This window comes from Pollachius pollachius, assembly GCF_949987615.1.
Source record: "Pollachius pollachius genome assembly, chromosome: 1".
Lineage (NCBI taxonomy): Eukaryota > Metazoa > Chordata > Actinopteri > Gadiformes > Gadidae > Pollachius > Pollachius pollachius.
The window spans coordinates 43,657,532-43,940,637 of NC_136934.1; the positions used below are offsets into that span (position 1 = coordinate 43,657,532).

General features: G+C 44.5%; 20 protein-coding genes across 35 annotated transcripts in view; 3 read left to right on the top strand and 17 right to left on the bottom strand.

The window, feature by feature from the left end:
• Positions 1–941: 941 nt before the first annotated feature.
• hamp (hepcidin antimicrobial peptide) lies at positions 942–3,634 on the bottom strand. Of its 2 annotated transcripts, none has more exons than XM_079757118.1 (3): positions 3,427–3,634; positions 2,190–2,288; positions 942–2,041 (listed from the first exon to the last, which is right to left on the bottom strand). In XM_079757118.1, exons 1-3 carry the CDS (start codon positions 3,511–3,513, stop codon positions 1,934–1,936), a joined length of 294 nt encoding a protein of 97 aa, XP_079613244.1. In that variant the 5' UTR covers positions 3,514–3,634; the 3' UTR covers positions 942–1,933. The 2 variants fall into 2 exon arrangements, with proteins under 2 accessions (XP_079613244.1, XP_079613243.1); XM_079757117.1 differs by having other exon boundaries at positions 2,190–2,291.
• A 3,882-nt stretch (positions 3,635–7,516) lies between these two features.
• Positions 7,517–17,279, bottom strand: usf2l (upstream transcription factor 2, c-fos interacting-like). Of its 6 annotated transcripts, none has more exons than XM_079757583.1 (11): positions 17,112–17,279; positions 16,650–16,693; positions 16,478–16,548; positions 15,184–15,285; positions 14,981–15,095; positions 14,804–14,882; positions 13,106–13,138; positions 11,777–11,835; positions 11,049–11,143; positions 10,842–10,970; positions 7,517–9,276 (listed from the first exon to the last, which is right to left on the bottom strand). In XM_079757583.1, exons 1-11 carry the CDS (start codon positions 17,144–17,146, stop codon positions 9,187–9,189), a joined length of 852 nt encoding a protein of 283 aa, XP_079613709.1. In that variant the 5' UTR covers positions 17,147–17,279; the 3' UTR covers positions 7,517–9,186. The 6 variants fall into 6 exon arrangements, with proteins under 6 accessions (XP_079613709.1, XP_079613708.1, XP_079613707.1 ...); XM_079757582.1 differs by having other exon boundaries at positions 16,478–16,551; XM_079757581.1 differs by having other exon boundaries at positions 16,650–16,696.
• A 766-nt stretch (positions 17,280–18,045) lies between these two features.
• Positions 18,046–22,415, top strand: etfb (electron transfer flavoprotein subunit beta). The gene is made up of 7 exons (XM_079733681.1): positions 18,046–18,171; positions 19,183–19,341; positions 20,187–20,345; positions 20,597–20,659; positions 21,143–21,301; positions 21,510–21,694; positions 22,031–22,415. Exons 1-6 carry the CDS (start codon positions 18,118–18,120, stop codon positions 21,678–21,680), a joined length of 765 nt encoding a protein of 254 aa, XP_079589807.1. The 5' UTR covers positions 18,046–18,117; the 3' UTR covers positions 21,681–21,694; positions 22,031–22,415.
• A 343-nt stretch (positions 22,416–22,758) lies between these two features.
• Positions 22,759–30,062, top strand: vsig10l (V-set and immunoglobulin domain containing 10 like). Of its 2 annotated transcripts, none has more exons than XM_079733941.1 (10): positions 22,759–23,091; positions 24,368–24,748; positions 25,496–25,738; positions 26,163–26,441; positions 26,899–26,991; positions 28,577–28,780; positions 29,067–29,186; positions 29,375–29,412; positions 29,795–29,845; positions 29,924–30,062. In XM_079733941.1, the coding sequence occupies exons 1-10, from the start codon at positions 22,809–22,811 to the stop codon at positions 29,996–29,998; spliced, it is 1,767 nt and encodes a 588-aa protein (XP_079590067.1). In that variant the 5' UTR covers positions 22,759–22,808; the 3' UTR covers positions 29,999–30,062. The 2 variants fall into 2 exon arrangements, with proteins under 2 accessions (XP_079590067.1, XP_079590068.1); XM_079733942.1 differs by having other exon boundaries at positions 24,419–24,748.
• A 1,269-nt stretch (positions 30,063–31,331) lies between these two features.
• Positions 31,332–36,930, bottom strand: LOC307073986 (sialic acid-binding Ig-like lectin 14). 2 transcript variants are annotated; one of them, XM_079733961.1, is made up of 9 exons: positions 36,859–36,930; positions 36,408–36,467; positions 35,307–35,630; positions 34,878–35,171; positions 34,346–34,609; positions 33,768–34,070; positions 32,535–32,613; positions 32,219–32,300; positions 31,332–31,640 (listed from the first exon to the last, which is right to left on the bottom strand). In XM_079733961.1, exons 2-9 carry the CDS (start codon positions 36,451–36,453, stop codon positions 31,335–31,337), a joined length of 1,698 nt encoding a protein of 565 aa, XP_079590087.1. In that variant the 5' UTR covers positions 36,454–36,467; positions 36,859–36,930; the 3' UTR covers positions 31,332–31,334. The 2 variants fall into 2 exon arrangements, with proteins under 2 accessions (XP_079590087.1, XP_079590088.1); XM_079733962.1 differs by lacking the exon at positions 31,332–31,640 and adding an exon at positions 31,684–32,004 and having other exon boundaries at positions 32,135–32,300.
• A 9,526-nt stretch (positions 36,931–46,456) lies between these two features.
• On the bottom strand, positions 46,457–64,310 carry LOC307077618 (sialic acid-binding Ig-like lectin 5). Its single transcript, XM_079739047.1, has 9 exons — positions 64,220–64,310; positions 63,769–63,828; positions 62,639–62,959; positions 62,210–62,503; positions 61,678–61,941; positions 54,498–54,800; positions 53,444–53,516; positions 53,122–53,203; positions 46,457–48,765 (listed from the first exon to the last, which is right to left on the bottom strand). The coding sequence occupies exons 2-9, from the start codon at positions 63,812–63,814 to the stop codon at positions 48,457–48,459; spliced, it is 1,692 nt and encodes a 563-aa protein (XP_079595173.1). The 5' UTR covers positions 63,815–63,828; positions 64,220–64,310; the 3' UTR covers positions 46,457–48,456.
• Positions 64,311–82,212: 17,902 nt separating this feature from the next.
• Positions 82,213–91,625, bottom strand: LOC307083071 (sialic acid-binding Ig-like lectin 5). Of its 2 annotated transcripts, none has more exons than XM_079746868.1 (9): positions 91,565–91,625; positions 91,281–91,339; positions 90,385–90,711; positions 89,956–90,249; positions 89,424–89,687; positions 88,745–89,047; positions 87,693–87,765; positions 87,371–87,452; positions 82,213–83,014 (listed from the first exon to the last, which is right to left on the bottom strand). In XM_079746868.1, the coding sequence occupies exons 2-9, from the start codon at positions 91,324–91,326 to the stop codon at positions 82,706–82,708; spliced, it is 1,698 nt and encodes a 565-aa protein (XP_079602994.1). In that variant the 5' UTR covers positions 91,327–91,339; positions 91,565–91,625; the 3' UTR covers positions 82,213–82,705. The 2 variants fall into 2 exon arrangements, with proteins under 2 accessions (XP_079602994.1, XP_079602993.1); XM_079746867.1 differs by having other exon boundaries at positions 88,733–89,047.
• Positions 91,626–98,153: 6,528 nt separating this feature from the next.
• Positions 98,154–114,237, bottom strand: LOC307077594 (sialic acid-binding Ig-like lectin 5). 3 transcript variants are annotated; one of them, XM_079739023.1, is made up of 9 exons: positions 114,175–114,237; positions 113,659–113,717; positions 112,819–113,142; positions 112,390–112,683; positions 104,936–105,199; positions 103,912–104,214; positions 102,783–102,855; positions 102,458–102,539; positions 98,154–99,549 (listed from the first exon to the last, which is right to left on the bottom strand). In XM_079739023.1, exons 2-9 carry the CDS (start codon positions 113,702–113,704, stop codon positions 99,094–99,096), a joined length of 1,842 nt encoding a protein of 613 aa, XP_079595149.1. In that variant the 5' UTR covers positions 113,705–113,717; positions 114,175–114,237; the 3' UTR covers positions 98,154–99,093. The 3 variants fall into 3 exon arrangements, with proteins under 3 accessions (XP_079595149.1, XP_079595148.1, XP_079595150.1); XM_079739022.1 differs by having other exon boundaries at positions 103,900–104,214; XM_079739024.1 differs by lacking the exon at positions 104,936–105,199 and having other exon boundaries at positions 103,900–104,214.
• A 7,514-nt stretch (positions 114,238–121,751) lies between these two features.
• LOC307074270 (uncharacterized protein) lies at positions 121,752–140,869 on the bottom strand. The gene is made up of 18 exons (XM_079734286.1): positions 140,686–140,869; positions 138,072–138,145; positions 137,628–137,686; positions 129,403–129,726; positions 128,935–129,198; positions 128,469–128,541; positions 127,621–127,702; positions 127,321–127,538; positions 126,511–126,592; positions 126,211–126,428; positions 125,401–125,482; positions 125,101–125,318; positions 124,291–124,372; positions 123,991–124,208; positions 123,186–123,267; positions 122,886–123,103; positions 122,079–122,160; positions 121,752–121,996 (listed from the first exon to the last, which is right to left on the bottom strand). Exons 2-18 carry the CDS (start codon positions 138,140–138,142, stop codon positions 121,775–121,777), a joined length of 2,595 nt encoding a protein of 864 aa, XP_079590412.1. The 5' UTR covers positions 138,143–138,145; positions 140,686–140,869; the 3' UTR covers positions 121,752–121,774.
• A 4,848-nt stretch (positions 140,870–145,717) lies between these two features.
• phldb3 (pleckstrin homology-like domain, family B, member 3) lies at positions 145,718–161,794 on the bottom strand. The gene is made up of 15 exons (XM_079751783.1): positions 161,126–161,794; positions 158,692–158,837; positions 157,807–157,917; positions 157,228–157,347; positions 156,192–156,314; positions 155,057–155,236; positions 154,336–154,446; positions 154,056–154,157; positions 153,854–153,953; positions 153,408–153,555; positions 151,812–151,899; positions 151,051–151,266; positions 150,723–150,930; positions 146,896–146,978; positions 145,718–146,400 (listed from the first exon to the last, which is right to left on the bottom strand). The coding sequence occupies exons 2-15, from the start codon at positions 158,833–158,835 to the stop codon at positions 146,266–146,268; spliced, it is 1,869 nt and encodes a 622-aa protein (XP_079607909.1). The 5' UTR covers positions 158,836–158,837; positions 161,126–161,794; the 3' UTR covers positions 145,718–146,265.
• Positions 161,795–162,454: 660 nt separating this feature from the next.
• On the bottom strand, positions 162,455–168,088 carry ethe1 (ETHE1 persulfide dioxygenase). Of its 2 annotated transcripts, none has more exons than XM_079746052.1 (7): positions 167,432–168,088; positions 165,587–165,731; positions 165,065–165,213; positions 164,413–164,542; positions 163,974–164,063; positions 163,195–163,311; positions 162,455–162,691 (listed from the first exon to the last, which is right to left on the bottom strand). In XM_079746052.1, exons 1-7 carry the CDS (start codon positions 167,639–167,641, stop codon positions 162,645–162,647), a joined length of 888 nt encoding a protein of 295 aa, XP_079602178.1. In that variant the 5' UTR covers positions 167,642–168,088; the 3' UTR covers positions 162,455–162,644. The 2 variants fall into 2 exon arrangements, with proteins under 2 accessions (XP_079602178.1, XP_079602179.1); XM_079746053.1 differs by having other exon boundaries at positions 167,427–167,606.
• A 271-nt stretch (positions 168,089–168,359) lies between these two features.
• Positions 168,360–175,459, bottom strand: LOC307071249 (tryptase gamma). 2 transcript variants are annotated; one of them, XM_079730218.1, is made up of 10 exons: positions 175,441–175,459; positions 174,755–174,911; positions 174,318–174,422; positions 172,860–172,991; positions 172,033–172,201; positions 171,625–171,803; positions 171,337–171,432; positions 170,474–170,616; positions 169,563–169,718; positions 168,360–168,430 (listed from the first exon to the last, which is right to left on the bottom strand). In XM_079730218.1, exons 1-10 carry the CDS (start codon positions 175,453–175,455, stop codon positions 168,386–168,388), a joined length of 1,197 nt encoding a protein of 398 aa, XP_079586344.1. In that variant the 5' UTR covers positions 175,456–175,459; the 3' UTR covers positions 168,360–168,385. The 2 variants fall into 2 exon arrangements, with proteins under 2 accessions (XP_079586344.1, XP_079586343.1); XM_079730217.1 differs by having other exon boundaries at positions 172,033–172,210.
• A 761-nt stretch (positions 175,460–176,220) lies between these two features.
• Positions 176,221–183,348, bottom strand: drd2l (dopamine receptor D2 like; the record flags this gene model as incomplete). The annotated part of the gene is made up of 8 exons (XM_079755959.1): positions 182,875–183,348; positions 181,824–182,162; positions 181,121–181,230; positions 180,074–180,210; positions 178,379–178,614; positions 177,914–177,997; positions 177,063–177,342; positions 176,221–176,420 (listed from the first exon to the last, which is right to left on the bottom strand). Exons 1-8 carry the CDS (start codon positions 183,292–183,294, stop codon positions 176,221–176,223), a joined length of 1,806 nt encoding a protein of 601 aa, XP_079612085.1. The 5' UTR covers positions 183,295–183,348.
• Positions 183,349–183,786: 438 nt separating this feature from the next.
• Positions 183,787–194,696, bottom strand: xrcc1 (X-ray repair complementing defective repair in Chinese hamster cells 1). The gene is made up of 18 exons (XM_079729532.1): positions 194,455–194,696; positions 194,267–194,366; positions 193,908–194,000; positions 193,596–193,703; positions 193,064–193,222; positions 192,532–192,609; positions 192,320–192,440; positions 191,718–191,797; positions 190,550–190,769; positions 190,238–190,445; positions 189,874–189,990; positions 188,237–188,315; positions 187,838–187,928; positions 187,459–187,507; positions 185,191–185,315; positions 184,977–185,067; positions 184,442–184,517; positions 183,787–184,154 (listed from the first exon to the last, which is right to left on the bottom strand). Exons 2-18 carry the CDS (start codon positions 194,315–194,317, stop codon positions 184,047–184,049), a joined length of 1,854 nt encoding a protein of 617 aa, XP_079585658.1. The 5' UTR covers positions 194,318–194,366; positions 194,455–194,696; the 3' UTR covers positions 183,787–184,046.
• A 4,717-nt stretch (positions 194,697–199,413) lies between these two features.
• LOC307089682 (myelin-associated glycoprotein-like) lies at positions 199,414–211,383 on the top strand (the record flags this gene model as incomplete). The annotated part of the gene is made up of 11 exons (XM_079756081.1): positions 199,414–199,449; positions 204,793–204,847; positions 205,118–205,189; positions 205,801–206,154; positions 206,251–206,538; positions 208,681–208,959; positions 209,252–209,530; positions 209,912–210,208; positions 210,490–210,580; positions 210,851–210,911; positions 211,060–211,383. 11 exons carry the CDS (start codon positions 199,414–199,416, stop codon positions 211,381–211,383), a joined length of 2,136 nt encoding a protein of 711 aa, XP_079612207.1.
• Positions 211,384–211,418: 35 nt separating this feature from the next.
• LOC307073904 (B-cell receptor CD22-like) lies at positions 211,419–226,185 on the bottom strand. The gene is made up of 15 exons (XM_079733859.1): positions 226,171–226,185; positions 225,355–225,410; positions 224,551–224,928; positions 223,928–224,197; positions 223,396–223,686; positions 217,518–217,799; positions 217,146–217,424; positions 215,643–215,909; positions 214,680–214,761; positions 214,522–214,576; positions 213,971–214,092; positions 213,376–213,427; positions 212,728–212,801; positions 212,567–212,630; positions 211,419–212,287 (listed from the first exon to the last, which is right to left on the bottom strand). Exons 2-15 carry the CDS (start codon positions 225,404–225,406, stop codon positions 212,168–212,170), a joined length of 2,388 nt encoding a protein of 795 aa, XP_079589985.1. The 5' UTR covers positions 225,407–225,410; positions 226,171–226,185; the 3' UTR covers positions 211,419–212,167.
• Positions 226,186–231,451: 5,266 nt separating this feature from the next.
• Positions 231,452–242,384, bottom strand: mag (myelin associated glycoprotein; the record flags this gene model as incomplete). The annotated part of the gene is made up of 10 exons (XM_079733563.1): positions 231,452–231,613; positions 231,880–231,933; positions 232,408–232,504; positions 233,108–233,207; positions 233,416–233,718; positions 237,193–237,453; positions 238,715–238,972; positions 240,642–240,938; positions 241,881–242,249; positions 242,339–242,384. The coding sequence occupies 10 exons, from the start codon at positions 242,382–242,384 to the stop codon at positions 231,452–231,454; spliced, it is 1,947 nt and encodes a 648-aa protein (XP_079589689.1).
• Positions 242,385–251,561: 9,177 nt separating this feature from the next.
• Positions 251,562–260,198, bottom strand: lsr (lipolysis stimulated lipoprotein receptor). Of its 2 annotated transcripts, XM_079754010.1 has the most exons (11): positions 260,013–260,198; positions 258,900–259,232; positions 258,280–258,399; positions 257,739–257,795; positions 255,697–255,843; positions 254,785–255,009; positions 254,225–254,281; positions 253,990–254,106; positions 253,510–253,807; positions 252,412–252,814; positions 251,562–252,092 (listed from the first exon to the last, which is right to left on the bottom strand). In XM_079754010.1, the coding sequence occupies exons 1-11, from the start codon at positions 260,077–260,079 to the stop codon at positions 252,057–252,059; spliced, it is 1,860 nt and encodes a 619-aa protein (XP_079610136.1). In that variant the 5' UTR covers positions 260,080–260,198; the 3' UTR covers positions 251,562–252,056. The 2 variants fall into 2 exon arrangements, with proteins under 2 accessions (XP_079610136.1, XP_079610137.1); XM_079754011.1 differs by lacking the exon at positions 257,739–257,795 and having other exon boundaries at positions 251,563–252,092.
• A 3,297-nt stretch (positions 260,199–263,495) lies between these two features.
• LOC307088525 (beta-1,4-galactosyltransferase 3) lies at positions 263,496–276,884 on the bottom strand. 2 transcript variants are annotated; one of them, XM_079754452.1, is made up of 8 exons: positions 276,764–276,884; positions 271,881–271,975; positions 270,527–271,338; positions 270,146–270,381; positions 267,102–267,289; positions 266,194–266,316; positions 265,992–266,096; positions 263,496–265,240 (listed from the first exon to the last, which is right to left on the bottom strand). In XM_079754452.1, exons 3-8 carry the CDS (start codon positions 270,780–270,782, stop codon positions 265,030–265,032), a joined length of 1,119 nt encoding a protein of 372 aa, XP_079610578.1. In that variant the 5' UTR covers positions 270,783–271,338; positions 271,881–271,975; positions 276,764–276,884; the 3' UTR covers positions 263,496–265,029. The 2 variants fall into 2 exon arrangements, with proteins under 2 accessions (XP_079610578.1, XP_079610579.1); XM_079754453.1 differs by lacking the exon at positions 276,764–276,884 and adding an exon at positions 276,044–276,175.
• Positions 276,885–278,627: 1,743 nt separating this feature from the next.
• Positions 278,628–283,106, bottom strand: part of psmc4 (proteasome 26S subunit, ATPase 4) — a 7,432-nt gene continuing 2,953 nt past the window's right edge. Inside the window, exons 4-11 of the mRNA XM_079734254.1 lie at positions 282,815–282,961; positions 282,355–282,464; positions 282,082–282,175; positions 281,204–281,371; positions 280,839–280,915; positions 279,726–279,894; positions 279,046–279,101; positions 278,628–278,932 (exon numbers count right to left, since the gene is read on the bottom strand). Of these exons, the coding sequence (XP_079590380.1) occupies positions 278,819–278,932; positions 279,046–279,101; positions 279,726–279,894; positions 280,839–280,915; positions 281,204–281,371; positions 282,082–282,175; positions 282,355–282,464; positions 282,815–282,961 (935 nt within the window). The 3' untranslated portion in view covers positions 278,628–278,818. The remainder of the gene's footprint in view (positions 278,933–279,045; positions 279,102–279,725; positions 279,895–280,838; positions 280,916–281,203; positions 281,372–282,081; positions 282,176–282,354; positions 282,465–282,814; positions 282,962–283,106) is intronic.

Consider the following 283,106-nt stretch of genomic DNA (forward strand, 5'->3'; position numbering starts at 1 on the left):
TACAGTTTAATGACAATCACTGGCTTATTGTATCCAGTAGTATTGATTTAATTTGAGATTTAGTAGATATACAATACCATGTCCTTAATAACACAATAACAGTAACTTAATTATTTGATTGGCTCATATTTATTAAAAAAAAGACTACCATAGCAAAAAATTGAAAACTAACCATAGCTCTCGATTGACTCCATTAGCTTTTTTGTGTAAGTAAGCCTGCGTGTTTCCTTCACCTTCCCTAATACTTTTAAATGATACATTAGTAAATGACACAAACGTTTTGAAGCAGAATAAAAGTCAAACGTTATTAAATGACTAACCAGAGCATAAAATAAATACCAGGGCCATACAATCTCTCTTCCAGTCAGATAACTTGATATTATGACAGCGTATCATTGGTCGTTTAACGTGTTTGTGTCTGTGTGCGTGTGCGTGTGCGTGTGCGTGTGCGTGTGTGTGTGTGTGTGTGTGTGTGTGTGTGTGTGTGTGAGTGAGTGTGTGTGTGTGTGTGTGAGCGTGAGACTGTGATATCTAGTGGGCCTGTACTAACAGTTTAATGCGCTGTTTCTTTGTCCAATAGAGAAAACACTTAATGGGACCTCTTAAACAGCTAATGAAAGAGCAGCTCTGTTCTCTGGGATTGGATCCTGATTATTTCTCCTCTTGATGAGAACCGTTTCATGTTAATAAAGCTCAATACATCTCCACTCCTGAAGGGGGAGCTGTGATTTACCAAGCTAATCGTATTATTTTTTTTGCGTTGTTTATGTGTTACACTATCTAAGCATATTTTCAATCCTGTTTCTATTTTGTATTCATAAATGCTGGCATTGTGGGATTAAATAACCTCCCAACCATTTAAGAACAGCAACACATTTTATTTTGATCTTCTGTATTTATTTAACACTGAATATTGAACATTTTCAGACGAGGTTTCATATTGCAACCAAAAACAATTTTAACATATCATTTAGTTTACAAAATAGAGGATAGCAAAAGCTTACATATTAACAATAAATAGAAAAATAGATATCTTAATTAGTCACACATATTTCAATCCTGTAGAAAGTAAATCAAAACATACAAGATACAACACAGCATTACACATTAGAGAAGATGGAAAACGCCACAGTATCCGCTACCACTCTTAAGATTAAAAAGGTTAAAAACAACACATTTACTTTTAATCGTTTAGTAGGAGCATTAATCCAAATAATTCAGATACATGTCATTAAGGAGCAGCTAAGGGTTAGGCCGCAGGTAGACTGTGGACATTTGGGGATTCAATCCAGAACATTTCAGTTTGAAGTCGAACACTAGCACAAAGACTATCTTGTCCCCACATCATTACTCAGTACAGTGATTCACCTTTAGAGGGCAGCAGACTCCCAGGTGAGCTCGGCTTGTAGTTGCACTTTAATGGCTCTCTGAGACTAGAATCTCTGAGTGACTAGAAATTTAAGGTTAGGGACTAGAAATTTAAAATGAGGGACTACTGCTTTAAGGTTTTGGACTTGTACTTTAAGGTGAGGGACTATTACTTTAAGGTGAGTGACTAAAACTTTAAAGTGAGGGACTAGAATTTTAAGGTGAGTGACTAAAACTTTAAAGTGAGGGACTAGAACTTTAAAGTGAGGGACTACTACTTTAAGGTGTGGGACTTGTACATTAACGTGAGGGACTATTACTTTAAAGTGAGGGACTACTACTTTAAGGTGTGGGACTTGTACATTAACATGAGGGACTCTTACTTTAAAGTGAGGGACTACTACTTTAAGGTGTGGGACTTGTACATTAACATGAGGGACTAGAACTTTAAAGTGAGGGACTACTACTTTAAGGTGTGGGACTTGTACATTAACATGAGGGACTAGAACTTTAAAGTGAGGGACTACTACTTTAAGGTGTGGGACTTGTACATTAACGTGAGGGACTAGAACTTGCAGCACATGCCACAGCCCTTCTGGTTGCGACAGCAGTTGCAGCACCAGCGACACAGAGCGAGGGGGCTCTGCCTCTTCTGCCTCGAATGGCCTGCAGTCTGCAGAAAAACACAACACACGCTGTTTAATATCTCTCTCTCTCTCTCTCTCTCTCTCTCCCTCTCTATTCCATGGGGAAAGCATGTCCACTTGTATGCTTATTAGTTTGTGCTAATTAGCCTAATTGATACGGTCAGTGAAACATACCATCCAGTATCCTGCCAGCAGGTCCTGATGTTCAGCTGCTGGAGTGTTGATGCTTTCCTCCACCTCTTCCACCCTTTTCACCTCCTCCACCTCCTCCACCTGCTAAGAAATGATGAATTATGCATGTTTAGGAATCAATTATTCACTGACCAATTAACAATCACACCATCTGAACATACAAACTAAATCATCAGACCAAATTAAGATTCCGACTGAACAGATTATCAGACCAGCTCAACATTCAGACCAACTAACCAATCACAGACCAACTAAATCTTCACAGACCAACTAACCATCAAAGACCAACTGAATCTTCACAGACCTATTAAACCATCACAGACCAACTGAACCATCGTGATCAAACTGAACCATCGCAGACCAAATGAACCATCTCAGACCAACTCAACCATCACAGACCAACTCAATCTGCACAGGCCAAAAGGACCATTGCAGACCAATTGAACCATCACAGACCAACTCAATCTGCACAGACCAAATGGACCATCGCAAACCAACTGAACAATCACAGACCAACTCAATCTGCACAGACCAAATGGACCATCGCAGACCAACTCAATCTTCACAGGCCACCTAATCCATCACAGACCGACTAAACATTCAGACCAACCAAGACATCACAGAACAACTGAGCCACCACAAACCAACCAAACATATCATACGAACCACTACTAAACAAACTCAGACCAACTAAAGGATCAAGATTAACTAATTATTGCAACAAAAAAAACAACCATAAATTAATTAAATAGTGAAGGGCCCTTATTTTACCCCCAGGGGTGAGTGTGATTAGCCATTACAAGCCACTTCAAAATCTGCCCTGCCCTGTGACATGATGACCTTACAAGTGGGAGTGTCCACCAAGATGTATGATGGATAGATCCGTCTACCATCCTACCCAGTGGACTGTACCAGCTGGTAGGCTTATCTATCCATCATACATCTAGGTGGATGCTCCCACCGGTGATGTCACCACCACAGAGCAGGGTCGATTTTTATACAGCTTGTAGTGGCCGATCACTCTCACACATGGAGTTAAAATAGGGTCCCTTTAAAACCAACTAAATAATCCCAGATTAACAAAATATTAAGACCAACTAAATGATCAAAGACAAGCTAAAGGATGCAAGATTAACTAAATGAAAACACAAACTGAAGGATCACACACCGACCAAACACACTCAGACCAACTAAACGATCCCAGATGAACTGAACTCACCCCGCCCAGCGGCACGGTGGCGCTCTCCAGCATGCTGACGAAGGCGAGCACGAGTGTCACTGCAACTGCAATGCTGAATGCCTTCATGGTTCCTCTCTGTTTAGGGCTACACGCTAAGTCCTGTAGATCCGCAGCTCTGGGCTCTGCTCATGAGCTGCCAGGGTCTTCTGGGCTGATAGTTGCTGAGGACTTGAGAGGAGCCTGTGGTGACTCCTGGGGTTCTGGTGTGTTCTGGGTGCCGTGTCAACGGCTGACTGGTTTTATGCCTGCTGTCTGATGTTGCCTAATCACTCTGAGGGGGTCAGGCTTACTGGCAGTGGTTACCCAACCAGAGCTCGCTCACTCTCCACACTTCCTCTCACTCTCTTTTTATCTACCAAACAAGACCCCTCTCTTTCTCTCTCTCTCTACACCTGCTCTCTCTCGCTCTCTCTATCCATCTCTCTCTCTCTCTCTCTCTCTCTCTCTCTCTCTCTCTCTCTCTATCCATCTCTCTCTCTCTCTCTCTATCCATCTCTATCTCTCTCCCTCTCTACCAAACCAGACCTCTCTATCCCCCTCTCTCTCTCTCTCTCTCTCTCTCTCTCTCTCTCTCTCTATCCATCTCTCTCTCTCTCTCTCTCTCTATCCATCTCTATCTTTCTCTCTAGAAAACAAGAACCCTCTCTCTCTCTATCTCTCCCACACCAGATGCCCCCCTCTCTTTCTCTCATTCTCAATCTCTCCCAAAGGTAGCCCCCTTCTCTCTCTCTCTCTCTCTCTCTCTCTCTCTCTCTCTCTCTCTCTCTCCCTCACTCTCTATACACCTCCTCCTCTCTCCCCGGCTGCCTGCTCAGCACTAACTGTAAATACGCTGGAATCGCCTCTCTTGCGCAACAAGAACTCCCTTTACCGTGCGTCTGTGTGTGTGTGGGGACATGTGTTAATAGCTTAGTATAATAAGTAGCAGTATTTGGAGTATCAGTATATCAGCATCAGTGTGGATCTTCTAGTCAAATAAACCCTGGCACCAGCGAGTCCGACAGAGTCCCTCAGATGACCTCCTTACCGGCCACTGACCCCCTGAGACCCCCCCCCCCCCCCCCCCCCCCCCATACACACACACACTACCCCCCTCCCCTGCCTCCTCCTCTATCTAATGTATTGCACCGACATGCAGTTCAGAGGATCTACACATTATCTGCTGTTCAACCAACCAGAAAAAATACACCCTTCCTTCTTCCCCGCACCCCTAACTCAAACACACCTACAGGGGTGTGTGTATATCTGTGTTATTCGTTTCCAGGATACAGAAACGCATTGTAACGTTAAGCAACAAACAGAACGTCGCTACAGCTCAACGTCTGAGATGCAGTGACGTTGGTTGGGCACTGGGGGCAGTGCTGCTCTCGGGTTGCTTAGGTCAGGAAATCCCAGAAAATTTTAAATCCTTCCCGTCACTTCTCCATGGAAGTTCCAGGGTTAGATTTCAAGACCCTAACCATCTTCAAAATCAATTGAGCAATCAGTCAAGCAGTAATGATTATGATCATTTATTATTCTCACAGATTTAAAAGAAAAATATGTGTATTATTTTGTGTAGTGTGTTGTAGGCAGTGATTAGTATTGAATGTAGGGTGTGAGTGTGTAGAGTAGCATGTGTATAGAACTCTGTGTGTATAGCGTGTAGTAGATAATAATAGTATAATAGTAGTAGTATAATAATAATAAAAAAAGAAGAGCACTGATTTGAATGTATTATTTTAGGCATTCATGTGGAAGTTGGGCCTATAATAGTGTTGTGGGGCCCAGCGTGAAGACATTTATCTATAGCAGTTGCTTAATGAATAATTAAAGTGAGAGGTAAACAGAGACAGAGACGGTGTAGTCTGCCGCCCGGACGGCCGAGAGGAGCAAAGATCAGACACTTCAAACACATGGCAGGACAACCGGCGCCACACTGGCGCTCCCTCACTGATACCAGGGGGTCACCTTAACACACACACACACACACACACACACACACACACAAACAAATGACTTGCTATTACACACACACACACACACACACACACACAAACAAATGACTTGCTATTACACACACACACAATCACACACACAGACACACACACACACACACAAACAAATGACTTGCCATTACACACACCCACACACACACAGACACACGCACACACAGACACACGCACACACACATACAAGGAACATAGTCACTATACATACACTTCAGGAACTGAGTAACTATAACGAATACTCACTTATACTCACAAACAAATACCCCTGCATGATTTTCATCCCTGCTGTCTATATATTTAAAAGAAAAGGACAAAAATCACTCTCTAACTAACTCACTAACTACTTTCTTCTTTAGGTCAGTCTAACACAAAGATAGGCCGGTCATCCATCCAGGGAATTAGTCTCTATAAATTGTTTTATTATTGGCCATGACAATCAATCTCCTTCTTCTTTCATAATCAAGCTCTGTAATAGTTGTAGGACAACACCTTAAATAATCCTACATCTTTTTGTGAGAAGCCAACTGACGTGTTCGTGTTGAAATCAAGTCTGCAACGTTTTCTCCGCCAAGCTTTACAGAGAGAACACAAAGCCCAACACAATACTTTTTCCTTGCCCACATCTTTGTCCTTCTAAAACATAATTATTTTCTCTCACTGTAAGCAACAGGACGATCGATAATATACCGAAGGTGTCGTTCACCTTTAGGGAAGTTTTGAGTTGCTTGATCAACCTTGGTCAGACTCTGACATGTAAACAATGAGAGCGGGTGACACGATATGTTGGGTAATGGACAATCCATGGGTTTTTCTTTTTCCTTATTTTAGCTTTGCTTTTTTCATATGATATCCAGCCACCTCATTTGTTAACTTTAGCTTGCCGTGAACTTAACAGAGGGGGGAATTAGGCTCAGCATTTGTCGTAAGAAAGCAGAGACCCCTTAGGCTACTTCTGCTTGGCGTGAACCCCTGTTTTTAGGTTGACCCCACCTGTGATGTAAGGGCAGACTTCTGGAGGGGGGAGGGGGGGGGGGACTGTGTTTGGGGCTCACTCTGCTAAAGAGGAGACAGTGTAAGCATACATAAAATAGATTCTACAACTATTGTATGTTCTTCGCGTCTGATCTGTCCTAGATGCAATATCTCATAAAGGAATTACCATGACAGTTGCACAATTAACATAATTACAATTGAATGCAGTCAGAATAAGTTTGAATCATGATAATTGGCCTCATGACCTTACAAAGTCAACTGCCAGAACCTCCAACACCTACGAAGAGACGCTGCAGACCCTCCCTGCTCTCACTGCATTAGTTGAGGTAGATTTAGTGTATCATACAATAATTGAACAGTCACTGTTGTGTCTAGGGTACAATATGAAGACATTAAATAATCATCATACTCAGTCATATTTAAGTTAAAGGGGCGGAAAGGGAGATTTGACTTTAGGATGATATTGCTCTTCATATTGGAAAAAATATTTTTTAGTTCTATTCCTTTACTCAAAATTACCTTTATGAATTGCATTACATGCACTTCAATGCTTCAAACCAAGGTTGAATCTGGCTTTGTCATTTGCTGTTTGATCATCTTACCTCAAGATGATCATTTATCGATCTACTGGAAATGAAGTCACCTCTGAACAAATAATTGTGAATTTCAATGGAGGATATCAAGCTCCACCTCAGTGTTTGGCTGGAGAGTCTTGGTAGATATTTTATCTCACCTGTTCATTAGTCTCCCTACTCAGGCTCTTCCTGCAGTTGGAGGGATTGTGGCTCCTAGGAAGCCAATCAATACCACTTGTTTAGGGGCTGGCCAAAAGTAAGTACTTTTTGGCATTAAGATTTACACAGAATAAGTGATTTTATTTTAATTGGGACAAACTCTTTTTTGGACATCTCGTTCAACATCTACCCATATTAAAACCAATGCTGATCTGTGATACGGAGCGTAGCAGCTGGAAAGCCAATAACAGAAAAACGACCTTAAGCCACCCCAAATTAAGGACTAGTATGATATCTATTTAATATTTGTATTTTCGCCATGTGGCTTCAAGAAATTTGAGTGGAGTTGAAAGTATATATTCCCCGAAATTCACTTAATTTGTTTAATTATCACAAATGAAAAACAACCCCATGTTCTACTTTAATTATACTGTAAAAAGCTGGCCTGGAAATTACTTGTAAATAGGTTGGTAGCACTGTTTCCCAGAAACACATTCATACAATGTTTGGGGTCAAATGAAATACCATATGCCAAGACAAATCTATTTCCAGCCTCGTTTGCGCAGCCACACGTAATCACTGGACGAGCAAATCGCCATAGCTTCCTGAATACCCTAGAGGGTAGGATACCTTCGGGTTGTGGGTACCAACCTGAGGTCTGTGTGGTTCCAGCGGTACAGTACACCCAGACGTATCCTCTGAATACAGATGAACTACTCTCAATAAGCGACCTAGCACCCCGCCCGACGACAAACAAGTTTGGCGTGTTCAGAGCCATCATCAAACACACAATATTTGCCTACCAGTTGGGAAAACCAATTATGTTTACTGTGTACCTTACCGGCAAGAGACATTTCAAAGATTCCACACTCAGAAAATATTTCTTTATTTTGTACCTCGGCGGATGAGATTCCTCCTCCTCTCCTGCTCCTCCGTGCTGGAGCAGAAAGTGTTTGAGCACCGCCACTCCCCAGGGGGTTGCTCTGTAGCACTTGAAGTATTTGAAGTATTGCGAGACTAAAATAGAGCCAACAGCTGGGATTTGTTCTCTTCAGTTAGAAGAACAAAGCTCACCTTTATTTAGTTCCCTCCCTCACTCTGTTAACATCTGCGACCTTGGGAGCAGGCTTCCATGACCTTGCACTTCTCTGTTCTAACCCCGTTCATCCTGCAGAACTTAGAACACGCAGTGTTGTGCCGACCAGGTTCGGAGCCCCATAGTCCCGTAATCCTAACGAATCCTAACGGGGGGGGGGGGGGGTCTACACGTTACGTTAGCTTTACAACCAAAGGCCAGCCTAGAGTTAATCGGTTATTGATCAGTGTGTTTACAGCAGGTGTGTGAGGCTCCTCAACCCGATGTTACAAGAGTATTAGCCTTTAGCAGTGTTAGCATGTAGCTCTATCTAGACATTAGCTGTGGCCAGGAAACAGCGTTCTGAAACACAAACAGCTTCTCCAGCTGCTACTGTGCCAACAAGCGACTAATAAATTAAACCAAGAAAAGCTGAAAATAAACCTGCAGGATATTGATAATATGAGGTAAAAAATAAAAAATATAATAATAAAAACAAATAAAACATACTTAGTAACACACCACAAGTCCATGAGTCCATGGTGATATCGGCAGAGATGCTCTGGTGTGGGGGGGTTGGGGGAGGAGTGAAGAGGAGGAGCTGAGGGATGGGAGGGGGTGCGGAGGAGGAGGTGGATGAGTAGAAGGGGGGAGGAGGAGGGGTAAGAGGTGGTGGGGGTGATGTGGAGTTGATCCCCTCCTCCACATCCTGCTGCTGCTGCTGCTGCGTCTCCCCGCAGGAGTTGTAGGAGGGAGAGGGTTGGAGGTGGTGGAGGGCGAGCAGGCAGGGTGGGGAAAAGGAGCCGGGCTGCGGAGCGGGTGGTGGAGTCTGGTTGAAATGAGAACGAGGGAGTGCTGTTCCTCATAGTCTGGTGTTGCAGCCTGTCGCCTCAGGCTCTGCTGCTGCTAGCCTTGTTTTCACGGTGGTGTCAGGGCGGGCGGGGCCTCACTGTGGGGGCGTGTCTCCCTCAATCTGAATGCCGTTGTGTTGTAGCTGGGCCCGGAGCAGGGCGTTCTCACTCCTCAGCTCCTCAACCTGCACAACACAAACACAACACAGCTAGCTCACCTGGCAGCAAGTTATCAAGGGCTGCGCTACGCGATGCTGCGGTAACGCCCTGCTTCTCTCTTCATTGAGCTACATGGTACAGCACTGCTAGGCTAACAGGTTGTAAGGCTAAACGCGTTGGTCCTCCTCGCTCCTCCGTCCTGAGGGGTTCCGAGGACCCAGACGGAGGCAGTTGCTCCTTCTGCTGCTGGGACCGAGAACCACAGACTCGGAGAGCGCCTAATCCATGCCATCCACCAACAGGTGGTGAAATGTGGCTTGGCAGCTCGCTCTGGGAAAACACTTAACTGTCATATTTCAAAAGGTCTTTGCAGAATGATCCATCAACTTATTATGAAGTGTCCTTTTAGAACTAATGTGTGTTTATGTTTGTAGATGTACGAAACTCTTGGTGACGGTAAGAGGGGAGATGTGTTTAGCGGAGCTCCAAGCACCTTGTATTTGAGAACATTATAATATATAATATCACGGCCTAAAGCTGTGTGCGCCTCCGAAACGTGCTAGCTGCTAGCTCCATCCTACCTGCTGTCTGTCGTGCTAGCTCCATGCCACCTTCTGTCTGTTGTGCTAGCTGCTAGCTCCATGCCACTCGCTGTCTGTCGTGATAGCTGCTAGCTCCATGCCACCCGCTGTCTGTCATGCTAGCTGCTAGCTCAATGATAGCTCCATCCTACCTGCTGTCTGTCGTGCTAGCTGCTAGCTCCATGCCACCCGCTGTCTGTCATGCTAGCTGCTAGCTCAATGATAGCTCCATCCTACCTGCTGTCTGTCGTGCTAGCTGCTAGCTCCATGCCACCTGCTGTCTGTTGAACTAGCTGCTAGGGCTGGGCGATATGGACCAAAAGTCATATCTCGATATCTTCAAGCAGAATATCGATATAATATAAATATTGATATTTGTCGACGGGGAGGGGGGGAATTTAATACAGTTTGATGAATAAACCGTGGACTAGACACTGCCTGCACCTTGTATTTGAGAACATTATAATATATAATATCACGGCCAAAAGCTGTGTGCGCCTCCGAAATATTATGAATCGTAACGACTGCGTGGGGGGGGGGCGTTGCTAGGTTACTTGTTTATGTTTTATGTTTGGACCTCGCGGAGTGAGAAACCTTGAAGTTAGTTACTGTGGAGTTACCGTTATTACTATACCTACCATTTGGATTTACCATTACTATTCCTACCGTTCAGAATTGAATCTTCGGAGCCGCTTGTGCCGGCGGACTCCATGTTTCTCGATTTCAAAAAGTGACGTGAGTGGGGGGGGGGGGGGGGGGGGGGGGGGCAGAGACCGTGTGTGTGAGCCGGAGGCAGAGCGGCAGAGACATCAGCAGAGTTACAAAATAGCACGCAGCAGGCGCGGTTCGAAACTGCTGTTATTTGGAACAAATGTGCTGTAATTTCAACGCAAATTAAATTATATCGATGTTGATTGATGGTCTCGTTCCATATCGCATTTGAAAAAATATCTATATATTTTAAATATCGACATATCGCCCAGCCCTACTAGCTGCTAGCTCCATGCTACCTGCTGTCTGTAGAGCTGGTTGTCCGTCTGGATGCGCTCCATCTCCTTCAGGTCCTGCGCCAGCTGCTGGTTCTTCTTCCGCAGGTCCGTGATGTAGTCGCACGCCTTGGAGAGGATACCGCCTTTACTCTGAAAACAGGAAATCAGGGGTCAGAGCGGGGAACTGCACAGGAAGTAGAACATGGCTGGGCAGGGGTATGGTCTCACCGCGCCGGTCTTGGTGCTGTCCAGCGTGCAGTCGGGGATGATCTGGGACAAGCTGACGATCCAGTTGTTGATCTTGTCTCTGCGCCGCCTCTCCACTACAACGTAAGCACACGCCGATTTAACTTTTATATCAGTTTATTAAACGCTAATAGAAACGTATAACTAATTCTGGTCAGAAGTGCCTCATTACGAATTTGATCTAGAAAAGATACACTATGTATGTTGTCATAAACACCAGCTGGTGTGTTTTAATCTAAATCAAAAGTCTTTCTATAAACTCCATACAAGTTAACCCCCCCCAGCCTGTTTTCATTAGTTTGAGTAAACTCCAGACAGCTCCACAGCAGCCTCTGGTGGCTGTCCAGAGAACACCTAATCCTTCCAGATGGAAGGGAAGTGAAACCGCCTAGTGAATATTTACAAGACAAGCCGTGGTGTAGCTCTAGAGCTTCAAACATAATTTATAGCTGCCTTGATGTGCCCTCGCCGAATTGTGCAGGCACTCCACGCACGGCGGTGACGTTTATCGATGCCAGTTTGTCATAGCGATGCCGTGGATGTTAGTCTGAGGTCTCCGCTGGTCGAACTTCAAAAATGTCATAGGTGCGCAACCAATTGCTGGATGAACTCACTGCGCTGGGGGGCCTGACACTTGGTCCCCAGCGGCGACCCACTTGTGGGTGGTGACCCAGTTTGAAAACCACTGATCTAGAGCACCAATCACAAACCTTCGTTATGTTGCGCTCTCCTCTTCTGGTCACGCGGGGTCCGCGCCCCCTCCATCTTCCTACGGCCAGGAAGGAAGTACATTAGAACTACAACTCCGTCATCAAATGATGTGAGCACATGAATGTTTATAACGACAGTTATGAATATTCATAGTAGCCCTGCAGAATAAGGTGAAACTAAATACACGTCTCCCATGACGCATAGGGAATGGTTAAGGTTATGTATTGATTGAGTTTAGCTAGATAACGGGCTAGGTTAGTCTCAGGGTCTGGTTTAGGTTGCGGTCTGATGTTAATGTCTGGGGAGAAGCAGTGCATCATGGGAAATAATCACCACTGAACAGGTAACACAGTGTATTGATATCTTATGTAGTATCCTCTACACACTAAAGAAGTATCTATTGCAGTACCAATTACATACTACTATAATGATATCTTAATCACAGAAATGTAGTAGCAACATTAAATGTTTAATTTAACAATAGAAGAAACCATTATTGGAGGTTAAGGCAAACTCAACTCCATGTCCAGACACTCAAAGAAACAAAAGTAGAGGTCCAATGATATTACAAGTTAACACATGTAGACGAGTTCACCTCAGGTCTCACACCCATCTGTAAGTCCCATTCTGGCTACAGAAGAGGGGACATATTTCAGCCTCGGAAAGGAACGGTAATAATTCAACAGGGGTTGTACATATTTGTACTTTCTGCTGCCATCTTCCAGGAGATAGCAACCTTACGGTTTCTTTATGCATCTAATGGGGTTTCCAGCAGATAATGGATTCTCCGGCATGCTCAGCCAAGATGGCGCACTACAAATACATCTCTGTTTAAGCACACAAAAAGCCTCCACACAAATCACCTCCGCACCGCCAGCCTGGCCTGTTCAAAGGCATTTCTGACATGGAAATACTTTTTGGGCATATTTGTGTCTTAGTGAATTACAGATTCACCCACATGCCTGGCAAAGAATTATGTGGTCAGGCCAGGTGCCAAATGATGTACATTTATTGAGGTGGAACAACATTCACTGCAGCATGTCAACAGCTGATATATCTGCTGCAATAACACATTAAGGACACTGTTGTTAAAATGAGCTTTTAGCAAGCATCTTTGATTCTCATTTATCACCAACACCTCCTCATCAAAATGCAAACACTTTCCTTGGAAGTAATGCTAACACCTTCCTGTAGCTTGATGCTAACACCTCCCTTTAGCGTAACGCTGTCATTTATTGCTTAAACTTAGTCACCAACAGAGCTCTAATCTGATTGGTTGGTTTGTCAGGTATATGCAGATAATGTAATGATTCAATTTGTGTCCTCACCAGGCTGCGTCATGTAGATCAGCGCTGTCTTCTCTGAAAATGTTATTAATCAAAATATAATTTAGGTTACTTACAAATCGAATTGGTATTACTCAAATATCAACTGCATTTCTGTAAATATAATTTAAATTACTCAAACATCAATAACACTGCATTACAACATGAGATACAACTATACATGCATCAATGTATATATATATTTATATCACTAAAAATGGACACGGCGGTCTTAAGAGGCAAGTTGTTTAATTACAGATTCATCATTGTTCTTCTAAAAAGGGGAGTTTGCTGGGTTAGCATTTGCTTTCTGTCGGACGCTTTTATTGACTTGCAGTTACAAAAGCTTAGCTCCTGTTCATTTTAAGGGAATTCACTTTAAATTACTTTCCAAAGATTTCCAATGGGCTACCTGTGATGCGTAGCTGACAGGTTAACCTCCACGTAGACTACTCAGCCAGAAGCAGCTGATAATATAATTGCTTATATTATCAGCGGCGGCACATCACAGATGGCCTAATAATCACAAAACCGAAAATAGTGCGAAATTATCTGTGTTTTTGTAGACAAAATGCAATCTTGTTGTGTGGTCACTGGCACTTGTTTTGAACAGACTTTTCGGAACACATTGGAAATCATTGGAACTCCATTAAAAGTATATTCCCCTCACATAAACTGAAGCTAGGTAGCTATAACCCGGCATGTCGAGGGAAGCGGCTAACAGAGAACAAACGCTACCCCAGCGAACTCCCCTTCTGGACGCACAATGACGAATCTTAAACAACTCGTCTGAATCTGGGTAAGAAAGGCACACACCAATTTACAGATATTTCAGCAGATCACTTAAATTATGCTCATCATTAATGTAATAGATTAAAAAAGCTGTAAATATAAGGTTAATAAATAACAAACATAAAACATGTTGAAATGAGAAGGATAAAAGATCATTATATAATCACTGAGAAAGAATCGTACACTGCCAGGGTTAGGGGTTTGATTCCCACTGGTAAAGAATGGCATTGGCACTGCTTATGTTAGGGGTTAAATTCCCACCGAGGCCACCCATGCTAAGAATGCTTCACTCCAATATTGTAAGACGCTTTGTGTAACCTTTTTACGAGCTCAGTGTTAATTTAATTGCTGAAAATGAAATTTGCTCATATTGGAGGGACAAAAAACAATGAGCCTCACTGACAATGAGGCTTGAGGAACATTACTAACATTACTAACCAGGCTTCAGACATACCCTAATATTCTAGACCTTATGTCTCGAGGAATGTCAGTGGCTTCTCAGTTAATTTGTTAGCTGTGGTAATTGGCATTATGTGACTCTAGCGAGGATGTTGACGACGAGGAAGAGCAGGAGAATTACTGGGCTGAGGTGGTATTTATTCATCATTAACGCCGTCTTCACCCCAGGGTCCTAAAGATAGAGGGGTTCTTCTAGAGCAGTCACCCATAGCATTAAAGAGGTAGTAGTATAATACTATGGGGGACTGCTCCAAGTGATTCATATTCTCACAGGGAGAATGTGAAGTTGGTAGCAGTAGTATTATTAGTACAAAAGAATGGGGAATATGTCTAAGCTTAGTATTAGTAGTAGTATTACTCGCAGGGAGAACGTGTCAGATGTATTATCACTAGTATGACAGTACTAGACCAGCATTAGTAATAGTATAGCAGTATCATAGAAGCACTCACGGAGAGTACGCGTGAGACGTTAGGTTCCTGCCGGCGGTGGGGATGACATCAGACGGACTCATCATCACATAGAACTGACCTGGAGAGAGGGTGAGAGACATTGAGTTAGAGCAGAGAGCTGGGGACATACAATAACTCATACATGTTTGACCCGGGTTAGAGAGCTAGGGACTTTACCTCCGGCCGGCGTCAGCGAGGGGTCGGAGGTTGTGTGGACATCACTCACTGCCGCGGCGGGAAAATACGTGAAGCGCGCCTCCCCTCCAACTGGGCTGACATCACTGAAGGAGTTCTGGAGGGGGGGCGATAAGAAGAAGCGGCCACGCTGAGTGAGTGATTGAGTGAGTGTGACTAAGTGAGAGCGAAGGATACGGACATACCTGGGGAGTCCCAGCGAAGGTTGCCGTGGAAACGACGCTCACCGCTGTGTTATCCCTCGTCTCCAGCTGTGGCTCCGCTACCGCGACGACACGATATGTCACCTGACCACGGGGACAGATAGACGGATATTAAGAGTAGGGCCGGATGCCAAATCTTTTCCTTTGATCCCTTGAGCAACAGCAGTATCACGAGAAAGGAGCAAAGGGAAATTAGGACTGATGTGGACCACTGAGCTGCTTCAGCGTCGTGACGGCAATGTCGACCGTTGATGATCCGAGTCTGACCAATCACTTCCCTCAGACTTCATAGCCATGATGTGGTGTGGCAATACAGTGGCGCAATATATACCAGTATCATGACGTAATTGAAGAACTGCTCGATTACATATCCTGTTAGGCTAAACTGATGTATCGTCGATGCAAAACATGATTTAACAACCGATTAAGGCTTTCTTGTTTGAGCATTTGACTATTGGAACAGCAGGTAAGATAGAGATCCAGTTAAACAGAAACATCTGTGGGGAGCAGGGTGCACTTCTTTCCTTTATTTGATGTACTCGCATCATTATTGCAATTTCTGGGTTGTATCCTCATGGTTGAATGCACAAATTGTAGGTCGCTTTGGAGACAAGCATAAGATAGATAAATGTAAGGTAATGTAATAGAGCCACTATGTCTTTTTGTAAGTTCTTGGGGTCCTATCCACTATGATGCCATCCTCCATCTCCTCGAAGGTATCATACAGTCACAACCAATCAGAACACTAGTGGCTTTTGGCTCCAACTAATGTCTACTGTAGCCAATTGATCATGTGATCCCCACCTCCCCTCCAGCCGCATGACTGACATGTGATGCCGGCCGCCAGCCAATCCTGAACAAGCCTGAGATCACATGACCCACATCGCTGCATCAATTACCTCAAACCTTCCATCAAGTTAACACATCCTTAATATCTCCTGTTGTACACTCACCAATCATGTTGAGACAGATGTTCTTTTCGTTTGTTTTCAAAAAGTAGTGTGCACGTGTTTCACATAAGCCTAATAATACAAAATATTTATAGGATATATAATACATCTACAATAAGAGTAGTTGAGTATTCATGAGTGGCAGAAATGTAGAGCCAAGAAGTAAATGTCAACACTATAGCCCATAGCAACTATAAATGTTAAAACTACATGATGTGCGTTGAACAGAGGAGTTCGACTGACAACTCTTCCTCAAGGACATAATCAAATTACAACAACATGTGTTTCTTTATATTGATCGTCATATCAAAAAGATAACTAACTACCTGCGAGCCTTCGGGGCGGAACTGGTACTGGATGTTGTGGTCGACAAACGCAGCCGTCTGCTCCTCTCCCCCTGCTCCGCCGAACACACAATACACACACCCGCGTTTAACTTGGTAAAAAACGAAACTGTAAGTGACATGTGGACTATGGAATGAAGTAGGACTCAGTTACCTCCAGATATGCCCACACCCTCCTCTTCTTCTTGTTTTGATTGGCTGCTGCCGGTTAGAAGTATCGATCAGTAAGAATATTAGATATGCAACACTTAACACTTAATAATAATAATAAAAAAAAAGTGTAAGCAGTGATATCAACCGGTTGTTATTAATATCTAAAATGACATTTGCTTATAGGTTCTCATTCCATGGCAGTGCATCGAAAAAAAAAAATGTCGTGACCTTTTCTATGCTTCTACTGTTGGAAACAAACTTTATGTTGCATACTGAAACAAACCGAATTTATCTCCTCTGGCTTAAATACTTCCAGGTTAAAGTTACTTTCTATTTCCATAGCATGAGAAAGTCATTAAAACAAGTTGTAATCATTTTGTATTGTAAGTGTTTTCAAAGCGGGCCTAGTGTGTAACGTTAGCTTAGCATGTTAATTAGCCACCGTGGCTAACATTGAGTTTACCTTTCGGTGTCCAGACTGTGTTCCTGTATATCCATCAGGGTTGGAGGAGAAAGTGATATTCGGTTCCTCGACGGGGATGGAAGTCGTGATCACGGGAACAAACACTCGGTCATGTGAGAGAGAGAGAGGGAGCGAGAGAGAGAGCCCAGGACACGTGAGGAGGGTCGGCTGGATATGAAGACAGAGGCGCTGGTGGAGGAAGGGGGCGCTAAAGGCGCACTTCTGTAGAGGCGCACTTCTTTGTCCGTCTATAAATATGACCATTTCGTCAGTAGGTAGTCTGGTCAGCTTTAACACTCTGTTGAGGTGTAATAACCACATTAAGCAACAAATAAATATAAAATCTTTTACCCTTATTTTAATGTTCACTGCTAGTCATAAATATATATCATATATATGTTGAATCCACATAGCTGCTTATATTCATTCTGTCTATTTATTTAGAATTTATAATAAAGAAACTCGCGTACTATTTACGTATTAGATAAAGCCCATCTCGGACAAATTTTGTAAGTTTTATATTTTTGAATGAATATTCAATAATTACCACTTATATAAAAATCCCTGTCTCAAGTTTATGCCAAATAACAGATCATAAATGTCAAGCGAACAGGACAAATAAATCAAATATGTCAATCTACGTGTAGAATTGCCAAAATATATACATTAAAACACCTTTAATAAATCATTTTGTGTATTACAGTCAGTCAATAACTAATTTCTACCACCACAGGGCAAACCTTCCAATGCTATGAATGATCCACAGAAGATTATGAACTTTACCCCACATTGTGCGGAACCTTTCTTCTGGTCGAACTTGTTTCCAACAGAGATGATAAGAGCACCAGACAGATGTCATTGGCTGCGAGAGGAACGCGAATGTTTTTTTTCCCATTTTGCTCAACTCCCATTGGTTGAGGCGAGAGGAGGACCCTCTAATATTTCCGACTTGCCAGCGGTGACCGATGAGCTAACCTTGCTAGCTGCTACACCGAAGTCTATAGACATGTCTGGCCGAGTTCTGGTTGGAGTCAAGAGGGTCATCGATTATGCCGTCAAGGTAGAGAAAATAATTTAATTAATCAAATAAACCTAGTCGGTGTTGTGTGTGTGTGTGTGTGTGTGTGTGTGTGTGTGTGTGTGTGTGTGTGTGTGTGTGTGTGTGTGTGTGTGTGTGTGTGTGTGTGTGTGTGTGTGTGTGTGTGTGCGTGCGTGCGTGCGTGCGTGCGTTTTAGTAACAACCTAATCATTGGTAACTGATCGCTGATTCACTGTCTGTGACTGTCAGATAGTTAAAATGACGTGTATTTGCTTCCTCGAGTTAACCACTGACATCACAGTTGGTTCTGAAGAAAGTGTATCTTAATTTAGTTTAGTTGCTAAATGTCAGTAAAGGGATTAGTAAACTGAGTTACAACCCCTGTACTTTGGTCGTTACTCAATGTTTATCTGATGGCAGCTGTTCAGCCTCACCTCTTACCTGTCAGTTCAAATCTTTGAGGTGTGTGTGTGTGTGTGTGTGTGTGTGTGTGTGTGTGTGTGTGTGTGTGTGTGTGTGTGTGTGTGTGTGTGTGTAACCTTCCTGGTTAACATTCTTAAACCAAGAAACAATTTTTGCGGAATATATTGTCTTTAGTTCCTCTGCTTATAATATAATGATAATTGTATCTGTCTTTGCTATGTTACCCTTATGTGATAATTTTGGTGTCTGTTTAGTTTTTTAAGCCTGATCTGTGGTGGTCCGTTAAAGTAAACCTAGAATTCCATCCTTGTGAAATATTCAAAACTGGTTTTCTTTTTGTTTTAACCAAAGGAACATCAATTTCTTAGATTTCTGTGCATTGTCAGGCAGCAACCCGTCTTCTTCTGGATAACAAACCATTTTCGGTCGCAATCCAAGGTTCTAGAAGTGCTGGTGTGGTGGTCTATCAGATAAATACTTATTTCAAGTCAAATACATTTAATTTGCATAGCCCTGCAAAGCCCCCCCCCCCCCCCCCCCTAAAGGGCAAGAAAATAATGTATATTATTAACAAGGAATAAATCTTGTGTGACTGTTGTTCTGTTTCAGATCCGGGTCAAGCCAGACCACAGCGGGGTGGTTACAGAGGGAGTGAAGCACTCCATGAACCCCTTCTGTGAGATCGCGGTGGAAGAGGCGGTCAAGATGAAGGAGAAGAAGCTGATCAAGGAGGTGGTGGCGGTCAGCTGTGGCCCACAGCAGGTCCAGGTACGCCCTGGGAGGCTGGGGTTAAACAACAACATATATTTATATTTATTTAGTTCATAGAGAAATGGTGATGGCACAGTATATTGCAGATTGGTTTGAGTTATTGTTCAATAGTAAAATGGTTGAATCTGTTGAATCTGTCTTTGAATATCGTTTGCAATCGATGGAACCATTTTTATGCTTGGATTTTGTTTTTTATATCCTGTTCAGTCACTTAAGACAGGTTAGTGTCACACTTTTATTGTGGCGGCTGTATATTGAGTCATTTGTTTTGGTTAATCAGCATTGTATGCTAATGAGCCACCAGATGGCCGTCTTTAGCGGTGGACAACACAGTTTTCTTACCGTAGTCATAGCACCCGTTCACAACATAAAAAAGGGAGAAGTTAGTGTTAACTCTTTTTAAGTATTCTCCTGTGCACTGTGGATTAAATGTTTCTGTTAATCCCTTTTACACCGGATTGAGGTTGATGTTTAACTTTTTATCACACAAACTAGTCACAAGCCATTCAAGTAAAAAAAGCTGTCAGCCCTCACTCGTATAAGGCAGTTTTCACTCGTATGAAGCGATCAATTAGCTAAATGCAAAGTGTGATGTATTTTTATGAGAAATGGTTGTGCAGCACCATAACTTTTATTTTGTAGCTAGTAGGACTCTGATTGTATGCATTGATTGTTCTCAGCCTCTTTGGATAAAACAGTCTGCTAAACCACTACATATAACTCCTGTAGCGCTAACTATGCTGACCCTTGAACTTTGCTAGCTGTGCTAACAAATGCACTGTGCTAGCTGTGCTGTCCCCGACACTGTTCTGGCTATGCTATTACCTGCTGTGTTCTACCAGGAGACGATCCGCACGGCGCTAGCTATGGGTGCTGACCGGGGCATCCATGTAGAGGTGTCTGCCAAGGAATACGAATCCCTGGGACCCCTGCAGGTGTCAAAGATCTTGGCCGCTCTCGCCAAGAAGGAGGAAGCTCACCTCATCATCCTCGGAAAACAGGTCAGACTACTGGCGAGTTACTGCAGTGTGTATAGACCCTAGTGGGAAGACTAGTATAAATGATCTAGTGTGAATACTCCAGTGTCATTACTCTACAATAAATACTTTTGTATGAGTAATCTAGTATCAATACTCTAGATTCCACTAGTATGAATGCTATCCTGTTCTCATCATGTCTTATGGTGCCCATCTTTGTTGTGTTTATTAAAACAGTTTAAATACATTTTTAAACATTAAGTTTCTCTCTACAGGCGATCGATGGAGACTGTAACCAGACAGGACAGATGACCGCAGCCCTACTAGACTGGCCGCAGGTTAGCAGCCTACCCTCCATCATGTAGACCACAATATTCACTACCATTTCCTCATGTACTCCACTATATAACCCCCCCACTCCCAACCTGTAGTCCACTGTGTAACCCCCCCTCCCTTCCTGTACACCCCCATATATCCCCTCCATCTGGCCCTACCAAATTATAACCCTGATCAGAGTAACGACATGGCTGGGCCAGCAGGGGGGGTTGCTTATCCGTTTATGTTTATTCCTTCAATCAATGAAGCATTGTTGATTTTAAATAAAAAGGACTGGAAACATATTTCCATTAAACACATCCTGCAATTGTGTCATTATAGTTAAATTGCTGTACAGTTAAAGTTTGACCCACAGATGATAATTTAACCATCATGCTTCAGCTTATCCGTCTGTCTGTCTCTTCCTGTATGTCTGTCTGCCATTCTCTCTTTCTGGGTGTCCCCCTCTCTCTCTTCTCCTGCCAACCTGTCTTGTCTGTGTGCAGGGTACCTTTGCGTCGGAGGTGACCTTGGAGGGGGGGCACGTGAAGGTGGTCCGGGAGATTGATGGCGGTCTGGAGACCATCAAGATCAATACTCCCGCGGTGTTGACGGCTGACCTCCGCCTCAACACGCCACGCTACGCCACACTGCCCAACATCATGGTACTGACCCACGCCCTTGTGTTTACATATTGAGTTAGTTACAGATGGTTAGGTTCAGTTCAATAGATGGATCAAAACAAACAAAAGACAGTGAAACCCCGTTGATCCAGAGTTCGGCACAACTGCCATTAAAATCAGACGTCCGATTTGTGAGACTAGATATCATTAAACTTGGGATATATTAAGTCTGTGTGTTTTCTCTTTGTAGAAAGCAAAGAAGAAGAAGATCGCCAACGTCAAGCCGGCGGACTTGGGGGTGGAGCTGGCGTCGAAGCTGCAGGTGCTGAGGGTGGATGAACCTCCCCAGAGAGAGGCGGGGGTCAAGGTGGAATCGGTGGACGACCTCGTGGGGAAACTGAAGGAGGCGGGAAGGATCTAGGGACCCCTTGGAACGTGAGTAGCAGACAGACTACACCTGTCTTTTAGAAATACTTCTGTTGTGTTCAGCGATGTAAATACTAACCATGTATTTCTGACTCCTGGAGCTGCTCTGCACTCTGTCCAGTGCATGTTTAGGAACTAGGTTGTGCAGCGCTATCACTTTCCTTGTAGCTACTTAAACTGTTGTGTGCTTTGGTCGTCCTCAGCCTCGCCTGCAAGTCGCTTTGGATAAAAGCAATTTTATAAAAATAAAAGAGCTAGATGAATAAATCACGTATTGTTGTGATCTGTTCTCAATACTTGCCGTTAATGGCAACGCACGTACTGTTGCCTGTGTTGTGTTTTCAGGGCACCTGAAGGGTCCGGTGGAGTAGCATTGCCGGGCTCCTGTTGCTCTGCAGACGGATACACTCGCCTTTGGCGCCCCCTGCCAGATCAGCCGGGGAACGGCAGCGGTCCAACTCCTCCGCTGGACTCCTCCTGTGTCCCCTTTCAAAGACTCATCTGTTGTTACTCTAGCGCAGCCCAGACTAACGCCTCCCCTGTAACCTGCTGACTGCACGCTGTGTTCATGCTGTAAATGTAAATATGGGTCCAAACGGACACCTATGGGTTATTAGCCCGGTCCTGCCACTCGGTACAACTAAACATGAAATTCTCTTTACCGCAAGCGCCTCAACTCCACACAGATTGTACAGACCTCTACGATGACAATAAAAACTACGGTGTTCTTATCCCGGCCACTGTCTTTTCATTTGAGCATTTTAAACCCAGAAACCCTAAAGTTCTCCATTTACTTGCCGTTATAAAATCCAATTTCGGATGTCTGCTGACTTGGTTCAAAGCTACACATACAGTTTACAGTCAACAAGAGACGTCATTCTGAATGTGGTCCTACCTGTTCATGTGATGAGCTCTGTGACCTAATGTGATGATTAAGATGAGGGCTGCAATGATTAGTCCATAAGTATCAACAGAAAGTTTTTGGTTAATTGTTTTTAAAAAAAGAACACGTGCTGCTCTATGCTTCAGAAATTGGTGCCCGCTTCAAATAGAACTGCCTCTACAGGCACACACACACACACACACACTTTCATTCCCAGGTAAACCCAGCGCTAAACAAACCATGTATTGTAGTGGTCCGAAAGGTGTGGTTTACACCGAGAGACAAACCTCCGCTGACCCACCAAAGGTCGTCCACACTATTCTCCGGCCTAGGATATGCCGGGAAATAGGACCCACCCGCTGTGCAGTTTGCTGTAGAAGGCGCATATCTACCAACTCTGCCTGTTGGCCCACTGGTTCTCCTGTTTTTCATGTTTTATTCAATATGTTGCTGAAACAACCCGGTAAATACAGAGGACACAAGACAATGCTGGTTTTGTTGGCTTTAATGGTGACTTTCAAAGGTAAGACGGATTTAATTGAATATGAATTTAAAGATAAGGTTACGCAAATATAGCCCCTGGCAGTCTCCCGGAATACCAAAATGAAATGAGTGCTTCAAAATGTCTTGTTCTTGATGAGTTTATACTACAACGTAAATTAGGCCGAATGATTTGTTCATGTTTATCGGAGTGAATGTTGTAGGTCCGGCCAGCCAGGTAGGCTAAGGAATGACCATCTGGCAATGGCCTGATTCCATTTTGATTTTTGTCTTTACCGAAAAGCTATTAAAAACTATTTGTCCGCATTATCGACCCATGCGATTGGGGGCGTCTACCGTGCGCTCCACACATGCATTGGAGAGGTTTTTCAAATGTCATCGCAAAACCCCACACTTTAACCTTGCGGTGAGTCAAGTATTGTGAAAGGGGCAGAAAGAAGAACTGATGTTGCGTATTTAGACGCTTTGAGGTAAGACATGTCTCGTTGTTCCACCTGCTGTTTTCTCACAGATGCGTGGCCAGTTAACTGTGTGTGTGTGTGTGTGTGTGTGTGTGTGTGTGTGTGTGTGTGTGTGTGTGTGTGTGTGTGTGTGTGCGTGTCAGCAAGTGCAAGTTCGCAACTGCATACAATGACTTGTTTATTTTTTAATGATTTTAATGGTTGGGCAAGGTTCTTCTTTGTTTTGTGGCGAGCTGTGAATGTACACAACAGCCGCTCACCCAACAAACAGAAAACACATTCAAACATAGGTGTCTGCTTGACTTCAAGGTATCAAACAAAACAAACTCATCAATCATAACAAAATGATAATCATACATTTAACATATTGATTGCTATAAACTATAACGTTATAATATTACAGTAGCCTATCATGTTATAACCTGAAACGTTTCACGTTAAAGTGATCGGTTATAGGCTATATTGTTACAACATGATAAGATTGTAGGCTACGTCGTAACAACTTGAACATATCTTGTTATGTCGTGAAGAAATAGCGTCACAAATGTTCTACTCGTAAGGTGATACTGATCCGTTACATGTAGTGGCAGTAAAGAGTGGACAGAACAGTGTTATATAGTCATTTTAAGTCTCAAAGACTTCCCCCGACTAACTTGGAGGGGCTCATTGTCTACACAATGCGACTTTTAACACATTATAACAAGTAAATCCATCAAATGCCAGGGCAGACCACTTATCCCAGTCCGTCGCATAGTGGGGCCCTATTTATACCTACGCCATACAAAGGTGTATTCAAAGTGTTTCGGATTGAAAAATTAAAAACGTATTTTGCGTCAGTCCAGCGGCGGTCGTGCGCTGAACACGCAGATACTTCGCTCCTGTTTCCAGGTGCGGAGGGTCAGTCGGAGGTTCCGCCTGTCGGCCCCGCCCGGGTGAATGCCGAGGTGGGAAGCCTGGTCACTCTCTCGGTGTTGTTCAGCGTGGCGGACGACGCGGTGGTCAAGTGGTCTATGGGCTCCCTGCCGGTGGTCACGTGGAAGCTGGGTTCCGACGTTCCCGCGGACGTGGCTGACGCACACTCGGACGTGCTCCGGCTGGAGCGGGACGGCTCGCTGTCTCTGGTCGACGTGCCGCTGTCTTACAGCCACAACTACACGGTGGTGTTCACCAAGTCCGGCGTCGCTGACGCCCAGGCCGTGTTCGAGCTAAAGGTGTATGGTGAGAAGAGCACGTCCAAATAAACATGTTTCTACCTTTAGTGGCTTGAGTTGTTTGTGTGTGTGTGTGTGTGTGTGTGTGTGTGTGTGTGTGTGTGTGTGTGTGTGTGTGTGTGTGTGTGTGTGTGTGTGTGTGTGTGTGTGTGTGCGTGTGTGTGTGTTTTTGTGTGTGTCTGTGTGTGCTTGTGTGTCTGTGTGTTGGTGTCTCTGTGTGTGTTTGTGTGTGTGCGTCTGTGTGTGTGTGTATTCAACCCAAACCAATATCACTCTGCTTTTCCAGCTATATGTAAAATCACCCTACTAATCCGACTAGCCATACTAGTCATACTAGCTCTACTTGCCCTAATCCACAAGCACACATAAACAACATACTTTTTGTTTCCCATATACTGACATTAGCCTCTGCAGCTGCTCATCTTGTATTTCTCCTTTTGCCTTGGTAGTGCCTTCTTTCTTTGCAAAAATAGACTTAAGCAACAATAAAAACATACAAATATAAAATAATGATTCTCAAAAAGAGGGAAAGAGAAAAACCGAACGCACAAGCACATATAAGCTAACCCTGCTCTCCGTACTAACCTCCTAATCTATTGACCAAGCTAAACCTAACCCAAAGCTGCACGAAGAAGGTGGATAAAATGTAACTCTGTGTTTATTAAGCATTGGCGGTTTCAGACACCGGCTTATCAATGAAATAATTATTATCAATTATTAACTTATTGATATTCGTATTTTCCTGTTTGGTCAGAGAGACCCCTTGGTTATCCAGAGTGTTCGGTCCATACTACGGTTAGCAACGACCTGCAGTACCGCTGCCAGTGGCCAGGGGGCGCCCCCAGGCCCAGCCTAGCCTTCCCGAGCGTGAGCAACGGTAGCGTGACGGCCGGTGTCCTCAACCTGACACTGGCGCCTTCTGAGGACCTGGACTGGAAAACCATCGTCTGCCGCGCCCAGCACCCGCTCCTGGAGTCCAGCTGCAACGTCACCGCGCGTACGGCAACATATTCTAACACATGTACATTAAGGCACATGAACAGTCTAACTCGTAAACATTTTCAAAGGCAAATATTTCAGCACAAATCCCTGAAGACCTAAATATTTCAAGACGTTAAAGGTGACATATTATACCACCCGGTGTGAGTGTGATTAGCCGTTACAAGCCGTTTGGAAAATCTGCCTCTTCTGACATCACAAGTGGGCGTGTCCACCTAGGAGTGTGCTGGATAGACTACCAGCCTACCCAGTGGACTGTAGCAAATGTTGCTTACCCAAAACGGCTTGTAACGGCTAATCACACCTGGTGGTATATTATGTCACCTTTAACATTTTACCACGTAGAGCACGAACATGTAGACATATGAAAATGTAAATATATGTAAATGTGACTAACAGTCTTCAGTGTGTTGCACACCCAGGTCAGCCAGTAGAGTTCCTACCCAGAGTGGGGGCTAGCGTGGACCCGGATGGAAGGATTGCCGTCACCATAGAATGTTTGAGTGACGCAGTGCCCGACGCCGTGGTAACCTGGCTCCGGGGGGGCCAGGCCATAACCAGCAGCAACCAACACCAGATCAGTGCCAACACCACACAGCTCACTGTGCGACACTTCAACACCAGCGAATTCCTCAGAGACGACTTCAGATGCATCTGCTCCAACCCTCTGGGCAACAAGGGCCGGACCACCCGGTTACTAGGTACAGTGGTTAGGAAGGACTACTAGTTACAGTTACTAGTTACAGCAACTAGGTACAGTGGTTAGGAAGGGCTAGTAGTTACAGTTACTAGTCACAGCAACTAGGTACAGAGGTTAGTAAGGACTAGAAGTCACAGCAAAGTTTACTAGAAGTTTACTAGTGGTTGCTTCCACTAGTAAAATAGTACAACACTGAAACAAGTTAGTTACTGTACCTAGTTACTGTACCTAGTTACAGTAACGAGGATAACTAGCTAAAGTACTAGTAACTTAGAACTAGACCCAGATTACCTGGCTACTAGGTCCATTGGTTAATAAGGACTGCTAGTTACAGCCAATGGTAACTTAAAACAAATCACCTTAATTCTCTCTCTCTCTCTCTCTCTCTCTCTCTCTCTCTCACACACTTTCGCTCCCTGTCTCTCTCGCTCTCTGTCTCTCGCTCTCTGTCTCTCTAGGTCCCTCTATCTCAGATTCAAGTCTCTTACCAAACCAGGAAGGGACGGCCGTCACTTTGACCTGGGAGGTTCCTCCGTTGTCTCTGGTTACGGGTGAGAGGAGGGAACTCGCTCATCATCACTCTGACATCATCTCTCTGTCATCATCACTCTGACATCATCACTCTATCATCTTCACCATCAATCATCTGCTACAAAATATGTAGGGTTAGAGTTAGGGTTAACCCTAACACTAACCCTCTCTCTTGCTCACTTTCTCTCTCTAACCCTAAACATCTTACCTCCCTTCAATTAAAAATCAAACCCTAAACATCTGACCAACAGCCAACCCCGTCAACATATGAAGACCAAATCACCCTTCTTGCGTCAGCACATCTAATCCATCCAACATCTTACCCCATCAACATCTAACCCCTCCAACATCTAACCCCTGAACATCGAACCCTAAACATCTCACCCCTAAACATCTAACCCCTAAACATCTAACCCCTAAACATCCAACCCTAAACATCCAACCCTAAACAACCAACCCTAAACATCTATCCTCTCCAATATCTAACCCCTGAACATCCAACCCTAAACATCTAACCCCTAAACATCTAACCCCTGAACATCCAACCCTAAACATCTAACCCCTAAACATCTAACCCCTGAACATCCAACCCTAAACATCCAACCCTAAACATCTAACCCCTCCAACATCTAACCCCTGAACATCCAACCCTAAACATCTAACCCCTGAACATCTAACCCCTAAACATCTAACCCCTGAACATCCAACCCTAAACATCTAACCCCTGAACATCCAACCCTAAACATCTAACCCCTAAACATCTAACCCTTAAACATCTAACCCCTAAACATCTAACCCCTGAACATCTAACCCCTGAACATCTAACCCCTGAACATCTAACCCTTAAACATCTAACCCCTAAACATCTAACCCCTGAACATCCAACCCTAAACATCTCACCCCTAAACATCTAACTCCTCCAACATCTAACCCCTGAACATCCAACCCTAAACATCTAACCCCTAAAAATCTAACCCCTGAACATCCAACCCCAAACATCCAACCCCCCCAACATTGTACCCCTAAACAGCCAACCCTAAACATCTAACCTCTCCAACATCTAACCCCTGAACATCCAACCCTAAACATCTAGCCCCTAAACATCTAACCCCTGAACATCCAACCCTAAACATCTAACCCCTAAACATCTAACCCCTGAACATCCAACCCTAAACATCCAACCCTAAACATCTAACCCCTCCAACATCTAACCCCTGAACATCCAACCCTAAACATCTAACCCCTTAACATCTAACCCCTAAACATCTAACCCCTGAACATCCAACCCTAAACATCTAACCCCTGAACATCCAACCCTAAACATCTAACCCCTGAACATCTAACCCCTGAACATCTAACCCTTAAACATCTAACCCCTAATCATCTAACCCCTGAACATCTAACCCTTAAACATCTAACCCCTAAACATCTAACCCCTGAACATCCAACCCTAAACATCTAACCCCTAAACATCTAACTCCTCCAACATCTAACCCCTGAACATCCAACCCTAAACATCTAACCCCTAAACATCTAACCCCTGAACATCCAACCCCCCCAACATCGTACCCCTAAACAGCCAACCCTAAACGTCTAACCCAACAGGATTTGACGTCCAGATGAGAGGACCAGCCTTAGATGACACCCGCCAGCGGTCCGGTGAGTTCCGCTCCATCCAGGTGAAGCCGGGGTCAGCTCGCAGTGCCGGCGTGCTCAACCTGGACCCAAAGTCCACCTACCACTTCCGGGTCATCCCCAGTGCTGGGAGAATGGCCGGGGAGCCCTCGATGCAGAACCGGATCGGACCAGGTACAGCATGGATTAAGACCCTTGACCCCCCGATCATGGCTCTACTAACCCTACTCTACTAACCCTTCTCACCCTACTTTCCCTTCGCCCCTATTTATCCTTACCATGCGAATCCTTGCCTTAACCCTTCTAACCATTGTCCTGCTTACCCTACTCATGTTAATGTTGCTATTACCCTACTGTACTAACCTTACTAAGTCTAACCATGTTACGCCTTTTAGACTTAGGTTATTCTTATGTGAGATGCTGTCACTGAATGGTCTGTCGTATGTTGGGGTGTTGCTAGGCGACGGTCTGAGCGGCGCGGCGATCGCTGGGATAGCAGCAGGGATCCCCTGCGGAATCCTTGCCCTCCTTATCTCCACAGCCCTCATCTACCTCAGTGTCTCCCACTGTAAGAGGTCAGGTAAGACTTCTCGCGCTGCCCCTCCAACTCTGCCTGCTCCTTCTCATTGACTTCCTCCTCCTTCACCTATTTCTCCTCTTTTCTCACCTTCCAACATGGAGGCACTTGCTGTCCATCTGACATTTTACCTATTCTCTCTCTCTCTCTCTCTCTCTCTCTCTCTCTCTCTCTCTCTCTCTCTCTCTCAGGACAACCCAGATATCCTGTGTCTCGGGCTGTTGAGAAGGTCAGAAACAAACACACACACACAGTGGCAGTGGGGATGTAAGCATAGGGAATAAAGGGTTACAATTCGATAGGATAGGGTTTCCGTTTAGGTTTATTTAAGGCTTTAGGTTTTCATTTCACAGTTAAGATTGAGATGTGGTTTTAGGATTAGGGCCTTCTTTGAGCAATAATTCAAAGGATTAGAGTTTTAGTTTTACGGTTTCCTTTGGGTTTTCGTTTAAGGGTGAGGCTTTCCCTTTGGGGTTAGGTTATAGGGTTTGTTTTTTATTTTAGGGTTTGGTTTTAGGATTAGGGTTCATTTTAGGATTGGATTTGAGGTGAGGTATTAGGTTTGGTTTCAGGGTTAGGGTAAGGAATTTACTTGTTCTCTATTCTTGTAGGCAGTAGCAAGCCAGCCTGATTCCGCTCTGCCAGACTACAACAAACTCCAGGTGAGCAGTCACATCATCACATCTTCACAGCTTCCTGTCAACCTACTGTGTGATGTCACTAACATCTTTCTCATTTAGGCTCCATCTGAACTGTCATTGGCCGTCCCAAAATTTGTCCCGCCTCCTCCTGTCAGAACTGCAACAACTGTTTGAAGAAGCAATTCGATTTTATAAATGAATGTGTGTGTGTGTGTGTGTGTGTGTGTGTGTGTGTGTGTGTGTGTGTGTGTGTGACTGTTGTTTGAGACCATCCAGTTAAATTTCGTCATACTAATTATTATTAATAATATCTGTTTAATTATGAATATATAGTTGTACAATTACAGCAGAACAGCTATTTAATGGATAATGAATGAGGTGAACAATTTTAAAAATCGGGTTTTAGATTTATGTTCACAACCAAATGAAGGCCCTTACATTTTTAGTGCACTTACTTTTAACTGTCCCTAATGATCGGTTCCCTAAATAATAAGTAATCCATCCACTTTAAATGTGGTACAATTTCTTAATTATTTCACACCTCAAATTTAGTTTGAATGGAAATGTCAACATATTCCCTGCTTATACTTTACTAATAAATGCCTAAAGGATTAATTTCCACTTTTGTTTTTAGTTCATAATTTAATTTGTTTTACACAAAAGTGCATTAGACTTGTTGAAGGGATAATGTGATGAATTTGATCTCAATCTGACTTGTTATAACTTCCTCGACTCACGATATGTGGGCACACTATCTCTTCACATAAATCTGTTGCTTGAATAAATGTTTCCTATTTCAATTTTGGTTTTAGATCATTGAGGTCTCAAAGTTAGACCCAAACTGTTAAGACTTCACTTCTGCTTTTGCTTCACGTCATAGCATCACATCCCGATGATGGAATTTTACTTGTATGAAGTGTTTTTCATTGCCATCCATTTTGAAAATGTTGTCTTTGGTTGAAAATAAGACACAAAAAGATGGTAATATTTGGTATTATTCAATACTAATACGATAAACAAGATAAATAGTAAACAAAATATCAGAAATACACAGTATGACTAATTACTGGTTTGTCAATAATAATATTTTAAAAGTTAAAACTATATAATAATAATAATCCTTATCATTAATATTTTTTTTAAACATATTCACAACCTGTGGGATTATTAACCTCTGGTTTACTCGATATTTGGTCTAGCCCCTTACTCAGTCGTTTGCTCATCGCTCTAGCCTTAACTCATCCCTTTAGCCCTTAACTCATCCCTCTAGCCTTTACCCATCCCTGTAGACCTTAACTCATCCCTCTAGCCTTTACCCATCCCTGTAGACCTTAACTCATCCCTCTAGCCTTTACCCATCCCTTTAGCCCTTAACTCATCCCTCTAGCCTTTACCCATCAATGCAGACCTTAACTCATCCCTCTAGCCCTTAGCTCATCCCTCATCCACCCGAGAGGAAGTGTAGGGGCCTCAGGGGCCCTGGGCCCCAGGGGGTCTCTGCCCCAGGATCTCAGATCTCATTTTTCTTGGACTTCTTCTTCCAGTTCACTGTTGTGTACACCACCTCGCAGTCCGCCACCTGCCTGTCTGGGGCTGGGTCTGCTGCTTCCTCTGAATCCTGTTGGGTCAAGGCTGAGGAACCTGCTGCTGTTACAGACTCCTCCCTCGGTCCAAAAGCCCCTTCTCCCAGTCCAGCAGCCCCTTCTCCCAGTCCAGCAGCCTTTTCTCGTGCTCCAACAGGCTTCTCTCTCGGTCCAACCGTGTTCATCAGTGTATCAATGTTAGCATAGACGTCCTCCTCACTTTTGAAGAACACCTGAGTGAGATATATATATATATATATGGATTTACTGATTGGGATGTCACCAGAACATCAGGGATCTCAATTATTTTTCTCTCACACAAACACACACACACACACACACACACACACACACACACACACACACACACACACACACACATACACAAACACACACACACACACACACACACACATACACAAACACACATACACAAACACACAGACAAGCTCAGACTTATAGGAGCTTAACTCCTACTGGCTCCCACGTAACTCAAACCCTAGTTTCCTCTGTTAAAACCGGTTAAGTTTAAGGTGGCCTTGGGACAGAGATAGTGTTAGGGTTACCTTGGTAAACATGGGGTCTTGTTTGGGTAACCTGTTTAAATATAAGGTTAAGGTTACCTTGGTAAAGAAAGGGTTAGGGTAACCTGTTTACAGATAAGGTTAGGGGTACCGTGGTAAAGATATTGTTAGAGTAACCTGTTTACAGATAAGGTTAGAATTACCTTGGTAAAGATAGTGTTAGGGTCAGCCGGCTGTCGGATTGTTTTCAGATAGGGTAACCTGGGTAAAAATAGGGCGAGGGGTACCTTGGTGTTCTCTTGGTCGGGTGGAGCTTTGTTGATTAGAGCATTGTTGCCGAGTCTTGTTTTGTTGGCCATTTTCCAAGCTCTGGAATGTTTAGCATAGGGAAGAAGAAGAAGAGGAAGGAGAAAGAGAAGCTGACCGTTTTTGATTGGCATTGTTGTAAGCTGAATTGTTCCCACTGCAAGAGGTTTCAATTCAGATAATCATCTCGGTGTGACTGAATGCTAATTATTCAATCATGACAATGATTGAATAATAAGTTAATAAATCAGTGAAGAAATGGACATTCGTACAATCACTGTCTAGCAGTCCACGTACCTTACGGCACACACTGCTGCAAACAGCAGACCCGCGGCTAGCACTGCAGTAGCAGCTATCCAGGGCAGTTGTTCTGTGGCTGAAAAGGTGGCGTCAGGATTTTGTGATAGGACCAATCACTGTATTTTAAGAATCCCTTGCGCTTATTAGATTTGACAAAGCATTAAGAAACTCACAGAAGAAAATTTCTTTCCAACCTACCAATTGGTGCAGTCCATCAGGGCGTTGACCGGGGAGTTGACTTACCCATCCTTTATCTTTTATTACCTCATTTTCAAGTATCATGAGCTATAATGCACAAGTCACTCCCTCAAATCAAACATTTGTTTTATTGCTTTTAGAACCTACTGCTGCTTTGGAAACAGTAGACCATGTGATTTTATTGAACATCATAGGGTTGGCTTATCAGGTGCAGCTTTAGATTGGTTTTCTTCCTATCTTTCTATTGGAAAATATTGCGTGGCCATTGGTTACTTTAAATCCTCTGCCTCCCATTTACTATGGGGTGCCTAGGCCCTTTTTTATTTTCCATAGATATTTTAACGCTTTGTCAAATCCTTCATCAGTACATCAGTTTGTTTTCATATGCAGACAACTGCCGGACCAATTTCTTGTTTGACTACAATTTAAAGTTGATAAATGCCTTCTTCCGATAAACTCAGATAAATTGGAAGCCATTACCTTAGGGGCAGGCGAGAGAGCACTTCTCCTTATGGCATCCTGTTGCATCAAACCCCATTACAGAAATGTTGGTGTCATCTTTGCTAACAACTTTAACCACAAGATGAAATCAGTCTTTGAATTGTGTTTCTGCAATTTCGTATTATCTATACAGTTTTGATTGTTTTTATCCAGTTAGATTCTAGAGTGTTTTCATCACTCTTATCTCTTCCTGCTTAGACCACCTTAACTTGTTGTATTCCTGGCCCTCTCAATACAACCTCTCCAAACTTGAATTTCTTCTTTTAAATCTCTCCTAATTCACCTTGCTTGTCATTTATACTTTATCTATTCATGCAGATTATCTTGTTTGTGTGTCTGTGTAAAACACTTTGTAACTTTGAAAAGTGCTATTTAAATAAATATTATTATTAATATTATTATCATACATCATCTGTACATCACTCCTATTTGTGATGGGAGTATCCAGAAGTGAATATCTTGTGAAACAACATGTAATGACTGATCAGCCTCACAGCTCCAACAGGTCCATTTAGCTCCCTGAGGTCAGACCTGTCAGGTTTGACTGTGTATCCAGGTGGGGGACAGGAAGCTTCTGGCTGGTGTTCCCGGCAGCGTTGGAGCTGTGGCAGGTCAAGGTAGTTGGACCAGCAGGTGCCCTCATTATGAGGGAGCTCCTCAACGCGGCGTTCTCCAGGTTGACCTGGCTAAAAGACACGTCTTCAGAACCCAACACCAGTTTCCCATCCAACCGCCACTCCAGAGACGGTGATGGTCTGCCCACGCTGTCGCAGGAACATTGCACCCAGGCTGCAATTCTGCTGCAGTTTGAAGAGGGCAGGATGCTGGGAGGAGCTGTGAATACAGGAAACAGGGAAGACAACATGAAGAGAGATTTTCAAGCATTTTAACGTACTTCCTGTTTAACAAAAAATATTGTTATTATTACATCACCAAACTCAGGGTGGTTCCTGGTTTTTAGTCAATCTAACTTTGAATGTGGATCTTACAATAAGCGGTCAGAGTCATCAAAAGAGCAGAACAAAAATTTAAATTAATTGAAAAAACGAATTCAGGGTTGACTGTGTAATAAACTTTTCATTTGCTCACTGGTTTTGAGTCAACATTACCTTGAATGTCGATCTTGAAGATATAAGACTTTTCAGTGCCAATGTCATTCCTGACCTCACAGAAGAAAACGTTATTGGAGTTCAAAAGCTGGATGGACAGAGAAGATCCAGTCCCGATCTTCAGGATGTGTTCTCCATGTATTCGGTACCAGGTGACCTCGCTGACAGCAGGGTTAGCATGACTGGTGCAGGTCAGGTTCAGGCAGCCTCCCTCTCTGGCTGGAAGACAAGGGCTGCCGAAAGCAGAGGTGTTCCTGGGGGCATCTGAGAGAGAACCCACCAATCAGAGCGCTCAGCTCCGGTGTCATGTTGGTCAGATGTTGTGAATTTAACAAAACTGTTCTGAATACAATAAAATATAGTAAATGAAATGAAAAACAAGAGAAGCATTAAAAGTCGTTGTTTATCAACCCACTGCTTTGTCTTCTTAGATCAAAGAAACTTTGAGGTATATTTACCGAGAAGATCAATATAAAAAAATTAATAAATAATAAAATGTACTCTTCATTGAGGAGGTAGAACAATGACTCACATGAGATACTGAGTTGGTATCTTGTAGACGTCACAGTTTTGTTTCCAGATGGTATGAAGTAGGCCGCAGTGCAGGAGACATTGTTCCCATGGTGGAGGTGGGAGGCGTTGAAGGTCAGAGTGGAGGTCACGGTATCGTCCTGCTGGAGCTGGGTGCTGAGCCCCAGGGCGGGGGTCCACGTCACAGTGGGCGGGTGGGTGTCACAGTAGGATGGAGCAGAGCACCTCAGCTCCACAGGAGTCCCCTCCACCACCCACTCCTTGGGGGTGGTCAAACGAGGTGCCTCAGGGTCCCCTGGGTACCAAATCAATTTAGAGCGGTTACTATGGAGACCCAAGCATTACCAGCATTCAGCATCATCTGAACAACAGTAAGACCAATACGACTTGTGAGACATGTTTGTTTCAGCCGGACACACATTGCACTTACCCTTGATCTGGATGGTCACTGGGTTATTGTGAAAATTATATTTTAATGGATTTCGACAGTCAATTCTTAAATTATATGGACCATTGTCTTCAAGTACGTTATTGAATGTTGTAGTACAGTTGTACACTGTTAAATCTCCCCTGAATGTTGTAGTACTGATAGGTTCTTCATCTTTTAACCATATTGCTATACATCCAGGATGTAGCATGTCTTCAAACCCGTCCTTCAAGGTGAAGGAACAAGGAACGGTAACACAGGATCCACTGAGTGTCATCACTCTTGCTGGTATTATGGCCTTAAATTCTGCAGCGTTGCATCCAGCACCTTTAAAACAAGAGGTTGACAAATCCGAAGGCTCAATCGATGCACCAACTGACAAAATATTTGAATGAAACATTGAATTTCCAACCAAAACAAGGTAATATATCCTGCTATTAATATTAATTAGTAATATTAGTAGCTAAGTTATCAGTTATTATTATTATTATAATTATTATTATTATTATTATTATTATTTATTATGCTTGATTTGGATGGTGCATTTCAAAATTCGAGGTTTTAAATCTCAAGTTTAAGTAATCACTGAGTAATTAAAAAATATTAGCAGAGTACAACCGGTATTGACAGACGAACACAGAGAGAACTACCGGTATTAATTGAGGATTACAGAGAATACTATAAGTATTAACAGAGGATTACAGTGAATACTCAAGGAATTAACAGAGGACTACAGAGGGTACTTCAGGTATTAACAGAGTACAATAGGTATTTAAAGAGTACTACAGAAGGCACTACAAGTATTAAGAGAGTACTACAGAGGGTACTGCAGGTATTAACAGAGTACTACTGAGGGTACTACAGGTATTAAGAGAGTACTATCGGTATTAACAGAGGACTACAGAGAGTACTACTGGTATTATGAGAGTAATATAGGTATTAACAGATGACAAAAGAAAGTACAAGTTCTCCAGGTATTATTAGTACTACAGAGGGTAAGAGTATCAAAGGTATTAGAGAGTGTACTACAGGGAGAACTTCAGTGCTAAAGGTATTAAGATAGTACCTACTACAGGTATCAACTGAGAGGGTTGAGATGTTTACCTTGTAGGAGAATACAGAGCAGAAATAGTCTCCAGGATCCAGTCATGTTCTCCTCCAGAACTTCATCAGGAGAAATACAAAAATCGTATTAACTTACATTGTAAACTGCTATAGAAATGTATATTTCAAAGTACCAGTGAATCTACCACTCTTACCATGACTAATTAAACTAATTTTCAATCATATAATACCAATATTCAATGAAAAACAATGATAATAACCTTGCTCATGTGATGTTATACCTTAAAAGATAACATTTAATTCGACCTGTTCAACCCTTGAGAAGTTTAAACAGGAAAACAAAAGATAACACGCTAACATTAACTAAAACAGGTATTGCTTCAATAAAACTAAAAATAATATACATCAATACATGTAATAGACATTAGACGTGTAATACAAAAGTAATTATGTTCCTTTGTTCTAGCAACCAGGCATAGAGTTGACTTACGTGATAGATCGGTGAAGGACTCAATATGAACTTCCTGAAGAGTAAAAACTTTACTTAATCTTTCTCTCCACGCCTGGGTGAGGTGAGTGAATGAGGAACTTATTAAAATGTGAGCAGAGACATAACTTAGAGCTGAGCCGACATACAGGAAAAAGATATAGTTAGAGATTAAAGGTTCAACAGAACCATTATCAACCAATATTAATACTGCACTGTATGACTGTTGATTAGTAAATACTGTTAATACTGTTAATACTGTTGTTGCTGTTCTCCGTTAACACTGGTCTGTTACTATTGTAACTAATGTAAACACTGTTAAACACTGTTGTTTACACTGTTGATGCGGTTCTCTGTTGATACTTTTGTTTTTTAACACTGTTGATACTGTTCTCTGTTAGAATATAGGCATGTTCTTTTAAGCGGTATCGTTAATATCCTCTCGCCGGCTGGCGAGTTGGATTTGACTGCCAGTATTTCTCTCCCACCGTTTTTCAAATGAGAAACAGACTAGAGGGGTTCCTATTGGCTCGCCAGTTGACGAGTTGGATTCGTCTGCCAGTATTTCTCTCCCACCGTTTTTTCAAATAAGAAATGGATGAGAGAAGTTCCTTATTGGAGAGTTGGACTCCATAGCTCCGCCCCCGGTGGTAGTGGAACTAATGGAAACCGCATTACTCTGGTTTTTCTTTTCCTTTTCATGGATCCCATGAAGCATGGATTGAGCTGGAGTTTTTACAGACTAACTTTTTTCTCTTGATCATCGCCTTGCTTGATCTAGGAGGAAGTCGTTTTTTATCAAGCTGTGGTGTTTTGCAAATCCTCGGCTTTTTTGAGTCTGATGTGCCCTGGTGACTTAGGTTTTTTGACAGCAGGAGTACATTGATTGGGCTCCGCTCGCAGCTTCGCCTTAGCCCTAGGCAAAGCCTAGACGGCGTACAAAAAAATAAGTGACATAAAGTTATACATTTTCAGCATGCATTGAAAGTGAAAAGTACAAAAAATAAGTGACATAACAATAAAAATTCAAGATTCTCTGCAGGCTCGCATGGAGTTGAATGGCTCAGGTGATCTTCATGTATTGTTGCGTTGGTGCATGTGGGGGATTTTGGACATTGTTGTAGTCGCAGCTCTTGTTTCCTTTGTCGTCATCAGGACCTGTAATTCATGAACCCAACGTTCGTCCCTCCTTGTCAAGGACGCAGCTCACATAGAGAGGTTACTAGCACATCATGTGAGCCTCCTTCAGGCGTTCAATCGTCTACTCGGCCGTGTCAGCAGCAAGAAACATGTAAACAACTGGCTCAAAGAAATTCAACAGTCGCATTATCAGTGCAGTGCTACAGAAATAACAGGTTACACTCGCGAGAAAACAATAATATACAATAACAAACATAACCCGTATTGGTTGTTTAACAATTCGTCATTCAAGTAAATCCGGGATATTGATTATCTTAGATACAGGCGTTACTACTGGTGTTGACTATTCTACATACTGCAGCTGGATAGGGTCGGGCCCCTCAAGTGATATCTCGTTCATGTTCACCGGATCCCCATGTAAGCCTGAATGGCACCTGGAGCACCCACTGCTGTGGTGATCATCCGATTCAGTAGCCCTCGCACGCAGGGAGTACAGCAGCAACCGACCACAACTAACACGGTTACTGCCACTATTCCCGCGACGGGCACTGACTGGATCATGCCCTTCCACCTACCTACATGTTCTCCATCCATCCTGTGAAAGGGTCATTAATGCCAGAGTTCTCTGCCAATTCTAACCTGAGGGATTGTAATCCTGCCAGTGCCTTGGTCACTGACCCATCCGGAGCTGTGTTATTGGGGATAAAAGTACAACATGTTGTCCCTATCATCCCGCACACCCCTCCTCGTTCTGCCAATAACATATCTAAGGCTAGCCCATTCTGATATGTCATCCTGGAAGTGGCATCTAATTGTTCGGACAGTCCTTTGACTGCCTCCTCTGTAAAATTAACAAACCGTTGCTGATTATAGTATATGTAATTTATCCCATCAACATTTTTATTAAGGGTGGACAACCAAAACAGAACCGATTCAAATCCTGCCGCTATCTAATTGCGGGCCTTATGTTCGTTAGGGACCCCTCTGGGTACTCCTATTGAATCAATTTTTTTTTTTTAATCAAAACTACCCGGGACTCGGGCATACGCCCGTTACCGACGGGTCAAATCCGGGGTATCACCATCCTTCGATAATTTGTGATCCATCACAGTCTTGCTGTCGGGTAAAATGTAGATGGGCATTATCAATTGTATTATGGCGCATATACCTGAGAATTTTATGGGAAGAACCCCCTTGAGGACTTGTCCTCCACAGAGCCACCATATATCACTACGGGCATGGGTCATATTGGACAACTATTCTATTTCCCTAGTGGTATTACATGCCCCAGGGGGAAGGGATCCTACCTTCCTCCCTGTTCCCCTCCCCGTGATACAGTGATAGTCTGGGGTTAGATTAACCTCGAATCTGGGGGGTATGGCCCTAATTGGGGTCTGGGGATACATGATATGTAATCGGGATTTTACTGTAATCGAGCACCCTGGGATGTGGCCGTCTACGAACCGCTCCAATAGACATGCAATGCCTTGTGGTGAATTATGAAGGGTGATCCTAGCGGGGGCTGTGGTCAAGGTTGGTCGCCCTGCGGTGCAGATAATGCAGTTGGTTTTGCCCTGAGCCCGAGCCGTGTAGTTCATCCATTTTACCCACATATTCTTACTAAGCCCACCCGTCTCTACCTCCCAGGGTTCCTCGTAGGACACCTCGTCTGGGTACGATACCGGGGTGGGTGAGAGAGGTGGCGCTTCCAAGAACCCATGCATCCCTTTAGGTACCAATTTAGTGGGCCCGCATGCATATCCCGATAGAAGGATCACTATCCTTGGGTCATCTCCCTCCAAATACACCCTTAGCACTAGAAAGACCAGGCCTCTGTCTGTCTTTCGTGACCTATTCTCGGGCACGATTAACTCTGCCTTTACCCTTATGAACATCGTCTCTCCCTTGACTGCTAGACCACCACTGGTCCAGCTTTCCTTATACCCATACGTCCTTCTGGTCAGGGAGATTCCCTTTTGGAGTGCCTGGTAGCTGGACGTCAGAGGGTAATATCCCTCCTTGTACCCAGGGTGGGTAAAACATGACGCCTGTGACCACGCCCGGCAGGCATACCTTCCTTGGAAGTCTTCACCTTGTCCGGTTCCTACACACATGTACTTTTCTGCCAAGGAGACCGTGTCTGTCCATGGTCCACAGGGTAGTATCACAGAAAAATCCAGCTCAAAGACACTTGCTACCCCATGGCAATACTTCAGCAAGATACATCCTGGTATTGTAGTCTTGTGCGGTGGGAACCTGAGGGTGCCCTTGCCTACGACGGGGCTATCTCCCGTTGCCTCCTGGAGCAGGACCACCAGTAGGAGTCCTACCAGGTACCTCCCTAGGTGCATACTCCGGCCCATCGTCTTGGGGTGGGGCGTGTTTGTCCTTGGCTTAGAGTGCAGCTAGGTCAGCCAAAGTCTCTGTCCACGATCTACCGGGGGTATCTTCTTTGCGGCACCGGCTCAGGTGGTGCCACTGAGCTCCACGTCGGTCCTCTACAGAAACAGAAAAGGGTGTCGCCAAGATTACCTTGTATGGCCCCTCCCACCGATCCTCTAGGTTCTTTCAGTGGTGCTTTTTCACCCAGATCCACTCACCAGGTGTCACCACTGGTGGAGAAGGGTCCTCTGCCTCTGACTTGGTCCCCTTGGTCCCTTGGTCAGTGATCTGGGAGAACAACCTTAAAGAAGCTTGGGTAAGCGCCTGTAGGTACTCTTGCATTACTTCATCAAACCTGTCTGATGGGGGTCCTTTTGAAGGTGGGCTGTATGGTCCCTGCATGGGACATCCTGTGACTAGTTCATGGGGGCTGAGAAGGGTGGTGCTTGAGGGGGAGGATCGTATGGCCATTAATGCTAATGGAAGAGCTGTCACCCATGTCATCTTTTTTCCTACTGTCCTTTCTCTAACTTTCCCTGTCAACTGGTTCACCTGAATGTGACCTCAGGTTCTGGTTTCCACCTCCTCTGCGCTGTCCCTAGGTTTCTTCTGTCGGTCGCTTCTAAGTATCTTGGTCACCTGATTCTTATTCGTCTGGTTTGCTCGCTCTAGCAGGCCTTGTGATTGGGGGTGATATACTGAGCCGAACAGGTGTTTTAGTCCTAGGTATGTTTCCACCTCCTGAAGGTGGGCGTTGGCGAAGTGGCTACCATTGTCTGAGCAGATTAGCTTGGGATATCCCCATCGGAGAATCAATTCCTGTATTAACCATTTGATCACTGTGGCCCCATCTTCCCTTTTAGCTGGGATGGCTTCTTCCCATCTAGAGAACCTGTCGACGGCTACTAGCATAAACCGTTTTCCGTCTGCCATGTTCTCTTGTCCCATATCTGTGTAATCTATGTTGATTTCTTGAAATGGGAGCTGGGGCACGGAGAAATGTCCTTGGGTTATCTTGAACCTCCGTCTTTGGTTACAGGCTTGGCACGTCTGACAGTCCTGGACGTACTGGTCGCACACAGCTTTGAGCTCTGGATGCCACCAGTATCTTTCGATACTTTCCTGGGGTCTTGGCCTTTCCTTCGTGTGCCAATCCATGTTCTTTTCTTAGGAGGCACAGCAGGGCCTTGGAGGAGACAACCGGCTTTCCAGTGGAGGAGTAATATATTCCATCCGGGCTCTCCCTGGCCACTTTTCCTCGCCATTGCGATTTCTCATAATGTCCTGCTCCTCGTTGCATCTCTTTGACCATCTCTTCATCTGGGTCCAGGGTTGTTTCCTCGTTGACCATCATCAGATATACCACCGGGGTGTATCCTCCTTCCCTCAGATGTTCTACTGGGATAGGGTCCTTAGCCCTTCACACATAGCATACAGTGCTCTTTGTGCTGAAGCGGGCTGTTCTAATATGCCACTAGCCATAGTGCTGCATACTCCTTGCTTGGTTTGTTCCACTACAGCCCAAGAGGCCAGATTTTCTCCATTGAAGGCTCTGTAGCAGCATCCATCGGTGTACAAGGTCACGTCCACCAGATCAAGGGGTTCTGCCCTCAGTCCCGGTCGGATCTTCACTGCCTTCTTTATTTCCTCTGCGCATACGTGGGGTTCTCCATCGTTGGGGCCGGGCATGGTGTCTGTCATGTTGACCCCCTGGGTGGTGAAGGTGACCATGGGATTCCCCAATATTCTCTGGAGTTTCGCGTTCCTGGTGGCTGTGGTGATTGTGCAGTCTGAACTATCCAGGTATGCTTTCACCCCATGGACAGCATGGACCACCACTGGGTGTGTCATTACTATGTAGACCGTCTTGTCCAGGCTTTTGGCGATAGCGCATATAGCTTTTTCACACTCAGGGAGTCCTTTTTCTGGTGGTTCCAGAGAGGAGCTGTGGTAGGCCAGGACTTTTCGTTCTCCTTGGTGTTTCTGCCACAAGATTCCGTTGACCACACAGTCTCTTACCGACACATCCAGGTGAAAGGCTTCTTTGTAGTCTGGGGAGGCCAGGGCTGCGGCACTAAACATGCTTTGCTTTAGCCTGGTGAATGCCTCTTCCGCCTCAGGGGTCCATTCCAAGGGGGCTTTCCGATTCCTGTGTCCTGATTTGGTGATTAGCTGTTGCAATATGGTTGTCTCACCGGTGTAGTCAGGGATGTAGGTCCGGCTATATCCTGTCAGTCCCAGGAATGCTAGCATTTGTTGGACCATGATTGGCTTTGGGTAATTTCTGATCACTCTTTTGTGTCCTTCGCTGATCTCTCTTCTATTCCCTCCTATTACTTTCCCCAAGAAAGTAATCTCTTCTTTCACCAGTTGTAGTTTGGCTTTTTTGAGCTTGAAGCAATTGTCTGCGATAGGGCCTCGGTAGCCTGTAGACAAGCTTCTTTTGTCTCAGCTGCTAAGAGGAGGTCGTCCACATACTGTATTAGGACTGTTCCAGAAGGAAGGTCCAGTTCTGCCAGGTTCTTAGACGTTTGACCTCACTTATTTTTACATTTTTTACATTTTCTTTCAATTCATCAGTCGATACTTTTACCGGAATCCCTGTCACAACTCCACGGACCAACCTTCTGTTACTCATCAGAGAACATTGCACTTTATTGCCATCAACTTAACTCATCTGGACTGCTCGTGTCTGTTGTTCACCATCCGTACAAACAATTAACATTGTACCATTTCTCAATATTTTAGCACTCCTTACCTCCCCAAGTTCTTTACAGATGGACTTAGTCAACCTTATTGGGTTCCATGCGGCGAACGAAGCTCCCTCTTGACCAAGTTTAACAACCACCTTAAACTTCTCTCCTTCCTTCCACAACGTTTATTCTCCTGCCACTATCATTGTCACTATCATCCGATTTATCATTCCTGCTCTTCTTACATGTATTTTTCCCCACTACATCCCACTCGCTATATTCAAAACTCCCTCCACCACCTACGTCCATCTCTCCTAACTCACTTCCCCCTTGTTCACTTCCCTCTTCCATCTCTCGTCCAGTCACCTCCTATATATTTCTTTGCAAAGAACTGCCGGTTTATTTCCTGACACGTGAATATGACATCACAGGTATGGCACTACAATGGCCCATACATTCACATATCACTACAATACCCGCGCAGTGCTGTCTGCCGTGTGGCCGTCAGGGTGGAAGAGGAGGCAGGGGGAGCAGAACACTGCGTTAGCTTCTAGGGCTACTAGACAGCTTTTTCACTTGTACCAATTTGTTAGGGTTAGGGTTATCCTCGGGTGCATGACATCCTCCTCTTTGCAGAAACCTGTTTAATCTTGTTTGGTCTTGGAGGTCCAGATTTTTTTAATGCCAATTTGTCTGAATTTGATCGTCGACTAAAAGGAACTTCTTTCAAAGACACAACGGAATTGCACCGTACAGTCGCGATCTGGAAAGTAGAACGTGACTTGATTGAACATGCCCCCTCCCTCTCTTTGCTTAGTTACGTATGACGCAAGCGTGTTGGGGCAAGCCCTCCTGGAACCCATAGAGAACCCATACTAATGATGTGGTCCTGAATCCTCCGAAGCCAGCCTTCCGAGTCAGAAGTCGGAAAATCTCCCAGCTTTCTTGCGGCACTTCACGGAGGCACACCCCCTTTTTGCCTTAATCTCTCGGAATTCTGAGAGTAGACCGAGAGCAGTGATGATGCTCTCAATAAAATGGCTGTGCCCGTGAAGAGATTTATTTTCTTTATATTTGTACCACGTTGGTCATTTTAATGTTGATTTTAAGTGCTCTTACACACTTGATTACATTGCTACTTTATTCCGGTCACCAATGTATGCATTGCACGTTCTTGCTGTGCGTGCAATACAATGTAAAGTTGTTTTGTTTGTTTTCGAGCTGGTTTGCTAAAGAGGCTAATGTAGCTCACAATAAACAACGACAAGCCAATTTTATGACACAATCACAAAGTCGCACGGGAACGCTATAAAGTCTCCGAGAACGGAAATGACGTCAAAAGTGCAACTTGGAAGGCTGGCGTCCGAGAATTCAGAAACACACCATAAGGGCGACATTTTCAGAGCCCCAAATCATAAAATTAGACAACGCTGATTGGCCAAATATGTTCTTTTTTGCATAGCAACCAGGGCTTAACCATTAACCATTGGTTTAAATTCCAGTGAGGAAGGGCTGAGCGAACTGGAGCCCTGGGAAGACAGCCTATTGGCTACTACACCAAAATGATAAGCGTTGAACGTGAAACTGAATGCAAATATCATTCTGGAGAGCGCAAAACTGTTTCTTAAGTAAAATAATTATTAGCATGTAATTAGCACAGATTATTTTTCAAAACTAGAACGATTATTATTATATTAAAAATAAAAACAGACAGGCAGGTCGGCGCCCCAGCGCCCTCTATGGACGAGCCGCCACTGCTAAAGTAATCAAAATATCTTAAATAAACATTATGACTAATGACTTGCTTGTCAATAATAATCATATTTTAAAAGTTAAACCAATCTATAGAATAATAATAATCATAATCATATTAAAAAAAATTGAATGAAAACCTACTCACAACCTGTGGGAATTTTAACCTCTGGTTTACTCGATATATATGGGGCAATATTCACAAAGCTTTTTATCTTACCGCTAGGAGTGCTCCTAACTTGCTCTCAAAGTTTTTACGGAGGAGTTTTCTCTTAAAAGTGATTCACAAAAGCCGCTGAGACCTACTCATACTAGGGATAAATCCCTAAGAGTGAACTAAAAGTGACGCCTCCTTACGTCGATTCTGGGGCACGAGTTTAGAAGCGGTCAGTACGGTGACTGGTTGTTGAGTGCAGGCGGTCTTGGTGGAACTCATTCGCAACATCCCGCAACATAGGCTACAATGAAGTCCTATCAAATAGTTATGGAAAGTGCAGTTAGCAGAATACATGCATGATGACACGTTTGTGCAGACCACGATAATGACGTATGCACGTTAAAGAACGAGAGAAAGCAAACAATAAAAATACCTGAATTGCATTATATTAAGGAGGTATATAAAAGCACCCTGCAAACTATTTTCCAATGAGCATATTTCCAGTACTTAAACACTTTAAATATCAGCCCATACCGCCGTTCAAGTCCTCCTATCATGTTGAATGAAAGCGAAGAACAAGACATAAAACACAAGCGAAAGCCCGACTGGTCCCAGGACCAATTGCTACTTAGCTGATTATAAACTTAATACAATATATCATTAAAGGTACATTTGTAACATTGCCAACTTTGCAAGTGTTAATATATAATTGCAACATAACTATGTACTGTGGTAGTAGGCTTATCGTATTATCCTGTTGACAATGTGTTACATGTTATATGGTAACGTGATGATGTCACTACGCTCTAGCAGTTGAGTGCGTTAAGTCAAGCTAGAGCGATGTTGTTGAATTAATGAGCGGCAGGCAATCGTGTATTCTGTGTGCTCTTCTGAACGGTGAATATGCCGTAAGGCTGAAGTGAATACTATTCCTTCTACTTATACTCCACCACGCCAGCGACAAAGTGTCACCGCTCGATCTGAGCTTTACAGCCCCCTTGTGTTTTAACCATCACTGATGGTTGCGATTGGTGACGTTAAGGATGGCAGCTTCCTCATACGCTGCACTCAGAGAGATAGTTGGGACGGAGACAATGAACTCTTTAGCTCTTTTGCATGGTTTATTTTCTCAATACCATTTATACATGTTAAGCTCAGTCAAGCTCTCTTAGAACTGCATTAAATATCCTGAACATGTGCTTGATGTGACTTGTGGACTTGGGTAAAGAATAATCACAATATATATACAGTGCCTTGCAAAAGTATTCACCCCCCTTGGCATTTTTCGTGTTTTGTTGCCTCACAACCTGGAATTAACATGGATTGTTTGAGGATTTGCATAATTTAATTTACAGAACATGCCTACAACTTTGTTGTAGGCATGTTTTTGTTTTTTTTATTTGTATGTGTATTTATCTGTATTTTTTTTTGTTGTATGTTTTTGTTTTTTTTATTGTGAAGCAAACAACAAATAGGACAAAATAACAGAAAAAGTCAATGTGCATAACTATTCACCCCCCTAAAGTCAATACTTTGTAGAGCCACCTTTTGCGGCGATCACAGCTCCAAGTCGCTTTGGATAAGTCTCTATGAGCTTGCCACATCTTACCACTGGGATTTTTGCCCATTCCTCCTTTCAAAACTGCTCCAGCTCCTTCAAGTTGGATGGTTTGCGCTTGTGAACAGCAATCTTTAAGTCTGACCACAGATTTTTTATTAGATTGAGGTCTGGGCTTTGACTAGGCCATTCCAACACATTTACATGTTTCCCCTTAAACCACTCAAGTGTTGCTTTTGCAGTGTGTTTGCGGTCATTGTCCTGCTGGAAGGTGAACCTCCGTCCTAGCCTCAAATCATGCACAGAGTGGTACAGATTTTGCTCAAGAACATCCCTGTATTTAGCACCATCCATCTTTCCCTCAACTCTGACCAGTTTCCCAGTCCCGGCTGCTGAAAAACATCCCCACAGCATGATGCTGCCACCACCATGTTTCACTGTGGGGATGGTGTTCTTTGGGTGATGCGATGTGTTGGGTTTACGCCAGACATAGCTTTTTCTTTGATGGCCAAAAAGTTCAATTTTAGTCTCATCAGACCAGAGCACCTTCCTCCATACATTTTGGGAGTCTCCCACATGCCTTTTCGCAAACTCAAAACGTGCCATTTTGTTTTTTGCTGAAAGTAATGGCTTTCTTCTGGCCACTCTGCCATAAAGCCCAACTCTATGGAGCGTACGGCTTATTGTCGTCCTATGTACAGATACTCCAGTCTCTGCTGTGGAACTCTGCAGCTCCTCCAGGGTTACCTTAGGTCTCTGTGCTGCCTCTCTTATTAATGCCTTCCTTGCCCTGTCCGTGAGTTTTGGTGGGCGGCCGTCTCTTGGCAGGTTTGCTGTTGTGCCATGTTCTTTCCATTTGGTTATGATAGATTTGATGGTGCTCCTGGGGATCATCAAAGATTTGGATATTTTTTTATAACCTAACCCTGACTTGTACTTCTCAACAACATTGTCCCTGACTTGTTTGGAGAGTTCCTTGGTCTTCATGGCAGTGTTTGGTTAGTGGTGCCTCTTGTTTAGGTGTTGCAGCCTCTGGGGCCTTTCAAAAAATGTGTGTACATGTACTGACAGATGTGACACTTAGATTGCACACAGGTAGACATCATTTTACTAATTATGTGACTTCTGAAGGTAATTGGTTGCACCAGAGCTTTTTATGGGCTTCATAACAAAGGGCGTGAATACATATGCACATGCCAAATTTCAGTTTTTTATTTCTAAAAAATAGTTTTATGTATATATTTTTCTCATTTCACTTCACCAACTTAGACTATTGTCTTCTGATCCATCACATAAAATTCATATTAAAAAAATATTGAACTAAAGGCTGTCATGTAACAAAATAGGTAAAAAGCCAAGGGGGGTGAATACTTTTGCAAGGCGCTGTATGTATATATATATATATATATATATATATATATATATATATATATATACATATAACAACTGAGGATATATTTATACATTTCCCTTAACAGCGATATTCCTAAATCGTCGGCACTGCAAAGTTGCACTTTCCCTGTTGCTAAATATCAAGGTGTTATTCACTAATTCAAAACAAGTTTGATACCCTCACGCCTATATCTCTTTATCAATTCGCAGTCCTCCATTGTCTCCAAAACATTTAGTCTCGTTGTGGGGAGACGAAAGATTCTGCTAAGATTCTTCGTGAATACGGCCCCTGGTCTAGCCCCTTACTCATCCTTTTAGCCCTTAGCTAATCCTTATAGCCGTTTGCTAATCCCTCTAGCCTTAAGTCATCCCTGTAGCCCTTTATTCCTCCCTGCAGCCCTTAACTCATCCCTGCAGCCCTTAAGTCATCCCTCTAGCCCTTAGCTCATCCCTCATCCACCCGAGAGGAAGTGTAGGGGCCTCAGGGGCCCTGGGCCCCAGGGGGTCTCTGCCCCAGGAGCTTTTTTCTAGGACTTCTTCCAGTTCACTGTTGTGTACACCACATCGCAGTCCGCCACCTGCCTGTCTGGGGCTGGGTCTGCTGCTTCCTCTGAATCCCGTTGGGTCAAGGCTAAGGAACCTGTTGCTGTTACAGCCTCCTCCCTTGGTCCAAAAGCCCCTTCTCCCAGTCCAACAGCCCCTTCTCCCAGTCCAACAGCCCCTTCTTCCAGTCCAGCATCCTTTTCTCGTGCTCCAACAGGCTTCTCTCTCGGTCCAACCGTGTTCATCCGTTTATCAATGTTAGCATAGACGTCCTCCTCACTTTTGAAGAACACCTGAGTGAGATATATATATATATATGGATTTACTGATTGGGATGTCACCAGAAACTCAGGGATCTCTCAATTTTCTCTCTCTCTCACACACACACACACACACGCACACACACACATTTTGACATATTATTTATTTCATTGGAGCTCAGACTTATAGGAGCTCAACTCCTAATGGCTCCCACGTAACTCGAACACTGGTTTTCTGGGTAAAACCGGTTAAGTTTAGGGTGGCCTTGGGACAGAGATAGGGTTAGGGTTACCTGAATAAGCATAGGGTCGGGTTAGGGTAACCCATTTACAGATAAGGTTAGGGTTACCTTGGTAATCATAGGGTTAGGGTAACCTGTTTACAGATAAGATTAGGGTGACCTTGGTAAACATAGGGTTAGGGCAACCTGTTTACAGATAAGGTTAGGGTTACCTTGGGAAAGATAGGGTTAGGGTAACCTGTTTACCAGAGATGGGACAAAGTCACTGTTTGGCAAGTCCCAAGTAAGTCCCAAATCTTAGCAGTCAAGTCCGAGTCGAGTCCCAAGTCAAGACAGGGAAAGGCAAGTCGAGTCCAAGTCAAAGTCACACCAAAGCCAAGTTGAGTCCAAGTTCAAGTCGCAAACTTTTTCAAGTCTTGAACAAGTCATCATGTATTTTTCTTAATAATGTCATTATTAGACTATTAATCATAATTTCAACATATCACTCTAATGCACAGTGTCACAGGGCTCTCAAGTTTTGAACTGAGGGGGGGGGGGGGGGGGGGGGGGGGGGTATATTAACATGTGACTGCATACAAATGTGTCCACAGACATGGTGACTAATGTATGATAGTAAGCATTATTGGCCCTTAACACCAGTGTTGGGAACGTTACTTTAAAAAAGAAATTAGTTATAGTTACTCACTACTTGTTCCAAAAAGTAACTGAGTTAGTAACTGAATTACTTTATAATAAAAGTAACTAATTACCAGGGAAAGTAACTATTTGCGTTAGTGTAAAAAAAAAAAAAGTTGCTATATGTCAAAGAATTTGGATTTTTTTGAGCAGTTTTCACTTGGCCTTAATGTGTGAAATGGTTGAACTGCCCATTCAAGGCCCTGGTATGCTTCCAACTGAGGCCCCGTCCACACTAACCCGGGTAAATCTACAAACGTATTAATATTTATCCGTTTAGCCCGAGAATTCCCAAACACTAAAAACTATGCTTTTCGAAAACGATCGCTGAGGTGGATGAATTTGAAAACACTGGGTTCGCGTTGTAGTGTGGACAGGGTAGACGGAGGCTTTCAGAAACGATGACGTTCGGTTGCTATGACACTGCCATGACACTGCCACAAGCTTGCGCTCGAGACCGAGACGCTCATCAAAAAAATGCAAATGATGATTTCTGTACAATGTACTAATTTATCTCCAGAAACAACTCAACATATTGGCTCAAACATATTCGTTGCTCCAACGCCGGAGTCGAGCGCTGTACTTGATGTTCTTAAGTGATGGTAAAAAAACAGAAAGACTTCAGTTCTGGACAAGACCGGGTCAAAAATGATTAAACAGCTGATCAACTGTAAACATCAGCTGACCGCGCGCCTGTAATCTAAACAGAGAGGCGTGGCGGAGTTACGTAACCATGACAACAACTGTTTATCAAAATAATTTCAATGTGGAACGTGGATGCAAAACATTCCGAACATTTACCCGAGTTAGTGTGGATGGGGCCTGAATTTCAATTTGCTTGGTTGCGTGTGTGGCGCGCGTGTCCTGGCTTGTGTGTAAAAACACTTTTTTCCGATTGGCTACCATGAAACATGACTCTGCCTTAGCCAATCATAATTATCTCGTTGTTAACCCACCCGGTCTCCTCACTAGCGGTTTGTGTTTGGAGCCAGGGTGCGTTCGGATTACGCAGTTCATTCAATCAATTCATAGTAACGCACTGCATTTTTCGTACAGAAACGGTAACGGCGTTGTAACGACGGAAATAGTAATTAGTTAGATTACCCCGTTACTGAAAAAATAACGGGGTAACGCCGTTCTTTTAAACGGCGTTATTACCAACACTGCTTAACACTAATATTCAGGAACAACACTGCCTCAAAAGGCTATTGGCTTAAGCAACACCAGTAGAGGCATATACTTTTCCCTGAACTTTTAAATGTTGCAAACGTGCAAAAAACAAAATTATGTAGTGAGTGTAACATAATTCACCTACAGTATTTTGTTACGTGTTGTTCTTTACACTGTGTTAGGCATGTCGTTTACTGTCTCGGTGTTTCAGGGATCGCTGTCCCTTTAAGGATTACGAGCATCTCATGAGCCGGAGCCCGATGCGGGATATGTTCACTTGCAGCACGTTTTGGATTCCTGTTTTCTCTAACGAAATAAACGAGTCACACAACTGTGTGCTCAACGTGCGAAATTGTATCTTTCATTCAATGCAATTTCCACAATTATATATTTATGTGGCATTCAGTCCAATTCTTTAAATATATCTGTGGCATTCAGTAGGGCAATGCTGTGGTAAAGTGTGTAAAGTATGACCAAGTGTTTCTTTCTGTTCAATAGATAGAACTTTATCAATCCCCTGTAGGAGAAATGTGTTAATATTTGTCCCTATAAAACATCAATGGTAAAAAAATAAATACAAAACATGACGGTAACTAAGTAGGTCAAACCGTCCAATCTGAAGGCTCTACTTAACCACTCCCCCTACTCACTTCCACCAATGCAAAGCGAACAGAACTGAGTAGGGGAGGGCGTAGCCCAACTAGTTGGTGAACGGCGCAGAGAAAAAAATTCAATGTGAACATGTATGAGGCTTTAATAAAATCCCGGACGATTTTGAATTTCCGCCCGGACACATTTTTTTTAAAGTGTCTCAAAAAGAGGGCATGTCCGGGCAAAAGAGGACGTCTGTTTACCCTACGTACGGGAAACCTGTTTGATTCCTACCTGTTCCACTGTTAAATAGCGGCGCAAATTGGTGGGCGCTATCTTGGTAATTTCTCTGCGTGAGAAATACGACGCTCACATGGCGTGTGAGCGTCGTGGGCATGGGTCGAATTGCGTGTATCTCACGCCGAATGCGTGGGACTTGAGAGCCCATTTCTTATCAATACAGTTATAATATGTTCATTGTTTCTGTCTTCAAATGATATGCGCATTAGCCAAAATCGAATGTTGTTAAAAGTAGCCGAATAGGGTGGGAAAAACCGCCCAATCTGGCAACACTGCCTAAACGTGCTCAAAATGTAGCCCAATAGGGAGGTAAAAACCATAGATATAGAACACTAGATGTCTTACGTCGGCGTCTAGAACGTCCGCACTGGCGGCCATCTTGCAACAATCAGCTGCTCACCCATAACATTGTGTTGGTAGTGGTATATATACTTTTTAAATAACCATAACTTAACGTGGTTATAATCTTGTACCTATTTTAGAACATTATTCTATTTTTATAGAACCTAACATAATTATTCATAAGTATGCAGTTTCATAACTACATCTCTGACGTTTATAACAAACCAAACCGTTTGAAAATGGGTTGAAAATTTAGCAAGTTATGGTTATTTAAAAAGTACATGTACCACTACCAACACAATGTTATGGGTGAGCAGCTGACTTTGGCAAGATGGCCGCCAGTGCGGACGTTCGACTTAATTGGCCAGGAGCGCGGACAAGACATCTAGTGTTCTATATATATCTATGGTAAAAACCGCCCAATCTGGCAACACTGCTGAACGTCCTCAACACCAGCGTCAACGTAAATCAATGAGACCAACTGAAACGAAGCCAATTGAACGAAGGTAAACGGAAAAATGATTTAGTTACGATGTCTTAAGAATCAGAGGCTGGCCAGACGGCTTCAATGGGACCAACTTAAAGCGCTGCCAATATGAAACTAAAACTGTTATTCTGAATAAAGTATAAATGATATTGAAATTTCGTTTGGATATTATTGAAGATACAAGTGTAGATTTGTCTTCGCTCGCTGTTTTTTTTTCATCTTCACGGAAGTGAATGCGCCTTGGGTGTCTAGCCCTCCAGGCTATCTATGTTAGATATCTAAAACAATAAATGTTTTTGATTCAAGACATCATTACAAGTCAAAGAGTCAAAGTCTGAGTCAAGTCACAAGTCAATAGCAGTCAAGTCGAGCCGCAAGTCATGCGTAATTTTGTCAAGTCGAGTCTGAAGTCAAAATCATGACTCGAGTCTGACTCGAGTCCAAGTCATGTAACTCGAGTCCACATCTCTGCTGTTTACAGATAAGGTTAGGGTTAAATTGGTAAAGATAGTGTTAGGGTCAGCCGGCTACAGATGTTTTCAGATAGGGTAACCTGGGTAAAAATAGGGGGAGGGTTACCTGGGTGTTCCCTTGATTGGGTGGAGATTTGTTGAGTAGAGCATCCTTGCCGAGTCTTGTTTGGTTGGCCATTTTCCAAGCTCTGGAATGTTGACAGTAGGGAAGAAGAAGAAGAGGAAGGAGAAAAATAATCGGACTATTTTTTATTGACATGTGGTTAGCTTTATTGATCCCACTACCAGACAGGGAAAGTGGTTTCAATTCAGATTATGAACTCAGTGTAACTGAATGCTAATTCAAAATTGACAATAATTGAATAATCAGTAAAGAAATCAGTGAAGAAATGGACATTCATACAATCACTGGCTAGCAGTCCACGTACCTTACAGCACACACTGCTGCAAACAGCAGACCCGCAGCTAGCACTGCAATAGCAGCTATCCAGGGCAGTTTTTCTGTGTGTGAAAAGGCGGCATCAGGATTTTGAGATTGGATTTGTCAACAATGCATTTTAAAAATCCCTTGTGATTATTAGACGTCACAAGCCATTAAAAAAGTCACAAAAAGAAATTTCTTACCAACCTACCAATTGGTGCAGTACATCAGGGAGGTGACCGGTGAGTTGATCTACCCATCCTTTATTTTGTTTATTACCTAATTTTCATGTACCATGATCTATGATGCACAAGTCACTTCTTTTTTTTATATATATATATATATGCAGATTACTGCCAGACCAATTTCTTGTTTGACTACAATAAAACGCAACACAACTGGTCAAAATACAACACAGAATATTGTTAAAAACGTATATATATATATATAGTTAAAAACTTTCTTCCGCTAAACTCAGAAAATGGGAAGCTATTTCCATAGGGGCAGGTGAGTGAGCACTTCTCCTCATGGCATCCTGTTGCATCATACCCCATTGCAGAAGTATTGATGTCATCTTTGCTAACAACTTTAACCACAAGATAATTTCAGTCTTTGAATTGTGTGTCTGCAACGTCGTATTATCTATAAAATAGATAGACAGTTAGAATCTAGACACTCTTATCAACGCTCTCACCTCTTCCTGCTTAGACTACTGTAACTCGTATTTCTGTCCCTCTCAATACAGCGTCTCCAAACTTAAGCTATGTGTCTTCTTTCAAATATCTCCTAAATAATCTAGCTTGTCATTATTACTTCACCAATTCTACTTTTAGTAATTTTCCTTGTTTGTATGACCTTGCAAAGCACTTTGTAACTTTGAAAAGTGCTATATAAATAAATATTATTATTATAATTATTATCATACATCATCTGTACTCTACATCACTCCTATTTGTGATGGGATTGTCCAGAAGTGACTATATTTTGAAAGACCTTGTAATGACTGATCTGCCTCACAGCTGGTGTTGCAATAGGGTCCCTTTAGCTACCTGAGGTCAGACCTGTCAGGTTCGGCTGTGTATCCAGGTGGAGGACAGGAAGCGTCTGGCTGGTGTTCCCGGCAGCGTTGGAGCTGTGGCAGGTCAAGGCTGTCAGACCAGCAGGGGCCCTCATTGTGAGGGAGCTCCTCAACGTGGCGTTCTCCAGGTTGACCTGGCTAAAAGACATGTCTTCAGAACCCAACACCAGTTTCCCATCCAACCACCACTCCAGAGACGGTGATGGTCTGCCCACGCTGTCGCAGGAACATTGCACCCAGGCTGCAATTATGCTGCAGTTTGAAGCGGGCAGGATTCTTGGAGGAGCTTTGAATACAGGGAAGTGGGAAGACAACAAGAAGAATTTGGAGAAGTCATCTTACTTCCTGTTTAACAAAAAAACAAAAAACAAAAAACATTGTTATCACTACATCACCAAACTCAGGGTGGTTCCTGGTTAATCAATCTATCTAATCTCTAATCTTTGAATGTCGACCTTACAATAAGATGTCAGAGTGAACAGAAAAGCAGAACAAAAACTGAAATGAATAGATAAAAAATGTATTCAGGTTTGAATAAAAAAACCTTACATTTGCTCAATGGTTTTGAGTCAATCTTACTTTGAATTATTGATCAACACGCTGCTTTGTCCTCTGTCTTAGATCAAGGAACCTTTAGGTACAAGCTCAGGGTTGTTTCCTGTTTTGAATCAACTTACTTTGAATGTCGATCTTGATGTTATTAGATGTTTCAATGCCAATGTCATTCCTGACTACACAGAATAACAAGTTATTGGTGTTGAACAGCTGGATGGACAGAGAAGATTCAGTCCCGATCTTAAGGATGTGTTCTCTGTGTATTCGGTACCAGGTGACCTCGCTGACAGCAGGGTTAGCATGACTGGTGCAGGTCAGGTTCAGGCAGCCTCCCTCTCTGGCTGGAAGACAAGGGCTGCCGAAAGCAGAGGTGTTCCTGGGGGCATCTGAGAGAGAACCCACCAATCAGAGCGCTCAGCTCCGGTGTCGTGTTGGTCAGACGTTGTGAATTTAACAAAACTGTTCTGAATTCAATAAAATAGAGTAAATTAAATTAAAAACAGGAGAATAATTAAAAGTTGTTGTTTATCAACCCACTGCTTTTTCTTCATAGATCAAGGAAATATCGAGGAATATTTACAGAGAAGATCAATTTAAAAAAGAAAATAAATAATAAAATGTACTCTTCATTGAAAAGGTAGAACAATGACTCACATGAGATACTGAGTTGGTATCTTGTAGACGTCACAGTTTTGTTGCCAGATGGTATGAAGTAGGCCGCAGTGCAGGAGACATTGTTCCCATGGTGGAGGTGGGAGGCGTTGAAGGTCAGAGTGGAGGTCATGGTATCGTTCTGCTGGAGCTGGGTGCTGAGCCCCAGGGCGGGGGTCCACGTCACAGTGGGCGGGTGGGTGTCACAGTAGGATGGGGCAGAGCAACCCAGCTCCACAGGAGTCCCCTCCACCACCTGCTCCTTGGGGGTTGTCAAACGAGGTGCCTCAGGGTCCCCTGGTATCAAATCAATTTAGAGCGGTTACTATGGAGACCCAAACATTACCAGCATTCAGCATAATCTGAACCACAGTAAGACCAATTGGACTTGTGAGACATTTTTGTTTTAGACGGACACACATTGCACTTACCCTTGATCTGGATGGTCACTGGGTTTTCTTTAAAACTATATTTTAATGGATCTCCACAGTCAATTCTGAAATTATATGGACCATTGTCTTCAAGTACGTTATTGAATGTTGTAGTACAGGTGTACGCTCTTAAATCTCCCCTGAATGTTATAGTATCGATAGATTTGTCTCCTTTTTCCCATGTTTTTTTACATCCAGAATCTAGCCTGTCTTTAAACCTGTCCTCTAAGGTGAAGGAACAAGGAACGGTAGCACAGGATCCACTGAGTGTCATCACTCTTGCTGGTGCTTCAGCCTTAAATTCTGCAGCGTTGCATCCAGCACCTTTAAAACAAGAGGTTGACAAATTCAAAGCCTCAATCGATGCACAAACTGACCAAATATTTGAATGCAACATTGAATTTCCAACCAAAACAAGATAATTGTTGGAGGACGTGCGACGTCTGGCCTGCAGGGGGAGTATGGACAGGTTGGGAGCGCACGGGATTGGCCGGGGGGATTGGACCTGGTGGTGAGCAGGTGTCTGCACTCAGGTCAATCAGGGAGGGTGTACTTATGTGCCTGCTTTCTGTTGTAGTAGGAGAAGGAAAACCCGGAGCACGGACCCCCGAGATCCCGCACGAGGGAAACCCACACGAGTCCAGAGAGAGAGAGACATTGTGGGAACGAACCCCTTTTTCGTTACGGTTACGAGTTTTTGTGTTCTCGTTTTAAAAACAATAAAAGAGACCTCCCGCTGAGGGACAGCACCCCTGCCTGCTCGCCTTTGTGCATTTGTGGACCTGTTACAATAATATATCCTACTATTAATATTAATTAGTAATATTAGTTGCTAAGTTATCAGTTATTATTATAATTATCATTATTATTATTATTATAATTATTATTATAATTTATTATGTTTGATTTGGATGGTGCATTTCAAAATTCGAAGTTTTAAATGTCAAGTTTAAGTAATCACTGAGTCATTAAAAAATATTAGCAGAGTACTACCGGTATTGACAGACGAACACAGAGAGAACTACCGGTATTAACAGAGGATTACAGTGAATACTCCAGGTATTAACAGAGGACTACAGAGGGTACTACATGTATTAAGAGAGTACAGTAGGTATTAAAAGAGTACAACAAAGGGCACTACAAGTACTAAGAGAGTACTGCAGAGGGTACTAAAGGTAGTAAGAGAGTACTATAGGTATTAACAGAGGACTGCAGAGAGTACTACAGGTATTATGAGAGTAATATAGGTATTAACAGAGCAAGTATTATTAGAGTGCTACAGAGGGTTAAAACAGAGTATCAAAGGTATTAGAGAGTGTATTACAGAGATAACTTCATTGCTACAGGTATTAAGATCGTACCTACTACAGGTATCAACAGAGAGGGTTGAGATGTTTCTCATTGACTTCTGTACTACACTTAATATCGTACTCCCCTTAAGGTATTCAGTACTACACTAATAATAGTAAGACATTGTTAAATGCTACAGAAATGTCTACTTCAAAATACCAGTACCACTTTTACCATGACTAATTAAACTAATTTTCCATCATATATTCAAAGAAGAGCAATGATAATAACCATGCATATGTGATGTATTACCTTTAAAGATAACATTTGGACATGTTCAACTCTTGAGAAGTTTAGACAGAGATATAAACAGGAAAACAAAAGATAACAACCTTACATTAACTAAAACAGGTATTCCTTGAATAAAACTAAAAATAATAAATATCAATACATGTAAACAGTTATTATGTTCCTCTGTTCTATCAACCAGACATAGAGTTGACTTACGTGATAGAGGTGAAGGACTTGATATGAAGTTCCTGAAGAGTAAAAACTTTACTTCATCTTTCTCTCTATGCCTGGGTGAGGTGATTGAATGAGGAACTTCTTAAAATGTACATGAGCAGAGTCATAACTTAGAGCTGAGCCAACATACAGGAAGAATAAATAGTTAGAGATTAAAGGTTCAACAAAACCATTATCAACCAATATTAATACTGCACTGTATGACTGTTGATTAGTAAATACTCTTAATACTGTTAATACTGTTGTTGCTGTTCTCTGTTAACACTGATCTGCTACTAGTGTTAATAATGTTAACACTGTTAATGCAACTAATACTGTTCACTATTAATGCTATTGATACTGGTCTCTGTTAATAATGTTAGTAATGTAAACAATGTTAAAGCCGTTCATACTGTTCACTGGTAATACTGTTGATACTGACTATCAATTTTGTTAATAATGTTAACACTGTTTATGCGGTTCTCTGCTGATGCGTTTCTTTATTAACACTGTTGATACTGTTCTCTGTTAATATTGTTGAACTGTTATGTTAATACTCTTCACTGTTGATGCTGTTGATAATGTTCTTTGTTAATACTGTTAATACTGTTGATAGTGTTCTCTGTTAATACTGTGTTTAGACCCGGCTCTAGGTCGTAACAAACTATTGGAGAGGGTGATGATTGAAAGAGAAAACTTAACATAATTGAATTAAGGACGACCACTAAATTGAAGTAATGACATGTGTAGATCAGTAGCATCAGTAACGCAGTAAGTGAATGATGGATATATGTTATGTAGTGGTGTAGGGTCGACAAAGCAGGGTAATGGAAGAAAAATGGAAGTTGAGCAGCCTACAAAACGGAAAGCGAGTGCACTGGTTTAGAGTGCTTGAAGACTGCGTCATTCAAATTGGCAGCTCCTGAGAACACATGACACAGGTGCTTCCACCTCTCCGTAATGAGCCACTGGCTCCTCCCACGACCACCAACACAATGAGCAGGGGATCCGGCCCCAGTCTCCTCAAGCCACAGGGTCGTTACAACGGTTAATACTGTTAATATTGTTCTGTTAATACTGTTGATACTAATCTCTGTTAATACTGTTCCGTTAATACTGTTGACACTGCTCTGGTCCTACCATTCTTTGTTAATTATGTTGATGCTTCCCTGGTTATACTGCCTGTAGCAAATGTCCATATTACACCCCACCTAGGACGCTGCCCCACCCCACCTAGGTTATTTATTTTGGGCTCCTCAAGAAAAAGGATGTAGGGTGGTGGTGTTAAAAATATGGATTATTGCACAAGTGTGATAATGAACATGGCAAGGGTGCTCCACTGGCATCAGGAGATATCCCCGAGTGCAAGTGGAGACGGCTGGTTTAACCTGTGCACACTGATTACTCAATGTGCAACAGGTGTGCAGCCTCACCAAGCCCCAGAGTCCAATCAGACTCCGCCGGTTTATACTGTTCCCTTCTGAACATGTTTACCGTTGATACGGTCATCTGTTAACACCGTTTATATTGTTCTCTCTTGATACTGTAAATGCTGCTCTTGGTTAATACTGACCAGGGAGACTGGTTGGTACCAGGGGCCCCAATATATGCTAGTTGTTACCTAGGAATCTAGATGTTACGTAGGACACTAGATGTTACCAGGTACACTGGTCAGTATTGGCTCTAGGCAGTAGGGGGCCCTAGGCATGACTTTCTTTGGGGCCGCTCCTTGCCTTGAGCTGAGAACTGTGTCTTAAAAAAAGACTGACGACTGCAATTGTTTAAAAGAGATTGTTACACATTTTAATTACCTTAGACATTGCTATAAAACCTAGTAGAAACTGACCTATGTTTATTTTGCCAAAAGGATAGAATTACAATTAATACATATATTAATTTCAATAAATTTCCTGTCATGTTGCACACAATGTATGAAACAGTATATATTGCATTCAAATTCACTTCGGACAACTACAAGAATTCTCTCCCTGGGCTGTGAATGTAAATCACTACCCGAGGGCAACATAAACCCTTCAGAAGGAATCTTGAATTGGTGAATTAGTTAATTGTTGTGTATTGTCTTAGCTGGTCCACACAAATGCATATTCAGTGTATAGGGCGTGCCCCCAAAGACACTGATGGTTGCCAACTTAGTAGCGATGCTAGTGGTCACCATAGACACTTGTGGTTACCAGGGGCGACCAGGGAACTAGTGCTTACCAGGTTCAGTAGTTGCTACTAAGGCCTACCAGGGTAAAACGTTGTTCTCTGGGTTTACCAGGGCCGTATAATTACAAGTAGGCTAAACACCATAGGATATCACCTTTATATTCATTCATATTCGGTAACCAATAAGAAAGACAGAAAAATAAGGAAAGGAAAACAGAGAGTAAAACAAGCAGTTCTTTTGATCTACATTGAAACTATTAAGCGATATACCAACTATGAAAATATCTACTAGGAGGAAATACTCGGTTATCAAAAGCTGTTTACTGAGTATCTTCAGTCAGCTCCCTAGAGACCGGTCGTCCTGGGTGGGAGCCTGCAGGGCCTATCAGGCGGGAGGAGGCTGCATCACGGTGCGTTGAGACTGGGGAACCGGCTCTCAGAACAGCCTCCTCTCTCGGTCCACCAGGCTCCTCTCTGGGCCTGACCGGGTTCGTCTGCATACCGCTGTTAACGTAGATGTCCTCCTCACTTCCGAAGACGACCTGAGATACAGAATGGGTCTTCAAACACAACAGAGCTCCACAGATATCCCAAAGGTCACTGTGGAGCTTGTATCCACGTTACCTGGGACTCCTCCTCGTCTGGTGGGGCTCGCTTCACAGTGGCAGCGTTAAAGGACCGCGTTTCCGAAACCCACTTTCTGAGTTCGGAAATCAAAAGAATACACAGTAGAGCAAACTGTATATCAGAGGGGGTAGGATGGTCTACTGGTCCGGGGGTTTGGAAACCAGTTGAACTGTTCTGGGAGAGCTATCATAGAGAGAGCGCTGTCCCACTCCCGTTGAACGGAATACAACCAGAAAAATAATGAGCACCAGTGGAACAGACTAGACAGTGTATAATGCATGGGGTGAACTGAGCTAAATGCAGCACAATTAGAGTCTCTGTCTATTTCTGATTCACTGCTACATAGATAACAATCCACGGGTTATTGTAAATAATACGATTTGTCCCAAACAATTGATGTGTGACTAACCGAAGTGCATAATAAGTGTACGTAACTTGTACTTGAGGAGTAAACCGTCATTACACTCTACACTGTCAACGCTCAACTGCGCCCCTGGGGTTCAGTTCCCCATGTCCTCAGTCTGCTTGTAGGCATCTGCTGCTAAATGACACAGTGAATGTGTACGATTTCAAGTGGACTTACTTTATAATACACACGACCACGCAGACTAATCCCACGGAAATCACAGCAGATTTGCCAATGCATAGCACCAAGTCTGGAATATTAAAGTTCAGTGAAAGAACTGTGAATACAGGGAAGGGGAAAGACAACAAGAAGAGAGAGTTTCAAGTAAGTCATCTTACTTCCTGTTGAACAAAAAATATTGCTATAACTACATTACTTAATTCAGGGTTGTTCCTGATTTTTTATCAATCTAACTTTAAATGTCGGTCTTACAATAAGCAGTCAGAGTAAACAAAAAAGCAGAACAGAAACTGTGTTGTGATGAAAGAGATAACCGTTTCATCTGCTCGCTGGTTTTGAGTCAACATTACCTTGAATGTTGATCTTGAAGATATTAGACTTTTCAGTGCCAATGTCATTCCTGACCTCACAGAAGAAAACGTTATTGGAGTTCAAAAGCTGGATGGACAGAGAAGATCCAGTCCCGATCTTCAGGATGTGTTCTCCATGTATTCGGTACCAGGTGACCTCTCTGACAGCAGGGTTAGCATGACTGGTGCAGGTCAGGTTCAGGCAGCCTCCCTCTCTGGCTGGAAGACAAGGGCTGCCGAAAGCAGAGGTGTTCCTGGGGGCATCTGAGAGAGAACCCACCAATCAGAGCGCTCAGCTCCGGTGTCATGTTGGTCAGATGTTGTGAATTTAACAAAACTGTTCTGAATACAATACAATATAGTAAATGAAATGAAAAACAAGAGAACCATTAAAAGTCGTTGTTTATCAACCCACTGCTTTGTCTTCTTAGATCAAAGAAACTTTGAGGTATATTTACCGAGAAGATCAATATAAAAAATTTAATAAATAATAAAATGTACTCTTCATTGAAAAGGTAGAACAATTACTCACATGAGATACTGAGTTGGTATCTTGTAGACGTCACCGTTTTGTTTCCAGATGGTATGAAGTAGGCCGCAGTGCAGGAGACATTGTTCCCATGGTGGAGGTGGGAGGCGTTGAAGGTCAGAGTGGAGGTCACGGTATCGTCCTGCTGGAGCTGGGTGCTGAGCCCCAGGGCGGGGGTCCACGTCACAGTGGGCGGGTGGGTGTCACAGTAGGATGGAGCAGAGCACCTCAGCTCCACAGGAGTCCCCTCCACCACCCACTCCTTGGGGGTGGTCAAACGAGGTGCCTTAGGGTCCCCTGGGTACCAAATCAATTTAGAGCGGTTACTATGGAGACCCAAGCATTACCAGCATTCAGCATCATCTGAACAACAGTAAGACAAATAGGACTTGTGAGACATGTTTGTTTCAGCCGGACACACATTGCACTTACCCTTGATCTGGATGGTCACTGGGTTATTGTGAAAATTATATTTTAATGGATTTCGACAGTCAATTCTTAAATTATATTGACCATTGTCTTCAAGTACGTTGAATGTTGTAGTACAGTTGTACAATGTTAAATCTCCCCTGAATGTTGTAGTACTGATAGGTTCTTCATCTTTTAACCATATTGCTATACATCCAGGATGTAGCATGTCTTCAAACCCGTCCTTCAAGGTGAAGGAACAAGGAACGGTAACACAGGATCCACTGAGTGTCATCACTCTTGCTGGTATTATGGCCTTAAATTCTGCAGCGTTGCATCCAGCACCTTTAAAACAAGAGGTTGACAAATCCGAAGGCTCAATCGATGCACAAACTGACAAAATATTTGAATGAAACATTGAATTTCCAACCAAAACAAGGTAATATATCCTGCTATTAATATTAATTAGTAATATTAGTAGCTAAGTTATCAGTTATTATTATTATTATAATTATTATTATTATTATTATTATTATTTATTATGCTTGATTTGGATGGTGCATTTCAAAATTTGAGGTTTTAAATCTCAAGTTTAAGTAATCACTGAGTAATTAAAAAATATTAGCAGAGTACAACCGGTATTGACAGACGAACACAGAGAGAACTACCGGTATTAATTGAGGATTACAGAGAATACTATAAGTATTAACAGAGGATTACAGTGAATACTATAAGTATTAACAGGATTACAGTGAATACTCAAGGAATTAACAGAGGACTACAGAGGGTACTTCAGGTATTAACAGAGTACAAAAGGTATTAAAAGAGTACTACAGAAGGCACTACAAGTATTAAGAGAGTACTACAGAGGGTACTGCAGGTATTAACAGAGTACTACTGAGGGTACTACAGGTATTAAGAGAGTACTATCGGTATTAACAGAGGACTACAGAGAGTACTACTGGTATTATGAGAGTAATATAGGTATTAACAGATGACGAAAGAAAGTACAAGTTCTCCAGGTATTATTAGTACTACAGAGGGTAAAAGAGTATCAAAGGTATTAGAGAGTGTACTACAGGGAGAACTTCAGTGCTAAAGGTATTAAGATAGTACCTACTACAGGTATCAACTGAGAGGGTTGAGATGTTTACCTTGTAGGAGAATACAGAGCAGAAATAGTCTCCAGGATCCAGTCATGTTCTCCTCCAGAACTTCATCAGGAGAAATACAAAAATCGTATTAACTTACATTGTAAACTGCTATAGAAATGTATATTTCAAAGTACCAGTGAATCTACCACTCTTACCATGACTAATTAAACTAATTTTCAATCATATAATACCAATATTCAATGAAAAACAATGATAATAACCTTGCTCATGTGATGTTATACCTTAAAAGATAACATTTAATTCGACCTGTTCAACCCTTGAGAAGTTTAAACAGGAAAACAAAAGATAACACGCTAACATTAACTAAAACAGGTATTGCTTCAATAAAACTAAAAATAATATACATCAATACATGTAATAGACATTAGACGTGTAATACTAAAGTAATTATGTTCCTTTGTTCTAGCAACCAGGCATAGAGTTGACTTACGTGATAAATCGGTGAAGGACTCAATATGAACTTCCTGAAGAGTAAAAACTTTACTTAATCTTTCTCTCCACGCCTGGGTGAGGTGAGTGAATGAGGAACTTATTAAAATGTGAGCAGAGACATAACTTTGAGCTGAGCCGACATACAGGAAGAAGATATAGTTAGAGATTAAAGGTTCAACAAAACCATTATCAACCAATATTAATACTGCACTGTATGACTGTTGATTAGTAAATACTGTTAATACTGTTGTTGCTGTTCTCCGTTAACACTGGTCTGTTACTATTGTAACTAATGTAAACACTGTTAAACACTGTTGTTTACACTGTTGATGCGGTTCTCTGTTGATACTTTTGTTTTTTAACACTGTTGATACTGTTCTCTGTTAATATTTTTGAACTGTTCTCTGTTAATACTCTTCATTGTTGATACTATTGATAACGTTCTTTGTTAATACCGTTAATTCTGTTGATACTGTTCTCTGTTAATACTTTGTTAAGACCCGGCTCTAGGCCGTAACAAACTATGATTAAAGGTGATGATTAAAAGAGAAAACATAATTGAATGAAGGACGACCACTAAATTGAAGTAATGACATGTGTAGATCAGTAGCATCAGTAACGCAGTAAGTGAATGATGGATATATGTTATGTAGTGGTGTAGATTCGACAAAGCAGGGTAATGGAAGAAAAAATGGAAGTTGAGCAGCCTGCAAAACGGAAAGCGAGTGCACTGGTTTAGAGTGCTTGAAGACTGCGTCATTCAAATTGGCAGCTCCTGAGAACACATGACACAGGTGCTTCCACCTCTCCGTAATGAGCCACTGGCTCCTCCCACGACCACCAACACAATGAGCAGGGGATCCGGCCCCAGTCTCCTCAAGCCACAGGGTCGTTACAACGGTTAATACTGTTAATACTGCTCTGTTAATACTTTTCTGTTAATACTGTTAATACTGCTCTGTTAATACTGTTCCCTGTTAATACTGTTGATACTGCTCTGTTAATACCGTTGATACTGATCTCTGTTAATACTGTTGATACTGCTCTGTTAATACTGTTCCCTGTTAATACTGTTGATACTGCTCTGTTAATACTGTTCCCTGTTAATACTGTTGATACTACTCTGTGACTACCATTCCCTGTTAATACTGTTAATATACTAATCTCTGTTAATACTGTTGATACTGCTCTGTTACTACCATTCTCTCCTAATACTGTTGATCCTGCTCTGTTTATACTGCCTGTAGCAAATGTCCATGTTACAATCCACCTAGGTGGCTGCCCCACTCCACCTAGGTGACTTATTTTGGGCTCCTCCAGACAAAGGATGTAGGGTGGTGGTGTTAAAAATATGGAGGAGATCTCCCCGAGTGCGACTGGCGACGGCTGTTGTATTCCATGTAGGCTACGCCGTCTAGGCTTCGCCTTATGGGCTTGTCCCGTGCTCGTGCTCGCGCGCACTGAAAATTTCAACTATGCACCAATCAACGTGGGCACCGCCCACATTTCCCACGGCACCGTGTATATTATGCGGCGCATACTGCCGCTCATCCTCCCTTTTTTTTCAGCATTGTACTGATCAACCAACCCGGTATCACGCGATTTCGTGCTCATGCGCACGAACGTTAATCTATTGAATCATGTCCCAGAGCACGATTGTCCGACTTTTTTCGTGCTACACAGAATGAAATGTAAACCAATGCATTCTGAACGGGTTCTCCCACTCCAGGCCTTCCACCGCCACAGTCGTCCCCAGGGAGAAGCCACGCCGGATGGCCGGATCTATTCGGCGAAATCATGGGCGATGAGGCGGCCATCAAGGGCATCCCTATGCCAGCCCCGCCTCTCACCCCCATGTCGGATGACATACAGGGCGAGTTCTTTCGCACCCTGTCTTCCTCTTGGCGGGCTACCCAGTACCCCCTGTTCCCACCCGTTGAGCATTTCTTCACTGCTGTGGGTGGAAACCCTTCTACCCCGAAGGCCCTGGCTGATACTCAGGCGAGGGGGATCCCTCGCCTGAGTATCAGGTCACCTCGCCTGGCAGCGCTTCTTTGTCCGGGCGCCGGTTTGCGTCCTAACGAGAAGCCGCTACCGCCAGACCGCCATATCTGCTCCTTCTGGTCGAGAGATATTGTGCTTAAGTCTTTTCAAGCCCCGCCTCATTCAAGTGAGATGGAGGCGGAGTTGCATCTCCTGTGCCCGGTGCGGGCGCTGGCTATGTACGTGAAACGCTCGGCCGCGTTCCGCTCCACACAACAGTTGTTTGTGTGTTTTAGCGTCGCTGGTAGGGGCCGCGCTCTCTCTAAACAGTGGTTTTCTCTCTGGATATGTGAGGGTGTTTGCTTAGCCTACACTCGGCAGGGCTGAGCACCACCATTGGGTGTTAAAGCTCACTCGACACAGGGCGTGGCCGCTTCAACGGCTCTACTCAGAGGCATTTCGGTGGAAGACATCTGCGCGGCTGCGGCTTGGTCTTCCCCCGGCCCCTTTGTCCGTTTTACATGTTAGACATGTCCAGGGGCTCACTCAGCCACTCTGTGTTGGAGTCCGGGCCCCTTCTACAGCTTAAGAATATAGGCATGTTCTTTTAAGCGGTATCGTTAATATCCTCTCGCCGGCTGGCGAGTTGGATTTGACTGCCAGTATTTCTCTCCCACCGTTTTTCAAATGAGAAACAGACTAGAGGGGTTCCTATTGGCTCGCCAGTTGACGAGTTGGATTCGTCTGCCAGTATTTCTCTCCCACCGTTTTTTCAAATAAGAAATGGATGAGAGAAGTTCCTTATTGGAGAGTTGGACTCCATAGCTCCGCCCCCGGTGGTAGTGGAACTAATGGAAACCGCATTACTCTGGTTTTTCTTTTCCTTTTCATGGATCCCATGAAGCATGGATTGAGCTGGAGTTTTTACAGACTAACTTTTTTCTCTTGATCATCGCCTTGCTTGATCTAGGAGGAAGTCGTTTTTTATCAAGCTGTGGTGTTTTGCAAATCCTCGGCTTTTTTGAGTCTGATGTGCCCTGGTGACTTAGGTTTTTTGACAGCAGGAGTACATTGATTGGGCTCCGCTCGCAGCTTCGCCTTAGCCCTAGGCAAAGCCTAGACGGCGTACAAAAAAATAAGTGACATAAAGTTATACATTTTCAGCATGCATTGAAAGTGAAAAGTACAAAAAATAAGTGACATAACAATAAAAATTCAAGATTGTCTGCAGGCTCGCATGGAGTTGAATGGCTCAGGTGATCTTCATGTATTGTTGCGTTGGTGCATGTGGGGGATTTTGGACATTGTTGTAGTCGCAGCTCTTGTTTCCTTTGTCGTCATCAGGACCTGTAATTCATGAACCCAACGTTCGTCCCTCCTTGTCAAGGACGCAGCTCACATAGAGAGGTTACTAGCACATCATGTGAGCCTCCTTCAGGCGTTCAATCGTCTACTCGGCCGTGTCAGCAGCAAGAAACATGTAAACAACTGGCTCAAAGAAATTCAACAGTCGCATTATCAGTGCAGTGCTACAGAAATAACAGGTTACACTCGCGAGCAAACAATAATATACAATAACAAACATAACCCGTATTGGTTGTTTAACAATTCGTCATTCAAGTAAATCCGGGATATTGATTATCTTAGATACAGGCGTTACTACTGGTGTTGACTATTCTACATACTGCAGCTGGATAGGGTCGGGCCCCTCAAGTGATATCTCGTTCATGTTCACCGGATCCCTATGTAAGCCTGAATGGCACCTGGAGCACCCACTGCTGTGGTGATCATCCGATTCAGTAGCCCTCGCACGCAGGGAGTACAGCAGCAACCGACCACAACTAACACGGTTACTGCCACTATTCCCGCGACGGGCACTGACTGGATCATGCCCTTCCACCTACCTACATGTTCTCCATCCATCCTGTGAAAGGGTCATTAATGCCAGAGTTCTCTGCCAATTCTAACCTGAGGGATTGTAATCCTGCCAGTGCCTTGGTCACTGACCCATCCGGAGCTGTGTTATTGGGGATAAAAGTACAACATGTTGTCCCTATCATCCCGCACACCCCTCCTCGTTCTGCCAATAACATATCTAAGGCTAGCCCATTCTGATATGTCATCCTGGAAGTGGCATCTAATTGTTCGGACAGTCCTTTGACTGCCTCCTCTGTAAAATTAACAAACCGTTGCTGATTATAGTATATGTAATTTATCCCATCAACATTTTTATTAAGGGTGGACAACCAAAACAGAACCGATTCAAATCCTGCCGCTATCTAATTGCGGGCCTTATGTTCGTTAGGGACCCCTCTGGGTACTCCTATTGAATCAAATTTTTTTTTTTAATCAAAACTACCCGGGACTCGGGCATACGCCCGTTACCGACGGGTCAAATCCGGGGTATCACCATCCTTCGATAATTTGTGATCCATCACAGTCTTGCTGTCGGGTAAAATGTAGATGGGCATTATCAATTGTATTATGGCGCATATACCTGAGAATTTTATGGGAAGAACCCCCTTGAGGACTTGTCCTCCACAGAGCCACCATATATCACTACGGGCATGGGTCATATTGGACAACTATTCTATTTCCCTAGTGGTATTACATGCCCCAGGGGGAAGAGATCCTACCTTCCTCCCTGTTCCCCTCCCCGTGATACAGTGATAGTCTGGGGTTAGATTAACCTCGAATCTGGGGGGTATGGCCCTAATTGGGGTCTGGGGATACATGATATGTAATCGGGATTTTACTGTAATCGAGCACCCTGGGATGTGGCCGTCTACGAACCGCTCCAATAGACATGCAATGCCTTGTGGTGAATTATGAAGGGTGATCCTAGCGGGGGCTGTGGTCAAGGTTGGTCGCCCTGCGGTGCAGATAATGCAGTTGGTTTTGCCCTGAGCCCGAGCCGTGTAGTTCATCCATTTTACCCACATATTCTTACTAAGCCCACCCGTCTCTACCTCCCAGGGTTCCTCGTAGGACACCTCGTCTGGGTACGATACCGGGGTGGGTGAGAGAGGTGGCGCTTCCAAGAACCCATGCATCCCTTTAGGTACCAATTTAGTGGGCCCGCATGCATATCCCGATAGAAGGATCACTATCATTGGGTCATCTCCCTCCAAATACACCCTTAGCACTAGAAAGACCAGGCCTCTGTCTGTCTTTCGTGACCTATTCTCTGGCACGATTAACTCTGCCTTTACCCTTATGAACATCGTCTCTCCCTTGACTGCTAGACCACCACTGGTCCAGCTTTCCTTATACCCATACGTCCTTCTGGTCAGGGAGATTCCCTTTTGGAGTGCCTGGTAGCTGGACGTCAGAGGGTAATATCCCTCCTTGTACCCAGGGTGGGTAAAACATGACGCCTGTGACCACGCCCGGCAGGCATACCTTCCTTGGAAGTCTTCACCTTGTCCGGTTCCTACACACATGTACTTTTCTGCCAAGTAGACCGTGTCTGTCCATGGTCCACAGGGTAGTATCACAGAAAAATCCAGCTCAAAGACACTTGCTACCCCATGGCAATACTTCAGCAAGATACATCCTGGTATTGTAGTCTTGTGCGGTGGGAACCTGAGGGTGCCCTTGCCTACGACGGGGCTATCTCCCGTTGCCTCCTGGAGCAGGACCACCAGTAGGAGTCCTACCAGGTACCTCCCTAGGTGCATACTCCGGCCCATCGTCTTGGGGTGGGGCGTGTTTGTCCTTGGCTTAGAGTGCAGCTAGGTCAGCCAAAGTCTCTGTCCATGATCTACCGGGGGTATCTTCTTTGCGGCACCGGCTGAGGTGGTGCCACTGAGCTCCACGTCGGTCCTCTACAGAAACAGAAAAGGGTGTCGCCAAGATTACCTTGTATGGCCCCTCCCACCGATCCTCTAGGTTCTTTCGGTGGTGCTTTTTCACCCAGATCCACTCACCAGGTGTCACCACTGGTGGAGAAGGGTCCTCTGCCTCTGACTTGGTCCCCTTGGTCCCTTGGTCAGTGATCTGGGAGAACAACCTTAAAGAAGCTTGGGTAAGCGCCTGTAGGTACTCTTGCATTACTTCATCAAACCTGTCTGATGGGGGTCCTTTTGAAGGTGGGCTGTATGGTCCCTGCATGGGACATCCTGTGACTAGTTCATGGGGGCTGAGAAGGGTGGTGCTTGAGGGGGAGGATCGTATGGCCATTAATGCTAATGGAAGAGCTGTCACCCATGTCATCTTTTTTCCTACTGTCCTTTCTCTAACTTTCCCTGTCAACTGGTTCACCTGAATGTGACCTCAGGTTCTGGTTTCCACCTCCTCTGCGCTGTCCCTAGGTTTCTTCTGTCGGTCGCTTCTAAGTATCTTGGTCACCTGATTCTTATTCGTCTGGTTTGCTCGCTCTAGCAGGCCTTGTGATTGGGGGTGATATACTGAGCCGAACAGGTGTTTTAGTCCTAGGTATGTTTCCACCTCCTGAAGGTGGGCGTTGGCGAAGTGGCTACCATTGTCTGAGCAGATTAGCTTGGGATATCCCCATCGGAGAATCAATTCCTGTATTAACCATTTGATCACTGTGGCCCCATCTTCCCTTTTAGCTGGGATGGCTTCTTCCCATCTAGAGAACCTGTCGACGGCTACTAGCATAAACCGTTTTCCGTCTGCCATGTTCTCTTGTCCCATATCTGTGTAATCTATGTTGATTTCTTGAAATGGGAGCTGGGGCACGGAGAAATGTCCTTGGGTTATCTTGAACCTCCGTCTTTGGTTACAGGCTTGGCACGTCTGACAGTCCTGGACGTACTGGTCGCACACAGCTTTGAGCTCTGGATGCCACCAGTATCTTTCGATACTTTCCTGGGGTCTTGGCCTTTCCTTCGTGTGCCAATCCATGTTCTTTTCTTAGGAGGCACAGCAGGGCCTTGGAGGAGACAACCGGCTTTCCAGTGGAGGAGTAATATATTCCATCCGGGCTCTCCCTGGCCACTTTTCCTCGCCATTGCGATTTCTCATAATGTCCTGCTCCTCGTTGCATCTCTTTGACCATCTCTTCATCTGGGTCCAGGGTTGTTTCCTCGTTGACCATCATCAGATATACCACCGGGGTGTATCCTCCTTCCCTCAGATGTTCTACTGGGATAGGGTCCTTAGCCCTTCACACATAGCATACAGTGCTCTTTGTGCTGAAGCGGGCTGTTCTAATATGCCACTAGCCATAGTGCTGCATACTCCTTGCTTGGTTTGTTCCACTACAGCCCAAGAGGCCAGATTTTCTCCATTGGCGGCTCTGTAGCAGCATCCGTCGGTGTACAAGGTCACGTCCACCAGATCAAGGGGTTCTGCCCTCAGTCCCGGTCGGATCTTCACTGCCTTCTTTATTTCCTCTGCGCATACGTGGGGTTCTCCATCGTTGGGGCCGGGCATGGTGTCTGTCATGTTGACCCCCTGGGTGGTGAAGGTGACCATGGGATTCCCCAATATTCTCTGGAGTTTCGCGTTCCTGGTGGCTGTGGTGATTGTGCAGTCTGAACTATCCAGGTATGCTTTCACCCCATGGACAGCATGGACCACCACTGGGTGTGTCATTACTATGTAGACCGTCTTGTCCAGGCTTTTGGCGATAGCGCATATAGCTTTTTCACACTCAGGGAGTCCTTTTTCTGGTGGTTCCAGAGAGGAGCTGTGGTAGGCCAGGACTTTTCGTTCTCCTTGGTGTTTCTGCCACAAGATTCCGTTGACCACACAGTCTCTTACTGACACATCCAGGTGAAAGGCTTCTTTGTAGTCTGGGGAGGCCAGGGCTGCGGCACTAAACATGCTTTGCTTTAGCCTGGTGAATGCCTCTTCCGCCTCAGGGGTCCATTCCAAGGGGGCTTTCCGATTCCTGTGTCCTGATTTGGTGATTAGCTGTTGCAATATGGTTGTCTCACCGGTGTAGTCAGGGATGTAGGTCCGGCTATATCCTGTCAGTCCCAGGAATGCTAGCATTTGTTGGACCATGATTGGCTTTGGGTAATTTCTGATCACTCTTTTGTGTCCTTCGCTGATCTCTCTTCTATTCCCTCCTATTACTTTCCCCAAGAAAGTAATCTCTTCTTTCACCAGTTGTAGTTTGGCTTTTTTGAGCTTGTAGCAATTGTCTGCGATAGGGCCTCGGTAGCCTGTAGACAAGCTTCTTTTGTCTCAGCTGCTAAGAGGAGGTCGTCCACATACTGTATTAGGACTGTTCCAGAAGGAAGGTCCAGTTCTGCCAGGTTCTTAGACGTTTGACCTCACTTATTTTTACATTTTTTACATTTTCTTTCAATTCATCAGTCGATACTTTTACCGGAATCCCTGTCACAACTCCACGGACCAACCTTCTGTTACTCATCAGAGAACATTGCACTTTATTGCCATCAACTTTACTCATCTGGACTGCTCGTGTCTGTTGTTCACCATCCGTACAAACAATTAACATTGTACCATTTCTCAATATTTTAGCACTCCTTACCTCCCCAAGTTCTTTACAGATGGACTTAGTCAACCTTATTGGGTTCCATGCGGCGAACGAAGCTCCCTCTTGACCAAGTTTAACAACCACCTTAAACTTCTCTCCTTCCTTCCACAACGTTTATTCTCCTGCCACTATCATTGTCACTATCATCCGATTTATCATTCCTGCTCTTCTTACATGTATTTTTCCCCACTACATCCCACTCGCTATATTCAAAACTCCCTCCACCACCTACGTCCATCTCTCCTAACTCACTTCCCCCTTGTTCACTTCCCTCTTCCATCTCTCGTCCAGTCACCTCCTATATATTTCTTTGCAAAGAACTGCCGGTTTATTTCCTGACACGTGAATATGACATCACAGGTATGGCACTACAATGGCCCATACATTCACATATCACTACAATACCCGCGCAGTGCTGTCTGCCGTGTGGCCGTCAGGGTGGAAGAGGAGGCAGGGGGAGCAGAACACTGCGTTAGCTTCTAGGGCTACTAGACAGCTTTTTCACTTGTACCAATTTGTTAGGGTTAGGGTTATCCTCGGGTGCATGACATCCTCCTCTTTGCAGAAACCTGTTTAATCTTGTTTGGTCTTGGAGGTCCAGATTTTTTTAATGCCAATTTGTCTGAATTTGATCGTCGACTAAAAGGAACTTCTTTCAAAGACACAACGGAATTGCACCGTACAGTCGCGATCTGGAAAGTAGAACGTGACTTGATTGAACATGCCCCCTCCCTCTCTTTGCTTAGTTACGTATGACGCAAGCGTGTTGGGGCAAGCCCTCCTGGAACCCATAGAGAACCCATACTAATGATGTGGTCCTGAATCCTCCGAAGCCAGCCTTCCGAGTCAGAAGTCGGAAAATCTCCCAGCTTTCTTGCGGCACTTCACGGAGGCACACCCCCTTTTTGCCTTCATCTCTCGGAATTCTGAGAGTAGACCGAGAGCAGTGATGATGCTCTCAATAAAATGGCTGTGCCCGTGAAGAGATTTATTTTCTTTATATTTGTACCACGTTGGTCATTTTAATGTTGATTTTAAGTGCTCTTACACACTTGATTACATTGCTACTTTATTCCGGTCACCAATGTATGCATTGCACGTTCTTGCTGTGCGTGCAATACAATGTAAAGTTGTTTTGTTTGTTTTCGAGCTGGTTTGCTAAAGAGGCTAATGTAGCTCACAATAAACAACGACAAGCCAATTTTATGACACAATCACAAAGTCGCACGGGAACGCTATAAAGTCTCCGAGAACGGAAATGACGTCAAAAGTGCAACTTGGAAGGCTGGCGTCCGAGAATTCAGAAACACACCATAAGGGCGACATTTTCAGAGCCCCAAATCATAAAATTAGACAACACTGATTGGCCAAATATGTTCTTTTTTGCATAGCAACCAGGGCTTAACCATTAACCATTGGTTTAAATTCCAGTGAGGTAGGGCTGAGCGAACTGGAGCCCTGGGAAGACAGCCTATTGGCTACTACACCAAAATGATAAGCGTTGAACGTGAAACTGAATGCAAATATCATTCTGGAGAGCGCAAAACTGTTTCTTAAGTAAAATCATTATTAGCATGTAATTAGCACAGATTATTTTTCAAAACTAGAACGATTATTATTATATTAAAAATAAAAACAGACAGGCAGGTCGGCGCCCCAGCGCCCTCTATGGACGAGCCGCCACTGCTAAAGTAATCAAAATATCTTAAATAAACATTATGACTAATGACTTGCTTGTCAATAATAATCATATTTTAAAAGTTAAACCAATCTATAGAATAATAATAATCATAATCATATTAAAAAAAATTGAATGAAAACCTACTCACAACCTGTGGGAATTTTAACCTCTGGTTTACTCGATATATATGGGGCAATATTCACAAAGCTTTTTATCTTACCGCTAGGAGTGCTCCTAACTTGCTCTCAAAGTTTTTACGGAGGAGTTTTCTCTTAAAAGTGATTCACAAAAGCCGCTGAGACCTACTCATACTAGGTGTAATAAAACACGGAATGTCCAGACACAGGTAAGTTGTTACTTCTGACTTTATCCAGGAGCTCTCGGGTTCATGTCCACAGCATACATGTCAAGACTCACGTGAAAAGCCCCCTCCCACTGCCGTAACACCCACTAGAGTAAACATCACCAGCTACGTTACGACAGCCGTAAAGCAGAGTACCGTAAACACTCTAATACTCTGACATCTCCCCTTTTTAGTTCTACTTTCCTCAATAAAGTAAACAGATAAACATTCTGTAAAGAACAATGCTATTCTGTAGCAATAAGCAGGACCACATTAAACATCGTGTGAAATGTAAACAATGTCATTCTTCATTAAATATCAATAAACGACATTCAACCCTTGGTCTGTCTTCTGTAGTACTTATATTCAATAAAGCTTTAGATTATCAAACGATTATTAAATTACTTTTCACTATAAGATAACAGTTTGCATTACTGAACTCTTTTGATATTAAGACACATCAGTTTATAACATTCTATGGAACTCTTTTTCTTTTTATGTGGCTTTACCACCTGGAACTCTTTTATGTGGTTTAAAGGTTACCACGCCTGGAACTCTTTTCCCTTCTTCCCCCCCAAAGGCCATGAGTGCGAGGACATGTTAACTCACAAGTCCAGTCTGATGACTGGCTTAGAGATCCGTCCAGACCTGGTCTGTGACAGATTTTCAGCACCAGCATGCATGCTGACACTGGAGTCCCCCTGCTGTCGATTGATGTCCGGATTGTCCGTGCAAACAGGTAAGACAGGTACTTTGCCTCCAGGCGGCTGTGGAGCAGGCATCTCCTGCAGGTGGCGCCGGTTGCGCCTGAGTCTTGCCCCCTGTTGCGTCTGGATGATGTAAGAGCGTGGCGTGACACTCTCAGCGGTCACAACTGCAGGAGCTGTCCAGGATTTCTGGTGGTCCAGCTTGGTGAGGACGTTACCACCAGGCTGAAGTGGGGGTAGGGGTCTGGCCCCATGGCGTCTGTTGTAGTAGAAGGCTTGCTTCTTCTTCTCTGCCTCGTCCTTCTGCCTGATGCGCTGCCCGTCGCGCCATGAGGGCTGCAGGTTTCTCTCGAGGGTAGGCAGTGTCGTTCGAATCTTCCGGCCCATTAGTAGTTCAGCTGGGCTGGCTCCAGTTGTGCTGCATGGTGTTGACCTGTAGCACATGAGTGCGATGAGAGGGTCGTTCTGTTTCAATATTCGCTTTGCGGTCTGCACCGCCCTCTCTGCGTGACCGTTGCCTTGTGCGTTGTGTGGGCTTGAGGTGACGTGTTCAAAGTCAAGCTCACGGGCGAGGTCTCGAAACTCTGTGCTTGTGAACTGCGGCCCGTTGTCGCTGACGACCACATCTGGAATGCCGTAGCGGGCGCATATAGCTTTCAGCTTCAGAGAGACATGAGCACTTGTTGTTGTTTTCATGTGCAATATCTCGATGTATCTCGAGTAGTAGTCTGAGATGATTAAGTAGTTCTGTTTATTATGTTCACATAGGTCCAGAGCTATGCGCTGCCATGGTCTGTCGGGGAGCGGGGTAGAGATCAACGGCTCCTTCTGCTGTGCTCTTCTCAACTCACAGCAGGACTGACATGACAACACCTTGTGTTTCAGTTGTGAGGAGATGCCGGGCCACCAGACAGCGGCGTTTGCCCTGTCCCGACACTTTGAGAGCCCTTGATGTCCGTCGTGGATTCTCTCAAGGATGTCTGCCCTCAGTGCCCCTGGTATCACGATGCGGCTACCTCTCACGACCATCCCGCCATACTCTGAAAGTTCATCTCTCATAGAGAAGTACTCACGTATGTTACTTGGTACTTGGCATGCGTGTTCTGGCCAGCCGGACCCAATGTACCTGATCACTGTCTGCAGCTTCTCATCAGCTGCAGTAGCTGCTCTGATGTTGTTCATCTTCTGTGGGGTAGCTGGCACGCTGTCCATGACTGCTGCAATGTAGCACTCAACCTCAGAGTGTGTGTCTCTCCCGTCCTCCGCGTTGCTCAGAGGGCTCCGTGACAGTGTGTATGCCACAACAAGGGTCTTCCCCGGCGCATACGCAGCCACTGGCTTAAAGCGCATGAGCCGCATAAGAAGTCTCTGGCACCTTAATGGAACGTTGTCTAAGTCTTTACTGTTCATTAGTGGGACCAGGGGCTTGTGGTCTGTCACAAGTTCAAAACTCTCCAGGCCGTAGAGGTATTTTTCAAACCGTTCACAGGCCCAGACACTCGCCAGGCACTCTTTCTCAATCTGCGCGTATCTGGTCTCTGCGTCTGTCAGCCTCCTTGAGCAGTATGCGACTGGTTTCCAGTTTTGTCCATGGAGCTGCAACAGCACGCCACCGAGCCCATAGCTGCTTGCATCAGCTGAGACAGCGGTGGGTCTGTTGACGTCATAAAACACTAATACTGGCGATGTCATCAGTAGCTCTTTTAGCTTCTCAAAAGCTGTGTGTTGTGCGGGACCCCAGGTCCAAGCTGTCTTGGACCGGAGCAGCTCGTACAGTGGCTGGCCCACTGTGGACAGGTTCGGCACATATTTACCGAGATAGTTCACCATGCCCAGGATACGTTTGAGCTCGTGGACGTTCTCTGGTGCAGCGAGCTCCCGGATTGCTCGCACCTTTGCTGGATCCGGCCGCACGCCTGTGGCATCGACCACCTGGCCCAGGAAGATGAGCTGTTCTTGTCTGAGCTTACACTTTTCCTTATTGAGCTTGAGCCCAGCAGACTTGACTCTCTCCAGGACCTTCTGGAGATGGAGGTCGTGCTCTTCCATGTCCTTTCCATACACAACAATGTCATCCATGTAAACTGAGACGCCCTGCAGGCCTTGAAGTGTCTCCAACATTTTCCTTTGGAAAATTTCTGGGGCGCTCGTTATCCCGAATGGTAAGCGCCGGAAACAGTACCTGCCAAATGGCGTAATGAATGTGGTGAGTAGGCTACTCTCACTGTGCAGAGGAATCTGGAAGAACCCAGAGGCTGCATCAAGGCTGGAGAACACCGTTGCTCCACACAGCTCCGCTGTAATCTCCTCTGGTGTAGGTAAGATGAATCTCTCTCTCTTTACCTGTTCATTTAGTTTCTTAAGATCCACACATATACGAACCTTTCCGTTCTTTTTGAGCACGGGCACCATGGGGGCGCACCAATCGGTTGGCTGGGTTACCTCCTCTATGATGCCGTACTCCTCCATGCGGCGCAGCTCCTCCCTGACCTTGGACGTCAGCGGTATTGGGACCCTGCGCGCAGTCTGCACCGCGTACGGGGTGGCGTTGTCCTTGAGCTGTATCCTCACAGGCTCCGTCTTGAGCGTGCCATGCTCTCCAAAGGCACCATGGACCTCCTCGATCCGTTTCACGAGGCCCATCTCAGCTGCAGTGGATCTACTGAGTAAGTTGTTGACAGACTTTCCTCTAATAACATACACTGGGAATGAGTATGAGTTCTTCTTGTATGTGGTGTTAACTTGAAATTGTCCTTTACAGTCTAATTGACCCCCTGGGCTGGTCAAAGATACACTAGTCTGCTTCAGTTCTCTCTCTGGAATGAGCATATTGAAAGTCTCTTCACACATTACACTAGCATCAGCCCCAGTATCGATCTTAAACTTAACAGGAGTTGCACCAAGCAGAAGTTGCACTGCCCACTCATCACTCGCGTTCGCATTCACTGATCCCAGGAAGTATTCACTCTGCTCATCTGCCTCTGTTACTTCCCTCACCGCTTTGGTTTTGCACTGGCTCCGCCAATGTCCGTTCCTGCCGCATTTGTTGCAAGCTGAATTGCGAGCGGGGCATCTCTCTGGATCCTTGTGTTCCGTTTTCCCACACCGGCTGCACTTCCTCCCGCGCTCTGTCTTTCCCGCTCTCTCGGCGTTGCGCTGCCATTTTATATTCGTTTTCCGCGCGCCCCGCACCTCTTGTACGGATGCCGTGGCTGCCATGGCCTCTGCTGCCTGCGCGCTGATCTGCATGTTCACTGTCTCTGACTGGCGAACAGACTGTATAGTCTGCGCCAGTGTAAGATCCGCCATGAGCTGCAATTTACGAGACTGCTCTTTATCTTGAACCCCCACCACGATTCGGTCCCGAATATTTTCATCTCTACCCCCCCCGAACTCGCAGTGTTCTGATAAATCATAGAGAGCCCTGATGAAAGTCTCTGCCGGCTCGCCAGGCCGCTGCACGCGCTGGTGGAAAACAGCACGCTCATGGATCACATTCCGCCGCGGGAAAAAGTACTCGTCGAACTTCTCCATCACTATATTGTAATTATTCTGGTGTCCTGGGTCAGTAAAAGTAAACGACCCGAAAATATTTTCCGCTTCACTCCCCATTGCGTACACCAGGGAACACACTTGTATTTCACCCGACTTCTTGTTGAGCTCCGTAGCCGTCCGATATCTCTCGAACCGCCTTTTCCAGTCGGTCCACTCCGTCGGTTTATCAAAGCTAAAACTCTCCGGTGGGTTGAACTTCGCCATGATTTACACTATTTGCAAAACCACCGGCCACTTCTGACACCATGTAATAAAACACGGAATGTCCAGACACAGGTAAGTTGTTACTTCTGACTTTATCCAGGAGCTCTCGGGTTCATGTCCACAGCATACATGTCAAGACTCACGTGAAAAGCCCCCTCCCACTGCCGTAACACCCACTAGAGTAAACATCACCAGCTACGTTACGACAGCCGTAAAGCAGAGTACCGTAAACACTCTAATACTCTGACACTAGGGATAAATCCCTAAGAGTGAACTAAAAGTGACGCCTCCTTACGTCGATTCTGGGGCACGAGTTTAGAAGCGGTCAGTACGGTGACTGGTTGTTGAGTGCAGGCGGTCTTGGTGGAACTCATTCGCAACATCCCGCAACATAGGCTACAATGAAGTCCTATCAAATAGTTATGGAAAGTGCAGTTAGCAGAATACATGCATGATGACACGTTTGTGCAGACCACGATAATGACGTATGCACGTTAAAGAACGAGAGAAAGCAAACAATAAAAATACCTGAATTGCATTATATTAAGGAGGTATATAAAAGCACCCTGCAAACTATTTTCCAATGAGCATATTTCCAGTACTTAAACACTTTAAATATCAGCCCATACCGCCGTTCAAGTCCTCCTATCATGTTGAATGAAAGCGAAGAACAAGACATAAAACACAAGCGAAAGCCCGACTGGTCCCAGGACCAATTGCTACTTAGCTGATTATAAACTTAATACAATATATCATTAAAGGTACATTTGTAACATTGCCAACTTTGCAAGTGTTAATATATAATTGCAACATAACTATGTACTGTGGTAGTAGGCTTATCGTATTATCCTGTTGACAATGTGTTACATGTTATATGGTAACGTGATGATGTCACTACGCTCTAGCAGTTGAGTGCGTTAAGTCAAGCTAGAGCGATGTTGTTGAATTAATGAGCGGCAGGCAATCGTGTATTCTGTGTGCTCTTCTGAACGGTGAATATGCCGTAAGGCTGAAGTGAATACTATTCGTTCTACTTATACTCCACCACGCCAGCGACAAAGTGTCACCGCTCGATCTGAGCTTTACAGCCCCCTTGTGTTTTAACCATCACTGATGGTTGCGATTGGTGACGTTAAGGATGGCAGCTTCCTCATACGCTGCACTCAGAGAGATAGTTGGGACGGAGACAATGAACTCTTTAGCTCTTTTGCATGGTTTATTTTCTCAATACCATTTATACATGTTAAGCTCAGTCAAGCTCTCTTAGAACTGCATTAAATATCCTGAAAATGTGCTTGATGTGACTTGTGGACTTGGGTAAAGAATAATCACAATATATATACAGTGCCTTGCAAAAGTATTCACCCCCCTTGGCATTTTTCGTGTTTTGTTGCCTCACAACCTGGAATTAACATGGATTGTTTGAGGATTTGCATAATTTAATTTACAGAACATGCCTACAACTTTGAAGATGTTTTTGTTTTTTTTATTGTGAAGCAAACAACAAATAGGACAAAATAACAGAAAAAGTCAATGTGCATAACTATTCACCCCCCCTAAAGTCAATACTTTGTAGAGCCACCTTTTGCGGCGATCACAGCTCCAAGTCGCTTTGGATAAGTCTCTATGAGCTTGCCACATCTTACCACTGGGATTTTTGCCCATTCCTCCTTTCAAAACTGCTCCAGCTCCTTCAAGTTGGATGGTTTGCGCTTGTGAACAGCAATCTTTAAGTCTGACCACAGATTTTCTATTAGATTGAGGTCTGGGCTTTGACTAGGCCATTCCAACACATTTACATGTTTCCCCTTAAACCACTCAAGTGTTGCTTTTGCAGTGTGTTTGCGGTCATTGTCCTGCTGGAAGGTGAACCTCCGTCCTAGCCTCAAATCATGCACAGAGTGGTACAGATTTTGCTCAAGAACATCCCTGTATTTAGCACCATCCATCTTTCCCTCAACTCTGACCAGTTTCCCAGTCCCGGCTGCTGAAAAACATCCCCACAGCATGATGCTGCCACCACCATGTTTCACTGTGGGGATGGTGTTCTTTGGGTGATGCGATGTGTTGGGTTTACGCCAGACATAGCTTTTTCTTTGATGGCCAAAAAGTTCAATTTTAGTCTCATCAGACCAGAGCACCTTCCTCCATACATTTTGGGAGTCTCCCACATGCCTTTTCGCAAACTCAAAACGTGCCATTTTGTTTTTTGCTGAAAGTAATGGCTTTCTTCTGGCCACTCTGCCATAAAGCCCAACTCTATGGAGCGTACGGCTTATTGTCGTCCTATGTACAGATACTCCAGTCTCTGCTGTGGAACTCTGCAGCTCCTCCAGGGTTACCTTAGGTCTCTGTGCTGCCTCTCTTATTAATGCCTTCCTTGCCCTGTCCGTGAGTTTTGGTGGGCGGCCGTCTCTTGGCAGGTTTGCTGTTGTGCCATGTTCTTTCCATTTGGTTATGATAGATTTGATGGTGCTCCTGGGGATCATCAAAGATTTGGATATTTTTTTATAACCTAACCCTGACTTGTACTTCTCAACAACATTGTCCCTGACTTGTTTGGAGAGTTCCTTGGTCTTCATGGCAGTGTTTGGTTAGTGGTGCCTCTTGTTTAGGTGTTGCAGCCTCTGGGGCCTTTCAAAAAATGTGTGTATATGTACTGACAGATGTGACACTTAGATTGCACACAGGTAGACATCATTTTACTAATTATGTGACTTCTGAAGGTAATTGGTTGCACCAGAGCTTTTTATGGGCTTCATAACAAAGGGCGTGAATACATATGCACATGCCAAATTTCAGTTTTTTATTTCTAAAAAATAGTTTTATGTATATATTTTTCTCATTTCACTTCACCAACTTAGACTATTGTCTTCTGATCCATCACATAAAATTCATATTAAAAAAATATTGAACTAAAGGCTGTCATGTAACAAAATAGGTAAAAAGCCAAGGGGGGTGAATACTTTTGCAAGGCGCTGTATGTATATATATATATATATATATATATATATATATATATATATATATATATATATATATATATATATATACATATAACAACTGAGGATATATTTATACATTTCCCTTAACAGCGATATTCCTAAATCGTCGGCATTGCAAAGTTGCACTTTCCCTGTTGCTAAATATCAAGGTGTTATTCACTAATTCAAAACAAGTTTGATACCCTCACGCCTATATCTCTTTATCAATTCGCAGTCCTCCATTGTCTCCAAAACATTTAGTCTCGTTGTGGGGAGACGAAAGATTCTGCTAAGATTCTTCGTGAATACGGCCCCTGGTCTAGCCCCTTACTCATCCTTTTAGCCCTTAGCTAATCCTTATAGCCGTTTGCTAATCCCTCTAGCCTTAAGTCATCCCTGTAGCCCTTTATTCCTCCCTGCAGCCCTTAACTCATCCCTGCAGCCCTTAAGTCATCCCTCTAGCCCTTAGCTCATCCTTCATCCACCCGAGAGGAACTGTAGGGGCCTCAGGGGCCCTGGGCCCCAGGGGGTCTCTGCCCCAGGAGCTTTTTTCTAGGACTTCTTCCAGTTCACTGTTGTGTACACCACATCGCAGTCCGCCACCTGCCTGTCTGGGGCTGGGGCTGCTGCTTCCTCTGAATCCCGTTGGGTCAAGGCTAAGGAACCTGTTGCTGTTACAGTCTCCTCCCTTGGTCCAAAAGCCCCTTCTCCCAGTCCAACAGCCCCTTCTCCCAGTCCAACAGCCCCTTCTTCCAGTCCAGCATCCTTTTCTCGTGCTCCAACAGGCTTCTCTCTCGGTCCAACCGTGTTCATCCGTTTATCAATGTTAGCATAGACGTCCTCCTCACTTTTGAAGAACACCTGAGTGAGATATATATATATATATGGATTTACTGATTGGGATGTCACCAGAAACTCAGGGATCTCTCAATTTTCTCTCTCTCTCACACACACACACACACACACACACGCACACACACACATTTTGACATATTATTTATTTCATTGGAGCTCAGACTTATAGGAGCTCAACTCCTAATGGCTCCCACGTAACTCGAACCCTGGTTTTCTGGGTAAAACCGGTTAAGTTTAGGGTGGCCTTGGGACAGAGATAGGGTTAGGGTTACCTGGATAAGCATAGGGTCGGGTTAGGGTAACCCATTTACACATAAGGTTAGGGTTACCTTGGTAATCATAGGGTTAGGGTAACCTGTTTACAGATAAGATTAGGGTGACCTTGGTAAACATAGGGTTAGGGCAACCTGTTTACAGATAAGGTTAGGGTTACCTTGGGAAAGATAGGGTTAGGGTAACCTGTTTACCAGAGATGGGACAAAGTCACTGTTTGGCAAGTCCCAAGTAAGTCCCAAATCTTAGCAGTCAAGTCCGAGTCGAGTCCCAAGTCAAGACAGGGAAAGGCAAGTCGAGTCCAAGTCAAAGTCACACCAAAGCCAAGTTGAGTCCAAGTTCAAGTCGCAAACTTTTTCAAGTCTTGAACAAGTCATCATGTATTTTTCTTAATAATGTCATTATTAGACTATTAATCATAATTTCAACATATCACTCTAATGCACAGTGTCACAGGGCTCTCAAGTTTTGAACTGGGGGGGGGGGGGGGGGGGTATATTAACATGTGACTGCATACAAATGTGTCCACAGACATGGTGACTAATGTATGATAGTAAGCATTATTGGCCCTTAACACCAGTGTTGGGAACGTTACTTTAAAAAAGAAATTAGTTATAGTTACTCACTACTTGTTCCAAAAAGTAACTGAGTTAGTAACTGAATTACTTTATAATAAAAGTAACTAATTACCAGGGAAAGTAACTATTTGCGTTAGTGTAAAAAAAAAAGAAAGTTGCTATATGTCAAAGAATTTGGATTTTTTTGAGCAGTTTTCACTTGGCCTTAATGTGTTAAATGGTTGAACTGCCCATTCAAGGCCCTGGTATGCTTCCAACTGAGGCCCCGTCCACACTAACCCGGGTAAATCTACAAACGTATTAATATTTATCCGTTTAGCCCGAGAATTCCCAAACACTAAAAACTATGCTTTTCGAAAACGATCGCTGAGGTGGATGAATTTGAAAACACTGGGTTCGCATTGTAGTGTGGACAGGGTAGACGGAGGCTTTCAGAAAGGATGACGTTCGGTTGCTATGACACTGCCATGACACTGCCACAAGCTTGCGCTCGAGACCGAGACGCTCATCAAAAAAATGCAAATGATGATTTCTGTACAATGTACTAATTTATCTCCAGAAACAACTCAACATATTGGCTCAAACATATTCGTTGCTCCAACGCCGGAGTCGAGCGCTGTACTTGATGTTCTTAAGTGATGGTAAAAAAACAGAAAGACTTCACTTCTGGACAAGACCGGGTCAAAAATGATTAAACAGCTGATCAACTGTAAACATCAGCTGACCGCGCGCCTGTAATCTAAACAGAGAGGCGTGGCGGAGTTACGTAACCATGACAACAACTGTTTATCAAAATAATTTCAATGTGGAACGTGGATGCAAAACATTCCGAACATTTACCCGAGTTAGTGTGGATGGGGCCTGAATTTCAATTTGCTTGGTTGCGTGTGTGGCGCGCGTGTCCTGGCTTGTGTGTAAAAACACTTTTTTCCGATTGGCTACCATGAAACATGACTCTGCCTTAGCCAATCATAATTATCTCGTTGTTAACCCACCCGGTCTCCTCACTAGCGGTTTGTGTTTGGAGCCAGGGTGCGTTCGGATTACGCAGTTCATTCAATCAATTCATAGTAACGCACTGCATTTTTCGTACAGTAACGGTAACGGCGTTGTAACGACGGAAATAGTAATTAGTTAGATTACCCCGTTACTGAAAAAATAACGGGGTAACGCCGTTCTTTTAAACGGCGTTATTACCAACACTGCTTAACACTAATATTCAGGAACAACACTGCCTCAAAAGGCTATTGGCTTAAGCAACACCAGTAGAGGCATATACTTTTCCCTGAACTTTTAAATGTTGCAAACGTGCAAAAAACAAAATTATGTAGTGAGTGTAACATAATTCACCTACAGTATTTTGTTACGTGTTGTTCTTTACACTGTGTTAGGCATGTCGTTTACTGTCTCGGTGTTTCAGGGATCGCTGTCCCTTTAAGGATTACGAGCATCTCATGAGCCGGAGCCCGATGCGGGATATGTTCACTTGCAGCACGTTTTGGATTCCTGTTTTCTCTAACGAAATAAACGAGTCACACAACTGTGTGCTCAACGTGCGAAATTGTATCTTTCATTCAATGCAATTTCCACAATTATATATTTATGTGGCATTCAGTCCAATTCTTTAAATATATCTGTGGCATTCAGTAGGGCAATGCTGTGGTAAAGTGTGTAAAGTATGACCAAGTGTTTCTTTCTGTTCAATAGATAGAACTTTATCAATCCCCTGTAGGAGAAATGTGTTAATATTTGTCCCTATAAAACATCAATGGTAAAAAAATAAATACAAAACATGACGGTAACTAAGTAGGTCAAACCGTCCAATCTGAAGGCTCTACTTAACCACTCCCCCTACTCACTTCCACCAATGCAAAGCGAACAGAACTGAGTAGGGGAGGGCGTAGCCCAACTAGTTGGTGAACGGCGCAGAGAAACAAATTCAATGTGAACATGTATGAGGCTTTAATAAAATCCCGGACGATTTTGAATTTCCGCCCGGACACATTTTTTTTAAAGTGTCTCAAAAAGAGGGCATGTCCGGGCAAAAGAGGACGTCTGTTTACCCTACGTACGGGAAACCTGTTTGATTCCTACCTGTTCCACTGTTAAATAGCGGCGCAAATTGGTGGGCGCTATCTTGGTAATTTCTCTGCGTGAGAAATACGACGCTCACATGGCGTGTGAGCGTCGTGGGCATGGGTTGAATTGCGTGTATCTCACGCCGAATGCGTGGGACTTGAGAGCCCATTTCTTATCAATACAGTTATAATATGTTCATTGTTTCTGTCTTCAAATGATATGCGCATTAGCCAAAATCGTATGTTGTTAAAAGTAGCCGAATAGGGTGGGAAAAACCGCCCAATCTGGCAACACTGCCTAAACGTGCTCAAAATGTAGCCCAATAGGGAGGTAAAAACCATAGATATAGAACACTAGATGTCTTACGTCGGCGTCTAGAACGTCCGCACTGGCGGCCATCTTGCAACAATCAGCTGCTCACCCATAACATTGTGTTGGTAGTGGTATATATACTTTTTAAATAACCATAACTTAACGTGGTTATAATCTTGTACCTATTTTAGAACATTATTCTATTTTTATAGAACCTAACATAATTATTCATAAGTATGCAGTTTCATAACTACATCTCTGACGTTTATAACAAACCAAACCGTTTGAAAATGGGTTGAAAATTTAGCAAGTTATGGTTATTTAAAAAGTACATGTACCACTACCAACACAATGTTATGGGTGAGCAGCTGACTTTGGCAAGATGGCCGCCAGTGCGGACGTTCGACTTAATTGGCCAGGAGCGCGGACAAGACATCTAGTGTTCTATATATATCTATGGTAAAAACCGCCCAATCTGGCAACACTGCTGAACGTCCTCAACACCAGCGTCAACGTAAATCAATGAGACCAACTGAAACGAAGCCAATTGAACGAAGGTAAACGGAAAAATGATTTAGTTACGATGTCTTAAGAATCAGAGGCTGGCCAGACGGCTTCAATGGGACCAACTTAAAGCGCTGCCAATATGAAACTAAAACTGTTATTCTGAATAAAGTATAAATGATATTGAAATTTCGTTTGGATATTATTGAAGATACAAGTGTAGATTTGTCTTCGCTCGCTGTTTTTTTTTCATCTTCACGGAAGTGAATGCGCCTTGGGTGTCTAGCCCTCCAGGCGGAAAATATGTTAGATATCTAAAACAATAAATGTTTTTGATTCAAGACATCATTACAAGTCAAAGAGTCAAAGTCTGAGTCAAGTCACAAGTCAATAGCAGTCAAGTCGAGCCGCAAGTCATGCGTAATTTTGTCAAGTCAAGTCTGAAGTCAAAATCATGACTCGAGTCTGACTCGAGTCCAAGTCATGTAACTCGAGTCCACATCTCTGCTGTTTACAGATAAGGTTAGGGTTAAATTGGTAAAGATAGTGTTAGGGTCAGCCGGCTACAGATTGTTTTCAGATAGGGTAACCTGGGTAAAAATAGGGGGAGGGTTACCTGGGTGTTCCCTTGATTGGGTGGAGATTTGTTGAGTAGAGCATCCTTGCCGAGTCTTGTTTGGTTGGCCATTTTCCAAGCTCTGGAATGTTGACAGTAGGGAAGAAGAAGAAGAGGAAGGAGAAAAATAATCTGACTATTTTTTATTGACATGTGGTTAGCTTTATTGATCCCACTACCAGACAGGGAAAGTGGTTTCAATTCAGATTATGAACTCAGTGTAACTGAATGCTAATTCAATATTGACAATAATTGAATAATCAGTAAAGAAATCAGTGAAGAAATGGACATTCATACAATCACCGGCTAGCAGTCCACGTACCTTACAGCACACACTGCTGCAAACAGCAGACCCGCAGCTAGCACTGCAATAGCAGCTATCCAGGGCAGTTTTTCTGTGTGAAAAGGCGGCATCAGGATTTTGAGATTGGATTTGTCAACAATGCATTTTAAAAATCCCTTGTGATTATTAGACGTCACAAGCCATTAAAAAAGTCACAAAAAGAAATTTCTTACCAACCTACCAATTGGTGCAGTACATCAGGGAGGTGACCGGTGAGTTGATCTACCCATCCTTTATTTTGTTTATTACCTAATTTTCATGTACCATGATCTATGATGCACAAGTCACTTCTTTTTTTTATATATATATATATATGCAGATTACTGCCAGACTAATTTCTTGTTTGACTACAATAAAACGCAACACAACTGGTCAAAATACAACACAGAATATTGTTAAAAACGTATATATATATATATAGTTAAAAACTTTCTTCCGCTAAACTCAGAAAATGGGAAGCTATTTCCATAGGGGCAGGTGAGTGAGCACTTCTCCTCATGGCATCCTGTTGCATCATACCCAATTGCAGAAGTATTGATGTCATCTTTGCTAACAACTTTAACCACAAGATAATTTCAGTCTTTGAATTGTGTGTCTGCAACGTCGTATTATCTATAAAATAGATAGACAGTTAGAATCTAGACACTCTTATCAACGCTCTCACCTCTTCCTGCTTAGACTACTGTAACTCGTATTTCTGTCCCTCTCAATACAGCGTCTCCAAACTTAAGCTATGTGTCTTCTTTCAAATATCTCCTAAATAATCTAGCTTGTCATTATTACTTCACCAATTCTACTTTTAGTCATTTTCCTTGTTTGTATGACCTTGCAAAGCACTTTGTAACTTTGAAAAGTGCTATATAAATAAATATTATTATTATAATTATTATCATACATCATCTGTACTCTACATCACTCCTATTTGTGATGGGATTGTCCAGAAGTGACTATATTTTGAAAGACCTTGTAATGACTGATCTGCCTCACAGCTGGTGTTGCAATAGGGACCCTTTAGCTACCTGAGGTCAGACCTGTCAGGTTCGGCTGTGTATCCAGGTGGAGGACAGGAAGCGTCTGGCTGGTGTTCCCGGCAGCGTTGGAGCTGTGGCAGGTCAAGGCTGTCAGACCAGCAGGGGCCCTCATTGTGAGGGAGCTCCTCAACGTGGCGTTCTCCAGGTTGACCTGGCTAAAAGACATGTCTTCAGAACCCAACACCAGTTTCCCATCCAACCACCACTCCAGAGACGGTGATGGTCTGCCCACGCTGTCGCAGGAACATTGCACCCAGGCTGCAATTATGCTGCAGTTTGAAGCGGGCAGGATTCTTGGAGGAGCTTTGAATACAGGGAAGTGGGAAGACAACAAGAAGAATTTGGAGAAGTCATCTTACTTCCTGTTTAACAAAAAACATTGTTATCACTACATCACCAAACTCAGGGTGGTTCCTGGTTAATCAATCTATCTAATCTCTAATCTTTGAATGTCGACCTTACAATAAGCTGTCAGAGTGAACAGAAAAGCAGAACAAAAACTGAAATGAATAGATAAAAAATGTATTCAGGTTTGAATAAAAAAACCTTACATTTGCTCAATGGTTTTGAGTCAATCTTACTTTGAATTATTGATCAACACGCTGCTTTGTCCTCTGTCTTAGATCAAGGAACCTTTAGGAACAAGCTCAGGGTTGTTTCCTGTTTTGAATCAACTTACTTTGAATGTCGATCTTGTAGATATTAGATGTTTCAATGCCAATGTCATTCCTGACTACACAGAAGAACAAGTTATTGGTGTTTAACAGCTGGATGGACAGAGAAGATTCAGTCCCGATCTTAAGGATGTGTTCTCTGTGTATTCGGTACCAGGTGACCTCGCTGACAGCAGGGTTAGCATGACTGGTGCAGGTCAGGTTCAGGCAGCCTCCTTCGCTGGCTGGAAGACAAGGGCTGCCGAAAGCAGAGGTGTTCCTGGGGGCATCTGAGAGAGAACCCACCAATCAGAGCGCTCAGCTCCGGTGTCGTGTTGGTCAGACGTTGTGAATTTATCAAAACTGTTCTGAATTCAATAAAATAGAGTAAATTAAATTAAAAACAGGAGAATAATTAAAAGTTGTTGTTTATTAACCCACTGCTTTTTCTTCATAGATCAAGGAAATATCGAGGAATATTTACAGAGAAGATCAATTTAAAAAAGAAAATAAATAATAAAATGTACTCTTCATTGAAAAGGTAGAACAATGACTCACATGAGATACTGAGTTGGTATCTTGTAGACGTCACAGTTTTGTTGCCAGATGGTATGAAGTAGGCCGCAGTGCAGGAGACATTGTTCCCATGGTGGAGGTGGGAGCCGTTGAAGGTCAGAGTGGAGGTCATGGTATCGTTCTGCTGGAGCTGGGTGCTGAGCCCCAGGGCGGGGGTCCACGTCACAGTGGGCGGGTGGGTGTCACAGTAGGATGGAGCAGAGCACCCCAGCTCCACAAGAGTCCCCTCCACCACCTGCTCCTTGGGGGTTGTCAAACGAGGTGCCTCAGGGTCCCCTGGGTACCAAATCAATTTAGAGCGGTTACTATGGAGACCCAAGCATTACCAGCATTCAGCATCATTTGAACCACAGTAAGACCAATACGACTTGTGAGACATGTTTGTTTCAGACAGACACACATTGCACTTACCCTTGATCTGGATGGTCACTGGGTAGTTTGAAAACGTTAATTGATATTCAGCTGGACACTCCATTCTAAACTTATATGAACCATTGTCCTGTACGTTATTGAATGTTGTAGTACAGTTGTACTCTGTTAGGCTTCCCCTGAGTATTGTAGAACTGATAGGTGAATTTATTTCATCTTTTAACCAAAATGGTTTACATCCAGCATTTAGCTTTTCTTCATTCCCATCCTCCAAGGTGAAGGAACAAGGAACGGTAACACAGGATCCAGTGAGTGTCGTCACTCTATCTGGCATTAGGGCCTCATATACTGCAGCGTTGCAGTCAGCACCTTTAAAACAAGATGTTGACAAATCCAAAAACTCATATGACGCACAAACTCTGAAAAAATATTTTAATGCAACATTGGACAAAACAAGGTAATATATCCTACTATTATTAGTAGTATTAATATTAGTTACTAAGTTATCAGTTGTTATTATTATTATTATTATTATTATTATTATTATTATTATCATTTATTATGTTTGATTTGGATGGTACATTTCAAAATTTGAAGTTTAAAATCTTAGGTTTAAGTAATCACTGAGTAATTAAAAAGTATTAGCAGAGTACTACCGGTATTGACAGATAAACACAGAGAGAACTACAGGTATTAACAGAGGATTACAGTGAATACTACAGGTATTAACAGAGGATTACAGTGAATACTCCTGAGCGTAATAAAGGTATTAACAGAGCAACTACTACAGATATTAACTACAGGTATTACTACAGAGGGTAAAAACAGTATCAGAGTATCAAAGGTATAAGAAAGAGTACTACAGAGAGTACCTCAGTGCTATATGTATTAAGATAGTACCCACTCCGGGTATCAACAGGAAGGATTAAGATGTTTACCTTGCAGGAGACCACAGAGCAGATATATTCTCCAGGATCCAGTCATGTTCTCTCCAGAACTTCATCAGCAGAAATACAAAGATCTCTTAATCTCATCATTAAAACTATAGAGGACATTAACTTTTGTACCAGCGGTACAGAAGAGAGGTTTAGATACAGATATAAATAGGAAAACAATTGCTCTTGCTGGTATTGCTTGAATTAAACTTCAATAATATATATTAATACATGTAAACAGGAATTATGTTCCTTTGTTCTAGCAATCAGTCTTAAAGTTGACTTACGTGATAGAGGTGAAGGACTTGATATGAAGTTCCTGAAGAGTAAAATGTTATTCAATCTATCTGTCCACGTATGACGTGAATGAGGAACTTAAAATTTGCATGAGCTCAGACATACCTTTGTGTTAATAGAGCTAAGCCAACATACAGGAAGAAGATAAAGTTAGATAGATATTAAACAAAACCATAATCAACCAATAATAAAAATGCACTGTATTACTGTTAATTAGTAAATACTTTAATACTGTTAACACTGTTAATGCAGCTGATTGGTGCATAGTTGAAATTTTCACGCGTAGACTACATGAAATAGAACATCCAAACACACTCCCGCAGTGTCCTTAATCTCTGATGACTTATCATGGTCAATGCATGATGTAGTTCAGTAAGTGTGTTAGATATAACAACTTGGAGTTGGCAATCTTGACAATCTATCGCTGAATAAGGTATCACAAAAGTGCTGCTTGAGACTGTGGCCCACTTATGAAATCCATTGCTTTTGCAGTACTATGAATGTTATGAAATAAATAAATCTTCAGGATTTCCACTTATATACTGATAATACTGTTCTGTTACTGTAAGTGTTCAGTGTTCATACTATTTATGCTGCTCTTAATACTGTTAATAATGCACTTTGTCAATACTAATAAATGTTGGCTCTAGGCAGTAGGGGGCCCTAGGCAAGACTTTCTTTAGGGCGGCTCCTTACCTTGCCTTGAGCTGAGAACTGTGACGGAAGACTGCAATTGTTTAAAAGAGATGGTTACACATTTGAATTAGCCTTAGACATTGCTATAAAACCTAGTAGAAACTTAACCTATGTTTATTATGCCAACAGGATAAAATTACAATTAATATATTTATAAATTTCTATAGATTTTTTGTCACGTTTCACACAATGCATTTTGTACACTGAAAAAGTATATATTGTATTAAAATTCACCACGGACAACCGCAAGCATTCTCTCCCTGGGCTGTGAATGCAAATTCACACCACCTGAGGGCAGAATAACCCCCTCGGAATGGATCTTGAATTGAAATGGCTTAGCGGGTTCACACAATTGCATATTCAGCCAGTGGCGGCTCCTGAAGAAAATCTCATGTGGGGCTATTTTTCTGATAATGAATAAAGTGACCCATTCAATATGTGCATTAAACAAGAAAGTATCAATTTGTTGTTAGATGATTAACTCATACAGAGATCCTTCTTGTGTCCACTAGATTGCAACTTCATAAACAAATATGGTGTAGCGCCACAGTTAATTATTTACATTCATCTAGTGTTGTATGATGAAATTAGGTAAACAGAAGAAAACATGTCCGGCAACAACCTAAAGACAGGGGCAGCATATTAAGTCAAGTATTTAATGAATGACCTTGAAAGTATTGGCTTACAAAAGTAAAATAAGTTATCAAAGTGGCACATAGAAATACAATCATTTTACATTCCTCAACATTGCACAATGTATTTTCATACACAAATGAAATACAAAATCAGCTGAAAATACAACGTCATGGTATTTGTTCAGATTGTAGGATCAAGAGCTTTCATAACCTTTACAACAATGCAAAGGAAGTGCAGTCAAACAAACTTGGAGTTGTTGCAGTTGAGGGGCAATGTTCGCCCTCCCAATAGCCGCAAATTCCATCTCAATGTGTCCCACCAGTCGATACCCGCGCAGTGCTGTCTGCCGTGCGGCCGTCAGGGTGGAAGAGGAGGCAGGGGGAGCAGAACACTGCGTTAGCTTCTTCACAGCCTGCTAGACAGCTTTTTCTCTCGTACCAATTTGTTAGGGTTAGGGTTAGGGTTATCCTCGGGCGTATGACTTCCTCCCCTTTGAAGAAACCTGTTTAATCTTATTTGGTCTTGGAGGTCCTGATTGTTTTAATGCCAATTTGTCTGAATTTGATCGCCAACTAAAAGGAACTTCTTTCAAAGACACAACGGAATTGCACTGTACAGTCGCAATCTGGAAACAAAATATCAGAAATAAACAGTATGTCTAATGACTTGCTTGACAATAACAATCATCTTTTAAAAGTTAAACCAATATATAGAATAATAATAATCATAATCATATTTTCTTATTTACAACCTTTGGGATATTTAACCTGTGGTTTACCAACACAGTCTCACACCGAGAACGTCAAATACCGACTTTTGGCAAAGGCACTTTTGCGTCGGTCGCTGCCGGGAAAGGTACCCTTCAGCGTTGGTCGGTGACAGGAAAAGTACCTTTTGGCGTCGTCTGCAGGCGGCGAGGGGGTTCAATTCACTACAATGTAATGCCATCCCCGGCGATGTTTGACGTTCAGAGCGGGTGCTCCAGCAGCCCATTCACTCCTGTATTAACCCGACTACGTCTCTAATAGACGCTGTGAGCATCTTTCCTATTGGATAGTTTTTAGGATCTTTTTCTGTGAAAATGGCAGAAATACTTTTTATTCTGGGTGTAAAATATATTTTTGTATAGTTACGCCATTAAAAGTGTTTATGTAAACATTTTTAGCGAGAAATGGGCATTTTACTTTCCTAACCTTCGCTCGGTGAATGAGAAGGATGTTTGGTTTGATAGTTACGATGAAGAATATTTCAGGTCTCGACAGAAATATGATAGCATGGTTGCTATGATGGTTGCTATGGATGCTGAAACCAGCAGCTCGCCTGCCGTTTAAATCATGGCTATAAAACCATTGTCTATGTTTATTATGTTATTTTATGTAACAGTGTAATGATGCTATTTTATTTAACAACTTTAAAAAAAATACTGTGGCGAGCAGCACGGGAAGGACGAGACGGGAGCCCAGGTTGAACCAATTATGCAGTTCCGTGCCCCATACACCGCACGACTACGGACTGCAGGGGCGCAACTGCCTACTTTTTGGGGGGTATGCAGACACATAGCAGCCCCCCCACCCCCAAAAAAAACACCTAAAACACACTCTGATATTGAATCAAAAAAATCATTTTGAGTGCACCAGGACAGATATCCGGTGTTTTTTTTTGAGGCGGACTTTCTAAGATGCTCTGCCAGTGTAACATCATACCGTGCTATGAGATCAAGGATACCCGGAAAATTTCCATTTCTAGGATTTCCTAACTGCATTTTTCCCCCTCAGTGGCAGGTTTCTTTCTGCAAGGAAGAGTATGCAGTCGATCACTCAAGTCAACAGGCTCTGTGGTCTTTTTTGCTCTGCAATTCGCTATCAATAGTTTACCTAGGCGTAAGCGGGATGCCAATTCTTTTCACATCAGATAAGCATTTATGTGATAACCACTTGTTTCATGGTGCTTCAATATTTTTGAAAGACACTGCCAGTTTTTATACCCCACCACAAGGCGCGTGTCAGCAACTCTAGCTTTACCAAAAAGCTTACATGCAAAACAAAAGACTCTGTTAGAACCTTTGGAGTACAGTAACCAATAGGGGTGGGAAAAATAATTGATTCTTTGATGCATCACGATACTGTGAAGAACGATTCAGTCTCGATTCAGACTTTTTTTTTTGATTAACTTATCTGAATCGATTTTTTTGTATCAACTTTATAACTCCGTTTTTACTGGTTCTATTCACGTAAAACAAAGATTTGCATAGCGATTGAAGCAAAACAAAATAACCACAAACAAGTTCCTTTATTTTTCTTGTCATGATCTGTTATATTGAAGGCTCCATTCTGATCAGTACAGTTGCAAGACAACAGTAACCTGTTGTTTTACTAGTAGTAGATTTAGCTAACCTGAATATTTACAAGCCTCCTCTTGATTCACTGAAAACTACTGTCTTTCAACCACTTTGAAAAGCTTACATCTTCATCCCTGCGCACTCCTTCTCCTTCCCAATCTTCTTTTTCTATGTTTTGACCCCAAGAGCTTTTTTCTCTGCCTCTCCATATTGAGGTACGTGTCATCAGGTGACAATACGGTTCAAATGAAAACACTCTGGCGCTCGCCTCTAGGTCGTGCTCGAGGGGGCGCCCACTGGAGCGCAGTGTGGGTAGGGGGGGGGGGGGGGAGGGAGGCGAAGGAGCGGGAGGGCGCCTTATCAGTGACGGTCCTCTGTTATTGATCATCATATCATTTACACAAACGCTGTTAAATACAGAAAATGCCGACTCAAATAATTTTACTTCCATCGCCTTGGCGCCCCCTCTGGTGTGGCGCCCCTATGCGCCGCATATAGTGCATACCTACTTTTTGCGCCACTGACGGACTGCCTTTATTAACGACCACCGAACGTTATAGAACACGGCACATCTGATCAACACACACAACACTCTCACTAATGGTCGCGATTACACAACAATGGAACTACACGTAATTAACACACAACCAATAAAGACCCCAAACCCGTTAAACCCCAACCCCAAACCCCACTTAACCTAACAACAGAATAAATTAACAAAACCCCTTTTGTCAACTGACAGCCCCAATTCCCAGAATTACCGCGGCTCCGGAACATGGCGCCCACACCCGTGGTCGCCACAATACTTTAAGCAGGTCATTATATGGAAAGTAGTAAGCCCCGAACACGGCGAACAGGACGCCGACACGAAGCGGAGGTGTCTTGCTTCGCCCCATAATAGGTCCATGCTTCGCCCTGAAGGAAAAAATAATTTACAGACGGAAGTCAGGAAGGCCCATGGAAGTGAACGGAGAGTTCCACAGCATTGAGAAGAGCTGAGCTCCGTATATAATAAATAAATATTTATTTATTATATACGGAGACCACCAGACTTCATCGAAGCAACGAAAGTGGTCTATTGAATTCAAGATGGGTGTGCGAGAATAGGGATATAGAGCCATACCGTCAATATGAATTTCATTCATAGAATTCCCGAGAGGATGCTCAATGGTCAGATACAGATCTTGTTATAATGATAATTGAATAAAAGCTATGGTCTACTTATAATATTATAACTAAATAATTGTATATTTATACATATATACATAATATATACCTTAATATTTAATACATTAAATACAATAACGGCTTTAAACCTGTGACACGCATGCGTTTTTTCGGCCTTTTCGTTCCAATGGGCCTGCGTCAACGTTACGCGACTCTCATGGTCGCTATGGTGCTGGTCATCGGCCGCCCCCTCTGCTCCTTACATGGCTCCAAACCGCCTTGGTTAAGGGCGGCAACGGAGCTGCCGCCCATTGTGTTGTTTTTGTCTTAAACTAGGGTCCGCTGATTAGGAAATAGACAGATATTCCAAGGTTTTCTTTAAAAGGCACCTTGGAATATGTTTCTATTTTCCTCAGTTTAGACTTGTAATTTAATAAGTTACTTTTTTAATGAACTTGACTCGTTTTTTTAAATCGCCGTCTGGTGGCTTGTTACGTCACTCGCGGAGACGCGCAGATTTGATAGTGGCACAGCCTATAACCTATTCTTGAAAGCAAAACAGCAAGCTCATTGATTTAACGAGACAGGGTTATTTGAATCAATTAATTAAATATGTGTGAGAGATCATTCCTCCTCCTGAGTGTGCTTCCTATTTATGTGTAGTGTACACCCCTACTGTCCACAAGCAACCCCCCCCCCCCCCCCCCCCCCCCCCCCATATGGATATGGGGAATTGTTGCCATGTCCCAGTGGTGGTGATGTCATATATATAAAAGAGGGCATTCAAATATACTACAATGATCAATTAGGAGGCCGAAGCCCTAAAGGAAGTGATGCAATAGGTGACTGAGTCAAGGACATTAACAAGTAAGCTATAGACCTGGGGTCTCTTTTATATCAAAGGGGGTCTAAAAGGACGCATATGATTATTAACCTGGGGGCTCCAGCCCTACAGAAAAGGCTCACACAGCATTATCAAATGCTCCATTGAAACGCATTGGCAACAAGCCGTTGCTAGAAATTAATCTAAATTAGTTGACAAGTGAAACTTGTCCAATTAGACCTTCAACCAGGGTGACAGAAAGCAAACAATAAAAATACCTAAATTACATTATATCAAGTAGGTATATAAAAGCACCCTGCAAACTATTATCCAATGAGCATATTTCCACAACACTTTAGATATCAGCCCATATCGCCGTTCAAGTCCTCCTATCATGAATGAATGCAAAGACCAAGACATGAAGCCCAAGCGAAAGCCCAACTGGTTTCAGGACAAATTGCTACTGAGCTGATGAATGCTGAGTTTCATTAAGGATGATTAAAGATACGTTTGTAACATTGCCCCTATTAAGTGTTAATATGTGATTGAGCCCTTACTCCATGTACTGTGGTAGTAGGTTACCAGTATTATCCAATGTGTCACATGTTATATTGTAAAGTGATGATGTCACTACGCTCTAGCAGATGAGTGCGTCAAGTCAAGCTAGAGAGATGTTGTTGAATGACGGCAGCCAGTCATGTATTCTGTGTGCTCTTCTGAACGGTGAATAAATATGCCATAAAGCTGAAGCGAATACTATTCGTTCTACTTATACTCCACCACACCAGCAACGAAGAGTCACCGCTCGATGTAAACTTTACAGCCCCGTGTGTTTTAACCATGACTGATGGTTGCGATTGTTGACGTTAAGGAAGGCTCATACGTTGCACTCAGAGAGATAGTTGGGACGGAGACGATGAACTCTTTAGCTCTTTTGCATGGTTTATTTTCTCAATACGATTTATACATGTTACGCTCAGCCGAGCGCTCTTAGAACTGCATTAAACATCCTGAACATGTGCTTGATGTGAACGCACCTTAATTTACATATGACGCAAGCCTGTGTCCTTCACAGCGCCCCACAGTGGTGCAATAATTATGCTGCATCCCTTCTGTGGACTTGGGTAAAGAATAATCACAATAAAAAATATATATATATATATAAAACAACTGAGGACATATTTATACATTTCCCTTAACAGCGATGTTCCTAAATCGTCAGCATTGCAAAGTTGCATTTTCCCTGTTGCTAAATATCAAGGTGTTATTCACAAATTCAACCACAAGTTTGATACCCTTACGCCTATATCTCATTATCAATTTGCAGTCCTCCATTGTCTCCAAAATATTTCTTCATTTTCAGATTCTTTGTGAACAGGTCTTACTGAGTTAAGTGTCCTCTCGAGGACTTTTAAGCTCTCCTAGACTTAGGTGCTACTTTTAGGCCTAAAATACTTTGTGAATTGCTCCAAGTAAAATCAATTAGGAGCCAAAGACTGACAAGACTGACACACCCATTATTTTTAGGGGTTCCTCCTAAATTCGCCACTTGTGAGCTACTTTTAACCCTAAGATTCGTAAGTGAATACGGCCCCCGTCTAGCCCCTTACTCATCCTTCTAGCCCTTTGCTCATCCTTGTAGCCGTTTGCCTGTCCCTCTAGCCTTAACTCATCCTTGTGGCCCTTTATTTCTCCCTGCAGCCCTTAACTCATCCCTCTAGCCTTTACCCATCAATGTAGTCCTTAACTCATCCCTCTAGCCCTTAGCTCACCCCTCATCCACCCGAGAGGAAGTGTAGGGGCCTCAGGGGCCCTGGGCCCCAGGGGGTCTCTGCCCCAGGAGCTAAGATCTCATTTTTCTAGGACTTCTTCCAGTTCACTGTTGTGTACACCACATCGCAGTCCGCCACCTGGCTGTCTGGGGCTGGGTCTGCTGCTTCCTCTGAATCCCGTTGGGTCAAGGCTGAGGAACCTGCTGCTGTTACAGCCTCCTCCCTCGGTCCAAAAGCCCCTTCTCCCAGTCCAACAGCCCCATCTCCCAGTCCAACAGCCCCTTCTCCCAGTCCAGCAGCCCCTTCTCCCAGTCCAACAGCCCCTTTTCCCAGTCCAGCAGCCCCTTCTCCCAGTCCAACAGCCCCTTTTCCCAGTCCAGCAGCCCCTTCTCCCAGTCCAGCAGCCCCTTCTCCCAGTCCAACAGCCCCTTCTTCCAATCCAGCAGCCTTTTCTCCTGCTCCAACAGGCTTCTCTCTCGGTCCAACCGTGTTCATCCGTTTATCAATTTTAGCATAGACGTCCTCCTCACTTTTGAAGAACACCTGAGTGAGATATATATATATATATGGATTTACTGATTGGGATGTCACCAGAACCTCAGGGATCTCACAATTCTCTCTCTCTCTCTTTCTCTCTCACATACACACACACACACACATACACACACTCACACACACACATTTTGACATATTATTTATTTCATTGGAGCTCAGACTTATGGGAGCTCAACTCCTACTGGCTCCCACGTAACTCGAACCCTGGTTTTCTGGGTTAAAACCGGTTAAGGGTGGCCTTGGGACAAAGATAGGGTTGGGGTTAGGGTTACCTGGATAAACATAGGGTCAGGTTAGGGCAGAGGTCACTAAATGGCGGACTCCGGTCCAGATCCGGACCGAGTGACGGTTCTTTCTGCACCGCGACACATTTTTTTCAGCTTTGTAGCAGCTTGTCCAGCTTCCGTATGTACGTCATGAGGTCATAACGCTTCACGCTACTCAGCCAATCAAAGCGATTGTTTAGAGTGTGTGGAAAGAGAGGCGGAATTTGTGGAAAGGGCTCACTAGAGAGTATCTTTAATAGGTCCATGGAGAGAAAGTGAGGATCAGAGAGAGGATCGAAATCAAGAGCTCGCAAGAGGAGAGATAGGGCATGTCATGCTCAAAGATAAGAAAAGTAGACTCCGAAAATCAAGCTTTCAAGGATGAATGGATAGAGCAATATATCTTCATTCTTCCCGCTGCGAGTAGTAAACCAGTCTGTCACATATGTACCGAGACCGTGGCGATCATAAAAAGTGGCAATGTGAAGCGCCACTACGAAACCAAGCACATGTATTTTGAGCAAACATACCCACTGAAGTCAGAGGTGAGGGCACGGAAAATAAACAAACTCAGATCCCAGTATGATCGGTCCACCAGAATACTCTCACATTCATTAACGGCCCAGCAACGTGCAAACGAATGTTTACTAAAAGTAACATTGATTTTGGGTCAACATAAAAAGCTATTTACTGATGGGGTCGTTGTTAACGAGTGCATGAATGCTGTCGCTGAAACATTACTTGAGGGTAAACAAAAAGATGAGTTGCGTGAAAAAATCAAGCAAGTCCCAATGTCTGCTCAAACAACATCAAAAAAGACTGAAATATTAACAGGGGATGTACTGGCGCAGCTTGATGCAGCTATTCAGAGTGCGCCATGCATATCCCTTAGCTGTTGATGAATCTACAGATATCACCGATAAAGCCCAGCTTCTGGTGTATGTTCGATTTTTCCACAAAGAGAAGAAAGAATTCTGTGAGGACCTCTTAGATGTAACATCACTTGAGACTGTGGCATCCCGCCGCTGGACCTCGGACCGGGCGGGTCCGAGGAGACGCAGTAGACTTGGTTTACCGTCGTCACCCTCCAGCCGGCGACAGAGAGCACCACGTCTCTCCCCCCAATCAGCGTGATCGGGGACACCTGGCCGGAGGAAGGGAAAGGACCAGGAGCCGGCATAAAAGAAGCACCAGACCGGGCGAACTGGGAGAGTGACACGGGGGGAGTCCGACCCACGGAGCGTGCGACACCGAGGGAGTAAGCACCAGGCCGGACGAATGGCGAAGCGACACGGAGGGATTCCGCACCACGCCCGCGAACTAGAGGCTCCCGGAGACCCTAGCACGAGGATGCCAACTAATTATTCTTGTGAAATAAACGCCGACTGCGGCTTTAACCCTTGCTCACCGTGTGATTCCTACCGGGCACCTGACACGCGGGGAAACGGGCTGCCACAAGACACATACAAGAGGAGGGGACATATACAAGGCCATAAAGGAGATGCTGAGAAAGAGGGGGATAGATCTGAAACAAGTGGTCTCAGTCACCACACATGGAGCCCCTGCCATGGCAGGAAGAGAGAGAGGAGCTGTGTCACAGATGGAAGAGGACATGACATCCTCATCCCATCAACATCGCCTGCTGAATGTTGATGGGATGGATCTCTCCAGATGGAACTGATTGATCTGCAAGCAAATGTTGCACTAAGAGAGCATTTTGGTGTAACTGAACATGCCACTTTCTGGCTACAGACAGTGCCTGAGACTGTTTTCCCTGGTCTAACGAAGGTAGCACTGTACACCTTGACCATGTTAGGCTCCACGTATAGCTGTGAGACAGCTTTCTCCACTATGAACATAATAAAAAATAAGTACCGTTCTAGACTCACCAATGAGTACATATGTGCATGAGAATGGCACTGACCCCATTCCAGCCAAGGTTCAAGTTACTGGCAGGGCAAGCAAAAGCCCACTTCTCTCACTAAAAATATGTGAGATGGAGAAATGGGAGAGTGGGAAAGATGGTCATTAAACCTGTTTTATAATGTTCAAATTTGTTCAAAAATCAAAGCACTTTGTTTAACAATCAGACAATTTTAAGTTAAAATTTTGTGTTAAAATTTGTGATACAGGCCTACTGTTATTCATGATTAGGTTGCTTATTTATTTTAGTAAATGTTTAATGTGTCTGTATTGATGCAGGGACCAGGCAGAGGCTGACCGTAGTAGTAAATGTGCAATAAATATTGTTGTCATTTTATTGAAATGTACTACTTTGTTTATTACATACATAACTACATATACCCCTGAATCATAGCGCAAGTTTGACATTTGAAAGGTTCGGACCTTTGCTGGGCGGAAATTTGAGTCACTGGACCTCTTTGAATTCTAATTGGGTGCCCCTGGGTTAGGGTAACCCATTTACAGATAAGGTTAGGGTTAAATTGGTAAAGATAGTGTTAGGGTAACCTGTTTACAGATAAGGTTAGGGTTACCTTGGTAAACATAGGGTTAGGGTAACCTGTTTACAGATAAGGTTAGGGTTAAATTGGTAAAGATAGTGTTAGGGTCAGCCGGCTACAGATTGTTTTCAGATAGGGTAACCTGGGTAAAAATAGGGGGAGGGTTACCTGGGTGTTCCCTTGATTGGGTGGAGATTTGTTGAGTAGAGCATCCTTGCCGAGTCTTGTTTGGTTGGTCACTTTCCAAGCTCTGGAATGTTAACAGTAGGGGAGAAGAAGAAGAGGAAGGAGAAAAAGAAGCAGACTATTTCTTATTGACATGTGGTTAGCTTTAGTGATCCCACTGCCAGACAGGGAAAGTGGTTTCAATTCAGATTATGAACTCGGTGTGACTGAATGCTAATTATTCAATAATGACAATTATTAAATAATCAGTAAAGAAATCAGTGAAGAAATGGACATTCATACAATCACTGGCTAGCAGTCCACGTACCTTACAGCACACACTGCTGCAAACAGCAGACCCGCAGCTAGCACAGCAATAGCAGCTATCCAGGGCAGTTTTTCTGTGTGAAAAGGTGGCATCAGGATTTTGAGATTGGATTAGTCAACAATGCATTTTAAGAATCCTTTGTGCATATTAGACGTCACAAGCCATTAAAAAAGTCACAAAAGGAAATTTCTTACCAACCTACCAATTGGTGCAGTACATCAGGGAGGTGACCGGTGATCTACCCATCCTTTTATTTTGTTTATTACCTCATTTTCATGTACCATGATCTATGATGCACAAGTCACTTTTTTTATATATATGCAGATTACTGCCAGACCAATTTCTTGTTTGACTACATGACTAATTCATCTTGCTTGTCATTATTCAGTCCCTCCAGAAAAACGCGATTATACGATCGCATAATTCAACGCATAATCAGCCAAAGTCCGCATATTCATGCGGGGCCGCATTTTTTCAAATATGCCGCACTTTCACCTCATAAATTGCAGATTTCCGCGCAAAATATGCGGGGCTTGCATGATTTCATAATCCCCGCATTTTCGTTGCAAAAAAGTCACATAATCTTAGCAGAAAGTTGAAAAATGTTGCGTTTACTTCACACAAGAGCGGCCATTTCCCCCTGTTGCCATGAGAACGCTATGAAGTGACGTAATTACGCGACGCAAACGTCATCGGAAAGCTGCATTTTTCGCAAGTTCCCGCATTTTTTCGCAAGTTCCCGCGAATTCATCGCATAAAATTGCATAAACATGCTGCATATTTCATCACATTTTTTAAGAAAACGTGCCGCATAATCAAGGATTTTTGGCCGCAACAATCACAAAAAAACGCCACATTTTTCTGGAGGGACTTATTATTATTACTTCATCAATTCTACTTTCTGTCATTTTCCTTGTTTGTATGACCTTGCAAAGCACTTTGTAACTTTGTAAAGTGCTATATAAATAAATATTATTGTAATTATTATCACACATCATCTGTACTCTACATCACTGCTATTTGTGATGGGAGTGTCCAGAAGTGACTATATTTTGAAAGACCTTGTAATGACTGATCTGCCTCATAGCTGGTGGTGCAATAGGGTCCCTTTAGCTACCTGAGGTCAGACCTGTCAGGTTCGGCTGTGTATCCAGGTGGAGGACAGGAAGCGTCTGGCTGGTGTTCCCGGCAGCGTTGGAGCTGTGGCAGGTCAAGGCTGTCAGACCAGCAGGGGCCCTCATTGTGAGGGAGCTCCTCAACGTGGCGTTCTCCAGGTTGACCTGGCTAAAAGACACGTCTTCAGAACCCAACACCAGTTTCCCATTCAACCTCCACTCCAGAGACGGTGATGGTCTGCCCACGCTGTCGCAGGAACATTGCACCCAGGCTGCAATTCTGCTGCAGTTTGAAGGGGGCAGGATTCTTGGAGGAGCTTTGAATACAGGGAAGGGGGAAGACAACAAGAAGAGAGAATTTGGAGAAGTCATCTTACTTCCTGTTTAACAAAAACATTATTATCACTACATCACCAATCTCAGGGTTGCTCCTGGTTTTTAGTCAATCTTACTTTGAATGTTGACCTTAAAATAAGCAGTCAGTCAACAAAAAAGCATAACAAAAACTGAAATGAGTACATAAAAAACGTATTCAGGTTTGAATGAAATAACCTTTTCATTTGCTCACTGGTTTTGAGTCAATTTTACTTTGAATTATTGATCAACACACTGCTTTGTCTTCTCTGAATCCTTTAGGTCATTGGTTCTCAATTTAAAAAAAAATATTATACCAATATTAATTTAAACAAAAATAAATAAATATAAAGAGAAAAGTCGACTCTCTCTAGCTTTCAATTAAATCCTGTTACATTTGTTAGTTTTAATCCGACTGTACATTACTTTGAAAGGATGAACATCAGTTTCGTGATTTAGACCTCACTTGACCTCACTCCCAGAGGTCCACGGTGCAATGTTTTTTTTCCACCACTGGGATGCTGACGGCTTTTCCCGCCTACTTTTTTTTTTTTTTTTTATCTTTGGCGGCCCTCAGTCAAATTCTGGGTTCCTAAATTGGCCCTCAGCTGTCAAAATGTTGAGAACCCCTGCTTTAGGTACATCACCAAGCTCAGGGTTGTTTCCTCTTTTGAATAAACTTACTTTGAATGTCGATCTTGTAGATATTAGATGTTTCAATGCCAATGTCATTCCCGACTACACAGAAGAACAAGTTATTGGTGTTCAACAGCTGGATGGACAGAGAAGATTCAATCCCGATCTTAAGTATGTGTTCTCCATGTATTCGGTACCAGGTGACCTCGCTGACAGCAGGGTTAGCATGACTGGTGCAGGTCAGGTTCAGGCAGCCTCCCTCTCTGGCTGGAGGACAAGGGCTGCCGAAAGCAGAGGTGTTCCTGGGGGCATCTGAGAGAGAACTCACCAATCAGAGCCTAGCCCTCAGCTCCTGTGCTGTGTTGTTCCAATATCCATACTATCCGTACTTAGGACTAAACTGTGGTGACCACGGGTGTGGGCGCCATGTTCCGGAGCCGCGGGGGATTCTGGGAGTTGGGGTTGGGGTTGTCAGTTGACAAAAGGGGTTTTGTTGATTTGTTCTGTTGTTGGGGTTAAGTGGGGTTAACGGGTTTGGGGTCTTTATTAATTGTGTGTTGTTCCATTGTTGTGTGATCGGGACCATTAGTGAGAGTGTTGTGTGTGTTGGTCAGGTGTCCCGTGTTTCTGTTATGATCGTTGTTAAAATAAAGAACCAACTGTCGCAGTCGTGCGGTGTAACGGGCGCGAGAGTGGTACTAAGCGGTTGAAACCTGTCCCCCGTCTCTCTCTTCCGTCTCTCTCTGACCGGTGCTACATTGGTGTCAGAAGTGGGATTATGGAGAATAACACATTATTCAAACTGGAGCGTCCGAAGGAGGAAGACTCGGAATGGCCCGGCTCGACGGCGGCGCAGTGCCACACAGCGGCCGTTGGTGATGCCACAGGATCGGCGGCAATCGGCCGCCACCTGGTGGCCAGGCTGCCCAAATTTTCCGGGGAGACACCGCTTGAGCCTTACCTGGCGCAGCTGAGGATCGCCGCGCAGTACTACGGCTGGGCTATGTACGAGTCCGCCGCCCAACTTGCCCTAGCCTTGGAGGGAACGGCGTTGCAGGTTCTGCTGGACCTGGCCCCAGCAGACCAGCAGGACTTCCGGGCCCTGACCCTAGCCTTGGAGAGGCGTTTCGGACAGCGGGGGGTCGTGGGCCACAGCCGGGAGTTGCTGACCAGCCGCCGCCGCCGGGAGGGGGAACGGTTGGGGGCCTACGCAGCCGATGTACTGCTCTACGCCCAGCGGGGCTACCCCGACTTCCCTGCTGCGGCTAAGGAGGAACTAGCCCTTCAGTCGTTCCTCCAAGGGCTTGCCCCGACCTCACGTCCGGCAGGCGGACTACGAGCGGGACGAGGACGACGTCGGGGAGGAGTGTTTTCAGGCATGGACGCCCCAGCGTCCCCGACAGCGTCAACCGCAGCGTCCTCCACCCGACGACAGACGAGGGTCCGGAGCTGACCGGCGCTGTTTCCGGTGCGGTGAACCGGCGACCGTTACGGGACAGGAGACCGGAATGAGGGGAAGGAAGCGGCTGGCCGTCCGAGTGGGTGACCGGGAGGTCATGCACGAGTTTTGGCTCGCCGACATCAGGGACTCGTGCATAATCGGCCTGGACCTACTGAACCGTTGGGGTGCCAGGTTGGACATGGCTGGAGCGACCATCACCGTCGGCGCGGAGACTGTGGCGCTCCAGTCCGGACGGGGGGGGCACGGGGGCTCTGGCGGCCAGCGGAGTAGTCGCCAGGTTATGCCCCGGGAGCCTCAGCCTCAGCCTGGTCCCTGCATTCCCCGCGGCTCTGTGTCTGCCGCTTTTCCTTCCCCTGAGACCGCCGAGGCCGTCAATGCGCTGTGGCTGCGCAGCGGAGCTGGCCTCGACGTACAGCAGAGTCGGCAGCTGAGGCTGTTGCAGCATACCATCGACACCGGCTCTGCCCGGCCCATCCGCCTGCGGCCCCACCGATTAGCACTAGCCAAGCGCCAGGCGGCGGAGGACAAGGTCCGCGAGATGGCTGCCGGGGGAGTGATCGAGCCCTCGTCCAGCCCATGGGCGGCCCCGGCCGTCATGGTAAAAAAAAAGGACGGTAGCTGGAGATTCTGTGTGGACTACCGGCGCCTTAACGAGGTCACTCGGAAGGACTCGTACCAGCTTCCACGGATCGACGACGCCCTGGACTACATCGGGGGGTCTAGCTGGTTCAGCTCCCTGGACCTGCGTAGCGGCTACTGGCAGGTGGAGTTGGCGCCCGAGGCCAGACCTAAGACTGCGTTCACCATCGGACAGGGGCTGTGGCAGTTTCGCGTCATGCCGTTCGGACTATGCAACGCGCCGGCGACGTTCGAGCGGATGATGGAGAGGGTCCTGGCGAACGTCCCCCGGAGTCGTTGTGTCGTGTACCTGGACGACCTGTTGGTGCACGCACGCGATTTCGGCGGGGCGCTGGCGAACCTACGGGAGGTTCTTGGGGCCATCCGCCGGGCCGGGTTGCGGCTGAACCCTGCCAAATGTTCCCTGCTGTCCAGGGAAACGCTGTTCTTGGGGCACGTGTTGAACAAGCATGGCGTAGCCACTAACCCGGCCAAGGCGGCTGCGGTCCGGGACTGGCCGACCCCCACCAACGCCGGCGAACTGCGGAGTTTTCTGGGCCTGGCGGGGTACTACCGCCGGTTCGTCCGGCACTTTGCTACGGTCGCCAGCCCCCTCCACCGTTTAACCGAGGCGGGCCGGCCGTACGTCTGGGACAACGCCTGCGCCACGGCCTTCGCCCGACTCCAGGCGGTGCTCACCGAGGCCCCGGTCCTGGCTTACCCCGACGCTGGTCGGCCTTTCGTCCTCGACACCGATGCCAGTAACGTGGGGGTCGGTGGGGTCCTCTCCCAGGGAGTGGGGGAGGGGGAACGTCCCGTCCCTACGTCCCTACTTCAGCCGCACTCTCAGTCGGGCGGAGCGCAATTACTGCGTGACCCGACGGGAGCTGTTGGCTGTGGTTCTGGCCGTGCGGCATTTCAGGCCGTACCTGCATGGCAGGCGCTTCCTGATCCGCACCGACCACGCGTCCCTCACCTGGCTCCTCAGTTTTAAGAACCCTGAGGGCCAGGTGGCTCGATGGCTGGAAGTTTTGCAGGAGTACGACTTCGAGATCCAGCATCGGGCGGGGCGGCTCCACAGCAATGCTGACGCACTCTCCCGACGGCCCTGTGCAGTCCTGGAGTGTCGCTACTGCCTGCGCCAGGAGGAGCGGGCCCACGAGTCTCCGATGGTGGCGGCTCTCCAGACCACCGAGGCTGACCAGACTATCGGGGAGGCGGAGGGGTGGCTCCTGCTGACGGCGAGTCAGCTGGAGCAGCAGCAGCGGGCCGACGAGACCCTGGTGTTGTTGAGGGACTGGCTGGAGGCGGGGCAGCGCCCCAGCTGTCGGCACGAGGGCCTGAGGTGAAGGCCTACCACTCCCAGTGGGGATGCTTCCAGCTCCACAACGGGGTGGTCCACCGCCGCTGGCGGGACCCTAGGGGGAAGGGCGACATCCTGCAGCTGTTGGTGCCCCGTGTGCTTCGTCCCCAGGTGCTGCAGCTGGTCCACGGCTCGGTGGGGGCGGGGCACTACGGAAACGCCAAGACCCTGCATCGCCTGCGGGGGCGGTTCTACTGGCCGGGCTGTCGACGGGACGTTGAGCTGCACGTCCACTGCTGCGACACCTGCACGGCGCAGAAAGGACCTGCCCAGCGTTCCCACGCCCCGCTCCAGCAGTACCTGGTGGGAGCACCGATGGAACGGGTGGGGGTCGACGTCCTGGGGCCGTTTCCAGTCACCGACTCTGGCAACCGCTACGTCCTCGTGGCCATGGACTACTTCACCAAATGGCCAGAGGCGTATGCGGTGCCGGATCAGAGCGCTGCCACCACCGCGGAGAGGCTGGTGGAGGAGATGTTTGCCCGTTTCGGGGTCCCTGCTGAGCTCCACAGCGACCAGGGGCGGAACTTCGAGTCCCAGGTCTTTGGAGAGGTCTGCCGGCGGCTGGGGGTGCACAAGACGAGGACGACGCCGCTCCATCCCCAGAGTGACGGGTTGGTGGAGCGGTTTAACCGCACCCTGGCCACCCAGCTCGCCATCCTCACCAGCCAGCACCAGCGGGACTGGGACCGTCACCTGCCCCTGGTCCTGTGGTCCTATCGGACGGCGGTGCAGGAATCCAGTCACTGCACTCCGGCTGCCCTCATGTTCGGGCGGGAGCTCCGGACACCGGTGGACTTGGTGTTCGGGTCCCCGCCCGAGCCTGAGCTCGCCGGGGGTGCGGCTATGGACTATTTCCGCAGGCTGAGGGATCGCCTGCTGGTGGTCCACGACTACAACCGCCAGGCTCAGGCTGCCTCCGGGGTGAGGCAGAAGAGGGGCTATGACACTCGCTGCCGGGGACGAGCGTTCACACCCGGGGACAGGGTGTGGGTGTACTGCCCCGTCAGAAAGAGGGGGGTCTGCCCCAAACTGCGGAGCCACTGGCAGGGGCCGGGAGAAATCCTCGACAGAGTGTCCGAGGTGGTGTACCGGCTGCGGATGCTGGGCGCTTGGGGGCGGGTGGTGGTGTTGCACCAGGACAGACTCTCGCAGTACCGCCCCCTCGCCCCGGTTGTTGCTGGTGAGGAAGGAGGAACGCCTCGCGGTTCCCCTGGCGGCTCCTCTGTCCCTGCCGGCTCCCCGGGTGGGGCCGTTGGCCCTGCGGCTGCCGCCTCTGGGGGGTTTCAGCGGCCGAACCGGCGGCGCCGGCCCCCTGAACACTTAAGGGACTATGTGACGGATCATGGGGTCGTCGGGACGTCTGACCCCTGAGGTGGGGGCTGTGGGGCGACCACGGGTGTGGGCGCCATGTTCCCGAGCCGCGGGGGATTCTGGGAGTTGGGGTTGGGGTTGTCAGTTGACAAAAGGGGTTTTGTTGATTTGTTCTGTTGTTGGGGTTAAGTGGGGTTAACGGGTTTGGGGTCTTTATTAATTGTGTGTTGTTCCATTGTTGTGTGATCGGGACCATTAGTGAGAGTGTTGTGTGTGTTGGTCAGTTGTCCCGTGTTTCTGTTATGTTCATTGTTAAAATAAAGAACCAACTGTCGCAGTCGTGCGGTGTAAGGGGCGCGAGAGTGGTACTAAGCGGTTGAAACCTGTCTCCCGTCTCATTCTTCCGTCTCTCCCTGACCGGCGCTACAATACTTAGTCCTAAGTACTTACTCAAACTAAGTACTTAGGACTATACTTAGTCCTAAGTACTTAGTTTGAGTACGTAGTTTTATTCTAAACTATACTTAGTTTGAGTACGTACAGCGTTCCAATTAAGATCGGGCGAAAATAAGTGTACTGAAAGGACCCGGATGGTGTACTCAAAACGGTCAAACCGCGAAATGTGGATCGATCAAGCCCCCAGGAACAGTGCATACTTCCGCAATCCACCGGGGCTCAGCGGCCAAGCCTGGTATTGCAGCTGTTTAAGCGGGCTGTGGAAGGGTTCCTCGATTCAAGGGGCCCAGAAGTAGATATCTCCGTTCACTCCAAATACAAGTGGTGAACAGGAATGTGTCTGCAAAAAATGACTGGATAACAATCAAAGGCTCATAATTATCTTTATGCCATGTACTAAAAAAATTTTTAAAAACGCCACCTCACGCGTTTTATTAGCCGTTTTATGCTATTCTGTTTTGCTGGAGAAGTAGGGGTGGGCATCTGAAAGGAGTCGTAGTGAAACAAATGTTGTTTCGGCCCGGAATTCGAGAGGGCCTCGTGCATGGCTCCATTATCTTCTCGTGTCCGAGGTTTTTCCTTTTACTTAACATGAATGACGTTGATGGTTTTTAGGCAGTGTGGTGACTTTTTATCACTAAAAGTGTGTTTAGTGATAAGGGATTTTTAGACTGGTTCAGCTGCTGCTCAATGACTCTCACGCGCCTCTGCTTGCGAACATTGCGATTCACCATTTATTGATCCATTTATTCAAAAGATCCAAAGACAAAGAACAGGTGCATTACGGTATCATTTTTATAATATTGTTGATAGCCTTACAAACATTTCAGTTTTGTTAGTATTTCAGTTTTTAGTATTCATTTGCTTGTTTAGCTATGTATGATGTTATGAATTTTAAGCACATAAGCTACCCCCACATAGCCACAAGGGAGCAGGATCAAACATACAAGCTGCAATAACTACTCCAGCTACAGAAGGCAGCATCTTTAGATGAGGAAGCCGGAGCCAATACGTCACATAGGCCACGCCTACTTGATACAAACGCAGAGCGGGAGCCAGATGAGGTCAGAAACACATGGCAGCCCCTTGCTAATAGATAGGAAAGTTGTGTGTCGCAATACGTGCGTGTTAAATACATTCCCCTCCTTTTGCTTCATAGTTACCATACCGAAATACTTTAACAAATGAAGTGAGTTAAAAGCGATCCGGTTTGGACTACTTTCTTCAAGAACACGACAACGACAGTTAACAATGTTGGTGTAGGCCTATTACAAATATTTATGTGGGTAGGCTCCTCCAACCTCGTTGCTGATCGATATGTAACCATTTATTTGTATATAAATTTATAATAGCATTTTTCGGAAATAGTTGGATGGAATCTGTTTCTTAAGCAATAACATTGAACTGTATTGTCTTCTAGGCCTACATACATTTACTATGTTGTTGGTAATATTATGATATATGGAGCAATCTTTCATATTTATGAAGTTAACTTATACTTCCATGGTCGGTAAACAATGCGACTGCGATCGCTCAGACCTCTCGCTTATGATGCTACAATGCTAAAAAACAACAATATTTCTGCATCCGGTACGTCATGAACCAGGGCATGGCTAGGCTCCCATGATGCGGAAGCATATCTCTCCTCGATGTTGCTCTGCGCTATTGAGCAGTTTACATAGGAATGAATGGGCGCCATTTTGGAATCCGGTGTCCATTCTATAATATGTCCATGGGATCGATGTTCACTTTTCGTACTCAACGGCAGCCATCTTAGCTACGTAGCGGAAGCGGGCGGAGCCAGGCGTAGCCAAAGTCAGCGCATTTTTCACATAGCCTGCATTAAAAGAGTCATTTTGTAGTTTTTATAGCTTTTTATAGCTGCTAGGCGTAAAGAGTTCACCGATCAAAGCGGGATGTTTCGTGATCGTAATTTCCGGTTAGTGCACCACTGAGTATTCGATTTGGATCAACACTGACATCTGAAAATTAGCACACTTAGCGAGTACGGATAGTGTACTTTGTTTAAGTGTACTCATGGAAGTATGGATATTGGAACACAGCACTGTCATGTTGGTTGAATGTTGTGAATTTAACAAAACTGTTCTGAATACGATAAAATATAGTAAATGAAAAACAGGAGAAACATTAAAAGTGGTTGTTTATCAACCCACTGCTTTGTCTTCTAAGATCAAGTGAAAAAAAGGTATATTTACCGAAAGATCAATATAAAAAAGTAAACAAACAATAAAATGTACTTTCCATTGAAAAGATTGTACATTGACTCACATGAGATACTGAGTTGGTATCTTGTAGACGTCACAGTTTTGTTTCCAGATGGTATGAAGTAGGCCGCAGTGCAGGAGACATTGTTCCCATGGTGGAGGTGGGAGGCGTTGAAGGTCAGAGTGGAGGTCATGGTATCGTTCTGCTGGAGCTGGGTGCTGAGCCCCAGGGCGGGGGTCCACGTCACAGTGGGCGGGTGGGTGTCACAGTAGGATGGGGCAGAGCAACCCAGCTCCACAGGAGTCCCCTCCACCACCTGCTCCTTGGGCGTGGTCAAACGAGGTGCCTCAGGGTCCCCTGGGTACCAAATCAATTTAGAGCGGTTACTATGGAGACCCAAGCATTACCAGCATTCAGCATCATTTGAACCACAGTAAGACAAATAGGACTTGTGAGACATGTTTGTTTCAGACGGACACACATTGCACTTACCCTTGATCTTGATGGTCACTTTGTTGTTTACAAAATTGTATTTTAATTCATTATCATCACATTGAATTCTCAAATAATATTGACCATTGTCTTCATGTACGTTATTGAATGTTGTAGTACATTCGTATGCTGTAAGGTTCCCCCTGAATGTTGTAGAACTTATACGTTTTTCATCTTTTAACCACCATTTTCCACATCCAGAATGTAGCTGGGTATTAAACTTGTCCTCCAAGGTGAAGGAACAAGGAACGGTAACACAGGATCCATTGAGTGTCGTCACACTCGCTGGCAGTCGGGCCTCAAATTTTCCAATGCACCCAGCACCTTTAAAACAAGAGGTTGACAAATCCAAAGGCTCAATCGATGCACAAACTTTGACAAATTATTTTAATGCAACATTGAACTTCCTACAAAACAAGATCATTTATCAGAATCAATTAATTATTAGTAGCTAGTAATATTAGTTAACAAGTTATTAGTTTTTATTATTATAATTATTATTATTATTATGTTGGATTTGGATGGTATATTTCTAATTAGTGAGTACTACCGGTATTGACAGAGGATCACAGAGAGTACTACAAGTATTAACAGAGAATTACAGTGAATACTACAGGTATTAACAGAGGATTACAGAGGGTGCTACAGGTTTTATGAGAGTAATAAAGGTATTAACAGAGGACAAGATACAGTACAAGTACAACAGGTATTATTAGAGTACTACAGGTAATAACAGAGTATTAAAGATATTAGAGAGAGTACTACAGAGAGTACCTCAGTGCTACAGGTAGTAAGATAGTACCTACTACAGGTATCAACTGAGAGGGTTGAGATGTTTACCTTGTAGGAGACTAAAGAGCAGATATATTCTCCGGGATCCAGTCATGTTCTCTCCAGAACTTCATCAGGAGAAATACAAAGATCTCTTAATCTCATCACTAAAACTATAGAGGACATTAATTTCTGTACTACACTAAATATCGTACTTAGTACTGCACTAATTATAGTAAGACACTGTAAACTGCTATGGAAATTTCAATTATTTCAAAATACCAGTAAATCTATCACTGTTAACATGACTAATTATACTGTGTTTCAAGCATATAATACCGATAATCAAATAAGAACGATGATAATATCTCTGCTCATGTGATTTAATTGGACATGTTCAACCCTTGAGGTTTAGATACAGATATAAATAGGAAAACAAAAGATAATATATGGTGTTTGTCTGCCGAAGGTCAAACTAAAACCAGTATTGCTTGAATAAAACTTAAACTAATATACAGTATATCAATACATGTAAACAGTAATTATGTTCCTTTGTTCTAGCAAACAGATATAAAGTTGACTTACATGATAGAGGTGAAGGACTTGATTTGAAGTTCCTGAAGAGCAACAACTTTATTTCATATTTTTGTCCACGCCTGGGTGTGGTGAGTGAATGAGGAACTTAATAAAATTTGCATGAGCACAGACAGACCTTTATGTCAAAAGGGCTGAGCCAACATACAGAAAGACGATCAAGTTAGAGATTAAAGTTCAACAAAACCATAATCAACAAATATTAACACCGCACTGTATAACTGTTAATTGGTAAAAACTTTTAATACAGTTAACACAGTCAACAATGTTTTTTTCTCTGTTAACACTGGTCTGTTGATACTGTTAATAATATTAACACTGTTAATGCAGCTAATATTGTTCTCTATTAATACTACTGATACTGGTCTCTGTTAATACTGTTACTAATGTAAACAGTGTTAAAGCTGTTCATACTGTTCACTGGTAATCAGAGCTGGACAGTAACGGAGTACATTTACTTGAGTACAGTACTTAAGTACAATTTTGAGGGATCTGTACTTTACTCGAGTATCATTTTTGGGGAGTATTCATGACTTTACTCAAGTAAATTTGAGAGGCAAATATTGTACTCTTTACTCCGCTACATTTCTATCCATAACCGCGAGTACCCGTTAATTCTTCTAAAAAATAAAAAATAAAAGGACAAAAGAAAAATCTCGGAAACCCTCAATTTGTTGTTTCCCTCTCAAACGTGATTGGATTGTGCTGGCGCCACTGATTGGGGACAGCCTTCAGCCTATCAGCAATCACCTCCGCTTTCCGCCAAAGTCAACTCCATGGTCAGATTTAGATGAGAGACGAAACCATGGAGGAACCAATGGATGAAGACGCAGCAGGTCCATCCCGGGAATGTGCCAACCCGTGGCCCCACCTCGCCAGACTATTTAAATTTTCTGAACAAGTTAATGATCGCTTGATGATGTTCGCTTCAAGTGTTTGCTGTGTTTGCCAAAAGAGAACTTCATCAACGCCTACAAAAATTCATCCTCCAATTTGCGGAAGCATGTTAACAGAGTACGTACATTGTAATAAACTTCCTTGCATTTCTAAGCTAGATTCTAGCTACAGAAAAGTGCACTAAATGATTGGCTAGCTGCGATAATGCAGCTTTTTACATTCTCGGTTACGTTTGAGTAGTCGAAGCCACATTCCCCCTGCCGATTTGCCAGCAGCCATGGCTGTAGCTAGCCATTCAGATGGCTAACTTTAGCCTGACAATTAGTTAGCATAAGCCGAGGCAAGCTAATCGTGTAACATAGATAATCAACTGAAGACCTTTCAGATTCATGTTTGGACATGCCGCTGACAAATAGGGAGAGCATACAATGTATCGTTTCTAGTGTGAGCTCGAGTACGAAACGTCTTTTTTGGCATACAAAAAAAATGCAAAAGGTTATTAGTTCAGTCGTAGGCTATGCTAGTTGCAAGCAGGGCATTTCAGCTCACTTATTTGACTGGCGCGAATAACTAGAGCTAGCCCTACAGTTTAGTCTAAGGGGCTATTTGGCTTTTTTTTTTTTTTTTTTTTAAATAACAGTTCAGCTGGCCTAGACAGCAATTTACAATAGTGTTTGTTGAACTGTAAGGCTTAAATGCCTATTTAAGTGCGGGAACGCTCTTGAGTGTACTTATACCTGTCTTATTATACAATGAAAACTTGCTGTAGCCTACAATTGTATTTAAATACATGAGAGATATTCTACCCGAAGTCTTGTATTTGCCTGACCTAGTATTGCAGCATTTACATTTACATTTAGGGCATTTAGCAGACGCTTTTATCCAAAGCGACTTACAATAAGTGCATTTGTTACAATAAGTACATTTGTCATAAGAAGTGAAACAATATATCGCTGTCGGTACAGTAAAGATGTTCATAGAACCAAGTGCAAGTATTACAATCGCTAGGCTAACCCATTCCCCGTGTAAAGCAACGATAGCAGCTACTGTAGATGCTACACAATTAAGTACCTTCAATAAGTGCAATGTGCAAGTGCCAGGACGTACAACATTCAATGGTGGCTGTGCATTGGTTTCTATGCAGAGTCGAGGTGAACTCTGAACAGGTGAGTTTTGAGTCTTTTGCGGAAGCTGGTGAGCGACTCTGCGATCCTGACATCGGTAGGGAGTTCGTTCCACCACTGAGGTCCCAAAACAGAGAAAAGTTGTGACTTCGCTGATCGGCCTTTGCTTGCTCTTAGCGATGGCGGTACCAGACGTCCAGCTGAGGTAGTTGAGCGGAGGGATCGAGCTGGGGTGTGTGGCTTTACTAATGCTTGGAGGTAGGCAGGGGCAGTTCCATCGACTGCCTTGTATGCCAGTACCATCATCTTGAATCTGATGCGAGCTATTACAGGGAGCCAGTGGAGGTCTCGGAAGAGGGGGGTTACATGTGAGAACTTTGGTAGGTTGAACACGAGGCGCGCTGCCGCATTCTGGATGCGCTGCAAGGGTTTAATCGCAGAGGCAGGGAGTCCAGCCATGAGCGAGGTGCAGTAGTCAAGGCGGGAGATGACCAGTGGTTGGACTAGAAGCTGAGCTGCTTCCCTTGTGAGGAAGGGCCGGATCCTGCGGATGTTGTAAAGTGCAAATCTGCAGGATCGGGCCACCGCAGTGATGTTTGCGGTGCAGCATAACTGATTGGTCTGACTGGCCGCACGGAGGGACTCAGTCACCGCGAGGAGAGCCGTCTCAGTGGAGTGTGCTTTTTTGAAGCCTGACTGGTGAGGGTCAAGCAGGTTGTTAGATGAGAGATTGGAGGACAGTTGGTTAGCGACGGCACGTTCCAATGTTTTAGAGAGGAATGAAAGAAGAGATACCGGTCTGTAATTCTGGATGTCAGTGGTATCAAGGGTTGGTTTTTTGAGGAGAGGCTTTATTCTGGCAGTCTTGAAAGACGTTGGAACAATGCCAGAAGTGAGGGAGGAGTTAATAAGTGCGGTGAGAAATGGTAGGATGTCGTTTGACACAGCCTGGAGGAGGGAGGAAGGGATAGTGTCCAGGGGGCAGGTGGTGGCATGGTTAGATGTTATAATTCTGTTGACCTCGTCTGAGGTGAGAGGGATGAATTGGGTAAAGGCAGAGGTGGGGGTGGGGGGAGGGAGGATGGTGGCAGTGATAAAAGAGGAGCTAATATCCTTTACTTTCTGGGTAAAGTAGGTAACAAAGTCATCAGCAGTGAGGCAGGAAGGAGGAGGAGGGGAGGGAGGGTTGAGGAGGGAAGAGAACAAGAATAACAGTTTCCTGGCGTTCGAGGCGGAGGAGTTAATTTTGGTCGGTAGAAGGCAGATTTGGCTGTTGACACAGTGGAGGTGAAATCAGAGAGAAGAAAGAGATAGTGAGATAGATCATTAGGACAGTCTGATCTCTTCCATTTCCTCTCAGCTGCCCGCAATTCTGCTTTATGGGTCCGCACTTGTTAGAATGTCAGAAGCACTTAAATACTTTGCTGATCCACGTAAATTAAAGTAAGTTGCACCAGTAAAACCAATTTAAAAGTTAGTCTGGGGCCATTGGAAAATTATGAACAACCAGCACTTCATAATTAATAATACTGCCATGTAGACTAGATGATGGGTATCTTTTCTAATATTTATTAGTTTATTATAGTGTAAACTGAAATATTATGCTGTGTTTTACAGAGAAGGCATGAGACACATCTGGAGGAATACTGTCAACTGACTTCAACTGCCTGCAAGAGGCTATCAGAAGGTGGAACAGGCTTCAAGGCGAAGCAACTGAAACTGCTGGAGACCAAGCAGGTGTCTCAGAAGACGGTTGATCGGGCTATCCTCCGCTTCATCGTTCAAGGTCTCCAACCCTTTTCCCTGGTGAAGAAACCATCCTTCCAAGACCTTATTGTAGAATTACAACCGAGTAGTGCTGTCATGTCCCGCACAACTGTGTGGCGCAAGATTGATTCAGCTACATCTAAAATGAAGGAACGTCTCAAGAACGAAATGAAAAAGGTACCATACATTGCCACCACTACTGATTGTTGGACGGCCAGGAGAAGGAGCTTTATAGGTGTAACAGCCCACTGGCTTGATCCTTGCAGTTTTGAACGCCGTTCAGTTGCCCTTGCTTGCCGTCAACTAAAGGGCTCCCACACATTCGATGCCTTGGCAGCTGTTTTGACCGACATTCATGCAGAGTATGAAATAAGTCAAAAGGTTGTTAGAACTACAACAGACAACGGGTCGAATTTCGTGAAAGAGTTTTGTGTCTTTGGTCAGCAGGATGAAAATAAGAATGAAGAGTTAGTTGCAGAAGGCGAAGTAGGAGAAGATTGTGATGCATCTGATGGTGAAGAGGAAGTGGAATTCATGGATGTGGAAGCCATTCTGGAGGAAGATGATGGGCTTCAGTATCAGCTGCCGAAACATCATCGGTGTGCATGCCATTTACTAAATTAAGTTTCCACAGTCGATGTTGATCGGGCTAATAAGACAGAAGCTTACAAGAAATTGTCCAGATCAGCCTTTTCTAAGTGTCAGGCACTCTGGAATAAAGCATCATGGTCTCCTCAAAATGCAGAGCTTATAGAGGAACACTGTAAGATTCACTTGGTACAGCCTAATTCAACTCGATGGAACTCCTCTTTCATGGCCGTGGAACGTTTGGTCAGAATCATTAGAGACCAAGGACAGGGATCTGTGAGAACGGTCTGTGCTACACTCAATGTTCCAATGTAAGTAGCTTATATTAATGTATAATTCTGTTCTTATTTTGTTAGAGTAATGCTTACCACATTTTCTGCTGTAGGTACATAAACAAATAAATAAATGTCCAGCTTGCACAGTGGTTCTGTATACATTTTGTTGAAATGTGTGTTTGTTTATTTTCTTCTGTTTCTATTAGGTACAGTCCGGCTGACATAGCCTTTTTAGGGGAATATGTCACCACCATAAGTCCAGTTGCGAAGTCCTTGAACATACTACAAGGAGAACTCAACATTCAGACGGGCTGGCGGGCTCCGACAGTCACCACCCTCACAACCAAGCTTGAAAAGTCCAGACCTTCACTCAGATTTTGCAAGCCACTTGTTGATGCTCTTCTTGAAGGTTTGAGGAAGCGGTTTGAAAGCATGATGTCAGAGCCAGAGCTAATTGCAGCAGCCATTCTCGTTCCAAGGTTCAAAACCTCCTGGACCAGCAATGACACAGTCCTACAGCTTGGTAAGGAAAATGTTTGTTTGAAATGTTTGAAATTGTTTGTTTTTGTTTGTTTGCTTGTTTTTTTTCAAAAACCTTTACATCCAACAATGATTCTATGCAGTTGTTCACTTACAGAGTAATAATAACAAAAATATGCGTTTGTTGGTTTGATTCTGTGTTTCTAATCAAGGCCTTAGTTACATCAAGGCACATCTGCCAGAACACGATGAAGGTCTTCGGTCTCCTGATACCACATCAACCTCTTCTGATGAAGATGACTTCTTCTCCAATGTCAAGCAGACGCATTCTCATATGCATTAAAGCTTCAGACACTAAAACGGCGCGTTTGGGGAAAGCTCAATGTGCGACTGGTTTCGTAGTGGCTGTAATTCTGCACCACGGCTGAATTTTGGAAATGTCCTTAAATACTGTATTAGGGACCCACTAATATCTATATTAAAGCATCCATATAGTAGCATGCCATGGGACCTTTAATACTGTGTTTAGACCCGGCTCTAGGCCGTAACAAACTATTGGAGAGGTTGAGTAAACTTAACATAATTTAATTAAGGACGACCAATAAATTGAAGTAATGATATGTGTAGATCAGAAGCATCAGTAACGCAGCAAGTGGATGATGGATGTATGTAATGCAGTGGTGTAGAGTGAACAAGGAAGGGTAATGGAACAAAAAACGGGAAGTTGAGCAACCTGCAAAATGGAAAGTGAGTAATTTATTCAAATTAGCAGCTTCCGAGAACACATGACACAGGTGCTTCCACCTCTCCGTGATGAGCCACTGGCTCCTCCCACAACCTCCAGCACAATGAGCAGGGGACCCGGCCCCAGTCTCCTCAAGCCACAGGGTCGTTACACGGTTAATACTGTTAATATTGTTCTGTTAATACTGTTGATACTAATCTGTTAATACTGTTCCGTTAATACTGTTGACACTGCTCCCTACCATTCTTTGTTAATTATGTTGATGCTTCCCTGGTTATACTGCCTGTAGCAAATGTCCATATTACACCCCACCTAGGACGCTGCCCCACCCCACTTAGGTTATTTATTTTGGGCCCCTCAAGAAAAAGGATGTAGGGTGGTGGTGTTAAAAATATGGATTATTGCACAAGTGTGATAATGAACATGGCAAGGGTGCTCCGCTGCCATCAGGAGATCTCCCCGAGTGCGAGTGGAGATTGCTGGTTTAACCTGTGCACACTGATTACTCAATGTGCAACAGGTGTGCAGCCTCACCAAGCCCCAGAGTCCAATCAGACTCCGCCGGTTTATACTGTTCCCTTCTGAACATGTTCACCGTTAATACGGTCATCTGTTAACACCGTTTATATTGTTCTCTCTTGATACTGTAAATAGTGCTCTTAGTTAATACTGTCCAGGGAGACTGGTTACCAGGGAACCAAGGTATGCTAGTGGTTACCTAGGACGCTAGATGTTACCAGGTACACTGGTCAGTGTTGGCTCTAGGCAGTTGGGGGCCCTAGGCAAGACTTTCTTTGGGGCCGCTCCTTTCCTTGCCTTGAGCTGAAAACTAAAAAAAAGACTGCAATTGATTAAAAGCAATGGTTACACATTTTAATGAACATAAGACATTGCTATTAAACCTAGTAGGAACTTGACCTATGTTTATTTTGCCAATAGCATATAATTACAATAAATATATTTATTAATTTCAGTAGATTTGCTGTCATGTTGCAACCAATGTATTTTGTACACTGAAACAGTTTATATTGCATTAGAATCACTTTGGACAACTACAAGCATTCTCTAATTGGGCTGTGAATGCAAATCACCACCAGAGGGAAACATTACCCTTTCAGAATGGAATTTGATGACCACCATCACTGACACTGATGGTTACCAACTTAGACGCGATGCTAGTGGTCACCATGGACACAAGGGCGACCAGGGAACTAGTGCTTACCATGTTCACTAGTTGATACTAAGGGCTACCAGGGTAAAGGAGTCTGTGGAAACCACTCCCTGGGAGGGAGTGGTTTCCACAGACTAGTGTTTAGCAGGAAAACTAATAGTTACCAGAGACACTAGTGGTTACTAGTGGTTACTAGGGATCAACAGGGACGCATGTGGTTATCAAGGACACTAATGTTCTCAAGGTTTAGCAGGGCCATATAATCACAACTTGGCAAAACAGCTTAGGATATCACCTTTTATATTCATCAGTAACCACTAAGAAAGAAAAAAATAAGGAAAGGGAAACAGAGCAAAACATAGAGCAGCAACCAGTCTTGTAATCTGTATTAACCCATTTGTACTGGCTGCTGCACGGCGCAACATTGTATACTAGATACAATGTTGCGCCGCGCAGCAGCCAATACAAATGGGCTAAAACTATAAAGCTATATACAAACTTTTAAAAAATCTATTGGAGGAAATACTTGGTCATCAAAAGCTGTTTACTGAGTATCTTCAGTCAGCTCCCTAGAGACCGGTCGTCCTGGGTGGGAGCCTGCAGGGCCTATCAGGCGGGAGGAGGCTGCATCACGGTGCGTTGAGACTGGGGAACCGGCTCTCAGAACAGCCTCCTCTCTCGGTCCAACAGGCTCCTCTCTGGGCCTGACCGGGTTCATCTGCATCCCGCTGTTAACGTAGATGTCCTCCTCACCTCTGAAGACGACCTGAGATACAGAATGGGTCTTCAAACACAACAGAGCTCCACAGATATCCCAAAGGTCACTGTGGAGCTTGTATCCACGTTACCTGGGACTCCTCCTCGTCTGGTGGGGCTCGCTTCACAGTGGCAGCGTTAAAGGACTGCGTTTCCTCACCCACTTTCCATGTTCTGAAATCAAAATACACAGTAGAGCAAACTGTATATCAGAGGGGGTGGGATGGTCTATTGGTCAGGGGGTTTGGAAACCAGTTGAAAAGTTCTGGCAGAGCTATTATAGAGAGTGCATATTGAGTGTAAAGGCGGGTCGCAACTGACCCTGATGGTTACCAACTTAGCAGCGATGCTAGTGGTCACCATAGACACTAGTGGTTACCAGGGGCGACCAGGAAACTAGCGCTTACCAGGTTCATGACTTGGTACTAAGGGCTACCATGGTCAAACCTTGTTACCAGGGGTTACCAGGGACACTAGTTGTTACAAGGAGTTTGCTTTGACAGAAGTGGTAACCACAGACACTAGTGTTTAGCAGGGCCATTAGCTGTTACCATAGACACTAGTGGTTACCAGGGATCACCAGGGACGCTTGTGGTTATCAGGGACACTAGTTGTTCACTGGATTTACCAGGGCCATATAATCACAAGTAGGCTGTTCCCTTATTTGGAGTCAGCTGGGATTGGAACCTGATATTGGCAAAAGAATGAACACAGTAGGATATCACCTTTTTATATTAAACGGTAACTAAACACTAAGAAAGAGAGAAAGAAGGAAAGGAAAACAGAGCAAAACATGGAGCAGCAACCAGTCTTGTGATCTATAGTGAAACTCTGAAGCGATATACTAACTTTTAAAATATCTATTCTGAGGAACTACTTGTTTATCAAAAGCTGTTTACTGAGTATCTTCAGTCAGCTCCCTAGAGACCGGTCGTCCTGGGTGGGACCCTGCAGGGCCTATCAGGCGGGAGGAGGCTGCATCACGGTGCGTTGAGACTGGGGAACAGGCTCTCAGAACAGCCTCCTCTCTCGGTCCACCAGGCTCCTCTCTGGGCCTGACCGGGTTCATCTGCATACCGCTGTTAACGTAGATGTCCTCCTCACCTCTGAAGACGACCTGAGATACAGAATGGGTCTTCAAACACAACAGAGCTCCACAGATATCCCAAAGGTCACTGTGGAGCTTGTATCCACGTTACCTGGGACTCCTCCTCGTCTGGTGGGGCTCGCTTCACAGTGGCAGCGTTAAAGGACCGCGTTTCCTCACCCATCTTCCGGTTTCTGAAATCAAAAGAATACACAGTAGAGGGTATATCAGAGGGGGTGGGATGGTCTATTGGTCAGGGGGTTTAAAAACCAGTTGAGAGGTTCTGGCAGAGCTAATATAGAGAGTGCATATTGATATGGCGGGTCGCAACTGACACTGATGGTTACCAACATAGCAGCGAGGCTAGTGGTCACCATGGACACTAGTGGTTACAAGGGGTGACCAGGGAACTAGTGCTTAGCAGGTTCACTAGTTGGTACTAAGGGCTACCATGGTCAAACCTTGTTACCAGGGGTTACCAGTGACACTAGTGGTAACAAGGAGTTCGCTTTGACAGAAGTGGTTACCACAGATACTAGTGTTTAGCAGGGCCACTAGTAGTTACCATAGACACTAGTGGTTACCAGGGATCACCAGGGACGCTTGTGGTTATCAGGGACACTAGTTGTTCACTGGGTTTACCAGGGCCATATAATCACAAGTCGGCTGTTCCCTTATTTGGAGTAAGCTGGGATTGTAACCAGATATTGGCAGAAGAATAAAGACAGTAGGATATAACTTTTTTATATTAAACGGTAACTAAACGCTAAGAAAGAGAGAAAAATAAGGAAAGGAAAATAGAGAGCAAAACATGGAGCAGCAACCAGTCTTGTGATCTAAAATGAAACTTTAAAGCGATATACTAACTTTTAAAATATCTATTCTGAGGAAATACTCAGTTATCAAAAGCTGTTTACTGAGTATCTTCAGTCAGCTCCCTAGAGACCGGTCGTCCTGGGTGGGAGCCTGCAGGGCCTATCAGGCGGAAGGAGGCTGCATCACGGTGCGTTGAGACTGGGGAACCGGCTCTCAGAACAGCCTCCTCTCTCGGTCCAACAGGCTCCTCTCTGGGCCTGACCGGGTTCATCTGCATACCGCTGTTAACGTAGATGTCCTCCTCACCTCTGAAGACGACCTGAGATACAGAATGGGTCTTCAAACACAACAGAGCTCCACAGATATCCCAAAGGTCACTGTGGAGCTTGTATCCACGTTACCTGGGACTCCTCCTCGTCTGGTGGGGCTCGCTTCACAGTGGCAGCGTTAAAGGACTGCGTTTCCTCACCCACTTTCCAAGTTCTGAAATCAAAAGAATACACAGTAGAGCAAACTGTATATCAGAGGGGGTGGGATGGTCTATTGGTCAGGGGGTTTGGTAACCAGTTGAAAGGTTCTGGCAGAGCTATTATAGAGAGTGCATATTGAGTGTATAGGCGGGCCGCAACTGACACCGATGGTTACCAACTTAGCAGCGATGCTAGTGGTCACCATAGACACTAGTGGTTACCAGGGGCGACCAGGAAACTAGCGCTTACCAGGTTCATGACATGGTACTAAGGGCTACCAGGGTCAAACCTTGTTACCAGGGGTTACCAGGGACACTAGTGGTAACAAGGAGTTAGCTTGGGCAGAAGTGTTTACCACAGACTCTAGTGTTTAGCAGGGCCATTAGCTGTTACCATAGACACTAATGGTTACCAGGGATCACCAGGGACGCTTGTGGTTATCAGGGACACTAGTTGTTCACTGGGTTTACCAGGGCCATATAATCACAAGTAGGCTGTTCCCTTATTTGGAGTCAGCTGGGATTGGAACCTGATATTGGCAAAAGAATGAACACAGTAGGATATCACCTTTTTATATTAAATGGTAACTAACCACTAAGAAAGAGAGAAAGAAGGAAAGGAAAACAGAGCAAACAATGGAGCAGCAACCAGTCTTGTGATCTATAGTGAAACTCTGAAGCGATATACTAACTTTTAAAATATCTATTCTGAGGAAATACTCAGTTATCAAAAGCTGTTTACTGAGTATCTTCAGTCAGCTCCCTAGAGACCGGTCGTCCTGGGTGGGACCCTGCAGGGCCTATCAGGCGGGAGGAGGCTGCATCACGGTGCGTTGAGACTGGGGAACCGGCTCTCAGAACAGCCTCCTCTCTCGGTCCACCAGGCTCCTCTCTGGGCCTGACCGGGTTCATCTGCATACTGCTGTTAACGTAGATGTCCTCCTCACCTCTGAAGACGACCTGAGATACAGAATGGGTCTTCAAACACAACAGAGCTCCACAGATATCCCAAAGGTCACTGTGGAGCTTGTATCCACGTTACCTGGGACTCCTCCTCGTCTGGTGGGGCTCGCTTCACAGTGGCAGCGTTAAAGGACTGCGTTTCCTCACCCACTTTCCATGTTCTGAAATCAAAAGAATACACAGCAGAGCAAACTGTATATCAGAGGGGGTGGGATGGTCTATTGGTCAGGGGGTTTGGAAACCAGTTGAAAAGTTCTGGCAGAGCTATCATAGAGAGTGCATATTGAGTGTATAGGCGGGTCGCAACTGACCCTGATGGTTACCAACTTAGCAGCGATGCTAGCGGTCACCATAGACACTAGTGGTTACCAGGGGCGACCAGGAAACTAGCGCTTACCAGGTTCATGACATGGTACTAAGGGCTACCAGGGTCAAACCTTGTTACCAGGGGTTACCAGGGACACTAGTTGTTACAAGGAGTTTGCTTTGACAGAAGTGGTAACCACAGACACTAGTGTTTAGCAGGGCCATTAGCTGTTACCATAGACACTAATGGTTACCAGGGATGACCAGGGACGCTTGTGGTTATCAGGGACACTAGTTGTTCTCTGGGTTTACCAGGGCCATATAATCACAAGTAGGCTGTTCCTTTATTTGGAGTCAGCTGGGATTGGAACCTGATATTGGCAAAAGAATGAACACAGTAGGATATCACCTTTTTATATTAAACGGTAACTAAACACTAAGAAAGAGAGAAAGAAGGAAAGGAAAACAGAGCAAAACATGGAGCAGCAACCAGTCTTGTGATCTATAGTGAAACTCTGAAGCGATATACTAACTTTTAAAATATCTATTCTGAGGAAATACTTGGTTATCAAAAGCTGTTTACTGAGTATCTTCAGTCAGCTCCCTAGAGACCGGTCGTCCTGGGTGGGACCCTGCAGGGCCTATCAGGCGGGAGGAGGCTGCATCACGGTGCGTTGAGACTGGGGAACCGGCTCTCAGAACAGCCTCCTCTCTCGGTCCAACAGGCTCCTCTCTGGGCCTGACCGGGTTCATCTGCATCCCGCTGTTAACGTAGATGTCCTCCTCACCTCTGAAGACGACCTGAGATACAGAATGGGTCTTCAAACACAACAGAGCTCCACAGATATCCCAAAGGTCACTGTGGAGCTTGTATCCACGTTACCTGGGACTCCTCCTCGTCTGGTGGGGCTCGCTTCACAGTGGCAGCGTTAAAGGACCGCGTTTCCTCACCCACTTTCCATGTTCTGAAATCAAAAGAATACACAGTAGAGCAAACTGTATATCAGAGGGGGTGGGATGGTCTATTGGTCAGGGGGTTTGGTAACCAGTTGAAAGGTTCTGGCAGAGCTATTATAGAGAGTGCATATTGAGTGTATAGGCGGGCCGCAACTGACACCGATGGTTACCAACTTAGCAGCGATGCTAGTGGTCACCATAGACACTAGTGGTTACCAGGGGCGACCAGGAAACTAGCGCTTACCAGGTTCATGACATGGTACTAAGGGCTACCAGGGTCAAACCTTGTTACCAGGGGTTACCAGGGACACTAGTGGTAACAAGGAGTTAGCTTGGGCAGAAGTGTTTACCACAGACTCTAGTGTTTAGCAGGGCCATTAGCTGTTACCATAGACACTAATGGTTACCAGGGATCACCAGGGACGCTTGTGGTTATCAGGGACACTAGTTGTTCACTGGATTTACCAGGGCCATATAATCACAAGTAGGCTGTTCCCTTATTTGGAGTCAGCTGGGATTGGAACCTGATATTGGCAAAAGAATGAACACAGTAGGATATCACCTTTTTATATTAAACGGTAACTAAACACTAAGAAAGAGAGAAAGAAGGAAAGGAAAACAGAGCAAAACATGGAGCAGCAACCAGTCTTGTGATCTATAGTGAAACTCTGAAGCGATATACTAACTTTTAAAATATCTATTCTGAGGAACTACTTGGTTATCAAAAGCTGTTTACTGAGTATCTTCAGTCAGCTCCCTAGAGACCGGTCGTCCTGGGTGGGACCCTGCAGGGCCTATCAGGCGGGAGGAGGCTGCATCACGGTGCGTTGAGACTGGGGAACCGGCTCTCAGAACAGCCTCCTCTCTCGGTCCACCAGGCTCCTCTCTGGGCCTGACCGGGTTCATCCGCATACCGCTGTTAACGTAGATGTCCTCCTCACTTCCGAAGACGACCTGAGATACAGAATGGGTCTTCAAACACAACAGAGCTCCACAGATAACCCAAAGGTCACTGTGGAGCTTGTATCCACGTTACCTGGGACTCCTCCTTGTCTGGTGGGGCTCGCTTCACAGTGGCAGCGTTAAAGGACCGCGTTTCCTCACCCACTTTCCGGGTTCTGAAATCAAAAGAATACACAGTAGAGCAAACTGTATATCAGAGGGCGTAGGATGGTCTGCTGGTCAGGGGGTTTGGTAACCAGTTGAAAGGTCCTGGCAGAGCTATCATAGAGAGAGCGCTGTCCCAGTCCCGTTGACCGGAATACAACCAGAAAAATAATGAGCACCAGGGGACAGACTAGGCAGTGTATAATGCATGGGGTGAACTTATCTAAATGCGGTAATTTGAATCTCTGTCTATTTCTGATTCGCTGCTACATAGATAACAATACAATGGTTATTGTAAATAATATGATATGTCCCACACACAATTGATGTGTGATAAACCTTTTAAGAGCAGAAGCTCCAGCACTGAAGCTACACGATGTGATGAGCACCTGGCAGCACTGGTTATCCTGCTGAATCTCTTCATAGTTTTCTTTGAATAGCCGTCATTTGAATAAAAACTGTATTCATATATTTTTTGCAAATAAGATGCATTTATCTCGCCATTAACGTTTTCAGATTTATTAGACAGCAGTGCATAATAAGTGTACGTAACTGGGACTTTAGGAGTAGTTGGCAACCATCATTACACTCATTACACTGTCAACGCTCAATTGCACCCCTGGGGTTCAGTTCCCCATGACCTCAGTCTGCTTGTAAGCATCCTAGAACAAGATGCCCCCCCCCTCCACCTGCTGCTAAATGACATCTATCTGAATTCAACAGAGAAAGTTGTGAATTTTCAACACAGTGGATATGTACGATTTCAAGTGGACTTACCTTATAATACACACGACCACGGACACTAATCCCACGAACATCACAGCAGATTTGAAAATGCACAGCACCGAGTCTGGAAAATTAAAGATCAGGAATTGGAATGTGTTCTCAGGAGATTTTTGTTCTTGGTTTCTTGATTGGCTGTGATTGAACCAATGAATGTATTTCAAAAAGCCATGAGGCTGATTAGTCGTCGTGAGCCATTTAAAAATCCAGCCACTGGGGACATCACAAGTTAAAGTTTTTTTAACCAAAAGGCAGAACAAAAACTGAAATTCGTATATAAAAAACGTATTCAGGGTTGACTGTCATATCGAAGAAAATAATCATCATTTGCTTGCTGGTTTTGAGTCAATCTTACTTTGAATTATTGATCATTACACAGCTTTGTCTCCTGTCTTAGATCGAGGAAATCTTAAGGTACAACACCAAGCTCAGGGTGGTTTCCTGTTTTGATTCAACTTACCTTGAATGTCGATCTTGTAGATATTAGATGTTTCAATGCCAATGTCATTCCTGACTACACAGAAGAACCAGTTATTGGTGTTCAACAGCTGGAAGGACAGAGAAGATCCAGTCCCGATCTTAAGGATGTGTTCTCCATGTATTCGGTACCAGGTGACCTCGCTGACAGCAGGGTTAGCATGACTGGTGCAGGTCAGGTTCAGGCAGCCTCCCTCTCTGGCTGGAAGACAAGGGCTGCCGAAAGCAGAGATGTTCCTGGGGGCATCTGAGAGAGAACCCACCAATCAGAGCCTAGCCGTCAGCTCCGGGGTCATGTTAGTCAGATGTTGTGAATCAAACAAAACTGTTCTGAATACAATAAAATATAGTAAATTAATATGAAAAAAAGCGCACGCACCAAAAGTCGTTGTTCATTCGTAAACAAATAATAAGATGTACTTTTCATTGAAAATGTAGAATATTGACTGACATATGATACTGAGTTGGTGTCTTGTTGACGTTACAGTTTTGTTTCCAGATGGTATGAAGTAGGCCGCAGTGCAGGAGACATTGTTCCCATGGTGGAGGTGGGAGGCGTTGAAGGTCAGAGTGGAGGTCATGGTATCGTTCTGCTGGAGCTGGGTGCTGAGCCCCAGGGCGGGGGTCCACGTCACAGTGGGCGGGTGGGTGTCACAGTAGGATGGGGCAGAGCAGCCCAGCTCCACAGGAGTCCCCTCCACCACCTGCTCCTTGGGGGTTGTCAAACGAGGTGCAGCAAATACCCCTGGGTATTTTGCAGCGTTGCACCCAGCACCTTTAAAACAAGCGGTTGACAAATCCAAAGACTCAATCGATGCACAAACTTTGACAAAATATTTGAACAAAACATTGAACCCTAACCCTAACAAAACAAGATCATTAATCAGAATCAATTAATTATTATTAGTTGGTAATATTAGTTACTAAGCAACCTGGTCTCACACGAATCCGTGAAATGACCACGGACGCTTAACTCAAAATCTGTGGAATCCTCACAGAAACATGCCAATTTCCGTGATATGGCCACGGAATTTGCTCCAATGCAAGTTAGTGACACTCATATTCCGTGGCACACACACAGATCCCCGTCTCAACGACCGAGTCGACCACGGGCGCTTAACTCAAAATCAGTGGTGGTGTCACACCAAATTTGTACCGGGTGCCAAATTTGTACCGGGTACGTAATCCATACGTAATCCATTCCAAACCTGCCTGGCAACAGATGATCGCGGACGATCGCGTCGATTGACGTAGGAAGGTTCAAGAACATTCGCGAATTATCTACTATATTTTAAATTTATTTATTCATATTATCAATGTATTTATCTATTTCCTTAAACAGTTATAGCTTAATGCTATGGGGATAACGTGAATAATAATAAAAAACATTTACCATTTAGTAAATGCCTGCTTATCTATCTATTACCTATAATCTATCTACTATCGCAATTAAATTAACACAAGCTAGCTAGACTATGATACACATTAAACACTCAGTTTACTAGCTAAATTCAATTAAAAAATGAAATGCAATACAAATATAAAGTTAGGAACGCTAATAAATGTAATTTGTAAAGTTAGTGGTATCTGTCTTGTCGCGCTCAATGAACGACTTCGCGAATGTTCTTGAACTCAATGAACGACTTCGCGAATGTTCTTGAACCTTCCTACGTCAATCGACGCGATCGTCCGCGATCATCTGTTGCCAGGCAGGTTTGGAATGGATTACGTATGGATTACGTACCCGGTACAAATTTGGCACCCGGTACAAATTTGGTGTGGCAATGGCCTCACGGAATAACTTAAATTGTCTGTGATATGCCAACGGAATTTGCTCCAATGCAAGTTGATGACAATCATATTCCGTGGCACACACACAGATCCCCGTTTCAATGACTGAGTCGACCACGAGCGCTTAACTCAAAATCCGTGGTGGCCTCACGCAATCACTTAAATTGTCCGTGATATGACAACGGAATTTTCTCCAATGCAAGTTAATGACACTCATATTCCCTGGCACACACACATAGATCCCTGTTTCAACGAACGAATCAACCTGGTCTCACAGGGATCCGTGAAATGACCATATATATGAAAGAAATTCATATTGACGGTATGGCACAAAGTGTATCATAGTCTAGCTAGCTTGTGTTAATAAACTCAGTTTACTAGCTAAATGCGATTAAACAATTAAATACAATACAAATATAAAGTTAGCAACGCTAATAAATGTCATTTGTAAAATAAGTTATCTGTTTAATGTTATTTCGTCTTGTGACGCTCAATGAATGAGCGCGAATTTTTATGGACCTTCCTACGTCATCGTTCGACGCGATCGTCCGTTGCCAGGCAACATTCAACGCGATCGTCTGTTGCCAGGAAGGTTTGGAATTTTCGAACGCAGATTACGTAGGCAGTACAATTTTCGCCCCCGGTACAATTTGGGTGTGACAGTACCATCCAGGTGTTACTATCACCGTTGCTGTGAAAAAAAATGAGCTGTGCAAACCCAGCTCACAACACTATTTCAACAACCCCTGTCTGGGAATTCAGAAATGCAATTTATATATATATATATATATATATATATATATATATATATATATATATATATATATAATTATATATATATAAATATATATATATATAGCCCTATATATTTATTTATTTTGTTGCTTCGAGGAGGCCTGTTGGTCTACGTATATATATATATATATATATATATATATATATATATATATATATATATAAAAGGGATAATGTATAGGACGCCGGTCATTATTGGGAAAATAAGCCCCGACAGGGCGAACAGGACACCGACACTCAGCGGAGGTGTCTTGCTTCGCCCTGAAGGGGCTTATTTTCGACGTTTTATATCATTTTGCGACGTTTTATACATTATCCTGCTTATTACACGGCTACTTGCCAAAACGAAAAAATTGCTTCACATGGTGTGTCTTTTTACAATTTATTTGTTACCAGCATTCGTAGTGTTTATCAGCAGAGAAATAGTCCGCCAAAGACGTTGACATCGCTAAGCAACCGAAGACGCTGGGGTTGACAAGTTACCAGACTACTTGCGGAGTGATACCAAGACGTCATTAGAGGCAAGAATCCTTTGTTTTCCTTGACGGCGGTCAATTATACTTAGCAACGGTGAATTATCAAATATAATTCACCGCCGGAAGTTGTGAAGGGCACATGCAAGTGAACGGAGCGTTCCACGGCATAGAGTGGCGATGTCACGCCCCTTCCGGTAGAGCCCATGGGACCTATGAGATCGAAAAATATGAATGGGTTTCAATGGAGAGAAAGTAATTATCTTCTGGTCCCAGTCTTTATGTGCCCCGGATTACACATATGTTGTTTGTGGATTTAAATGATAATTTTTCATGTCAAGAGTTTGACCGCTTATTGTGCAATTGTTCAGTCAAAGGCTGTAGAGAAAACACAATGAGAAAGACTACAGGTCTCGTATGTGACGTCACGCTCCCTGCGACTGGCGTGGACAAGACCGACAATCTCCCCATTGGCATAACTGAAACTCTCCACATGCCCCGACTTAAAATGGTTTTCACCTCTTTCGATGCTTCTATCCTTCCCTTGGAAAAAAGCGGTGAAGTGGAGCAGAGAGATCGCCATGTCTGTACCGGAGTTCCAAGTGCGGGTGGTGACGTATATCATTCGCGTCGAGAGCAGCGAGTGGATGTAGTTCACAAAGCGCCCTCACACAAAACCTAACATCATCAAACTTCTTCGCGAAATTTTTTAGTTTTCTTTGCATGAAAAATTAGCATTTAAATCCACAAACAACATATGTGTTATCCAGGGCATATAAAGGCTGGGACCAGAAAATAATTACTTTCTCTCCATTGAAGCCCATTCATATTTTTCGATCTCATAGGTCCCATGGGCTCTACCGGAAGGGGCGTGACTCTATTGAGAAGACCCTTGTAATAAATAAATATGTATGTATGTATTCATAGATACATATTTATATATATGTATTTATTTATTTATTATATACGGAGACAACCTGTTAGTATCCTGTATGGACTCTGTCCGCCCTGCTGGTCCTTTGTGGAATTGCATGTTTTTTTGTTTGCTCTGCTTTTGTTTTTGTCCTGAACCCCGCCCTCACCTGCCTTGTGCCACTCCCTACCTCTGTCTGCCACACCTGATCATTAGCCTGCTCATTGTCCTAATTGAGTTTTCCCTGTCCCATTTCTCTCTGCTAATGATTTGTTTTCTCTCTGCTATTTAAGTTCAGCCCACCTGTTAGCCCTTTGTCAGATCGTACCAGAAAGTTTGGAGAGACACTCTGCCCGTTTCCGCTCTGCCCGTTTCTGCTCTGCCGGTTTCTGCTCGGCCAGTGACATAGACTTTCTAGTGATTTTCTGTTTTTTGATCTTTTGTGCGTTACCCTTTTTGACTCCTTAGTTTGACCTTTTGTCCTGTCTGACCTTTAGTTTAAATCCTGAAGAAAATAAATTAATATTTTTTGACAATCGCACCTTGTCTGCACCTGGGTGCTAAGCTAGAACCCCTAACTCCACCAGATCTCCTCGAAGCAACGAAAGTGGTCAATTAAATTCAAGATGGGTGGGCGACAATAGCGATATAGTGCCATACCGTCAATATGAATTTCATTTATAGATGGTCAATGGTGAGATACAGATCTTGTTACAACAATAATTTATATCGATGTAACGAGAAAGGATGTAATGATAACACCAAGAAAAATAATTGCTACATGGTTATAATAATTTAAATATAATTAACTTATAAAGCGTATAACGAGACGATCTAGTTACAGATCTAGCCAGCAGAGGCTGCATTTTAACCGAATTCGGCCTATTACCTTATACATATAATAGTCTAACTCTACATGTCAAATGTGTGATATGCTGTAGGCCTACGTATAGGCTAGTTTTTTATATTATAAATATTGAAATATTGTCTGGTTATACCTGAACCACATTCCCCATAGAAAAAGTACACGTGTCAGTTGGTGTTACAACCCTCTTCATTGGATTAGTGGAAGTGGATTGTCAATGGTCAGATACAGATCTTGTTACAACGATAACAGCTACATGGTCTACTTATAATATTATAACTAAATAATTGTATATTTATTTATACATAATATTCATTTTAATATTTTATTAATTAAATATTAAACCAATGCATTTCAATCGGGAGATTATTTTCGACTTCAGAAGGGGGGGTGGGCTGCGCAGGATTCGTCAAAACAACAATCCGATTTATCACATTTTTGAGCAGACCCCCTCAAAAACCTAAACTAACCACGTCCCTTAAACCCAGTCTCTCACCAGATTGTGGTAAAACTGCCCACAGCGGAAGACACATTACAAAAACGGCTCTAAACATGTGACACGTCTATGTTGTTTTGGCCAATTCTTTTCAATGGGCCTGCGTCCACGTCATGTGACTTTCATGGTTGCTATGGTGGTTGCCATCGACCGCCCCCCATATCTGTGAAGGTATTATTGTAGCAAAAGTCGTTAGCACCTGTAACTGCAGATTTTGAATGTGTACACTAAAGTCACAGTAAATTTGAAGTTGTATATATTTATTTTGCATGTGTACTCTAAAGTCACAAATGTGTAACAGTACATTTGAAGTCGTAAATATTTTTTCTACCATTGTAAACACAAAATAGGGTCTACGAGTACGCAAGTCTGTGTTACAGGTGCACAAATCCTTTTGTTGCAATCATTGCAGCGCATTTGGTGCAAAACACATTCGTGTTTCATAATCTGAGAACATGTCCAAAATGTGTGCATTCGTAAACCCAAATTTTGAACTAATGCATCAGAAGTTGCACATCTGTGAACAATTTCGTCACAAATAAAATGATATAGAACACTATGTTGATTCAGCATTTTAATGAGTGAGCACAAATCCGTCGTTACAGATGCTCGAATCTGCTCCTGCATGTCTCTGCTGTGGGTTCTTTTGCTGGTAGTTTTGCAACACGTCTAGGTGGTACATGTCTAGCAAAAGTGATATTTATCCGTATGAGGCAGAGCGTCCGTGGGCAGGACAAAATTGCAGAACTAACCAATGAAAGTCGCCGGCAGGGGGTGCATTTTTCAAACTACACTGGGACTGCACTGCACTTGTCCATCTTGGAAGCTTAAGGAGGATCCTAAACGCATCATTATACGCTACCTGTAGCTTCTTCAGTTTTGCTGTTCTATATTTACACCAGAGGTGAGCTGTGTTAAATGGAGTACAGTAGGCTCTGAAGAGACTTACTTTAACATCTTCCGTGCACATATGGAATTTGCGTGCCAACATATTGGCCTGTGCATAAAGCTTACAGCACTGGCGCTGGACATCATGATGATGGATTCACGATGATGATGGATTCATCAGATTCACGATGATGATGGATTCATCAGATTCATGATGATGATGTGACCTAAATACCTTAGCTTCTTAACCACCTCTAGAGTACGATCAGAAAGTAAGAATGAGGGAAACTTTTGATTCTGATCCTCCTTAGTTTTAGCAATCATAATAACACTCTTCTTAGGATTGAACTTAATGTCATATTGAACTCCGTAGCTAGAGCAAACTTTAAGCAGTTCCTGTAGCCCAGCACTATATGGAGACATGATGAACAAATCATCAGCGTATATGAGGGGGTTGATAAGACTCTCTCCCACCATACATCCAGTCTTACACTCTTTAAGCTTCTTAGAAAGATCATCCATATAGACATTGAAGAAGACAGGCGACAAGATGCCACCCTGTCTCACCCCATTAGTGACTTGATAGGGTGCAGATAAACTACTGCCCCATCTAATTTGCATGGTTTGTTGTGTGTACCAGAACTGCAAAATCCTTATCAGGTAAGGTGGAACCCCTCGCTCTTGGAGTTTGACAAACAATTTACCATGGTTAATCAGGTCTAATAATCACCCTATCATTAATAAGAACTTTTCCAGCATTAAATTCCTCACTCTTAACACAATTAAAAATGTCACTGTAATGTTTTCTCCAAAGTTCTGCAATATTTTCAGATCCAGTGATCCCAGCAATACTAGACGGCAAGGGCACCTTACTGTTATTAATAACCTTAACTTCTTTCCAGAAATCATTGGCATTATTCTGCTGAAGCTTTTTGGCCATGGAGTTAGCCCTCATAGCCTGCTCGTTTCTTTTAATAAAGCGTATAGCATACTTGAATCTTGTATTTGCCTGTTTCTTACGCTCACATTCAGGCCCATGTCTAGCTTTCCCTGATAACACCCAGGTTTTAAAAGCTTATTTGGCCTCTGCATGGAGTTTAGACACATATTCATTCCATCCTGGTCTGACATTATGTTATTATTATATTATGTTATTACCGCTATTATTGCAGAAAAGCTTACCACTACGAATAAGACAGTTCACAATCTTCTCATATATTATACACAGATCTTTACTATGATTCTGGTTCTTACAGTTAATGTCATCACATAGGAAAGCATCAGATGGGATATGAACATTATGAGTATCAGTCATGAGTATCATCTGTACATACACAGTGATCCAGCCAGGATGTTGTATGCCATGCTTCACTTATATATGTGTAGCTATCTACAGGCAAAAGTACTATGCTGGAGAGAACCAGCTTGCTGTCTTCACAAAACTGCACTAAGTGTTGGCCAAACAGGGATTTCTTGTCGGAGATATCAGCATTCATGTCGCCTACAATAAATATACGCATATGTATATGCCTTTTCCTTAATAAACGAGCTTATAAAACCAAGACTGTTAATATATTCATCCTCATTTTTGTAACATTCATATGGAATACAAACATTTAAAATAACAGCTTTGCCATTATGTACAACTTTGATGGCAATACCTCAGTAGACCTCAGGCCTAATCACACTAATCAGTGGGTCGTATTTCTTATGCCAAAGTATGGCCACTCCCCCAGGGGTTCTGCACCGCAGTATTCCAGTGCTTAGATCTGTTGTGGACTCCCCTGCCCCATGGAAGTCATTATTAACAGTGTTCAGTTGATCTAGGTCTTGTTTCTCTAAAAATGTTTCTTGTATGCACAAGATGTCTGTATTCTCCAAGAGCTTGTCAATTACAATTCGCTGCGCTTTGTCCCCTGCCCCATGTCCGAGGTTGCGATTTATATGACACAACTCCTCCGGTCATAGGAGACACAGACATATATACATTACAGTCTCGTTCACAGAGTAATTAAAAGTATTAGCAAAGTGCTACCGGTATTGAAAGTGAACCACAGAGATTACTAAAGGTATTTACAGAGGATTACAGTGAATACTACAAGTATCAACAGAGGATTACAGTGAATACTACAGGTATTAACAGAGGACTATAGAGGGTACCATAGGTAGTAAGAGAGTACAATAGGTATTAAAAGAGTTCTACAGAGGGTACTAGAGATATTAAGAGAGTACTACAGAGGGTACTACAGGTATTAAGAGAGTACTTTAGGTTTTAACAGATGACTACATAGAGTACTACAGGTATTATGAGAGTAATATAGGTATTAACAGAGTACTATAGGTGTAAACCAAGTATTAAAGCTATTAGAGAGAGCACTACAGAGAGTACCTCAGTGCTATATGTATTAAGATAGTACCCACTACAGGTATCAACAGGAAGGATTGAGATGTTTACCTTGCAGGAGACTACAGAGCAGAAATAGTCTCCAGGATCCAGTCATGTTCTCTCCAGAACTTCATCAGGAGAAATACAAAGATCTCTTAATCTCATCATTAAAACTTTAGAGGACATTAACTTCTGTACTATCCTTAATATCGTACTACACTTAAAGTATTCAGTACTAAACTAATTATATGAAGATATTGTAAAGTGCTATAGAAATTTATATTTAAAAATACCAGTACATCGACAACTGTTTCCATGACTATTCAACTAATTAGTTGAAAAGTTTAGACACAGATATAAACAGGAAAACAAAAGATAAAACATGGTGTTTGTCTGCCCAAGGTCAAACTAAAACCGTTATTGCTTGAATAAAACTTGAAATAATATATATCAATACATGTAAATAGAAATGATGTTCCTTTGTTCTAGCAACCAGACATAGAGTTGACTTACGTGATAGATCGGTGAAGGACTTGATTTGAAGTTCCTGAAGAGTAAAAACTTGACTTCATCTTTCTGTCCATGCCCTGGGTGAGGTGAGTGAAAGAGGTACTTATTAAAATGTAGATGAGCACAGGCATACCTTTACAATAATAGAGCTGAGACAACATACAGGAAGAAGATAGAGTTAGAGATTAAAGGTTCAACAAAACAATTATCAACCAATATTAACATTGCGCTGTATAACTGTTAATTATTAAATACTCTTAATTAATACTGTTAACACTGTCAACAGTGTTGTTGCAGTTCTCTGTTAACACTGGCCTGTTAATATTGTTAATAATGTTAACACTGTTAATGCAGCTAATACAGTTCAATATTAATACTATTGATACTGGTCTCTGTATATACGGTTAGCAAGCAAATGAAACACATAAATATTTTGTGAATCTAAACCTGCCCGAGAGTGAAGTTAAAAGACAAAATAAATATTTCCATGCAAAGAAGAAAACATTTTGTGATTTTACAGAAGAAGCCAAGAACTGGTTATCTGATGCCGTCCACCCATATGTGCAAAAAAAATAAATGTTAATGAACCTCCAGACAACCAGAGTGTTGCTTTTGATGGGATTAATCCAGAGGACAGTGTTTCAAACATTTCGTCTTCTAAGGGGTCTCATTCAGAAGCCAATTCTCATGTATCCAAAGCCTCATCATCCACTTCCTCTGCAAGAATAAAAATTGAAGCTGATAAGGCAGCACTAACAGAGCGAATGGCTGCATTAAAAAGGAAACCTTCTCTGGAAGCCAAAGGAGAGGAAATAAGAAAAGAAAAGGAAAAATTTCCTCTGGAATCCAAACTGGCAGCAGCCAATGCAAAACTTCATGTGCTGGAAGTAAACTCAAAGTGTGGTTCTAAAGCATCCAACGGAATGAACTCTTATTTTGAAAGGAACGAAGCTCAACTAACAGGACAACTGATTCTACATTAAGTTTTTTTGTCCCAACAAATGCAAATAAAAGAAATTCTGGGTGAACCAGTCTCAAGGGCCGGTTGTCAGGCCTAAACAAACGTCTGTGACACAAATTGACTACAGACCTGCAACAGATATTCAAGCGCAAGGCACTCAAATGGTTCATGATGCTCAACAGTGTGGACGTGAATCCTATCTCAATCTAGGAGGCAACCATAACACCCAAAACTATATTGTGAACATCATGCAGCGTCAGAATGACATCAAAACGTTGCTGGTTCAGCGAAATTTATCGTCTGCTCTGCCAATGAGAAATATTCATGTGTTTGATGGGGATCCGCTGCAGTTTCAATCCTTCATCAGAGCTTTAGAAGAAATAACAAATAGTTGGAGTGACCGCCTTCACTTTTTGGAACAGTACCCCAGGGATCAGCCCAGAGACCTGGTGAAGAGCTGTCATCATCTACCCCCTGCTCAGGGCTATCAAATGGCTAAATCCCTTCCCTGCATTTTGGTAATTAACATAAAATTGCTTCAGCATATATGGACAAAGTTCACAACTGGCCACCCATTAAAACAGAGCATGTGGAAGCACTGCAATCGCTTCCTTCGAGGTTCTGCCAATTTAACACAGCAAATGTGTACATTAAGGAGTTGGATATGCCATCCAACCTCAGAAATATTATTTTAAAACTGCCCTATAAGCTATGGGAAAGATGGAGGATGGTTGCATGTGATCTGCAGGAGCAAAGAGGATGAGTTGTGTTCACTGACCTTGTGGCCTTTTAGGAGAAACAAGTTAAGATTGTTTCTCACCCGCTTTTTGGCAACATTCAAGAATCACAACCTGCCAACCACAATAAAGCCCCAACACGGATTATGCAAATCAAAGGAGAGACAGAAGCACATTTGCAACCAGCATCACTGCAGTGAATGAAGGAGATAGAAGCTATCACGACAATGAGATCAAGTACTCTTCTGATCAAAGTAACATCAAATGCTGTTTATTTTGCCAACAAACAAGTCTCTCAATGGAGAAATGCTCACTCTTTAAGATGAAGATGCATCAAGACAAGATTTGTTTCATAAAAGAAAAAGGGTTTTGTTTCGGTTGCCTAAAGGCTGGCCACATAAGTAAAGACTGCAGGAGTCGCTTGGATTGCAATGTGTGTCAGAAGAAGCATCCCTCAGTAATTCACATTGAGATAAAGGATAGAGGTACATCCTTTTAAGAAGTAAAAGCATCTGTGAGTTCACCACTAAGCGCTTCAACTGGACAGCCTCAGACATGTGGACATATAGGGGCCGGTAATGAGGACAATGCCGTCTTTTCCATTATTGAAGTCAAAGTTAAAGCCCATATGAGTAACACAATTGTGCAGATGTATGCATTTCTGGACCCGGGGAGTTCCGGTACATACTGTACAGTCAGTTTGGCAGAGAAATTGGGCCTGAAAGGCAAGTCAGCTAACATCTTACTAAGGACAATGGGTCGACAAAGGATTGTGGGCACCACCATATTGGCTGGTTTGGAAGTGTCTGGTAGGGATTCAAATGATTTTATTGAGTTGCCTTATACCTTAACTCAAAATACTATGCCGGTGTCAAGGTTGAACATTCCACGTCAAGAGGATGTTGAAAAGTGGTCTTACCTGAGGAATGTAAAGATTCACAATATGGATGCTGATGTGGATTTGCTCATCGGCACTGATGCAGCAAAAGCGATGGAACCCTGGGAACTGATCAACAGCCAAGGCGAAGGACCATACGCAGTCCGAACAAGAGTCGGCTGGGTCATTAATGGACTACTTCGTGGTGGAGATAACAACCAAGTGAAGACTGGCTGCTCTGTTGTTACAACAAACCGTATCGCTGTGGAATACCTTAAAGAAATGGAGCAACAGTTGCAACAGACCAAGAAAGATCTCTCTGAGAAGGAGAAATTGCACATTGAGGAAGTTAGCGGCAGGCACGAAGAGGAACAATGGTTGAGGAAAGGGCTGGATGATGCAAAGGCTACCCACACAGAGAAGATTGCAAGCCTGGTAAAAGAGATGGAGGGTAAGCTCAAGACAAAGGAAACCAACATGGACAAGATTAAACAGAAGGCCAAAGAGATGCAGGAGAAATTCAAGAAAAGACTTCAGGAAAATGAGGAGTGCATGAAGAAAGACCATGCCAAGAAGGAGGAAGAGCTCCAGCAGAAAGAGCAGCAAGTCAGAGACAAAATCCTAGAGTGCTCACGGTCTCAGCAGTGCCAAGTCAGAGTTGCAGACCAACCAACAAGGAGGAGCTGGAGAAACGGAATAAAGCCCATAAGCAGGAAGTTGAGGATTTGGAGCATCGCTTTCAAGAGAAGTTAAGACAACAGGAAGAGGATATTGCTGAGAAACACTAGCATGTAGCGCAGGAGAAGGCCGTGGAATTGGAAGACGCATCTCAGCAGCTCAGTATTACCAGGGTATAGCCATGGCTACAGGCTGTTGATTAAAGACGAAAATGGGCTTATCCAAGAACAAACTTCTCTCAAGGATATATTGTCATCATTGCTGATGCTACAGCCCCAAGAGTATCCTGGTTGAGTTCTGAGTACAAAGTCGGACACCAAAGGATTGGTCCATTCCGTCTGCCTCCAAACCAAGACCATTGTGTTTGAAAGACCTGTGACCAAGATATGCCTGCTCCTGGAGGCAACGGCATAAGACAATGGACAATATTCTTCTCCATCCCATCCAGCTATCGGGAAGAAGGCCGTAGAATATAGTCTAAGAGTTAGGGGCAGGTAGAGAAAATAGCTCCCCTTATGGATTTAAGTAATTGTGTGTTTACACTTTTCTCTATTAGGGGCCAGAATGTTGGAGCTATTCAGTTGTAAGATTGAATTATATAACATTTATTTAGTTTGTTTGCTTAATATAAAATAATATGATTATTTTATGTTTATTTTCTCGTTTGTATTATAAATTAAAGTGATTGAAATGATAAGCAGCCGTTTGGCACCGGGTGTCCAACCTATATATATATACAGAGGTAGGCGGGCATAGGTAAGACTTGGAAGGGTCATGTTTTTTTACCAGCTGTACCAGAGGGACAAAGGAGATGAGGCGGCAAGTTCTCATTGTTGCACATTTGTTTTGTTTGCTTGTAAAACTGGAAAATAAATCTTGAGAAACTCAAAATCCCGACTAGACAGTTGACTCTTTGCCCACACTGCGGAAGACTCGTCCCCCTGGTGCCTCATTGGCTAATTTTGATTACCTTGCTTAGTTGGATTTCTTTATATTCCAGTTATTGTTTTATTGAGGACAAATCGCCACTACAATTACTAATGTATACACTGTTAAAGCTGTTCATACTGTTCACTGCTAGTACTGTTGATATTGACCTCTATTCATTTTGATAATAATGTTAACACTGTTTATGCGGCTCTCTGTTGACACGTTCCTCTGTTAAAGGTTTCCTCATGAAAATCTCCCTTTATGAGGTTTCTTTACATAAATATGAGTTCCCCTAGCCTGCCTATGGTGCCCCAGTGGCTAAAACTTGCATTCGGTGTAAAACGAGCACTAGGTGTTCTGCTTGCCTTTGAAAAAACTAAGGCTCAAGCGCGCTGATTTGGAATGTGGTCCCATATGTCGTCCTAAAGGATCTAAGCTCCTCCCCTTTCTCTGCCTTGCCCGCCCAGAGAATTTGGCCCGCCAATGAGACATGACCGTGCGAGCGCCACATGTGTGTGTGTGATTACACACACTGTAACACAAGTGTTTGCTGTTGGTGTTATGGCGCATAACACGTCGGTTCTTTGACGTCTCTTGTATTTCCACAACAAGACTGTAGTTGGGGTTATCTCAGCCATGGTTGAGAAGGAGTTGGGGGAAAGGAACTTTGGCTTTGACTCCCTGAAGTACATGAACTGCGACATGCTGCCTGCCACCGGTTGCTGCGAGGCACCACTGCCGCGAAGCACCACCGCCTGGCAGCCAGCAGCAGGCAGCGCGCGGTTCGGTCTACTTCAGATTGATGTGGAAGTGGAAGAACCAGAGATGTCGGAGAACCTGACGAAGTCGTTTTTGATTCATAATATCGTCTGGAGGCGCACACAGCTTTTGGCCGTGATCATATGTATTATATGATATAGATATCTGTGTATTATATGATATTATTTAGATATAGAGCTCCAAGACTGTAACGCAAGTGTTGCACACTTCGTTGTTATTTAGATAACCTTTCTGCTGTTGGTGTTATGGCGCATAACACGTCGGGCTCTCGTCTCTGGTATTTCCAAAACGAGGCTCATAGTGGGGGTTATCTCAGCCATGGTTGAGAATGAATTGGGGGAAAGGAACTTTGGCTTTGACTCCCTGAAGTACAAATGTCTCCCGCTTGAGCCCCGCTTCCCGCTGCCGAGGGACCACCGCCTCGGCGCTGCAGGAGGCGGTGGTGCCTAAGAGCTGACTGCTGCCGAGGCGGTGGTCCCTCGGCAGCGAGGCTCCGGCGGGAGACAACCGCGGGCAACTATCCCTTTCCCCTCCATGTCGTGGTTCAGTCTACCTCAGATTGATGTGGACGTGGAAGAACCAGAGACGTCGGAAACCCAACGCGGTCGTTTGAGATTCATAATATCGTCTGGTGGCTCACACAGCTTTTCGCCGTGATAATATATATTATATGATATAGATATCTATGTATAATATATTATTTAGATATAGAGCTCCAGGACTCCCATGTGTTCTAGAATATTTACAGAACACGGCTAAAGGCTGTGTGCACCTCGCCATTGCGATGCATCCACTGTAAACAGAGTGCATGGTACCGTGGCTGCAAGCTGCTCAGGGCCACACCCCCACCCTCCTCCTTGACCCGCCTCTCTCCTCCTCATTTGCATTAAAGCTGCAGACACCGAAACGGCGCATTTGGGGAAAGCTCAATGTGCGACTGGCTTGTAGTGGCTGTAATTACGCACCACGGCTGAATTTTGGGAATGTCTTCAAATACTGTCTTTGGGGCCTACTAATATCTATATTAAAACATCCATAAAGTAGCATGCCATGGGACCTTTAACACTGTTGATACTATTCTGTTAATACTCTTCATTGTTGATAATGTTCTTTGTTGATACTGTTAATACTGTTGATACTGTTCTCTAGTAATACTTTCACTGTTGATACTGTTGCTAATGTTCTTTGTTGATGCTGTTGACACTGTTCTCTGTTAATAGGCCCTAGACACTAGCCACATTTAGGTCTACCAAACTACATACCAACCCCCTTTATTCTACCAAACTACTAGCCATTCCTCTATTCTATCAAACAGCACTATAACCTCCCGTTTTAACTAATCACTGTTTACCTTTCTTACCAAATAGCCATTATTTTAAATTAACATTTTGTGTACATGGATATTTAATTTTTTACTTGCATGTTTTTGTCTTACCTTATTGCCGCTGCTTGCTAACCAAACATAATTTGTTGCATTGCTACAATGACAAATTATCTTGATCTCTGTATCTTTAATCTCAAATACACTAGCCAACCTGAGCCCCCATGACCTCCCACTGGAAGATTTCCTGTTTCCCTCCTCACCTCACAAACCCAGAGCCATGCCCCTTTCTTTGCCCATTCATTTTCCCACTCAGTTCAATCACCTCCAATTAGTCCCTGCAAATAACTCAATCACTCCCTGCCCTGCCACAGACTAACTGTGACCACACCCCTTTCCTTTGTTCAGAGATATTGAAACCCTGAGAGCTGGGCCTTAGACCTTGTGTACGTAAACTGAGAAATGTGGGTTTGTTTGTGGTCAATGGATTTTGGCTTTTTTTTACATTATGTTATCTTATAAGGCTTGTGGAAAATATGTATTATTTAACTGAATTGTGGCAATAAGTTGTGGAGCTGATTGTTGTACCCTTTGTTTGCTTCCTAGAAACCACACACACCTATCTACATACCTACGCACACATACCTACACACGCATATCATCCACCAACCTACTTCTTACATATACATACATTCCTACAGTCCTGCTCATACCTATTGGAACCTTTTGGATAATAAACCTTTGAACTTTGACTGGACAACCCTGTGTTCTCACCAACACCCCCGTTGCTCTCAAGCTAGCACCTAGACATTTCTAGAAACCTCCTTTTCACCTATATTCTACAAAACTACATAACCACCTTTATTTTATCAAACTACTAGCCACACATTATTTCTATAACACAGAATCAACCACCTTTATTCTAACAAATGACTAGTCGCACCATTTTTCCTAACAAACTACAAACTAGCCACCTTTAATCTACCAAACGACACTCATGTGTCGTTTGGTAGATTAAAGGTGCCTAGTTTGTAGACACATGACTAAAGCTAGTTCTAGCTTTAGTCTACCAAACTAAATACTAATAGTGTGGTAAATATAGTGCTGTAAAAACAAAGTGTTGCAAACGGTGTGTGAAAAGGAAGTTCTTGGTGAATTTCCTTTTCACAAACCACGGTGTCTGCACCAGGACCCGTTGCCAGAGCTCAGAAGGAAGTGATGAGAAGCTGTGAAACACTCTGCCAAATAGAGGCTTTGTAAGTGTTTAAATCGATAAACATCACCAAGAATAACATGGTGTAGTGTGGGTTTAACTGTTAAAGTATTTTGTGCCAAGTACAATTTTTTCGGGGGACATTTTCGTTTCATAACATTTTATTTGTATCAGTTTGTCATTTTTACATGCAAGATAATATTCTTTATAAGCCCCAGATAGGATGCATATCCCCAGTTACAACCTGATATAAATTTAAACCTGTCTGTTCATTTATAAAATATAGCACACAGTAACCCAATGTATTCATAGCTTTAAAAGTTGTATCCATATCACGTTCACTTTAAAATAACCAACCACGGCAGTGTAACAGCCCCCTGATTCATACGGAACAGGATTAGGGCCAACTTTTAAATCAGAATTCTGACTTTAATTTTCAGAATTCTGACTTCCTTCTCAGAATTCCGACTTTATACTCAGAGCTCCACTCAAAAATCCACCTAATCCTCCTTCGTAGATTCAATATTTGACAGAAAATAAAAAAAATACAAAATCTCTGTAGTGTTTGCCCCTCATGTAATACTTAAAGTGGCCTCCAGGGGGACACACGGGCGTTAACTGTAGAGGGGGATAGGGTCTGCTGTAGCACCTTGGTCCCTTCCCGTAACCACAGGAAGTACATCATCCATCCATAGGGGGGTCAGTAACGACTGTGCTCGTCTGTTGCCGTGACGATGACGTCCATCCAGATCCTCATGGCCTCCGGACTCAGCGCGACGAGGAAGAAGAGGCGCTCGTAGGTCTTCACGCAGAACGTGAGGCTTGGTCTGGGAGACTGACAATAAACACGTTTTATAGTAGTACTAATACACACCAATACTAGTACGTCTTAATAATAATTATAATATGTTTATTTTATAGAGCATATTTCATCAACTAAAACCATTGTGCTGGGACTGGGAGACTTATAATACACACATTATATATTAATACTAGTACTCAGAATTATACTAGTACTTCTTCTTCTTAATAATAATAATTATACAAATAATCATAATAATACGTAGTCTTCTATTCTTCTTGTATTGCTAGTAGGTTTTTCATGCATGACATCAGGCAGACCCTTTGAGACTTACTACACAGTATACTAATATGTACTATTTCTCGTACTGAAACTTATTCTAGTACCGTATAGTATATAGTATAGCAGTGTATTAGTATTATAGTAGTATGCTTACCGAGCTTGTACACAGGTGGTCGTAGAGTATATTATATAAGTATATAGTAGTAGTATCAGTAGTTTTAGTACTAGAATAAGTAGTATAATTACTGAGCTTGTGCGCAGGTGGTCGTAGTAAACTTCCTCGATTGCCTGGAAGTAGATCACACCTTTCAACTTCCTCTCGTCGTAATCTGGGAAAAACACATAACATCACACACATTTAAACACACTGACCCGTAGGCTAGTGGTCCAACCAGTAGACTAGCGGTCTAACCAGTAGACTAGTGGTCTAACCAGTAGACTGGAGACTGACCATTAGGCTAGTGGTCTAACCAGTAGTCAAGTGGTCTAACCAGTAGACTAGTGTTCTAACCAGTAGACTAGCGGTCTAACCAGTAGACTAGTGTTCTAACCAGTAGACTAGTGGTCTAACCAGTAGACTGCAGACTGACCTGTAGGCTAGTGTTCTAACCAGTAGACTAGCGGTCTAACCAGTAGACTAGTGTTCTAACCAGTAGACTAGCGGTCTAACCAGTAGACTACGGACTGACCTGTTGGCTAGCGGTTTAACCAGTAGACAAGCGGCCTGACCAGTATGCTAGTGTTCTGACCAGTAGGCTAGTGGACTGACCTGTAGGCTAGTGGTCCAACCAGTAGACTATCGGTCTAACCAGTAGACTGGAGACTGACCTGTAAGCTAGTGGTCTAACCAGTAGACTAGTGGTCTAACCAATAGACTGCGGACTGACCTGTAGGCTAGTGTTCTAACCAGTAGTCTAGTGGTCTAACTCAGGGGTTCCCAAACTTTTCAACCTGCGACCCCCAAAATAACGGTGCCAGAGACTGGCGACCCCCACTATCCCCGGATGTAACTGAAAAAATAAAATAAAATGTGCGCACAGGCAATACGCACTAGGCTTATCCAAACACGGGCTTAACGACAACACAAAAGAATAGAGCAGCCTGATATGATTTAACATATAGAAATTTACTGTTTGATAAAAAGTAGAATACCTCAGTCAAAATAATATCCATGTAACATGAGTGCACAGTATTGCTGTCATGTGCAAACTTAACTTTGAAACATTACTTTCATTTCCATTTGAACAGAAGAATATCTCAGTCAGGGTAATATCCACAAACTGTTGTAAACATATGTACATTGTTGCTGGCAACTATGTTTCAGCGTTAATCTCATCTAATGAGATGGATGCGCGCTATGCACGGAACACAGCAAGTCCATTCTCGGTTTAATTGTTGAGACGGCCGCACGGAGATCATCCTCCACATTTAGACGTGATCTGTATTTATTTTTAATATATGTCAGTGCAGAGAAAGTTTTTTCGCACAGGTATGTGGAGCCAAACGGCGTCAGTACGTCCATCGCGGCCTTGGACAGTTAGCCACAACAGACAGCTGTGGACATTCCCGCTCGACTGAAATCCAGAACTCAGCAAGCGTCTTGGAATTAAAATCTGTCTTTAAAGTGCGGTCACATGACAGCTCAATCAGTGCGTCCTCCATGCCGGCTGACAGATGACTTGCGGTGGTTACAGTGAATGGTGATTTTATCCAGTCATATTGTTCCGGAGCCGTTTCCTCAGGGAAATACTTGTCAAAGTGTTCCAGGAGGGCTTGAGGGTGGGTAGTTATAGACGTCTTCACAATGTGAACACTCAGATCATTTTCTTCCATGAATTCGTCCAGCTCATTAAACATGTCAATCCTGCCCATTTCAACTCGTGCAGTCCAGCGATCCACTTTTCTCTTGAATGCGCGGATTTGATCACTCATTGACATGATGCTTGTGTTTTCACCTTGCAATGACAGGTTAAGTCCATTCAGTCTGTCAAAAATGCAAGACAGATACGCTAGCCTTGTTAACCAGTCAGGGTCATTCAGGTGGTCAGCGAGCTGGGACCCATGCTCCATCAGAAATAAGCGCACCTCGTCCCGCAGCTTAAACAGGCGGCTGAGAACATTTCCCCGTGAAAGCCATCTGACTTCTGTGTGGAACATCAGGCCTTCATGCTGCGATCCCAGTTCGTTGCAGAGAGGGCAAACAGCCTGGTGTTGAGTGGACGTGATTTAATGTGGTTGACAATTTTTATTGCAGTCTCAAGAACACTTTTCAGCTCTGGGCTGAGCGTTTTACTCGCAAGAGCCTCTCTGTGGATAATACAGTGCGTGAATTGTATGTGCCAATTTTATGCGCCACTTGACTCTTGCTTTAAGTCCTTTCTTTTCCCCCAGCATTGCTGCAGCACCGTCTGTACACACACCGATGCATTCATCCCAAGACAGTCCCTCTTCTTTCAGTTTGTTGTCAAGTTTTGTGAAAATGTCCTCGCCTGTGCATGTTCCCTCCAGCGGGGTGCAAAATAGCAGGTCCTCGTTAAGTTTTCCATCAAAACTATATCTAACGAAAACAAGCAGCTGGGCACAGTTTGATACATCCATGGATTCGTCTAACTGTAAAGCATATTTCCCTTTCTTCACTCTGTCAATCAGCTGACTCTTTATGTCCTGGGCCATATCGGTGATGCACCGGGAAATGGTCCCGTCAGACAGCGGCACTGATTTCAGCTCACGGGCCAGTTTATGCCCATGCATTGCGCGACTCATAGCGATGGCAGCTGGTTTTATTATTGTTTCCCCGATTGTGTGTGGCTTTTTTGCCTGTGCAATTAAATATGCCACCTCATATGAAGCCCTTTGAGCTTTGGTTGGGATTGTTGTTTGGTTGATTAGGATTTTCCTCCTTTCTGCGGAAAAAATCTAGCGGTTTAGCGGCAAGAGAGGGGTGCTTAGTTTTCATGTGTCTGAGCATTTTCACGGGCTTTAGGCTCTCATGTGCAAGCACCTCTGTACACACTACATATTGGGGATGTTGTATTTCGTTGACAACGACGCATGTGAATCCATACTGTAAATATCCCTCTCGATACTTGCGACACTTGGAGGAAGGCTGATCCGACTGCTTATGGACCCCCTTATGGCGGGCACCTCTTCCCGTGCCAGAGGTCAATGGCCGAGGCGATTCTCCGCTCTCCTCTGCTACCCTCTCCGCTGGTTTCTCTGCCTCCTCCGCTGACCTCTCTGCCCTCTCCGCTAGCTTCTCTGCCCTCTCCGCTAGCTTCCCTGCCTCCTCCGCTGGCTTTTCTGCCTCCTCCGCTGACCTCTCTGCCCTCTCCGCTAGCTTCTCTGCCTCCTCCGCTGGCTTTTCTGCCTCCTCCGCTGACCTCTCTGCCCTCTCCGCTAGCTTCTCTGCCTCCTCCGCTGGCCTCTCTGCCACCTCGGCTGGCCTCTCTGCCTCCTCGGCTGGCCTCTCTGCTTCCTCCGCTGGCCTCTGTCTTTTCTTTGCTTGGTATTAACCAACGTTTCATTTTGAAAAATCATCAAAAAATCATCAATGAGCTAGTTCAGAGAAAATCTACTGGTCCGCTTTGTGATGTTTACTGTGGAGCCGTAAAGTGACCTGACACCTGCAAATGATGCTATCGTTAATCTGTCGTAATCACCTCAGGAGGAAAATCTGTAGTTTTATTTTAACTACCATGTTTCATAATTTTGACAACTATGGCTGAATTTTTCTGTATTTTATTTTTTCCAAATTTATTTTATTCTTATTTTATTTATTTTTTATTTTTTTTATTATAATTTATTTTATTATTTGATTCATGGAAATCATTCCGCGACCCACCCCTGGGCGTCGGGGTCGCGACCCCCACTTGGGAACCCCTGGTCTAACTAGTAGACTAGCGGTCTCACCAGTAGGCTAGCGGTCTAACCAGTAGGCTAGTGTTCTAACCAGTAGACTAGCGGTCTAACCAGTGGAAACGGGCCGAACTGTAGGCTGGTGGGCTGAGCTGCTTGGTGAACTAGTGGTTAGACCAGTAGGCTGGTGGTCTGACCTGTACGTCTAGTGGTCTGACCTGTGTAGTAGGCTAGTCGCCGGTGGTCCATGTCAAAGAGGAACCATCTCCTCTTCCAGGTTTTGACGCGGCCCCCCCTCTTGGTGAGGAAGCCAGCGCATCGGCGGCTGCTGATGCGTAGCCCGGGGCATCCCGGCACGCCATGACCCAGCGACTCCACGTGCACACGCAGATCAAAGTTCACAGCCAGGAAGAGGGGGACATGGCGCTGTCGAAAAAAGGAAACAGGAGAAGTTTAACTTCTTCTGGGACCTTTCCTCGCTCCTGGTGGAGACAGGTCATTCAGGGGCTAGACAGTGAACACAATAACCCATTCACTGGCACTGACCTGATCTGAAGTGATCTGGTTGGTGGGTATCTCCGGAGAGGCGGGGCTTGAGCTGGAGGGGGCAGGGCTCTGGGGGTGGGGTTTGTCTGGAGGATGAATAATGTCTGTTAATGGAGAACTATGCTCCTTCGGCCTCCTCCTCTCCGCCTGCTCCTCCTCATCCTCCTCTTCCTCCTCCTCTTCCTTGACCTCCTCAACCACCAACCGCCGCTGCACCTGGTGAAGGGCAGCAGTAAAGAATGTGTGTGTGTAAGAGAGAGAGATAGTTTGTTACAGGGCAGGGTCTTTTCACTACAATGCATGAACTGTATCTGGAAATTGTATTAACAATTCATAATTAATCTGAAAAGGAAGCAAACGTTTTTGAGAGATAAAGAATTTAAATGCAAATAACGTGCCAAAGTGCACAAAAAGCATCATTCTAAGAAAATTGTATTAGTAGGTATAGTTTTATAAAAATAGTAGTATATATCTATATATATATAGTTAAGCATAGTATAGCTTGCCTAGCAAGCTATACTATAGCACAAGACATCTGGAATCACATGCCTGGCTAATCTTACGTACGTAGTGTGCCTCACATTTAGCATAGCATATCCAGCCTAGTGTTGTGTATGTAGCCTAGTGTATCAGTCATAGCGTATATCTAGCTTAGTGTAGCACGCCTAGCCTAGTGCTGCATACCCAATCTAACGTTGCGTGTATGGCTTAGCCTGCCTAACCTAGCGTGCGTTTTGGGGGGCTCTACGCTCCAGGCTCACCCTCTCCCTGAGCAGCCTCTCCCTCTCAGCCCTGGCAGCCTGCAGCCTCCTCTCCATCTCCAGCAGGTCGCCCAGCCCCGGGGACGGACTGCAGCAACAGGGGAACACAGGCTTTAGTTAGTAATGACAGGGTGTAGAGGGTTAAAGCAGGGTATAGAAGGGTATAACAGGGTATAACAGGGTATAGAGGGGTATAACAGGGTATAGAGGGGTATAACATGGTATAACAGGGTATAGAGGGATATAGCACGGTATAACAGGGTGCAGAGGGGTATAACAGGGTACAGAGGGGTATAACAGGGTACACAGTGGTATAACAGGGTATAGAGGGGTATAGAGGAGTATCACAGGGTACAGAGGGGTATAACAGGGTACAGAGGAGTATAACAGGGTCCAGAGGGGTATAACAGGGTACAGAGGGGTATAACAGGGTACAGAGTTGTATAACAGGGTATAGAGGGGTATAGAGGAGTATCACAGGGTACAGAGGGGTATAACAGGGTACAGAGGAGTATAACAGGGTCCAGAGGGGTATAACAGTTTATAGAGGGGTATAACAGGGTACAGAAGGGTATAACAGGGTACAGAGGGGTATAACAGGGTACAGAGGGGTATAACAGGGTATAGAGGGATATAGAGGAGTATCACAGGGTACAGATGGGTATAACAGGGTACAGAGGAGTATAACAGGGTCCAGAGGGGTATAACAGTTTATAGAGGGGTATAACAGGGTACAGAGGGGTATAACAGGGTACAGAGGGGTATAACAGGGTACAGAGGGGTATAACAGGGTACAGAGGGGTATAACAGGGTACAGAGGGGTATAACAGGGTATAGAGGGGTATAACAGGGTACAGAGGGGTATAACATGGTACAGAGGGGTATAGAGGAGTATCACAGGGTACAGAGGGGTATAACAGGGTACAGAGGGGTATAACAGGGTACAGAGGAGTATAACAGTGTCCAGAGGGGTATAACAGTTTATAGAGGGGTATAACAGGGTACAGAGGGGTATAACAGGGTACAGAGGGGTATAACAGGGTACAGAGGGGTATAACCGGGTATAGAGGGTTATAACAGGGTACAGAGGGGTATAACAGGGTACAAAGGGGTATAACAGGGTACAGAGGGGTATAACAGGGTACAGAGGGGTAAAACAGGGTGTAGAGGGGTATAACAGGGTATAGAGAGGTAAAACAGGGTACAGAGGGGTATAGAGAGGGGTATAACATGGTATAACAGGGTATAGAGGGGTATAACAGGGTATGGTGTAACTGGGTTCAGCAGGGTAAACAGGGTATAGCAGGGTATAACAGGGTACAGAGTGGTGTAACAGGGTATTGAAGGTATAGAGGAGTATGACAGTATTTAACAGGCCTTATGGCTGTGGTTTATTAATAACAGGGTCAAGTAAGGGAATAATCATGATAGTTGGATGGAGAAAACAATATATATAATATATATATATATATATATATTAGTTTTCTCCATCTAATAGGGAACCATGAAAGAATATTGTTTAATATATTAATACATATTAGTGCTCTCAGTCTGATGGGTCCCTACCCATGTGATTGGAGGATAGGAATACCTGACCTTGCTATAGGGCTACTGCTGTTAGCGGTTAGCACGCCGACACTCCGGCTGCTGAATGAGGACCTCTGAGAGACACGATGGCCCTTGGTGAGTCTCAGGGAAGAGGAGATGAAGCCGGGACTTTGGTCTGGACGAGAGCGAATAAATCCTGGGAGTGGGGGTGGGAGAGACAGAGTGAGATCATAAAAACAGTGTTCTCCTCTTCAAACGTATTCATTTAAACTGAGGAAATAGGAAGGCATGTAGACATTTGAGATCCTCTGGCGCAGACCAAAGACGAAATTCAGCCATGCCCAACTATGGTAGTAGCCCTTCCCAAAAATGGTTTGAACCACTCCCAAACATGGTTTTAGCCCAACACACGAGACACATTAAAACAGCATACAAGATGACAACAGTCACCATGACAACTGTAACATTGTCATCCTTGAGGACCATTTAAGCACCTTGAGCTGAGAGAGGCCTCTCATTGTGATGTTTTTCATGGAGATGGTTGCCGTGGGGATGTCGCCTCCGTGGTAAACTGGAGAACTCCTGACAAGGTTCCTATGGAGGGGAACATAGTACACCTGTCAATCACAAGCGGTTTCCATGACCACCCATTTATCTGCCAAGCACAAGCGGTTTCCGAGGCAATCCGTCAACTACCTTGGTTGGTTTGTTGTTGGCCACGGGGGACAGGGATATCATGCAGGGGGCGGAGCCAGTGATATTCGACCAATCAGCAAGCGGCTTCTTCTCTTTAAGCATCTGAAAATAATAAATAAACAAAACAAAAACAACTAAATAAAACGTCCAATATTTATTCTGTTAAGAATTTACCTTCAGACAGACCAAAACACAAAGAGATAGATAGAAAGACGCACAGACTGATAGGCAGGCAGACAGGCAGGCTGACAGACAGGCAGACCAACAGACAAACAGGCACCATCTGGGTTGTGTGAAGCAGGTCTCTCTTCTCTCTTCTCAGGGCGTTTAGTTCCCTCTCTTTCTCTCGCTCCACCTCCTTCAACTGCCTCTCCAGATGATGGACGCGCTCCTGATGTCAATACATTATATCATATTAATATACATAATATATCCACTCATGCCATACCTTCATGTCCCAACTAGTAACCGGCCATTATGATCTAACACACATCTTGTATATACATTAAGAGGCTTAACTAAATATAAAATCATCAAAATATATCCACATTGAGCCGTCCATAATAGTGAACTCTGCAACCTCAGAAAGTTGAGCTGCAGGGGGCAATCTTGTCCACTAGGGGGCAGCTGACTGTAATGAGACTAACTCTGCCCCTCTGACTCTCCCTCTGTCCTTTTGTTGGCTGACTGGAGGTCAGGTGACTGTACAGCAGGTCATGTGATATGGGGTGTAATCCAAGTTCTTTTTAGGGAGGATATGGTAGGAGGGAGAGAGAGCAAGGAAAACATTGAGATAGAGGAGGAAGGCATATACACATCTTGACTGGACTGCGTGCGTGCGCGCGTGCGTGTCACTACATTAAGGGGCATGCGCATAGGAACCTTTAATGACTAGACCTGTCTCTAGTCACTGTCTAACCCCTTCCTGTCTCTGTAACTACTGTCCAGGCCCTACCTGTCTCTCTAACCCTATTAGCCGTGTACACCGGGTGTGACGGTACCTGTCCATAGCTAATCGCCTGCTGCTGCTGGACGGACAGATCTCCTCCCGCCTCCTCCTCCTCCTCATCTGCCTCCTCTTCCTCCACTTCCTCCTCCTCCTCCAACCTGCTCTCGCTCTCCAGGATGCTGAACTCCCAGTCCTCGAACGCCCGAACCGCCGCCTCCATCGCTTCCTTCTCCTGCAGAGTCAAAGGTCGGAATGAATATCTGATGTGGAGAGGTGTGTTTGTGTCAGGTACATTTTATTTTACTTTTTAGTTCTAGTTTGTGTGTGTGCGTGTGCGTGTATGGTGTGTGTACCAGTCAGACCTGTAGTGTGAGAATTGTAACTGTAGTTTAGAGAGTAGTCAATAGAGACGTCTGAACCTGCACATCTACATGCCCTACAGAGTGACGGCAGCTGATCTGATAGGCCGATTGGTGTTGGGGTTCTGATCTGATTGGGCAATCGCTGATAAATGGTACTATTCATCCCTGAGGGAAATTCTGTTGTAACAGCAGCAGACATTATGCAATAATGTGGAGACGCAGGCAAGCTACGGTGGCCTGTACTGGCTGGTTAGGTGACGGTAGGTACTTCCAATATGATGTCATCTTCTACCACATCAGCGAGTAGCAAAGTGTCCATTGATGAGGCTCCTTGATAGATTTATAATTTTTATTTTGTTATTTAGTCTCGAAAACTATAAGCAATAGCTTACAAGGAAGACAGCAATTAGGATTGAAAATGGTTCTTCATTGAGGTAGTGTTTATTTGCTAACATGAGCTGCTTTGCATGGTTATACAAATAAACAATGCGTCCTCTCCAGAGCAGTTTGTCTGTTCTGGGCTACTGTACTCCATGGAAATGGACCGACTCCTTGTGTCGATATGAGGGGCCTATTCCAAGGAAACGAAAACACAACAATTCTTATTTTCCTTGGATTATATACACATTTTAACATGCTTTATTTATTGACTTTATATAACTATATATTATATTCCATTTCTGCCAAGTCCGTTAGACTAGATACGGTCACACACTTCACCTTTAAGGGGTTACGGTCAACAAGTTCAAGAAGGCCAGTGAGAGGTCTGTTGTGATTGGTGGAAATGTGTTAAGGGGCCCGTTCTGATTGGTCCATGGAGCCCACCTGCTGTAGAGTTAGCTGTTCCTTCTGACTCTCAGGCTGACCCGAAACCGCCTCCTCCTTCTCCGCCCACCTCCTCCTCAGCTCCTCCACTCGCCTCCTCTCCTCCTCCAAACGATCCCGCTCCTGGTTAGAGAGAGACGGTTAGTGAGCCTCTCTCTGTTTTCAACGTAAACAACAACAGTATACTGCTGCGGTCAGAGTAGATAAGGCCCCAGTTACCTCTCTGGTTGGAATGTTTAGCCCGAACCCTCTAACTTAGTGATTCAACAAGTCGTACCTTGTGTCTACTATAGGTGGTAGTCCTACCCTATGTCTACTAGAGGTGGTAGTCCTACCCTGTGTCTACTAGAGGTGTTAGTTCTACCCTGTGTCTACTATAGGTGGTAGTCCTACCCTGTGTCTACTAGAGGTGGTAGTCCTACCCTGTGTCTACTAGAGGTGGTAGTCCTACCCTGTGTCTACTAGAGGTGGTAGTTCTACCCTGTGTCTACTATAGGTGGTAGTCCTACCCTGTGTCTACTAGAGGTGGTAGTTCTACCCTGTGTCTACTAGAGGTGGTAGTCCTACCTTGTGTCTACTAGAGTTGGTATTCCTACCGTAGGTCTAGACCTGGTAGTCCTACCTTGAGTCTACTAGAGGTGGTAGTCGTACCTTGAGTCTACTAGAGGTGGTAGTCCTACCTTGAGTCTACTAGAGGTGGTAGTCCTACCTTGTGTCTAGTAGAGGTGGTAGTCCTGCCTAGAGCCTAGAGGTGGTAGTCCTACCTTGTGTCTACTAGAGGTGGTAGTCCTACCTTGTGTCTAGTAGAGGTGGTAATCCTACCTTGTGTCTAGTAGAGGTGGTAGTCCTGCCTAGAGCCTAGAGGTGGTAGTTCTACCTTGTGTCTAATAGAGGTGGTAGTCCTACCTTGAGCCTAGACGTGGTAGTCCTACCGTGGGTCTGGGGCTGTAAGTCCTACCTTTGGTCTAGAGGTAGTAGTTGTAACATGAGTTAAGAGGTGGTAGTCCTACCTAGAGCCTAGAGGTGGTAGTCCTACCGTGGGTCTGGGGGGGACAGAAGGCTTCTTGTGCTGCTCCTCCAGGGTATTTCGCTGTCTCTCCAGCTGCTGTCTTTCGGTCTGTAGCTCGCCCGTCAGCAAGGCAATCTCCAGCTGAAGCTGATTGGCCCACAGGCCACAGTGAAGGGAGTCATGATTGGTGGAGAGAGCAAGGGAAGGTGAGTCATGATTGGTGGAGGGGTGACTCACAGGGAACACAGCAAGCACAACATGGTTAGGGAATGAGAGGGAGTCTAAAATGCTTGTGTTGTGTTTATGCTGCATTCAGTGTTTCCCTTCCCACTGGTCCCTGTAGCTGCTAGGCCTTAATATGGTCCAGTCTGTGGACCTGTCTCTAGTCCAGTCTAACACCAGGCTCTGTTTCTGGTTCACTCTGAAACTAGGACCTGTATCTGGTTTAGTGTAAAATCATCTCCTGTATCTTTTCCAATCTGTATACCTGAATGTGGTTCCGTCTAAAACCAGGACCTGTGTCTGATTCATTCCGAAACAAGGACCAATATCTCAAATGTTCATAAGCAGTATATGGTTCAGGAATGGGTTGCTGATTGGACCAACCTGGATCCTAAGCTCCTCCTTCCGTTGGTCGATATCTGTGATTCGCTGCTGGATCAGGGAGGGGGATGGGAAGACCCTGACGGAGCCCGCCCCTGTCAGTTTAGTACGGACCTAGAGAGGAGGAGGATCCTAGGTCACTTTGAAACAGAACTAATGCTAGCACGCCCCAGAGAGATACAGAGCTAATGCTAGCTCGTCCCAGAGAGATACAGAGCTAATGCTAGCACGCCCCAGAGAGATACAGAGCTAATGCTAGCACGCCCCAGAGAGATACAGAGCTAATGCTAGCACGCCCCAGAGAGATACAGAGCTAATGCTAGCACGCCCCAGAGAGATACAGAGCCAATGCTACCACGCCCCAGAGAGATAAAGAGCTAATGCTAGCAGGACCCAGAGAGATACAGAGTTAATGCTAGCACATCCCATAGAGATACAGAGCTAATAATGGCATGTCCCAGAGATATACAAACGCCCGTTTTTTTCTAAATGCTTGCCCAACTAGAGATTGAAGACATTCTCTCAAATTTTGATGCTAAAACTGGATTAAAACAATAACTTACTGACTTGCAGAACCAAATAAATAATACTATAAATACTATTTTTGGATTTGTGCAGAGATTTGATGTAACAGAGTCAAATAATGTAAAATTGCTCGGGACAGTCATTTTCCATGTTTTAAAAATATCTTTACAAAGGTCAAAGTCTTCAACGTTTTCACCACAATTTAAACAATAATAATGTTATGCTTGTTTGCAGCACTTACACATACATTTCCCATGTTTTGACGATCATATAACATGACATAATCATAACATAACCATCCATTAACCATAACACAAAACAACATAAGTTATCACATACTCATACATCACTCATACAGCATACCTCACTCTCAGTGCTACTGCTCTCTGTGTCTGACTCCGCCCCTGAGGAGGCGGGGCTTTGTCCTCCAGCTAATCGCGTGATCCAGGGCGGCCGCGGCCCTTGTTCCCATTGGCTCCTGGTTTCGTCCAAGTTGTTTCGGGGCATTGCTGTGGAGCAGGAAGGGGGAGCTGATAAATGCTAACCAGCGCTATGCTAATCTAATCTAATCTGCTGCACGCCTCCCAGCATATGATAGTCATGTGGTGGAGAGAGAGAGAGGGGGAGGAGAGAGAAGAGGGACACAGAAAGGAGAGAAATACAGAGAGAGGTAGAGATGTATAAAGAGCGGGAGGGGGACAAAGACAGAGAGAATGTTCTGCATTGAACAATACAAACAACAGACAGACACATTATGTGTTGTTCATCTTATTCTCATTTGTACGTGCTTTGGCAATAAAAAATGTATGCGGATGTGAGAATTGTGGATGCAGGCAGAGAGAGAGGCAAAAAGAGGCAAAGAGAGAGAGAGAGAGAGAGAGAGAGAGAGAGAGAGAGCGAGAGAACTATAGAGCTATAGAAAGCAGTATAGCAACAGCCGACCACATCACCTTCATCTACAACCTGTTTCTGTGATTGCGTCACCAAAGATAGAGTGGGCGGGGTAAACATTACAACCAATCAGAGAGATAAGTGGGGCCTTATCTACAGCAGCAGTATACTGTGGCTGTTTACGTTGAAAATACACGAGAGCTGAGGCTGTCGGAACATTGTTCCTTGCATGCCACACACACACACACACACACACACACACACACACACACACACACACACACACACACACACACACACACACACACACACACACACACACACACAGCTGTGGCCATGCACAGCATTCTCTGCGTTCAGTACAGATTAGTTAAAAAACCTTTGAACTGGTATTATCTGGTTTTCAATGTTGACATAATATGAGGTCAACATAATGACCTTAAACACATACGAAATGTGTGACATAACAATTTACACAACGTGTCTGTCGTGTAAGTTTGGTGTGTGTGGTAAAACACATGTCATGTAAAACCGCTCATAAGGTTATGAAATTTGAGTGTCAAATAAATAACGTGAATAACATGGAAATTATTGCTAGTCGTTTCTGCAAAGTTATGGTTCACATTATGGAAAGATTTAAGAATAAGAGAGAGATAAGGTAGTCGGAAAATGCTAAAAATGAATTGAATGATCCTAAAATACATATTCATCAAGTATCCCATAAAGTTGCCTTGACTATCGCCTGCCAATTCCAACAGGGTACAACCTACAATGTTGAAAGATACATTTATATTCAGCACTAATAATGATTAATATCTATGACACAACAGAATGCTCAGAGTGTTCATAGTGTGTGGTAGTTTGGTCTCACAGACACACCGTAGCTGTCTTTTGGGCCCTGAAACCCAAACGTGATTAATCCAATAAACAAACAACAAATCAGGACACAGGTCATGTGGCCTGGAGCTGCCAATGGGCTGGCTGAACAGAGATAGATGGGGTGTTATACAGGAAATACAGGTGAGACTGGGTGATAAACACACCCGGGGAGGCATGGGCGTGGGCCAGGTTAGGTTAATATTGGAAAACTGCAGCATCCAAGATCCCAGTTGATTGTATTTCAAAAAATAATATTAGCTCAGTCATGTGGTGATTCGTTTGAGAGGGGGAATAAGTAACCTCCCCTATAATGCATTCAGTAAGTGTGTGTGTGTGTGTGTGTGTTGGGGGGGGGGGGGGGGTGTCTATTACACCCCCCCAGACGAACTGGAATGTTTTCACAATATGTTATTCTATTTTTCTTATATAGGAAGTTAATTGAACATTTCGGGGAGCCCAGTTGCCCCCGGACAGAGCGATCCGTCGGGACCTGGGAGTTTTCTGGGCAGGTCATGGGAACCGGTGTTCCGGTAATTACTGTCTGGGACGGAGGATCAGACGGGGATGCGTTCCTGGGACCAAAACAACGAGTCCTCCCATGGGAGCCCCCTCCCATCTCCCATCTCCTCTCCGTCTGATTAACAAACCGTAAACAAGAAGGACTGGTAGCAAACAAGACCTAAAACAAGACTTTGTAAACGGAACGGGAGGTGGTGGCCCCTGGGAGCCGACAAGGCTCCACCGCTATGACCTGGAATAAGAATATAAATACATGTGGGCTAAAGGGCAGCGAACCCCTACCATATGACTCACGAGAGGGTATATTTAATCACGGAACCAAAATAATAAACTCGAACTAGTAATAATACCACGAAGTGAAACTGGTGGGCGGTTCCACTGACTGATTTAACTCAATGCTAGTAAAAAACAACTGATAAAGTAAGTGAGTGAATGACTTGTTTGACTTATGATAAAAATACCCCAGTCCAAATAACCAATGTTTCCAATGTCAGACACAAAGTCTTACCTGGGAACGATGAAGTTCCTGAAAATTGGCGCTCGACCAGATCCCAAGTAATACAGCGAGCTCCTTTTTCACTTAGAGAAGCCTTTTCTCGTGTTCTTCTGTACGCCGCTTTCAGTATATACCGGGGGTGGTCTTCATGTCGTCCTGGTCTGATTCGGTCTCCACTACCGTCGGGGGAAAGTACCGGACCTCCGCAGGTGGCGGGGGCGTCTATTCCCGGGACGGGACGGCCCGGAGAGGCGGGTACTAAAGGTTTTTGGTGAGAGGGAAAGACTCCGGGCTGCTTGCTTTGTGTTTACCTCCGAGCTGACGGTACAATCGCTCTCTGATGTTGGATTTCTATTTTCGGGGACGTGAGTGACTTTCTCGTCATTGTTACTCTGTCGCAACCAGCCGTTGCAACGTCACGTTGCGTTGACGCCACGATCACACACACCGTAGGTTCAGAGCGAGGTCGGGATCGCTTTACTGAGTTCGATACCCGTTCAGGCACCGCGCATCTAACACGCAACAATACGCTCGAACGCTTTCAGAGGAGGGCAAGGGGCTCTGCCGCCTCATATGAGGCCATGCCATGCCTGTGGTTTCCTGCTGTCAGGTAGGCTAAAGGCATATATTATGAAGCTGATTCATCCATTTCCAGCTCGAGACAACAACTCGCAACTGCTGTTCCGGTTTCACGACGCTTGCTGGCGACGCCCCCTTCGCCAGAGCAGAATGCCGTCCGTCAGCGCAGGTGAGGTTGCGCAATTGGCCTACCTGTTGACGAGATGATGACAGCTAGGCTGACGCGACGCCAGGTGAAGCCTCCAATAAACTCCCTTCCGACTTCATGTTTCGCATAGTGCCCACATGAGGACTCCCTCATGCCGTGATGATTGATTTGTGAAAACATTCGAGGAGTCGAGTATGGTAAAAACAGTGACAGGAGCCAACTCTTTGTCTGGAGAAACCGGTCTTCCACCACGAGGAGTCTGGGGAGGGGGGCATAATAAAGTTATCCATTCTGTAGTGTTCAAGTGCCCATAGTGTTGAAGCAGTATCCAGCGGCCAATACTGTAGTGTTTAATATTCAGGGAGCACATTATGGCTGTGATGGAAACCTGCCTCTTGGTAACTCTGATGGCAAATTAATGTAATTCATGTGCTATGCAAAACATCCTAGCTAGCGTGTGTGTTGGGGGGGTGCAGACTAAAGGAGTCACTTGTATTCCTGAATAGCAACATGGAGAGAACATTCGGCTTGAAACAATCCTCTCCACGACTTCCACCGCAATAATGCACACGCACACACAGATTTAGTTTAATTATTTGATGATTGTGGTATTTATTTACACATTTCTACACACCGCAGGGTTGGCGAATATTGTTATTGTATTGTCATGATTTCCTCTTTCCCGCAAAGGTTACATATTTTATAACATGGAATTATGAGAAGACGTTTCACAATCATTAACACACATGTTCATTAATATCAAAGTCACATTCAAATAAAAAGCAACTGCTGCTGGAGATGCGGTCAGACGTCATGGAGCCCACAAACCAGATTAGCTGGAACCGCCACGTCTGGGGAGAGCAGGGGGGGGACACCAAATTATGGACATGCTCATTTGTGTGTGACACCCACCCACCCACCCACACACACACACACAATACTAATATTTGCAGAGTTTCATCTGTACAAATATCTATTTATAACCTACTCAAAATAACTCCATTTTATATTTACACACACTAGAACTTTTGTTTCACCTGTTTACTCTACTACTTATAATTATGTATTTATCACTTTATTACTGTCCAAGCAGTCAAAGGAGCAGCGAAAGTAAGCATTTCACTCCAAGTTGTACATCTACATGTATGACTTTGTATGCAACAAAAACTTGATTTGATGAACAAGCCTCTTGCGCATGCAGTTGTTACATTGTCATAAGGTCCTGGAGAGACATGTTCATTCTCAGGATCAACAGTTTTTATTCTATAGGAAAAATGTAATCCTTAGTAGGGAGGTATGGATCTTAAGAGGGAGGTATGGATCTTAAGAGGGAGGTAGGGATGGGACAGGGTACCTATCTTTGCCGGCTTTTGAAGGTTCAGATTGTTCATGATGTCTATGAACTCCTCCAGGTTCTTGGTGAGGCGAGGGTTAAACCGCCGCTCCTCCCCCACTGTCGACACCGTCTGACCTGGGGGGGGGGGAGACACAGAGCTGTGACCTACTGGAAGCCAACTGTTCCCCTGGTCACAGGTCCTGTCCCAATTGACCCACTTGTGACCTTGAGCGCGCACTTCTTAAAACCCACAATGCACCATCAATTAAATGTTCAACGCAATATAACCCAATTTTGCATACCCCTATCCATTTCATCCGATTCACACGATATAGATGGTACATGTTATTTATGCTACTGAGCTGTCAAAGGACGACATGTAACACCTTATAGTAATTAGTGTCCGAATTCCTGTACTTGTTCCCTAAATAGTTATACTAATATTATAGAGTTTAGGGAATCCGGAAAGAAGTGGAACAATTCAAACCCAGTCACAGTGAGGATACAGAGTATTACCTGAAATTACAACTTAAAAACACATCTTTTAACTACCACACATTACAATGTAATGTTTAACCATCCTCACCGATCCATCAGTTGGTCTGTATGCTTTAAAGGTTCTGTGACTTTTTTGATGTTTGATATTTTGATTTTCATTGTAAAGTCTTTCAGTCTAAATAAGAGCTAGAAAAGAGCTCTGCATCTCCCACTTTATCTTGGTGGACATCAAAGAAAACATCTAGCAAGTCAGTATTCCACGATTGAAAAAGAAAAACAAGATGATGTTGATGATGAACCTTTATAGTCGTGCGCTGGGTAGACAAGACACTGGTCCGGCAGTGTGAAGATCTTCTGGTGCACGGAGTTGTAGAGACGTTTGGCACAGCCTGAGCAAAAGGAAAAGTTTAGAGGCACGACAGCGCCGGACAACACACCAGACATCACAACACACTGCCCCCCTGTGGCCACTCTGTGACATTACAATAACAGCATTTACCAGAGACATGTGTACATTATAAAACACCTATTGAATACGGTGACCTTTTGAACCGTGGAGGTCTCTGATCGATCGGACAGAGCCTGGGTAACAAGCAGTACTGTCCTGTTCCACCCTACCATTGTATTTATTTTAGGACATAAAGTAGTAACAGTATGCCTTGGCAGTACAAAGGTGGACAGACAGAGGATAACACAAAAGATCCTCGATGCGAGTAGCAATAGCAGCATAGGGCGTACCCTGCTGGAAGTCTGTCCGTCCACAGCCTCGGATGAGCAGGCTGTCTCCGGTGAAAGCCAAGCTCTGGTCACCCAGCACCAGGGTGACACAGCCATCCGTGTGGCCTGGCGTCTCCCGGACCGTCAACACCTGCACGGACCAATGGAGATTCACACGACTTCTTGGAGAAACTCGACATCCACCCAACTAACGCACAACGCCTGCAGGTACCAACAGAGAATATGATAGGATACATTTATTGTTTTTTGTTCCTCTTGGGGGAGATCTATCTGACGCATATGAGTAAACTCTAGAAGCTGTGGCAGCCACTGGTCAACACCCGGGTACCAACTCCATGTCTACGGCCAGCTTCTGACAGTGGCAGAAGGTTAATGCATGTCTTTCAATGTGGGAGGAAACCCAGGTGAACACATGGAGAATCAGAACTTGAAGTGAGTTTGTACTATGAGTTATAAAAGCTGTGAAAGGCTACAAAGAACAAAGAAACCAAACGTCCCTGCTGGGTTTTAACGAAGCTGGGGCCACAGTGCCCTCCCAGTCACACTACCCCTCAGATAAACTAAACTAACCTCAGTACTTAAGCATTGAGTGTGTGAACTGAGCAGACTTCTAGCAGTGTCGGAGCGTGTCGGCGGAGGCCCGGTTCCTCACGTGTCTGCCGAAGGGGATGGTGTCTCCCTCCACCAGCAGGAGGTCAGCGGACGCCCCGCTGAGCCTCGAGATGGCACTCTGGAGCCCCGTCACCCGGCGCTTCAGCTGCCCACTGCCCGTGATGTGGTCCGCATGGCAGTGGGTGTTCACTGTGGAGAACGCACACATTCATACATACACACATTAACTCCCTCACACTGATCTTTACTGTTAGTCTTTAGTACTTGCCATCTCTAACCTGAGTCCTATCTGCTATCTACCGGTTATCTTCAGCATCAGCCCTGATTGCAGTCTACCTGCTTTCCCATAAGCCCTACCTGCCATCTTTAGGGTTAGCCTCACCTGCCATCTTTAGCGTTAGCCCTTCTGTCCACATTTGTGTTAGCAATACATGCTGTCGTTAGAACCTCCTCCCATCTATAGAATAATTAACATTTTCAGTGTTATCCCTATCCGTTAGGTTTAGGGTTAGCCCTAAATGCCAACGTTAGCCTGACCCGCTAGCTTAAGCGGTAACCCTACCTGCTATCTTAAGCGTTAGCCCCAGCTGGTTGACTAGCATCAGGTCACGCTCCACTGTCTCCAAGACGGGGTCAATGATTACGGCCTCTGCACTTTCAGAGTCCGCCAGCAGGTAAGTGTAGGTACTGCTGCTGGACTCATAGAGCTACACACACACACACACACACACACACACACACACACACACACACACACACACACACACACACACACACACACACACACACACACACACACACACACACACACACACACACACACACACACACACACACACACACAAAGTTAGAGATGGTTCATTTAAGGTATGGGTGGAATGTTGTGCTAGGTTATTTGAGGGTGATTCCATGTTACGTCAATCGTCTCGTACTCAAATGTGTGTGCATGTGTGCATCAAGATGAAGTTGTTGGTTTCTAGTTCAGCGTCAACTGAAGCAAACCCACCATTTATTGGTGTAAACAGACTACTCTCAGGTACGCAGGGGCAGAGAGTAACCAGATGGCAGGCACGGTCATACCTGCGCCACGCCCATGAAGGCATCCAGGGAAAAGTCATTTGAGCCTTTTCAACCAGTTCTCAGTCTCTCAGAGCAACGCTCCGGTGATAAGCATTTTTTTATATCTGCGTAACAACTGATTTGTTGAAAACACAACATCCAGAGTGGGCTTGTCTCACTGTGGGAAGAAAGTGGTAAAAAGTCTGGGTCTAGGAGACTGGTACACGAGGCCGTACATGCAGCCTGTTGAGACGGTGGACAATCTTCACTGGTGCCTTTAGGGAACAGCCAATAGATCAGTGGACTGCGCGGCCTTGGCAAGGCCATGCCGGAGTGTGCGCCACACCCAGGAAACAAAGCATGAGGCATGCTCATCGTCTAGTGGAAGAGCCGCCGGACAGTTGCAGCAGAGGCCGTGACTTCCTTACATTTCTCCATCGTAGATGGTTGAAATAGTAGTTTGGAGAGCCAAATACTTAGTTTGACATTGGTTTGAGGTTTGTTGGTTTTTCCTCTACCGACAGTTAGAGGAAAATATTTTAAAACAATATTTTAAAACAATGTAAATTATATTAAAGAATTATCTGTGCCTCTTAAGACCTTACATCCATGTTTTTTTATTAAAGTACTTAGTAGGAAGCCTGAAATTGACCACACACCTTCATGAGTTCTATGGTGAATGAGCCATGTTTAGAGGTCGCTGACTTTGTTGTTCTGTCCGCAACATCTCACACCATAACCTCTGCAGGAACAAAACAATTCTAACATAATCTGGATACATAATCAGATTTTGTTCCCGATACTCCGGTAAATTGAGAGGATTCTAACGGGTTTATCCTACAGTAACAGCCTAAATCAACTACCACAATCTAGGCTAATTACAACTTTTTTTGCCACGTTCGCACGAGAAACACTGTGGCAGTTACAAACCCAACATTGTTTCCCCATAATGTCAAAACCCACACTTTCACACCATCACAAAATAGTATTACAGTTGTTTTGCTCCAGAATGGGCGGCGGTCATTGTCGTGTGATTGATGTGCACGCCCTGTTCTTTAAGATCGGTGAATTGATCAATAAAGCCAGATATTGTTTTATAACCGGTGAAGTTTTATCTTGCGTTTAACGTCTTCAGATGCTCCGTTTCCTCCAAAAATAAACCATCAACCAACATTGATCAATACGAAAAAATACTGGGTAGCTTTGAAATTAAGTATAAACGAATTAAACTCATCTACTAACACTAAACAATGAAGTCGGTTTAAACGGTTTTACAAATGACACATTGTGGAAAGCACAGGTTATAGTATTGTCGACGAAATATATTTATTTAGAATAATCACCTCACCTGTCTGAAGACGAGTCCTTCTCTCAGCGCCATCCTTGAGCATAATGTTCTGCAGCTGACCGTACCGGGGAGGGATCTGCGGTATTCCCCGGGTCGAGGGAGCCCTCTGCGGTTAAGAGCACAAGTAGAGACCCAGGCTGACGCTCGCTGGCGGAGCAGGAAGGCCAGTACCTGTCCGGCAGGTTTTACGCTCCGCATAACAGAACTCATTGATAATTATGCTAAAATCAAATATATATGCAGTTCTTTAACTTTACTCTAAAGACGATACTGGCCTGGATGAGTATATCCCCGTGGTAACAACCAGTGAGTCAACACGACCGAAACGAGCCTAGCTTTATAACATGGCGAGTGTATATTGTCTATGTCTAATGATTAACTAAGTGTATCAAAGTTATTGTTCATCCATCTATAGAGGCAGCGGGGACCGAAGAGGAAGACTTTCCTAGCCTTGAATGAACTCCGGAAGAAACCTTATGAGACGTGTTTTCGTCACGGGTAATTCATTGTCCAAAACAAATATGATAGGTCGTCGGTACTTCTGGTTTACGGCCTAGGCTAAAGTTTGGAAGTTTGAATGCTCCGATGTGATCCAGACATAAAAAAGTACAAAGCAGCTTGCTGTTGTAATCCAATGTGTACGTGACTGCAAGCATGCGTCTCGGTCTGTTTGAGTTGGCCCCTCCTCATTTGTATTCGTCTGAGAAAGATTCAACAAAAACGATGGGTCTTTTGTATATTGCCTAAACAATAAATTATATTTCGTACACTTCAAAAATAAAAACCTTTTTGGATAAAACGTGACAATTTAAATAAGCTTTTAGATAAAACATGAACATTAAATTAAGCTTTTAGATCTTTCTCAGAAATGTTTGTTATCTCAAAATAACACAGAGGCCAAACACATTTGTTATCTCTGTTTTTATTTGCAGAGTGTTTTAAACGTCAGGAATTCTATGTGTTGGCTCTTTTTTCTTGAAGCTCGGCAGGTTTGTCCATCTAAAGAAAAACATCAAGACCAGAGTTACAATAAAATACAGATACACAACATCAACAACACACTTATTACCCACAATATATATATTATGACTCATATAACTAAGAGTAAATTACTAAATAACTCTTAACTGACTCCTTAGATCAGATCTTTAACAACTCCAGGAAGTACTTTAATATATGTTATTTTCAGCTTGTATCACCGAGAACAACTTCTCCTAATTAAGTTAATGATGTGCAGGTAAATGAAAAATATTCACAAATCTCACTGTGACACCTGTTTGTCTTAAGCTAATTTTAAAAGGATACAGTTGCTAACAATTCTCTTAATTGCATTACAGGTTTTTTTTACTTTAATTTCATTATTATTTGTGTTGCCGGTTCATTTGGGGTTGATGTAGTGGCTATTGATAGTTCTAATGTTTTGGTGAAGGCATGTTGAGGGGATATAATAGGGAATTTAGGACCGAGGGAACATAGGGCTGACAGAACATAAGGCTGACAGAACGTAAGGCTGAGGGGACATAGGACTGACAGAACATAGTACCTATATACGTAAGTGGGCTGAGGTTACATTGGGCTGAGGGAACATGTGACCTTAATGTGTGTAAAGGGATGAGGATACATAGGGCTCAACCGCCAACTCTCCTACTTAAATGTCCCATGACATGCCACCAGGTGTGAGTAGCCGTCACAAGCCGTTTGGAAAATCGGGCTCTTATGACATCACAAGTGGGCGTGTCCATCTAGATGTGTGACGGATAGATGAGCAACGTTTGCTAGGGTCCACTGGGTAGGCTGGTAGACTGATCTATCCAGCACACATCCAGGTGGACACGCCCACTTGTGATGTCATAAGAGACAGATTTTCAAAACGGCTTGCCACGACGAATCCCAGTATCCCACTCTCAGTTGGTGTCATGTCATAGGACCTGTACCTCACCTGGTTTAACTCATCCAAACATCGGTTTGGCTCATCTGTCCACCAACACCCCTGTTTAACTCACCGACACACCTACTAAACACACCTGTTTTATTCACATGTTAAACCTGCCAACTCACCTGTTTAACTAATTTATTTAACTAACTAATACCCCTTTTGAACCAGCCCACCCCCGGTGGAATGAGGACAAACCTGGGTTTCATGGTAGATCCAGTGGACCAGGGAGGTCACACTGGTGTACACTCCCGGTTTACCGCCACGACCGCAGCCGTGCCCCCAGCTCACCACGCCCACTAGCCTCCAGTCCCCAGGACTGGTCTCACAGACCAGTGGACCCCCGCTGTCGCCCTGGTAACCAGACCACAGGCCTTGTCACTCATCAACAAGACCTGATGGGTCGAAACAATTCAGCTTAGAGCACGACAGTTCTTCAGTCAGGTTAGGAATAGGGCCTTACGTTTGAGTTGGCCAGAAAGGTTAAGACTAGTTGGATAGAAGAGTTAAGAATAGTTTGTTAGTCAGTCCCTCCAGGAAAACGCGATTATGCGATCGCATAATTCAAGGCATAATCAGCCAAAGTCTGCATATTCATGCGGGGGCCGCATTTTTTCAAATATGCCGCACTTTCACCGCATAAATTACCGATTCCCGCGCAAAATATGTGGGGCTTGCATGATTTCATAATCCACGCATTTTCGTTGCAAAAAAGTCACATATATTTTAGCAGAAAGTTGAAAAATGTTGCGTTTACTTCACACAAGAGCAGACATTTCCCCCTGTTGCCATGGGAACGTTATGAAGTGACGTAATTACGCGACGTGAACGTCATCGAAAAGCTGCATTTTTCGCAAGTACCCGCATTTTTTCGCAAGTTCCCGCAATTTCATCGCATAAAATTGCATAAATATGCCGCATATTTCATCGCATTTTTTAAGAAAACGTGCCGCATAATCAAAGATTTTTGGCCGCAACAATCCCAAAAAAACGCCGCATTTTTCTGAAGGGACTGGTTAGTCAGGTTAAGACTAGTTGCTAGAAGATGTATTACTAGTTGGTTAGTTGGGTAAAGACTAGTTGTGAGAAGAAATATGACTAGTCGGTACCTGACACGAGTCGACCCCTCCCTTCATATAACCAGCACAAAACATCCGGGGAGTGAGGAGGTCTCCGTAGACATGCCGTTGGGAGCACGTGGATGGGGATATGATCTGAACGCACGCCTGTTGGAGCTCATCGGACAGCAGCCCTGGAAGAGAGAAAATACCCATCATTCAGCAGCCTGCATTGGGTAAGGAAGAGGAGGAAATTAGAGTGTAATTCCGGTGAAAATTGAACCCACGGTCTTTTTCGGCATGAAGCCCCATAAAATAAGCTGATGAGCTTGCCCGCGAATGCCCGGAGCAAGGGGCGGCAATTGTTTTAAATCAGCCAAGTATCAAGAGGGGAGATTGTTGTGTTCATTTTTTTGGCGCCTCTATTATATCATTTACGGTAGCCAGTTATCGACTTGTTTGGACTTCCTGGAAACATGGACCTACCGTTAAGGCACAGACTAAGAAAACCGTATTTTTTAATAAACTCCCAGTGCGCCAACTAAGTTGTTGATGATTCGATTTATGTGTAGGGACCCTATTCATGCTACTGTAGAGGTGCTATTTTGAGCAATATTAGCGGTTAAAAAAATGCAGCCAATCACATGAAAGCCATTTGGGCTGTTACATAGCTTCGGGCTTATTATTTGGGGCTTCATGCCGAAAAATAGCCTGGATTCAATTTTCCCCGGAATTGAATCCAAACCATGTCGCTAGTGTGTATAAACTATAGAAGACCTTCTCCACCTGATATAAAAAATCCCATAGGGCGTAGAGGATATAAACAACAAGCAATAAGCCAAAAACATCCCCTTGCAGGTATGAATAATAGAGAATGAATAATTAAAATGCATGAATGAATAAAAAAGACCCACCGTTCTCTCTGGTATACCCCCAGCCTGTAATCCAGCATCTTGTTTCGGGAGGGAAGGAGTCGCTGGGGCTGGGCAGACAAACAGGGCGCACGCCACCTGGTGGACACAAGGCAAGCAATGTAAGGCTTCGGCAGATGATAGAAAAAATAGTTAACACAGAAAAGTAATTATAATCAATAACAGTTATCATAGCAATGCCAATACTGATAAAATATAATAATAAATCATTTTATAATGACATAATCTTAACAAAAACTTTTGGAGCGGTGGGTAGTTCCGTTAACCGACCTATCAGCTGGATGTCTGTGAGCATGCTCAGAAGCCCGAGGTCGTAGTCTCCGCTGCCGGAGGTGTACAGGGGGTGGTAGATGACCCTCCCCGCACGGTACCGCTGGCCCTGGGACATGTCCAGCAATCGCAATGAACCCACCACAACCTCCCAGTTAGATGGCTCTAGCATGTTGGAACTGGTACACACACACACACACACACACGCACACACGCACACACACACACACACACACACACACACACACACACACACACCTTGTGGGTGTGTGTGTGTGTGCGGTCCTAGCGTGTAGTGTTTGTGTGTGGTATGTTGTGTAATGGTGCCTAGTGTGTTAAGTTGGCAGTGTCTGTTTAATGTATATTAGCGCGTAGCTTGTGTTGCGTGTGTCTGAGTGTGTGTCGTACTGCACTAAGCAGTGTGCTGCGGTGATGACCCAGCGCGGGGAGATGATGGACCCTCCGCAGAGGTGCTTCCCTTTCCACCGGAGGCTGCTCTGCCAGCCCCAGGGCCCCGCCTCTGCCGGGGTCCCCCCAACAATGCGCCCCAGTCTTCCCCGTGCCGGGGACGGGCAGACTGCTGGAACTACCAATACTTATTATACTTATAAGACATACTGATGATTCATTCATATAATAAGTAAAATGCATACTGAAGACCCATTCATGTAATACGCATAATGATACACTCATTATTACTAATAGATAAATAATGCCATGCACACTCATCACCAACTATCTACTGATAGTGAACACTTTAGAATAACTAACTTTGGAGCATTAATAGAGTAAATGGAGCAATTTGATGATTTACAAACGATTTACAGTGTGTGAATTATGTTTTGTAAACATTGTTAAAAAAAAATTTAAACGTTGAATGGGACATTTTATACCACCACAGGTGTGAGTGTGATTAGCCCTACAAGCCGTTTCGAAAATCTGCCCCATATGACATCACTAGTGGGCGTGTCCACCTAGATCTGTGCTGGATAGATGAGCAACGTTTACTTCCGTCCACTGGGTAGGCTGGTAGACCGATCTATCCTGCACAGATCTAGGTGGACACGCCCACTAGTGATGTCATATGGGGCAGATTTTCGAAACGGCTTGTAAGGCTAATCACACTCAAACCTGGTGGTATAATATGTCCCCTTTAGCAGAAGTTATAAAACTGTGAAAATGTCAAGGTAAAAGTCATTGTTATTCTCTACTTCATTGGATCCTTTAACAGTTACCGGTGTATATTTCGTCTTGTGCAGAGCTGTTGCTCAACTGCGTTGAATTGAACGTGATCTGCACCGGCGTCGGAAGGCTGCAATTCTCTTTTCCGCTACTCAAAGTTGACAGCTTCGTAGAAAGTATTGCGCCTAAGAAGCAAACCAAATGCAAGAGATGAGAAGGGTGTAGAAATTATCTTAATACTAATGATAACAGCAACAACAATAATGATAACAATAATGCTAAATTCATATAGATATGTCCAAGAAGGGGTCCAAGTGACATCAGGCGGAAAATGGTTGACCGCAAGGGACAATTCTGAATTGATCATTACACACCCTCACTGAATCTATCACTACACATCCCAAATGGGATCTATCATTACACACCCTCACTGAATCTATCACTTCACATCCCAAATGGGATCTATCATTACACACCCTCACTGAATCTCTGTACACATCCACGCTGCAACTTGTAGTCTACACATCCTCACTGGGACCTATCACTACACATCCTTCCTAGGTTCTCATTACAGACCTCACTGGATCCATCACTGTAAACATCCTCGCTGTTACCATTACTGTACACATCCTCACTGGGTCTGTCACTGTACACATATTCCCAGTTGCCATCAATGTACACATCCTCACTGTTACCATTACTGTACACATCCTCACTGGGACCATCACTGCACACATCCTCACTGGGTCTGTCACTGTTCACATCTTCACTGTTACAATCAGTGTACACATCCTCACTGGGACCTATCACTGTAAACATCCTTGCTGTTACCATCACTGTACACATCCTCACTGTTACCATTACTGTACACATCCTCACTGGGACCTATCACTGAACACATCCTCTCTGGGACCTATCACTGAACACATCCTCACTGGGACCTATTACTGAACACATCCTCTCTGGGACCTATCACTGGACACATCCTCACTGGGACCTATCACTGAACACATCCTCTCTGGGACCTATCACTGGACACATCCTCTCTGGGACCTATCACTGAACACATCCTCTCTGGGACCTATCACTGTACACATCCTCATTGTTACCATTACTGAACACATCCTCTCTGGGACCTATCACTGTACACATCCTCTCTGGGACCTATCACTGGACACATCCTCTCTGGGACCTATCACTGTACACATACTCTCTGGGACCTATCACTGGACACATCCTCTCTGGGTCTATCCCTGAGCCCCACAGGTTCCCCTACCCCTGACATGCTGATGATACCCAGCTAATGTCTCTTTCCCTGTTATGACACCACAGTCTCATATTTGTCTCTCAGCAGCTCCTTCTCGATGAAGACGCACCACCCTTTAACAGAACCTGGCTCAGAGTGAGACCATCCCCCCGATACAGCTTCACCGTTCAGCTTGGCTCATTGATGAGTCCCAACCAAGTCACTGATGTGTTATCTAATTCATAGAATATGTAATATACGGTACCCAAGATGGGGAGGATGACAAGGAGGAAAGTGACCAGGTACAGGAACCATTCCAGGCAGAATAGTATGCGCCCCATCCAGGGACAAAGCCGGTCACATCTCGTACCTGAATGACAGATTAGGTTGTTAGTCAATACGACCCAAAACAACCCCTAAGAGCTTTTCACTGGTCCACCGCCCCTATCGTCTGGTCAAAGTTACCAGCCACACGTCACATGACAATTTTCTATCTGCTTATACAAACTTGATGACATTTATTTTAACCCCAGAGGAAAATGCTATATTTTAAGATTTTTTTTAAGCATTTTATTTTCAGTCTTTATTCAGTAAATGTATATACTGTTTAGTTTGACGGTTGAAAAATGGTCATTTAATACCCAAGAATACTGTTACTATTATACCACTACTTCTACTATACTAATCAGGGCCGTTTCTGACCTTCAGGAGAGTCATCAATGTCTTCATCAACGTCCGCTTCAACTGCTTTGACCTGCATGTTGGCGTTGCATGCTATTTCGGCTACGCCTGCTTCAAACACTACATCCGCTAAATCTGCTGCTTGCGCTGTGTCCGCACCATTGCCAGGTGTGGGCATCTGGAGGGGGGTGGAGTAGGAGGTGAGGTAGAGAGGAGGTGGAGGTGAGGTAGAGAGGAGGTGGAAGCAGAGATGAGATCAAAGGTGTGGTAGAGAGGAGGTGGAGGGAAAAATAGGAGGTGGAGAGGAGGTGAAGCAGGGAGGAGGTGGAGGGAGAGGTAGAGAGGAAATGTATGGTGAGGTGAATAGCGTGAAAGGAAAACTAAATGTTTGTCATTTAGCCGATCATTTTATCCAAAGCAACCTACATCAAATTTCTTTGTACAAACATTATATGTTAAGAAGCAGGTGGGGGTTTGGGCATTAAGCATGCCTACGGGCAGAGCGTGTGGAGCTGTGGGATCTAAGCAATAACCTTTCAGCTGGGAGTCAAAGACCCAAACCACTAGACTTCCTTCCCTGCCCCCCATTTCAAGACAATTCAAGACATTTCATGTACTTCAACAGAACGTTTTCTTTTTAAAGAAAGGTGTAGAGTAGTCAACCTCCAACTAATAAATCGATCAATCAATAAAGTGTGCAGTCTCACCTGGCAGTCGGCCATGACAGCGTCCTCTCGTCTTTGATAGCTCCTGAGTCATACAAGCTCTGCAGGTAGAGCCTTTAGCTCCGCCCATTTGGCATCTTACCACGCCCCCTAACCCTTCTGCTGTGTATTATTAATGGACTGGCTCAGGGTTGAACAACACAGGCACACACAGCTAGACACCATTGGTTCAGCCGATCATGTTACAGCACAGGGTGTTTGCAGCTCACGAGGTTAACATGATGGTAGCATTACCTCAGCATATCTTTTGTACACTCAGTCACACTCACACACACCTGTTGTCTCTTAGTAGTATCTGGCTGCCAAAGCGGGTAAGCAAGGCATCAACACACATACTCTGGTTTCAACGACAATAATACCTCACAACACCAACTTTAAATGAATCATGACTTGATCCATCCTGGAATCACACACACGCACACACACACAAGTTAGGTATCGTTTATTACAATCTCAAAAGATCACATTTAAACATGAAACACTCAAATGTGACAGACTTTGTTTGACTATAATGTTAAAAATAAAACAAAAATAACATTGAAGTGGGAAGAAATAAGGACTAGCAGTATTTTATTCAGTCTGCAAAGCGTCTCGCAGCCAGAACATATTTTCATATGATGTCACTGACGGTGAAGCCCCTGATTGGTTAAAATGTTGATCGGGGGTGAACACACACATAGATCAGCTCCCCCTTGGCCTCTAACACCCCCTCTATCCCCCCCCCCCCCCCCCCCCCCCCCCCCCCCCCCCCCCCCGCCGACCTCAGCAGTGGAGGATCTTCTGGAAGGCCTTTCTGAACTCAATGTTGAAGGTGGTGTAGATGACGGGGTTGACGGCGCTGTTCAGGTAGCCCAGCCAGGTGACGGCGCTGTAGAGGGAGGGGGACACACAGCAGGAGGTCCCGCAGTGGGCCTTCAGCACGTGGGTCAGGAAGAACGGCAGCCAGCAGATGATGAACACTCCTGCAGGGAGAGACGCATCACAGAGAGAGAGAGAGAGACACTCCTCCTCACCCAGAATGATGGGAGAGAGTGAGAGCGAGAGCGATAGAATTAGAGAGAGATGGACTTAGATGGAGAGAGAGAGTCGTCATCACCTAGTATGATGGGAGAGAACAAGAGAGAGTGAGAGATAGACTTAGATGGAGAGGGAGAAAGAGAGACACTCCTCCTCACCCAGAATGATAGGAGAGAGTGAGAGCGAGAGCGATAGAATTAGAGAGAGATGGACTTAGATGGAGAGGGAGAGAGTCGTCGTCACCTAGTATGATGGGAGAGAACAAGAGAGAGTGAGAGATAGACTTAGATGGAGAGGGAGAAAGAGAGAGTCCTCCTCTCCCAGTACGATGGGAGAGAGAGTGAGAGATAAACTTAGATGGGGGGAGGGATACAGGGAGAGAGCTCCCTCCACTCTGTATGATGGGAGAGAGAGAGTTAGAGATAGATAGAGTTAGATGGAGAGAGAGGGTCCTCCTCAGCCAGTACGATGGGAGAGAGAGCTAGATGGAGAGAGAGAGTCCTCCACTCCCAGTATGATAGGAGAGAGATAGAGATAGCGTTAGATGGAGAGAGAGAGAGAGAGAGAGAGAGGGACAGACTCCTCACCCAGCACGATTGCCAGCATCTGAGTAGCCTTGCGTTCCTTCTGCTGGGACAGCCTCCCCCTCGCCTTCTCACCCCGCTCAAGCCACCCCTCCCTCCCTCGCAGACCCCCATCCACGGCGGTGAGCGCCGCGGTCAGGGGGAGGCTTGGCCTCGCTCGCCCCGGGGCCACAGACACCGACACGCACACCTGGGGGGGCGTGGCCAGAACCCGGTTGCTATGACACAGGAAACGGCCAGGCTCCGCCTCCAGAGGGTGGACCACCGCCTCCTTCGCCAGCGTCTGGACACAGACAGAAGCGACTGAGACAAGAGAGCGTCTGTGTTTCCCTGTCTGCATGACAGCAGGGAGTATCCCGGTAGTGGTGTGGATGAGGGTTAAAGCAACCCTGATGGCAAAATGAGAGACGGACAAAACTGCAGAAGAAACACATTGAATCTTTTGGTTTCAGACATCAGTCTTAAAAGGTGACAGATTATACCACCAGGTGTGAGTGTGAATAGCCGTTACAAGCCGCAACGCTGCTTTCACTGGGTAGGATGGTAGACTGATCCATCGGTCATACATCTCGGTGGACACGCCCACTTGTGATGTCAGAAGTGGCCGATTTTCAAAATGGCCTGTAACGGCTATTCACACTCACACCTGGTGTTATTATATGTCACCTTTAAAAAGTACAGAACATCCTGGTGGAGGGTCTCCTTTTTCGAAGCGAGCCTTGTTGTGAAGGACAGCCTCCTGGTGGAGGAAAAGGGGCCAAGCTGGATGTGGAGCAGGGCCTCCTGGTGGAGCAGGGCCTCCTGGTGGAGGAGAGAGCCTCCTAGCTGAGGAGATCTATATCTCTGAGACTCACCACTTTCTTGCGCTGGGGGCCGGCAGTGGGGGGGCGGAGCATCACAGTGAACAGCTTCACGTCTCCTGGGTTGGTGCACTTGTTCTGGGGGGAGGGGGGGGTATCTGTTTGTCTTAAAAACCCTTGAAAACATCACTGTCCTTTCAAGAGAGCAGTGACACTACTAATACCATATTATCCGTTCTATATCATTCCATGTGGATCATATTAACCATGTCCATACTGAGATTAAAGCTAAGGTAGGCAAAGAGTGAGCTACTTTTTGAATGTATCCAACTGAAAAAATACCTCCCTTCCCTTCATGTGTCCCTCTAAAGTCCCTCCCACACATCACTAGCTCGCTAGCTTTAGAGACCAACTCTGCACTGGCAGAGTGTGCGTCGAGGTAAGCCTTACTATTCTTTCTTTCGGACCGAATGATTTGCTATTATTAGCAATGCTAGCATTAGCCATTAGCTGCTTTACCTTGCGTTGGTTGTCTTCGGGCTGGGTGGGAGGAGCCTGCGTGGCCAGGGGGCGTGTCTTCTGGACGGGGGCAGGTCTTCTGGGCGGAGCCGTACGCCTGCCCCGCCTCCGCAGGACAACACAGATCTGAGCGTAGACGAGCAGCGTGACGATGAAGGGGACGTAGAAGGACGCCACGGAGGAGTAGACCACGAAGGAGGGGTCCGCAAAACTACACTTCCTTCCGTCTCTACTGGCTGGAGAGAGAGAGGGACTTAGCCTGGCTATAGGTAAAGGTACAGACTAACAGCTACAGGGAAAGGTACAGACTAACAGCTATAGGTAAAGATACAGACTAACAGCTATAGGTAAAGATACAGACTAACAGCTATAGGGAAAGGTACAGACTAACAGCTATAGGGAAAGGTACAGACTAACAGCTATAGGTAAAGGTACAGACTAACAGCTATAGGTAAAGATACAGACTAACAGCTATAGGTAAAGATACAGACTAACAGCTATAGGGAAAGGTACAGACTAATAGCTAAAGAGAGAGGTACAGAATCGTAGCTTGGCTATAGTGAAAGGTACAGACTAACAGCTATAGGTAAAGATACAGACTAATAGCTATAGGTAAAGATACAGACTAATAGCTAAAGAGAGAGGTACAGAATCGTAGCTTGGCTATAGTGAAAGGTACAGACTAACAGCTATAGGTAAAGATACAGACTAACAGCTATAGGGAAAGGTACAGACTAACAGCTATAGGTAAAGATACAGACTAATAGCTATAGGTAAAGATACAGACTAATAGCTAAAGAGAGAGGTACAGAATTGTAGCTTGGCTATAGTGAAAGGTACAGACTAACAGCTATAGGTAAAGGTACAGACTAATAGCTATAGTGAAAGGTACAGACTAACAGCTATAGATAAAGATACAGTCTAATAGCTAAAGAGAGAGGTACAGAATCGTAGCTTAGCTATAGGTAAAGGTACAGACTAACAGCTATAGGTAAAGGTACAGACTCATAGCCTGGCTATAGGGAAAGGTACATACTAATAGCTATAGAGAAAGGTACAGACTCATAGCCTGACTATATAGCCTGGTTATATATTCTAGATGAAACACCTAACAAATTCAGCGAATGTATTCTAATAGTCGAATAGCAGGAGAACAGATACAACTATCTGCTATGTTGGAAAGAATCAACCACAACCTCATTGGAAACAAATGCATCTTATAGAAGGAAGAGTATGTGGTGCTGTGGAGATGCGGATGTCTTAACTGGATTGCTTCCACCTGAAGCCTTTCTGTTTGGAGTGGCTACTCAGCGGTTGATGTACGACCTCGCAGCCTCTCCAGACATACTGGGATTATGTGTTCCCACTCCAAACGCCCAAGCAATGCATCCTGGAAAGCAGCAGCATTGCGTCTTCTTCTGTTTATAAATATATGATAATATATGATAATTTATATAATACTAGCCACAAGATACCATGATGGTGTGTGTGTTGGTTACAACTGGATGGAGAGACGCTAACCACAGGATAGTATGATGCTAGTTTTATGATAGTATGATGCTAGCTACAGGATGGCCTGATGCTGTGTGTGTGTGGGGGGGGGGGGTTTGTGTCAGTTCCAACATGCTAGAGACATGTAACTCGGAGGTTGTGGTGGGTTCATTGTGTGTGTGTGTGTGTGTGTGTGTGTGTGACCTGTGTGGTTGAGTCCAAACAGCAGGGGGCAGGAGATGGCGAAGGAGAGGAACCAGACGATGGAGATCATCAGCGCCACCCTCCGCCTGGAGCTGTACCGCGTGCTGTAGAGCATGGGCATTGCCACCGCTGTGTACCTGTCAACGCACACATTTAACCTCACCTGTTAAGCTCACCTGTAACCCTCACCTTTAAACCCTCACCTGTTAACCTCACCTTTAAACCTCACCTGTCAACCTCACCTTTAAACCTCACCTGTTAACCTCACCTTTAAACCTCACCTTTAAACCCTCACCTTTAAACCTCACCTGTAACCCTCATCTGTTAACCTCACCTTTAAACCTCACCTGCTAACCTCACCTTTAAACCTCACCTTTAAACCTCACCTGTTAACCTCACCTTTAAACCTCACCTTTAAACCCTCACCTGTTAACCTCACCTTTAAACCTCACCTTTAAACCCTCACCTGTTAACCTCACTTTTAAACCCTCACCTGTTAACCTCACCTTTAAACCCTCACCTGTTAACCTCACCTTTAAACCTCACCTGTAACCCTCACCTGTTAACCTCACCTTTAAACCTCACCTGTAACCCTCACCTGTTAACCTCACCTTTAAACCCTCACCTGTTACCCTCACCTTTAAACCCTCACCTTTAAACCCTCACCTGTTAACCTCACCTTTAAACCTCACCTGTAACCCTCACCTGTAACCCTCACCTGTTAACCTCACCTGTAACCCTCACCTTTAAACCCTCACCTGTTACCCTCACCTTTAAACCCTCACCTGTTAACCTCACCTTTAAACCTCACCTGTAACCCTCACCTGTTAACCTCACCTGTTAACCTCACCTGTTAACCTCACCTGTTAACCTCACCTGATAACCTCACCCGTAAACCTCACCAGAGAGAGAGAGAGAGAGAGAGAGAGAGAGAGAGAGAGAGAGAGAGAGAGAGAGAGGACCTGTCGATGCTGATTGAGAGATGTATATAGATGGGGTAATAAGGTAGAGAGGTGTCAGGTAGATAGATAGACCTGTAGAGCTGACCTGTCGATGCTAATGGCACACAGGTTGAGGATGCTGGCCGTACACATCATCACGTCCAGGGTCAGCAGGAGGTCACAGTGGAGCAGACTGAACCCCCACTCACCTACTACCTGTAGTACAGAAATATACACCATACTATATAAATATAAATATAATATATAATATATATAATATATAATAATATAAATATATATAATATAAATATTATACCATACTACCACCTGTAGTATATAAATATACACATCTAAATTATAATATACTACTATGTTATATATATGAATGATGAACGGATGATGTTTTTTATTTCCATTTTATATAGAATTACAGGACACCGATATAACTACACAAAGCGTGTAGTACATACACAATCAAAAAACACTATACAATACGTTTCATCCATATCATACATATATACTACTATACTATATAAATTGAACCCCCACTCACCTAGTCCCTGTAATACATATATAATATACAGATGTACTACTTTATTATATATACTGAGCCTCCACTCACCTAGTACCTGTAATACATATATATAACACACATAAACTGCTTTATTATAAAAACTGAACCTCCACTCACCTAACATCTGTAATAAATACATACTACTATTTTGCTATAAAATGAACCACCAGTCATTCGCCACCTGTTGCTTGAGACACACACACACCTCAAAGAGGGCCCTCACAAGGCGGCGTACCTCCAGGTAGACCCCCCAGGGCATGACCAGCGTGGCCAGCAGCAGGTCCGAGACGGCCAGGGACACGATGAGGTAGTTGGTGGTGGTCTGGAGGGCGCGCTCGCCCCGCACCGCCACACACACCAGCACGTTGCCAAACACCACGCAGAAGATCAGCAACACCAGCAGCACCGCGTAGAAGTTGTAGCGAGGGGAGGAGGAGGAGTCGGGGACGGAGCAGTTGGAGGACGAGGGAGGAGACGGGGAGGAGGTGGGGGAGGAGGAGAGCGGGTCATCGGTGGGGAAAGGAGAGGAGGAGGAGAGGAGGGAGAACTGTGGCTTGCTCAGCGACTTCATCGTCTGGAGAGAGATATAAACACACACATACACACACAGTTTGGACTTATGGGAAGGGGTTAGGGTCCTGACAGGTAGCAAATGTTGGATCCAACCCTCTAGTTGCTCAAAAGACTAACTTCAATGTTATTATATCTCAATGGGTTGATCACTCCTCTTTTTATGAACGGCTTAACACATTCAGGTTAAAAGAGATTCAGGGATGGAGAGATGGCAGAGAGGTAGAGAGAGAAACTTAACGGGCCACTCCACATATTTCTCTACAGCAGCTAGTCAATAAAGCAATACCAAATAAGAGGATTCACCTCACAATGGAACCGTGGAGGAAACCAATCAGTGGATGGGGAGTTGATGAATATCGTGTGGTTGAATATTTATGAATAATCATTAGGTGACCTCAACCCCATTAAAGTCCAACATTATATTTCCATTGACAAACAAGGAATTCATCATGAATGTAACTGGATAAACATGTATTTGTTTCTTTCTATGTATGGATTCCTTAAAAAAAAAAAAGTAGGTTCCAAAAAAGTATTTTTTTAATTCTTAGAACTATGAACTTACTATTCGGATACCTTCCCTTTTTCTCACCATAATCGCTACGGTAATAAGACGGCCATAATGAGTTTAGCTGAATGTCATAGTTTGTCTGTAGCCTTTCACCCCAACATGTCATGATGAAACAGAATTCAAATCAGGAGCAGGTTTCACTCACCGTCTGGCAGCCACTCCGGTCCCAAATCAGCGGCGGCTCCCGGGGAGTTTCCTCCGACCGGGTCAACGTTCGGCGGCTGTTCCCACCTCGAACCCCCCTCCTTCCCACCGTGTGACCGGGAAGAGGGCGGCCGGCTCCGTGGTGGTGGAGGGTGAGGGGTGGAACAGCCAAACGGACTGTGGGTGGCGGGTGGACAGGAGAGGGGAGAAGAAAAAGGAAGGATTTCAGAGGCAAGCAGAGGAAGAGAGGAGAGGAGAAATAGAGGGAGAGGAGGAGAGCAAAGTAGAGGAGGGAAAGGAAAGTAGAAGGGGAGAGAGGAGAGGAGAGGAGAGGAGATGAGCGAAGAGGATACTCGTGGAGGGGAGGAGAAAGAGAGGGATAGGAGACGAAAGTAGAGGGGAGAGAGGAGAGGAGGGGCATTCACGACAGCACACTTAATGAAAAAGCCCTTAAGAGAGACTAGAAGAACGGCGCAGCAACGAGAGGAGAGAGGGAGTAAGGGGGAGGGGATAAGGAGTGAAGTACGTTAGTAGTCTTTAAACCAAGCAAACCTAAAGAGAATATTTGTTTATAAATTGGCTGACTGAATTATAGGATAAACTAATGTTAAAAATAACACAAACACAATTAAAGCGAGTGGGGCAAAAAATAGTTGTATTAATATTCTTAAAGTAGAGTCATTAAAATGGAGATCAGGCAGGGCAGGGAGGAAGGGGAGTCAGGCTATTACGAGGTAATTAAAGTCATGCTGCAGTCAGATAATAATCCAACTTAATATTCCCTTCCTTAGAACCCACCCTCCCCCTCCCAGACACACAAAGGAGAGAGGGAGCAGAAAGAGTTCAAGAGAGACAGAGGACGAGAGAGCTTTCTACCAGTGGTGTTGTGAGCAGGATCCGACTTGCCAGACAGATTAAGAATGAGGCCAATAAAATTAGAAAAGGCAATTTATTATCAAATACGGGTCGAAGAAAACAAGACACAGGCCAGCACTTGATATTCAGCTGACGAGACACACACTGAAATACCAAGTGACTACATGTTCCCAAAATATTTACTAAATAATTCAGCACGTTTGCTGAAAAAGTATTTAACAAGTTTAACTAAATGTTTCTACATTTAACAACACATACTGTAAACCACAAAACCGTGTGTGTGTGTGTGTGTGTGTGTCAGGGGACTACAGTGTAGGGCTGATAAGGCAGCATCTTCTGTCTGTCGTTGATGGCATAAATCCAGGAAGGTTTCACAATGTTCAGGTTGCCGTTCTCCATCAGTGCCTGAATGACAGACAGACAGGCAGTCAAAATGAGAGACAAACAGGCCGACAAAGAGGTACAATTTCATACTTTAATATTTTTCTCATATCTTCTATTTCTCAAGTTTAGATTGTTTCTTTCTGTTTGTTTAATTTAAACTTCTGAAAAATAAATGTTTATTTTGCCAATACTTTTATTTTTAGGTGGATTGAGAGGGGTAACGAGAAGTGGTAGAGAGATGTATGGAGACAGAGTTAGAGAGTGGTCGACAGACAGAGAGGTAGAGACATAAAGCAGTAGAGACTCACGTCTTCAAAAGAGTCCTGCCATCCTTCACTGGTCACAACAAACTGAACCTTCTGATCCATATAATCCTCCACCTGACTGCGCACACACACACACACACACACACACACACACACACACACACACACACACTTCTGAAACTCAAGTACAATTCTAAAAGCTGGTGTTCAAACCGAAGATATTTGTTCTACCAGAAGATATTTCTACAACCAAAAAGTATTGATACCCTTAGAGGGTATCTATATTGCCAGAAAGTATTCATACTACCAGAAGAAATTCATACTACCAGAAGGTATTTGTAGCAGAAGGTATGCATACTTATATATTTGTACCAGCAGAAGGTATGCATACTTTAATATGTATACCAGCAGAAGGTATGCACTTATATATTTGTACCAGCAGAAGGTATGCATACTTATATATTTGTACCAGCAGAAGGTATGCATACTTATATATTTGTACCAGCAGAAGGTATGCATACTTATATATTTGTACCAGCAGAAGGTATGCATACTTATATGTTTATACTCTTCTTACCCGTTAAAGGCCGCGATGTAGCGCAGCAGGAGCCGTCTCTCGTTGTTTGGGAATTTACCAAAGAGGAAAAACCTCTTCCCTGTCAGGTAATCTGGGGAAAACAGGAGAGAAGAGAGGAAGAAAGAGAAACATTGACAAGGCACTTTATGATTAGCCAATGGGGGTCGAAATGTACGAGCAGAGGTCAGGGATTGGCTCGAGGAGGGGGAATTACCAGGGAGCTCAGGTATTTGCTGATCTTGTTCCTCCTCTGCGTCCGTGTTCTCGTCAGTGGATCCTCCGTACGGGTCCTCCTCCTTTATCTTCTTCTCCCCTGCCTTTGGCTTGTCACTCGCCACCCTAACCAGAACACATTCACAGTCACATCCACCCTACCCAGAACACATTCAGTTACATCCACCCTACCTCCGCCCTACCCAGAACACATTCAGTTACATCCACCCTACCTCCGCCGTACCCAGAACACATTCAGTTACATCCACCCTACCTCCGCCCTACCCAGAACACATTCAGTCACATCCACCCTACCTCCGCCCTACCCAGAACACATTCACAGTCACATCCACCCTACCTCCGCCCTACCCAGAACACATTCAGTCACATCCACCCTACCTCCACCCTACCCAGAACACATTCAGTCACATCCACCCTACCTCCACCCTACCCAGAACACATTCAGTTACATCCACCCTACCTCCACCCTACCCAGAACACATTCAGTTACCATCCACCCTACCTTCGCCCTACCCAGAACACATTCAGTTACATCCACCCTACCTCCGCCCTACCCAGAACACATTCACAGTGACATCCACCCTACCTCCGCCCTACCCAGAACACATTCACAGTGACATCCACCCTACCTCCGCCCTACCCAGAACACATTCAGTTACATCCACCCTACCTCCGCCCTACCCAGAACACATTCAGTTACATCCACCCTACCTCCGCCGTACCCAGAACACATTCAGTTACATCCACCCTACCTCCGCCCTACCCAGAACACATTCAGTCACATCCACCCTACCTCCGCCCTACCCAGAACACATTCAGTTACATCCACCCTACCTCCGCCCTACCCAGAACACATTCACAGTGACATCCACCCTACCTCCGCCCTACCCAGAACACATTCACAGTGACATCCACCCTACCTCCGCCCTACCCAGAACACATTCACAGTTACATCCACCCTACCTCCGCCCTACCCAGAACACATTCACAGTTACCATCCACCCTACCTCCGCCCTACCCAGAACACATTCAGTTACATCCACCCTACCTCCGCCCTACCCAGAACACATTCAGTTACATCCACCCTACCTCCGCCCTACCCAGAACCCCACCTGAAGCACCCTGATTGGCCACACAAAAAAGGTCAGAAGTCTAGTCTTGATCTGCGTATGTGCTCTTATCTGTTTGCGTCCGCATGAAGCTGCATACCCTCTCTTTTAGGCATCTTTTTTAGCATCTTATAAAACAGGAGTTACAAAGTGATTTGTAGTGTCGTGCCTAGGCCCCATCACAGCTGTGCCAGTGTGGTATTGCACGACCTTGAGTAGGTTATAGCGTTTAACAACAGTTCCACGGCATTGAACAATTTAACAATACAAGGTGAAGTACAGCCAAAAACTCCACTGGGGACTAGCTTGGTTCTCAGGTGTTGGGTTCTGGAAGTGTATCAATCTGCAGGTGTTTGGTTTTGTGGCTGTTTGGTTCTAAGGTGTTTGGTACTGTGGGTGTTTGGTTCGCTAGGGTAAGGTTTTGCAGTAGATTTGTTCATTGGGTGTTTGTTCTGTAGTGGTTGGGTCTTAAATACTGCAGGCGTTTGGGTCTCTCTGTGTTTGGGTGTGTAGTGAGGCAAGAAGGTGAAGCAGTGCCATTTGTCCATTATACACAGTATTGTTACGCTTGCTGGTTTTAATATGGGGATGTTTTGATCATTTGACTATCCGAACAGACACAAGTACGCACGAACACACCAGACAGCCCAGACCAGGACCCCAAATGGCTGGCTACTGATTGCTCATTTATTATTGATGAACAGTTATTAGTTCATCAATTAGTTATTAGTTCAAAACTTCTTATATAGACTTCGGCAAACTTTTCAACAACTTAAACATATGGCTTTTCTGGATTGGAACAGCCACCATCTTTGGTCTGTTTTAGCCCAACATGAAGTCTCACTAGCCGACCTCCCAGTAGAAATACAGAATATAGTAAAGAATAGTCAATAGACAGCTGGCCGGGTAGAGAGGGAGACGGATAGAAAGGGAGACAGATGGAAAGGGAGACAGATAGAGAGGGAGACAGATAGAGAGGGAGACAGATAGAGAGGGAGACAGATAGAGAGGGAGAAGGATAGAGAGGGAGACAGAGGGAGAGAATGGCAAGGTAGACAGGTAGAGAGAGAGACAGATAGAGGGGGAGACTGGTAGAGAAGTAGAGAGGTAGACAGGCAGATACGGGAACAGGTAGTTACCTCTGAAGTTCATCCTCTGTATCCATGGCAGAATCCTCATCACGGGCTCCTAGGAAACCAAACAGCTCATGAGTCAACAGAGAGTGAGGGTTGTTGGTTCTAATCGAGTACTCATCTTTAATCTCAACAATTAAGGATAGGAGTGCTGTGTGTGTGTGTGTGGACCAAACGTGGTATTATAATAATGTTATGTTGTAGTAGAATGCTGCAAGCATAACGTTGTAATATGGTATTATAATGAGGTAATGTAGTAGGAAGATGTAATATGGTAGTATAATGAGGTAATGTAGTAGAATTATGTAATATGGTAGTATAATGAGGTAATGTTGGTAACAATGATGTAGTCTGGTTGTATGATAAAGTAATCTCGGGGTCTGACCTTCCTCTATGTCGGTGGATGCTCCATACTCGTCTTCCTCGATCTTGATGGTCTTCCTGGGTGTGGCCTGTCTCACTGGCTTCTGGGGGGTCTGACAGTGACGGAATAATTTAGCATTACGTCATATGTAGAATATCGTCTATCTCTCTATCCATCCATCCGCTTCCTTCTTCTTGAAATCTCTACAGCAGAAGGGAGGACAGCACCACCACTAGCACGACATCACACATTTTAACATGACACGGCTTACATTAGCGGCATTCATTCAACACGGGATGACGGTCACTACTAAAACACCTGCATGTAATTAGATTACAGACAAACAGCTGGACCGTATTTTGATCACGTTACAGGGCGAGGGAAGATGTTATAACAAGAACCCTGTGATTCAAAGGTTACCCGCCGTGTCAACTGCTCGTCCTCGCTGTCCTTCCCCGTCTCACTCCCTGAGCTGTCCTCCGCTCCGTCCATCAGATACCTGAACACAAGCAGTGACGGATTGACTATATCGAAGAATATCACGTTTGTATTAAACAACTGCAGGTAGTTTGGATTAGAATGTAAGGAGGGGGAGAGGAGGGAGGACAGAGGAGGAGACGGGGAGGGACAAGGACACTAGGAGAGGACAGAAGTAGGGGAGATAAGGAGTGACCAGAAGCGAGGTGGAAAGAAGGAGATAAGGACACTAGGAGAGGATAGAAGGACAGAAGAACTCCTGGAGAAGATAATAGGTAGGAGAGTAGATGGAGGCTTTTTTGAGCTGGGAGGACAGAAGGAGATGAGTACACCTAGAGAGGAGATAAGGGGATTAGAGGCAGGCTGTATTCAGCTCAGAGGACAGAAGGTAAAGAGACCAGGACACGAGGAGAGGAGATGAGATGACAGTAGACTGAGGCTTTGTTGAGCTAAGAAGACAGAAGTAGACAACAGAAAGGCAATGAGGAGATAAGGGAACAAGGAGGGAGACAAGGGGAGGACAGTAGATACAGGCCGCAAACAGGGCCTGAGAGGAATATGGCTTCCAGAGGAGAGACCATAGAGTAATGATTATGTTCTCCACAATGCAGAGAACATTTCTGAGGTGCTTGGCTTAGAAAGCCGGCAAACATACAAATGAATATGAACCAAGCCAGCACTCTGCATATCAATGCTAAATGACCTAGTGTGCATGTGCGTGTGTGTGTGTCTGTTTTGTGTGTGTTTGAGTACTTGTCATCAAAGTAAGTGGTGGTTTTAATTACCCATAGCAGATGCACCTTTTAAACACAGAGTATCATCAAAGCTGCCCTCCCTACTCACTGTATAATACATGCTCTGGGAGAACGGGAAGTAGGAAGAGGAGGAGGAGGAGAAGGAGGAGGAGAATGGGAGTGGGAAGAGAGGAGGGGGAGGAAGAGGAGCCGTAAACAATTGTTGTACCCAAAACAGTTTGAAGGTTGTAGATTAGCTTTCTCGGAGTATCGATTGAGATTTTTGCCACAAGCGGAGGAAACAATCCATGTTTGACATATTGAGGGTGGGATTGCAATGGCCCCATCGCACCAGTCTGTGGGAACCGTTTGACTTCTCTCCAAACTAGCAGCGTACCCCCACCCTACGACCCAACACACGATAGACCCCCCCCCCCCCCCCCCCCCCCCCCCCGCTTCAGAGAACAGAGGCTGATAGGAGGCACCCGACGGCCGGATAAACATGACAACTGCACCGCCGGGAGAAGTGCCGACGTGGCACAGCTAGTCAGACAACACCCAGGAGGTGGAAGTGGCTTTTGTTCAAAGTACTGGCGCCACTACCAAATAGTGCAGCAAGTGCACGTTTCTGAAATACCTGGCAGAGAGAGAGTATAGAGAAGGGGTTCCTGAACACTTTCATTTTGGGACCCAAAGACAATCTCAGTGTGTTTGTGGGAGCCAACCTACCACACAGTCAGCAGACTCCGAATTTTGGCGAGCTCTCGAGTTCTCTGAGGGACCCTTTTGGGGTTAAGACACTTGTGAACAGTATGTAACAGTGTGCCTGTCTCCAGATGTTCCTACCTCTTATAGGAGATGCTGCACTTCCTCTTGTGGCAGTCCAGCACCCACTCCTTCCTCACGATCAGACCGCCCGCTGACTTTACCTGGCTGTACTTGGGCGTGTTGGCAAAGGCACAGCTGGAAAGACAGAAGGAGTATGGTTAAATAGAGAGAGACAGACACTGGAAACACCAGACTGATAAGGACCCTCAATTGTATCGTTAATGGATGCGTGTGCACTTCGGTGCGATAGGTACAAGCCCGCAGCTATCCTGGAAAGTATGTCGGAGCTTACGCGGGGAGGCTGTTTGCCTACATGAGCGTAAGCCTACATGGGTGTTAGCTTCATGAGGTAGGTGCAAGATCGACCTGAGTGTAAGCCTACATGAGATGGGTGGTGTCTGAGGCCCAGTCGGGCCGGTACTTGGCCCCCAGGGCCACGGCTTTGTCCCTCAGCTCCGCTCTGAAGGGGTTCTGGAAGCCGCTGAGGACGAACACCACGCCCTGTAGGACCTGGTTCAGAGGAACAGGGTCAGACCCTGACGGTCGGGACCCGCCCTCCCAACGACGAGAGTCCACCTTCTGAGTGGAGGCTGGAGGGAGAGAGTTATAGAAGAAGAGAGAGGAAATTGACCAATTGAAGAAGAGGAGTGTGTGCACGCATGTGCGTGTGTACGTCTGGTGTGTGTGTGGGTACCTTTACTGCTGCTGCTGCTGCTTGGGGCGGCTGGGCTGGCCTTGGCTCTAGGGGTTGGCGTGGTGGTCTTGGGTGTGGCTTTAGGGGTGGGGTTCTTGGTGGCGGCTTTAGGGGTGGGGGGCTTCCTCTCTGGAGACCCCGGGGGGGTGGCTTTAGTGGATGGTGAGGCGGCCGGGGCATCCCGTCGCTCTTTGCTGAACTCAAACTTCTTCTTCACAGCCTGTTGAAAGGAGAGCACTGTAACCACCAAGGACCTCGAGGGCTGATCCTATAACAACTGTACCTGAGGGGGATGTGAACCTACAACAACTGTACCTGAGGGGGATGTGAACCTACAACAACTGTACCTGAGGGGGATGTGAACCTACAACAACTGTACCTGAGGGGGATGTGAACCTATAACAACTACCTGAGGGGGATGTGAACCTATAACAACTACCTGAGGGGGATGTGAACCTATAACAACTACCTGAGGGGGATGTGAACCTACAACAACTGTACCTGAGGGGGATGTGAACCTATAACAACTGTACCTGAGGGGGATGTGAACCTACAACAACTGTATCTGAGGGGGATGTGAACCTATAACAACTACCTGAGGGGGATGTGAACCTATAACAACTGTACCTGAGGGGGATGTGAACCTATAACAACTACCTGAGGGGGATGTGAACCTATAACAACTGTACCTGAGGGGGATGTGAACCTATAACAACTACCTGAGGGGGATGTGAACCTACAACAACTGTACCTGAGGGGGCTGTGAACCTATAACAACTACCTGAGGGGGATGTGAACCTACAACAACTGTACCTGAGGGGGATGTGAACCTATAACAACTGTACCTGAGGGGGCTGTGAACCTACAACAACTGTACCTGAGGGGGATGTGAACCTATAACAACTGTATCTGAGGGGGATGTGAACCTATAACAACTACCTGAGGGGGATGTGAACCTATAACAACTGTACCCGAGGGGGATGTGAACCTATAACAACTGTACCCGAGGGGGATGTGAACCTATAACAACTACCTGAAGGGAGATGTGACCCTATAACAGCCTGTACCTTAATGGAGATGTGACCCTTTAGCAGACTGTACCTTCAGGGGGGATGTAACCCTATAGCAGACTTACTTAAGGGGGATGCGACTCTATAACAGACTTTACCTGAGGGAACTTTGATGGCTGTGATCCTCCAGTCTGCAACGCTGCAGCCGCATAGCTCCACTTATCATTTTGAGGAGAAACTAGGAGAGAGAGGCGGAGGCATCAATAAAGAACTATTAACAATCAGGTATTATTTATAGGTTTATTTATAGTTGAAATTAATTGAGGGGGTACACCCTGAGGGGGGTGGTTTATCTTTAGGGACATGGCTAGGTTTACCTCCAGGGGCGTGGTTATCCTAGGCGCGCCCTTGAGGATGGGGGCTGGGATTACCTAGAGGGGGCTGGTTTTACCTAGAGGGGGCTGGGATTACCTAGAGGGGGCTGGTTTTACCTAGAGGGGGCTGGGATTACCTAGAGGGGGCTGGGATTACCTAGAGGGGGCTGGTTTTACCTAGAGAGGGCTGGGATTACCTAGAGGGGGCTGGGATTACCTAGAGGGGGCTAGTTTCACAGGGGCAGTGTAGGGTAGGTTTAGCTTTAGGGTGGTGACTAAGGTTTTTGTGATCTGGTTTATCTTTAAGGGGCGTGGCTTGTCTTTAAAGTATGGTTTCCCTTTGGGGATGAGGCGAGGTGTAGCTTTAAGGGTGTGGCTGGGTTTACCTTTAGGGGCGGGGCTAGGCTTAGTGTTCTCCCGGTTGAAGAAAAGACTGCCGGGCTGCAGACTGGTGCTAGCGGGGGGAGACTCATCTTTCAGACGGAACTGACCCAACTTAGTCAGCTTCTAGATACACAGAGAGACAGAGAGGAGGATGTCGAACACAGACGAAGGATCTCCAGTAATGTGCAGACTGAGAACAAGGCGGGCTTCATACCGGGGGGGTGGAGGTCGGAGGGTCATTCTTGTCTGGCGGGGAGTACAACTTGACAAAGGCCACGCCATATGCAATATTCTGCAAAACACACACACATGTGTAGGTTTATAGTCCTATAGTTAGGTTAACGGCCCTGTTGTGAGGTGAATAGTCTGGTGCTAAAGTTAGGTTTTGATCCAATAGTAAAAATGTGGCTTTAAAGTCTGGTGGTAAAGTTAGTTGTATAGCCCTGTAATAAAGTAAGGTTTATAAACTGGTAGTAAAGTTAGCTTAATAGTATTTTATTAACATCATGTTTGAAGACTGGTAGCAAAGTTAGGTGTATAGTGCTGTAAAGAAGTAAGGTTTATAAGCTGTAGTAAGTTTGGCATAAGGTCCTGTAGTAAAATTAGGTTTATAGCCCTGAAATTAATTTAGAGTCAACGTCCTGTAGTAAAGATCGGAAAATAGTCAGGTAGTAAGGTTAGATATACAGTCTGGAGGTCCATTTAGGTTTAATGTCTGGTATTAAAGCCAGGTTCATGGGTCCTACCTTACTGTAGGGCTGGCTGCACACGATTTTGACCCGGTCCCACTTCTCCTGGGCAGGGGTCTTCTGCAGCTTGCTGGGCCCAAAGAAGCGGACACGGCCGGCGTTGGTGTTGTTCCTGCTCTCTGTAGGGGACATGAAGGAGGAGGTGACAAGCAAAACCTGAAAGAAAGCACACCACAGAGTTAGCATTTTAGTCTGTAGCATAACGCTAACTTATAGCATGAGTTTTCATTCAAATGCATGCATACGGAAACCTCAGGTTTAAGCATTCGACTATGAGATTGTTCATGTCAACATTTACATTTACATTTAGCTGTCGAGTTCTAAGTCCTTACAAGTTTAAAAGAAATTGGCCATTAAACATAAATTCCTCCACTTTTCAAGTATTATTTGTTTTATATGGAAGGAGAAGCATACTTAAAGCCTTTCCTGAGATCATAGGCCATAATGACATAGCTATTTTCAGGTAAATGTTCAGGTATGGAGTTGCCAGTTCCATATAGGTTCTATTATGGTATATTGACAGCAGTACCTCATAGTCCTGGTCCCTGGTTGAAGAGGAGTTCCCCACCAGGACTTCTATAAAAGCAGATCCCTCGTTTCCAATGTCGATGCTGTGAATCTGATCCTCCTTCTCAAGCTGAGAGGAGAGGAGGTATTCCAAATGTAAAAACACGTTCACATTCAGTCGTAAAATACTATTACCCAACCAACGGAAAAAAAACATGTACAGGAAGTCTGATGAGTTAATTATACATAATTCGGAGTCTGTGGGAAAAACATTTCCTGCCATTCACATGTAACTTGAGTTTAATAACAGTAAATTAGGTATATTATTATTCACCTGTAGAATGACGGAGGTCTGCTTCTCTCCGGGACGCGCAGCTTTCCACTTCCGATACGTGTCGGAGCTCAGAAGGTTGTCCGCCTTGTGTGTCTGTTATGATATTAAATATGAAGATTTATCGTGTTTTATTAAATATGATGAATCGTGTTTGATACCAGAGGTTAAACCTCATTTAAGTATCATATTATTGTATTACCACACTGATGACAACAGCCAGCACAGCCAACACAACATACTGCTGACAAGGACCTCAGTAAACAATGATTTCTGTTGCTGGCCTCCCAGTCTTAGAGTAACTTAGAGTAAATGTAGCTTTGTGTGTAGGTTAAAGTTAACGGAGTCTAAAGATAACTTACAGAGTCTTCGCTACTGCAGGAGACGACATGTTTCATTTTGATCTCCGGCATGTTGCCAACGAGTCCAGTTCTTTGGTAGAAAAAAGTACTTCTGGGCGTACTATATAGACAAGACGCGGATGTAATGTTTGAGCAAAGAATTGTTTCAGTTAGGTTAATACAACTCCCGGCAGCAGTGTATAACTTACCTACACTGATATAACAAGTAAGACAATACTTGGCTAATGGGATAGCCTGCGAGCACACAATAGAGTACTTTCTTCTACTTTAGGATATGAATAACTTCATTATTTCTGGCCATATCATGTCAGATTATCGCTCTATGCTCATAGTCTACGTTTTAAGTGACGCATAGACTATATAAACAGGATGAACGCTAGAATACCAAATTCAATATCAAAATGAAAATAATGCAATACGGAGTTTCGCACCGGATACTGGACGGGTTTTAAGACGTCACATCCGGAGATCTGCGCATTTTCAGCCAATTGGATTTGCGCATTCTCAACCATGTAGACGTATAATGTTCATAGTTATCATAAAATATTATTGTGGTTATCACATAAACATATTCACATGCGAAATAAGGGACTTTTAAGTGTTTTATTTGATGTAACCTCTATAATGATTTTAAAAGAAATATAGAAATGTACAACACCTCACAACGACCACATGGCTAGTTCATGTCAGGGACAGACGACCCTCACAACAAATGGTCAGGGGAAATAAAAAATAATCATCCGTTGAAATGTTAAGATAAAGTGAGTTTTTCTGATACCACAAAGGGGAGGATGCTACCATGAAAGCCTGATGATGACTCATATCAAGAGGTGGCGTCGTCTTTGAATATACAATAAAAAACAGAATTGTTTTAATTTCTCTTTATGTTACATGTTGTCCTTTAATCAAATTACACACATATGGATGTGTGAAGTGTCAGAGGATCTCAACGTAGATGGCCGTCTCCGTTTCCTCCCTGCTGCTCGTCTCTCTTCGTGTCGCTCTATCTCTTCTTCCTCTCTCTCTTCTTGCTCGCATGCGCCTCTCTCCTCCTCTTCTCCCTATCGGCCGAGTCTGAAAAAAATGAACGGATCCAAAATGGTGTTAGTAGTATTACTGTTCTCTAATACTGTGCTGTAGCAGTACTGTAGTAATACCTTTCTATAGTACTGTTCTGTAGTGCCAAAGTCGTAATACTGTTCTATAGCACGGCTCTGTACTACAGTACAGAGTACTGTACCACAGTTTACACCAGAGAAGAAGAGGGCGAGGCCTGTTACCTGATTGGTGCGTACAAAGAGGGGCGTGGAGTTCTGGTAAACCAGTTGATAGCTGCCGTTGGAATAGACATGTGTCACCTCGGTGCAGTTGATATAGAGCGGAGTCTTTACTGCCATGTCCCTGAGGTATGCACCGCGGTGTCTGTTCAACACACGCCTGATCACACAAAACACAATCACACGCACACATGCACACATGCACACACGTGCACAGATGCACGCAAACACACAAAGGGACACACAGACAGATTTACTTAGACTTTGACACATTTAAAAACTTGATTCTGCTCTGTTATGTATACAGGAGCATAACGTTGCCCATTGAGCCTTGTAAGGTCTGGTTTTATTCCTGAAACATGACTCCTCATGATTTCAAAACCACCAAACCAACGTGATGTTTTGTACTACTGAAGAGTTACTCTGCATTGGGTTCCCCCACGAATTTGAACCAAGAGTGCCGTATAGGTCAATGAAGCCCATCCTATGTGGGGTAGGACTGAGCCGGTGGGCTGGCTGGGGGTCATGGAGGCGTCGTACCGTACTCTCTTGCGTCGTCGGCAGCAGTACAGCAGCAGCAGAGATGAGGTGCACGCAGGGACACAGACCGCTACTACCGCCACAAGCCACCAGGGAGAGCTCACTGAATAAACACAGCAGACAGGATCACACACACACACACACACACACACATATTCTGACACAGACATAGGTACCCACATACACACCCACACAGACACACGCACACACACACACACACACACACACACACAAAATACACACAGACATTTACACATTCATATACAAACACTCACCTGCACGAACAAACACACACACATACACACACACACGCACGCACACACACACACACACACACACACACACACACACACACACACACACACACACTTACCGACCCACAGATACACGTATACACCCACATATAAACAAAATACACACAGACATATACAAATATATATACGAACACACACTAACCTCCACATACACACAAACAACAAACACAAGATTAACAAAAAGATTATCATTATGATTAGTATTATTATATTATTATGAACCTTCTCCGGGCTGCATGAGGGTCAGCGAGTCATCTCCCAGCTGGTTCTCTGCCAGACACGTGACCCTTTGCCGTCCGTCCATCCGCCAGCGCAGCCATGACCTCACTTTACTCGAGTCCCCCTCCACCGACACGTTGTACCCACCAGAGGGCACACTCCCGTTCACACTCCACCTCACCGCAGCCCGCGGGTTCGAGTTCACGATACAGACACATGTGACCTCAAACTCCGCGAGCAAACAGGACGAGAGCGGACGCAGGATGAGTGGTTTGTCTGGTAAAGAAAGAGAAAAAGAACGACAAGATAGTGAATAATCGTTATTAACCAGCGGTCTATGGTGGAACTAGCTTCAAAAGTGTGTTGTCAATCATCGGCATCTGTTTAATGCTGTTATTTTAGACTTGTGACCAATAATCCATGTAATAGCCTTATAATTACGCAAACAATAAACCTACATAAAATATTATCATTATCACCTCTCTATACTAAACATCCAAACATCACTTATTTTGTCAAACTGGAAAGGCCCGAATGAAGAGGGCTCTTATTTTGCCAAATGGGAGGATAGAAAAGGTCTAGTTTTTTGACCAAAGTATTACATTGAATGTCCAACGGTGTGGGCTGGGAATCCCCTCGGCCAATCAGGTTGTGAGCCGAGCAGCGGACCAGCATGCCTCTGGTTGCGTTGTAGATGCGTGCGGCGTGCGTGTGCGCTTCGAGGGCCACGGTGTGACCGTGCAATACGTAGGTCCAGCGGTAGGTGGTGACAGGGGGGTCGGCCTTACACGCACACTCCAGCAGCACGCTGCCCCCCTCATGCACCACCAGGGAGCGCACCTCCACCCTCACCTCCCTGGGAGCGACTGGAGAAACACGTGGGATGGGGGTGGGGGGGGGGGGGGGGGGGGGGGAAAGTAGTAACGGAAGGTGAACTAAACCGAAGCAGAGAACACTAACGGAGGGTGAACCAAATTTGGAGCAGGATGTCAGGGGGGAAGGTGCATACAGGTGATGTGGACCTCCCTGTGCGCGCCCACGATGGCTCCTTCAGGGTAGGCGGCTTCACACCTGACTCTGGGCTTCGCCGTGTAGGAGGCGGTAAAGGAGAGCGAGGAGAGCAGTATGGGCCGGTGGGGCAGGGGTTGGAGGAGGAGCTGATGTCCCCCTCCATCGCTGCTGCTGCTGTTGGGCGGGGCTCCTCTCTCCCAGTGCCAGCGCAGCACAGGCCGTCTGGACGGGCAGAAGGAGCGCACCGTACAGTTCAGGGAGACAGGCTGTCCCTCGGTGACGGAAACCGGCCCGCTGATGACGGGAGCCTCAGGGTGTTCTGTTGAAGGGGGAGGACCAGCTTTGTTTACGCAGAAGTTAAAAAAGGAATTCCTTCATGTGATTAAAAACGTGTTCATGTTTGAGTGTGATTTTAATGTTGAGTGCAAACAATATAAAATGGAAAAAGGGTTATGTATTTGCTGTCTTTTTAGAGCTAAGGCGGGCCTCCCAGGGTCCTTTTATCTCAACTATCCTCCTCAGATGTCTCTCCTGCTGCCATTCATTGGATGACTTAACATCCATCCAACAGGAAGCAAGCTGTTCATATAGGAGGTTCTCTATCAGCGACATTCAAGGTGGATACTGGTGGTCCCATAGGATCCATTCTGGGCCGGCTCCTTTTTCGCTTGTATATAAATGACCTCCCATCTGCATGCCCACCTGTCAGTCTCCAAATGTAACAGGCTGCACACAAACTCTCTGAAGCATTGGCCAATGTGTCCAAATGGATTTTTCTCCTCAACAACTTCAGAAGTCCATCGGCCGGATGTGATGTATAATGGTGAAAAGCTTAAGGGATCGGGGACTCAAGTCAGAGTAAAGAGGGGACTGTGTTGTTCCGTTTAGCAGGAGTGCTTGGGGACATTCAGCCTTCTCCTTCGTAGCCGGCAGGAAGTGTTGACATTACCAACATAATGTACTGGGATTATTTTGTTTTAGTCTTTTAACTGTAATCTAATTGTTATTTTGTTGACATACCCAGAACTACAGATGTAAATGAGCCTCTTGGCAAACCTATTGAGATTTAAGTGGGACCTAAAACTTGGATTAATGTGTACTGTCCCCGCCAAATAAAATAAATAACATTTTCCCTTCAACCCACCAGAGACCTCCAGGGTGAAGACCCTCGGGGTCCCCCAGTGCCCCTCCTCCGGGCCCTTCAAGGCGACCTCAAAGGCCCGTGAGTCCTGCAGGCGGACCGGGTCCAGTCTCAGCGAACAGTCCCCCTCTGAGATCCGCCCGTGGAGGGAGGTCCGTCTGAGGTACTCCCTGGTCACGTGACTGGGGTCCTCGCTGTTGAAGGCGGTGCTCCTCAAAGGGAAGAGGCGTCCTCCTCTGAACTTCAGCCAGACCTCCACCCGACCCCCGCCCCTCCTGAGGGGAGCAGCCAGGGGGGTGTAGGAGCAGGGGACCACCACACAGGACCCGGCCAGCGCCCGGACTCGATCGGGGACGGACGGGACAGGGGAGGAGCCCCCCGCCTCCGTCCAGGAGAGAGCACCCACTGGGGAGGAGAGAAGGACAACATGTCTCCCTTTGTCTCTGCTACTTTAAAGTGCCAGTAAACCCAAAGAACATCTTAGTATGTGTAATTTGATGTTCAACATAGTAATCTATGCCATGTTGTCGCTGTTACAAAATGATAGCGTAATTCAGGACTGCTGCAGATGTTTTTTGCCAGTCCCCGCCAACCAGTTTGTGAACGTTCCGCTCTGCTCCCAGCTCAAGACCTGTTATTTTCATGATGACGTCAGGACGAAGGTACACCGACTACGAGAATGTGAGCTAATGCCTCAGTGTGTGTTGATGTGTGGAGCTCCATCCATCCAGGCAGCAGTTGATGTTGATGGCTGTGTCTGAGAGAGGGTTAAGCTTCTGGAAAACGTATAGTATAACGCCACGGTGTTGGGGCGCATGTGATTTCTAGGTCTACAACATCGCTCAGACCTAGACAACACGCTACAAGCTTCAATATCTCCCCACTCCTTCCCGGAATTCTTAACTCCAACCTCAGAACTCTCAGTGATTAGAAAACACAACACATCAGAAGAAGGATCCGGGGGTGGGAGGAGTGCAGTGGAGGCTGTGTGGGCCGATATGAAATAAAAGTAAAAGAAATAGATTATTTAAGAATTTTAATTGTCTGAAAATTAAATGGCAAGTGCACTAAGCTGATTTTAATCCGTTAGAAAAAACCTTCAAGTCATCATAATAAAAAAATACCTATGGCGTACCTGAGGGATTGTTCTATTTTCAATTTAGGATGTGACGTCTCCGACACACTATTAAAAAATAGCCTTGGTGCTCTAACATAAGTGTTGGTAGGTTCCTTCACCTTCAGATTTCTTTATTTTCTATCAAGATTGACAGAAAATCTTCGGGCTGTCCCAGTTAAAAACATTGTTGTCCGTTAACTATACCAAAACTGAAATGCTGAAATTATTTTATGCAGACGTTATCTGATTCACTTTCACATTTAACATATTTTGTTCATGCATTAGATTGATTTCATATAGGAATGCTAACTGGCAACTTGCTAACTACATCAAGACTAGATTAGACTGGATATTCAGTTGTCAGAGTGTCATCACTCGTATCATCACTTCCATGTAGTGTGGAAACATATCTTTATACTGGAACATTTCCAAAAAGATGATCAGGTAAATAACTAATCTATTGTGAATTTCTTCCAAGATATGAATCAAACGTTGCCTGGCACTGTTCAACATCTAACAGCCCTTAAAAGGAGCATTAAATTACATTTATTAAGCTGACAAACCTATTTAGCTTGTCCAAAGCAACTTAAAATAAGTGCATTCAACCATGTAGATACAACCCAAATAGTGCATCATGTTAGCACATACAATTAATCAAATAAACGAACTGCTTTAGATGCTACATTATAGAAACTATTACTATTTCATGGGCCAGGCCACCATGAGCACCATTGGACCTACTTAAAATGAATATAGAAAGGGAAAAGAAAACTGTTTTTTACTTACCTAACATAAAAACATCCACTAGGAACATGGTGTCCAGATAGAAGATCAGCTCAGACAGAGAAAAAGACACTGAGGGAGACAGGGAGAGAACCAGAGAGAGAGAGAGAGAGTCTGTGGTAGACAGGGAAAGAGTGAGAGACAGACAGAGAGACACACACACACAAACACACACACACACACACACACACACACAAACACACACACACACACACACACACACACAGGGATGGAGGGAGAGAGGGAGAAAGGGCAAGGAGCAAGAGGATGAAGCAAGACTAGTTTGTAGTACTGCAACAGAAGCAGATTATGAACTGCACGTCAGTCAATGAAACTGCAATACATTATTTTATATGTGCATTCCATCCAGATCGGTTTTGGTTGCTTAACTTTGTCTCCCCAGGAGCTCTCTTATGCCAAGCTATTCTGCTCACAGTTGACGAAAGAGAGGACTCCTTTTTAGAAATGTAATGCAACCAATCACTTATGTCCAACATACTTTAGAAAAACATAGCTTTGACTATATACAACATGAAATGTAGTCTTGTGTGTGGAAATCCACCCCGTGCAGACTTGTGAATCATCCTCTAAAAATAAAACCCTGACACAATCACTTCCCTCTGTCCGAACACACTAGACCCACATCACTTATTCCTCCAAAATAACCAGTTACCAAATAACAATCTAATTTATTAGAATAAAACTGAATTACAATAAATCAAGTCATTGGTTATAGTATAGCTGTCATGTTATTAGGAGGTTTATAAACAAAACATTGGTCAATATTCTTCTGCAGGTCAGATAGAAAGCTATAAAAACAGATAGACAGACAGACAGATGACATACTGCAAAGAGAACAAACTCAACAGCCTTTTTAACATTCACTTTACATTTACATTTAGGGCATTTAGCAGACGCTTTTATCCAAAGCGACTTACAATAAGTGCATTTGTTACAATAAGTACATTTGTCATAAGAAGTGAAACAATATATCGCTGTCGGTACAGTAAAGACGTTCATAGAACCAAGTGCAAGTATTACAATCGCTAGGCTAACCCATTCCCCGTGTAAAGCAGCGATAGCAGCTACTGTAGATGCTACACAATTAAGTACCTTGAATAAGTGCAATGTACAAGTGCCAGGAGTCCTGGCACTTGTCCACCATTGAATGTTGTACGTCCTGGCCCAGGACGTACAACATTCAATGGTGGCTGTGCATTGGTTTCTATGCAGAGTCGAGATGAACTCTGAACAGGTGAGTTTTGAGTCTTTTGCGGAAGCTGGTGAGCGACTCTGCGGTCCTGACATCGGTAGGGAGCTCGTTCCACCACTGAGGTCCCAAAACAGAGAAAAGTTGTGACTTTGCTGATCGACCTTTGCTTGCTCTTAGCGATGGCGGTACCAGACGTCCAGCTGAGGTAGTTGAGCGGAGGGATCGAGCTGGGGTGTGTGGCTTTACTAATGCTTGGAGGTAGGCAGGGGCAGTTCCATCGACTGCCTTGTATGCCAGTACCATCATCTTGAATCTGATGCGAGCTATTATAGGGAGCCAGTGGAGGTCTCGGAAGAGGTGGGTTACATGTGAGAACTTTGGTAGGTTGAACACGAGGCGCGCTGCCGCATTCTGGATGCGCTGCAAGGGTTTAATCGCAGAGGCAGGGAGTCCAGCCAGGAGCGAGTTGCAGTAGTCGAGGCGGGAGATGACCAGTGATTGGACTAGAAGCTGAGCTGCTTCCCTTGTGAGGAAGGGCCGGATCCTGCGGATGTTGTAAAGTGCAAATCTGCAGGATCGGGCCACCGCAGTGATGTTTGCGGTGCAGCATAAGTGATTGTCCAACACTACACCAAGGTTTTTGGCAGTTGGAGAAGGAGATACAGTGATGTTCTCAACAGTGACCAGTAAGTCCATGTGTGGGCAATCTTTCCCTGGTATTAGGAGGAGCTCAGTCTTGTTGAGGTTAAGCCTCAGGTGATGGGCAGTTGTCCAGGTGCTGACTTCTGCCAGACATTCAGATATGCGTGTTGCAATCAGGGCTTTGTCAGAAGAGGGAAAGGAGAGAAATAGCTGAGTGTCGTCAGCATAGCAGTGATAGGAAAAGCCGTGGGATGTAATTACAGAGCCCAGAGATCTGGTGTAGAGGGAGAACAGAAGAGGCCCCAGTACCGAGCCTTGAGGGACACCTGTATCAAGCGTGCAAGGTTTGGACAAGGAGCCATTCCATGTTACCTGATAAGTGCGATTCATCAGGTAGGACGTGAACCAGGAAAGGGCAGATTCAGCTATGCCAAGCTTGGCGAGAGTGGCGAGGAGGATCTGGTGGTTCAAAGTGTCAAATGCTGCAGACAAGTCAAGGAGAATGAGAACCGATGAGAGGGACGAGGCTCTGGCCGCCCGGAGGGACTCAGTCACCGCGGGGAGAGCCGTCTCAGTGGAGTGTGCTTTTTTGAAGCCTGACTGGTGAGGGTCAAGCAGGTTGCTAGATGAGAGATAGGAGGACAGTTGGTTAGCGACGGCACGTTCCAATGTTTTAGAGAGGAATGAAAGAAGAGATACCGGTCTGTAATTCTGGATGTCAGTGGTATCAAGCGTTGGTTTTTTGAGGAGAGGCTTTATTCTGGCAGTCTTGAAAGACGTTGGAACAATGCCAGAAGTGAGGGAGGAGTTAATAAGTGCGGTTAGAAATGGCAGGATGTCGTTATTTTTTTTTGCAATTTTTGGTGTACAATATATAAACAGTAAATTGAAATGTGACTTACTATCACAAAACGGCATATTAATCATTTTGTTATATATTTAAGTCATTATTTGACCCTAACTGTTACACTACTTTGAAAATCCAAGCATACAGCAGACCTTGGATCACAAACAACAACAAAAAAAAGGGATCGTCAACTTCACATTCCCTAATGTGAAGTTGTCGGCTATGTTTAGAACGAACAGGGTTTTATGTTTAGTTTCAGGACCTCAGTTTTCGGAGAGCATTTCTAGTACCCTGTTTATTTTATAGATAAATAAATACTACTTTCGTTCCAAGTCTTTAGTTTTAGGAGTAGAGTATGTGTGGTTGATGGTGGTTTGAAGAATTCTCACCTGGCCTGAATCAGACTGACTGGAGTCTAGGGCAGAGTGAGGCTGCACACCTCTGGGGCGTGCGCACAGGTTAAGCGAGCCATCACCACACATAGGGAGGTCTATTACATGGCAGCCCTTCTAGTTTTAAAGGCTTGTTCCACATAATAAATAACCCTGAAAGGGCAGCCTCCTCTATCGCAGAAACGTACTCCTCCTATTGGTTCTGTCTCACAAGATGGAGCCCAGCGTGACGTAACTTTACATCCTCAGTGTTGATAAAGCTTCCAAAATGCTGGAACTTTCGGCCCTTACCACTAGCCTCCCCCAGTAAAGGCTTTAATCGATTGTTCCATCTTGCTTCAGATGTATGGGGTCAGAATGAGTAATGAATGCACAGAGAAGGATTCACAAATGTATTTTGTGATTTATATATAAATGACTCTCTTCTCACAAATACATTTCAATGCGCACACAAATGGATATCGGTATGCATAAATGGTAGTTACTTGTTGAAAAAAATGCATTTGTGAATCCAGCCACGTCAGGAGAGTCTCAAAAATCCACATATAAATACAGACCAGTTCACACACAAATGACAACAAGTTCACAAATGAAAAGAGGCTTGTAAATTCAAGTTCAAGTTTAACAGTTTGTATATAAATGTAACAATATCCAAATACATTTTGATGAAAATTGCAAATATTTTTGAATTCATATATTTATGGATTTATATTACATTTATTTAAAGCAAGACACATTTGTGTGTGGATCAGAAATGTGTTTGTGAAACCTATTTTTGTTTATGGATTTATTTTACATTTATACATACCGATATCCATGTGTGTGTCCATTGAAATGTATTTGTGAGAAGAGAGTAATTTATTTATAAATCACACATATTTATGAGACTGCTCTGATTTCATAAAGATGTGCTAACTTCCTCTTTCATACGTCATGAAGGAAATCCTGTATGATGAAACCAACATGGCCCAACATGATTCTTAACATAAAAGTCCTAATTGTCAACAACGGATGTGTCCCTCTATGTAAGCCTTGGTCAGAGGAAGACAGTAAGACGAGCTGGTCTGACCATCTAACTCATTCAGGTAAATACATGTGGAGAGACATGCGTTTTCATCTTTAGATTAGGGTGGGCAAATGGAATTACAACACAATTTTTTTATGTATTTTGAACGCCGTGTTTTCTTTGCTGAGGAAGTACAGTCCTATGCTGAACTACATGTTTGGTCTGTATTGGTAGAAAGTGTTGTTAATGTATGTTTGACAAAATGGTAATGTGAAGATCAAAAGCTGGTACAGAACCAGTGGAACTGTTTTTAAGTTTTTACCATTGCACCTTACATGACTCAATGTAGAACTGAGAGAAGATTCTGTTAAGAACATGGAGAGATCCATTACTATCCTCCTCCTATGGTGTCATCTCCAAGGTAAGAGATGGATCAGACGTTAGTACTGTTCAACAAAACTGGCTTGCCATGTATTTAACCTACATCTGTTGAGTTGTCTTCATGCATACATGTAGGTATCCTACATCCTACATCCTACATTCAAGTACCATGTAGTTGTCATTTCACTTCAGTAAGGTCCTTAAGTGTAGTGTGGTAAAGTTTACGTTTAGTAAACGTTTAGTGTGTGTGTGTGTGTGTGTGTGTGTGTGTGTGTGTGTGTGTGTGTGTGTGTGTGTGTGTGTGTGTGTGTGTGTGTGTGTGTGTTTGTGTGTGTGTGGGGGGGTCTTTCTGTGTGGAGTTTTTATTTTCTCCCCTTGTTCATGTGGATTTCCTCTCGGTATTCCGGTTTCCTCAGACACTATAAAAAACATTTAAGTTAACACTCCTGCCACTCCCATGACCAAGGCAAGGACACTGCCTCCGGAGTTGTTTCACAGGCGCTGCCCTGTGGCAGCCCACTGCTCCTAGCTTCTAGATGGGTTCATTGCAGAGGATTAATTACCCCCTTAGTAGTATGGGGGTAGCATGTTTGAAGTGTGTTGTGGCTAGTGTGTTATTTTTAGAATAAAGGTATGACTGTCTTTTCCCAGGCGTCGGAGGCCAGGACTGGACTGTGTTTCTGCCCCAGAGTGTGAAGGGTCTCCAGGGTTCCTCTGTGAGGATCCCCTGCAGATTCACGCTGGGTAGTGGCTGGGATAAGTACCTAGACTCTACATGTAAAGCCAAATGGTTTAAAGGTTTTTTGAATAACCTAGTGTTTGACTCCAACCTCGACGGAGATCAAAACCTCTACCAGGGAGAGCTGGTGGGGAATCTCCTGAAAAAAGACTGCACAACCATCTTCCACAACCTCCCCGCCTTCCAATCCAAGCTTTTCTTCAGAATTGATTGTAAAACCGAGCTCAAATACAACTACTATACTGGCGTTCTGGTCTTTGTTAAAGGTTCATATTTTGGTTGATTATGTTATATTCATTTTGCTCCATACAGTTTATGTTTTTTTCGGTCTAACTAATTCTTCTGACGGTTGTGGTTAACAGATGAGTGGAAACCGGTCTTATATCCAAAAGTTAAAGTGAACGTTGTTGAAGGCAGGCCAGTCGTGCTTTCCTGCTCCGCTCAGATCCTCTCTCCTTACCAACCCACGTTGTCATGGACACCAAGCCTTGGAGACACCCAGGAGACAGTGGGAGTTGAGCTTGTGACCTCTGTGCTGACCTTCAAAGCCTCCATGCTTCACCATGGACAGAGAATCATCTGCTCCGCCCTCTACAAGCGCCACACAAGCGACGCCTCCTTTAAACAAAATTTGACCATCAACGTTTTGTGTGAGTAAAGTCCTTATCTTTATTTATTTTAGGACCTTCTGGTAACACAGTTTGGTTTTGTTGCATTTTATGCGATGAAGTGTGAGGCAATGCGTTGATCTTCAAGATGAACTGAACTGAAATAATCAACATCGATAACGTGTTAGTTATGACCATTATAAAAAAAATTACACTAATAAAAAATATTTTAAAAATCAATATAGTTTTTTTAGCAACGAAAGAAAATGCGTCTTTTAGTATTGGAGCGCCGATGACGTCACTGCCATGGTAGGACTAGGTCGTTGCTGCAGACGCGCGAACGTCTTCTCACTCCACGGCGGAAAATAGTGATTTTAATATGGCTGGTTACCGTTTGAGCCTGTGAGGGACATGCCTGTAGTGTCCGACTGCCACCCGGTGGAGAGGGATCAATTTCAGGCTCCAGCTCCACCTTCGGATCGTGTGGGTGTGACTGGTGTGCGTGTGGGTGCTGCCGGAGCATGGACACTGCCATTGAATCGGTCTGCTGCCGAGAGGTCCCGGTCAACCTTGACCATCTAATGGTGGTATTAGGTTGCATAACCATGCATAGGGCATTTCGGATGCTGTGCGGCGAGAGAGAGGTTTTGGAAGTGGCCATGCTCTCTCTAAGGGGCGTCTGAGCGGAGACACTGGAGCGCCCCATAAATAGCAACCAAGTAACAAGGCGAAAACGATCATTCCCCCTCCGTTTTCCTTTGATGCGTTTCAGGAATATCTCCGTAAAGACGGACTCATTGCGGAAACGCAACAAGCTGTACAAACGCTGTAGTACCTACATATTCAAGGCGCTGGTTCTCCACAAAATAAAGTGGAGTGCATCCAGCCTGCGCGCTGTATAAAAACATTCAGGTCGAGGAGGAAATAGTAGTTGTTTAACCTTTTAGAATGAGTGGAAATACTTTTTAATGTACAGTTAGTAATTAAATTGACCAAGGGGCTGTATTTAAAGCTACAAAAAAACGAACTTTCAACGCAACTCAGGCGTCCACACGAATCCTAACACGAAACCGCATAGGTCCGGTTTTATTTGAAACCACCCTGGGACCATGGACCTATTAAAGAACATGCTTTATTATCTGCCTAATAACATGATTATTAAAGTCATGGTTTCACAAAAAAATCGGCTCCGGGTGGACAGGACCTGAAAGACATGTTAGATGCACTTTGGGAGATACACCCGCGGATGAGCATAGATGCGAGGCGGATTCACGAGTGTCTACTCGTTTACTTTCTGGTGGATGTTGATGGATATTGCACAGATGGATATTGCACAGATTCATCTTACTATGAAACTAGCCTACTTCTTCGAGTTTAACTCCCTCTGCATCAGATTCGGCAGTTAAGGAAAAGGTTAAGGGATTCTTAACGAGCGGCATGGAGCGACTGAATCTTCGTTGTTTAACATCTTCAGTCGCGGTAAAGCCGCTTTAATTGGTCTAGATTATCTAAGAGAGTCTAAACAGTCTTTAAAACACAGTTTACAATTTATTTAACCTTTATTTGATTAGTTTAAATACCAAAAAGGGGAGATTTCACTGCTTTTTTTGCATCTGGACCATCTTAGAACTGATCCTGATTGAAAACCACTACACCTAGACTCTTCAAATCAGGACAAGATTATCACACTGAGGCTATACATTATATAAAACATAGTTTCAGATTTGTAAAACCTTTTCCCTATTTGTGAAAATGCATTAAAGACACATTTCAACGCTTGTTTGTGGTCCAGACCACATTAGAACTGGTCCTGATTGAAAACCACTACAACTACACTCTTCAAATCTGGACTAGATTATAAAAGTGAGGCTATACATTATATAAAACATAGTTTCAGATTTGTGAAACCCTTTCCCTATTTGTGAAAATGAAATAAAGACACATTTCAACGCTTGTTTGTGGTCCAGACCACATTAGAACTGGTCCTGATTGAAAACCACTACACCAACACTCTTCAAATCTGGACTAAATTATCAAAGTAAGCCTATACATGATTAACAACATAGTGGTTTTCATCTTTCAGGTCCAAGTCCTAGAGTCCCAATGTGGTTGTGGATGGTTCTATACAGCAATGTTCTTTACAGACCAGCATAATAAAGATGGCCCTTGAATGATTGCTTTCAGACCCTCCGCACTACGTATCTGTGGAGTGGCCGTCCAGCCCGGTGCTGGAGGGAAGCTATGTGAGTCTGAGCTGCAACGGCTCCGCCAACCCCCCAGCGGACCGCTACACCTGGTACCGCTCCCGACTGAACCCAGGAACCGACCAGGGGCCCGATGAGGGGCCCCTGGGTTTCGATCAGTCTATGAACTTGTCGGTCTCTGCAGACGCTCAGTACTTCTGTGAAGTGAGGAACCTTTACGGAGCGAAGAACACCAGCCTAACCAAGATGGTCGTCCACTGTGAGTCCACCACCATGAGCCATGCCCGGTTGCAGGATGTTTCTAGCTACTGAGTGCCTTCAACCTAACATATGACGCAAATATTATCAAAATGTATGCTGCATCAACACATAAATCACTCTTGTTTTACTTAATAGATTGCCCTATTGTAAAAAAACAAACTGTGTGTGAAGAGTGGAGTTTTATTCAAATGTGTTCAGACTTTCCTTTCTGCTCCTCTCGGTCCTGTTGCCATGGGTCCTGTTGCTATGGGTCCTAATGGAATTGGTCCTGTTGCCATGGTTATCCACAGTTCCTCCTAGAGAGGTGGAGCTGAGGGCGGAGCCGCCGGGCGGGGTGCAGGAAGGACGGGGCTTCACGCTGAGCTGCTCCTGTCGGGCCTGGCCCTCCTCAAACTACACCTGGTACCTGGTCTCAGGAGGGGCCCCCGGGGTCAGGGTCCCTCTCCCAGACCACGGGGCCAACCTCACGGTGGAGCGGGCAGAGCGACGCCACGGCGGACGCTACTACTGCCTCGCCGGAAACTACCTCGGAGCGAAAGAGTCGGACCCCGTCCACCTGGACGTCCACTGTAGGTTCCTCCTGACCCTAACCCTAACCCATCCACTGTAGGTTCCTCCTGACCCTAACCCTAACCCATCCACTGTAGGTTCCTCCTGACCCTAACCCTACCCCATCCACTGTAGGTTCCTCCTGACCCTAACCCTAACCCATCCACTGTAGGTTCCTCCTGACCCTAACCCTAACCCATCCACTGTAGGTTCCTCCTGACCCTAACCCTAACCCATCCACTGTAGGTTCCTCCTGACCCTAACCCTAACCCATCCACTGTAGCATGTTGTAAAGTTTTTAGCTTGTGTTTAAAGGTTGAAATGTGTTCTAACCTCGTGTTTTAAAGTTGTTTTTACCTTGTGTTTTAATGTTGTAATGTGCTAACCTCTTGTGTTCTTAGTTGCTGCTGAGATTCTAAACTCCTCCCACTGTGTGAGGCTTCCCTCTGGGGTCCGCTGCTCCTGTGAGAGCCAGGGGAACCCCGTACCAACGCTGACCTGGACATTGGATGGAGAGGCCGTCTATCACTCTGCACCCTGTCCCATCAGGGAGTTTCAAACAGGCAACCTGGGAATCATGAGTGTCATCAGCTTGCCCCAATCAGACAAAGACCCGCCCACTGTCATGTGTCTCAGCAACAACTCTATGGGCGACAACCGCTTGGAGTTAAACTTGGCTTTCTCTAAAAGCAAACCCGGTAGATCCTTCCATCCATCATCTATCAGTCGATCTATACATCCTTCTATTATCCCTTCATCTTTCAATCCCTCCATCCTTCCCTTAATATTCATTCATCCATCAATCTGTTAATATCTATCTATCTGTCTATCTATTCATCCATCCATCTATCCCTCTAGCTATTCATCCTCACCCCCATCCAAATACTGTCTACCAGTCTTTGCCTATGCTTGTCCTTATTATTAATTATAGTAATAACAATAATGATAATGAATCGTATTCTGGTCTTTGATTGGGCAGCCTTCCACACCATCTCTCTGCTGATTGGCTTGACAGCGGGCTCTTTGGTGATGATGCTGCTCTGCACTCTGTTCCATATGACACTCAGCAGGTAAGATAGCATCACTAGCCTGGCGGGAACACGTGGCACGTGACCACCTTGAGCTCACTCGCATGTGTGCACAGACAAGCACAGCACCTGTGTCGCTAGCTAATGCTACTACTAGAGATAACGCGTCCACCGCTAGCGTGTGTAACAGTAGCTTATGAATGATCCGATAACTAGCTATCAAACACATAATTACTAAACACACCACTAACTTATGCGTATACCACTAGCTACCACGTGTACGGATAGCTAACAGTTTCCTTGTATCTTCAGAAAGAAGAGAGACCAGCTATCAGAAGATACAAACCACAGGAACCCTTCTGAACTTGCCTTGGTGAGTATGGCTCATAACAATGTGCCTTCATAACATGTGTCTTCACAAGAAACAGTAACGTTAGTATGTTAAAAAGAAATCATTTAGCTAACTGGTTGCTAGATTGCTATTGTAGCTGTGAGGTTAGCTGGTTTGTGTTGTCCTCCAGGCGCTGGTCGAGGAAGCAGAGTTGGTGTACGGGAACAAGGCGGTTCTAGACGCAGAAGGAGGAATAGAGGAAGAGCTCCAGTACGTTGACCTGAGCTTCGTCTTGCTTCAGGCCCTGCCGGACGCAAACCCCGGAGTGGACTTGATCAGAGGAATGGACTCCAAGACAGATGAGTACGCCCAGATCCGTCCACATCCCACAGGAAGTGGCGAAGGAGAGCCACAGCGAGAGGAAGTGTATGCTGAGTGTGTTTCTTACGGCCATACGGGCACCGGAGAGGAGGTCATGGCTGAGGGTTCGCTTACAGACGCAAAGGACTCTTGAGACGGAGTCGTAACAGGACATTGCAGAACAAGACTTTGACCCAAATGTTCACATCACCGAAATGTGGATTTCGAAAATCACAGAAATCCCCTCCCCTATAATGTTCATTTAGATGAAGAAGAAGAAGAATACTTTGTGAAATTATTTGTATTGAATAATGGATAAATAATGTGTCTTTGCATCATTGATCAAATAATTAATTTCATCTTTCTTATGTAGAATTTGTACATCTTTGAAACATGATAGACACAATAATTGTTTTGTATTACTTCTTTATTTATAACCGTAACCTGTATTTGTGTATGTTATATAATTAGTCAGTTACATTGCGATTCTTGCAGCATATTGGTACATTTCCACTGTTTCTCTCATAAAGGTATGCAATGCTAGCGCCAGTAAAAGACTGGTTGTGTAATGGTGAGGAGTTTTTTTTCCTGCTAGAAAGCAGAAGCAAGACACAGTGAAGCAGTTCCTGTTGTCTCATGATCCAGCGCCCACGTCACAACCTTTAAGCCACACTCAGGAATCACAAAGCGTATTTGGGGACCCTTAACCAGGTATTCTGCATGAAGTGGCAGATCATCCTTTGCTTAATAGATAGATTCCCCACAACAGGAAATGTGAGTTAGGTTTCAGGGATTAACCTAAACCCTGACCTGAGCTGTTAAGCATGCACATTAAAATAAGAGCTGCAATGATGCTGAGCATATAGAACAGAACAGATAGTACCACATTCTGCTCCTCTCCTCCAACCATGGTAGGCTTCCTCATCTTCAATTCTTCCTCATCTTGTAGTCTTCTTGGTCTTGCTGGTCTTGCTCTTCTTTGCCATGAAGGTGGCCTGGGAATAGTTGAGCTCAATGTCCACCATCTGATTGTCCTCCTCGTCCAGGTTCCCATAGTTCTTTGAATTATGACATAGTTTAAGTATTATGGTGGGCTGCATTCTGTGGAAAGTTCTAAGTGTACCGAATACATGAACAGTCACAGACGATATGGATGTTAACTTTGTGTTTGTACAGTATTTAGAATGCCTTTACTGCTCCTCGCGCTTCTTCCTAGACGATGCTGTCCGGGAAACTTTAATTAGGTAACAGTAAGACTGGCCTCTTTAGGTCATTGAGGAACAATACAAGACAGTATGAAATATGAAATTGGCACGTGGACTGGAAGGAAAACTGACCTTGTTGGCTTTTTTTGCGTACACATCATTTTCCATCGCTGCTGGTGGGGAACACCTTTGACTCCTCAAAAACAAAATGTTCTCAGCACCTAATCTCTTATAATAATAATGTAATATATCATCCTTAACCACGTACACAAGGTCAAAATCAAGATACTCACAGGCCCTGAGTAGGGAAGTGCAAGGAAGCATAGTTCACTTCATCGCCTGCATGGCTATGGTCCCCTCTGATTGGCTGTCAGAAAGAGAAATAAATTAAAAAAAGGCTAAACTGAATCCATGTTTAGACTGCTACACCACAAACAGACCAGAACTGGCAGGGCGGGAATAACTGTAGGCAGGAAGTAGAAAGTGTCCAGGAAGAAGAAGGTAGACCGGATTCAGAAGTAGAAAGGACACAAATTCAACTGTATTGTGGTTGTGCAGAGTACAAGTACAGAAACAACAAAATGTATATGAGGATTGTGATGCCGCGGCTATGGGCGCGTCCTCACGCGTCCTTATTGGGGCCGCACCAAAGTGCTGATTGGTTGACTGGCGGCCATAAGTGTAAATCAAACCAATCAGGGCAGAGGACAGAGGTTGTTTACAATCCTTTTTCAAGTAACTTACAACTTCAGAATTTCCAATCTAAAATAGCAAGAAAAGCAACATAAAAATTAAGAAAGAAATTCATTAAGAGTTGCCATAACCCTTAGATCTCCAACTTCACACACCAAAGCAGAGGAGTTTAAAGGCAGCTCCAGCCCCAATCTCCTGGTAATAGTTATTCTGCTAAAATGATTGTGTGTAATTATCTTCCACCCCACCTGCATTCCAGTATGCAGCTTGACTGTACTGTACACTGTGTCGTTAGTGGACCTGTACAGAGACATTGACATCACAATATTAAAGCAGTAGACACTGGCTAAATACACAGTGGGCTTACCCCCAATTACACCCAGGACTATCCCCGTACTAACCCAGGACTAGCCCATAATACATCCAGGGCTAGCCCCCAACTTACCCAGGACTAGCCCCTAATACACCCAGGACCAACCCCAATACACCCACCCTCTAGAACATAGTCTACTCTAACCCCTCTAGATCAGTTTTTCCCTCAATGGAAAACATTTCAATGGAATACTTTTGATGGAATTCACAAAGTGACAAAAAAAATAATGGTAATAGACCATAATAATATTTAATTTACTGAGCAGTATTTACACTATTTAATTTCAATTTTCTTTCTTAGTTTTGCCATTATTGTTGATTTGACGAATTTAATAATAAAAGTGACAAAAAAAATTGACTGGAGTTATGCGTACAACGGCTTGGAAAACACTGTTCTAGATCATACAATCTGACCCTAGAACATTCAGTCTAACCCCTCTAGAATATACAGTCTAACTCTCTGCTTCTTACAGTCTCTCTGCACCAGCAGCAGTGGACTGGGGTGCCTGGGAGAAGGCGTGGCATGTGTGTGAGAGGCCTTGGTTTGGAAGAAGGTCATCTCTACTGCCACGAGCATCAGTAATTGGGGTCACCTGAGAGAGAGAGAGGGCGAGAGAGAGAGAGAGAGAGAGAGAGAGAGAGAGAGAGAGAGAGAGAGAGAGAGAGAGAGAGAGAGAGAGAGAGACGGACAGACAGACAGGGACACAGAGAGGGATAAAGACATCATTCTACGGCCCAGGTCTAGCAAACCAATATAGCCACCTTAGACTGAATTGAGACTGGGAGACATTACTTAGAAATTAAACATCTTACTGTATCATATTGGATGGGTGAATGGATGAAACATCTTACTGTATCGTATTGAATGGATGAATTATGTTGCATTGTATCGGATTGGTGAATGGATGAAATATCTTACTCTATCGTATTGGATGGGTGAATGGAAGGATGAAACATGGTACTGTATCGTATTGGAGGAGTGAATGGATGGACGAAAATACTTCAGCCACCAAATAAATTACCGGGCGAGACAGCAGGTCTGCGGAGCTTTCTGAAACTAACTTTTTTCTCTTGTGCCTACAAAGAAGAGAGTATTAAGGATCACTTTACCTTGTATCAAGGATACCAGAGAATTCTTCATAGTTGCTGGTGTAATAATAGAACAGTATTATAGTTTTACCTGCAGACCAGGTATGTGATCACCCCCAGCACCAGAATACAAACAAAAGGAATGGCCCAGAGGATCTCTACCAGACGCCATGCTAATCATCAGAGACAAGCAAAACCACGGTTAGCACATCTATCACAGAAAGCAGTCGGAACAACAGTCAGAACAACAGTCAGCACAATAATCTCAGAACAACATTCAGAACGACAATCACAGAACAACTGTCAGAACAACAATCACAGAACAACAATCTCAGAACAACAGTCAGACCAACAGTCACAGAACAACAATCTCAGAACAACAGTCAGAACAATAGTCACAGAACAACAGTCACATGACAACAGTCACATGACAACAGTCACAGGACGACAGTCAGAACAACAGTCACAGGACAACCATCAGAACAGTCACAGGACAAAAGTCACAGGAAAACAGTCAGAAAAACATTCAGAACAGTCACAGGACAAAAGTCCAAACAACAGTCCGAACAACACTCACAGAACAACAATCACATGACAACAGTCACAGGACAACAGTCCGAACAACAGTCACAGGACAACAGTCAGAACAACACTCACAGAACAACAATCACAGAACAACAATCTCAGAACAACAGTCACAGAACCAGACACACAGGACAACAGTCCGAACAACACTCACAGAACAACAATCACAGAACAACAGTCAGAAGAACAACAGTCACAGAACAACTGTCACAGAACAACAGTCATATAACAACAGTTACAGAATAAAAGTCAGAACAGCCATAGGCCCAACAACAACATTCAGATCAACAGTAATAACAGCAACAGGCGGAACAAAAACATTCAGAACAACAGGAAGACCAACAGTCAGAAAAACTGGAAGAATAATAGAACAGCAGTCAGGACAACAACCAGCCTTTCAAAGCAAGACTTCTGTATCGAAGCTCACGTAAAACCAGGCCCTATCTGAGCATGAGGAAGCTGTACTGACTGTTGAGGAACAATTGGACTGGGTTGGAATCTTTTCCGCCTATTTCGTTGGAGGCATAACAGTGGTAGATCCCGGGATGGTATGGATGGACGGTCAGGTTTTGACCGCTCTCGACAGACACCAAATTTGATGTGTTGTCCCGCTTCTTGTACCACTTGTACGAACTGACAGGTGGAAAGCTGGTACTATGACAGCTCAGTTGAATTGGAGCGCCAGCATCGTACTCATCTCCACTCAACACTGTGATTGTTGCATTTTTGGGAGCATCTAGGAAGGGATCAGTCACAGAAAAAAAGGGACAAAAAAAGTTTGTTTAATGGCGCAAAACACCACCTCAAGTATGATAACCAATAGTTTATAGTGTTAGCAAGGAGGTAAAATCAGGGCGAATTTGTACTAAAAAAACTGATAGCATTACGCTTATCGTGTCAAAACTGTAAAAAACACATAAAGTACTTACTCTACAATAAACCCAGGACTAACCCCCAAATACACCCAGGACTAACCCCAAATACACCCAGGACTAACCCCCAAATACACCCAGGACTAACCCCCAAATACACCCAGGACTAACCCCTAAATACACCCAGGACTAACCCCAAATACACCCAGGACTAACCCCAAATACACCCAGGACTAACCCCCAAATACACCCAGGACTAACCCCCAAATACACCCAGGACTAACCCCCAAATACACCCAGGACTAACCCCAAATACACCCAGGACTAACCCCCAAATACACCCAGGACTAACCCCCAAATACACCCAGGACTAACCCCCAAATACACCCAGGACTAACCCCCAAATACACCCAGGACTAACCCCCAAATACACCCAGGACTAACCCCCAAATACACCCAGGACTAACCCCCAAATACACCCAGGACTAACCCCAAATACACCCACGACTAACCCCCAAATACACCCAGGACTAACCCCCAAATACACCCAGGACTAACCCCCAAATACACCCAGGACTAACCCCCAAATACACCCAGGACTTACCCCCAAATACACCCAGGACTAACCCCAAATACACCCAGGACTAACCCCCAAATACACCCAGGACTTACCCCCAAATACACCCAGGACTAACCCCCAAATACACCCAGGACTAACCCCCAAATACACCCAGGACTAACCCCCAAATACACCCAGGACTAACCCCAAATACACCCAGGACTAACCCCAAATACACCCAGGACTAACCCCAAATACACCCAGGATTAACCCCCAAATACACCCAGGACTAACCCCCAAATACACCCAGGACTAACCCCCAAATACACCCAGGACTAACCCCCAAACTGACTCGCACTGGGATCGGACCAAAATAGCATTTTACCTATCATATTTGTTATGTTTTGCCGAGACGAGAATCTGATCACAAACCTTAATTGTTCACATCACATGTATTCGATCAAATGTCAGGAGAGAGGCGAGAGAGATGATATCAGCTATTTATATCGAGGCCGGTGATGGTGCAACCATCTGGACTCACAGTCCACCGTCACCCCAACTCCTTCGGCCACTCTGGTTCCCACTTGGTTCTGGGCCCTGCAGCGGTACCACCCATGGTTGGCCGAAGTGACCGACGTTATGTTCAGCTTCTGGTCGGATCCTACGACCTCCTCCTGGCCGTCGCTGGTCCGGGTCCAGCTGTAGTTGCTGACAGTAGGGACGGACTTGGCCTCACAGAACAGCTCCAGTGACATTCCTTCAGTCAGTGCCAAAGTTGTATTCGGGTTGTGCCCTTGAACACCCACATTCTGAGGAGCATCTAGAGAACGGTAGTAGGATCAAAGACAGCTGTTTATCCATATATACGACTAACATACATGAATACTGTTAACACATAGTGAACACAACTCACAGTTGACCGTTAAGTCCGTCTCCGCTCGGTTGGATCCTTGGGTGTTCTTAGCTCTGCAGGTGTAGCGGCCGGCCGAGGCAGACGTCACATTGAGCCTCTTGGTCAGAGAGGCTGCGTTGGAGACATGGTGGAGGAGGTGATGCATGCTCGGATCTTTGGCGGAGCTCCATGACAGGTTCAGGCTGGAGGGGAGGGGCCAGCTGTCCACATTGCAGTGGATAGTGATTTCCTCACCCTCTGTGGCCAACTTTACCACAGACAGAACCGGCAGGGCAGGAGCAACTGTAGGCAGGAAGTACAAAGTATACAGGAGGAAGAAGGTAGACCGGATTCAGAAGTAGAAAGGACACAAATTCAACTATATTGTGGTTGTGCAGAGTACAAGTACAGAAACAACAAAATGTATATGGGGATTGTGATGCCGCGGCTATGGGCGCGTCCTCACGCGTCCTTATTGGGGCCGCAGCAATACATTTCTCTCGCATGCAGTCAATTAATCAGTTGCGGTAAAACTCTGTGTTGTGCAGGTAAAAATTAATCAGGTGTCTGCATAATGTCTTGATTTAGGAATTATGTGATTGTGTAGCGTGTTTGCTTATTGAGTCGTAAAAATACAACTGCTCGCCGCCGTTGTCAGCTGTGCTTTCCATGCTGCTTCTAGGAAGCGTGCGACCGTCCGGTATGAAGGTATTATTGTAGCAAAAGTCTTTAGCACCTGTAACTGCAGATTTTGAACTGTGACTGTAGTACATTAAAGTCACAGTAAATTTGAAGTTGTATATATTTATTTTGCATGTGTACTCTAAAGTCACAAATGTGTAACAGTACATTTGAAGTCGTACATATTTTTTCTACCATTGTAAACACAAAATAGGGTCTACGAGTATGCAAGTCTGTGTTACAGGTTCACAAATCCTTTTGCTACAATCATTGCAGAGCAGTTGGTGCAAAACACATTCGCACACCCATGTTTCGTAATCTGAGAACATGCCCAAAATGTGTGCATTCGTAAACCCAAATTTTGAACTAATGCATCAGAAGTTGCACATCTGTGAAAAATGTACCTCACAAATAAAATGATATAGAACGCTATGTTGATTCAGCATTTTAATGAGCGAGCACAAGTCCGTCGTTACAAATGCTTGAATCTGCTCCTGCAAGTCTCAGCTGTGGGGTTTTTTGCAGGTAGTTTTGCATCACTCTAGGTGGTACATGTGTAGCAAAAAGTGATATGTATCCGTATGAGACAGAGCGTCCGTGGGCGGGACATAATTGCAGCACTAACCAATGAAAGTCGCCGGCAGGGGGTGCATTTTTCAAACTACACTGAGACCATCCAAGCAAACTCTTACTTTCTGGAGTCTTGAAAGTAGACAAGAGGGCATCCTACACGACGGAGTTGGGTATCTTACATTATGTCAAATTAAATTACTTAATTCAACTGAATTCCTCCCAAATTATTGCATTAACATGGCGCAAGTGTCCTTCAATGTATTTTAATGGTCTGCTTGGATGGTGCAACTTCTGATGCATTAGTTCCAAATTTGGGTTTACGAATGCACACATTTTGGGCATGTTCCCAGATTATGAAACACGGGTGTGCGAGTGTGTTTTGCACCAACTGCTCTGCAATGATTGTAGCAAAAGGATTTGTGCACTTGTAACACAGACTTGCGTACTCGTAGATCCTATTTTGTGTTTACAATGGTAGAAAAAATATTTACGACTTCAAATGTACTGTTACACATTTGTGAATTTAGAGTACACATGCAAAATAAATGTATACAACTTCAAATTTACTGTGACTTTAGTGTGTACGCATTCAAAATCTGCAGTTACAGGTGCTAAAGACTTTTGCTACAATAATACCTTCATAATCCGGGGACAGCTATATGGTGCGGGGGCATGCGCGAAGGACGCAGTTGGGTCATTCCTAGTATTCGGTGCCATTTGAGTCCCCATAGCCTAACATGGTATATTTTTTGTAAAAATTGGCCAATACTTATTTTTAAAAGCTCATCTTATATAGTTAACCCCCCTCTACCGTAGAACACAACAGTATGTCCCCAGGATTAATTGCATTTAAAATAATTCCTCTAACTTTAGCACAAACAACTAAACTGCCATGTCCCCAATCGTGTTTGCTCAACTTCAGTTACAAATATAAGTAATAAAAATCAAAGAAATTCTACATTTGTCATTTTTGTTCTATAGCTTTGTTTATAATATTCCTTACCAAATGTTATTTTTTGTGATTAAAACATTTTTAAGACTTTAAGTATTTAAAATATGTTGTGTCCCTGAATCGACTGTCCCCCCTGTTACTCTGATGCAAGTCCCCCTGAACACCCCCCTCCGACTATCCCTCTAGTCACATGACTCAACAAGTAACATTACTTTTTGGAGGGAAATCACCTACAAGAAGCAGAGGAGGTATCACTCTTTAATCAACCTTTTATTCAATGTTTTAGAAAGCTTGACTGATGCGGTAAAGCATAACATGTCCACCCTGTTATGCTTATAAATAGTGGAAACTGATCCTTTTTTGTAATTTTGAATATATGGTTAAAAAACATGTTAAAAATCCTCCTCAGTGGTCAACATTAGCTAGCTTCTTCTGCATCACATGAGTAGTAATAGCTAAATTTAGCATAAAATGTCCCCCCTGTTACTGTCCCCCCTGTTACTGTTTTACACAGTAACAGGGGGGACACATAGTAACTGGGTGGATGTAAGAGGGCTAGATGAATAAGTGTTTCCAGTTTGTATTGGATTTTTTATACATTATTATGCCTTTTTTGTTCCATACTTCCATAAGATTCCATAAGATTTTTTAAAAATGGTTTGCATGTAATTATCAGGGAATGGCGCCGTTGTCTGCCGCAGAAAAGCAACGGCGCTACAGGGCTCGTCGGGATGTAGACCATGAAAGACGGCAGCAATACCTCAATAAAGAGAAGGAGAGGTGGAGAAAGGACATTGATGAAGGGAGAAAAAAGAAAGTGTCAGACCTAAGCGAAAGAGAGAAGAGTGCAGTAAGAAAGAAATGGCGAGAAAGAAAGAGAAAGCTGAGGAAAAATGACAGAGCCAGGACGACCTTTCAGTCAATGAACTCTCCTCCTACAAGTCCAGAAAAGGTCAACAATCACTGTGAAGAAAAATGTGATGACAACAGAGGATGAACTTGTAAGTGAATTTCATGACAGGCTGTTTAGATTTAGGCGACACATCTTTAATATCAGGTGGCAGTACGGGGCCTACAGACAGCTCAGAGAAAACTTGAGGAACAACGAATGTCTACTACATGTAGATTTCAGTGAGAACTACTCCTGTAAGTATTCTCAAGAAATTCAATCGGTCCATTTTGGAGGGTCACATCAGCAAGCAACCCTGCATACAGGAGTGCTGTACACTGCAGCTGAGCAGTCCCCAGTGACGTTCTGCTCCATCTCGCCTTCTAAGCGGCACGATCCCCCAGCTATCTGGGCCCACCTCGACCCTGTGTTAGACATGGTGAGGGAGAGATACCCTCTGATTAATCGCCTTCATGTCTTCAGTGACGGCCCAGCTACACAATACAAACAGAAGGGAAATCCTTTACCTAATCTCAAAAGAGCCTTTCAAGAAAGGCTTTAAAGATATCAGCTGGAACTTTTTTGAGGACAGCCATGGAAAGGGAGCTCCAGATGGTGTCGGGGGTACCCTTAAAAGATCAGCTGACCAAATCGTCCGCCATGGAGGAGATATCCCCAACGCAGAGGCTATGCTCCACCAGTTGAGGAGCGTGGGTACTTCGGTGGAACTTTTTTTTGTGGGAGAAGGAGATGTTGAGAGGAAAGTGCAGGAAATGATGGAAGCGCCCCATTTGTTCCTGTCAAAGGAACAATGAAAATCCACCAAGTCATCAGTTTCTCTCCAGGGACAATTAAATACCGGGACATAACTTGCCTTTGTCAGGCAGACAAAGGTGTACTGGATTGTGCCTGCTATGGGATAAAGGAGGTGAGCCTGGGAGAAGAGGCAAGCCTGCAGTGCACTGAAGAGCCTTCACGGCCTGAGGCCATCATGAAAGAAAACATTGGGCAGTGGTGCATTGTCAAATATGATGGTGAACCCTACCCAGGAATCATCCTGGAAGTTGAAGAAGACGTAAGAGTAAAATGCATGCATAAGAATGGGATCAACAAGTTCTACTGGCCAGGTCCACGAGAGGACATTAGCTGGTACAGAGATGACCAGATTGTGTGCCTGATGAAAGAGCCACAACCTTTGAATAAGAGGTCTGTCCAGCTAGAGAAGGAAGTGTGGAAGTTACTAGAAAACCTGGGTTGCTGGTCTGATAAATAGTTTGCTGTTGCCAAAACAACTGTGAGGTCAAAGACTGAAAAATGTTCCAGATGTTTCTTTTGGGTGTGCAGTACATTTGATGGTTGAAGTGTGTATGTGTGTGTGTAGTGTGTGTGTGTGTGTGTGTGTGTGTGTGTGTGTGTGTGTGGGGGGGGGGGGGGGGGGGGCGAGTTATTTTGCTGTTGCTGATTTGCTATATAGGTTTGGGGCAGTTATCCTCATAAATGGGTTGTTAGTGAAGATCATTTTTACATTATCAATGTTTATGTGAATGTTCTAAGGTAAATTAACTGCCTTTCTTTCATGAAATATATATTGTGATGTCCACCCTGTTACGTCCTGTACACCCTGTTACTCTTCTGTCCACCCTGTTACCTGTGTGTTTATTGATAATAATTAAATGAAATCATCAAAAAATATGTATATCTTTGTGGTTGCTTAAAGGGAGTAAATTGACTAAATTAAATTACTAAAAAAATGGGCCAAATCCCATTAAAATTCCTTTTTATACTAAAAGAAATGTGTTGAAATTACATTGTGTCCTAAAATAACACATGTCTTTTCTCAAGATAATGCTTGTTTATGAGTTTTTGTTAAAATACATTTGCAGGGTTAAATAAGGGACATTATATCTCTAAGAAAATGTAAATTTTATAACAGCTGCGAATTCAAATCATTTTTTAATAGAAATGAGAATGTCCCGTAACAGGGTGGACATTTGGCCTTTGTTAGGTGTGAAGAATTTGGTCAAAATTATTAAAATATAATATCCTGAGCTGGACCAATATATTTTTCTTATAATTTAACATGCCCTCCTTCAGATGATGAGATAAAATCATGGAACATTTTAAAGTTTTTGATAGAAAGTTACCAGACTGAAATGGCACCGAATAGTAGGAATGACCCAGTTGCGTCTTCGCTAATTCAATTATCTTTCTCGTAACATGTACTTTGTATGTAGTGGCATGTGTCCATGCAGGAATAATAACCGTAAGGCCTGATAGAGTGAATTTATTATCAGTACCTTTTTAACCAGTTTGATGCATATTTGTTGGATGGCAGGTGAACACCCCCGTCTGTGTTTCATGTATTGGTATGTACCAATTTCGGGGGTTTGTCTAGCAGATATAAGGGAGGTGTGTTAGTGGAATAGGGAGGAGCTAGAAGGCGGACGCTATACTGTGCTGTCTGATAACCTCAGTTGTGTGAGAATAAATTGAATCAATTAATTTTAGCCTGCCTACTTCCTTTTTGTGCCGATCCTAAGAGCCTCGACATTCTACCCTTTGACAGGGATCAAAATAGAAGTTCAAAAGAGCAATTAAGGTGCATTTTGAATATGGATTGTCATATAGTGCAATACAGCAGCAAAGTTAAAGTGACCTAGTGAGGTATGAGCAGCATGAGATGGGTATAACGGATAAGAGCAGCATTGATAGAGAGTATGATAAGTATGAACAGTATGATAATAAATAGTAAACCTACACACGCACCTCCACCCATATACCTAGGGCCTGGGGGGCATACTTACAGAGTACCTCGACACAGTAGCTACTGCTGTTCTCCCCTCGTCCAAGGGGGTTGGAGGCGCTGCAGTGGTAGCAGCCGTGGTCCGACCTTGTTACACGCTTGATCTCCAGCCAGTTGTTGGAGGTCCGATTGCGCCACCCTGGAGAGTGGGTGGTCCCGTTCTTCGAGTCCTTGGGGAGGAACCAGGTGTAGACAGGGGCAGGAACCGCCTCGGCTGAACAGGTCAGTGTTAGAGACTCTCCCAGAGTCACAATTTTCCCTGTCCCATTTAGAACGGGCTTCCTAGGAGTGTCTGATGTAAGAATATCAAATATTTAATATTACACTCATCACAAGTATAATCAAAAAATACAAAACGGACCCACTTCTGGCAAACTCATAGAGCTGATTGGCTGGGTTAATGGATGAAGCATGTAACTGTATCGTAAGGGACGGGTGAATGGATGAATTGTAATCTACAGTTAGACTCATGTAACGAGTTAGCTAACAGCTAGAGTCATGTATTGATGAGCGAGTTATGTTTGAGGACTTACACTGTACAGTCAGAGTGATGTTCTGGCGGAGACACTCGTTGATTAACCCCGGTACGTCACACAACAGTTCTCTTTGGTGGTCCATCCAGTTGACCCTGAGCCTGGCCACTGTGCTTGTTTTGCTACTTTCATTCAACAAGGCGTGCGTCGGGAGCCCTGTGATGAGAGGTCGCGTGCCACACGAACTCGATGTAGAACAGTTGAAGACGGCCTCATCAGATTCATTCAAATATTTTGTACTTGTCTGAAAACTGACTTTGCATGGATTTTCTGCAAACAACAGGGGGAAAGATTTAGGTTTTGTATGATACATAGCATCGAAACTAATTCAATATAGTCTGAGTTAGCTTTAGTAAACTACTATATATATATCTATAGTCACAATCATACTTACATAATTGCACTCAAACACAAAAACACAAACATTAACATACACACACACATATATATATATATATATATATATATATATATATAAACACACATATATTTATGCATATATATACATGGGTTATGTTGTTTGAAATAACAGCAACTCAAAAACACACATTTAGAAATATAATGGGATTAGGGTTATTGCTTACAAATAGATTTATATATATATATATATCACTTCCACTTACCATGAACTTGAAGCTTCGCCTCAGGCTTTGTGAAAAAACGGTTTTCGAAACTTTCACCTTCAAATCTAAAAGAATAGTTACCGCTGTCATTCATGCGGAGACAGCAGATATGAAGCTCCCACTCATTTTTACTGTGGGAGACCTTCACTCGACCCTCAAAGTCCTGATGGGCCTTTTTTTTCTCGCCCTTGCTGTACAACACTGTGCCTTGAAAATTTACTAATGCCAAACTATAGTTTGCATTTTTATACCAGAACCAGGTAGAAGATTCATCTGAGTAAACGTCAGAACCGGTACATTTGATCTGAACAGACTCGCCCTCTTTGGCAGTCACATTAGTTTCCTTCAATTCAAAGCTTAATCCTTGGCACAAGGAATCTGTAGGGAAGGAAACAGCAGATTTAGACTGTACAAGTAACATGTACATGTAATGTAACATGAATTAATATTGCTCTTATACTGTATAAGTATTTACTACATGCATGTACTAACAAAGCTCTTATACTGTACTTCTATGTACTATCTGCTAACATAGCTCTTATACTGTACCATTATGTACTATTTACTAACACATCTCTCATACTGTACTAGTATGTTCTATGTTCTAATATAGCTCTTGTCCTGTACTAGTTTGTATGTATTTATGTAGCTCTAACATTTAGAACATGAACAGATTTGTATACACCTAGCTGTGCTTGAATTAAAAAGCCCATTTCAAAATGTATATATGTATAATTAGATCCGTAACACAGGTAGGACAACAGTACTAGCATTTAAAGTACTAGTGCTTATTTATTTTCCTACTTCTTTTAAGCAGCATAAGTCCCACCGCCACTACCGGAGTCCACCAGAACATGGTTCTGAAACAAGAAGATTCTGATCGTTTCATTAGTTCTAATGTGTCTATACATATACACTAGCGTTCAAAGGTCTGAGGTCACCCAGACACTTTTCATATTTTCCATGAAAACTCACAATTTTGTTCAACAGTTTTCAGCTGCTCTAACAGAACTGCACAAGGGTTTTCTAATCATCATTAGCTAAACAATGTACCATTAGAACACATGTGTGATGGTGGCTGGAAATGGGCCTCTGTACATCTATGTAGATATTCCATAAAAAATCTGCCGTTTCCAGCTAGAATATTAATTTACCACATTAACAATGTCTAGTCTGTATTTCTGAGTAATTGAATGTTATCTTCATTGGAAAAAACGTTTATTTCCTGTTATTCTAAACTTTGGTGTGCAGCTGCAAAAAAAAAGTGAACAAAGTTCTGCTTCACTGGTCAAGCCTAACTGACACCACACCCATAGCATATTAACAACACTGATAACATACATATATGTATATATCTACACATCATTCAGTCAAAAGAAGAACATAACAAATGTAAACATAATAAAAAACACAAGACTTTTCAATTATTTAACAAAAACATAATTTAATAATTTTCTTAAAATAATTATTATTGTACTGTACATGTATATTGCTATATTCTTTAGGCTGATATACAGGGTATATACTTTGAAGGCCTACATTTTACATCAATTATTCAGATAAATACACATGAAAATCTTTGAGTTAGAGTTCCCAGGTCTACAGTTGAATAGTTCTTACCTTTGGGTGTCTCTCTCTCTATCTCTAGTCCAGACTGAAAGAGGAAGCAGAGTTTCTCTAGCTTATCATCAGAGAGGAGCACTTTCCTGTCTCCACCTTATACATAGACACAGCAGCAGTGGCCTGAGTGTGAATTATATACCTTTAATAGATTAATAATGTTGATTGTGGGCAAAATATAAAAAATATATGTTATTAATATGTTTGGGGCGGTAAACTAAATTACCAACCATTCAGACTGAAGCAGAAAGTCATAGTGATTATATTAAGACAGACCTGTATGTTATTTATATGATCCATGATTTGGTTAAGTATTAGCCAATGATATTCATCTAGTAAAAATGTGTGTCTAAGTCAAGATGCAGCTATGTTTATTCATAGGGTCTTTCTTTTTGAGTTTAGTCTAATGGATTAACTGTAAGAAAGCTAGCCAAGGCTTGAGTAACGTTGGACTGTTGGACTAAAGATTATTAAGGATTATACTTTTAATTCACAATGTGGGCCATGTAGACTATATTTTGTTTTGATTTGGAACGGTTCACAACAACCGTTTTGTTTACCGTCAATTAGACGCAGAATTACTTTTTTTCACAAAGTGTTGGTGAACATCAACGCGTTACCTTATACACAAATGTGTAAAGTTGTTAAACGGGGGAAATTGATGTTAGATACAAAAACTCGACTACTTCCGTATAAGGACACATTTCGAGCGTGTTTTTTTTTCTGGTGGTTGCCAACTCTGCTGAAAGGCGAGTGTGATGTGGGTTCTGATAGTGGTGGACACCGCGTGACCGGGCGCATAGCTACCGCCACGGTAGCTATGCGCTACACACAAGAGACTGAGTGCGAATATTGCCTGTGTGTTTGTCTTTGTTGTTTATGTATTCCGTTATCTTTATACTGTTGTGTACTGTTGTTAAATCATTCATCTACCATGTCATTTATCATACGCACTACGACAGTTTAATACAATCTTGCAAGTACCATCATTACAACTTTCTGTTTGATTCCATGTACCATTAACGTCACCTGTTTTGTCGCAATAACCACTCAAACAAGTTTGTCGTAGTCAAATTCCAGGTCTGTTTATTTAGTTCATATGTTACATGTTAAAGGGGACATATCATACCACCAGGTGTGAGTGTGATTAGCCATTGCAAGCAGGTTTGAAAATGTGCAGCATTGTGACATCACAGGTTGACGTGTCCATCTATCCGTCACACATCTAGATGGACACGCCCACCTGTGATGTCACAATGCTGCACATTTTGAAAACGGCTTGTAATGGCTAATCACACTCACACCTGGTGGTATGATATGTCCCCTTTAACGCAGCGCAAATGTCCGCCTTAACAGCGTCTCGTCTTATGTTTATATGAGGGTTGGAGCGCCGCGTCACCAGGGTTTATATCGACGTCAAATCTTCCGTTTAAACCGGAAGTGACCCCGAGTTATTATATTTATTTTTATTGCCGTCTTTGTACATTTTGGCTATGCCAAAATATAGCAATGGTGCACAGTTTACAATGTTAATTGTTTCTCGCTAATTGAGGGTAGAACGGAAGCTGTTTTAAAGCTGTTGTGTAACTGCTCTTATAAACACCCCTGACGCAACGGGAAAATTGGTATGCACCAATTAGCAGTGGGGGTTAGGCCTACTTAGGCCGACGTTCAACAGTGGTTCGGGGGAGCTGATAGAGAAAGGACTTATGCCTGAATATTGCTCTCCTGTATTTGACTTGTCTAAAGGTCCGGTTTCTTGAAGTTTTGACTTATGTTATTTTTGGTGACTCTCAAGCCTATTTGGTACGCTGAGTCAACCTTATGTATATATATATATAGATTTTTTTGTTTTTTTTGTGCTATTTTTTTTATCGCCTTAAGGGCCTTAAATTGTGATAAATAAAAGATCACATCCTATCCATCACTCCTCGTCTGCTCCTGAGTGTTTTTCCATGTCGTTTAAGTCGCTCCAACACATCTACCCATGACACACCGCCCCTCTGACCTGCTCTGATGGAGCCTCTCAGAGGTTGCTGCCTGCCTGACCTCCTCTGCTGCCATAGAGGAAAGGGGCTCTCTTTAGTCTCTAGCTCCAGTGCGTGTCCGGCAGCCCCTCTTCCTGGTCAGAGTGACCCCTTCTTGGGCCCTGCTATCGTAAGTCTCTAGCGTTAAGACTACAATTTTCCGGATGGACTACAAAAAGCGCTCTTTTGAGCCATGTGTTCTTGTCGTATCAATTTCAATTAGGTTGTCGCCAACAGGGAGAATCAGAACAGTGAGACTTGGCCAACGGAAATATTCTAGGCCACTTGAATGCCAAATCACATGTGAAAAAAAGAGGCTAAACTTATGTTGATGTTAGAATTAACTTCCCCCAGTAGTTTATTTTCTTCCCTTCTCTTCTTCTGCTTTACCGCGTCTCTCATGCTTCTTCGCGTAGTCTGTAAACTTCGTCAGTGGCTTGTTGCTTTAAATATTGCCGCCGTAAAGGTTTATGGGTTACAATATCTCCTTTCCTTTTGAAAAGGTTGGTCAGGAGTAACCTATGCTAAAGGTGGGTTAAAGGTTGCATCGAGGCACTTTTCTAAGCATTTTTAGAATTCAAACAACCTTTCCTCCAAGTATTTCCGGATCATCTTGTTAGGAAAGGAAATTTCCTAAGCAAAAACAGAATCCGTAGAAGCCCCCAGAGTCTAATCCACCTGACTTGGGCCAGGTGAGGCTGCTTAAACTATCCCTCAACCACACACTCTCCACAAGGGCTACTTTAAGTTCCTTATTGGGCCTCATGGCTGTCTACACCAGCTATGTATTGCACTAGAACAGGGAGTCTTTAGCAGTATGCAATACAAAATACTGTCAGCTCTACATAGAGCTTAAACAACCCCTTCCAAAACCCTTCTCTCCCCTCTTTCTTTCTTTATACAAAGGTGATAAATCATTTGGTTTTCAGGTATCCCCAAAATTTATTGGAGTTAATGAAGCCGTATACACGCCTGGTATTATTAGATGGATGTTACATGGTCGGATCTTAAACCCCCTTTATACCTTTTATGCGTTGATATACGATTACGATACGATTGGCCAAAATGTTTGTTGATGCAAGGTGTAAACAGGGTCTATATAACTTTAAAACTGCAGCTATTTACTCAAAGAAAATAGCTAAACTAGTACATTTCTCAAGAATATAACGCCCATCCATTGGTAAATACATTCAGGGAATTATTCAGGTCAACTTCTGCCTACTTTAGCTACCACTCAACTGATGGTTGTTAATTGGAAAACGTACATAGTGCAGGTTTAAGATGACGATAGAGTAGTAGCAAATAAAGTGGTTGGGACTTAAGATGAATAGCTAGTTTGATAGAGATTCGATCTTCAATGAGGAATAACAAGATACAAATATGTTTAAGGCATGTTGGAGCTCATATGAATCAGAAATAAAAGAGTAATGATCCCTGTCATCATTTTATATTTTCTTCCCTTTATTTATCTTTGCAATGACATGAAACAGGTGACAGATGAAAGTGAGGAGAGCAAGCAAGTGTTTTAGGGTACTACCAGCTCCAACAAAGTCATCCTGGCCATTAATGTGTCAATGGAATAGAAACTCCTTCTAAATAATAATCATTATCAGCACTTCAAAGTATTGGAGGAACAAATGTTGCATATCAACACACTCACAAAACATTACCGTGAAATAAAGATTTTCATACTGTAATTCTGCTCTCTCTGGTTCCTATGGTCACACACCTTGTGGTAGTCTAACAAGAATAATATATATGATCAAGTTTGGTAGCACTCTCCAATAACCAGAGAATATTTGGCTAACTTTTAGTACCGAGTTGATGGCAGATTCTCAGAGAACAATATGCCTTAAGTCTTAGGACCAACACAGGCTGATGAGCGACTTAATGTAGAACTTCATAAACGTGCATTTCACGTTGAATCATGTATGAAAAAAAAAATGCATTTCCTCAGTGGCATAGCCCGTCATTTCCACAATTACCTCCATTTACGCCTGCTAGCAAAGAGTCATGCGACGTGTGTACATACTGCCTAAAATGAAGCTTCATGTTATTTATACAACATTAGTGTAATCAATACCAAGTTAGACGTTTAGTGGGCTGTGACATCACACCAGAACAACATCACCATGACAACCACAGACACTCCGAGCAGCCAAACGTTGTGGCCCTTCAGCATGAAACAACACACTCGCACATGCACACGGAGAAACACACGCACACACACGCACACGCACACACACAGAATACATTGTCTCAATGAGATAGACTTTGGCTGGAGACAGATGTGCTTAGTTCTGAATCTTGTTGAGAATATGAAACATAAAAATGTGGTTTTGTGACAAAACTCAGTGGGAATTAGAATGTTTTTACTATCATCATATTAAACAACATCTTCCCAATAGACCGGTTGGGTGACGAAGAACTCTATGGTTAAAGAGTGTACATAAACCCTTAAGTACGACCTTTAAAGATGTGTTATTTAAACCTGAAGAATTATCCTTAAAGATGTGTTTGTTAACTAACCCTTCAAGATTGTCAACTAACCCATCTTAAAGAATTACCCTTAAAGATTCCTTAACTTGAAGATTCCTTGGTATGTCAAAGACAGGAGATGAAGATAATTACACGAATACAGATATGTTGCAAACAAATAGAAGAGATAGAGATAGATAGGTAGATGGACAGAGACAGAGATAGGGATAGACGGAGAGATGAATAGAAGAGATGTTTGAAACATAAAAACAGAAACGTAACTCCTGAAGATCAATCCTGTCTCTCGTTGCTAAGCAAGGAACAAGAGCAGAAGGATGAGGAGGCAGAATCCCGTTCCCTGATGCCTTGGCAGACGACACAGTGACGACAGAAGGATGGAGGATCAGAGAATAAGTTTGACATGTTGGGACAACAGGATGCTGACGTGATCCCGGACAAACGGCAGAACAGCATCTGGCAGAAGGATTCATGCCAAAGAAAACAGTTGCAACACACGTCGATCCGGTACTTAAAATAAAAAAATGTAGCAAGGAAAACGCATGCTTTTGGATGCTTATTGCTGAATGATGTTTCCGATATATATGCTGGGTTCCAATAAGCCCCGAACAAGTAGGAGATCAGAAGGGACCAAAGGAACCACCGGAGACCACACAGGAGGACCAGAGGATCCATGGGGGGGGTGTCCCGGGGAGAGGGGAAGAGAACTTTATGCCACTGTGTCTGACGTTGCCGAGGGATCAGGGAAGGATGGCGAGTCATTTGGCTTTGATCTCAGAGTAGTCGCTGCCGTCATCTCCTGCCCTGCGGGCCCCGCCCTCCCGGGAGCGAGCCCCGCCGAACTCGAGCGCGGCGTAGTTTAACTCTTGCCTCTCCAGGTTTGCCATAGAGCCCATAGGTGCATAACTCCCCTCTTCTCCCTGCCGAGAGAACAGAAACACACCAACCCGGTCAGAAGAGGAGACCCGACCCCTGGACAAAAGACTGGCACACCAGAGAGGAGAGCAGCCTGGGGTTAGTGGTTACTTGACATGCACACAGAGATGTTCCCTGTAGCTTAGCGCTTGGGGTTAGCATGTGTGCACCCATGCCACAGCATGGTTGGAAGACGTGGGGCGGTTGACACAAATGAGAGGAAGCTATGAGAGTGACGGCATCGTTCAGAGGTTGGGTTTAGGACGCTTACCGTGGTCTCCTCTAGAATGGAGTTAAACTTTGAGCCCAACAGCTCTGTCTTAAGCTGTGCGACAGTTAGGAGAGAAAAAGAGACACAGAAAACACGCAGAGAGGCGATGAAAGCATAGAGAAAACAGTGTTTATACGTCTAGCAACGTCTTCTACCTGCTCTGGATGAGTCTTATGAAGGTTAAAAGACAGAAGCTACAGGAGGCACCGTGCTAGCTACCGGTACTAGCTACCAGGGGCTCGCTGTCGGTAGTGCCAGTGGGCTATGAAAAAAGAAGCCTGTGTTTCCAAAGGTCCTGGACCCTCTCCTTGGGATTAGAACATCCTTTCTTTCATGACTAAACATCAAACTGCAGATCAAACCATCACAGGACGATCGTCCAGAATCAGAGTGACATCACAATGACGTCGCGATGACATCACAATGACACCACGGGGGACGTCGTGATGACATCGCGGTGACGTCGCGGCGAACGTCATGTTGACTGCGGGACGATCATCTGACATCACGGCTGTTATCGTGTCTCACCACTTTCTTCCTCAGATTTTGTTTGTCCTTCTTGACTGCGCTGTAGTACAGAGCTGGGTTGTCTAGGACCCGGTCTGTCCCGGCCGGGGCCTCCTCTCTGGGGGACGGATCACATGGTCAGACTTACCGCCCCTCAGCCCGGCCATCCATTCTCAAAGCCAGCTGTGGAAAGTTACTCCCGGCGATTCGCGGCTGGGTTATTTCATGAGTTTAGTGGCAGATTCACAACAGCGATTTGTTTTTAGAATATGCCACGGAGCTTAAATAATGCACGGTGGTTAGCTTTAGGCTGAGCATAGCAGGTCAAAGCCATGGTACAGCAGGGAAGCAGAGGTGGAGCGAGGCATCCAGGTTCAGGAAGGGGAAGTCCTCTCCAGGTTTTGGGAGTTCCTCTGCTTGGACATCAGCTCCTCCTAGAGGTAAGCTGCCGGTGGCTCAACTTCTGGTTTGAGGGAAAAAACCTGGATTCCGACACTCTGAACCTGGAGCCCTCCATCTCTGGAACATCCTGCAACTCATCGGGTTAGTCCAGCATGCTAACCACCTGAGTGTCCTCTAGACACATGACGGATTGGTCCAACAGATGACCAGGGACAATGCACAGCAACGTGCTTTTAAGAATGGATGACGAGGCCCAAGTGTTTCCTTGTTCTCCAAAGCAAAACTCCTATTCGGGATTCCGTCAGAGAGCTGAACTCACTTCTTATTGTTGTGGCCAACATATCGGACTGCAGCGATGATGAAGGCTATGACCGCCACTCCTCCGATGGTGCCCACGATCACCGCCATCATGTACTTCTCTAAAGACCAGGGAGAGGAAGCAGTAGAAGAGGAAGAAGTAGAAGTAAAATAAGCAGAAGAAGAAGAAGAAGAAATAGAAGAAGAAAAAGAAGGAGTAGAAGAAGAGGGAGAAGAGGTAGAAATAGCAAAGCGCCAGTTACCACACACATTACACAGACAGACAGACAGAAAGCAGCTGCTCGGTGAGCAGGGCGTCTCCAGACGTACTCTCCTGCTGCAGCTCCAGCAGCACGCTGTGGGTGCCGTACAGGTTGCTCATGGTGCAGTGCACGTTGACGGCGGCGCCGCCGTTGCGGTCGCCCTTCTCCCTCAGCTTGATCATGGCGGTGGAGGTGTGGCCGTCCGTGTGGGTGTAGTAGTTGTAGCGGTTGTCGGTCTGGTTGACGGTGACGTTCAGGTCGGGCAGGTGGAACTCGATGGTGGGCTCGGGGTTCCCCACAGCCATGCACACACACTGGACGCCCTCCCGCACCACCGTGCACTTGGACTCGTCCAGCAGCATGGGGCCGTCTGCACCAGAGGATCACCGGATGTTACACAACCACATCCACACACGGATACCACAGCATGGGTATCCTCCTCCAAGGAGCAGACACTGGTGCTGGGTGAGACACTCACCCAGCACGAGAGGGAATACCAGGACATGCTGTACGCACTTTAAAACCTCTGAACCCTATACCTAACACCTGCCTCTAACCCCTACACTTAACCCCAGCCTCTCATCCAAACCCCTTGCTCCTAATCATGAATACTAACCTAACCCCTGACCACAATCCTAACCCCTTAACACTTGTCTTTTTTACTACCAGAGTCTGTAGTACTATACACACATTACTGGACTATGCATTTCCTTTGTGCTGGGCTTTTCGCAGTGCATGGTAGTGTGTACTAAAGATGTGCGGTTGGCGGTTGCAGCCGCGGATCGGGCGGATGACGTGACAAATTTTTTTATTTTAAATAAATTTGGGAGGGTGGCGGTTTAACCAATCAAATTAAAAATATTAAAAATACTCAGAAGTGACATTCGGCAATGGCAGCGCGAGATGTACAGAAACCCTGCCATCAGGGAGAGGACTCTGTATGCCGCTATGCAAATCGAACCGCCTTAAATTATCATTTGTCCCAGCCTCCATTAAGCTGACAAACAATGTGCAATAGAATAATGTGCAATAAATAGGTTAGCACTTTAGCACATAGCACTTTAGAACTAAGCACTTTGGCACATAGCACTCTATCCATAAGTTCTAGTGCAATAAACACTTGCACTTTATCCCTATACTGTAGATTTCTATGTTATACAGCAAGGGGCAATTTAAGTCTATCAAGCTCCACGTTCTAGCAAGGAAACCAACATGTTAAAATGTTGGTTTGTCTGGTTGTGTTTGTGTCTTTGGTTGTGTTTTTGTTCTGTTGTACTCTGTGTATGTTACGAAAGTCATGATGCACTGTGCCCAAGACAAATTTCCCCACGGAGACAATAAAGTGGAACCTTGACCTTGACAGAACAAATTCTGTTATTATTAACAAAAAGTTAATAATACCCACAGCTAAGAAAGAAGGACTTGCAGCGAATTTTGGAATTAATAGGCTTGAGTCGGCGTTTCTTTGATATCAAGGTTTTTTTTTGTTGCAAAAAATAAAGTGCAATAGGCATTAGCAGTGTTGTGCCTGAACGCGTTCATTGAACGATAGTTCATGAACTCGTTCATATTTTGGGCGAACGTGAACTGAACGTACTGTATTACTGCCTGATGAACGTTACTGTGAACTCATTCTGGTGTCTGTGAACGGCACGCTCACTTGGTTTAACTTCGTTCAATATGGGGGTTATTTGTTTATCAACACGGCGGATGCGCACGCAGATCGCCGTGTTGTTTGACCGGTTGCCATGGTAATCCCTGAGAGGTTAATTTGCAGTTGCGGTGTTGCCAGCTTACTGTTACATTAAACTGTAATCAGAAAACGCGGTTATATGCTATAGACCCTATAGTATCTGTCGTATGAAGGCTGGGACGAATTTCAAATTATAAATATGTACACTTTATTTTGAAAGTACAGACCGGCGCGATTCCCATTGAAACGAATGGCGCGGTGATTATTCTTCAAAACTAAGAGCTGTTAAATTGTGGAAAATGAATTAAACTGTAATCAGACAACACGGTTATATGCTATAGACCCTAGAGTATCTGTGGTATAAAGGCTGAGACGAATTTCGAATTATAAATATGTACAATCCATAACGTTAGCTCTCTGGCTCATAGCTCAGCGGACTAGAATACCTCATAGAATCATTGCTTTTTGGCCGGAAATGGAAAGGGGGGCTGTTTACGTTTGATTGTAGTCTTTTCGCTCGGTTCTCCATCTTATCAGTAGGGCTAGAACCGAGAGAAAAGACTACAACCAAACGTGAACACCCCCCCTTTCCGTTTCCGGCCAACGAGCATTGAGTCTTCCAACAGAAATCAATGGGATTTACAAAATGCGCTAAATGTGCAATAAAACACGATAGAAACTGTATTAAGCTACGATACTTGATTCAACCACTCTATTTCATCCTAGACAAACCTCAAAGGGGGCTCAATGTTCAAAATGCCGGAAAAAACGAATAGCTCACAGCAACATATTGAAAAAAAGAACTATGAACTAGTTCATTTTTTGGAACTGTGAACTTAGTTCAAATATTTAAATTATGAACGTTTAACTGAACTAGTTCATTTTAAAATTTGTGAACTGAACTTTGAACTAGTTCACGTAGAAAGTGAACTTTCCCAACACTGGGCATTAGCCTATATAGTAGGCTAAATACAACCGGCGGATGGCGGGCGGTTGCGGTTTTGAAAATGGTTAAAAAACCTTGGCATGGATGGATGGCGGGTGGGGGTATGGCAGGATAGAGGAACAGTAGGGGTATAGGAGGGTGGAGGAACAGTAGGGGGTATAACAGGGTGGGGGTACAGTAGGGGTATAACAGGGTGGGGGTACAGTAGGGGTATAACAGGGTGGGGGTATAGCAGGGTGGGGGTATAGCAGGGTGGGGGTATAGCAGGGTGGGGGGACTGCAGGGTGGGGGTATAGCAGGGTGGAGGGACTGCAGGGTGGGGGTATAGCAGGGTGGGGGTATAGCAGGGTGGGGGGACTGCAGGGTGGGGGTATAGCAGGGTGGAGGGACTGCGGGGTGGGGGTATAGCAGGGTGGAGGGACTGCAGGGTGGGGGGACTGCAGGGTGGGGGTATAGCAGGGTGGAGGGACTGCAGGGTGGGGGGACTGCAGGGTGGGGGTATAGCAGGGTGGAGGGACTGCAGGGTGGGGGGACTGCAGGGTGGGGGTATAGCAGGGTGGGGGTATAGCAGGGTGGGGGGACTGCAGGGTGGGGGTATAGCAGGGTGGAGGGACTGCAGGGTGGGGGGACTGCAGGGTGGGGGTATAGCAGGGTGGAGGGACTGCAGGGTGGGGGGACTGCAGGGTGGGGGTATAGCAGGGTGGGGGGACTGCGGGGTGGGGGTATAGCAGGGTGGGGGTATAGCAGGGTGGAGGGACTGCGGGGTGGGGGTATAGCAGGGTGGAGGGACTGCGGGGTGGGGGTATAGCAGGGTGGAGGGACTGCAGGGTGGGGGTATAGCAGGGTGGAGGGACTGCAGGGTGGGGGTATAGCAGGGTGGGGGTATAGCAGGGTGGGGGTATAGCAGGGTGGAGGGACTGCGGGGTGGGGGTATAGCAGGGTGGGGGTATAGCAGGGTGGGGGTATAGCAGGGTGGAGGGACTGCAGGGTGGGGGTATAGCAGGGTGGGGGTATAACAGGGTGGGGGTACAGTAGGGTGGGGGGACTGCGGGGGGGGGTATAGCAGGGTGGGGGTATAGCAGGGTGGGGGTATAGCAGGGTGGGGGTATAGCAGGGTGGGGGTATAGCAGGGTGGGGGTATAGCAGGGTGGGGGGACTGCAGGGTGGAGGGACTGCGGGGGGGGGGGGGGGTACATCAGACTCACACTCCACGGTGACATTGAGGGAGCTGCTGGCCCTGCCGTGTTCATTCTCAGCCAGGCAGCGGTACAGGCCGGCACCCTGGGGTGTCACCTCGGTGATCTCCAGCACCGAGAGCTCGTCGGCGACGATGGTGCCCACCAGCTGGCCGTCCTTCAGCCAGGTGAGGGTGGGAGCGGGGCTCCCCTGGGTGCTGCAGTGGAGCACCAGCGTGGAACCCTCCAGAACCGTCAGGGAGCTGTTGACCACGGGCTCCCGTGGAGGGACTGCGTGACACGGGTTACCGAACGGAGACGTCAGAACACAGACCCACCTGTTCTGAGGTCCCCTGGACTCTGTATAGCCACCTCGTCCCCCACCTCCTATTTGTTGTATGTTGTAAGTCGTGGCCCTTAATGTACGCACTTATTGTATATCGTATTTAGTTATAGTACTTAGCTATGTAGCATCTTATCCTAGCTATCTGTGTTGTATAAGGGGAATGGGTTAACCTAGGGATTGTTAGTGCTTTTCACTCGGTTCTATGACCATCCTTACTGTACCAACATTTTTTTTTCACTTTCTAATGACAAATGTACTTATTGTTAGTCGCTTTGGATAAAAGCGTATGCTAAATGTCTAAATGAATATGTCGGGGTTAGTTCTCAAAAGAGATGGACATTTTTCGATTTGTTTGGACACTTGACCCTAAAACTGAAGGTCTTTGTTTTCTTAAAGATACAATAGGCATAATGTGTGATTGCAGGCTTGCTTCTATTCGTCTAAATTCAGAACACATTAAACTTGTAGAGCTTGAAAAATCTACTTTCTTCTGCTTCTTTTATAAAGAAACAGGAAGGAAGGTGTAACTCCTACCAATGCATATTCGGGTTTGTCCCCAGCAGATAATACCTTTATGAAAAGACTGGCCATCTGGCATTTTGGCAAATGGCAGAAGGGCCTGCCTGCCTGCCTGCCTGCCTGCCTGCCTTCCTGCCTGCCTGCCTGCCTGCGTGTTGCTACAATGTCATAATGGTTGGGCAAGTTTTTGCTACTATTTATTGAGTTGCTTTCAAAGATGAATTGTGGAAAACTAAGGCTTACGTGGTCGAGTTTCAGCGTTGGGGTCGGAACATGCTTTCCTCATTGGCTCAGAACAGCATGCAAGAACAATGCACTGTGCTTATCTATAATGACTCCTGTCATAATAGATTATTACATTATTATTATAAAAGCATGTGCACCAAATAATTGGGTCTAGGATAAATAATTATATGATGTAAATAAATATAAATACACAAGGTTGGCCTTAAATTAGAAGTGGGCCAGTCAATAATTTAAATATCAGGCCTGAATATTTGTTCCTGTCTCTTATTGTGCATGTTTTATTATTTGTGTCCAAACATGGTGGAAGCCAAACAATGGGCCCGCATGCTACAGCGTGTGGGCTGGTAGGGCACAGGTACGGATGCCTCAGTACCTGTGCGCTACCAGAGGAGGCGCTGTGGTTTGATCTTGAGGCCATCGGCGGTGTGCTCTGAGTCTTACATTTGATGGAGAGGTACAGCGAGGCATTCATGGCGCCGTAGCCGTTGTCGCCCACACAGGTGTACAGCCCCTCCTGGGCGGCGCTCATGTCGTCCAGGGGCAGCGAGACGTTGGCTGCCGTGTCCCACAGCAGCTCCTGGTCCCCAAACATCCAGGAGATCCGGGCTGCGGGGTTGCTGTCCACCTCGCAGTGCAGCGTCACCGAGCTCCCCTCCATCACCTCCGACGACACGTTCACCCACACCGAGCGCGGGCCGTCTGGGGGGGAAACGCATCAATGTCATTCCCCCTGACTCTAAATCCAGGCCCCTTACACCAAATATTATACCTAACCCCGAACCATAACCCCTAACTCTCAATCCCTCAGAAGAACTAACTGTGACCTCCAAATGTTAAAGGGGACATATTATGAAAACAACACTTTTCCTGGGATTTGGGGTGTAGGTTTTGGGTCTCTGGTGCTCCCACACGAATAAAAACTTTGAAAAAAGCCTGTACATGATTTTTTGAGTGAGATATGCGTTTCTGAAAGTACCCTGTCTACAGTTACCAAACGAGCGAGTCAGATTCGGCGCCCCCTCCTACGTAGGAAGGGGGCAAAGTTGAATATTACCTCCCACTTCCCCACTCCCCTCCAATCAGAGCAGAGCAAAGATTTTGTGGACCAGCGGACGAACAGCTCCGGCGGGGGGAACTCGGTGGCAGCCCCGAAGCTCAGCTCCGTGAGTACAATCCCTTTCTCCTCAGGACTGCCGCCGAAGTATCGAGGAGGAGACATGGAGGAGAAAGGGATTGTACTCCAGGAGCTGAGCTGCCAGACTGCCGCCGAGCTCCCCCCCGCCGGACTGCTGCTTAAGCTTCGGCGGCAGTCTGGCCGCCATCGAAGCCATCCGGCCGCCAGTCCGGCAGCTCCGGCGGTGTACTCCGGGAGCTGAACTGCCGCCGAAGCTGGCAGGTCCGGCGGGGGCAGGTCCGGCCGGGGTAGGTCCGGCGGGGGCAGGTCCGGCGGGGGTAGATCTCGGTGGCAGTCCAGCAGCTCCGGCGCGGGGAGCTCGGCTGCAAGTCCGGCAGCTCAGCTCCCGGAGTACAGTCCCTTTCTCCTCCATGTCGCGGTTCATGGACTACAGAGAGTCAAGGCCAAACTTCCTTTCCCCCAATTCCTCTCAACCAAGGCCGAGATATCCCCCACTACGAGTCTTTACTTGTTGTGGAAGTACCAGAGACGTCAGACGCAGTCTTTATGATTCATAATATCATCCGAGGCACACATAGCTTTTGGCCGTGATAATAGATATAATATTATATAAATACCCTTATATAATATTATTATTATTATATTATATTATATGATATAAGATATATGATATATAGCTCCAGGAGTCCGTAAACGGCAACAATTCCTTCTCCTCCATGCTGTGATTCAGTCTGACAGCTCATTGGTCAATTGGCAGCAGCTCATTTGCATTAAAGCTACAGACACCAGAAACAGCGCATTCTGAAGGGACTGAAACAGAGGGGAATAGTGGTAGGCAAGATTTTTTTTTCCTAAAAGCAATTTCCAGCAAACAGCTTCAAAAATATGTTTTCTGGAACTCAAACACTATGTTTACTTGTTGGGAAAACACCATAATATGTCTCCTTTAACCAAAGTCTTAATCCTAAAGCCTAGCACCACAACGACTTCCTCTTCCCAATTTAGTTCTACAAGAATGTAATCCTACAGGTCTGTAATTCACTATTTACTATATTGAGCAGCTTTCCTCCAAAGCACTTCAAACACGTAGGGGCGATTCTTGCTCAAGGATGCCTGCATGTATACTGCATACATCGGGGTACGAACCAAGAACATTTGGTCTGGCAGTCGAACACCCTTACCCCTAGAATCTCTACGGCTACAGTTAGGGGCTAGGGTTTGTTGGAGACTTACACTTGACATCCAGGGTGACGAGCCGCTCGTAGACCAGCGTGGTGTTGGGGTAGAAGACTCGGCAGCCCAGCAGCTGCCCGTTGTGCATGGGTCTGGGGGTGAAGCTCAGCGTGTTGGAAAGGACGGCTGTGTTGCTCTCCTCTGCGTACTCTGAGGTGAACTCCGGGTCGGGGAGGTAGTCGGTGAACAGCCACTGGATCTCAGGGGTCATCTCCGGGCAGTTGTCCGGCGCGTAGCAGGTCAGCTCCAAGTTTTCGTCGCTCAGGATCTCCTCCGGTACGTCGATGTTGGGCTGTTCTGTAGGACGGAGAGAGGGTAGGACAGAGATATAGGACAGAGATGTAGCAGGGAGATGTTGACCAGAGAGAGGGTAGGACAGAGATGTAGGACAGAGATGTAGGAGAGAGAGGTTAGGACAGAGAGATGTAGGTTAGAGAGAGGGTAGGACAGAGTTGTAGGAGAGAGAGGGTAGGACAGAGATGTAGGAGAGAGATGTAGGACAAAGAGAGGGTAGGAGGGAGAAAGGGTATGACAGTGAGAGGGTAGGACAGAGAGAGGGTAGGACAGAGATGTAGGCGAGTGATGTAGGACAGATAGAGGGTAGGCCAGAGATGTAGGAGAGAGAAGGTAAGACGTTAAGGCGTTAAGAAGTTAGGGCAGGAAAAAGAGATAAATTTAGCATGTTCTCCTGAGAGAGGTGTTAACGTCACACTTCTGCATCCTGCACATGCGAAGATCCACGTCGCTACTCAGAGACCACACACACAAAAAGCACAGTCCTTCCAAAGCTTCACTCATCTCTGCAGAGGAACGCAGCATGTGTTTGCTTTTCGGTCATGTGTGGAACAGCGTTTTGGGGTTTTCAAAAGCCAAATACAAAGAAAATTTGAAATGATTTCCCGGCAAAATCAAGACACTCTTTAATCTGCTGGTTGCAACAAACCAACCACTTTAAAGAAGTGCATTTTAATGATTTTGCAACATCTTTTTCACAGGGATATATTGCTGCATTGTTAGCCATCGCCATCAGTTCACATACACAGAGCAGGCAAAAACGCTCAACTGTCCCCTTATGTACACATTTACGTGACGTTGACATATAAACGCAGGCAGCTCTGCAAGGATCTGCTTTCGTGTCAATGAGTCCATATACGGGTATTCGCAGTGGGAGGTACGCAGAAGTGTGAATTAAACTTTAGCTGTCCTAGCTAACTTAGCTTGTAGCCGCCGCTTGCTCACCGAGTACTTTGAGTTCAGAGAAGTCGGGGTACGTGTAAATATTGGCACCGCCCAGGTCCGCCCGGAAGTAATATTTCCCAGAATGCTCTGTGCCCACGTTGTTGATGAGCAGAGTGCAGTTCCTCTGATTGAGGTCTCCCAGCAGCTTGGTGCGACCCTTGTAACTCTCGTGCACCACATCCGTGCGGGACTTGAAGACAACGGGCGGGAACAGCTGAGGGTACGGCTGGCCGAAGTACCAGATGCTGTGCACGCCGTGATGCGTGCGGGCGCCGTTGGGGAACATGAAGGTACACGGGATGACAACGCAGGAGTTGGTCATGGCCGAGATGTCCCGCGGCAACCAGACCTTCCAGAGGGCATGGGCGTCTGGTGGGAAAGGAACAGAACGCTCACTACATCACGGAGGCAGACCAATCGCTTAGGATGACCTCATAGGCGAGCGTTGACCTCCTTACCTTGGACGGCCAGCAGGAGCGGCAGAAGAAGAACCAAGCACCACATGGCAACTGGTCCTGCTACACCTGGAACACGTACCACTGTCACACACACACACACACACACACACACACACACAGCTGTGAGATCTTCATTCATTTTTCAGAAGCCGAGCAGATCATCCTTAAGATTTTTTCAAATGCTTCCTCTAACGAGGACATGGTGGTCTGGTTACCTGTAGGAACAAACTCTGTACCGTAGTGTCTCAGCAACTCCACCCAACAGCAACAAATCACACCCAGACACGCGAGCAGTTGGCCTTATCCACTCCTGGAGACAGAGAGACAGGCAGAAAGACTGTTTATTGGTTGCCAACATTCTAATGGAATTTGCCATCATCGATAACATTCCAATGGAATGTTGCCGTTGTAAAAATGCTAATGCAGATACCGAAGGATCGAATCTATTCCTCAAATATTTCACTCTGTCCCCGTTCCATCAACCACGGGAGGAGGCGGCCTTCCTCTGTTTGTCGAGGAGTGTCATGACCACAGCACCATGACCACAGCACTATGACCACAGCAGTACGACCCCAGCAGTACGACCACAGCACTATGACCACAGCACTATGACCACAGCAGTACGACCACAGCACTATGACCACAGCAGTACGACCACAGCACTATGACCACAGCACTATGACCACAGCACTATGACCACAGCACTATGACCACAGCACTATGACCACAGCACTATGACCACAGCAGTACGACCACAGCACTATGACCACAGCACTATGACCACAGCACTATGACCACAGCAGTACGACCACAGCACTATGACCACAGCACTATGACCACAGCAGTACGACCACAGCACTATGACCACAGCACTATGACCACAGCACTATGACCACAGCACTATGACCACAGCAGTACGACCACCACTACTACTACTACAAGTGGTGAGCGTTCTGTGTGGAGACGTTATCAATGATGTTGTCACCATGCGCTCACCCTCTAGATGGGGGGGGGGGGGGGGTTGCGTCAGGGCGCGGGGGGTGCGTAGGGTAGGGTAGGGGAGAAGGGGGAGGGGGGGTGCATGAATCAGGCTGCCAGGCGACCGCTAGCCCCCTCAGTCTCTGCAACAACAGATCCATTCACCCTGCCTCCACCAGCACACAGCAGCCTTTATGCACACACACACTCATAAAACACACCTACACGCACGCACATATACACACACACACAAGCGCACACTGGCCTCATCGCGGTCTCAGACCAGAAGGATTGGGCCAAGAGGGACGGAGAGACGGGAGAGAAGAGAAGGATGATGGGGAGATACTGGGGGAGAGAGAGAGGTCATTGTCAGCTATAGGAGCGTAACGCGGTGGGATGGTGGAAATATGCACTCAGACATTTCTCTCCTCCACCCCCACACTCTGCATTCCATCACATCGTGGTCCTTCAGATCCTTGACCCCTGGGAGACACCCCGGGCCCTAACGCACCCCGGGCCCCTAGGATACATCCCGGGCCCCTATGCACCCCCGACCCCTGAGAGACACCCCGGGCCCCTATACGCTCTGGGCCCCGGGCCCAAACGCACCCCGGGCCCCTAGGATACATCCCGGGCCCCTATGCACCACCGACCCCTGGGAGACACCCTGGGCCCTTACGACCCCGGGGCCCTAAGAGACACCCCGGGCCCCCCTAGGAGACACCCAGGGCCCCCCTAGGAGACACCCAGGGCCCCCCTAGGAGACACTCCGGGCCCCTACAAGCCCCGGATCCCTAGGAGACACCCTTGGCCCCGATGGTTGCAGCCCGTCTACCGTCACTACAAGGGAAAGCTAGGGGTTAGACAGTGAATACAGAGACAGGCCATTAAGGAGCAGGTAGGGGTTAGACAGTGAATACAGAGACAGGTCATTAAGGAGCAGGTAGGGGTTAGACAGTGAATACAGAGACAGGTCATTAAGGAGCAGGTAGGGGTTAGACAGTGAATACAGAGACAGGTCATTAAGGAGCAGGTAGGGGTTAGACAGTGAATACAGAGACAGGTCATTAAGGAGCAGGTAGGGGTTAGACAGTGAATACAGAGACAGGTCATTAAGGAGCAGGTAGGGGTTAGAAAGTGAATACAGAGACGGGTCATTAAGGAGCAGGTAGGGGTTGGACAGTGAATACAGACACGGTAATTAAGGAGCAGGTAGGGGTTAGACAGTGAATACGGAGACAGGTCATTAAGGAGCAGGCAGGGGTTAGACAGTGAATACGGAGACAGGTCATTAAGGAGCAGGTAGGGGTTAGACAGTGAATACAGAGACGGGTCATTAAGGAGCAGGTAGGGGTTAGACAGTGAATACAGAGACAGGTCATTAAGGAGCAGGTAGGGGTTAGACAGTGAATACAGACACGGTAATTAAGGAGCAGGTAGGGGTTAGACAGTGAATACGGAGACAGGTCATTAAGGAGCAGGTAGGGGTTAGACAGTGAATACGGAGACAGGTCATTAAGGAGCAGGTAGGCGTTAGACAGTGAATACAGAGACGGGTCATTAAGGAGCAGGTAGGGGTTAGACAGTGAATACGGAGACAGGTCATTAAGGAGCAGGTAGGGGTCATACAGTAGATACAGATACAGCTAATTGAGGAGCAGGTAGGGGTTAGACAGTGAGTACAGAGACAGGTCATTAAAGGACAAGCCATCGTAACCGCCCATCCTGGCTTCATTAAAACATCGGTTACCAATATAATTTGCCTAAATAACTTGTTTCCCTAATTCTTTCTAAGAGTAAATTGTCATTTGAGGAGCAGCTTTGGATTAGACAGTGAATAAAGAGACAGGACTTTAAAGAGCAGGTAGGGGTTAGACCAGTGACTAGTAGTCACTGACTACAGAGCAGTAAGGGGTTAGCCAACCTCATCATGATCAATGTTCAGATGACAAGAGGGTTTGTGTGAGAAGACTTAATGGAGTCATCATGTTCATTACATATTGACGTGTTCCATGACGCACATCAGAGATGCCAGATTTAACCTTTATTTAAATCACACAGACGCCAGACAAACAGACAACTGTGCCAAGGAGAATATTTGTGTTAAGATCACGGAGAACGTTGAGAAGAACAAAAAATAAAGATCTGCCTGTTTACAGACAACGGCGGCCATTGTGAGTGAGAGAGACAGAGAGAGAGAGAGCGAGAGAGAGAGAGAGAAAGAGAGAGAGAGAGAGAGAGAGAGAGAGAGAGAGAGAGAGAGAGAGAGAGAGAGAGGAATGAGCAGAGGAATGTTTGCAGAACAGATCCTGTCACAGCTTGTGTTCTACTGACACACACACACACACACACACACACACAATAATACTCAGCCTGACCAGATGGCACACTGATGAGCAGAAACCAAGCTTGCAAAGATACACACACACACACACACACACACACACACACACACACTGGCATGTACACATACATACAAATATACAAACATGCATTGCCACATATGACACCCACACACCAATACTGTGTGTATGTGTTAGTGTGTGCGTGTGCGTACATCATACACATTGTACTTTGTAGAATACCTGCATAGTAATTGTAAACCAGTATGGATAGTATTCTATTTTTCATTGTTGGTCTATCCTGAATAATATAATTTGTACTTGTAATGTATTTTATTTAACTCATTGTAGTGTTTTTTGAGAAAAACGCTATAAATAAAATGTATAAATTTAGAGTAGTAGACAGAATCTGTCCACTAGTACTTAGTAGGGTAATTGTTAATGGTTGTTACATTATATTATGCCTATAAAGTATCCTTTTTCACTGTTATTACAATCAGCAAAAAGATAATTTACTATTTGTTATGTGAACATGTTTTTTCTATAACACTGTAACAATATTTATGCATGGATAAGTGTTGATGTGTGATAATATGAATGAATAGCCTTCTTTTCCGAATTAACATGTTAACAAAACGTTGTAACGGTTTGTGGGTTTTTTTCTAGGAGGAAGCTGTGATTGACGGTGATTGATGGTGAGCCACAGGTCATCTTCTGATTGGGCAGCAGGGGGCGCCAGAGAGGATCTCCCCAACACTGGCGCCGATCCACATCCACCTGCTCTGGCGACCTTATACCGTATATGTTTAATATATTATGTGCAATCATTATGATGTGTATGGATAGTATCGACTGGTATATTTAAAGTACAGGATATCCGTTGTCATGGTTTGATGAACTTGTGATGACGAGATACACACACACACACACACACACACACACACACACACACACACACACACGCTCTTATTACTCATCAGATTAAAATTATTAAACTCTAGTAACTTTGTCAGAACATCTGCTACCACAGCAACCAGGCTGGCAAAAACAATCCTTCGTATTCATACACACAAAAACGTCTTATTCAGCACTACTACTAATACTACTAATACTAATAGTAATGTGAAAACTTTCTATACTAATTTGCTTCAATAGACTCACCACTAAAAATATAAGACCAGGTAAGGGTTAAAACCCTAGTTTAGTGTAAACATAGTTTATTATTAACAAGTACTAACTAACACCAACTACTAATAGTAACTACCTAATATCAACTATAACACCATACTACTACTTCTAATAACACTCCAAAAAAAAATTAACTCCAATGAAAACTACTTATAACAGTAACAGAGAATTAAGTACAGCAATAATACTAATAATTGTCAGCCCTCACCTGTCTGATGGAAGCTCGATCAGCCGGTCTCTATCTCTCTCTGTTTGTGTCTCAACCCGGTGTCTCTCTCTCTCTCTCGCTCTCTCTCCCTAGGGGTCAGAGTGCCAGTGTCGCCAGCTCCGTCGCTACAGGCGGTACCAAGCCCCGAACACGCTGCATCACACCCCGCCCTCCCTCCCTCCATCCATCCATCCCCGCGCCCCAGTGAAGCAGCATTGTTCAGGAGACGCATGCTGATGCTCGGCCATTCATAAACACCCCTACCCTCACCCCCAGCCCATGGAGACAATGACCCCCTGTGTTGACACCTTCCTGAGGGAGCGTCCAGCTAGCCTGGTCTAGCCTACTCCGGCTTGGTCTCCAAGTTAGCCTGTGGCCAGCCTGCGCTCCAAGCTAGCTTATAGATAGCCGATTCTAGCCGTTAGCTAGCCTCTACTTAGCCTGGGTTCCAGCTAGATTGTGGCTAGCCTTGGTCCCAGCTAGCCTGTAGCTAGCCTGGGTCCCAGCTAGCTTGGGGTGACTATACTGAGAGCGCCTTACTGAGCACTATGGGAGCCCTATGGTCCCCAAGAGCAGCCAGCTGGTCATCAGTTCTCATCAAGGCTTCTCAAGGCTTGACCTGTTGGCAGCCTTCGAAAGCGTGAACCCCACAATCCTTTCAAACCGCTCTGAGCTACCTCTCTGCTTCTACAGGGTGGTTTACCTCTCTGTCCTATAGGTGGTTACAGTCCTACGTCTCTATCCTATATGGGGTTACAGTCCTATCTCTCTGTCCTATAGATGGTTGATTCCTACCTTCCTGGTCCTAAAGGTGGGTAGAGTGTTCCCTCTCTGGCCTATATGTGATTGGTCATACCACTCTGTCCATGGCTTCTCCTGCTACAGTTATGCCTATGATACAGTTATGCCTTAGACATCTGGAATCTGGATGAAGGCACACTACCTTTGGCTGGATCTGGCCAAGACTATGCTTCACCTCCTACATCTGATTCGTCAACATTAGTTCCAACCAAGTCTGCTAGAATCTGATGATCAAATTTCTTACCAAAGTTCTTACCAAACTCTCAGCCCAGCTCCTGGTCTAGGCTCTGGTCATCTCACTGCTGGACTTCTGCCAAACTATACTGGCTGGGCTACCAGCATGCTGCTGACCCTAACCCTGGACTACTGCCTACTAACTGGGCTACCAGCATGCTGCTGACCCTAACCCTAAACTACTGCCTTCTAACTAGGCTACCAGGTTGTTACTAACCCTAACCCTAGAATAGGATCACGTCCTACTGGCTAGGCTACAAGGATGTTACCAACCCTAACCCTGGACTACTGCCAATTACCACTGACCCTAGTGGCTGTTGGTGCTCTACTGGTTTAGCGGTCTTCTGCTGCTGAACCTCATTCCTTGATTGAGAATGCGGCTGCATAACAACTGGTATTCTACCAACGTAAGCGAGCAAATGATGGACCACGCTGCAGCTCCCTGTAGTAGCAGCCCACATATTCTAGTCCTCAATGCTGGGGTTCAGGGTGCTAACTCCGTCTACACCCACATTGCATTCTCGGAACCGTCCCAATGCCACTACCACTGTAGGTGAGATTAAGGCCATGTTTTATTATTCCAGTGTAGCTATAGTAATTTAAATGCGCTGTACGAATATCGGTTTGGAGCCGACTACGACGGCCTCTGAAAGAGCCGATATAGAGTTTGGACCGCTCCCGGCTCGTTTAGACCAATCGGGGCATCTCATCCCTGATTGGTTCGGGAAGTCCATCTCAGCTGTTAATCACAAGTGAGTGAAATGTAACACTTCTCCTGTAGCTGTATCTGTGTATCTAGCCTGGTGCTGTAGCCTTGTAGCCAGCCTGATCCTAGCTGTAGCCGTGTAGCTAACCTAATCCTGAAGCTGTAGCCTTGTAGCTGCTAGCCCTATCCTGTAGCCCAATAGCTAGCCTGATCCTGTAGCCATGTAGCTAGCCTGATCCTGTAGCCATGTAGCTAGCCTGGTCCTGTAAGTGTAGCCGTGTAGCTCTCCTGGTCCTGTAAATGTAGCTTTTGGATAGCCTGGTCCTGTAACTTTAGCTTTTGGCTAGCCTGGTCCTGTAACTGTAGCTATTGGCTAGCCTGGTCCTGTAGCTGTAGCCCTGTAGTTCTAGCTATGTAAATAGCCTGTCCCCCGGCCCCCTTCATCAAAGTGGGCCTAACCCCAGGTTATCACCAACAGCGATCAGCACTTGAAATGATATTACACGATTACATTATACCACAGACAACTAATATTATACACAGATGCACAAACACACACACACACACACACACACACACACACACACAGCAGTCATTGTCTAGAAGAGGGTGACACGGCAGCACACTGATCCATAGCAGACTTTGAATACAACTCTCCCTCTGTCACTCAATGTCTCTCTATCACTCTCTCTCTCTGTCACTATGTCCCTCTTTCACTCTCGCTCGCTCCATCGATCTCTCTCTGTCTCTCCATCACTCTCTCTTTCTCCCTCTCTGTCCCTCTACTGCTCTCTAGAACAGTTGTCTGACAACCGGTAGGTTGTTGGTTCGATCCCCAGCTCCTCCTAGCTAGGTTTCCTAGCTGGCGGATTTAGGAATGTTTCGATTAATGGACGAGTGTGAGGCAAGAATTGTGCACTTTGAGGGATCACAGGTTAAGCATTATATAAATGCAATCCATTTACTCTCTCCATCACTCAAACCCAAAATTGCTGTCTTTATCACTCTCTCTCCATCACTCACTCTCTCTGCCTCTCGATATCTCTCTCTAACACTATCACTTGCTCTGTCTCTCTATTTCTATCTCTCTCTCCACTGCTGTTAGCCAACTTAACTTCCTGTGGTAAACACACAAACACACACACAAACGTCTACAGGGCGGGGGGGGGCAATGATAGCAAGAAAAAAAAAAAAATTGAAACGACGACAACTTTTCACCACAAGACCAAAACAAAAACATGATGTATGTAGGTATTCGACCATCCTATGGTCTGGTCAAATCCCAAGGCCTCATTTCTACTTTGGTGAATGTGTGAGAGTAGAATGCCCTCATATTCCACAGGGGCCGCTGACGCCAGCGCCCTACTGATGGACATATGGGGACTGCCGCTGCCAACCACACACCCAGCTGGTCACCCAGAGATCTGACTCCTATTTTTACAGGAAGAAACCACTCAACACATTTATACACACCATGGGAGTTCACCTCAGGAAATCGATCGCAAAGTATTGATATGCAAAAGTAGCCGTATGTAGAGCTATGGATCTAAAAGTGAAGAGATGCAGAGCAATAGATCTAAAAGTCGAGATGTGTAAGGGTCGATTTCTAAAAGCAGGGATTTGTAAAGGCAGAGATATATTTAGGTATTTTTAAAGGACCACAGAAGTTTGGCAGAAAACAAAAATATTGAAAAGGTATTGTTACATTTACAAACTTTAGACAGCATGAATGACTACTGTAAACAATTTCAAATTAGGTACCAAATACTAGGCTGGTAACTGGTAGTTGAAGTGGTAAATAAGCACTTACTTGTTAGTATTAGTAGTACTAAATTAAGTGGTGAATAAGCACTAACCTGATAATAGATCTAGAAGTTCAGGTGGTCAATAAGCACTAACCTGATAATAGTTCTAGTGGTTGAGATGGTAAAGGAGCCCTAACCTGGTAGTACTACTAGTTGAGATGGTAAAGAAGAACTAACCTTGTAGTAGAACTAGTTGAGGTAGTGTACATGGATCAGCCGGTTCCAAATGTGAGCTTCAGCGATGACCACCCTCTTCATCTGCTGCCCCTCTATTTATCTCAACATCCCTCCTTCCCACTCTGTCCCTCTCGTCTGTCCCTCCCCCGCCCGGTGTCCCTGGCGCTCCGTCCCTCCCCCCTCCTGCTCTTTATCACACTCTCTCGCTTTCTCACTCCGTCCTCGTCCCTCCTCGTTTCCATCTCCCTGAGTCAGACATTGAGCCCTCTTCTTTCCCACCTTCTCTCGCTCCATCTCTCCGCCTCTCGCTCCATCTCTCCTCGTCTCTGAGTAAGACAGACTACTCTGGAAGAAAGTCAGCAAGAGGTTTAAAAACACGTAAAATAAAACACGTTTATTTTAATATCGTCACTCTCCGATCAAACCTGCCTACGTGCGGAAGACTTGGTTAGACTGATAAAATACTTTGTCCTCCAGTATATGGCTTGGATTCTGACAGAGGCAGTGTGGCATTTTGTCTGCGTATAATATAGAAACTATGGATTATATAAATATATTGTAGAATAGAATACAGGACTTAAGAACAACCATGTCAAAATACATTATTTATACCAGGTATTAGTAAGATAAAAATAAACTGAAGGTTTCCCTTGAAAACTGATATTCAGCAAACAAACCCACAGTAGAAGTAGTGGCAGTAGTATAAGTCCTAGTTCTTTAGTGATGGAGAATGGCAGCGGTTGTGTTATTCTAAACGCACAGAAGAGTGTATGTCTGCGTTGGCGCCATCTAGTGTTCTAAAATCGCTACAAATCAAGTTTTCTAGTTTATAAAAGATTTATTGGAAAATGTACATCTCATTTACTCGTACATTAAATGCATACAACAAACATCAGACTGTACAACCAAAATAAGCCATAATAAACATCATAAAAACTAACTATACTTAAAAGATATCTGCATTATGATTACAAAACATTTGAAAGCTCTGGTGAAAAATCCCACGCATACATCCTTATCGAATTAAAACAATTATTTACAAAATATTAAAAAAACGAACTTATATCTTATATAAAATCGATTATAATTATGATCTTGGCTTTCTACAGAATGCTAAGAATGAAGTAAACGGACATGACTAACGTAACACATTAAGGACAGACACATAACGTTCACCTAACAGCTAAACAGGAGTCTGGAGTATTAAGGCACTGGCGGCAGCCGTCAGGAGATGAAAACACAAGATATTTACAGGAAGACAAGAGGATGATGTCGTTGTCTACACCACCAGACTCTCTCTGCTCACAGCACCGTTCTGCGGGACAAACAACAAACAACCGCTTAATACACCAATAATATTACATACAAATAAGACAGGGAAACACCGAACACCACACCACAGCTAGCAGGGATTAGTGTAGGACTGCAGTCATGTTGGTCAGACCTGAAGCGATCATAACATTTATGATGATTGACCGCATAACATGTTATGATGGTGGGGTCATCGTAACATGACAACATGTTCTGTTAACGTCCTCCTCCCCCTGCTGCTGCTGCGCCTCCTCCTCTTCCTCCCTCCCTCCCTCCTCTTCCTCCCTCCCTCCTCCTCCTCCCTCTACCCCTCCCCCCCTCACCTTCCGCAGGTTGCTCCTCTTGGAGGAGCTCACGCTCTCCTCGTCGCTGTAGGGAGGTGGGTGGGGGAAGTCGTCACGGCGATTGGGGAAGGCCGATGGGGGGGCGAGCGGGAGGGGGGGAGGGGGCCGGTCGCTGAGGTGCTCGCGGCTCCGCCCCCTCTGCTGCTCCCCGAGGCGCTTCCTCTCCATGGCCTCCCGCAGGATGCTGTCGTCGTAGCCCCGCCCGCCGCCGCTGCGCTCCAGGTCCATCAGGTCGTCACGACTACGGCTGCGCCGCCCCTGCATGCCCCGGCCGGCGTCAGAGGACCCGCCCCTCCCGCGCCCGTCCGGGGAGTAGTCACGGCGACGGCGACCGTCGTCACGGTCGTGACCACGCGCACTACTGCTCCACCCATCGTCCGACCTGGAGCGAGAAAGAGGGGGAGACCGGGGGAGAGACGAAGGGAGGGAGAGAGAGAGAGAGAGAGAGAGAGAGAGGTGAAGGGAGGGAGAGAGAGAGAGACAGAATTGAGAGACAGAGAGAGATGAAGGGAGGGAGAGAGAGAGACAGACTGTAAACAACAGAATGAACCGATCTGTTTTAAAAATAAACCAGACGCAGTAGTTTCATGTCTGAGCTCTTGCCATGTCTAATATAACATCCAGCAGTCCTATTTTATAGCAGAACTTCTGCTATAAGTCTCACAGAGGGATTTTAATAAGTGTATGTCTACAGTGGCCAGTCTACGAAGTGTGGATTTGTAACTTTTACTGATACTTTTTTAAAGATTACTACTGCTGACCAGGTTTGTGTTGTTGCAGCCAATTACATGCTTACAGATCCCCACTTCAAGCGATATTATTGGTTTAATATTTAAAGTCTGATTTGTGAGACTACAATATGCCATACCTGAGAAAAAAAATCAAACATCTTCACTAGTCACTAAGAAACATACCCAACCGCCCACACCAACACACCTGAAACCAAGAAATCTGGAACCAACACACAGACACCCTTTCCGAATCATCTTTTGAGCTCTGATGCTCGTCGTAGATTGACGTCTCTTAGAGATTATCACAGGTGTCTCGTCTGTCTCTCCATCCCCCCGCTAGCCTTACCCTCTGTGTCCTCTAGATCCGTCGTCATGGTGACGTGGGTAGTCGTCGCGGGGACGGCGGCGGTCGAGGGCGTCCAGGTTGTCCATGGACTGGGCCCGCCCCCTCGGATCCATGTAGCCCCGCCCCCCCCCGCGGCCCCCGTCTCCCCGCCGCTGGGCATGCTGGGATACACTGCTGATGGTGCTCATGGCCTCGTCCTGGTCGTACACCGTGGCCAGGGGGGGCGGCTGAGGGCGACCCCCACGACCCCTGGGGTCAAGGCCATCGTGCAGGGAGCTGACCTCACTCATACCGTCCACTGAGAGAGAGAGAGCGAGAGAGAGAGAGAGAGAGAGAGAGAGAGAGAGCGAGAGAGAGCGAGAGAGAGCGAGAGAGAGAGAGAGAGAGAGAGAGAGAGAGAGATATTCACCAAACTTAGTAACTATTGGCCATATCTCCTAGATTCATCACTCTGCATGGGGTGAAGTGGGGGATACTGACTGCGGTTGTTGTTCTGGGGCCGGCTCGGGTCCATGTTGGCCAGCTCTCTCTCCATGTAGTAGATCGCCCGTGTGGCATTCCCAGCCGGATCCACCTGGATGCGGTATCCACTGCGTGCTGAGAGACACACACACACATTTATTTTTTCCAGCTATTAAACATAGTTTCAACGCAACTGGTGGACTTAAGTTCTAAAGCAGCAGGTGAACTCCGTTTTAGAATAGCAGGTACTTACTGTTGTCAGGTCCGCTGTCCTGGTCATGAAGGAGGGGGACCTGAGACCCCTGGCCCACTACAAGCACAAACATAAGCACACACACGTTAGAAGTGACCAACCAGTCCTCCCATACGGTGATTAAACATAGCCACCACGTCCCACCACTACTACATGTTGTACGTCCTGGCACTTAACGTATGCACTTATTGTAAGTCGTATTTAGTCATAGTACTTAGTTATGTCTTCCCAGCCCCTCACACTGGGAACACATTCGATATCAGAGCATGAGGAAAACATCCAACACTAGAGCATGAAGACCACATTTATACTCTAAAGTTGTATACGGGGAATGGGTTAACATAGTTATTGCAAGTGCTTGGCACTTGGTTCTATGAACCTTACTGCACCGACAGCGATTTATTTTTTCACTACTCTTATTACAAATATACATGCTGTAAGTTGTTTTGGATAGAAGTGTCTGCTAAATGCCCTAAATCTAACCAGACAGGGGCAGAACAGGTTCAGCTGTGACACACGGCCCGCCGTCCCCTCCGGCCCACCGGGGGGCCCCGACTCACCCGAGCTGGCTCCGTCGTACTCGCGGCCGTAGCCGTTGTGCGGCTGCTGGGGATGCATGTTGGGCATGGGCAGCATGGGCATGCCGGGCTGCCCCCCCGCAGCGTAGGTCGGCTGGTCGTACATACTGGGAGGGTAGCCCGGCTGGGCGTACTGACTGGGAGGGTAGCCCGGCAGGGCGTACTGACCGGGGGGCCCACGCTTCACCATCTTCCCAGCCTCGTACACTGGGAACACATTCGATATCAGAGCATGAGGAAAACATCCAACACTAGAGCATGAAGACCACATCCAACGCTAGAGCATGAAGACCACATCCAACGCTAGAGCATGAAGACCACATCCAACGCTAGAGCATGAAGACCACATCCAACGCTAGAGCATGAAGACCACATCCAACACTAGAGCATGAAGACCACATCCAACACTAGAGCATGAAGACCAAATCCAATACTAGAGCATGAAGACCACATCCTACACAAGAGCATGAAGACCACATCCAACACAAGAGCATGAAGACCACATCCAACACTAGAGCATGAGACCACATCCAACCCTAGAGCATAAAGACCACATCCAACCCTAGAGCATAAAGACCACATCCAACCCTAGAGCATGAGACCACATCCAACACTAGAGCATGAAGATCACATCCAAATTCAGAGCATAGAGGTCACATCCAAGACTAGAGCATGTGACCACATCCAACATGAGACCACATCCAACATCAGAGCATGAAGACCACATACAACACTAGAGCATGAAGACCACATCCAACAGTAGAGTATAAAGGCCACATCCAACACGACGATGAAGATGGCACAACCAATACATTCCCAACCAGAAGTACTAGACACTAGAACTACCTCCTATACCAGTAGTATTATACGTGGAGATGGGTGTGAAGTACTCACATGCACGGGGGCAGCAGCATCGATCAGGGCAGCAGGGGCAGCTGACGTAGCAGCAGCAGGTGTGTGGGCAACACTGACACCAGCAGATCCCAATGAGTAGAATCAGCAGGAGGAACCCAAACACCACCAGCACCACCAGCAGCCAGTCTGGAACACAGAAACACCTCCATTACCTCCAAACCCTCACACACTGCACGATATGCCCAAGTTGATGTATAGTTTATTATATTTTCAATCGCCTTGCTGTAACATTTTATATATTAGTATTTGCATTCATGCAAATAGTTTCATTTCACTGTGGTCTTTAGTTTACTAAAAAATAATGGTTAATGTTAGAGGTGGAATAAAGACCGTAGGAAGGGGTATTTGAATTGGGAGTGTTGTGAGAGAGTCACAATATACTTGTGACCAGCCAACAAACCAAAGTTAAATCGGATCTTCTGCGATGGATTGTCCATATTTTCTCCTTATTAGCGTTATTAGTAGCCTGCTGGAAGCTTATACCTTCCTTTGACCATTGCTAACAGTAAAGCTAGGCTACCTATTCCACATGGTGACACCAGTGCCTTAGCAGATAGGCTCCAGGGGAGGAAACTGGACTGACAGGTTTAGCACCCGCTAACATAAATTAGCTCTGCAGTAGCCATTACTCTGTTGCTAGCAGCTGAGCAAAAACCTTCTGTTTGTTCGCATAGGAAAGCAGAAACAAGTTTGTTGAAAGGCCCTTTGTTACCATTGTTTCTTAGTATTCTCAAAGATAAGAACTGAAGAGAAAGAGGACTTGCATTAAACCTTGAGGCTGAGCCTCTGAAGGTAAGTAGGGGGGTCCAGGCGATCCACCCCCGAGAAAATAAATACATTTTTGTTGCCTGAACCCCAATTTTAAAACACATTTTGAGATTGAACAAAGGATTAAAATCACTGAACGATTGATCAAATATGCAATTTAGTGATGAACCAGTAAATTAGATATTAGATACAACATATTTTTTTATTGCAGACTTGTGAACCCTCATAAACTCTTTCTTCCTCCTCTCCCCTTCTGTTCCTTCCACACACACACACACACACACACACACACACACACACACACACACACACACACACACACACACACACACACACAAAAAAAAGAATTGGTACAGCCGCCCAAATTCACAATATTGGAGAGTTGTCTGTGCTTGCCTCTCCACAACCGAACTTCTTGTTTTTGTCCTTATAAAGCTCTTTACGGTCATTGTGTGTGGCTCTGTACGTAACATAGACAGTAGGTAGGCTATAGTCCACTAATAGCCTAACCTAGACTCAATGGTCAACGGTAAAATACTTTTGTGGGGTGACGTTACTGGTTTCATTTCCATCAGGGGAGCAAGCACCAGTTAAAACCATTGCTCTACTGTGGTTGAGGTGGATTTATCACACCAAGCTAACCAGCATACACCTGTCTCACTTTATAGCACCTAGCCAACCAACATACAACGTGCTAACTGGCAAGCACCTAGCTAAAAACGTACACGTAGCCAAGGACGTACACAAAGCTAAGTGCCATACACCCCGCTAACTGCTTAGCACCAAGTAAAGCATTTATTACTTAGCAAACCATTTAGCCACTGTTTAGCAAATAGCTTAATGTTTACACCTGAATAGCATGTAGTGTGTTCTAATTAAAAGACCTTTCAGAATACGAGGGTCAACCTACACTAATCGAAAAACTAGGCTGGAACAACCTTGGTTAGCAGTTAAAATACTAAAAAGAGCTAGTACTACCTGGCATACAAGTAATACATGTACTAGACCAGCACTTTCTATACTACATGTACTGCAAAACAAACAACGCTATTAATACTTCCAACAGCAGACTAATAATACATAATACTTCAAAAACATGGCTGGTAACGTCTTCCGTAGCAGTATTTATCTTATGTACTAGACCAGCAATACTCAAAAACAGAGCAAGTTCTACCTCCCACAGCAGTAATACTAAAAGAAATTGCTTGTACTAGCTTTCACTAAAACAATACTACAAACAGAGCTAGTACTACCTTCCATGACCAGTAAGTCAATGCCAGGCAGGAGGTCGGTAGTGTTTGACTTTCTCTCTGTGAAAGAAGATAAAGTATCAATTACTTTTAAATGACCTCCAACCCCCTTCCTGGTCCGCTCTAATCTCTGTTGCCGCTCTAGCCGATACCAAACTCTCACTGCTGGGATTTCCATCTACTAATCCATGCTAGTCTGCCAGATACTTGCATGGCATTTACTTGACTTAGTTAATGCATTTCATCACTTCTATGATAATAACCTAGTTTATCAGTACTCTCTCTCTGAAGTGCCAAGTAGTCCAGTACCACCAGTATCTGTATGAGTGAGTCGTGAGTGAGTTTCAAGTAGTCCAGTACCATCAGTATCTGTGTGTATGTGAGTGAGTGAGTGAGTGAGTGAGTGAGTGAGTGAGTGAGTGAGTGAGTGAGTGAGTGAGTGAGTGAGTGAGTGAGTGAGTGAGTGAGTGAGTGAGTGACTCAGTGCTGAGATGTCCGATACCATCAGTATCTGTGTGTGAGTGAGTGAGTGAGTGAGTAGTACCTAGTACTATCAGCTCGGTGTAGTCTTCACTGTTCCCCGTCAGGTCCTGGGCAGAGATGACGGAGCAGACGTAGACTCCGCTGTCCCCCCACGCCGTCTGGCCGATGCTCAGGTCTGCATCTGATTGTCAGGTGGTTCAGCAGAAGAAAATACATCAACACTTTATTTGTCCCTCACATGGCAATCGAAGGTAGGCGTGAAACAAACAGGAACAGAAATCAAACACACCTAAGCCTATGAAGAATAAGACATAAAAAAATATGTTTGGAGGCTGGGTATGCTCGCCCGACGTCGAAAGTCAGCGCAACGCGGCTGTACTCCAAAGTTCTGAATGCTCAAGGCTCAGTTATAGCTCCACGTCGAGGCAACGCAAGGGGGTTCACGGAACCATGCGGACCTTCCTTGCGTCCACCGCAAGGAAGGGCCTGGTGCGCGCCTCCCAAAATTGTAACATTTCGTCGAGGCGACGCAGCAGCAAGGGCTGTGTCCGCTCACTAAAACCCGAAGCAGGACTAAAACAGGTTCACGACTGCGTCAAAGCGTCTGCGTTGTCATCGCATTGCCTCGACGTCGAACCATAACTGTGCCTTAAGTCATGTGGTCAAGTGACGCGTGCTTACTGTTGATGATGCTGATCTTGCGGCCCTGGTACTCTGTGCCCAGCGTGACCGAGTTGGCCTGCTTGGACGCCACGATACGGATGGTGCGCAGGCTGTCGGCGCACTCGATGTTGGGGTCGTAGTTGGGGTTGTTCTGGCTCAGGAGGTTTTCCGCGCTGTTGGGGCTCAGCGCCGCCTGGATGGGGTCGCGGCAGTACGACTTGTACTTCCAGGTCACCACGGGGGGCTGGGTGGAGGCGGTGGTCTGGTAGTTACAGTTCAGGACCACGGGCTGGAAGAGGATGGCGATGTAGCGCTTGGTGGGACACTGCACCGAGATGGCCCCGGTGTAGCCTGCAGACGCACCACAGCCACAACACAATGGTTAGACATTAGTGTTACACATCAGTGTCACAACCACCTGGGTATGAATCATCACCAGGTCAGTCTGGGACGAAACTCTGCTATTTATAACCCGTCTATTATTTACTATACTTTACCATATGACTCAACGCCCATTTGATATAAATATAATTGGCCTCTTGCACTTGCCGTGTTTTTAACCCATAAAGTTTTAACTTGTGATATATACATTCTGACCATGGATAACCCGAACTCTGGATCGACATCAAGTTTTTCAATTTGCCAAATGATTAAAAGGTTAGGAATATATACAGCAGCCTACCGGTTGTTTAGGCTACATAAAATAGCTGAACGATTCTCAAAAAAACTAACAATAAATACGAATATATAGTAATGAAAACATGACTCGTTACTTTAACATTTAAAGTAGGCTATGATTCGGAGATATTTTAAAAGCTAAACATACGTAGAAAATAGAAAATGTATAGCCTACTTAGTTTTAATTCTTTAAATGTAATCAAAAATGTTGTTTATGTAGTACGTGTGTACGAGGATAGTTGCTCAATAGAGGGGCCCTTCGGTTCAGGTAAAACACAAGAGCGTTTCGACCGAAAGGTTTCCCACAAGAATGGGGATAATCATGGATATCTGGAGAAATGTTGTAGAATAACAGGACCTACACATTAAGAGCAGAGATTGGTGTACGATTGACGCAAAGACAGCAGAAGTGATCAACACACGGAAGAGGACGCACCCAGGCCCCGGGCCTACCTGTTGCCAGTACAACGGCCACAAACAAAGTCCAAAACATTTTCATCCGTTGTTTCGAAGTTTCCATCGATATTTAAATTATATATCTGCGCAAACAAAAAACTCATCGATGAAACATTAATCGACATCTACAGTTACTCCCGTGTTCCCGTTCTTCAGCCAGGTATCGAGGTGTTACGCAAGGCGCGTTGCGTCAAGGTGAGGCTGGAGGGACGGGTCGCCAAACACGGACTGGTGGGTGGTGTCTGTTTCTGTTTTAACGCTCACAAGTTAAATTGATATAGTTAATCAATATTTTCCCTCAAAAACGAATCATTTACCGTCGATTTGAACTTTTATTTTTTGTATTATGTGGCGTTGTGGGTTCCATCTCTCTGCAATACTATTTGATCTTAAACGGATCCCCCTGTGGTCCAGTTGGTACGGTCCGAACTGATACTGGAGATACTGGTTAATTTTCAACCAGGGTACTTCCGTCGTAGTTGCATGGAAATTGTGTGTGTGCGCGTGTGTGTGTGTGTGTGTGTGTGTGTGTGCGTGCGTGTGTGTGTGTGTGTGTGTGTGTGTGTGTGTGTGTGTGTGTGTGTGTGTGTGTGTGTGTGTGTGTGTGTGTGTGAGCGCCCAAATATATATTGTTATTCATATAATTGTTGTAGAATAAATACACATGAACCTTCCAAGCCCGTGGGCTTAGTTTTATAGTAGAGTAAGGATAAGGTGTTAGTAGAGTAAGACTAGAGTTGGGGTAAGTTAAGTTAGTTGGGTAGGAGGAACCCCTAATCAAGCTTTGATGGAATATTTACAAGTTTTATTTCTACAATACTATAATGTATTTACCCTGTTCCACCACTAGATAGCTGAGTCCACCAGCAGCCGGTTGCTTAGGGGAGGAATGTAACAGGTGCCACGAGTAGAATAGATTATAGTGGAATAGAGAGGAAATACCGTAGAGTAGAACCGATTATAGAGTGGAATAGAGGAAATACAGTACAGTAGATTATAGAGTGGAATAGAGAGGAAATACCGTACAGTAGAATCAATCATAGAGTGGAATAGAGGAAATACAGTACAGTAGAATCGATTATAGAGTGGAATAGAGAGGAAATACAGTACAGTAGATTATAGAGTGGAATAGAGGAAATACAGTACAGTGGAATAGAGAGGAAATACAGTACAGTAGATTAGATTATAGAGTGGAATAGAGAGGAAATACAGTACAGTAGATTATAGAGTGGAATAGAGAGAAAATACAGTACAGTAGAATCGATTATAGAGTGGAATAGAGGAAATACAGTACAGTAGAATCGATTATAGAGTGGAATAGAGAGGAAATACAGTACAGTAGATTATAGAGTGGAATAGAGGAAATACAGTACAGTAGAATAGAGTGGAATAGAGAGGAAATACAGTACAGTAGAATCGATTATAGAGTGGAATAGAGAGGAAATACAGTACAGTAGATTATAGAGTGGAATAGAGAGGAAATACAGTACAGTACAATCGATTATAGAGTTGAATAGAGAGGAAATACAGTACAGTAGAATAGATTATAAAGTGGAATAGAGAGGAAATACAGTACAGTAGAATAGATTAGAGTGGAATAGAGAGGAAATACAGTACAGTAGAATAGATTAGAGTGGAATAGAGAGGAAATACAGTACAGTAGAATAGATTATAGAGTGGAATAGAGAGGAAAAACAGTACAGTAGAATAGATTATAGAGTGGAATAGAGGAAATACAGTACAGTTGAATAGAGTAGGTGCAGTAGAGTCGGTTGGATTAGAATACAGATACTAAATTACAGAATACTACAGAATAGGCCTACTACAGAATAAGAGAATACTCAACTACATAATACTAATACTCTAAATATATGCTAAATAGTTGGCCTGTTAAGCCCTTTGAGTCAGTACCTTTGAATAAGGGCTATACAAATAAAATTGAAATTTAATTAAATTGAAAGTAAAAAAAAACAAATCCCTAGCAGAAGCTCCATTACGGGAAGTTACTGCGCAGTACGAACAGCGTAAATTGGTCTGCTGTCTGTCAGAGGTGAGAATGGGTAGGACCAGGCCAGCTGACATTCCAAACACAAAGCAGAATTTACAGATAAGTAACCCTGAGAGTTATGTTATGGTGATATCCTAAATAGTGACAATTGATGAACCTTGGATTGATTTGAATGCGGAATTAAGAGTAACCTATGTAGGCTTGTACATTATGTGTAGGCTACCCACTGAATTTTAAAATGGCAAAATGATTTCTCTGATAAGTTATAATTGAATTAAAACTAACTGTATGAACTTTCTTTAAAGAAATTCATAAATATTTGAATATACTTTTTATACCAATCCTATTGTCAGCCAGACTCGTTGCCGATCTGCGACGGAATCGTTACATAGAAAATAAACAAGCCGCCAAGCCGTTATTGAGTGTCCTTTCAGTCTGCATCCATCAAAGTGGACGAACAACCCCACCCAATGGCAGAAAGGGGGCGATAAGTCTATGCTCAGCCCCTGCATGCGTATTTATTATTTGGAACTTTTGCAAATGTAACGGAAGATACAATAAAAATATGGTATATCAATATTTATATACCAGATTTGTAATATTGCGCGAATACTATGTGTAACAAGGCATTGTCCGTTTATAACGATGTCTAGTGTGTTAAGGCTGTGTCTCAGTATATACAGGCTATTCTATTAATGCCATGCAGGGGCAATTCTAGGTTCTGACTTTTCGGGGGGACGCATAGATAGAATCACCTTGTGGTCAACTGTCATTTAATAGACATCTGACAGATTATGTCAAGATTTAAAAATGAATTATTACCTGGTCATGTTATAACACAGCTGAAAATCGTCGATTTTCTGATAAAGACTAGCTAGCCTCTTTGACAGACGAAACAGCAGAAACTGTGTTAGGTGCGCTCGTGCTGCCTTTTTGGTTTTGTCAAACAGGAGACGCCCACCCACCAATCAGAGGTTAGAGATTCCTGCCGGAAGGTTGCGCTCGATGTCCAAAGCCCATTTGAGCCTATTCATTAGTGTACAGCACCCATCCTCCCATTGCTTGTGTAAAAAAAAAAGGAAGAATATTAGATTTGAGGACGAAACGATAGGGTGGGCTAAGGCAAGTTTTTCCTGAGTAAGGCAAAAAAGGTCTAGCTTCGCCACTGATACCATGTTATAATTTATGAAGACTGCTCTACTGTTACATAGGGAAAACCTTCATGGCTTTTATATTTTTAAAACCTTTAACTGAACAAAAAGCCTGTTCTGCCCAAGATTTAACTCTGACCAACTTCTCTTACTACTTGTCAGGAACTAGGTGGCACTTGTCTAATAGCATTGCATAGTCAACAAAACAACTAAAAGTACTAGGAAAACACTTGACAGAGATAGAGTCATCATCGGATTTAAGCCCAACAATTCTCAATGAAACAATAATGACCACAAAAAGCATTAGAATAAGGAGTTTTATTGTGAAGAAGATATCTTGTCTGAATAAAATTGTCCTTCAAGCATCCCATTTGGCAGGACACAGTCTCAAATCGATAGAGCATAAACCACACACCTCCCCACCCCACTCACACAGCACCCACACTAGAGCTCTTTGGTTTGCTCCTACCCACCCCTCAACTGGTCGGTCCCGGTTTCTGGAATACAGGTACTGGTGTCTGGGGTTGTAGCATCTGGGGGGGAGGGGTACTGGCTTTGGGGGGAAAGGGGTTCTGGTGTCAGGGGGGAAGGGGTTCCAGTGTCTGGGTGGGAAGGGGTTCCGGTGTCAGGGTGGGAAGGGGTTCCAGTGTCTGGGTGGGAAGGGGTTCTGGTGTCTGGGTGGGAAGGGGTTCTGGTGTCTGAAGGGCTTCTGATGCCTTTCGTGGGAAGGGGTTCTGGGGTCTTGGGGGGGGGAGGGGTTCTGTTGTCGGGGGGGAAGGGTGTCTGGTGTCGGGGGAGGGAAAGGGTTCTGTTGTCTGGGACAAAGGGGTTCTGGTGGCCGAGGCCCGGTTCTGTCCCCTAGTCTATGATTCAATTTTGGAACACGCATTTTGGAACTGCTGTTGTTAAAGAGGTGGGAACAATGTTTGCGGGTGATCTGAACAAGGATTTGACTAAAGAAACAAGGGGCGGACCGAGGTACGTGTCTGGAAGAGCTTCTGGATACGTTAGGAGCCACCAGTGCTGAAGGCTGCGTCAGCCCACAGGTCTCACAACGTGATGGCCAACGCTTTTGATTTCCACATATAGGATAGAATCTCTACTGGAGAAGCAAAGTGGTTAAAAGTTGCCAGCACTCAAGAATTACATTTACAAAAATATACACATAATCAAGGCATATAGAAGTCAGTGATTGACTCATTTTGATTGGACAACAAATCTGTAGCCAGGGACGGCGGCCGTCTCTGGGACTTGCTGCTTAACAAGGCAAAGATATACAACTACACAGGCGTACAATCAAATACAGTAGAAAACTAGACTGAACTAAAAGGGCTGGAGCCTACAGGCCTCCTATGAGGGCGTGGGCTGACAGAAAAGGCGTGTTTTGAATCATTTTATCTCTTTGGAAGCAGTAATATTACCTCTATTTCTTATTCACAGCTCCTTTATAAGAGCCCTATAAGACGATAATAAACCCCGCTATTACCAGGAAGCAGCTGTCCGTATGCTACCAACTGCTCACACCAGGCCGGCACCGAAAAATAAGATGAAATAAAAAACTAAAATCTGTTTTCATTAAAAATGGAACCATTCATCCATGGACTTTAAGGCAGCGTGAGGGTTAGCCAGCGGTCGGCGCTGTACATTACATACGTTTACATGTTCTAGTAGTAACTCATAGAGTCCATGGTTTAACTGTACTCCAACCCGCAGTCCGGAGTGTCTTTAAGATCCGTCACTGTGTGTGTCTCTTCCTGTGCAGCATTAACAAAGTGTCTCTACGGGCACGTGGGTTCCAGTGGGTTGGTAACCCTGCATTAAGAAGAAGTAACCTTCCAGTCAACTGCAACTGCCACTAGCTCTTCCCTTGCTCCTGGTTGGGTTTGGCTGGATCGACGGGTTCTGGCTTGGCAGCTGCTGGGGTTTTGTGGAGGCCTTCCTCTGTGCCTATGTCCACCGTGATGTTGGTGTAGAGGGGCAGGTACTGGCGCGATACGATCTCATACTCTGCAGTGTTCATCCCGTCCAGCTTCCAGGACTGGCGGGTCTTGGCCAGCATGTTGAATCTGGAGACACCAGGAAACATTAGCACCTAGCTAGGTTACCTTCTTACTTAACCTCTCCTTACCCCAACCTGTTAGGTTACCCTCATACTAAACCTCTGCTCTTTACCCCACCTAGCTAGGTTACCCTCATACTAAACCTCTGCTCTTTACCCCACCTAGCTAGGTTCCCCTTATACTAAACCTCTCCTTACCCCACCTAGCTAATTACCCTCATACTAAACCTCTCCTTACCCCACCTAGCTAGGTTACCCTCATACTAAACCTCTCCTTACCCCACCTAGCTAGGTTACCCTCATACTAAACCTCTCCTTACCCCACCTAGCTAGGTTACCCTCAGACTAAACCTCTGCTCTTTACCACACCTAGCTGGGTTTACGCTCATACTAAACCTCTCCTTAGCCCAACTTACTAGGTTACCCTTATACTAAACCTCTCCTAAGAAAACATTTGACAACAACAAGGGGTTCCCTCAGGTACTTGTGCTGGGAGGTTGGGTTTGTGGGGTGGGAGAGCCATAAACACAGTCAGGACATTTCTTCCAATCGATATGTTGTGAAGCAAGTGTAAACGATGGGCCATGGAGTGAACAATGTCAGACTTCTTTGCGGAAACTCAGGAGAAACTCAGGATGTCTAATTGAATGGACCTTCTGAAACATTTTGTGATAAACATCTTGCGGGATCATCTCGTGATGCTTGAATCCAGGCCTTTAACCAGAAAAAATCCTCACTGAGCAGGGTTTTGACCTCACCGTTTTGGATTGATGTCGTTGCCTTTGTCCAGCTTGTGTTTGATCATCTTGTAGCGGCCGACTCTCACAGACGGACGTGTGATGTGCATCCCACCGAGAGAAACCCTGAAAAACACCCGAGGGACATCAGTCAGACCAGGTGTTCTTCCAACTATGGTCGCAATCCAGAAGGAGTTGTGGGCAGTATGGAGGACTAGGGTACCTGACTCCGATGTCATCGTCCTCGCCCCCCCAACCCCAGTAGTTGTTGGGGAAGCCGTTCATCTTGAGGTAGTGCAGCGGAGTCAGAGCAGACACGCCTCCAAAGTACAAATTGTAAGGAAGCCTGGATGGGACAAATATCTAACATTTTAGATCCACACGACACAAGGGGAAACGGGGTCTAAAACTTTTTTAAAGAACCACACATCCCCACTGTATTCATTTTTGTGCTGTATGGAAAAAATGCTTGACTAACAGGGAAACTACCCCAATTGATCTGGACCGACTCAATTCCGCAAAAAGAAGCCAGCCATATAGGGGCAGGCTGCCCATCCAGCAAGGATCTTTGATTAAAGTTACCTGGTAGTCTAAAATTGCCGTACAATATCATGCCCAGCCCGCCGCCTTTCTGAATATCTCAACAACTTCTACGCACGGTTTAAGGTGAGTAACACCTTTCTTACTGTGAGGCTAGCCTGAGGATTGATGAGAGGGCTTACGAGATGAGGAGAGCTTTTAAAGAGGAGTTAACCCATGGAATGTGCCTGGGCCAGGTGGTATTACAGGCCGTGTCCTCAGAGGTTGGTCCGACCAGGTATTCACCTCTATATTCAATCTCTCGCTGACCAGTCTGCAGTTCCCAACTGCTTCAAGCAGACCAAACCAAACAAACCCTCCATCACTTGCCTGAAGCTATAGCGACCTGTAGCACCGACCATCATCCATTCATTCTCAATCCTTTACTTCTTGGACACATTATTCAAAAACATATCGTCTCCATTCATTGATATGCCAACAAAATAAGTGGCATTGCCGCTATAATAAAATACAACATCCCACTGCTCTGTAGAGGTAGAGTAGATGAACAGATAAAGTGCCCAAAAACACTGAAGGAGAACAGGAACTGACTTGTAGCCAAACTTGTCCATGGCGATGGCTGCGTGCTTTGGGTTGGCGTCACAAATGTATGTGTTGCGGTCGTCTTCTGGGATCAGGTCCACATCGTGGAAAAACAGGCAGTCCCAGTTTTCCTCCCGCATCGCCTCCCGGAAGCCCACGTTCATTAGCTTGGCTCGATTAAACGTGTAGTTCCCGGCCTAGGAGGAAAAAGCCAATCAGCTCATTAACTAGGCCCCAAACCAATCAGCTCCTTACCCACGACCCACCACCAATCCCTTCTGCTCCCCCTTACCAATCGCTCCAGTACCCGTTTTGGACAACCGATCACAAAAGCTCAATATGTTGTTGACCCTGACATGAACACAGCAGGTAAGTAGAGTTTAATAGAGTATATATATATAAAACTAAATGTATAGTCTATCTGTCATATCTATCTATCAATTAATCCCCATAGCAACAAAAATAATAATAATAATAATAATAATAATGAGAATAGACTGGCTTCATCCTTTTTAAAGCCTCTGACAAGGAACATTTGTGTTTTTGTTTAAAGGATGTAATTTAGGGCTGTTTATAGATCTAATAAGCATTAAAACAAGCATTAAACAAACTATTGTCACTCCTGAGGTCAGAGAACTCCCAGTCAGATGCAAAAATATATTTAAGCCTTTGCCTATAAAGAATCCTATATATACAGCAGAACTCCTTGGGGGAGACGGCACAGAGCCTGGGCCGGCAACAAGGACTGTAAGGCCGCACTCACACTAGGCAGAGTTAAATCTACCTAGGAGGAAGATTTATCCTATAGAGATCCTCTAGAGTTCGAAGAAAACTTATTTTCCCGTTTGTATGACGATTTTCAGAAGTGAATTTGTACAGGGGCCAGTCAACCCTTTGTTGATTTGAGACCTTTAAATACCCTTTTTTACAGTGCACTAGTGTCAAGTTTTTGGTTGCCGATAACACCCTTACAGATCCCTGCCTCCAGCAATAATATTGGATGAAACAAATACGAAGCTAAGGAAAGTCAAGACCAGATTTTAGCTCGCCGCAAGACTTCAGATATTAATCTAAAGTCTGATTAAACTTTAAGACTGTACGATTTAAACCGTAATACTACTGATAATTACTGCTTATCGATCTGGTCTTTTTTGAGTGTCATAGATTTTACTCACAAGATATAATGTGATGCACTATTATTCATAAATCCAGCATTATATACAATTTCTTAATGCCAATGTCAACAGATGTAAATACAGTACATTGTGCAAATAATTGTCAGGTTAACAACAATAAATAAGTTACCCATTGTTTAGATAGAATTCTAACACAATGTATAATGCAGGAAAAAAAATTTGACACTATTTTCACTGTGCCGCATTAATCGTTTACAGCACTTCAGATGTAATTTATGAGCACGACTGTAGCTAAACTATCAACAGGCCAATGTTTATTTTAGTCATTAACCCTTATTCATCATGTTCACTGAACTGTGTGTGGGCTCTAGGCTGCTGGCCAACCGGACGGGGCAACGGGAGAGGACCCACGCGCTAGGTTGTTGAAAACTGTGCATTTCACCACCTTTATGGAGATACACTTTTTATGCTGCAATGAATGCAACCTTGCACAATCTCCTTCATCACCTGACTGTGGTGGTGGGGGGGTGGGTTCGCAGTAATATATACAACCACCGCCGTTTAAATTCCATTCAAAAAGCCCAATGCATTATTTATCTTTATTTTTCGTACCTGATGGAAGTATGTTTTCTTTCCCAACGGGAGTTTTGTACTTTGTTAATGCACCATAATTTAAAAATATATCTAAAAAATAACAATTTTTATTTTTTTTTTTCAATACATTGGTAGTCAAGGCGGGGCCCTATTGTTGTTAGGGCGGCTGCCTTAACCATACAGTGCTGGGGGAAACAATGTACCTGGGTAGGGCTGGGTAAAAATATCGATTCATCAATGCAATTCATTTGTTCTCGATTCAATTTCGATTCAGAATTTTTTTGAAATCGATTATTTCCATAAAAATGAAATAAAAATGAAATAAAAAAAGAAGCATACTCAGTCATTGTAATCTAGAAGAGAGTATTCCTAAATGTACATGCCCTTTTCGTTTTGTCCATGTTATGATTATTACTTTTATGCTGCAAGTTTAGCTCAGGAACAATACTGTACAATGGTGTATTCCCTTTTTGCTAGTTAAAGCACAATGAAATGGTTAATTCATTTTGAAAGGGTTAATTCTAAATAATATTTAGGTATTTTGTCTTTTGCATGTATTATTGAATCGATATTGAAGCAATTGGATCAATATCAAATCAAATCGAATCAAGACCTAAAGAATCGAATTGAATTGAATTGTGAGGTACCTGGCAATAGCCAGCCCTAGTACCTATGACAAATAGTAAGGATTCAATGCGTATCGGTTTCTATTCATAACTCCTTCGTTATTTCAGCAATGCAAATATGGACATTTGTTTACCTCGTGTGTTCTTTGAATATGGTGGGGTGAGGTAGATTCAATCAAGCATGACACGGTCACTCCCACACATTCCTGTGTTACACCTTACGCTCGCTTTCATCTGCCCCCAAAAGGCTTGAGTCCAAACCCGGATCCTAACCTTCCCTGCATGGACGGACGTGAATGGGAACCTGACCCTCGCAGCTATGTGTGAGCTTGTTTGCTAAGCTTTGTACTTCACTGGAGAGTCGCCGACTGGCCAGCACAGTCTTGTTGGATGATCCACTGAGTTGTTTGGTGGGGGCGATCTTCATGAACATATATACACAAGTAGAGGTGAGGTCCGTAGGTTAATTGTAGGTGTCTGAAATTCAAACTCCCAAGGCTCCTGTTACCTTCCTCTTGGAAACTGGAAACCTGGCTGTTTTTCACCAGTTCCTCTGGTCTTTCCCGGAATCAGTGTTTAGCTTGTTGATATATTCATTATTTATATATTCTTTATTTTTTCGGCAAGATGTCAGAGTCTTTTAAAAACAATAAATTACAGCCAGCAGGTGAACTTGTTGTCATGGGGATTGTCTCACCTGGTGTATGATGTAGATCCCATAGTTGAGCTGCTGTCGCTGGAGGAAGGGGTGCAGGTAGTAGAGGAGGAACTTGAGGTGGTGTTCCCGGTTCCTGTGGGGGATGATGATGGCTGTGCTGTGCCTGGACTCACAGCCGGGCGGCCGGTAGCGCCCCCCCCTCACCACCAGGGGGTTCTTCCGCTGAACCTGCGCCAGAGTCAGGCCCGAAGGGAAGCTTACATGGATTGGCCCACCTGAAACCACCAAAGACGAAGCAGGAGGTATGAACTACAAACAACCAGGATTATAAAACACTAACAGAACCAGGAATTTAAAAAACGACAACAGAACCGGGTAGCTATAATACAACATGATCAGGAGGTCCGAACGTGAACTTACGTATGAAGGGCGAGGTCGGGGGGCAGTAGGTCATGACGTCACTGCTGGACGGGGCCCTAGCCAGGATTGTCAGGTTGGCGTAGACGTCGCTGCCACTGGCCGACAGGTTACGGCCGCCCCCGTCGCTTTTGCGGAAAATGCGCATGAAGTAGGTGACCCGTTTCTGGTAGCCCTCGCGGGACAGCAGCGCCATGACGACCAGCTGCACGCCCAGGAACATGAACAGGTAGCGCCACTTGGACTGGAAGCTCACCATGGCGACAGAGGCCGGGGGTCTTCACGGCGACGGGAGGCCGTGGCCCAGGCAGGCGGAGGTGTGCGCGCGGCGCACGATCGGCGACGCCTTGTCGGGCTGTCTTAGCAGCATGCAACGGCACGGGGGAGACCAGTGGTGTCAAACATAAGGGGGACGTGGTCGGGAGGGGGGTTCCCAAAGGCACCTTTGGCAGGTTGTAAGTAAGAGTGACCCAACCAACAGAGGCCTTGAAGCAATAAAACACGAAATGAAAGACAAGTTCAAAATGTTTGTATTTGATTCACTCAGTTCATGGCTGCATGTATTGAGCTCTGAGCGGTGCGAGGTGTGTGTTTTAGCGGTGCTAGCTGTACTGGATGCTAGTATTGCTAGAGAGGCTAGTGTTCTAGCAGCGCAAGCTTTAATGGGTGCTAGATGCTCGTGCTGCTATGTGCTACTAGCGCTAGTTGAACTGGGAGCCAGCGGTGCTAGTGGGGCTAGCTGTACTGGGTGCTAGCGTTGCTGGATGCTAGCTGTACTGGGGCTTCTGCTGGTCCACATCGGGCACCTCATCCCCCTTCAACACAAAACACAAAACAGTCAGCATATTTTACACTGTTTAACCATTTAAAAAAGGACAAACCCATTCTGGCTGATCAAACCATGAAAATCAACAGTTGTTAAAGCGGTCAGATTTCTCTGCAAAGATTTATCCAAACAACCCTTCTCGATTCTGCCAAGAGGATGTAGCGTGGGTGCGCCTGCCCCAATCGTAAACAACTGCAGTAGCACTTTGGCCTCTGATAAAACGTTTGTTTAGTACTTATATGGCGCTTCACGGTTTGTTTTGGATTTTCTAAAATGTCATGACGCAGGTTGAATCCATAAGATGAAACTTTATAGTTCTTGTTTGCCGTTGTGGCGAGCGCACATCAAGCTTGAAAGGATAACAGATGTTTAAGTGAAACCAGGAGAGATGGTTAGGATGGTGATCACACAGATCAGTATTTTAACTTAAAAAGAATTGCTTAAGTGCCTAAACAATTGTTAAAATGGCTGGCTCTTTAACTGTTAACCTAACAGACTGTTTAACTTAGTGTTTTAAACTGGTTAACTTACAGGCTTGGGGTCCAGTTTGTTTACCATGAGCCAATCAGTAGCTGGTAGACACGTCAGTAGGCGGGACACAGGATCAGGACCAATCACAGCTCTCTCTGAAAGACAGCAGTAGACGAGGAGGTGACTGGGACTGTCAGATACAACTATCAAAATCATGTTGTCCCGTGCATTTCTTAATTTTAAATTATATTAAACTAGTTCATTGCAGTACTCTCTCTCTCTCTCTCTCTCTCTCTGAAGTGCTAAGAAGTCCGGTACCATCAGCATATCTCTCTCTCTCTCTCTGTCTGTGTTGTTGCATCACACCAGGCCCCAGATCAATAAGTTGTAAACACTGATCCTATTCTGAGAGGGGGGAGTTCTAAGCAAATGCACAAGATTTATGATTTTACTTAATGATTTGACACAGCTCATTAGATATTTTGTTGTGGATTTCAACAAGTAGTGTACCACCCACCTTTCCAACTTTAAGTGATAGGGTGAACAGTAACCAGTTACTTACTTGCAAATATATTATTAGGGGTTATCAAGCATTAAGAGACCAAAAGACTAAAATCCATAAAAGCTGCCTTTGATCTATATCGTAACATAAATTATTTGTTGACTATTCGTCGGCAGCCATATATCGTGCCAGTGAAAAAGCACATTGAACCCTCAATCTCATACAGCCTTGTAAAACAAGCTAATTTCCTTTCACCAAAATAATCAAGGTATTTAAAGGATTCAATCACAATGGAGTTTCACTTTTCAATAATAAATTGTATATAATAATAGTGTATCGAATGGACGTACGCAGACGGGGGGGATTATGCCAGGTGAGTCTAGTGTGCAAATGGAGCATTCTTTAATACATTCATGTTTTGGAGACTTACATTTTTTTAGGTTGTTTCCCTGATGATAACTAAAAGTAATCAGTCTTTCGGAGAAAGTTGGTATCCAAATTGAAACTTTTGCGATATAACTGCGTACTATTTTGCATTCAAAGCAACCTATATCTACATACCACAGTGCGAATAAACATTGGCTTGTTGCACTGCTATCGAGATTATGATCAATACATACAACAGATAGCAATAATAACTATAGAATGAGAATGTAGTTTACTAGTATGGATGCAATATGAGGACTGTGTGATTTATGTCTAAGGGAAAAAGACAGTTTGTTTGAGGCTTAAGGTCAAAGTTCAAACCGTGATCTCTGACGATGCATTCGTTGCAGATCTACAATCCGCTCAATGGCTTGTTGCCTCATTATAAATGACAACCTCTATGATAACACAAATCTCAAAGTCTAGAACTATATGGTCAAGCAGATGGGCGTTTTTACTCTATTTTTTGAAAGTTGACTGACGGTGGATGTGTGACTGTGTGTTGGTGTGTCTGTGTTTTTCCTCAACACAGGGACTTTGTTTAAAACACAAACAGCTGGTCCTGCTCAGGTTCAAACCCTCGTATAGTAATGACGCTTACGCTACTCAGCTAGCCTGTGTCTTCTGAACTAGCTAGTGTACCAGCTATCTAGTATACTCTTCATTAGCTAGTGTACCGGCTGTCTAGTGTACTCTTCATTAGCTTGTGTGCACTGCTAGCTAGTGCACTCTGCTAGCTAGTGGGCTCTGTCCATGAGCTAGTGTACTGAGCCGGTTGATGTACTCAGCTAGCTAATGAAATTGGACCCCCAAGGGCTTCCTGCATCTATACTGGCTTCCCAGGTATGTTCTTGGGCGTGGCCAGGTTACAGTTCTCTGTTTTCCATGGAAACAAATGGAGAGGCTTAATCCGAGGGCAGAAGGCACCGCCGGGTGCCATACTAAACTACTGCAGGTGTCAATTTCATCCTGCTGGCAGGGACAGATACACTGGATGGACCAGGGGGACAGCTCATTATGTTGTTACTCTTTTGGCAATAGTCATATGAATGACATGATGAATATGCTGATATGTAGATTAGAGCCCGACCGATTTAGCGGCGGGCCGATATTATCAGCCGATATTAGGCATTTTCCAAACTATCGGTATCTGCATTTATAATGGCCGATTAATGTTTTTTTTTTTTTTTTGGGGTTATTGTGTTTTTGTTTCATATCTTAAGATTGAATTTTTATACATTTTATTTATCAGAACTTTAATATATTTTGATGTTCTTTTCTGTTGTGACAATAAAACAATAAAATAAAGTTTATTTTTAAACTGCATTACCTTATTATTTTAGTGAGGATTCATAAATAACTACAAATAACCAATGTTAGGGAAATTGGTTTATGTTTTGTTATGCGTTTCTGGAATTTATTTTTTAAATATATATTGGCCGATATATCGGACTATTGAATTAAATCACCAAATATTTGTATCTGTATCGGCCATAAAAATCCTTAATCGGTCGGGCTCTAATGTAGATGCCCCACGCAACGTCCAGTTGAAGTCACAAAAACTCCATGTTATTTAAGGAGGATAAAAACACTGCACAACGCTAGCCAGAACTGTAATGATACAAGCCACAAAATGACCCCAGAGATGAAATTCCTAAAAGTAACCATAGGGAGAGCAGAAAGGAAACAAAACCACAACAGAAGGTATACAGTATCTCTGGGTGTCCCCGATTTTCATCGATGAAAAGGTTGTCATCAAGATAAGCAGGTCAACGCCCCAAGCATTAGCAGTACAGATGGGTTAATGTGGAGCTTTATATTCCCTGCCAAGTTACAGTGGATTGTTATATCATCTATAAGTAATTAAACCAGTGTCCAAATGCTAGAGTCAAAAATTGACATCTGCTACCAGCCAATGGCCAGTAATGTATTTCAACCATTCCGTAGGTATAAAAATATAATTTGTGTTGCATTAGATGTACATAAACAGTTCCTTTGCTGGTCGATTTTTCCACTATGGACGGACAAATTTACAGAGTCTGTTGCAGTTATAACATCCCTGTAGGTCGCAGGTACAATTGTACAGCATATGTCACATTCAAAACAAGCCTCTAGGTCACAGTTATAACAACACTAAGGAGTCTGTTCCATTCAAAACATTTAAAGTGAATGGTGAGGTGAAGGGACCGGGCCAGTTCTCAACTGCTGAGCAAACATGTAGCCAGCCCCTTCACCATGGAAACCAGACGGTTGCAGGTTGCGTTGCTAAGCGTCTCCCGGGCTGCAGGCCCTGGCCCTGCTCCCCCAGGGGACGAACCTGGAGTTCATCAACTATCCAGGAGGAGAGACGGCATGTTGCTGAAGCAAGCCCCTCAGGGAACAAAAAAGGAGCTTGCGTTGATCTGTAACCAATGACTACCACGGGAACCGGTCTGAATATTAAACCCTCAAAAGCAGCTCTACAGGTTAAACCGTAGTAACATGATCGGACAAGGGGCACATCAACACTTATTTAAAGTTAATTGATCATACTTCTTTTCATCATTTGTTTTATTATTATTATTCCCGAACTTCCCTAAGTAACTCCTCCTAGAAACTTCATACATGTTTAAAAATGATTAAACCTTTGCTATATATGAAAAGACATACAGCAGTGTTTTGAATGCTACAGACACAGCGGAAGTATACCTGAAACATACAGGGATATTGCAAATGCAGCATATGCACTAGCATTATACCTGCGACCACAACCACCTAGTAAAAACCACCCAGAGACAGGACACAATAAAAGCCACCCAGAAAATCCTAGCAACTACCTAGAACACCATAAAAACCATCCAGAACCCACTAGTAGCAACCACACAGAACACCCGGGCAACCTCTTACAATAACCTAGCAACTAGCCAGACCACCGTAAAAACCACCCACTGCACCCTAGCAGCCACCATACAACTAAAGCACCAGTTCACACTCCCTACTGCAGTCAACTACAGCACCAGTTCACACTCCCTACTGCACAGTCACAATTTACAAGGAAGTACAAACTTTAGTTTCAGATGCTGCAGTTGTCGTTTACGTTTTAAAGACAAGATACAGCTGGAACACTAATGAATTTAAGGCTTAAATGATGGACTAAACGAGATAAACTAAAATTACATGGACATAAATTATAATATATACTAATAAAACATGGATATAAAGACGTATTGATCCAGAAAAATAGACTACACGGTGCACTACACATATTAGCTTAGTAGTTTAAAGAACAGTGCGGGGAAACCAAAAGATAAGTTACCATGTGTACTTTAAACGCAGGGTCCGGACATATTGTTGAGGTTTTTCATGTAGGGAGACTACATCATGCAATGTCTACAATAATGTAAAAAAGAATTCAAACCGGTTTTTCAAGGAACAGGATGATGCTTCCTTCTGTTCGCCTATCCCCTCACGTCACTTCAGACGTCGGCTCTTCTGAGCTTCTTTTACTAAGATCATTGACTAACCCTATCAACAGTCAACACTAATCATGACGTCAATCCCAAATTAAGTAAAATATGCATCAATCCAGCAATGAATGTCCATGACAACTTAACTACCATTCCTATGATATTTTAACACCGATTTAACTATCCATATATCTGTCCATCTTTCTATCAATCTTACGTTAAAGTTACACATACATATATATAAATATCTCCACATATCTACAGAAAGAAAGTTTTTAACTCTATAGTTATTTCAGCTGAGGTGAATTTCGACAACTTTTGCCGAAATGCCGTTTACCTTGTGAATTCCACCCACCAACCGTAAGCAAATCAAACGCAAATATAAAACAAGATAAAACAACCTCGAAGTAGAAGTTGCCAGCTGTTGGGGAGCTAGCCCCGTTAGCTAGCTAGCTGCACGTCGCAACACAACATGAAGCTTAGATAAAAGCATATTCATCATTGTACAAGTATTTATGAATCGTATCTAAATACATCCATATGTTTGTATTTCGACGTATCATTCTCACCCAGACAGGTTGTTATCCTCGATGGCTGGTAGCCCCATCTGGAGCAGTTTATAATCTGGTCCCGATATGTTTGGAAGTTAATGTAACGGATATGTAGTGCGGAGTGGATGGTCAGCCGCTGTTGGCGGGGGAGGAGCGAAGGCAGCTGCCGCGCAGCGGCGCATGCCTCCTGATCCCCGCCCCCCGGATCCCCGACCTCCGGATCTTTCACTAGCACCCGCAATATTTGTATAATGTTTAAATTCATCCTTGCTCTAAACCAACAGTCCCCGATATAGTCGGTTCAACTCAAAACATTAAATACTAAATTAATCTTGATTGATATGGGAAATACATCTACGTGGTCAATGTTTTATATTGCAATAGTTATGTATGACCATTGCATAATCATCAGCACAGTAACTAGCACAAACCCAGATACCCATATGAAGTCAGAATAACCAACAGTATAACATTATTAAAAATGCAATGCTTAATTTACCTTTAGTGTCAGGTTGTGTATCTTGGAGAACTATGGACGTTTATGCCAATTATGTTGTTTGGGGGTGTTGAAAAAATTAAGTTCAGTTCATCAAGAATGTGCAAAACTGTTTCACTGAGTAAAACCGGATCAAGGGGTTAGGATAATACGAAATAAAACAAAACAGAGATACATGTATGGATTGTTTGTAAATTGGACAATAAACAAGTGTCATTTAAATTCTTGTAGGTCTAAGCTATTTGGACCGTTTTACCGGTGTCGTTCTCGCAACCCATTTCCTAGTTTGACATGCACGACATTGATCTTGCTCTTAAAAGAAGGTGGTTATAGTTTATGTTGTTCTTCAGTATAATTAAATCATGCATTCTGCATCTGGGAATCTGGATAAATTAAAATTAGACATTAATATTCTTATTGAATTAAGGTAGGATGTCTTGGAAATTATCTAAATAATAGGTCATACATTATGTATATCTTGAGTTTAAGAACGATGATAGCAATCTTTACAACGTTAGTGGGTGTTTATACTTTATGACGTGACAGATCTGCTCCGTATGGGAACGGACAGGTGTCCTTTACCCCGCATCCCTGCATGACCACGGTAGACCTTCGACGCACTGGTCTTGGCCTTGTGACGCATATACGTATATACCTCAATTATGTTTTATTCCAGAGATAGCCAGCCTTACAACACTTTTTCATTAGGTTACTTATTCGACAAGGTCACAGAGCACTTGCCTGCCACTCAGCCGGGAAATAAGTTGGTATCGCTAAGATCCCCCATAAAATACTCGCACGGTAACTACACGCACGAGGGTCATGCAGCCTTTAGTACAAATCAAATGCATTATCATTGTGATATTACATAATTACAACGATCTTCGATATTTCTTAGTGACAACGTTTACTAAAATGTATAGGATTTTTCCACTGTGTGGTCTAAAGGGCGAACTGCAGTCTCAGCTGCTGTGACTCCTGGGCAGACGACGAGAAGGCGAGGCAGTAATGGCAGCAGAGAGGGAGGAAAGAGGAGACAGAGAGCCCGGGGGAGGACATTCTACTCGGCTGCTGTTGGAGATAGACGCCATCCCACCAGTTTCTGCTGTCCAGATTATGAGGTTTCTGAGAAAGGCTCAGTGGAGAAAGTTTTACGACTTGACTATATTTATCAGATGTACAGCCATCAGCTCCATGGATGCCAACCACTTTATGTATAATCAAAATAAACTAACAGTACAAATGTGGCTGCTGTGGATTTCCATACCTTCCATCAAAATGACATTAATTATCTCAGTAACGTGTTTGGGTGTGTGTAAAAGGTTTGAAATGTTTGGAATCGACAATATGACGAGGTTAGCCATATACACCACAGGAACCAAGGCCTTGTTTTATGGAAAAGCTCTTTAATGAGAACACACAGATACAGTGGGGTTAAATACAGCCTATACCCCCAGACCCCAAACACACCACCTGTAGAGACAGGCAGAGGAGCTCCAAGAGACATTGTACTGACAGAAACAAAAGGGCGGAGGCGGTGGTAATGAGGGGGATGGAGGAGGTGGGAGGGAATCAGACTACTTGTAGAACTCATGCTCCTGTTCATCCTTCTTGATGACGGTCTTGTAGGCCTTCTCAAAGTCCTTGGCCAGGACGATGTACCGGTTTTCACGCACTGCCAGCATGCCAGCCTGCAACACAACAGAACAACCAATCACATCCAAGGCTTTTCCAACAGGAGCCAATGGCAGCACCTCTACTATCGAGCCAATCAACGGGAGCCACGGCTAGCAGCCCTCCTCACCTCCTGGCAGATGGAGTTGATGTCGGCTCCAGATATCTTGTCGGGTCTCGCCACGTCTGAACCGGAGTCAAGAAAACACCCCATAATAACAACACTGGAAACACTATGAGCACGTTGGCTGCAACACAACTCGGTCAGCCAATTTCAGGCCCACAAAGCTGCAGTTTAGTTATACAGCCGTTAGTCTGGTGGTTATAGTTCTTTATCTTACACAGCTGTGTGGAAAATTTAATTCTGATTGGTCGATTACAACGTTCAGTGGTCTGGTATGAATGACCGACCGTTGGTATGGACGCTACATCTTACCATAGCCCCCCAGCTAGAGCCTCATCGCCCATGTCTAAACTACCACGCAATTCCTTGACTCGCGTCAGCTAGCCAGCATTCCGTTAGCCAAACCATTCCCATTGACTCATAACACACCAGCAGTTAACAAGAAAGCAGAGTTAAAACCATGAAAATCAGCAGTCCTCCAAAATGATGTTTCTACTCTGGAGTTGGTATTGTCACATCTGCTGGTCCACTCACCGAGGGGATACAAGCCCACGAATGCATGTGAATTTCGAAGACATGGTGGCTAATTATAGGCGACTAACCCTCCCAAAAAAACATTTCAGTAGGTACATTGCTCTCTTGTAGTAATAAAGTTTGGTTTAGTTGTAGTGTATTTTGAAGGATACAGTCCTCTAGGTCCACCTCTTCTGACAGGTTCATCTTGCTGGTGATGGTGGAGAAGACCAGACGCTTCTGTCGGCGGTCAGGGAGAGGAAACTCAATCTTCCGGTCCAGACGTCCAGGACGCAGTAGGGCCGGGTCCAGAGTGTCAGCCCTGTTAGTAGCCATGATCACCTGGGAACATTACAGAGTGTCAGCCCTGTTAGTAGCCATGATCACCTGGGAACATTACAGAGTGTCAGCCCTGTTAGTAGCCATGATCACCTGGGAACATTACAGAGTGTCAGCCCTGTTAATAGCCATGATCACCTGGGAACAATAATAAGTATCAGCTCGACAAGTTAGCATTGATCACCTGGGTTTAAGGATAGACATTCCAGGACTTGTTTTGGGGCTGGCTCAAAATATTTGAATAACCAAACAATCCTTTTGTTAGTTGTGTATTTCGGACATTGGTACTACTTTGACATCTTGCATGCTGTGTGAGAATTGGTAAGCCTGAACTGATTAAAACTGACCATCAGCTAAGATATGAAAGTAGGCTTACTCTCATACTATAGAAGGCGTGTGACTGGAATCTTATACACTCAAGTGCGGCAATAACCGAGTTGGACGGATGAGTGGCCTAAAATTCTACATGATATTGTAGTTTTGCTTTATGCAAAACATTTATTATAATGAATCTAGCCACTTTAGGAAAGAAAAGGAAAAAGTTAGGCACTGTGAATGCTGATAATTACTTCATTTACGCATGTTTTTTAGAAATGAATGAATTTTTCATCAATAATTACATATTCGGGGCCAGCCCTAGGCAGTTGGATCTAGATACAGAGATAATTAAACCATATACATTTTAAAAAACGGTTTAAGACCATGTCCCTGTAGACACGTTAGATGGGATGCCTATAAATGCAGCGAGACCAGGGTCGTGTCAACACAGTTGGGCGAGGTCCTGACCAGGTTGCTGTAAACACAGTTAGACCACGTCCTCGTAGACACAGCAGGACCTACTACAAAACCTTTAGACCAATCTCCCCTATTGGCATAATTTAACTTTGACAAAGTAAGACAGGTTTAAACAGGGGCCCTGTAGGTGCAGAGTAGGGAGGACAGCTCACCTTAACGTTGACGTTCTGGTCAAAGCCGTCCATTTGGTTCAGAAGCTCCAGGAGGATTCTCTGCACCTCTCGGTCAGCTGGCGAGGGGGAGGAGGCGGTACAGGTTAGAGTTTGTATACATATGAAAGTAGTCGTAGAATAAGTATGTAGTATAGTTCATACCGAGTATGAGATAAGTACTAGCAAGTAGAGCAGGTTACACCACCGGTAGTAGTTATATTAGCATGTAGTCATACCACCAGTATTTATGGTAGTAGTAGCAGTATTACAAGTCATACCACCAGTAGTAGTAGTATTATGTAGTTCTACAGGTAATGCCACCATTAGTATTAGTAGTAGTATGGTGTAGTACTACAGGTCCATACCTCCGGTCTGTGCGTCAAAGCGCTTGGTGGCAATAGCGTCAATCTCATCGATGAAGATGATGGCGGGGGCGTTCTCCTTGGCCAGCCTGAAGACATCGCGCACCATGCGAGGACCCTCCCCCAGGTACTTTTGGACAAACTCCGAGCCCACCACACGGATAAACGCAGCTGCCATGGAAAAACCAACAAACACACATTAGCTACCATTTGTCAGTTACCTGACAGGTGATGGTGGGGGCAAGTTACCTGTAGTGTGGTGGTATTGGGGTTGAGTTACCTGTAGTGTGGTGGTATTGGGGTTGAGTTACCTTTAGTGTGGTGGTATTCGGGTTGAGTTACCTGTAGTGTGGTGGTATTGGGGTTGAGTTACCTGTAGTGTGGTGGTATTGGGGTTGAGTTACCTGTAGTGTGGTGGTATTGGGGTTGAGTTACCTGTAGTGTGGTGGTATTGGGGTTGAGTTACCTGTAGTGTGGTGGTATTGGGGTTGAGTTACCTGTAGTGTGGGGGTATTGGGGTTGAGTTACCTGTAGTGTGGTGGTATTGGGGTTGAGCTACCTGTAGTGTGGTGGTATTGGGGTTGAGCTACCTGTAGTGTGGTGGTATTGGGGTTGAGTTACCTGTAGTGTGGTGGTATTGGGGTTGAGTTACCTGTAGTGTGGTGGTATTGGGGTTGAGTTACCTGTAGTGTGGTGGTATTGGGGTTGAGCTACCTGTAGTGTGGTGGTATTGGGGTTGAGTTAGCTGTAGTGTTGAGTGAGTGCGAGTTACCGGTAGTGTGTGGTCAGGGTTAATTACCTGGAGGTTGGTGGTGGGGGGAGTTACCTGTAGGGTGGTGGTGGGGGCGGAGGGGAGTTACATGTAGGGGGTGTTAGGTTACCTGTAGTGTGGTGCGCCACAGCCTTGGCCAACATGGTCTTTCCACAGCCTGGAGGGCCGTACATCAGGACTCCCCTAGGTGGGTCGATACCAATCTGAGGGGTCAGCAGAAGAGGAGTTAGGGAGAACAGCCAGCCTTACACCATGCCTGTATATCTCAGACAGACAGACAGACAGACAGACAGACCTAATGATCTGCTATGGCATAAGCTAATGGGGATCCTTTAATAAAGCAAATTAAACATAAAACAGACAGAGCCACACACACAAACACCTGTTTATAGAGCTCAAAGTGAGTTAAGGGCAGCTCCACTGCCTCTCTGACTTCCTGCTTCTGAATGTCCATGCCTCCAATGTCTGCATACATCACATCAGGCTTCTGGTCTGAGAGGAGAAACCAAAGTAGTTTAATGGCACATTTCAGTTTTTTGTACAGTCTTGTTGTAGCAGTTTTTGCCATGGTACTGTGACCCAACAAGGCACAGATTCACTAGTACCCCAGCTCAACTCTATGGAGTAGTTGCCGACAGTTGTTGAGAGACAACTCTCTCCAATATTGTTAATTTGGATTGCAGTAACAATTTAAAAAGCTCTTGGTCATCGTTACATTAGGCCATTTCAAACATGCAGTCATTCTAACAAGTTGCAATGTTTTGGAACATTTCCTGCACAGGGTCATTCCTGAATGGGAATGGCAAGTAGGGTTGCTAGTAGGGTGGTTGGTGGAGGGTTACCGGCAGTGAGCATCATGATGCTGCTGTCGGCCTCGGGCGGCAGGACGTCCACCAGGGCGTTGCTGTGCTTGTGGAGCGCTACTGAGGCGTTGGGCTTCAGCAGCTCTCGGTCAATGGTGCTCAGGATGCGGACATAGTAGTTCGACCCTGGGAGGGGCACACAGCAGAACTGCTGAGTACATCTCATCTCCAGCTACAGAATACAAGGTTTCACACTTGCCACGTTCAGCATCTTGGCAGTTCATCTCACTTTTCTATGGGACCTCTATATCTAGAATCTAGCAAATATTTG

Excerpts from the sequence above, each read along its gene's own strand:
- xrcc1 (XM_079729532.1), bottom strand. The coding sequence starts at position 194,317 with ATGCCGGAGATCAAAATGAAACATGTCGTCTCCTGCAGTAGCGAAGAC. Across the intron at positions 193,223-193,595 it reads CCAGGGACCAGGACTATGAG|GTTTTGCTTGTCACCTCCTC; the intron begins GTACTGCTGTCA and ends GCTTTCTTTCAG. Across the intron at positions 184,155-184,441 it reads GGCAGGACTCTTTTGAAGAC|GCACTGATGGAGAACGGCAA; the intron begins GTGAGTCTCTAC and ends TCTGTCATTCAG.
- vsig10l (XM_079733941.1), top strand. The coding sequence starts at position 22,809 with ATGTATTGTAGTGGTCCGAAAGGTGTGGTTTACACCGAGAGACAAACC. Across the intron at positions 24,749-25,495 it reads GTTCGAGCTAAAGGTGTATG|AGAGACCCCTTGGTTATCCA; the intron begins GTGAGAAGAGCA and ends CTGTTTGGTCAG. Across the intron at positions 29,187-29,374 it reads CTCCCACTGTAAGAGGTCAG|GACAACCCAGATATCCTGTG; the intron begins GTAAGACTTCTC and ends TCTCTCTCTCAG.
- LOC307088525 (XM_079754452.1), bottom strand. The coding sequence starts at position 270,782 with ATGGTGAGCTTCCAGTCCAAGTGGCGCTACCTGTTCATGTTCCTGGGC. Across the intron at positions 270,382-270,526 it reads CCCGACCTCGCCCTTCATAC|GTGGGCCAATCCATGTAAGC; the intron begins GTAAGTTCACGT and ends TGGTGGTTTCAG. Across the intron at positions 266,097-266,193 it reads GACGATGACATCGGAGTCAG|GGTTTCTCTCGGTGGGATGC; the intron begins GTACCCTAGTCC and ends GGTGTTTTTCAG.
- LOC307083071 (XM_079746867.1), bottom strand. The coding sequence starts at position 91,326 with ATGACTGGATCCTGGAGAATATATCTGCTCTGTGGTCTCCTGCAAG. Across the intron at positions 90,712-91,280 it reads GCTCTGTGGTCTCCTGCAAG|GTGCTGACTGCAACGCTGCA; the intron begins GTAAACATCTTA and ends CTTGTTTTAAAG. Across the intron at positions 89,048-89,423 it reads CTACAAGATCGACATTCAAA|CTCCTCCAAGAATCCTGCCC; the intron begins GTAAGTTGATTC and ends CTGTATTCAAAG.
- hamp (XM_079757117.1), bottom strand. The coding sequence starts at position 3,513 with ATGAAGGCATTCAGCATTGCAGTTGCAGTGACACTCGTGCTCGCCTTC. Across the intron at positions 2,292-3,426 it reads CCACCGTGCCGCTGGGCGGG|CAGGTGGAGGAGGTGGAGGA; the intron begins GTGAGTTCAGTT and ends ATCATTTCTTAG. Across the intron at positions 2,042-2,189 it reads TGCTGGCAGGATACTGGATG|ACTGCAGGCCATTCGAGGCA; the intron begins GTATGTTTCACT and ends GTTTTTCTGCAG.
- ethe1 (XM_079746052.1), bottom strand. The coding sequence starts at position 167,641 with ATGAGTTCTGTTATGCGGAGCGTAAAACCTGCCGGACAGGTACTGGCC. Across the intron at positions 165,214-165,586 it reads GCTAACGCTTAAGATAGCAG|TGAACACCCACTGCCATGCG; the intron begins GTAGGGTTACCG and ends CGTTCTCCACAG. Across the intron at positions 164,064-164,412 it reads ACGGACAGACTTCCAGCAGG|GCTGTGCCAAACGTCTCTAC; the intron begins GTACGCCCTATG and ends CCTTTTGCTCAG.
- LOC307077618 (XM_079739047.1), bottom strand. The coding sequence starts at position 63,814 with ATGACTGGATCCTGGAGACTATTTCTGCTCTGTATTCTCCTACAAG. Across the intron at positions 54,801-61,677 it reads CTTCAAGATCAACATTCAAG|CTCCTCCAAGAATCCTGCCC; the intron begins GTAATGTTGACT and ends CTGTATTCAAAG. Across the intron at positions 53,517-54,497 it reads TACACAGCCGAACCTGACAG|AAAAACTGCCCTGGATAGCT; the intron begins GTCTGACCTCAG and ends TTTCACACACAG.
- LOC307074270 (XM_079734286.1), bottom strand. The coding sequence starts at position 138,142 with ATGGACAGAAAGATGAAGTCAAGTTTTTACTCTTCAGGAACTTCAAAT. Across the intron at positions 128,542-128,934 it reads CTACAAGATCGACATTCAAG|ACTCGGTGCTGTGCATTTTC; the intron begins GTAAGTTGAATC and ends TTAATTTTCCAG. Across the intron at positions 127,703-128,468 it reads GTGGTCGTGTGTATTATAAG|AACCCGGAAAGTGGGTGAGG; the intron begins GTAAGTCCACTT and ends TTTTGATTTCAG.
- etfb (XM_079733681.1), top strand. The coding sequence starts at position 18,118 with ATGTCTGGCCGAGTTCTGGTTGGAGTCAAGAGGGTCATCGATTATGCC. Across the intron at positions 19,342-20,186 it reads GTGGCCCACAGCAGGTCCAG|GAGACGATCCGCACGGCGCT; the intron begins GTACGCCCTGGG and ends GTGTTCTACCAG. Across the intron at positions 20,660-21,142 it reads CCCTACTAGACTGGCCGCAG|GGTACCTTTGCGTCGGAGGT; the intron begins GTTAGCAGCCTA and ends GTCTGTGTGCAG.
- LOC307073904 (XM_079733859.1), bottom strand. The coding sequence starts at position 225,406 with ATGTTCTGGTGGACTCCGGTAGTGGCGGTGGGACTTATGCTGCTTAAA. Across the intron at positions 223,687-223,927 it reads CATCACTCTGACTGTACAGT|ACACTCCTAGGAAGCCCGTT; the intron begins GTAAGTCCTCAA and ends TTCTTACATCAG. Across the intron at positions 214,093-214,521 it reads CAGACCTGCTGTCTCGCCCG|GTGACCCCAATTACTGATGC; the intron begins GTAATTTATTTG and ends TCTCTCTCTCAG.
- usf2l (XM_079757585.1), bottom strand. The coding sequence starts at position 17,146 with ATGGATATACAGGAACACAGTCTGGACACCGAAAG. Across the intron at positions 14,883-14,980 it reads CTCGCTGACGCCGGCCGGAG|GTCAGTTCTATGTGATGATG; the intron begins GTAAAGTCCCTA and ends CCCTCTCTCCAG. Across the intron at positions 13,139-14,803 it reads ACGTCTCACGCGTACTCTCC|AGAAGACAGCGCTGATCTAC; the intron begins GTGAGTGCTTCT and ends TAACATTTTCAG.
- LOC307071249 (XM_079730217.1), bottom strand. Across the intron at positions 171,433-171,624 it reads CACAGACATCCAGCTGATAG|GTGGCGTGCGCCCTGTTTGT; the intron begins GTCGGTTAACGG and ends TGTGTCCACCAG. Across the intron at positions 168,431-169,562 it reads GGATCTACCATGAAACCCAG|ATGGACAAACCTGCCGAGCT; the intron begins GTTTGTCCTCAT and ends GTTTTTCTTTAG.
- LOC307073986 (XM_079733961.1), bottom strand. The coding sequence starts at position 36,453 with ATGACTGGATCCTGGAGACTATTTCTGCTCTGTATTCTCCTACAAG. Across the intron at positions 34,071-34,345 it reads CTTCAAGATCGACATTCAAG|CTCCTCCCAGCATCCTGCCC; the intron begins GTAATGTTGACT and ends CTGTATTCACAG. Across the intron at positions 31,641-32,218 it reads CCGACCAAGAGAACACCAAG|GTGTTCTTCAAAAGTGAGGA; the intron begins GTACCCCTCGCC and ends TATCTCACTCAG.
- LOC307077594 (XM_079739022.1), bottom strand. The coding sequence starts at position 113,704 with ATGACTGGATCCCGGAGAATATATCTGCTCTTTAGTCTCCTACAAG. Across the intron at positions 113,143-113,658 it reads GCTCTTTAGTCTCCTACAAG|GTGCTGGGTGCATTGGAAAA; the intron begins GTAAACATCTCA and ends CTTGTTTTAAAG. Across the intron at positions 112,684-112,818 it reads AGTGACCATCAAGATCAAGG|GGGACCCTGAGGCACCTCGT; the intron begins GTAAGTGCAATG and ends TTTGGTACCCAG.
- lsr (XM_079754010.1), bottom strand. The coding sequence starts at position 260,079 with ATGGAAACTTCGAAACAACGGATGAAAATGTTTTGGACTTTGTTTGTG. Across the intron at positions 255,010-255,696 it reads ATGCTGCTGCCCCCGTGCAT|TGTACGAGGCTGGGAAGATG; the intron begins GTGAGTACTTCA and ends ATGTGTTCCCAG. Across the intron at positions 254,107-254,224 it reads GGACAGCGGACCTGACAACA|CACGCAGTGGATACCGCATC; the intron begins GTAAGTACCTGC and ends TGTGTCTCTCAG.
- phldb3 (XM_079751783.1), bottom strand. The coding sequence starts at position 158,835 with ATGCCCCGAAACAACTTGGACGAAACCAGGAGCCAATGGGAACAAGGG. Across the intron at positions 156,315-157,227 it reads CTGTCCCCCCCAGACCCACG|GAGCGGGATCGTTTGGAGGA; the intron begins GTAGGACTACCA and ends CTCTCTAACCAG. Across the intron at positions 146,979-150,722 it reads GCGACTAGCCTACTACACAG|ATTACGACGAGAGGAAGTTG; the intron begins GTCAGACCACTA and ends TGTTTTTCCCAG.